Source organism: Mesoplodon densirostris, chromosome 11 (genome assembly GCF_025265405.1).
Source record: "Mesoplodon densirostris isolate mMesDen1 chromosome 11, mMesDen1 primary haplotype, whole genome shotgun sequence".
NCBI classification, from domain to species: Eukaryota; Metazoa; Chordata; class Mammalia; order Artiodactyla; family Ziphiidae; genus Mesoplodon; species Mesoplodon densirostris.
The window spans coordinates 34,240,731-34,529,088 of record NC_082671.1 but is presented as its reverse complement, the minus strand read 5'-3'; the positions used below and the strand labels follow the sequence as shown (position 1 = coordinate 34,529,088).

Genomic DNA, 288,358 nt, shown 5'->3' with positions numbered 1-288,358 from the left:
GGGTGGATTGGGAGTTAGAAGAGACAAATGAGCCTAGAGAGACTAGTTTGGAATCTACTGCAGTAACCCCAGCAAGAAGATGGAGAAGAGATGGAGAGAAGACTGGTTCCAGAGATATTTAGGGGGTTGAAGTATGAGAACTTTGTGGAGCAATAAGAGTGGGGAAGATAATTTCTAGATTTTTGTCTCGGTTCATTGGTGCCAACCGTTGATCAGAGGAATAAGAGTAAGGATGGGGTTTTGGAGGGAAATAACACATGAGCTCCTTCCTTTCTGTTCAGTGGCAAATTCAAACTTCACACTGTTCTCAAGCTTCACTAAAGATGCCCAGCAGAGAATCTCACTTGTTTCTCTTTCAGGGATAATAGCAGTCATCAAGCAAGAATCTTGCCGTTTCCTTATTCCCACTGACTAACTCGTCTGCATGTTCCTCCTTCACGGCTCAGTGGAAGAGAGTGCCCCCTCAGGTCTCACCCAACTCTATGCCCTCGGACCTCAGCCCCAAGGAGAACCTCTCCTCAGACCTTTAACCTCTCCCTCTTCACTACCTCTTTCCTGCAGCATATAGCTTTCAAATGTCTCTCATGTCCCCTTCCACCTTTTGCTTATTCCTTGCTTTTCTTTAACTAACTTTCTCTAAGATAAATCTCTACAGTTAAATTCAAGTTATACTTGCAGTACATTATCATTGTTAAAAGCTCAAAAATACATAGACTATGAAGGAGAAATCATTTGTAATTCCACTATCCAGAAATAGTTCTTGCTAATAGACTGGTATATTTCTTTCTAGTAATTTTTCTATGCACATATACAGGTATGTATAAATGTCTACTTTATAAATACTCTCAAATTCAAAGTATTTTGCCATGTTATTAAATTTTTTCCATTAACATTATTTTAATGAATATGTTATCCATTATCTGGCATAAATATATTTATCTCTCACTGTTGAATTTTTTAATTTTTCTAGTATTTTGGTAAGATAAATAGCATTGTGTATTATAAACATCTTTACTCACCTTTCAGATTGTTTCCTTAGAATAAATTTATAAAAGTGGGACTCTTGTGTCAAAGAGTATAAACACCTTTCAAGATTTCTTTTTTAAAATTGGGGTGTAGTTTTACAATGTTGCGTTAGTTTCTACTGTATAGGAAAGTGAAGTAGAGTTCCCTGCGCTATACAGCAGGTTCTCATTAGTTATCTATTTTATACATATTAGTTAGTGTATATATGTCAATCCCAATCTCCCAATTCATCCCATCCCCCCATTTTCCCCCTTGGTGTCCATACATTTGTTCTCTACGTCTATGTCTCTATTTCTGCTATGCAAACAGGTTCATCTGTATCACTTTTCTAGATTCCACATATGTGCTTTAATATACTTTCAAGATTTTGATACATATTCCCAAATTGCTTTCCAGAAAGGCTGTACCAAAATACATTTCTATTAACTCTGCTTTTGCTAGGTTTATTATCATTTTTGAAGAGATTTTTTTCATTTAATAATCAAAAATGGTATCTGATTGTTTTGTTCTGCATTTCTTCAATTAAAACAGCTTTAGGCCACTGAACTGTACACTTAAAAATGATTAAGATGATGAAAGTTATGTGTATTTTACCACGATAAAAAAAATTTGAAAAAAGTAAAGTTGGGCATTTTTAATATTTGTTAGTCATTTCTATTTTCTCTTTGGTGAATTATGTATTCTTGTCCTTTGTCCATTTAACTATTGGGCTCAATAGTTTTCTTATTGATTTTTTTTTTTTTTTTTTTTTTTTTTTTGCGGTACGTGGGCTTCTCACTGTTGTGGCCTCTCCCGTTGCGGAGCACAGGCTCCAGATGCGCAGGCTCAGCGGCCATGGCTCACGGGCCCAGCCGCTCCACGGCATGTGGGATCTTCCCAGATCGGGACACGAACCCGTGTCCCCTGCATCGGCAGGCAGACTCTCAACCACTGCGCCACCAGGGAAGCCCTCTTATTGATTTTTATGAGTTCTTTATATAGTAAAGGTGTTAAATCTCTTGCTGTTGATTTTATTGAAATTTTTTTCCCCTATTTGTTTTGTCATGTAAGTTTGTTTATGGGCTTGGATGTTTATGGAAGAGGGGGCAGTATACACACATTTTAACTTTTCATATAGTCAAATCTTTTAATAATTTCCTTTGGGTTTTCTTCCATTGCTATTATGCTCAAAAAGTCCTTTACTAGCCAGCCATCAAGTAATCATTCATCTACATGATTCTCTTACAGGTATTGTTCTCCAGTCCTACAGCTCTAAAACTAACATGAAAACACTCATTCTCCATCTCAAGGAACTCTACTAGCCAGTGAAGGAGACAGACATACACACAGGTAAATACAAACACATAAGAGATTGGTGAAGGACTGCTCATCCTACTTAACAGAGGTTCATGACTAGGTCAGGGGACCAAATTGGCCTAAAGCAACTCATCTCCTGGTTTTATCATCATTAATTAATTTTGGACCATTTAACACATGCACAAAACTGTACTATTTCTAGAAATATATGAAATGGGAATATGATAGCCCATCCCAGCTAATCAGCCCCTTCTTCCTGGCTCTGGAGGTTTTAAAAACAATGATTCATAAAATATTTCCCAGGCAACCATCCATCCAGTCTTCCCACAAGTCTGAATTTGTCAGCCTGTCTTAATTTTAATCTAAGAAATTAAATCTCCATTTTAGTTTTATTAACGCTCTTACTGGTTTGCTGTTTTTAAAAGAAAACATGTAAAGTATGAGGAAGATAAGCAAGAAATGAAAAGCCTTAAATACAATGGCAATGATTTTTAGTAAATGACCATTAATAAAGGTTTCCAGAAATTAATCAGCACAGATAGGTGTGGCAATCACTTGTGAAGGAAGTCTTCACAGAAATGCTTAGGGTTCTAGGTAATACTGAGTCTCATACACTGCTGACAGGAGTACAGCCTTTCCACAGGATAATTTTTCAATATGAATTAAGAGGGCTAAATGGGTTTTAATTTTTGAAGTAATAATTCCATTTCTTGAAATCTATTTTAAAGAAAGCAGGGATTTACATATCATTACAGTGCTCTGTATTATGGCAAATATTCTAAATAGCCTCTAAAATAGGGAAAAATTAGATGAATTATTGGTAGAGCTATACTATAGGATACTACATAACCATTCAAAATTACATTAAAAAAATTCTTATGTACAATGACATAAGAATATGCTTTTTGTATAGTGGAAGATGAAAAAAATCAGGTTACAAAAGAGATATGTATGGTTGATTCTAATTTAGATATATGTTATATAAAAGAGATCGGAAGAAAATTCACCAAAATAGTTTTCTCTGGCTAGTGCGATTACAGATGGTCTTCACATTCTGGATTTTCCAAAATTTTCTACAATAAACTAAGTTCAGGGTGGGGGGGAAGCTATTTTTTGTAAATGTTTGTGCAGTAAAATGTCAATCCTTGTGATTGGCTAAGAGCAAGCCTATTTCCACCCAGACCACTTTCAGAAAAGGAGTGATGTTTAGAGTTATGGAACATACTGAATGCGTCTATGGAAAGGATATAAAAGACATGCTTCATGCTTTACCTAAAAAATGTTCCATCTTCATCTCTGTTCCCACCCAAGCCTTACAACATTCTCTATAAAGACCCACCACTTCTTGGGGCAAACAATAAAGCTAGAAAAACACATTGAGTGTCTGCCATAGGCCCAGTAATTCCACGTACATTATCTTATTTGATCCTCACAGAAACCTGTAACATTGACTTTGAATATGTCTAAGCAACTTACCCAAAGTTATAGGTATATTAAGTATCAATATTAGAGCCAAGATCTGAAGCCCAGGCCACTGACTCCAAGTCAAGAGCTTATCACAGCTGCCTCCTTGATGTGCACCTGCACATCTCAAATATACACATGGTCCAAAAAGTGTCCATGTTATTTCAATTACTTGTCAGCTTACAGAAATGAGACATTTGTATGTTGCACTAATTTGTTAAGTATATGATTATTGATGTATTATATATATTGGCTACTTGTCTTTTATTTAAGCTCTGCTACCCACTATCATCAATACCAAAAACAAGTTTCATTACAATTACCAAAGGGGAAAGGTGGGGGGGCGGGGAGGGATAAAATGGGAGTTTGGGATTGACATGTACACACTACTATATTTAAAATAGATAACCAACAAGGATACTGTATAGCACAGGGAACTCTGCTCCATATTCTGTAACAACCTAAATGGGAAAAAAATTTGAAAAAGAATAGATACATGTATACGTATAACTGAATCACTTTGCTGTATACCTGAAAATAACACAACATGGTTAATCAACTATACTCCAATATAAAATAAAAATTAAAACAAAACAGGGCTTCTCTGGTGGCGCAGTGGTTGAGAGTCCACCTGCCGATGCAGGGGACACGGGTACGTGCCCCGGTCCGGGAGGATCCCACATGCCGCGGAGCGGCTGTGCCCGCGAGCCATGACCGCTAAGCCTGTGCGTCCGGAGCCTGTGCTCCGCAATGGGAGAGGCCACAACAGTGAGAGGCCCACGTACCACAAAAAGAAAAAAAAAATTAAAACAAAACAAAAACAAATTTCAAACTGTTTCATACAGAACATTGTTCTTCTCAAACAACAAGCCTTCCCTAACATTTTTAAAGGATTTGTTTTTAAAAAAACAAGTCACAGATTGTGTATTTAAGTTTGTCTTTCCAGATTCACTTCTTTAAATCACTTCCCAAGTCACTAGAGATATGTGTTTATCGTTCCTGGCAATCCCTTTGTACTTACCATCCCTCCCTTGGCCCCATGCTTCCTGCCGCACCAAAGAAATCAATCTCACTCATGTCCATTAATCCTAGACTAAAACCAATTCCAAATTTTGGTTCAACATTCACCAACTGAAGATAGTTTTCTAAGACTGGCCCAGTTCTACTTTGACCATTTACTCTGTTTCTCCTATTAGTGATGTATTTTATATGGCCTAAGTTATTTCATACTTCTCCACATATCATGTTGTGTTTTTTCTCCTTCACTTTATTTCTACCTATTTACATTCTACGTTTCTCAGGAATCATGACCACTTCTTTTTTCTCTTATATCACCCCAGATGTTTTGTTAAGTGCTATGTACATTTCTTTATTCATTAGGTACATAAGGGGTGTCCAACAAATGCTTGTTAATCAACTGTGTTCAGCTTACTCCTATTCACCTACAAACACAGATTCTCAAGAAAATCAATAAAATGGAAAATGAATAGATGAAGAACAGGACACCACACTTTGAATTAGCATATAAGCCTATGCTCTCCTTTGCTTTACTAGTTTCTCTTAGGCTGGGGAAAAGAAGTTTGGTATGTCTCCCAGCTTTTTTAGGAATTTCATGATTGATGGCCAATTTCAGGGTTTGCCATTGTGATGGAATCTCAATGGAAATATTATGAAAGTTCAGTGAATTACATTAGTCTTTTATGTGAAAAAACTTAGTAATGTGCAAAAATATCACCATGTATTAATTTGCCCTATAGCTGTTGAAAGTTTCATATTTTAAAAAAAAATGGGGACTTCCCTGGTGGCACAGTGGTTAAGAATCCACCTGCCAATGCAGGGGACACGGGTTCGATCCTTGGTCTGGGAAGATCCCACATGCCGCGGAGCAACTAAGCCCGTGCACAACTACTGAGCCTGTGCTCTAGAGCCCACAAGCCACAACTACTGAGCCCACATGCTACAACTACTGAAGCCCGTGCACCTAGAGCCCGCTCTAGCCACAGCAATGAGAAGCCCACTCACCACAACAAAGAGTAGCCCCTGCTCACTGCAACTAGAGAAAGCACACATGCAGCAATGAAGACCCAATGCAGCCTAAATAAATTAATTAATTAAAAAAATTTAAAAAGCTGATCTGATATAAAAGCTTTTATATATGAGAATTTCTACGGACTAAATGTGTGACCTTAAATCATTTAACCACTTGACTAGCAATTTCTTCATCTACACAGTAGGGATAATAATACACTGCTCACCTCACCTGGATGGTTGTAAGGATCCTATGAGATGATGTATGTGAAAGCACATTATAAACTCAGGTGAAATATACAAATATGAACTTATTTTTTAAATGCAGAGCTCCCCATATGCTCTTTCAGTTGTGATTTTTAATATCTCTAATTATTTGCAAGGCTGATGGATATGTTCCCTGTTAATAAGTGACAATACCTTCTTGTCTTCATTGGGACCATTTCCATATCCTTGCTTCCTGCTGGCTTTATTGAATGATAATCACCGTATATCACATGCTTTTTAAAAACAGACCTATTTTAGTCACTGGAATCACAGTCTGATCCTTTTGTTCCTTGAGCACACTGTCCCTTCAGGTACAGTAAAAGAGCTGTATTCAATTAAAATCCTTGCACAGTCTTAAGCAGACAGATTAAGTCCATTCTAACTATGTGAAATAAACTATGTTCCTTAAATAAGTTTTCATTCATTTTTACCACACTCTATCAGTTTCTCTATCAAAACTTTGCTTTTTTAATCGGTTCTGGCAAAATTCCAGATATGCACTCTTCCAAATGTTTAGTTATTTGGCATTACAACTCCCAAAATATCCCTAAGTAGTTAGAGGAAATGGAGGGGAAAAGAAGGTATGAAAAACATTACAGGTAATACAGTGGCTTGAACTCGCGTTTCCAGCTGCCTCTCTCCTATAATCTCATTGAAATGACCCAGGAAATAAAAATACATCTATGTGAGAAAACCTACATCAGCAGTGGGAACTGGGGCAAAGGGACAAACATTTACTAGCAACATCGAAGACAATCTGAGCTGGAGAAGGGACCCTTGTGTCCAGAGGGGTCATAAGTACAGGCAACCCCGGCAGACACTCAATACTGATCCCTCCTGTGGAGGAACTAAGACTAGAAAAGTCAGGGGTATTCTAGAAAGCCACCACAGAGACTGAGAAAAGCACCAGTCCCTGAGAGTATACGGAGGGGCTTGCTCTTGACACAGACATATGCATTTTTTAACCCCAATATATCAGCTATACCCATTACTCTGGATATTTTCTCATATCAGAATATATAGATCTCCTGCACTATTTCTAATGTTTCAGTCACACTGTTGTATAGCTCCATCACATCTGTGTGTATTGCTGAAAGAATAGTTAACTAAATTCCAAAAAGTAAATTGCTAATCTAAAGGTGTGGGAATTTCATTTTGATTAATACCACCAAATTGCCTTCCTTAAAGTGTCAAAGCCACCTATTTCCCACCACCAAAGTGTGTCAGTATCTACAAATTCTTACCAATTACCATATTTCAATTTTTTAGTTTTAATGTTATCTCCTTATTACAGTCTTTTATTTGTTTTGGTTTTTGTTTTTTTTTTGCGGTACGTGGGCCTCTCACTGTTGTGGCCTCTCCCGTTGCGGAGCACAGGCTCCAGACACGCAGGCTCAGCAGCCATGGCTCACGGGCCCAGCCGCTCCACGGCATGTGGGATCTTCCTGGACCGGGGCACGAACCCATGTCCCCTGCATCGGCAGGCGGACTCTCAACCACTGCGCCACCAGGGAAGCCCTACAGTCTTTTAAAAATAAATTTTTTTTTTACCACTCTAGAGGGCAAAAGGTGACATTTCATGTTCTTTTAATTTTCGTTTCTTGGATGACTCATGAGGTTTAGCATATTTTCACACATTTGTAAACCACTGTATTTCTTCCTCCATGAAATTTCTTTTTTTCTTTTTCTTATTCTTCACTTGGGTTGTTCTTTTTGCTTATTTGTTTGTTCACTTTTGCTTTATAAATAAGAGAGTAGTTGAGGGCTTCCCTCGTGGCGCAGTGGTTGAGAGTCCGCCTGCTGATGCAGGGGACACGGGTTCATGCCCCGGTCCGGGAAGATCCCACATGCCGCGGAGCGGCTAGGCCCGTGAGCCATGGCCACTGAGCCTGCGCGTCCCGGAGCCTGTGCTCTGCAACGGGGGAGGCCACAACAGTGAGAGGCCCGCATACGGCAAAAAAAAAAAAAAGAGAGTAGTTGAGAGAACAGAAGCTGGAGCCAGCCCAGCTGGATTCAAATCCCATCTCCACCCATTAGTAGATACATGACGCTGGAGAAGTTAATTAACCTCTCTGTACTGGTTTCCTCACCAATAAAATGATGATGACGCTAGAACCTACCCCGTAGGGTTGTTGTGGAATCTTAAATGGCTTAAAATTTAAAAGCACCTAGAACAATACCAGGCACAAAGAGAAATGCCTGATAAATGTTAGCAATTCATAGGAGCTCACTGACCAGGATGGACAGAAATCATTTATCTGCAGTGATTATTTTCTTCCACTCTACTCTTTAATTTTTCATTTTGTTTTGTTTTAATCTGTCTTAAAGCATACTAAAGTTTTTCATTTTTATACAGTGAAATCTGTCAATCTTTTCCTTATAGAAAAAGATTCTTTTTTATTGAAGTACACTTGATTTACAATGTTGCATTAATTTCTGCTGTACCACAAAGTGATTCAGTTATATATATATACATTCTTTTCCACTATGGTTTATCACAGGATATTGAATATAGTTCCCTGTGCCATACAGTAGGACCTTGTTGTTTATCCATTCCATATATAATAGTTTACATCTGCTAACCCCAAACTCCCACTCCATCCTGACCCTGCTCCCCTTTGGAAACCACATGTCTGTTCTCTATGTCTGTGAGTCTGTTAGAAAAAGATTCTAATATGTGCAGAAAGGTAATTCTCACTCCAGGATTTTTTTTTTTCATTTATTTGGCTGCTCCGGGTCCTAGTTGCGGCACGTGGGATCTTCATTGCCACTTGCGGGATCTTTTTTAATGGCGGCATGCGGGCTCCTTTAGTTGCAGCACACGGGCTCTTAGTTTCAGCGTTTGGGATCTGGTTCCCTGACCAGGGATCGAATCCGGGCCCCATGCATTGAGAGTGCGGAGTCTTAACCACTGGACCACCAGAGAAGTCCCTCACTCCAGGATTTTAAAAGACTTCTTTCACATGTCCTTCCAATGATTTTATTATTTTATTTTATTTTATTTATTTATTTATTTATTTATTTTTGGCGGTACGTGGGCCTCTCACTGTTGTGGCCTCTCCCATTGCGGAGCACAGGCACCGGACGTGCAGGCTCAGTGGCCATGGCTCACGGGCCTAGCCGCTCCGCAGTATGTGGGATCTTCCCGGACCGGGGCACGAACCCGTGTCCCCTGCATCTGCAGGCAGACTCTCAACTACTGCGCCACCAGGGAAGCCCTATAATTTTATTTTTTTTGACATTGGGCTCTTTAATCAATTTGAAACTTAGTTTTTTAAGTTGGGTAAGATAAGACAAACTTTACTCTTTTCCTCATGGATAGCCAATTGTCCTGCTCCCCCTCTTACTCATTAATTTGAAATACTCAAAACATCAAAGTTCCAACTGGAATTGTATTGTTTCCATATCACCTTGGAGAGGATTGGTAATTTTACAATATAAGTTGTCCTACCTTAGGACATGGTCGTTTCTCTATTTATTCCAATCTTGCCTTGTGTCCTCAGTTAAAGTTTTGTTGGGTTTATTTTTATAAATCTTACCCATTTCTTGCTCATTATATTCTTAAGCACTTCTTTAATTTACCAGTTGAGTTTACTAATGTGATGAATTACATTAATGTATTTCCCGACGTTGAATCATCCTAATTGATTATAGAGTTCCATTCGATGATTTATGATATATGCCAAGCATACTAGACAGTATTACATATATTTAATTTAAATTATATCTTATATTTAATAGATAGTTAATATAGTATATATTAAACACCTGTGTATTATTTGCCATTGGTCTTTATCAAATCTGAACATTCTGCTACACTTATGTAATTGGGGGGGGGAAGGAAATTCATCAGTACAGGCAAGTCCCTTATATACTTCTCCCAGATTCCATTCCCCTTGCTCCCTACTCAGATATAGCCATTACCCTGAATTAAAAGTTTATCGTTACCATGGACATGTTTATAATATTAAATGTGAAGAAATCATCAGTAATATGGAGCACTATGCAATAGTTTTCAACCTGTATGTAAATCGCATGATACTCTATTATCACTTTGCAGCTTGGTTTTGCTTTGTTTTTTGACTTAAAAAATCTTATATTTATAATTACTGATGTCTATAGTTCTAGTTTACTTATTTTGATGGATGGTATTCCAGTTTATGAATATATTATACTTTCATTTGTTCATTCTTCTACCAAGAGACATTTAGGATGTTTCCAGTGTTTTCCTATTATACGCAGTGCTATGATGAAAACTCTTGTGCACATACATGGATTTTCCTTAAAGCTGCACTACCCACTACATTAGCCACTTCTCTAAACAGCTGTTTCATATCTTTGCCCATTTTTCTATCAGATTTGCTTGTCTTTTTCTTTTTTATTTGTAGGGGTACTTTATATATTTAGAATATAAATCTTATATTGGTTGTATGTGATATGAATATTTTCTCCCATTCTGAACTTTTCTTTCAACTTTCATTATGGTGTCTTTGTTAAGCAAAGGTTTTTTATTTTATCAATCTTTGCCTTTATGGTGTATGCTTTTGATTGTCTTAGTCAACAAATCCTTCCCTGTCCCAAGATCAAAAACATATTTCTTACATCTTCTCCTAAAATGTCCTAAAATGTTAAAGGCTTTTCATATTTAGGTCTTTAATCCCCCTGCAATTAACACTGTAGTGTACAGTGTGACAATTTTCTCTTCTGTGTGGATAGCCATCCATTCCATGACAATATTTTGAATAATTTGTCCTGTTCCCAATTATTTGTAACATCATATGCTATATCTCTAAACATATATGGCTCTTTTCCAGGCTTTCTATTCTGTTACATATATGTATAGTGGGCCCTCTATACCGTGAGTTCCATATGCAGGTATTAAACCAACCACAAATTGAAAATATTTGGGAAAAAATATTCCAGAACATTTCAAAAGCAAAATTTGAATTTGTCATACACCAGCAACTATTTACATAGCATTTACATTGTATTAGGTATTATAAGTAATCTAGAGATGATTTAAAGTATACAGGAGGATGTGCATACATTATATGCAAATACTATGTCATTTTATATAAGGGACTTGAGCATCTGTGAATTTTGGTATTGGGGAGGTCCTTGAACCTATCTCCCATGGATACTGAGGGATGACTGTATTTCTATATCTTTGCATAAATATGATATTATTTTAGTTGCCTTAGGTTTATAGTAAGCTTTGATATCTGGTAGCACAAGTCCCTCAAATTATTCTTCAAAATTGGCTTAACTTTTGTTCTTTCTAGTGAATTTTCGTATCAGCTTGACAAGTTCCACAGAAAGCACTGAATTTGTAGATTGATTTGGAGAAAATGACATAATTATAATATTCAATCTTCCCTCTCTCAAAATTGGTATATAGTTCTATTTATTTAGATCTTCTTTAATGTGATTCAGTGATGTTCTATTTTCTCCATAAAGTATCACAGATATTTTGTTAGATTTATTCAAAGATATCTTATTGTTCTGTTACTATTATGAATTATATATTTTTCTACTAATTTTCTAAACAATAATTACCAATATAAGAATGCTATTGTGTCTTACAAACCTGCTGAATTTTTAGATGATCTCTATAGACAATCATATCCTTTACAAATAAGAGAAAGTTTTTATTTTCCTCTTCTATATATTAATTGTCTTCCTTCTCTTATTGCATTTGCTAGGACTGCCAATACAACATTGAATAGAAGTGGTGCCAGAAGCCTCTTAGTCTGGCTCTTAACTTGAAAAAGAATGCCTCCAAACTTTCACCTCTAAAGTATGATGTAAACCATTGTCAGACTTTTAAAGTTTCCCTTCTATTCGTAGTTTTCTAAGAGTCTGTATATGTGAGTGGGTGAGTGTGTAAAAGAGTTCTGAATTTTATATGCTCTTTCAGCACCTACTCAGATGATCATATGGTAATCAGGAAGACAAGAATAACAGGGAGACTTATTACCCTATACCCTTTTGTACTTGCTGAATTTTTACCAGGACTTCCATTTCCAGTAATAGAGTGGGCTAAATAATTGGAACAACCCTTCAACTGAAGATACTGGATAAAATACTAGTAAAATCTTAAAAGCATCAAAGGAATGTTAAGAAGAAATTATTAAGCCTAACTCTTGGTGAATGTAGGAACCCAGAAGTGAATAGGACACTGAGGGCATTTGCCAAACCTCACCAATCTCAGCCTTGGTTTCCATGGCCTCAGGAAATGTGGAAGAACAGAAGCCAAAGCCCAGAGCCTACCTGGGGAATTAAATAGGACACTCAGATCCCCGAGGACTGGTAAAAGGATGAACCTTTGGTATAAAAATAAATCAAAAATAAATCCCACAACTCCTGTCCCAGAGAAAGCAAGAATAAAGGAAAGGAACTCCCCTGATGAGTTGTAGTAACAGATAGCCCTCATGAGGATTTACAAATTCACACAACCTGGATGATCCAAGAAAAAGTCAAGAACTGATAGTGGTCCCAGGCACAACCAAGGCAAACATAAGTCCCCACTGGAAGAACCCACCATCATCCAGGGCCTCAAAGAATGCTCACAAATAATTTTCTAAAGAAAATGAGCAGCTCATAGTCATTTAGGAGACAAAGCAAAAACCAGCAGAAATAATAGAAAACAGAAACAGAGCTGCAAAACCTCTGATACTGGAATTATCAGACACAGATTACAAAATGACTATGATTACTCTATTAAATAAAAGTCAAGGGACTTCCCTGGTTGTGCAGTGGTTAAGAATCCACCTGCCAATGCAGGGTACACGGGTTCGAGCCCTGGTCCGGGAAGATCCCACATGCTGCAGAACAACTAGGCCCGTGTGCCACAACTACTGAGCCTGCACTCTAGAGCCCGTGATCCACAACTACTGAGCCCATGTGCTGCAATACTGAAGCCCAGGCGCCTAGAGCCCGTGCTCTGCAATAAGAGAAGCTACCGCAATGAGAAGCCCGCGCACCGTAACAAAGAGTAGCCCCTGCTCGCTGCAACTAGGAAAAGCCCACGCACAGCAACAAAGGCCCAGTGCAGCCAAAAATAAATAAATATTTTTAAAAAGTCAAGCTTGAAAATAAATCCAGATAATAAGAAACCATATAGAATAACCAAGCAGATTTTTTAAAAGAATCAAATAGAACCTCAAAAACTGACAACTATAATAACTGTAATTAAAAACTAAATGGATGGTTTTAACAGCTTGTTAGGCATACCTAAAGAAAGAATTGTTGAAAACAGAAGTAGAGTCATGAATGTAGAAAACAAACTTATGGTTACCAGGAGATTGCGGGGGAGGGGAGGCATAAACTGGGAGATTGGGACTGACATATACACACTAATATGTATAAAATAGATAACTAGGGTTTCCCTGGTGGCGCAGTGGTTGAGAGTCCGCCTGCTGATGCAGGGGACACGGGTTCATGCCCCAGTCTGGGAAGATCCCACATGCCGCGGAGCGGCTAGGCCTGTGAGCCATGGCTGCTGAGCCTGCGCGTCCGGAGCCTGTGCTCCGCAACAGGAGAGACCACAACAGTGAGAGGCCCGCGTAGCACAAAAAAAAAAAAAAAAAATAGATAACTAATAAGAACCCACTGTATAGCACAGAGAACTCTACTCAATACTCAGTAATGGCCTGTATGGGAAAAGAATCTAAAAAAAAAAAAAAAAGAATGGATATATGTATAACTGACTCACTTTGCTGTATACCTGAAATTAACACAACATTGTAAATCAACTGTACTCCAATAAAGTTTTTTTAAAAGGGGACTTCCCTGCTGGCGCAGTGGTTAAGAATCCGCCTGCCAATGCAGGGGACACAGGTTTGAGCCCTGGTCCAGGAAGATCCCACATGCTGTGGAGCAACTAAGCCCGTGCACCACAACTACTGAAGCTTGCGCGCCTAGAGCCGCTGCTCTGCAACAAGAGAAGCCACCCTAATGAGAAGCTCAGGCACCGCAATGAAGAGTAGCTCCTGCTCGCCGCAACTAGAGAAAGCCTCCACGCAGCAACGAAGGCCCAACGCAGCCAAAAATAAACTAAAAAAAATAAAATACCCAGGCCAAAAAAAAAAAGAAAGAATTGTTGAAATGGAGGATAGACCAGAATAACTTGTTTAGAAAGAAGCACAAAGAGGCAAAGAGATGTAACACATGAAAGAAAGATTAAAAGACATGGAAGATAGTGAGAAAGTAACGTGCCTCTAATCAGAGTTCCAGAAGGAAAAAAGAGTGAGAATGAAACAATATTTGATGAGATAAGACCTGAGACTTTTCCCAAGTGAATGATCCTAACCACAAATTCAAGAAGTCCAAATGAATTCCAAGAGGGATAAATTTTGAACTTTGTGAATTTATTCCATATTTGAAAAAATTTTTAATTTAAATAGCTTTTTGCAAAAGAAACCAGTTTGGGAAGAGAGGGGCAAGAGACAGTTGAAAAAGAAGGTTGCATATTATATAAGCTACTTTGATTAAATTTGCCTTTGTGAGTTAACTTGTACATCAGAAAGTACACTGAAAATATATGAAAAAAATCAATTTACTTAAATATTTTAATATATGAAAAATGTTTATCCAAATTTCCCTTAAATCTAGAAGTCAAACATTATTGAAGCACGTATTATGTAATGTTCTCATGTTTTAAAAAAAAGTATTGGCTAAGGAATCTAGCCTAGCCCACTGAGTACTTTTTTAACTGGAACTTTGGTTCAATCACAGAAACGTAAATTGAATCAGGAACCTGAACTAAAATGAACCCTGAATCAAAAACCCAAAATGAACTATACTAATCTGCAGAAACACAAAGGGAACCAAAGCCAAATATGGTAATAATTTTTTACAGAACCAAAATTCTTAAAGAAAATCATTTGCCTGTGCCAGTTTTTCTTCTTTCTGATGTATTATATTTTTAATACTTTTAGAAAAATATTATCTAACAAGATAATGTGTCCTTGAGAAGAACAAGTTGGATATGAAATAAAATGGTCATCCTCTCTCCTCTTCAGACACCCTTAGCCAACCCAGTCTGAGCAACAAGCTGAAAATCAAGCATTAAAGGGAACCAGGCCTTAAAGGGAATGAGGCCTTAAATGGAACCAGGCCTTAAAGGGAACTCCAGGGAAGCCAGGGAAAACAGTGAGAAAAACCAAGAGAGAAGCTACAAGTCCCTGGCCCTGTTCTGAGGTGGAAAAGGCCCTGACAGAGGAAAAGAATGAGAAAGCTAATCTCTATTTTGCTTTTTTTAAAAAACTCTCTCTCCCCTCCTCCTGATCTTTTCCCCCTTTCCTCTCTCTTTTTTACAGATCATCTCTTTTTTCTACACTTCTTTTGCTTATTTCCATATCTTTGTCTTCTATATCTTCTGCTATTATCTCTCTTATTTGTCTTCTTTCATCCCTTTTATCCCCATTTCTTTCCCTTCTCCTTCTCTACTACTTTCCCCACCCGCCCCCTGGACCCTATTATTCTGTTCTCCAATATTTCCCTTCCTCCATCTTTTTTTTTCAATTATCTGATCTCATTCCCCACCAAAAGTAGAGGATGTTTATAATCTTATGAAACAGATTTGACAGTATTTACTTATTTGCTTTATGCAACATGATGATATACTTTGTTCATAATATTTGGAGGGAAATGTTATTTATCCACTTGTCAGGCCATTTTGTTAAATGCTACTTCCATTTTTGCACCACTCCATAATTTGCAAAGCACTTTTTAGTGCACATTGGTAACCAATTCAAAGTTGGTGGGAGATTTTAAGGTAACCCTGATAATTTTCACTGTGACAGTCAGCCTTCAAGATTTTTCCCAATGATTCTTTTTTTTTTTTTTTTTTTTTTTTTTGTGGTACACGGGCCTCTCACTGTTGTGGTCTCTCCCATTGCGGAGCACAGGCTCCGGACACACAAGCTCAGCAGCCATGGCTCACGGGCCTAGCCACTCCGCGGCATGTGGGATCTTCCCGGACCGGGGCACGAACCCGTGTCCCCTGCATCGGCAGGCGGACTCTCAACCACTGCGCCACCAGGGAAGCCCAAGATTTTTCCCAATGATTCTTACCTTCTGGTATCTATGCCCTTTTGTAGTCCCTTGACATGCTATGTAAGAATTGGTTTATGTGACTCATTGAACATGGTGGAAGTGATGGTGTGTGACTTCTGAGGTTAGGTCATAGAAAAACATAGCAACTTGCACATTGCTTACTTGAATCACTTGTTCTGGAGGAAGTCAACTACCATGTTGTAAACACACTCAAGCAACCCCACAGAGCAGTACACATCTTGAGGAACTGAGGTCTCCTGTCAACCAGCACATATTTGTCAACCATGTACGTGTGCCATCTTGGAAGCAGATCCTCCAGCCCCTGTTCAGCCTTCAGTTGATTGTGGCCCTGGTCAGCATCTTGACTGCAACCTCATGAAACCACCCCTCCAGCCAAAACATCCAGCTAAGCTGCTCCCTAATTCCTCACAGAAACCGTGAGAGATAAATGCTTATTATTGTTTTAAACCACTAAATTGTGTGGTAATTTGTTATGCAGAAATAGATAACTAAAATGATTACAGTACTGTTTTGGACACAAAACCAAAACAATTTGTGCATAGATAGACACCTGAAAACAGTTCTTTCTTTACTTCACCAGTAATAAATAGGCACTTACCAATTCCAGAAAGGAAATTTTGAAAAGTTCCTGGAAATTTCTTTTCTACACTCAGCTTAATTCAGCAGTACTTCTGTATTCTTCTCATATGAGGATGGAAAAAATAGTATACATAGAATAAAATTAATAACTTCCTTGTCTAATAAGTCTAGTTACATTAAAAAACAAGTCCCCTATGAGAACATATCACAAATAAGATCATCCAAAAAAAAGTTCCACTCCCTCAAAACAATGCATTTGTACTTTGAAATACAGTCAGCCCTCTGTATCCAAGGACTTTGAGAACTTGAGCATCTGCAGATTTTGGTATCTGCAGGGGTGGGGGATCCTGGAAACAGTCTCCCACAACCAAGGGCCAAGGAACCACTGTATATTCTTTTAATTATCCACAATATGGAGCTAAAGAACATTTTTGTTATTTGTTCTCATTTCAAAGAAACTTATGCATTCCCTGTTCACAGTTATAGTTTCAAATAAATTTTACATCAAAAGTAATGTTAAATCTTGCTAAATCTTATAAATAGGCATTACTATCCAGCTTCCACAACTGAACTTTTTTAATTAAAAAAAGTGAACCCATTCTTCCAATGACCCAAGAATGTAATCTAATAATGCTGTTAACCTAAAGCTAAAATTGAACATGAAAACATCCCTCTATATGAAAAATGAACTCTACTGTTTTGTCATTTAATTGCACCTCTAGATACTTGGAGTGCAGAGCAGCTATAATTCTGAAATTTTTTTTTCTTGCAAAGTATCCTGATGGGTATAATGTGATCATCGTTTACATGATCCAAGATTAGGATGATAATCAAAAAGAATTAAATCAAAATACCAGCCACTGAATCCTCCAGTATGTCTTTTCTTTATAATAATAACCACACTATATTTGTAGTGGCCTATGAGGATTTTGATAACCTCTACAGATTAGATGCTGAGTGAAATTCATTAAATGATTCAACAAATATTTTATCGAGTTCTGATTGTGCTCCAGGCATTATCCTTGATCTTTTTTTTTTTAATGGTAACATTTTTATTTATTTATTTATTTTTATATTTATTTTTGGCTGTGTTGGGTCTTCGTTTCTGTGCGAGGGCTCTCTCTAGTTGCGGCAAGTGGGGGCCACTCTTCATCGCGGTGCGCGGGCCTCTCACAATCACGGCCTCTTTTGTTGCAGAGCATGGGCTCCAGATGCGCAGGCTCAGTAGTTGTGGCTCACGGGCCTAGTTGCTCCGCGGCATGTGGGATCTTCCCAGACCAGGGCTCGAACCCGTGTCCCCTGCATTGGCAGGCAGATTCTTAACCACTGCGCCACCAGGGAAGCCCATCCTAGATCTCGAGAAGCAGAAATGAACAAGGAGTGTCACAGTTCCCTGCTTTCATGGTCTTCATATTGCAATGGTTGGCAGACAGACCAAAAGCAGGTGAAAAATAAATGAACTGGATCACTCCAGGTGGTGCTAAGTATTGTGAAGAAAATCCAAAGATGGTGCAATCTGAAACTTTGGGTCTGATCATTCCATTTGGAAGAAATATCTAATGACACTGGATCATTTCTTTAGGTGATGTACCATTATTATTTTTATACCCCAAAAGTCCTAAGACACACTGTGAACCATAATCAAATATATTTTTGTCCATTGGTTTACACAGTGGTCCTCTAGGTTTGATGCTAGAATAGGTATGATAATCATGTGCAAAGGGACCAATTTGTTGGTCCATCTTCACCTGCACCTTAGCAATCTGGGTAATGAAAAATCCCTTGGGAATATTAGATACCCAATTTATACAGTTCTGAACTTATCCCTCATTCTCCAGGATTTTGAATTGATTTTGAAAAACTGGTGTTGTTTGACATTTATGAAAAGTAAGGCTGGGATCTTAAAGTTCTTTGATATTCTACTAAAACCATTATTTTCCATCAGCCAGCCTCTTAAATTAACATTATTTTGAAGTCTAGGCAATTCAAAGACTGCAAAATCAGCTATGATGCTTGGTGTTTACTGCATCAATTACCATGTACCTGTCCATGAAGTAGCTTAAGACACACAGTAGCTTCCCATCGATGACGACAGTATCACAAAGTAGTGATTCTGCCCGTAAAGTAGCTGGTTTAACCAAGATGCCATGAGGGGCTCTCCCATCTCTTCAGAGGTTTCAGTATACCCATCTAGATCTGTGAGCATCTTAAAAATCCCTAACACTTATTCTTAGAGGCTTTTCTCTGCCTCCACTCTTGGGTCCACACAATTTAACTCTTGTTCTACTCTGTGATCTAGACACAGGCCGAGCCCTTACACAAGTTTCTATAAATAAGTAAATAAACAAATAAATAAAAGACTTGCACCAAATATTTAATCAGCTCAGTAAATTTCAGCAAAGCTGGGTGTGGGAGTGAGGGGAGGAAGAGTCACGTGGGCAGATGCGAGGCGCTCTCCGCCCTCTCAGTGGCTGCGGCCCCTCCCCTGTCTCTCGGGATGCTGCTCTGGGAAGTTTCTGCCAAATTGCTCCCTTTGTCTCAGAAACATTCCGCCCACACCCTAACCCCTCCGGAGCTCTCTTCTACTCTCTCAGCTCTTATCAGGGTATTTTTCAAAGTAAATACATTTCCCTTTCTAGGAGGAATTCTGGTGCCAACTAATAATAAAATAATGTTCCTCCGCCTTGTTACATGTGATGCACCAGTTTTCATCTTTGGGCCGCTTGCAGTGTTGGGATGGATAGCAGGAGGTTCCGTGTAATTTAGAGCTTGGTAAGCTTGACTTTTACCAAAAATAAAGGAGTTTAAAAACGAAGCGGAGCCACAGGGAGGGGTGCTTAGAGGGGAGGAACCAACAAGTGGTTTTCTACATTTGCTCAAAGGGGAGGCTGTGGATCTGTGAAGTTTGTCACCTCTGGCTTCCAAAGCCAAGTTACATAAAAGAGCAGACCTTTTCACTTTCTAGAGGGCTCTGCAAACTCACCATGCATAAGTAGCTTTTGATGCATTTCCTTTAAGTTGCTCGGTGTAATCATAGGGTTTTGCATTTTCTGATCCTCCCCTCTTAATTGAGGGATTGCCACACACAAGATGACATCACGAATTCCTTAGTTTCATTAGAAACAGCCCTTGCTCTGTCCACTTAGGTTAGGGTATGAGAACTGCTTTCTAAAGGAACTACATTTATCTGAAAGCCACAGAAAACTTCTAAATATAGGGTAGCTTTCAGAAACAGCAGGAGCTAGTGCCTTCACGGTACTTTATTTATATGGTATAATGAAATTTGAGTCCTTTGAAATTGACAAGTAGATGTAGGTAAAGGAAAAACTGACTGTCATTTTTGTTTTGTTTTGTTTTGTTTTGTTTGTTTGTTTTTGCGTTATGCAGGCCTCCCACTGTTGTGGCCTCTCCTGTTGCGGAGCACAGGCTCCGGACGTGCAGGCTCAGCAGCCATGGCTCACGGGCCCAGCCGCTCCGCGGCATGTGGGATCCTCCCAGACCGGGGCACGAACCCGTGTCCCCTGCATCGGCAGGCGGACTCTCAACCACTGCGCCACCAGGGAAGCCCTGACTGTCATTTTTTATGGAAACATTTCATGGGGCTCTTAGTTTTCACATCGTTACATGTTCCTTGGCTCAGTTGATAACGGGCATGTAAACTGCTTCATGCCATTGAAAGGAGTATAATTTTCAGTTAATTCGGGGGTGTGATTATTATTCACGTATTTATGCATAATTATTATAAACAAACGCCCATAGAATTCATTTATCTGGGCCTATATATCCATGATCAAGCCTCCCTCCGTTCTTTCTTGACCGCTGCTTGGTAATTTCTTTTGACTCACTTTAATCATGTTTTACTATCACATTGCTTCTTAATAAGACAGTCAATTCTTGCCATCTCTCTGCAATGAAATGCTGTTCCTGGAGCTTGATCTGTACAACCTAAATGATTTCTGCAGTCAGTACCACAGAATTATTTGTCCCAGATGGACAGTGAATGATTGTACTGTTTCTAAAGCAGTTCTCCTTTGCAAACACCCAATTTACAAAGTCTTTGAAAGGTATTAATAATAATAATAGCAATGAGTCTCCTAATCAATTTTCCTCTGCCTCTGTTTGACCATCTCATGGAAAAGCAGGTGACAAGAATGTAACCTAGAAGAAACAGAAATGACTGTTTTCTCAGCAAAACTGTTTAGAACTTCAATTGTCTGATTTCCACAACTGCGAATCTCTTCATGTGCCCAGGACCCCTACCAGCTCCATAAAGATCGGGCTCCCAGGGAAGACCACAGAACAGTAGGATCCAATCTACCTAAGTGCAAGTTCAAAAAATAAGGTGACATTTAGATGCATCGGATATGCTTTTGAGAAATACGCCATGAATTTATGTTTAGGGCTGTGAAGCATTCAAACTCTCATCCTGACACCTGACAATACCTGCAAGGAGAATACGCAGATTATGGCAGGTGTATTTTTGAGAAACCCCAGGGCCAGTTGCAACACAATGAGTCTTGTTAAAATGTGGATTCCATTCCATTAAATAGACAGTTATTAAACACCTACCACATACAAGTTCTCGTGAGGGTGACAAGATGAGTAAAATAGTTCTTTCCCTCAAGAAAGGAATACCTTAGTAGTACAAATAATTCTGACTAGTATTTACTGAGTGGTTTACCATGTGCCAGATGCCCCACATGATTATCTTATATAATCTTCATGACAACTATTCAAAAGATGATTAAAGAAGACAATTTAGGTGATACAAACAAACTTTATTTAACAGTTGATGAAGTGGACAGTCAGGAACTGCAAAAAGGGACAGAAGGCAGGAAGCTCTGATAGGCTAGAGAATAAACAACAAGGAAAGACAAATAGAAGATATCTGATTGGCTGGGTCTACATAGTCCGCCTTGTTTGGGGCTGAGAAGGCCCAGAGTTGGCTTGGTGTTTGGGGATTGGCGGACTGGACATCCTGCATTTCTGGTCAAAAGGAACATTCACAGGGACACAAAAGTTATCTCAAGAGGAACATTCACAGGGACACAAAAGTTATCTCAAGAGGAACATTCACAGGGACACAAAAGTTATCTCAGTTTCTGTTTGCTGACGTGATACCCGGGCAGGAGCAGCTTCATCTTGAGCCTAGAAATTTGTTTCAACACAACCTGGAAATATAAGGACTGTTATTATCCCCGTTTACAGATGAGAAAACTGAGACAGAGAGGTTAAAAACTGCATCAAGGCCAGAAGAAAGTGCTGAAGCCAGGATTCAAATTCTGAGTCTGCAGCCAGGGTTTCCGTCCCTAGTCTGTCTACTAGACAGCACCCATGTTCATGACACAGAGACAGAGATGTGCGTGGGGCCTGCGGGGAGTGGGGATCCCGTGACGTGAGAGGGAGTGAAATTTTGAAAAGCTTAGAATGCTTTCTCTTTCTCTCTCTCTCTCTCTCTCTCTCACACACACACACACACAAGCAGAATGTCCATTCACTTGAACTGAGAAAACTGAGAGCGTTTTTCACAAAAAAACAAAAAAAAAAAAAAAAAGAGAGAGAGAAAAACATTTCCCTCTGCCCATCCTCACCTCCAAATATCAGTTACCTATTTATTTCAAGTGAAAGATTTGGATTGGGGGCTGAATTATCCTGATCATTGCTTAGATTTGCCACTTTACACATATAATCAAATCTTCCCTCCAGACTCACTCTGACAACTGTTATAAGGAAAATGAGCTCCATGGAGTAGAAACAACATTAATCATGCTCATTTTATTCCATTTTCTAAAAATGTCAAGAGTTGATTTCCACCCATGGTCCTCTATTTTATGGGCAAAGTTCCCAGCATCTTCAGTGGGGGCAAGTTTCACACATCAGGTCTAACAGCTGGATTTGTAGGAAAACTTTATTGAATTTAACACCCAAATATATTAAGGTTTTTTCAAAGTTGATTTAAATCCTGATTAGGTAAACATTGGTAACACAGAGAAGAATATTAGATCTCATTCAGTTGACACAATTCCCAGATTTGTTACTGAAGTCATTTATGATTTTTAGGTTGACTCAGATGGAGACACACAGATAACTAGTTAATGCAAACAATAATAACCCCACATGATTAAAAAATAAAGAGAAACAAGATATGAGAAGAAATTAGCCCTAGCAACAGAAAATAACAAGTAAACAAAGCGACCTGCAATCTCCACTTGCCCCAGCCTCACCGTTTCCGCTTTCTGAACATATGCACATTTCCGCTAAAAACAAAGTCAAAACCAGTGCTACATCTTAACAACTTCCTACCTTCCTCTTTCATTCCCCTGCTCCCTCCACCAGAGAGCAACCCCAGTGGGTGGTCCTAGGTCTCAGCAGTATCTGTAGCTTTGTAGTACAAACTCTTTTTCTCTAAGAGCTGAGGAAGAGGCTAACAGATGGTCTCTGGTGGCCCTTGCCCTTGCTCTTACGGGGCCACCTCCAAACAGAGCGAGGAGCAGACCCCATTAGGCTCTGTGGGAGCAAAGACTGCACTGTCACACAGCCTCAGAGCAGCATTGAGATCTGGACTCACACTTCCTATATGGCCCTGACTACAGTATTGAAATCCCCTCTGCTTCAGTTACCTTATAAATAAAACACCCCATCAGGGCTTTCAGATGAATTAAATGAACTCTGTTTGAAAAGCAACGTATCAGGCGTAGCAGCACTCACCAGCCTCTGTTTGTGCATTTTCTCCCCCACCCATACTCCCAAGTACTCCCAGCTCCCTGCAACTGAGGACAGTATCAAGGAGTCTTTCCTCTCTAGATCAAACTACCTCTTCTGTCCTTCCCTTCTGTCAAAATGACCTATCCTCACACTACCAGAGAATCTGATCGCCACCATGGGGGTTACCTCCATTTTTCTTTTCTGCATTTTACCTTTGATAATAACAACATATATTTGCTTAGCCTGGATGGTCTGAATGTTTGCATCACCCCAAAATTCATATGTTGAAACCTAATCCCCAATGCAATTGTGTTTGGAGGTGGGGTCTTGGGAAGGTGATTAGGTCATGAGGGTGGGGCCCTCATGAATACAATTAGTGCACTTATAAAAGAAACCCCCAAGAAAGCTCCCTCCTGCCTTCTGCCATGTGAGGACAGAGGAAAAAAAAAAAAAAAAAAGGCCATCTATGAACCAGGAAGCAGGCTCTCACCAGACACCAGATCTGCTGGCACCCTGATATTAGACTTAGCCTCCAGAAGTGTGAGAAATAAATTTTGGTTGTTCATATAAGCCACCCAGTTAGTGGTATTTTTGTTATAGCAGCCTTAATGGACTAAGACAGCCCCTAACAGTTTACAAAGCACCATGATAGCCAAGTCCTCATTTGATCCTTCTCATGTTCCTGTAAGATAGGCAGGATGGGTGTTATTTTTTTCTCCTCATTTTATATAAAGAAATCAAGGGTCCAAGCATTGAAGGAATTTGCTCAAGGTCACATCAAGAAAGAAAGGAGTACAGTCAGGGTTTAATGCCAGGTCTTCTGCTTGAGATCCCTTGCCCTTTTCCACTCTTCATGGATTTATTCAACAATTATTTGTTGTGATGTCAGCTTTGCACTGAGCACCATTCCAGAGCTGAAGCTGCATCAGAACAGAGCAGTGTCTCTGCCCTCACAGAGCTTAATTTAAATTACAGTAGATTTATCAAAACTAAATTAATTCTTACATAATAACAAATAACTGACCTGTCTTGCTGAGAGTTATAAGTGCTACGAAAAAAATGAAGCAGGGGAAGGGGATAAATAGGAAGTGAGTGGATGGGGGTGAAAGCGGAAGCTTTTTTAGATAGGATAGTCATGGAAGACACCTCTAGAGCAGAGACCTCAATCAAGTGAGGGAGTTAGTGATGTGAATATCCATAGAAACAGCATTCCAGGCAGAGGGATCAGCAAGGACAAAGGCCCTGAGGTGGGTGTGTGCTTGGCAGGTTGAAAGAACAGGATATTCATCGTACACTAATTTTACTGGTTGTTATGAGGTGTTCCCTGAAAGAAGCATTCTGTGGTCCAGTAACTTTCAGAACCTCCGGGTAAAGCAGAACTTCCAAGAGCCTCTAGCCTATGAAGGCGCTCTGCAAATCTGCTCGAGCCAGAGGCAGTGTGCAGCGTTGCACAATGTTGTTCAACCATGGAAACCTTCAAGGAGCATCTCAGGGGATTCTTGTTCCACAGAACACTCTGGAAAATGCTGCACCACACCCTGCTTTTACTGGAAAAAGGAAGCTGGGCTAGGAACTAGAGCTTCAGGCACTGCGTGAAGCCTTTGGTGTTCCCCAGCGGCGGAGGCACAAAGATCGCAGCGGGCAGAGGCCGGCTCCACTTATCCACAGCGGTGAATGTTCAGCCCATCCTGATTTTTGTCAACTGTCTAAAACCACTCTTGGCTCCTGTTTCCTGACTGGTGTTTCCCGTGATTTAACCCTGGTTAGCTGATTCGAAGCCCTGCTGACCTTCCTCAGGGCTCTCATTTGGGGGAAATGGGACCAGGGCAGAACAGGAACGGTGTGTAAATCTGCTTAGATGATGCTTCACCTCGGGTCGGAGGTGGGAAGCCGGGCAGGGGGGATTTCCAGTGTGCAGTGGGTGGCCTCCCGACAACGGAGGCAGGAATTCCGCTCAGGTCTGTCACGTGCTCTGAGCTCTGGCTGCCTGGGACGCCTCCAGAAGCGATTCAGCTGCTCACAGGTGGGCGATGCTGCAGGAGGAAGACTCGCGTTTGGCCGGAAGACTGCCCGCTGTGAAGAATGCGGATCACTGCCTCACTTGGGAAGTATTCCCAAGCCCTCTGCGAGCTATGAAGCCGGGAAATGAAGGGGAAGCAGCTGGAGTGGGCCAGGCCGAGCGGACAGCCCGGAGAGAGGGAAAGAGGGACAGAGGGCGAGAGGGCCAGGCAGGGGCCAGACTCGGAGCCCAGCAGAGGTCAGCTGGGCCTGTTGCCTCAGAGGCTGTGAGGGGGCAGTGGCTGGTCCCCACGATATCACCCCGCAGGCTTGGACCAAGTCACATCAGAAGAGTGCCAGCAGGAGTCATCTGTTGGCTAAAAAAAAGAAAAAGAAACTGTATAAATAGACCTTGATTCCAGATGTTGCCTACTCTTAAAATACATAAAATGTGAGTGATCAAGTGTAAATACCAAATGAATTCTTTCTTTGAGGACTTTCAAAGGAATCTTGCAAAAGATTTGGCTAAGAAGTTGACCACAGATTAACAAATACATCCTACATAAAATTAGAACTTTTTTCATTATGATGCCTTGTCACAGGGGTTAAAAAGTTGACTCGGGACTATGATCTATGCACAACTGAGAAATCCTGCTGAAGACAGCAAATGCCAGATGCCCGAGATCAGAAAGTGGGAGCATTTTCTCTTCGTGTGACATAATAGATAATGTTAAAGATAAAATAACTGTTGTAGCTTTTATTAAGTGTTGAGAACTTGCCGGACACCAGACACTTCACACACGCATTTAAAAAATTTTTTTTATTGAAGTACAGTCGATTTACAATGTTGTGTTAGTTTCCACTAAACAGCAAAGTGATTCAGCTAGGGTTAGGGTTAGGGTTAGGGCCATATATATATATTTTTTTTTTCAGATTCTTTTCCATTGTAAGTTATTATAGTATATTGAATGTAGTTCCCTGTGCTATACAGTAGGTCCTTGTTGTTTAGCTATTTTATCTATGGTAGTGTATATCTGTTAATCCCAAACTCCTAATTTATCCCTCTCCTCCCAGTTTCCCTTTGGTAACCATAAGATTGTTTTCTATGTTGGTGAATCTGTTTCTGTTTTGTAAATAAGTTCATTTGTATCATTATTTTAAGATTTGACATATGAGTAGTATCATATGATATTCATTTTTCTCTGACTTAACTTTACTTAGTATGGTAATATCTGGGTCCACCCATGTTTCTGCAAATGGCATCATTTCATCCTTTTTATCGCTGAGTAATATTCCATTATATATATATATCATATCATCTTTACCCATTCAGCTGTCCATGGACAGTTAGGTTCCTTCCATGTCTTGGCTGTTGTAAATAGTGCTGCTGCAAACATAGGGGTGCATGTATCCTTTTGAATTTTTTGTTTTGTCCAGGTTTATGCCCAGAAGTGGGATTGCAGGATCATGTGGTAACTGTATTTTTAGTTTTTTGAGGGACCTCCATACTGTTTTCCATAGTGGCTGCACTAACTTACATTCCCACCAACAATGTAGGAGGATTCCCTTTTCTCCACATCCTCTCCAACACTTATTACTTATAGACTTTTTGATGATGGCTATTCTGACTGGTCACACATAGCATTTTTAATGTTTACAAAAGCTAGCATTACTATGTTTGTTTTACAAATGAAGAAACTGAGGTTCCAAAAGGTTAAGTAACATGTCCAATGTCACAAGGTTAATTAAGTGGTTGGTCTGGAGTGCAGACCCCGATCTCTGACTAGAAAGTCACTCTTTCTTCTATCACCTACTGCCTATGTTATCACATAGGTAGCACCATAGGGTAGATAGAACTGAGGACGTGAAGTCCAAGAGATGATTAAATTCCTTCCTAGTATACCCATCCACCCACCAGCAATTTATAAAATACATTGCTTTGCTATCTTCTTTGTCAGATGTTGAGAAGGTCAATAATTATTTGCATGGTGCTTTGAGAGAATTAGAAGAAAAATGCTAGCTTAAAAAAATTATTCTGCCACGAGATGGATCAGACATAAACTGGACTGGTTTGACTGCTCTGTCACCCACGTGTCAGGAACTTTGGGCCCTTAACGTGAAGCTGCTGGTTTAGATATGCCTGCGAGATATTAAAGGTATCCCAGCCATAGTCACTACCTTGCCAGCTTCTGGGAAAGTTGGTGTTCTTCTCATTCTCCCCTGCTCCTCAAACTGCCCTTTAATTCTGAACACTCTTTCAGAAGCAGGTAAAAAAAAAATGCAATCACATAATTATCAAATTGAACTCTGCAGGATCTATGTGAAAACCTCATGGATCCTCATACACTTGATCACTTAGGTGATCACTTTTTTTTATATAAATTTATTTATTTTATTTATTTATTTTTGGCTGCGTTGGGTCTTCGTTGCTGCGTGCGGGCTTTCTATAGTTGCAGTGAGAAGGGGCTACTCTTCGTTGCAGTGAGCAGGCTTCTCACTGCAGTGGCTTCTCTTGTTGCGGAGCATGGGCTCTAGGCGCGTTGCACGCAGGCTCAGTAGTTGTGGCTCACGGGCTCTAGAGTGCAGGCTCAGTAGTTGTGGTGCACGGGCTTCGTTGCTCCGCGGCATGTGAGATCTTCCCGGACCAGGGCTCGAACCTGTGTCCCCTGCATTGGCAAGCGGATTTTTAACCACTGCACTACCAGGGAAGCCCAGGTGATCACTTTTTTCTGTCCTTCCAACATATGCTCCCAGAGCTAAATGTCACTCGTGTTCTTAACTAAAGATGAGCTAAATCCTTTCTGTTTAATTTGCTCTTATTTTAATAATGTATTCAATTATTCAATTCATAAGCCTACTACTGTGTGCCATCTACATGTTCCCACAAAAAAGGGGGGAAAGGGGATTGGTTCCCACAAAACAATCAGCCATTGGAGTTGCTTTTGCATTTTGTTCTTGTTAAGGAGATTGTGCCTTTACACATTTTTCATCTACGTATCATTGCAGTACACAACCAGGGCTGAAAATAGTGCCTAAACTCTCAACCACAGTGATAGTTTGACTAGTATATAGTTCATATAATCCCCCCAGGTTGCCGAGGTAATCTAACTGCAGTTAACAAGTAGTAGCTGTGTAAAAGACACAAAAGAGAAAACGTGCTTTAGTTACGTCAATATAATATGCACACTGATATTCATGATCATGTCTTAGAAAGAGTAAAGTATTATAAAAACACTTTCTGATGGTTTTTTATTAACGGTCTCTATTCCCATGCTATGCCAAATATTGAAAAGATCTACAGTTGAAAGAGAAATTGAGAGACAAATTAATTCATTTACATAAAAGTACCAAGAAAGTTAATAACAGTATGCAGTCTGGAATCTAGTTCAATTTAAGTTCAACATTAAAGCTACTGCATAAAAATTCTTTGTAGTAAAATGAGCTTTAATCTTTAGAGGCTTTGTAGCCATTATTGTAATCATTCAAGGTCAAAAGCAAGAAGACAGAGCAAAAAAACAAACAAAAAAAGAAACAAAGCTTGCCTGTGTTTGCAAAAAATGTAGCAAATTTCCTTTCAATCTTTTCCCTACTTCAATTAACTGAAACCAAGTCTTTTCCAACCCACTTCTAAGCAACTATACCCACTCTTACCTGCCTACCATCTGAATGGTTGCAGCTTTAAATGATTTATTTTAGCATTTGCACCCAAAGCAACATCCATTTTATGCATGGGCGGAGTTAGTGCTATAATCTGAAGACAGTAGAATAACTTCCCTTTGGCCCTGATAACCTGAACTGTGGAATTCTTCTACGAAAAAAACGCATTTCTTTGGGTGAAGATATTGCCTCCTGTTAAAACATAAATATTCACTTCTTATCATGCATTGGAATCACCTGTAGAGTTTTAATCTATTAAAAGACAGATTTCTGGGCCCCATATCCAGAGTTTCTCATTCTTTAGGGTAGGGCCCCAAATTTTGCATTTCTAACAAGTCCCTGGGTGATGCTGATGGTCTTTGTCCAAGGACCACACTTTGAGAAATTAGTATATATCAGTTCTGCACATCTGGGGAGATATCGCAACTGGTACCATTAGGGGGAAATAAGATATGAGCCTGGGACTGTGATCATACGTAGGGCTATACACAGAGCTCTGAGCAGCAAATCGTCATGGATAGGGTAGGTATAAAAGAAACAGCATCAGGAAGCAGCATCATAAAAAGAACAAGAAACACTGAAGATACAATGGGAGAAAGTACTTGTGAGAAAACTATCACCACTTACGATTTACAATTTGGATGCTTGATGAAGCAGTTTACAAGAAGGAAAATAGCTTCCCTGGTATTAAACTTAGAATACTAACACTGTTCAGGGTCCAAACATTAATTGCATTTGTGCTTTGCTGAAAAAGGGCATTCCCAGGTTAAACGGAAGAGTAAAATGTGCAGGTGTGTCGTAGTCAGTGCTTGGACAATCAAAAGGTGAAAAACGCTTCTTGAAATCATGGCTGGCTAATGTTTATATTTTGATAGCTTTATTCCTTTCACTTTTTTAGTCCCCTTTCTTTTTTTAGTTCCAACTTCTCTTCCCTAATTGCCTTTCCTTGAATATTACTTCAGTCTTCTAAAAAACATAGTTGAGTATTTCTAGGGAAAAATCATTTAGGTCATCAGTCTTTTCTTTGTATATATTCTTGAAGTCTCTCAGAGTTCAAAAAAGAGCCACTTTCTTTTTCTTTGTGAGCCTCTTGTCTCATTAAAAAGGAAAAAAATACATGAATGGGGTTACAAAAATTACATAAATGTTAACATTTGGCAGCGTAATACTTTTAACACTCTTCCCACCTCACCGCCCCCTGAACAGTGTGATAGTCACAAGACAATTGCAGGATTTATTCTAAAACAATAATTCATGGGGATTAGATACACAATGATAATATACACATTTGAAGTCGTAGACTGCATCTGGCACTGAGACTCTACATATGACCACACTTGGCGGTGGCATATCAAAAATCCAAATTTCATGTTATTTGTGAATATGACTATTCCCAGCCATGATAAGACCTTATTCCCTATGAGGGAAAAAAATACCTGACAATGTGCTTTCTTCTAGAATAAGGAAGAAAAAGGTAGATTTAGATTTTGGATTTCCAATTTGACCATTCAAATCTCACAAGAAGAAGGGAGCTTGAGTCTGAGTTCCTTTGAAAGCACCATCCCATCAGAGAATTTATGATGCAATATGCAGTTATTTCTCCCATACTGTCCAATCCAACAATTTAAACCCTGAAAACAAAAGAAGCCTTTACCATGCCAGTCAAGTCAATGGAGAGCACAAGTGTATTCATATTATTCATTTGTCAAATGTTATAGTAGCAACACAAAAAATTGAACTTAATATCCTAACATCATTTTTGAAATTATTAAAATGTTACAGAAATATGGTTTAAAATAAACTGCCTATGAGGCATTTTTCTAAGAGGAAAAAATTCTACAAATGTTTATGGCTCCAGATGATTTTCAGTATATTTGTCAGTTGATACATATCATGATTCTACCAATTATGTAAATTTGAGCCTCATTATTAAGCAATTTCCTTAATTTTAAAATATGGTGATGGGCTTCCCTGGTGGCGCAGTGGTTGAGAGTCCGCCTGCCGATGCAGGGGACACAGGTTCGTGCCCCGGTCCGGGAAGATCCCACATGCCACGGAGCGGCTAGGCCCGTGAGCCATGGCCGCTGAGCCTGCGCGTCCGGAGCCTGTGCTCCGCAACGGGAGAGGCCACAACAGTGAGAGGCCCGCGTACCTCAAAAAAAAAAAAAAAAAAAAAAATGGTGAACAAATGATTTTTCATCCTAGCTTTAAAATTGTCAAAGGCAACCTAGCACCACGTTTCTTTGTCTGTTTACAAAATGTATGGTTCATTTTCCTTCAACCTTTCAGCTCTGCTAGAAATGCTGGGCAACAGAAAAGAATGAGTTCATGACTCAACCAGCTTATTAGGCTACTCCTTGCAGTGACTGTAAATGCTGCCATCAGTCTCATTTTTATGGTGCTGATAAAGGAAGGTAACCTGTACAAAGAAGTTAAATGATCCAAAATGTCATTGCTCAACACTAGAGAGGCATTAATTTGTAGTCCCATAATTGGAAAACAGGATATGAAGTCTTCAGGGGCTAGCTGGCCAGCTGGTCAACCAAATAGAATACCATTATTACAGCAAAAGGAAATGTCATACAGCTCTTCCCTAAGTGCATCACAGGATTTATTTTTCAAACCCTTTTTTTTTCTTTTTTATTGGTTCATTTGCAGGTTTTGTTTGCTTTAGCTTTTAGCTAAAACATGCTTTACAATGACTGTGTCCGTTCTGCAAATTATCTGTACTCATTTCCAAAGGACAGTTTCTCTGCTTAGCAATCTGAAGTAATGTTTGTGGTCACTTTGGAAAGTAGCACAGTTAATGAGATTACTGCTAAATCAATAACACAATGAAATTCAGGGGAACTCTAGTTCTTTGCATTTCCTTCTTGTGACATTATTTGACAGCCTATGAACCCATTGTTTCAAGTAGTTATAGAAACCATATAATTTATAGAAACTATACAAATTGAGATACATAAACATAGAAAACAAAATGTGTTGGGGAATTAAAATCCATATTTAGGGATTAGAGAAAATTTTTGGTAAAATGACAAAAATAATATTGAGATGTGATTTAACAGAGGTACTGGCAGGTGAGGCATTATTCCACATTTAGTGATTGTACGAAAAACAAAAATACCATAGGAAACACATTTGATAGACTGGAGACTCATTCGAGATTCCCAAAAAAAGGAGTAAAAGCATGTACATATAGGGCTTCCCTGGTGTTGCAGTGGTTAAGAATCCACCTGCCAATGCAGGGTTCAAGCCCTGGTCTGGGAAGATCCCACATGCCGTGGAGCAACTAAGCCCATGCACCATGACTACTGAAGCCTGTGCACCTAGAGCCCATGCTCCGCAACAAGAGAAGCCACCGCAAGGAGAAGCTCGCGCACTGCAAGGAAGAGTAGCCCCCGCTCGCTGTAACTAGAGAAAGCCCACGCGCAGCAACGAAGACCCAAACACAGCCAAAAATAAAATTAAAAAAAAAAGAATGTACATATAACCACTCCAGACCTCAACAAAAATGCACATATATTATTACATAGAAAACTGTAAGGTTAAAAAGTAAATTTGGGGGCTTCCCTGGTGGCGCAGTGGTTGAGAGTCCGCCTGCTGATGCAGGGGACACGGGTTTGTGCCCCGGTCTGGGAAGATCCCACATGCCGCGGAGCGGCTGGGCCCGTGAGCCATGGCCGCTGAGCCTGCGCGTCCGGAGCCTGTGCTCTGCAACGGGAGAGGCCACGGCAGTGAGAAGCCCGCGTACCGCCAAAAAAAAAATAAAAAGTAAATTTGATTATTCTTGAAAATGAGAGATACCTTGTTTTCAAAAATCCTGGCAGAAAATTAAGTATTTACTGTGGAAAAGATCTAGCTTTGCGTAAGATAGTGTATTCAACTAAAAAAAGGTATGGACCAAACATATTTTCATCATCTTGTGACAATAAGTATAAAGAAGGAGGGACCAAACTGAACAAGACTTTTTTTTGTTTTTGTTTTTTGTTTTTTGGGTTTTTTTTAAGGGAGAGGAGGGAAGAAAAGATTGTGATAAGGTTTCTGAAATATCAGAAGATTTCCATAGTCACCCCAACCAGGGCCCTCCCAGTGATAAGTAAGGAACATTGTTTGTTGAAATGAAATTCTCCTCCGCTTCACATGAGAGGCCTTTTAATTTTGAGTATGAGTCTGAAGAGGCTAAATCAAAGCAGCTAAAGTAAATTCTAACCATCAAGCTGTGAAATGTTGAAGACTCCTCACACTCAGTAAATAATTTCTGTGTGTTTCTACAAATTCACAGGAGAAAACATAAGACTATGAGATTCTCCTAATGACACACAGGACATCACACACGCACTTCATTTCCTGCGTATTCAAGAAGTTTTCCCAAATGTGGCTTCCACAGCATCATTCAGTCCCTGGTGGAATTCCTAATTCTGCCTCTCACCTCAATAGTTCAGCCATAATTGTGAACAGCTAGGATGCAAATCAACCTGAAGCCAATTCATGGCAATCATGAGTGCCTTGATCTCCAGGAGAGCGCTCTCAAAAAGGCTTCCCAGATAAGCAAGGGAAAAGGACCCCACCTTCTAGATTCTCCTCTCTCTAGGATTAAGCTTAATGGTAAGATTTGCCCAACCCAAACCCTACCTCAAGCAGTTGGAAACTACTACACAGGAGTACTTTGGCCATCCTTGTTGGAAAGGGAAATGTTTATGCGAAGTCAAGACATTTTCTTACTGACCTCATCCCAACTCAGGGACCCTTTATTATCCATTACATGATGCTGCTTCCACAAAGGAATTAGGTAGATGAAACCAATTGAAACCCAATCAAATCTAGAGAAGAACTGTGAAATTGTATTGTATAAAAATGTGGCATTATTCCACCCCAATTTGTTAATTATGCTGATGTAGAGTCATATAGATACTTACCCTCTAAAAAATGTAAAGACAAAATTTTTAATTCTTTTTTTAAAAATTATTTTACCCAATTTAACTAGTTCAATTTTTTAAAAAATTCGTCTATGTGCCCAACAGCATGGTAGGCACTAGGGAAAGAGATGAACATTACATGACAAATTCAGTACTAAAAAATTGTGTCCTGGAGGAGATTGGCAAGAAAGTCAATGATAACCATATAGTATAGCAAGTACTCTACTAGAGATTTGTGCAAGAAGTTTTGGGTGTATACTAGAGGGCATGGATTGAAGGGTCAAAATGTGTCCACTGAGTACTTAAGCTGAATACTGAAGAATAAGTGTACTACAGCTAAGGAAATGAAGGGGAAAGAATTTCTATGCAGGGGGAACTGCATGAGCAAAATCACCAAGGTGGGAAATTGTATGGCACTTCAAAGGGACTATTAGAATAATGTTGTGGCTGGGAGCACAGAGGACATAAAGGAAAATAAGGCTAGAAGAGACAAGAGTAGATACTAAAGGATGCTGTATGCCATGCTAAGGAGTTTCCCTTTGGTCCTGAAAGTGCTAATGAAGGATTTTCAACAGAGGAGTTACACAGTCTTTTTGGCTTTAGGAAAAAGAAATATTAGTGTCTATAAAAAGGGTTGAATTATAGTAGGGCAAATCTAAAGCAGAGAGATCAGTTAGGATACCAGAGGCAGTTACTTCTCCAGGGACTCACAATGGAGCTACAGGGTGATTCAAAGGCCAGAAAATAGAGTCAACAAGATCTAAGTATCAGTTAGTAATGGAGCTGGGGGAAAGCAAGTCTAGGATTTACTTCTGTTTCTGGTTTGGGCACCTAAGAGAGGAACTAGAGAAGGCAAAGTAGATTAGAGAAGAAAGATGTTCACTTCAGGATACTTTGAGGTCCCTGAAGACACCCAAGGGAAGGTGCCAGGGAAATGGTTGGATATGCCAATTCAGAGCTCAGAGGAGCTGCCTGGTGGGAGGTACCAAACTAGGAGTCAACTGTATACAAAATGAAAGCCAGGGGTGTGGATGAGATGGCCCAGAAAGAGTGTATACCATTAGAAGAGGGCCAAGGAGAGAACCTTGGAATTACAAACAAACTTAAGTTTTTCTCAAGCTAATGAATTTTGTTTGGAAGTGTTTCTCAGGTAACAATTCATGATTAAGGTTAATGATATACAAATAATAATCTAATATTCTTTCAATATTTCATGCATTGGGACTAGCACCAGATGGTGGTTTCCTCACTGCAAACCCAAATGTCCCTGCCAACGTCAATTACTGCAGATCCCAGTATGGGAACTACCTAGGAACCATCAATTCAAATACCACTGTGGAAGTATTTCAGGGAATTCATGAGACCATATTTATTTTTATGACAAAACTAAGGCATTATTTGTCTTTTTCACTCTATTGGTATTTACAATAACATTGGACAAAATTGCTGGCACCTTAGTACGAATCAAGGAATTGGTATTAGCGGTAATAATAGTCATGGCATTCATCACCTCCATGCATTCACAGCAAAAAAAAAAAAAAAAAAAAAAAAAAATGGTGCTGCTTCCACTTAAGAATGTCCTTGATGAAGCAGTAAAAAGTATTAGTTTCTTACACCTCGACCTCTGGGTACATTTTGTGTGATGGAAATGGAAAGTACGCATAAAGCACTTCTGTATACCAAAGTGTAATGACTGTCTCTAGAAAAAGCATTTGAGTTGCGAGGCTGTACAAGCCACTTTTTTTCATGGACCACCATTTTTATTTAAAAGAACAACTGACAGAAAAACCATCGTGATTCAGACCTGGGTATTTGGCAGACAATTTCTCAAAAAAGGAATGAAGTGAACCTGTCACTTCCAGCAAAATACCTCACAGTATTTGTTGCCAATGATAGAATTCAAGGATAAAGTGAAAATGAGAGTTATGGAAAATTTATGTCCACCACATTAAGCTTGACAGCTTCCCAATGCTTGAAGACTTTCCTGATGACATCAATGGTGACATTAACAAATGTAATTTTTTTGATATTGTATGATATATTGTGTCAGTCTTTGAGATATTTGCATAATTCAGTGAACCAATATTTTCCAAATGACCAATGAATGATGTTACAAAATCAAAATTTGTAAAAGATTCATACAAAGTATGAGATAAACCAATAACCTTTTTTTTTTCGGCTGCGTTGGGTCTTTGATGCTGCACGGGCTTTCTCTAGTTGCGGAGAGTGAGGGCTACTCTGTTGTGGTGTGCAGGCGTCTCACTGTGGTGGCTTCTCTTTGTTGCGGAGCACAGGCTCTAGGCGTGTGGGCTCAGTAGTTGTGGCTCGCAGGCTCTAGAGCACAGGCTCAGTAGTTATGTTGCATGGGCTTAGTTGCTCTGTGGCATGTGGGATCTTCCTGGACCAGGGCTCAAACCCATGTCCCCCGCATTGGCAGGTGGATTCTTAACCACTGCGCCACAAGGGAATTCCCAAAACCACTGACTTTTAATGTAACAGAGCACAAAAAATTTATTGCTATGGGTTCAGATCGCAACTAACCTTTATGTTAACATGTAAAAGTTTTATGATTGTTCTTTTAAATAGTTACAAATTTCTCAGTTTTAATTTTGAATATGGTAAATACTGATAGATATAACTTACAAAAACAAAAACTTTGGAGGCCTCTACAGTTTTTAAGAATTTAAAAGGACCCTGAAACTAAAGAGGTTGAGAACCATTCTCTTAGGGAAAAACAAAACAGGGTTCAGAAAGAAGGATCTTCTCACTGCCCCATTGCCCAGTCTTCCCTTTTCTCCCACCTTCTCCAGCAGCCCTGCCTAAGCAATCTTTAGAAATGTCCATCTAATTCTTCCATCTGCTGGCCATCTTTGTCTGCTTCTCCCATATACCTTTCAGTGGCAGGTCATGGCTTTATTACAGAGGAAATTCGGCACTATCAGATGGAGAACCTGCCCTTCTTGGAAGTTGCTCTGACCTACTACAACAAAAATATCTTCTCACTCTAATGAATACATCTTTTTCTCCCACAATACTTTTAGAATCATTAAGAACTGTGGCCATTTTTCTATGACTCTAGCCCATTGTTGTATTAGCTAAGCTGTTCAAGCGAAAGATAATTATTGGGACGTCTCCTAGTCAATAAAATGTCATTAGATCATCTCCATGCACATGTTGAACTTGAATTATTGTGGTTTCGTCATTTGTGTAAATACCTTACAATGAGTAAGTTGTTCTGGTCCTAATCAATGAAAGTAAAGAGAAATTTATACTTATGAGCAAATATTATCCTAATGAACCATCTATTTGCCTAACTTGTGTTTAATGCTGGTGCAAATGTTTTAACTTAAGAATAACTTGCTACAGGGTTTCCCTGGTGGCACAGTGGTTGAGAGTCTGCCTGTGGATGCAGGGGACACGGGTTCGTGCCCCGGTCCAGGAAGATCCCACATGCCACGGAGCAGCTGGGCCCGTGAGCCATGGCCACTGAGCCTGCGCGTCCAGAGCCTGTGCTCCGCAACGGGAGAGACCACAACAGTGAGAGGCCTGCATACCGAAAAAAAAAAAAAAAAGAATAACTTGCTACAGATATATGTACATGAATGTTTCCTATGTTTTCTTCCTCTTCATTCAATCCATATTTGAGTAAAATGAATTTCCTCTGCCCTCATTCTATTATGTTGCATTGAGATCATTTCATTTCTAAGACATGCAGCCAGTGTTTTGGGACCTCACATAGCAATTTCCATTTCACAGGTACCCATAAAATTCATTCTGACAGACACTGTGAATTGACAATTGGCCCATATAGCATATACTCCAACATGCTTCTAGCATAGGTTGTAAAGGTAAAAGGTCTATTTCTTAGATTCTTTTTTTTGCGGTACGCGGGCCTGTCACCACTGTGGCCTCTCCCGTTGCGGAGCACAGGCTCCGGACTCACAGGCTCAGCGGCCATGGCTCACGGGCCCAGCCGCTCCACGGCATGTGGGATCCTCCCAGACCGGGGCATGAACCCGTGTCCCCTCCATCAGGCAGGCGGACTCTCAACCATTGCGCCACCAGGGAAACCCAATTTCTTACATTCTTGAAGCTAGGGTTCTGGATTGATTGAGCATCTACCAATCAGGTCCAATCATGTGGGAACTGATTTTGGAACTAAGTGAGGGGAGAAAGAGCACGGGGCACCATTTAGTGTGGATCAGGCTGGATCTGATATAGGCTGCAGCTGTGTGACCCTGGAGCTAGGACCTCAAGCAAGACTCATAGTTTAACAGATGGTTTCTTGATCATGGCAGGAGCAGCAGTGCAATTCTCTGGGGGCTGTGGTAGTTGTCCGCTGAAGCTCAGCCTAGGGGCTATTTCTTCAGCTCCCTCTCCCCAGTAATTCTGTAAGTCATTTAAAATCCTGCAATACCTTCCATTCTGCTTCTGCTTGTTAGAGTTGATCCTGTCCTCTCAATAGTGACCAAGACTTACATTTAAGGCATTGTTTATCAGACGTGATACTATCTTTGAAAATCACTTTCTTTACCCATATCACAGTTATAGGACATGTAGCTGGCATCATTTAATGGTTCAATGACACAATAGTTTAATTTCTACCTGGACTCAGAAAATGCATTATCAGAAGTTGACAGGTCAATATAGAGATGGGATTGTTTCTTGGCTCATGGTTTCAGGTGTGACTGGTTTACTGGGAGATCTGCTGAACCTACTGTTTTCTGATTACAGCTTCAGGCATCCTGCAGACACAACATACCTTGCATTTATGCCATGCTTTTATAGTTAGCTGTAAAAGCACTTTCACAGTTAAGGTTCATAACAAATGGAAAGCACCAGGAAAAGAATGGTCACATCCACATTAAAAATGAAAGAACTAAATCTTCAAGAAAGCGCAGTAATTTGTTTAAGGTGGAGGCAGGGATAGGACCCAGGGCATTTGTCTGCTAGTCCCGTGCTCTTTCTCGAGTGCTTCTCTGAAGCATGTATATACCCAAGTCCTCAGGTATATACTGTCATAGAAACCATAGCTGCCACGTAGTATCCATTCTCTTTTCTTCTTTAGAAATAAAACACCCGTTTAAGTGGAGGCAACAAGACACCTAATTATGAGATTACATTTCCCAGTCTCCCTTAAACCTGGGTGGGGCAGTGTGACTAAGTTCTGGTCAATGAAGTATAAGGAGAAGTGTTGAATAGCTTACTTACTGAGAAGGCTGCTAAAAAGAAGCCAAGTCAGCTGAGAGAAGAACTCTTTTATCTTTCTGTTTGAAAAAAAAATTATTTTGTTAATGTTTCCAAGTGTCTCTCCTTGGCCCTCTCTTTTTTTCTTTTTTTAATTAATTATTTTATTTACTTATTTTTGGGTGTGTGTTGGGTCTTCGTTTCTGTGCGTGGGCTTTCTCTAGTTGCGGCGAGCAGGGGCCACTCTTCATCACGGTGCACGGGCCTCTCACGGTCGTGGCCTCTCTTGTTGCGGAGCACAAGCTGCAGATGCGCAGGCTCAGTAGTTGTGGCCCACGGGACTAGTTGCTCCACGGCATGTGGGATCTTCCCAGACCAGGGCTGGAACCCGTGTCCCCTGCATTGGCAGGCAGATTCTCAACCACTGTGCCACCAGGGAAGTCCTTGGCCTTCTCTTAATGGTATTCGCTAGATCAGGGCCATCTCACACACCCCTGGTCTGGGTGCCCATCATTTTACACACAGTGAGCTCCTGGCCCTGTACCTCTCACCAGGCACTTCCTCTGAGCTCTGAGCCAGCATTTCTAACCATTTCCCTGGCACTTTCCTTTTGATGTCTTCTGGCACCTCAATCCAAGATGTCCCAAATTGAACGTCTTTCTCCTCAAACCCTTCCTGCTACTTGAATGCAGATGTTATGGCAAGAACTCAGTTAGCCATAAAGAATCATAAGACTAGACATCACTTGCTAAGGATGGAGTAGCAAAAAGACAGAGGGAGCCTGGGACAGTGACTTTACAGAGGTGTGCTACTCCTAGACTTCTTACCTCTGGACTTTTTTTTACACAAGAGAAAATAAATACCTATTTTGTTTAAGCTACTGTGATTTGGGGTTTCCAATTATATGCAACAGATCTTAATCCTAACTGATACACATAATTTTCCTAAATCATTTCTATTTTAAGGTTATGTTTTTTTTTAAATAAATGCTGTCACCAATGAGTAATCAGAGAATGGGGTGATCGTCTGAAGATAATAGCTGTCCCAAGTTCACAGTCAACCTCTGGATATGTTTTTAGATCCATATGAAATTTGGAAGAGTAAAAGCTGTATGCATCTTTAAGAATAAGGACTTAAATTGAGTCAGCATATTATACATGTTATGTATTCTCTTCAGTCTTGGTATAGAAGGACTTATACAGAAATCCACAATCCACCTGGATTCATGCCTGGTATATTGTGGATAGAAGCACCTTGGCTATTGACCCCTGGGACCTGCTCACATCCCTGGCCATGGGCTGGCTGGTCTTCTTTATGTTCAAGAGTTCTGACTCAGATCTCTTAGACTGAAGGTCAATCATCCTTGCTGAAAACTGGAAAGGTTAATGAGGCTCTCTTCCTCTTTCATAAGATGCTCTGGACACCACACAGAGAGTTTGGCTTAGAGGCTACATTTGACCAGAGTGTCCTCAGGCATAATTCCCTGTGCTATACAGTAAATCTTTGCTGCTTTCCTATTTTATATATAGTAATTTGTATCTGTTAATCCCATACTCCTAATTTGTCCCTCCCCACCCTCCCTCTCCTCTTCAGTAACCATAAGTTTGTTTCTATGTCTGGGAGTCTGTTTCTGTTTTGTATATAGATTCATTTGTACTATTTTTTAGATTCCACATATAAGTGATATCATATAGTATTTGTCTTTCTCTGACTTATTTCACTAAGCGTAATATTCTCTAGGTCCATCCATGTTGCTGCAAATAGCAATATTTCATTCTTTTTTATGGCTGAGTAATATTCCATTGTATATATACACAACACCTTAAGCTAATCGTCTGTTGATGGGCACTTAGGTTGCTTCCATGTTTTGGCTATTGTAAATAGTGATGCTATGAACATTGGGGTGCATGTATCTTTTCTAATTAGAGTTTTTGACTTTTCTAGATATGTACCCAGGAGTGGAATTGCTGGATTATATGGTAGTTCTATTTTTAGTTTTTTAAGGGACCTCAATTCTGTTTTCCCTAGTGGTGGCACCAGTTTACATTTCTACATGTACGAGGGCTCCCTTTTATCTGGTGGAGCCCTTTTAGAAAAATGTTTTCAAATCTATGAAATTAAAGTAATAGGATTGCAAGCCAATAATATCGAAGTACAGTTATCAACATATTTTTTGAATTTGATATTGTAATATATGTGCTTCTTTATTAAAGCATTAAATTTTGAGATGTACAATAATGTCAAATAATTATGATGACTTAAAGTAGAGAGGAAGATAAATGATATTTTGTGACATTGGTAACAATTGTAATATAAAGGGAAAATACCTATGATTTCTATTGGAGACAGAATCATAGGTATTATCAGTAGGTAATACTATTGTGGTTTGTAGCCTACCTTCACAGGGAAAGGAAATTCTAAGTTTCGGCTAGAGATGAGTGAAAATAAATATATGGATTTTTTTCCAGTCAGATCCATGGACCACTTAATTCTAACACAGTTGCCTTGGGAGTCTATGACTCCCAGGTTAATAACCCTACTTTAAATCATGAAAGAATCCTCGTGATTTCTGCATTCCATCAGAGACCACATAGGAGTTCTCGCTTGTGAGATGATTAATGCCTAACAGGATTGGTCCTGGATTTTAGCACCTTTCACAGTTCAAGAACCTTGTGAAAGCCCTAATGTATGGATGTCTGATTCCAGTCACTGTCATCCAGAGAGGCCTGTGTTGTAAAATGTTAATTCCACTGCAAATGACAAATGACATCAGATTGCAGTTATAGGCCAGTGCATAGATTAAAGGAAAAATGAACTACCAGCCAGCCCCTTGAGGATCTCTTTAGTGGCTCATTGTGACCCAGGAAAATGGCTATACATTTTCTCTGGATAGATTATGTTTTGGCTTATCTGCAGATAAAAGACCTCAGTCTCTGGCTTCCCTGGTGGCGCAGTGGTTGAGAGTCCGCCTGCCAATGCAGGGGACACGGGTTCGTGCCCCGGTCCGGGAGGATCCCACATGCCGCAGAGCAGCTGGGCCCGTGAGCCATGGCCGCTGAGCCTGCGCGTCCGGAGCCTGTGCTCCGCAACGGGAGAGGCCACAACAGTGAGAGGCCTGCGTACCGCAAAAAAAAAAAAAAAAAAAAAACCTCAGTCTCAAAGGCCTTATTTGGTGCATCCTTCTGAACATTAAAGTCAAATATGAAACTAAGAAAAATAATAAAAATCAAATTCTTTCAAAAATTCCCCATAAACATTGAGCTCTACTCCCCAAACTCCAATTTAGTGAAAGAAATTTCTACAATAAAGTGGTGCTTGACAAGAACAGTTGAAGAAAATAGTTCTGGTGTCTTCGTCTGCTATTAAAGAGACATACCCAAGTAAGAGATGATCAAGTTCTCATCACAAAGAATATGTTTGAAATTTTTTCAAAAATACAGGAGATCTGAAAAGACAGCCTCAGTGTTATTTATAAAAATGGACAATAACCCAGCCTTAGCATAATTTTGGAAGCCTAAACTTCAGTAAGTTCAGTGAAATTAAGAAAAACCAAGAGAAAATATTTCTTTTTTAAAAGATATTTTTAAGTGGAGCAAAACTTGAGGATAAAATGACCTTTTAAAAAAAGATGTATTCTGTTGAGATAATTTATCAGAAATTTCATTAATAGGTGCAGAAATCATACAGAAAATATATAAATGTGTCCTGGCAATTCTAAACACAGAAATGCACTACACAATACTAAATCTGACAGATTTAGAGTCAGAGAAACCTAATGTAAATCTTTCCTCTGCCACATATTTAACTTAACTGTGTGAGCTTGGGCAAGTTTCTTAGCCATTCTGATCCTCAATTTCCTGATAACAATTGTACCTTGTCTCTTAGAGTTGTTAGGAGAATTAAGTAAGTAAATAACTGTAAAACGCCTAGAACCACGTCTGGCATATTCCAAGCACTATATATTTTATCATCCAAAAAGTCTTGTGAGGATTAAATGTGATATTACCTCCAAAGTTCTTGGCATAGTGTCTGGCATATATTAATGCTCAGGAAATGATAGTTTGTATCAGAAATAGTAGGGGCATTAGTATTGGCATTTAATAATATTAAGTTGGTGTTGTCATCAACATTAATAGAATATTGGTATTAGTAAGGGCATTTGTATTGTTTTGGATATCAATATTGGTATCAGTATGTATGATGTTATCCTGGAACTCCCACCAGGGTGAGGAGCCCCTCCTTAATATGCTGTTGCTCTGAGGAACTCCTTTCCTGCCTTGCCTCAAAGAAGATGAGGGCTGGGACCCACCATCTTTCTTTGGGCATATTTTAGAGATGGATTCCAGATCAACAATTCCATGGCTACATACAGCCATGGCCACAGACCCAGTGCCATTGTCTTTGGGTTCAGGCAATAGGACCATGCAACACTAATAATATGTCTCTCTGAATGATATCCTACTGGCAAGGAACTAAACATATGTGAGACAGTCACACTGCCTTTGGTCCCTACAACCACTAGGCCAGCTCTGAAAAGACCAGCTATTTCTGTGCTCAAGCTGGGTTCATTAAGAAAAGACTCAACAGTCCAATGATTTATTAATTTGTTAGCGGTGAAAAATTTTTTCCATAAAATCCCATTATCCAGAATGCCTTAGAAATAAGATCTTGAAGTTAGGTACATTTCCTGGGGACAGAGAATACCCTAGACACCATCCATAAATCACCGATCAACTGTAACAAGGTCATGAGAAGTGTCCTAGTTTCCATGCCCACCTCAGGAACTCTGGGCTATCTATGTCATACTGACCAAAAGAACTGTGCCCATTTAAATAATGATCTCAGTCACCATTAACTAAGTTTCTGCTCCATCCAGGTATCTTGCATAAAGTACCTCAGTTTCTCATAACAATCATGTGAGGAGGCATTATTATTATTATTATTATTATTTTGCAGTACACGGGCCTCTCACTGTCGTGGCCTCTCCTGTTGCAGAGCACAGGCTCTGGACGCGCAGGCTCAGCGGCCATGGCTCACGGGCCCAGCCGCTCCGCAGCATGTGGGATCTTCCCGGACCGGGGCACGAACCCGTGTCCCCTGCATCGGCAGTCAGACTCTCAACCACTGCGTCACCAGGGAAGCCCGAGGAGGCATTATTGTCTCCAATTTATGCGTAAGGAAACAAAGTCCCAAATTTTGAATAGCTTGCCCAAGGTCACAGGATTACACAGAGCTAAGATTCAAACCCAGGTCTTCCTGGTTCCAAAACCTACACTTACATTCCCCACTTAAAAGTTAGACTAGCCTGGGGTTGACGGGAAGAGCCATCACCTTCTAGAGGCAGATCTCTCTTCTGATTCCAGGGTCAGCCAAGCAAGAGCAGCAATGCTGAGCTAGTGTCTTCGCACTGACAGCATTGCTTGTGGTGGCAGTAAAAGGGGCAATAAAGCAAGAACAATAAAAATGACAGCCTGAGTGACAGGAGCAACGACGAAGTGGCTGGGACAATAACAATATCTGTGGGAAAGCTAGAGTTGCCACCAGGCCCAAGTAACGCAGCTCGGAGGAGGCCCAGAGTGCAGAGCTAAAGTGCATGCCCACCTGGGCCTTCCCCACAGCCCACTTAGTTACCCACACACTGACTGGGTGACCTGAATCAAGAAGGCAGGCCTATCAGTGAACATAAGCACCAATTCGACCCAAATAGCAAGGTGCAGGGGAAGGGTCACCAGTGACAGAGCCAGCTGAACTGCACCCAGGCACAGGCAGAGAATATCCTCATACTCTTTGTAAGACATAGACTCACCCACTGCCCAAGAGCTGTCCTGGGCCTGTCTCTGCAAAGATCTTTCCACAAATCATCCCTGAGTGAGCAATGTGCATGGTCTCACCCCTCCAGAGATGATGTGTGTCAGGGACTCAAACAGATTGAAATATCAGCTTTTTTTTTTCTTTTAGGAAGAGTGGGAACAGAGACAGAAAGGAGGGAAAAGGAGGTCCTAGAAAGATTTGGCATGCACTTGAAGTTGTTCTTTAGACCCTTCCTCTCCTTCTCCGCACATCGGCACGTCCCCTATCCCTTGGCACATTTTCTCTTTCATCCCCACAATCTGGCTACCCAAAGTTCTCCTCGAGGGCCCCCAGTAAAGGCTTCTTTCCCCTTAAACTCCCACACCACTCAAAATGTACCTCTTGCTTCTCCCTCACCTCCCCCATCATCAGAAGTCCCTTTCCCTCTGTTTAAACATTAGAAAAGCATTCTGCTTAAACTCACTTATCCCATGTGTAAATGATAGACCTCCTACTTCAAGGACCCCTCCAGATGAATGTCTGATAGGAACCAGGTGAGCGTTGTGGAGAAAATAGCTTTGTGTTGACGGCCTTTCCCTCAAGCACATCTTTGAGCGAGTCCTGATGGAGAGTGGAGAAAGGGCGGTCTCACCCATTCCTCTTGGGAGTAAGAGAAGAAGGAATTGGAGAACCTAGGGTTTTCTTCAAGGACCACAGGGGTAATTATGCAGCCAAGTCTCCCCACGTGGCCGAGTTGGGGGGTGCTCCATGGCCCAGGTGCTCTTGGAGGCCCTCAGTGTATCAGGGCGATGACTACGAAGTGTTGAGAGTCCAAACACAGTGATAATAGAAAACAGGTGATAGTTTTGCTAAAAGCAAAGCTAGTCCATCACTCCACACTGGGTGTTGACTCTGGCATTGCTGACTAAGGATTGGGTTCTGGTAGCTGAAACTTCCAGATCCCAGCAAGAAGCTGATGGAGAAAAAGGAGGAGTGTACTGGCTGATTCCTCCATCAATACAGAAGGAGGTGAGTGCTTGTCCCTCCTCCCAAGAGAAGAAGAGTTCAAGAGAACTTCCTGTCCCTTCTCCTTCCAAAACGACCTCTCAGCCCCCCTACCTTTTGTCAGAAAACCACAGCTACCAAGGCCCCAGATTCACAGGCCTGCAAAGAGGCACTCCGAGCAGTTTCCTGCTCTTCTTCATTTTATTTTCCCCTCTCTGGGCTTGGTTGTACAAAATAATTACGACACTTTAATATGAACTACTTAACATTTATGCCATGTTATCATGCAGCACAATAATAATTATGGCTATCATTAAATCTATGTCTAACTTTATTAAAATTGTTCTTTGAAATCCTAAACTCTGCTCACAGATATTCATATTTCATAGTCTATTGCTCAAGTGGTATGCTCATTCACTCAGAACTTTAAAAATATTAGGGGAACCATTAATTAAGAGGCCAGGTTCTAGTCCCAACTCTGGTTATAATTAGCTATGTGATTTGGGGCAGTTCCCTTATTCTCTTTGGGTCTCAATTTCCTCAAACATAAAATGAATTAATTGAACTATAAAGTTCTCTAATTTACCATCCATCTCTAAAATTCCACAGTGTTGTGATTATGCTAATATTGAACATCCTTTAGCATTATTAAGGAGACTTTTGAGAACCTTATACAATCTCAAAAAATTATTATAAAAGCTATGTATGCTATGATAGCCTGACATTCACTGGGCATCATATCTGTCCTAGGCACCATCCCAGGCATTTCACAAACCTGGTCTCATTTAATCTTCTTAACAAACCTATGAAGCATATACTATTGCCCTGATTTTAGAGGTAAGAAAACAGAGGCTGAAGCTCCCAAAGTCAGCAGAGCTGGATTTCAAATAACTGGATTCTATAATGGTTCCAAAGTCTATGTTCTTCAAGCCACATTGTGATGCCTTCAAAATAATTTTGCAGGGCTTCCCTGGTGGCGCAGTGGTTGAGAGTCCGCCTGCCAATGCAGGGGACATGGGTTCATGCCCCGGTCCAGGAGGATCCCACATGCCGCGGAGCGGCTGGGCCCGTGAGCCATGGCCACTGAGCCTGCGTGTCCGGAGCCTGTGCTCCGCAACGGGAGAGGCCACAACAGTGAGAGGCCCGTGTACCGCAAAAAGAAAAAAAAATAATAATAATTTTGCATAATGTAAATGGGGCAAGAGATTGGTTTGAATCTGTCCCAAATTTGAAATGCACTTTGGAATTCATGCTTGGTGTGTGTGTGTGTGTGTGTATGTTTCCTCCTCTTCCTCTTCCTTTCTTTTCTCCTCCATCTTCTTCAGCTAAATTTCCCTATCGACTGATTTTTGTATCATGTTTCTTTCTCATAAAAGCTTAGAATGGCCACAAATATTCCTGTTACTGGAATTAATTGGTTGTTGGAATACCTGATAAATTCAAGTTTATTAATTTATCCTAAAAGTCAAAAATCATATAGAAAATGTACTATAATGATTTACAATCTATAGGCAGAGGGAGAACTCAGTACAGTGAGGTGCATAGGCTTTAGAACTAGATAGATGAAGTGCAAATACCAGCTCTGCTGGTGCAAAGCTCTGGGACTTGGGGTCAGTTACTAAACTTTGCTGGTTATGTGTTTACTCATCTGTTAAATAGATGCAATAATGCCTGTCGCACAGGATAATAAGGACTGCAGGAGCTACTCTAAGTGAAGGTAGCTAACTACAACAGTAAGAATGAATGCTGATTAAGGAACAGGTACTGTGCTAAATATTGTATGGTATTATCTAATTAATGCTCACAACTGCAGATGAACTGAGCCCTGTCATTATCCCCAGTTTACAGATGGCAAAACCAAGATACAGTAAGATTAAGTAATTTGCCCAGTTCATGCAGGTGGAGGGTGACAGGGCTCAGTTTTCAATCTACAAAGTCTATCTTCAGGTGCTGGACTCAGTGTAAGATGCCTGACATAAAACAGAAACTTGATAAAGATATATTTCTTTCAGCTCTGTAAATATTTTTAAATATTTATAATAAGAAACTGTCAACACATTATTTGATGAAGTGAATTTAATTTCTAGCCTCAAAAGTCCTAGATTTTGTAGAGAATATTGTATCTGAATGTTGAAAAGTATAGAATGACCTACTTCAAGTAAAAAAGCTTTGAATAAGGTCTGTTTTAAATAGCACGCCCCAGAGTATTCACCACAAAAATTGCCAACCATTTATCAAGTGAGCTATGTGTGTGTGTGTGTGTGTGTGTGTGTGTGAGAGAAAGAGAGAGAGAGAGAAAGGGCATCTCACCCACTGCTTTGTCCTCCTGACATTTGGTAAGTAGACTTTTGCTGTTGTTTTTGTCTTTGACACCAAATAATTTAGTCTGAATTTGACTCTTGAATGCAATATTAAGCAAGGTTAGTCACATTTTAAGGGAAAATACATAGGCATCTGAGACCCTTAATAGATTTCTAAGTTTTTGTTACTTAATTTTTATCAAATAATAGAAATCCCACAAAGAAAAGAAGGAAGGAAGGCATGAAGGGAGGAAGGAAGGGAAAGAAAGAAGGAAAGAAGAAAAGAAAGAAAGGAAGCAAGGAAGCAAGGAAAAGAAAGAGAGGAAGACAGCTTCAAACGAATGCAAAAGGATATAGCTGTAAACCTCCAAATGAGTAGGAGAATATTTCAAAAATAAATTTAAAAGATAAATAAAGATGTCCATCAAATACTTCAAAAACAAAAATAAATGAAACACATTACTGAGACAAAAGCATACCCTTTGTATATTTATCATATATATTAAAATTCAGATATATATTCTGTGGCTCTAATGACAAAAGAACCAGTCTAGTCCTGCAAATGAGAACAGGAAATAAGGGTTTCATTGGCAATAAAATGCATTACTTAGTAGGAATTGGGAAGGGAGTCTGCAGGCTTGTAAATGTGGACAATTGGACAAGCCAGGTGATGTGACATCTTATGTAGTAGGGCAGAGGTGCCCCTTCTCATTAGAAATCACCAGTTCTGGGCTCTATTTCAGCCCTATTTAAGTTACTATGTGGTTTACAGTAAATTATTTAAACTTTTTTAATACATTAGAAATGATGATACAACCACAATTAGGCTATCATAGTGCATTTGAAACTCTTAATTTAGAAAAGCAGTTTGAATGAAATATCAGTGACATGATTTCTTCCGTTTCTGTTTGACTTCGTTTTCAATGTATTTCAGCTGAGTTGAGGCTAAACATGTGTATTTCAAATATGGTAATCTGCTCCCTCTTTAAGGTGAATAAGGAGAGATGTAGATAGAAAATTCTTGCTACTGGGTCTCTTCTCTTTGGGTTACTCTTCATGTTCTAAGGGAAAAAATGTGTGCAAAACTGTAGAAATATGAAACCCATTGGATGGGAGCTGTGTTAATCAACAAAATAAAATTCTAGCAAACTACACAGCCTACATCCTCAATTTTGTTTTCTTGACTAAAGTTAGATATTTTTTAAATGCTAATTACAGTGGGATTCAGAAGGAAGACGTAAGGAAACTGATCACAATTTTATTTTCATTTAAATAAGTTTGTTAATCCAACAGTAGAATCCTACTGTTGAAAGGAAGAGGACTATAGAAGACCAGTTTATTTATTCATTTATTTATTTATTTGGCTGCGTTGGGTCTTCATTGCTGTGCACAGGCTTTCTCTAGTTGCGGCGAGCGGGGGCACTCTTGGTTGCGGTGGGCCAGCTTCTTATTGCAGTGGCTTCTCTTGTTGTGGAGCATGGGCTCTAGGCACGCGGCCTTCAGTAACTGCGGTGCACAGGCTCAGTAGTTGTGGCTCGCTGGCTCTAGAGTGCAGGCTCAGTAGTTGTGGCGCACAGGCTTAGTTGCTCCGTGGCATGTGAGATCTTCCCGGACCAGGGCTTGAACACCGTGTCCCCTGCATTGGCAGGCGAATTCTTAACCACTGTGCCACCAGGGAAATCCCCAGTTTATTTTTAGCTTGCCTAAAATTCTTCAGTGCTTCTTTCAGCTTGGAGTCAAAAGAGTAAATGTCTCTTAAAGTGACAAAAGGTTAAAGTTTCTTTCACATCGGCAGCCTGGCTCTCATGAGCAGACGGTTTGATCTGAAGACATCAGACCTGTGTTCTGTTCCTTGTTCGACACCATTACTAGTTTCCAACCTCTGGCTTATGTCAGTGGAAGTTTGACGTTTCCCAGCGTTAATGTATTGTGGCTGAGCTCTTTATAATTTTGAAACATACACCACAGCCTCATATGTATTAATTTCAAACTATTTACCACCTCACTGTTTTTTTCTTCCATGAATAATGCATAAGAGAATAAAATATGTGGAATCAGCCTTTTATTTCTCCCCTAGCAAAAACAAACTAAAAATGAAAAAACACCTCTACCCGCTCTTACTGAACACCTTTCCAACCCAAATAAATTCAATGACTGGGAAGCGGTCAGTGATCTATCGTCTGCCACTTCTATTTTTGCATTTCTCTTGAAACCCATCTCCAGGTCTGCCTTGTATTGTTACTGCTCTGCTTGTCTTTATTCTTCTTTGTTAAGTCTTAAATTCCTTGAGACCACTATCTATGCGTATTCCATCTTTGATGACTCCCCAGGATCCACCTCAGTGTCTTGCAGACAGTATATATTCAATACATTTTGCTGTCACTTTTCTTTTTATGAAAGGAATTGTCTTTATAGGTAAGAAAATGGAGAAATAGAAAGACTTGCCCAAGACCACATATTTAGTAAAAAAGAAAGTGCCGATTTGTGAGATTGCTTTATGGTCTTTATCATTCTATTAAATGGGCCAATAAAATTATCCCCATCATTAAGTTACTTTATCAGAGAACTTTAAGTGGAAGTTCCCAGATTTGGCTGGCTACGCTCACGAGATTTCAAGCCATTCGTTGTAAGACCACAAACCTCACTGTCTCTGAAGTCACTAAAAGCTTTATTTCTGTTTTTACTGGAATGATCGGCACATGGATGTTCGACTATTTATTCAGATTTGCTTCAAAGCACGATGTTGTTAGTTGTCACAAGGTGGATGCGGCTGGGCTCTCTAACAGGTATTTGATGGAAAGCTTCCCATAAAGTCCAGGTAATGCAGGAAGTGGCAGGTGACTCACTGTTCAGAGCCCTCATTCTGAGTCATTCTCCACTGAACTCCTCAGGATAGCGCTAAGGAAAGACAGAGCTAGAGCGTCATGACGCCAGGGAATTGTGAAAGAAGCCACTTTTGACTCTTCTCTCATCTCCCACTCTTCTCTGTGCTGCATCCCTGGCCACACCTGCCCCTCAGGCTGCCAGACCTGGTCACTATCATTCTTGTCTTCCTCTTACTCAGACTCTCCGTCCTGATTCTTCAGAACCAAGTCTTAATCTCATAGAAAGGAAGCTCTTACTCCTGGTCAAGGCAATCTCTTCCTTGTCAGGAAGTATGTTTTCATTCCACTATAACCTTTTAAAGTTAACACCACTGTTTTCATTCTCTAGTCCAAGGGTGATAAGTAGGCTTCATCTCATGTGTTAATTCCAACTGGTTGGTAGTGAGACCTGGGATGCTCAGTGGTAGAGAGGACTGTAATAGTGAGTTACTGTAATAGTGAGTTGGTGCTCTGGGCATGGGCATGTCTGCCATGTGTTTGTCATCTCTGACCTCACAGGAAGTACTTTCAATAGTGGGAATCTCCAGAGGGGCAGGAGAAAAGGAACTACCATAACAGTTCCACGTGACTGATGTATTTAAGTAGATCAGACTCTACAGCATTCTGCAAATCATTTAACTCAAGAAGCCTCAGACTCCACCATAGGCAGAGTCAGTTTAGGCCAGAAATGCTATCCAGCAAATTCTGTGTTCTTACGAGGTTTTAACTAACATATTATCTAAAGCACCGTCCCATTTTTGTATTTTTTCTTATTGTTTCCTTAAAAAGTAGAGGTTGGAACTCTTATTTTTTGGTCCTAGTTATAAATTGGCTGATTACTTACTGTCTTTCTCTGTAGAGGCCCAACTGAGCACATTAGTTTTAATTTCCCGTTCTAAAAACAACATTATATAATGACTTTGCGTAGCCACCTCACACCACTGAACTGAAAATACTGCAAGAGTTGTAGAGCAACCTTGATTTACTATGTATTCACAAAAATATGAAATATTTGAGAAACAAATGAATTCTCATCTCTACCTTCAGATCTGATATGCTTCCAAGCAAGTACAGAAGGCATATTTTCACTTAAAAAAAACCTCCTAACTTGCATTTGACTTCTATATAATTTGCAGAGGTGCTGGAGGCCACAGATGCCACCTAAGACCTCTTGTAGCCACCCGCTAAAACTTTCCCACTTGCCATTAAAGAGGAGGCTGCTTCAAAGTCTGTCCTTCTGAAGCCTGCCAAAGTAACCACTGCCGATGAATCAAAACCACTGCCAGGAGCAGGGAGCTCCTTGCTTCCACTACCAGAGGCACCATATAGTCACCAGGTCACCTGACATGCCACCAGTGCAGCCACTGGAGGAACTGAGGCCAGCCCAAGAAAACCTGGAAAGTGGAAAAATGTGTCTTTAGTTCTGGCTTTTGGCTGTCATCCAAAACAGACTTTAAGCTCTGTGAGGGTGGAGACAATGTCTTTTTTACTCATTTTTGCATCCTTAATAGCATGGTGTATGATATATAGCTGGTACTCAAGAAATCATTGTCGAATGTGTCGATGGACGGATGGATAGACGGATGGATGGATGGATGAACGGATAAGTGAATGAATGTCGTTCCCTTCAGGTACTTTACGTTAACATGTTGGCATGAAACAAACAACAAACCCCCAGATGGCTGCAGTCAGGGGAAACATTTGATAATTTGACACAGGAAATAACTATCAAGCAAATGATTTTTTTTTTTTTTTTTTTTTAGTTATAGGAGAAGCATTTTTGATGTCACACTCAACCTAAAAGTTGTTTTCTTCCTGTCATGGTTAGGGCAGTATGACACATTGAAGAGAGAGAAAAAAATTCCTGGGTATTCGCAGGCAGCTGTAGAAATCAGAATTTTCCTTGGAGAATGGTTTCTTACACTCCAGTAATGCTTGAATCTGTACAATAGCAAATAAGAATGGGAATAACTAGAGCTCTATAAATACAGTTTTTATAAGATACCCTCCCTAAAGTTTCGATGCAGAGTACTCTTAGACTCCATTGTCTATACATGATTTACCAGCCCTGATAACAGAAAGTCACTACACTAGGGTGGATCAGTGGGGGACTGGGGTGGGACTGGGCATAAAACATTATGAAACCAAAACGAGCTTCAGCAAATAGTGTTGGACTAAGACAGAGATTTCTCAGTCTAAGATTTCTTAGATTTCTTAATCTAATAATTGAGATTTCTTTCTTAATTATTTTTAGTTGTAGTTTTCAGTGGTAACAGTCAAATGACTGAATATAGGACAGAAGCAGCTTTATTGAGATCTAACTTACATATCATAAAATTCACCTGTTAACAAGTATATATTTCAGTGATTTTGGTAAATTCATGCAGTTGTACAACTGTCACTGCCATCTAGTTTTGCTTTTCTGTCTCTGTAGATATACCATTACCAGAAATTTCATAGAAATATGCAAGATATAATCTTTTGTGTCTTTCTTCCTTCACGTTGCATGATGTTTGTGAGTTCACCTATGTTGTGCATATATTAATGATTTCTTTTTATTGCTGAATAGTATTATATAATACCACATTCAATTTAACCAGTCAATGGACATTTGGATTCTGTCCATTTTTTAGCTATTATGAATAATAATTTTATGAACATTTTTAGACAAGTCTTTGTGTGAACATATGTTATTTGTTTCTCTTGGGTATATACCCAGGAAAGGAATGGTTGGGTCATACGCTAAATTTATGTTTTACTGTTTTAAGACATTGCCAAAGTATTTGCCAAAGTGAATGCATTGTTTTATATTCTCACCAGTAGTAGGTATGCATTCCAGTTTCCCCACACCTCCTATACTTGATAAAGTCAATCTTTTGGATCACAGTCATTTCAAAGAGTTTATAGTGGTATCTCACTGTGATTTTTTAATCAGCATTTCCCAAAACAAGAATGTCAAAGGTCTTTTTGTGTGTTTATTAGCCATTCAGATAGCTTCTTGGTGAAATGTCTTTCAAATCTTCTGCCCATTTTTCAATTAGTTGGCTTGTCTTATTATTTGTCTTATTATTATTATTGAATTGTAAGTGTTCTTTTCTTCTGGATACAAGTTCTTCATCAGATACATGATTTACAAATATTTTCTCAAAATATTTGGCTTGTCTATTCATTCTTTTAATGGCACCTTTTTTTATAATGTATTTATGGGGTTTTTTTATTCATTTATTTTTGGCTGTGTTGGGTCTTTGTTGCTGCATGTGGGCTTTCTCTAGTTGTGGCGAGTGGGGGCTACTCTTTGTTGCGGTGCACAGCTTTCTCATTATGGTGGCTTCTCTTGTTGTGGAGCACGGACTCTAGGCACGTGGGCTTCAGTAGTTGCGGCATGTGGGCTCAGTAGTTGTGGCTCACGGGCTCTAGAGCACAGGCTCAGTAGTTGTGGCACACGGGCTTAGTTGCTCCGCGGCATGTGGGATCTTCCCGGACCAGGGCTCAAACCCGTGTCCGCTGCATTGGCAGACGGATTCTTAACCATTGTGCCACCAGGGAAGTCCCAATGGCACCTTTTAAATAGCAAAAGGTTTTAATTTTGATGAAGCCCAATTTATCAATTCTTTTCTTTGTGGACTGTGCTTTTGATGTTGCAACCATATTTTTTCTTTTAGTGTTTTTATTTTCTTTGTCTTACTTCTTTTCTTGATATTTGATATTTGTTGCATCTGTATTTATGCCTGAGTTCAACCAAATAGGTATTTCATAACAAAGTGTTTATCTCATTGCGTTCCTCTTTCTTTCATAAAATTACATGTTAAAAGAGCCCCACTGGGTATTTTTAAAGTAAGGTGAACCTGTTTGACAATTTCAATGACTATTATGATGCCTCAAAAGCCAGATAATAATAGTGATTTTATCCAGGGCTAACTGTGTGCCAGGCACTGTTTTAAGCTCTTTGCTGGTATTAACTCATTTAATCCTAATGCTCTCATGTCGTAAGTACTATTATTATCACCACTCTAGAGAGAAGCAAACAGACACACAGAACACTTAAGCAAGTTGCCCAGGAAGTGGCGGTGCTGGCATTCAAGCTCAGGCAATCCAGCTCCAAAGCCAGCAAATCTTAACCACCACGCTGCACTGCTTCTAAGCAATTCCCCCTCCAGAATGACTCCCCAGAAAAGATCTAAGGAATATGTGGTAGGTGTCTAATACAGTGTCAGCCCAGCCCCTCTTATCTGGGAACTGCCTCATCACCCCACAGGGAGGGTCCCTCTTTCTGTTGTGTTAACTTCTCACTGAACCAATCTCTGCCCCTCCCCCCATGCAACCATTGCTGGTCAAGCCAACTGTGAACAATCAGCTCAGCTGAAGTATCATATTCTCACTCTCACTTGAGGCTTAAGATATACTGGAATCAGGAGCCAAGTCAAGTCACTGAGTGCTCTAGGCTAGGACTTCTACCAGCTGCCACTGCAGCCCCAGGCCTTTCCCTGGCTCCTCCCTTCCTGAGACCTGGCTGTCCCATAATTCCTCGGTTCTCTGAGACACCTCCCTAATTCTTCTAATCCATTCCCTTTCTGCTTAAGATAGCTCAGGTTGGTATCTCCTACTTGCAACCAACAGACCATCACCACCCCAGGCAGCCATGACTGAGGCCCACTCCCAGGGTCCCATCACTATGTGGGTTTCAGGACCCCTACCCAGACCTGCTGGCCTCATGGAGCACTGGTGACACTTGCTTGTCAGGTATGTCTCCCCTGAGATAGTCTTTCTAGGCTTTCCAGGAGACAAGAGTTTATCTGATAATCTAAACTGTGCTAATGAGAGACAGAGAGAGAGAGCTGGAAGAATCTCTGCCTGCTTCTGACTCCCAGGTAGCATGTGTATACTGTAACATGGGCTTTCTGAAGATAATGGCACTTTTGTTTTCCAAACTGAGTGGCTTTAATAGTGGCCACTGCAGGTCAGAAAAGAGGAGAAGGAATATTTCTGGGCAATAGGGGCTTTATTGTGCCCCCTGTTTCACCTCCTCTGAGGAGCAGCTTCTCCCTCTTAGCAGAGGGTGGGTTGGCGAGCAAAGAGCCACCATTACAATCGTCCAGGGACAGCAGCAGTCTCCAGAAGGTGATTTCAGAACCTGAGCAGCTCCAAAAGTGACACTAGCTCCAGTGACAGTAACAAGTGGCAAGAAGTTCTGGTTTGGGGAGTGTGGTTTGAGAGAAAGAACACAGCTTGGAGCCAAATCAGCCTGCTTTCAAATTCCAGTTCACTGCTCACACACGTAACTTCTGAGCCTGTTTCCTCGTCTTTAAAATGCAGTGATGATAGCGGCAATGTTGAAGCACTGAGGATTCGTTTGCAAAAAGCCTGGCACACTGTCTCCTTTGTATTATTCAGGTTTACCCTTTTCCAAAAGCAGTAACTCCACGGCTTTTTCCGCTGTTTCTCCTTCACACACACACACACACACACACACAAAATTATTCACAAAGAGATCATAATTCTGAGTGTAAAACTGAGACATTTCACAATTATGGTTCTGTAATTATTCAAGTTAGCAGATGTATACTCAGTGGCCAGCTTCCTAGAGAGCCATGATCTAGGCTGGGGGAAATTTTCCTGTGGTTGCAACTTGGAGAGTATCTCTTGGATTACACAACAAATGTTACCAAACAACTGAAAAACTACCTCAAGTTTCAGGATACTCAAAAATCAATATTATTTTCCTTGCTACTTATTTTCGGAGAGCTGAGAGAAAGTGGCTGAAAATTTCATTTCCCAAACATAAAGGGATACTTTTATCGTTACTCCAGTACCTCTGTTTTTTCCACTAAACTTTGCAAACTCATCAGAACTTCATGCTATTCATCAGTACCTCTGGATCAGCTATCCTTGTAGCTGATCTAGATACTGAAATCACCCTCCTGGAATCACATAATTAAGAGATATAAATCTGGAGTAAATTTCTAAAACACATAAGAAAATCTACCCATCTAATCTTTAAAAGTGAGTTAAATGTAAATAAATGATCATAAAATTATAGTGGCTAACACTGATTGAGTGCTGACTATGTGCAAGGCAATGTACAAAGGATATTAGATAGACTGTTTTATTTAATCCTCACAAGGCTTTTGTTTATTTGTTTTTTGGGGAGGAGACAAGTTTGGTTAGGAATTGTTGCTCTCCCTATCATACATTTAGGTATGTACTCTTCTTATTCCAATTTTTTAGGTGAAGCAACTCAAACTCAGGATGTGGAAATAGTGTGGATTCTCACAGCTATTAAGTGATGGAGTCAGAATTTGAACCCAGGCTTTCTCACCCAGAGCCCAGGTTCTTAACCAATTTTTTAAGTTGTGGTAAAATATAGGTAACCTAAAATCTACCAATTTAACCATCTTTACGTATACAGTTTTGTGGCATTAAGTACATTTACATTGTTCTGCAACCATCACCACCATCCATCTCCAGAATATTTTCATCTTCCCAGACTGAAACTCTGTACCCATTATACACTAACTCCCCATTCCCCCCAGTCCCTGACAACCACCATTCTACTTTCTGTCTCTATGAATTTGACTACTCTAGGGACCTCATATAAGTGGAATCATGCAAATTTGTCTCGTGGTGGCTGGTTTATTTCACTTAGCATAATAATGTCTTCAAGGTTCACCTATGTTGTAGTATTGATCAGAATTTCCTTCCTTTTTAAGGCTGAATAATATTCCATTGTATGTATACACCACATTTTGTTTCTCCATTTATCCATCAGTGGACACTTGGGTTGCTTCTATCTTTTGCCTATTGTGAGCAATGCTGCTGTGAACAAAGTAATCTACTCTCCCTGACATTTCAATTTTGGGGGGAATATATCCATTAACCAAGACATTTAAAATACTTTCCTTCTCTTTGCTATTGGTCAGTTACTCTTTGCTTTTTGTTTGTTGTTTGTGGATGTCTCCATTTATGAATCAGTTATAAACATGTAATTAGCTAGGGAGATTCTTGTGTTATCTTAAGCTAGTAGCATGAAGAACAGCAGGAGGAGGCTGGGCTAACTCACAGCTGGGGTAGATGTAGGCACATGCAGGCAGACTGGTGAAACAGAACTTTTCAGGCCAAATATATCTTAAAAATAATTTCTCTCCCTTGGCTAACATGGTCTTTTGACAAGCTTTTTAAGGCATTAAGGACATGACAAGCCACTGAAGAATTTAGATAGAGACAGGAGAGGAAAGGGATCCTAGTGAAAAGAAGTTGTGGTTCTGAGGCCTACAGCGAAGCAGGAAGGAAATGTATAAGCACATTATGTTAAAGTCCGTCTTAAAAAGGCGAAAGCATGTAATTTAAAAAGAAAAAAGAAATGGACAGAATCAGATAGAGCAGGAGGGCACTCAGAGATAAATGCCCTTAGAAGGCTGCTTCGGCCACTGTTCAACTTTCATCAGACTTTTACCAATTTTTATCAGAATCCCACTGAGTAATTATTTTCTCAAATATATTCACCTTACAACAAAATAATCTACTCCCCCGATATAGACTCGGGTAAGACTGTTTTTTTTTTTTTTTTTTTTTTTTAATCTTGGTAAAGCATCTACCAGAATTGTCTTTTGGTAGTTTTTCCCCTATTTAAACCATCCTTCATTACTTCATTACTTTATTACTACAGCAGCATGACTGGATGAAGAGACCATGAGTCCCTGGGAAAAAGAGTCCAGGGCTTCAATTCTGGCCTGACCCTGTCTCAGACTGACACCGTAGCCCCGTATTTTTTACTTAGCCTCTCTCAATCTGTTTCTTAACCTGAAGACAGGGATAAAAAACTCAAAGGATTTTTTAAAGGATCAAGTGAGATAAGTTCTTAGTATGTAGTATATTTTTTCAGCTTTCTTAATAATCAGATAATATTTTAAGGTACCCACACCATAAACTTTATAGCATTGTTTCCATTGCATAAGTATTTTCGAGTTACAAACTACTGACATAAAGAAACTTTAGAACACAACCAATCCTTCACTGAGGGCTGTCATAAGCAAAGCAAAAGGAAAGTTTAACAAGCATCTGTTGAACTCTTACCATGTTTGTAAAAAGTTTTATTGTGCCAGAGAATGTAGTAGGAACCAATATTTATTGAGAATCTTTTCATGATGACGTACCTAACATTTACAGAGTGCTTACTTTGTGGTGGGCACTATTCTATTTGTATTGTTAACTCTTTTAATCCTCACAATAATACCATAATGTAGGTTCTATTGTATTCATTTTACAAATGAGAAAACAGGCACCAGAAAAGTAAATTCCCTAAGATGAATGGAGCCTCCATTTGAATTTGCAATATGACTCCAGAGCCAATCCACTTAACTGTTACCCTGTATTACTTCTGTTTTTATACCTGGTCCCTTATTTATTTATTTATTTTTGCAGTACGCGGGCCTCTCACTGTTGTGGCCTCTCCCACTGCGGAGCACAGGCTCCGGACGTGCAGGCTCAGTGGCCATGGCTCACGGGCCCAGCCGCTCCGCGGCATGTGGGATCTTGCTGGACCGGGGCACGGACTCGTGTCCCCTGCATTGGCAGGCGGACTCTCAACCACTGCGCCACCAGGGAAGCCCCTGGTCCCTTATTTTTTAAAAAATTAAAACCCTACACTTTAGATACTTTTATGTACATTTTTAAAGATTACTAATAAGAAACTCTGAAAGGTTAATAAGAAACTCTGAAAGGTTAAACTCTGAAAGGTTAAAGGCCAGAGGTCACAAATCCACTGTGATCAGCTTGGAGAATCAAACCAAGATTAGCAAGACTCCCCACGCTACATTTTATTTATAATATGTGATGCCAGGCAGTATGGTAAATACAAAGAAGTGTAAGATATGCTTTTGGTTCTCAAGGATCTCAGGATAGAAGACAAAAGCAGTTTAAGTAAGGCAATGTCTGATAAGTACCAAATGAGTGGTACAAACAATAATTATTAGGGAGATTCAGAGAAGCAAGAAACCACTAGATCTAGAACAATGACTAAGATTTAGATAAATACAAAAGAGACAGGAGAGATTTTCTGGCTGAAAGAACAGCATTAACAAAGGAATAATAGCACAGCATGGTGCCAAAGGAAGGCAGGCAAACTAAGATATAAATTTCAACTGCCCACATCTTTATATATAGCCTTGGTCACTTAGCCTTCCTAAGCTTTAGGCTTCTCATCTGTATAATGGATCATTCAAACCAACCTCCTGAAATTTGGTCATCATTAGTGAGGTATGTGATTCATACACAAGACTTGGGAGTGACTGGGAGTGGAAGCCAGGACTATCATAATGATAAGTTCTAAGGGGATGCCTAACTCTTGAGCATCTTTGGCATGATTTTATTAGCTGTTTGATTTGGAGACAGCCCAGATTCTGAAAGTATTTATATGTGGTTTTTGAAGATTTTCTTAATTTAAATTTCTTTTGAAAATTCATGACGGGGAATTTCATGAAGCTGGTTCTTCCAGTGGTTTTCTACTTCAACATTCATTTACATGATGGCTCTGGGAATGTCATTTTCATTTGTATGGTTTTTCTCAGCTACAGCTTAAGAAAGGGGGAAATTTTAAGTATTATCTGTTCCTTATACCATAGACATTATCAATGACGAAATTAGAGTTACTTAATGTGGTGTAGGCAGGTTTGGCGGTCAAGCCTACAGCTGCTGAAAGAGAGTACAGACAGAATTTGAAATATGTCTTGAGACAAATAAGCAGTTATTATAGCTATTACACAGAGTAGAAAACATGCCAAACTGCCTCATTTTTCTTATATATAAGTACATGGTTTCCCCAAAACAGAAATCTTAGAGAAACACAAACTACCATAGGAGAGTATGAGTCCTGAGTTGTTTTCCTATTAGCAATGATCTAATATGCTCTTACCTGGTCTCTCACGTGATTAAGTGCTAGAATTTCTAAAATAACTGCATAGCGTTTGAAACAATTTTGGACCAAGAAAACAGAACAAAACTAACTTGGGATTTAAGTCATTGTTTTTCCTCTTTTGTATCAACAAGCAGCCCTCTTATACTTCTCAACCTCCAACCCCAGCTATGCAAGGTGTTGCAAAAAAAATAGAACTACACTTATATAATCATATACTATACACACACACACACACACACACACACACACACTTACACGACAGAGGGAAAAACCAGTAACAATGTGCCTTGAAGGATCAAATCTCAATATTGTTCATTTGTGAATAAAAGAACATAATAATATTTAGGGTTAATGACTCTCAATGCTACTGATAACCATGCTTAATTGGAAGTTAAACAGCATGACTCTTGTTAATGCAAATAATCATGAACCGTTAATTAGGAAAATTGTAAATGTGAAAGTTTTTTAAAATCTAATTTTGCATTTGCAATAAGACCTTTACTTATGTGGACTTTTAAAATGAAACTAATGAGATATAAATGGTATTTGAAGTAAAACTTCTAAGGAGGCAAATACATGGAAAATCAGAAATACCATATCAGGTTAAATACAGCAAGAGTTATAGGTGAGCACACTATTAATTCACTTCCCCTAAAGAGGGAAAAACTAATTTTGAGCTTCTTCTAGTCTCAGGGACTAAGACATGGCTATTTTCTCTACTTTCTCTTACAACAGTTCTGTAAAGCAGAGATTATACATCCCCACGTTGCAGATGAGAAAACTATGCCTCAACACGATTAAGGAAGTTGTGCAAGACTATGCAGCTAATAAGCAGTGGAGCTGAACTCTGACTCTCATGTTCTCCACTATTCCACAGTACCTTAGGAACAGAAAATTCAACAATGCCTATTATATGAAAACCACCATACCAAACATGAGAAATATATATCCTTATCTTATGGACTTTATCTCCTAGTACCAGTAGGACCCGCTACATAATTTGAGGGACCTAGGGCAAAATGAAAATGCAGACCTCTTGTTAAAAAATCATTAAAAATTTCAAGATGGTGCCATCAGAGCATTAAAAGGATCATGGGGACTTTCTAAGCACAGGGCCCTGTCACATGCCCACGAAGCTGGCCCTGAGTACAAAAGGGCAAACAATGACAGCCCACTGCCTGTTTTTGTTACAGACATGAGCTAGGATAGTTTTCACATGTTTAATGATTTTTTTAAAAAGAAGAAGATTTGTGACACATAAAAATTACATGAAATTCAAATTAGTGTCCATAAATAAAGTTTTATTAGAATACAGCCACACTCATTCTTCATGGATCCTATGGTTGTTTTTGCACAACAAAGGATTGAGTAGTTGTACCAAAGACCATCTGGCCCAAAAAGCCTTAAATATTTACTATCTGGCTTTACAGAAAAAGTTTGCAAGCCCTTGTTCTAGTAGGAAGGTAGAAAACAAGTGACAAAAAAAGAGAGCAGTAGTGTTATGGGGATTCAATAGAGGAGAGCCCACATTAAATTGGAAATATCAGAAAAGGTGCTCTTTCTTGGAGAAAGTAAATGGACCTTGAATAACGGGCAGAGGTGGGAAGGGGCATTGCGGGCAGAGGAAGTCACCTCTGCACACCAGAGAAGTGGGAGAGCACTATGTCTGGGCAAGATGAGAAGTCTACCTGACCTTAAGGCATTTTTTAAGTGAAAGGGAAAAATAAGATACAAGGATTTTTAACTTCAGTAGGGCAGGGGAGTAACTGAATGCTCTTTGGCGAAGAGAGTGACTTGGTCAGTATGCTTTAAGATAATTCATCTGGCAACAATGTGTAGAATGGATCACAGCAGGAACAGACAGGAGGCCACAGGCAAGGTAGGAAGGTGCACCTGAAGTCCAGGAGTTGAGAAGTAATGCCAACCCAAACAAGTGTGGTCTCAGTAGAAATGAATTGCTATCTAATAGATGTGCCAGTTGACGGATGGTTTCAGGAAAGGCAGAAAAAGGAGTATCAGGATTGAAGACTGGGTCATTTAAAAGATGGCGATACAATTAACAAAAGGAGAAGAAACTGGTTTGGTGACAAAGGTGATGAGTTCAGTTTGCACACATGACCTGTTCAAGTTGCCAGTGGAATATCCTGGTGAAGTTTTCAAGGGGATAGGAATGAGGAGCTGAAACCCAAAAGTGAGTTCCGTGCTTAAGAGATGTACAGTCTGGGGCCTCCCTGGTGGCGCAGTGGTTGAGAGTCCGCCTGCCGATGCAGGGGACACGGGTTCGTGCCCCGATCCCGGAGGATCCCACATGCCGCGGAGCGGCTGGGCCCGCGAGCCGTGGCCGCGGGGCCTATGTGTCCGGAGCCTGTGCTCCGCAACGGGAGAGGCCACAGCAGTGAGAGGCCCGCGTACAGCAAAAAAAAAAAAAAAAAAGAGATGTACAGTCTGACATTCTCTGCATAGAGATAATAGCTTAATACGAGTGAAACGATTTCCAGTGTAACAGAAGAAAACAAATGTATTTTTAATTTAACTATTTTACATATTCTCTCAAATTCTAAATAATCCTAGCTCCAATCTTCTGAAACTGACTCTTTCTGGGGAAAAAAGAAAATCAATTGCGCAAAGGTCAAAGAGTTAAAAAGAGAGAGAGAAAAGAAAAAACAGTATACCCAGGTAACATTTTCTCCCATGAACTCAGTTTCAGGCTTTCAGACTTCTCAAAGTTTCATGCAATAATTGAAAAGTTAGTAAAGTCACATTTATTTGAAATTCATTCATTCGGAATTTACAATATTTCCTAGACTGCTCTGACACGTGCCTTTGAAATTCCCATCAAAAGACGGTTTTTCTAAGGAAACAGAAATTACCAAAATATTCAACATATTCAGTTAACCTAAATCGTGAAACACCTAGAAAGCACTTATACAGAAAACTTAGGATCATTATAGTTCATTCTTATCTATTCCCTTAGTTTTCAATTACTAGTATTCTTAAAAGGAGTGAAATTAATATTTTTTGCTAATCTTCCAAATTTATAAAAGTTCATAAAAATTTATTTCAAGAATGCCTTATAACACAGGGCCCAGTTAAACTCTGAACTAAGCAAAAATTAGCCTTTAATGACCCCCCAACCCCTACTTTTCCCTGCATATTTGTCCATCTTTGAATATTTTTGCCCATCAAAACCCAGTTTTCATAAAAAAGCTAATATCTTGTATAAAGGGTAGTCGTATTTTAGTCTTTTCTCTAATAATGGTAAATTCCACTGGTAAGTTCCCACCCTTTTTGAAACAAGGCATTTTGGAACAGAAAGTCCTTTCTGTTGCCCAGTAGTTACATCATAGACCACCTATGGGTAACCCTTTAAAGTACTCGAGTCACGCATTTAAATGTGCGATTTATTTTACTCATATAAATAGTTGATTTAGGTACAAAGTTGCTAACTGAGATTAGTTAACTGAGAATCTTGGATTAGTTAACTGAGTTTGACAGGATAATTTGAAAAGAGTTGTCCTGGGTGAAGACGCTTGACAATTCACGAGAAACCACTTCAAAAATGAAAAAGACTGTGCCCTAGCCAAGGCACCCTCACGGGAGCTCTAGGTGTGGAAATTGAGCGCTGTTACTTCTCCAGCCACTTTCCCCAGCACAAAGGAGTACGGGAGCACCAAATGTTTGGTGGCGTTGGTGACTAAATTACAGTTTGCATGAAAGGCACCTTTTGAATTCGTACGGTTTTTAAGCTCTTCGCACCGTTGTAACCCGCTAGGATCTGGGAAGCCGAGGGAAGGCCGAAGAGGCAGTAAAAGGGAGAGAAAAACACCGCGGGGGAAACGCCACGAAGGGCGCCGCGCGCTCCCGTTTTGCGCTGCGGGGACGCGGAAGGCCCCGCCCCTCGGCTCCCATCGCCCCTCCCCTCGGCCCCGCCCCTTCCCGGCCGCGCACCCGCGCGCCCCGCCCGCGGGCGGAAGCGAGAGCGAGGCTGAACGCTTGACGTCAAGGCGACACCGCCAAACCTCGCCCAGAGTCAGGCGTGTAAGCCAGCCGGAGCGGCGGCGGCGGCGGCGGCGGTAGCGGCAGGACCGCCGTGGCGCCGGTAGCAGCGACCTGGAGGGAGCGCGAGGCGACGCTGGCTGCGGGGACCCGGTGACAGCGTGAGAGGTTCGCAGAGTGCATGCGTGGCCGCTGAGGGGAGCGGCGGCGGTGGCCGCGCGGGGCGGGGGCCGGGCGCCGGCAGAGGGGAGCGGGTGGGGTGCGGCGCGGGCCGGGCGGGGCGCGCGCGCGGCGGTCAGGGGGCCGGGGCGGCGGTGGCGGCGGCGACGGCGGCCTCGGAGCGCGGCAGGTGGTGCGAGGGCCCGGGCCCGGCCGGCGAGTGCGCTGCCTCCCAGGCCGGCGGGTATGAGCCGCCGCCGCCGCCGCGGGGGAACAGCGCGCTTTGCGGAAGGGGTCAAATGTCTGAAATATGGCGGAGGAAGTGAGAGCCGGAGGACCCCCCCCACCCCCACTCGCCTGCTCCCTCCTGCCCGCGGCCGCCGCAGCCTCTCCCGCTGCCCGCGGTCCCCCGCCGGCTCCCCCTAAGACTCGTCCCCCCGCCCCGGAGCCCCCTCGCCGGCCGCCTCTGTTCCTCCCGGGTGTGAGTGGAAGTTAGAACGGAAACCAGAAAGTTATCCTTTGAGGAGACCCAGCTTCCCCCAGTCCCGAGCTGGGGCGAGGAGCGTTCGGGGGAAACCACTCCCCGGCGCCCTGCGGGCTCGAGCCTGACAGGGAAAAAGTTTGCCTGAAACGGGGCTGGTTTGCTCCATTTGTTGCGGGAAGTGGCAGGAGGAAGGCAGCGGAGGGAGCCCCACCTAGTCTGGCAGCGGCCACGGCGTAGAGAAAAACTGTTAAAGGGGCCTTTCCCTTCGTCAGCAAGAGGAAATCTCTTTCTCTTACAGAGGGAGAGAAAATCCAGGAAGTTTGTCTTCTCTTTTTCGCCATCTCGATGTGTGTAATCCTAACATTGACTGTCAGCGCCGTGAATCTTATTTAAAGCTACCCCCAGTGAATCGGGCCATCCGAATATTTCTTGTGAAAAAAAAAAAAAAAAACTGATGGCTTTTGGAGAAAAGATCATCCTTGCTGAGTTTAAGCAGACGATTTTCTTCCCCTTCTCCTGATCCCCCACCCCCTTTTATTAGTTCAGAACAACATTTTTGCCTGCAGCTCTTGTGTGAACATAAGCAGTTCTGTGTTACAGTAACGGGAAATCACATTTTTAACGGGGTAGAAAGTTGACGCTAAATGAAGATTGTGATTTTAATATTTTAAAATTAATTCAGCCTGATTGGATTTTTGTTTTGCTAGTAGCACAACATCTAATATGTAAATATCTAAAATATAATTTATCATGCTTATAAAACTTAAAGCTTCCAACTCGTAAATTCATTTTTTAACCCTCTTTTTTGTAATTAGAATGCTATTTGGACTTGTTCAACAAAACCTTAGCTTAGCAAGAAGTAACATAAAAAGGGTAGACGTTCATTTAACTTAAAGCTGGTATCACTCCTAAAAGCTGACCCTTGAATTGTGTTTGAGTCATAATGGAGTCATGGGACTTTTTAAGGGCCGGAAAGGGCTATTTAGATCATCCAGTCCCACCCTCTGATTTTACGGAGGAGGAAACTGAGGCCTGGAAAAGATAAGATAACTAGTCAGTGGTCTGCTGACTTGTAGGACAGTAACCTATCCATAATAGAGAACCTGGAGGAAAATATACGACATTTTTATAGTGAATTACATTTTACAGAGGATAGTCCCATCATACCCCAAAAAAGGTGAGTACGTTAGTCAAACAGTGTAGAACCATTTGGGTAGTTTCATTACCAGGTTTTAAGAGAGGAAGTTGATATCAGAACGGTGAATTAACTTTAAGGACACAGAGCCCTGAATGATAGTCTTATTTGAGCCCATCCATGCTTTTGATCTCTGCACTACGGGAAAGTGGTTTCACTTGCATTTTCTTTTTGTCATTCATAATAAATTGTGAAGCTCCCTTATCTGAAGAAGCCGGAAAGTAAGTCTTTGAAACACGTGTATCCAGTTTGGTTTTAATGTGCCAAGTATGGGAATACAACTGAAGAACCCAATAATAAACTGGCTTAATTTTAAACTGTGGTATGGGTTCATGAAAATAATTGCTCTTTCTGCCCCTTCCCACCCTCCCCCACCCTATGAAAGTCATCTCTCTTCCTTTCTATGACAAGTGTCACTTCCTACCTCCTGTTATTATATGTGATTTTTGTTATCCCACTAAATTATAGACTCCATGGACAGGATGTGTTCTTTGCACAGAGACAATACCAGTTTGTTAAATGTAAACACCATGAGGGTAGGGACTTTGTCCATTTTATTCTCTACTGTATCTTAGTTACTAGAACCTTGCTTGTGCACATAGTAAGTGTTTAGCACTTAGGTTTAGGGATTAACTGTAATAAACATTTAAAGAGATGATATTTGAAGAGAACTTTGTCCTCCTTCAAAAAGAAACATTTCCACATTGGTTTTGGAATCATTTAAGTTTACAAATTTATTTTTATTTTATCCTCAAAACAGTCCTTTACTGTGGAATTTCAGTATTTTCTCTTAGCTGTATAAAGGGACAGTGAGTCCCCATGGTAAGGAGCCACCATGTAAGGAGGGTCTAGTGAGGTGTAATAGGGAATTCATCATAAAAAACTTTGATCCATGTACAGTAGGATCTTACAGGTGTATCTTCCAGTATAATTCAAGATTGGTAGAAGACCTATGCAGAGATTGATAACATAGTAACTAATTATACATGTTGTTTTAAATATAAAGTCTAAGATTTGAATGAGAAACTGTCCATGTTCAGTTTTCTTTGACTTCTGTTGTAGGTATTTGATCAATATTTATTAAGGCAGTGAAATTAAATAGGGAAACAGGATCTCATACAAATAGGATTTGACTGATTTTGCAAAGGTGTCGTTTATTTTTTTCTAAAAGTGTAAGTAGGGAGTTTTATTGTTGAATATCAAGGTCTTACTGGTATGCATGTGTCGTCATTTTCCCAAAGGCTTAAAATAATGTGTTTCTGTGTTATGTATTGGTAAAGAAGGGGTGGGTATTGATCTGTAGTGTTTAGATTTGACTGGCACCAGGAATAGTTTAGTGTTTATGAACAGTATTCAAAAGCTGTCTTTTCTGTTATGGCAATAATGTCACATGTTCAGTCTATAGAAAATCTTGATGAAGATTGATCTTAAACTTTGTAAGACCATATAGGGTTGTGACTAAATTTATGCCTTGATTTTTCTTCCCCCTCCTATCATTTTTGATACCCTTAGAGTCGGAGATTAGGCTGAAGTTTTTACAGTTACCCTTTTCAAATTGGATTTCTTTTAGAAAAAGTTAAGAAACAGATATTTTGGCTGACGCAATGATTCATTGTTAACACTGGATAGATTTTTTTAGCAAGCAGGAGGTCTGTACCGTGGCTTACCCTTGTGCTGAAAGCCTGATGTTTTTCAGTGTTAAGATATTTTGCAATAGTACTTAAAGGTACTAATTACCATTTGAGAACTTAAGTCTTTTCATTTATTAGTCCTTTGGAAATGTTATGAACACAGTGGAAGCATTAGGTGCAAGGAATAGGATGAATTTATCTATTTGCAGTAAAGACTGGCTTGCTGTATAATCTCTTATACTTTGTTTGAACCTAGTTGATCACTGGATTCTAAGACCAATCCCTTTAGTCATAGAATTTGTATTTTAGAGAAGAAAGGTTATCAGGAACTTTTGTGCTGCCTTTAAAAAATTAAAATCACTTCTTAAAATACACCACTAACAAAAAGAAATACCACTTCTCCATACTTCCTAACACTGGTGTGTTTATTCCCAATGTTAGTCAAATTAAGGCTACAACAGCAACTGATTATTATTTCAGTAGCGATTTATGAAGAATTTTTCTTTGCATCAATATTGGATCAGAGTGTTCAAACAGTTTCCAAGGAACCTTAAAACTTATAAAAGAAAGAAATGAATATTTGGGGAATTTCCTGGTGGTCCAGTGGTTAGGACTCCACACTTTCACTGCAGAGGGCCCAGGGTTCAATCCCTGGTCAGAGAACTAAGATCCCACAAGCCACGCAGCGGCCAAAAAAAAAAAAAAAAAATTACAATATAGATAGCAGAATTTCCATTTGGTTTTTACTATACAGAACAATATTCTGGAGTATTACCACACTTAAAATTATATATGAGGTGCTCAAGTACTAGAAATGTGTTCACTTTTAAATTAATAATCTTAGTCTAACTATACAGAATAATTATCTAACGTTCTGATTTTGAATTTTATATTGGGCTGGTTCCTAACGCTTAACTCTTGTAGTTATGCTGTTTTGTAATTTTGTAGTTGTACGTGCGTTCGTATTTATTTATTTATTTATTTATTTTTTCAGTGAGACCTTTTAAATTTAAACTGGATTCTGATCCCATGAGATAACTTGCTAGGTAATCTTTTCCAGTGGTGGCGATAGAATGTTTTTAACTGTTGTACAGGCAGACTAAAGATGTTAAAGGAAGAGAACATCCATTAAAAGCAGTTATACGTAATTTTGAACATTTTCAATTATTGACTTCTTGGAATCATCACTTGCTACATCACGGAGCTTCTTGCTGAGTTTTTCAGTAGTTGCCTTGAATATTTATTTCAGTAAATATGTACTTTTAGTAAAATAGTTTTCTCTCCTCTATTTAAAACTTAGCATTTTGTTAAGTAACTTTATTTTGAAAATATACAGTGAACTAATTGCCCCATTGGTGGATCACCTTTACCTGTTGCTTTCCTCCTCTTTGCCTTGTGGGAAGGGCACAAAGATGAAAGAAAATCTGTCCATTTAATAACAGTTTTTGGCAAAAGCTTCTAGAAAGGAAATGGAAAATGTTATGCAAAATTATAGTTATCTGAGTTTTCTATAATTGATCCTTCTTATTAGAATATGTTTTTCAAGTCACTGTATTCTATAAAAAGGGGGGGTGAGTTTCTAAAAGTTCTTAGTTACTGGGAATGAAGACTATAAATATAAGCTCTTTTTGTTTAATTAATAGTTTGTAGGTGTCAAAGTGGTGTGCATATCGCATCCAACTGTTACCTACGTGTTGTTAGATTGCAGTGAGACTACATTATGCTAACATAGTTATAACTGCTGCTTCTAAGATTTATAAGTTATAATTAAGCTCCTCAGTAACTATAGCAAAACTTGGGAATCCCTCAGGAATCTTGAATTCTGTACTGTACAAATAATAACGAGGGATAGTAATGAGGTATATAAACGTGCATCTGTTATTCTGCTGCTCTTGAAATTGTTGAACTTGAGATTTTGCACTAAAGTGTTTTGAATACAGAAAAGTATAATGATGAAAATTAGAATTGCTTGCAGTCATACCAGTGCAGTGAGTTTTTAGGCAAAGTTTGTAAGCTTTCCGAACCTCTTTGCTTCCTCAGTGGGAAAGATGACATATAGAGCCTCTGTTCACTTGTAGCATTGCTAGTGCCAATTGAAGTAATCAAGATTGCTTAATTTTTAAGATTCCTATTAAGGTATGAATGAGAAGTAAGGAAGAATAATTGTGATTGTGACCAAATAAATTGTGTAGCTCAGTGGTTTTTAAAGTATGGTCCAAGGAATCCTGGGGATTGCCTAGACATTTTGAGGGAGTCTACAAGTACAGAACTGTTTACAATAATACTGAGATGGCCTTTGCCTTTTCTCTGTGTTGACATCTGAACCAATGTACAAAAGCAAAGGTGGGTAAAACTTTTGACATCTGAGAACAAATCAGGTGAGAGTACCTCCCTTTATTAGCAGTCATGGTACATATCCCTCAGTGCCATGCACTCACAGTTAAAAAAAAAAAAGTCTAAATGCACTTGATGAAGAAGTAAAAAAAAATTATCAGATCTCAACTTTGTACATATCATTTTAATGTACTGTGACAGAATAGGAAGTATGCTTAAAACGCTTTTTCTGCTGTCATACTGAAATATGGTTGCCTCTAGGGAAAGCATTTGTGTGATTTTTGAGTTGCAAGCTGAATTAGCCACTTTTTTCATGAACACCATTTTTACTTGAAAGAATGCTTGACAAACTGAAGAAGTTTTTCAGACTTGGGTATTAGACTGACATTTTCTCAAAAAGCAAACCTGGATCTTTAAAAGGAAAAGATTGACAGTATTTATGGGCAATGATAAAGTTCTAGTTTTCAAGTGAAAATTAGAATTTTGGAAGATTTTTCCGATGATATCGGTGATGTTAATGGACATGGTTTTTAAAGTAATATATAATGAAATATGTCAATATTTGAAGATCCACATGACTCTGTAAGCCACTATTTTCCAAGTCACCAGTGCATGATATTATAAGATCATGCAAGGATAAGAAACAAAGTTCTAACTAGGCCAATGGGTCGTTTTTGTTTTTTTTTTTAATTTATTTATTTTTGGCTGTGTTGGGTCTCCGTTGCTGCACACGGGCTTTCTTTAGTTGCGGCAAGTGGGGGCTACTCTTCATTGCAGTGCGTGAGCTTCTCATTGCGGTGGCTTCTCTCTTGTTGCAGAGCAGAGGCTCTAGGCTCGTGGGCTTCAGTAATTGTGGCACATGGGCTTAGTTGCTCCGCGGCATGTGGGATCTTCCCGGACCAGGACTCGAACTTGTGTCCCCTGCACTGGCAGGTGGATTCTTAACCACTTCACCACCAGGGAAGCCCCCAAGACTAATGGGGTCTTAATGTGAATGTAAAGTTTATTGATAAGGTTACCCATTCCAATATATTTCGGCCAATTGAGTTTTGGTATAGTATCAAAGGAGAATATCCACATTTATCTGAAAGGCCATTAAAATATTCCCAAATATCTGTCTGGTTATTATTTACTTTTTTGTGTGTATTACTCATTTTTCTATGCTTTGCAATATATTGAACATATTTTTGTTGGAGGAGTAGAGAAGAATAGGAACCATAGATAAATGTGAGGCAGTGTTTTCATGTGCTTTATCTTAGAATCTCTTATTAATATATAATCACTTTAAGTTTAATTTCTTTGCAGTTTTTTCCATTGAGCAGTCCATTCAACTTGCACTGTGCGGCTTGTGGGATCTTAGTTCCCCAACCAGGGATTGAACCCAGGCCCTGGCAGTGAAAGCACCAAGTTCTAACTACTGGACCGCCAGGGAATTCCCCCTATTCAACTTTGGATTGCAGTAGGAGCTTAGGTAATTTGTTATTTTTTAACTCAATTTTTGGTTTTAATACTTGCTTTGTACATCTGCTTACTCAGCCATAGGTAGGTTGCATATATGTTCAAGTTTTGACATAACCCTAAACAGATTTTTAATAGTTGACTTTCACAATTTTAGGATATATAGTAGCTTTCATGTAGTAAAGCTATGTACTTTTTCCCACTTCTAGTTTAATAATGTGTTCTTGACCTGAGAATTTGATGTGTTAACTTTTCCAAAACAAATGAGAATGTTTTTACCTTATGGGAGGAAGTTGTTTCTTTTTCATGTTTATTTAAGAATAATTGTAGCAATCCTTGTTAAACAACTATTTTCATAAAAGTCATGTCTTAGGACCATTCCAAATTTTAAAGGATTTTTAGGACAACCTGCATTTGGTTCAAGTAACAAGTTTCAGGTTATGAAAGAAGTAAGTTACATAAGTTGTAGTTTGTACTACACCCAGTTTCTTGGAAATTTAGTGCCAGTTATTTCCCTAGAAATAATAAAATGAGTGTGAATAAAGAGAGTATTGAGTCTGAACACCACTGTTTGAAAGAACAGGGTTGGCGTCAAAGAGAAAGATTCGGAGTGGTTTAGGGAAGAAATAAGTGTAAAAAACTAGCTTCAGGATAGCTTCAGGGAGTAAGCACTATAGAATTCCTGCCCCCATGAGCTAATCCCACAGTAGGGGGCGTTCATTTAATAGGAAGCTTTAGTTCTCCCTATATTAAATAATTAACTGGTCAGCTGTTCTGAATTAGGGAACATACTGAGATCATATTTTATGTCCCGGACATCCAAATTAGTCACAAAGTTGCCACTCACTGTTGCTTACATAGTTTAAGTTGCTAGCTGAAAAATGTTTGAAATTCCCTGTATTTTAGGTTTCTTATACTTAAGCTTTTTTTTCCTCCAAGAGCCCTGTCACCTTACTTGATCTTCGCTGAACAAAGAGAATACAGGATTTGCAAGCTTTTAAGGACGGAAGAGCATTTATAAAAGTTTTCTATTGTTTCCATGAAAGTGATGATGGTGATAATAGTCACTGAAGAGGTGGAAGGGCAGGAAGTAGAACAGAAAAGAGTGAAGATGGTGATTAAGAGGTTCTCTTTCTAATGAGCAGGGCTGCTGTTACTGCTATTCACTTTAGAGTTCTGGTTGAGCAAAAATGATAAACTCCACTTTGAAAAGCACTTACAGTGCTTTAGTGATAGATACGTCTTGTCCACCACTGGGTCCTATGTAGAGGATAAATTGATATTATCTATCAGCTAGAGATTATGGTATTAGAGTAGAAGTTTCATAATTATGCAGTGTGAGTTGAGAGTACTTTTGCTCTTTTTACTCCCAACAGGCCCTTATGCACTTTTCTCTGAACCTTCAGGTGCTCGGATTGGACACTTACTTATTTCACTTTTTCTCATAAGTTTTAACTGACTCCATTGAGCATGAGGGCTAAATCTGAGAAATGATGTGCTAGTTTTGCTTTTTTTGTTGTTTTTGTTTGTTTGTTTTTTGTTTTTTTTTGTTTTTTTTAGAATATGCTTTTTTATTTTTTGATGTGGACCACTTTTAAAGTCTTTATTGAATTTGTTACAGTATTGTTTCTGTTTTATGTTTTGGTTTTTTGGCCCCGAGGCATGTGGGATCTTAGCTCCCCAACCAGGGATCGAACCCTCACCCCCTGCATTGGAGGCAAAGTCTTAACCACTGGACCGCCAGGGAAGTCCCGATGTGCTAGTTTTGAGTAGTTTGATTCTACCCTATTTAAGTAGCATGGTTTAGTAGTGGTAACTTTGACCTGGGTGATCTAGGCTTCAGTTCCCTCTGGCACTGGCCATGAAGCCTAGGACAAGTTAACTCCTCTCTTAGAACTTACCTTTATGTAGACAAAGTTTGATTAACAGTTGTTAAGGTATTTTTGAGCTCTAAAATCCTGTGTTGCTGTGATATCACCCGTGTTTAAAGCCGCGGTCATCTCTTGCCTGGACTCCTACAGGAACTTTCTAACTTGTTGCCATTCCTCAGTCTTCACCCAGAAGACAAAGTCATCTTTTAAAAATGTAAACCAGATCATGTAATACCCTCCAGTCCCAATTTCCTACCCCAGTGGCTTAAAATAAAAACCAGGTCCAGTTCTTGCTTACTTCACAACTTTACCTCCTTTCCATTGCTCACTAAGCTCCAGCCATACTGGACTTCTTTCTGATCTTGACCCCACCAGCCCTTTACCACCTTTTGAGTTTTTGGTGCTTAGAACTGCTTTCTGTCTGTCATGCTCTTTTCTTCAGCTGTCTGCAGTTCTGCCTTAGTCTGAACCTTACATCTCAGTTCAGGTGTCTCATCTGCAGAGAAGTTTTTCCTGATCACCTTATATAAAGGAATATTTATTACCTTCACAGTTCTTACCAAATAATTATATTTATTTATTCACCTATCCTCTCTTCCCCTCGAAAATGTTTCAAGAGGGAAGGAACACCATGTCACTTTTCCAACACAGTCTCAAATGGTAATTGGCACACATAGTAAGTGCTCAAATTTGTTTTATTTTAATTGAAAGAATACATGAAGAATTCAGTGGTTTGTCCTTATCAATTCCCATCATAGGCCACTTCTTACACTAATTTTTTTAAGTGTTACATTTATTTCCAACTATAATCCCTCATTACTTAGGGCATCTGTCTCTTGAGTCGTTCATCTGACTGCCTATAATTGGAGTTGGTTGATCTCAGTTGCTGTATGTTATGATTAAGTTGAGTAGTTATGCACAAAAGATTCTTAGCAAAGACATGCAAATTTAATCATCATGAAATGTAAATAGTTCAAAATAATAATACCCAAATGAGTGATATAGATGAGTGCTTATAGAATCAAAGGAAGAAGTGAAAACCTTTAGGCTTTCGTAGTCCAAGAAGACATTAAAAATGAGGTGGGGGCTTCCCTGGTGGCGCAGTGGTTGAGAGTCCGCTTGCTGATGCAGGGGACACGGGTTTGTGCCCCGGTCTGGGAAGATCCCACATGCTGCAGAGCGGCTGGGCCCGTGAGCCATGGCCGCTGAGCCTGCGCGTCCGGAGCCTGTGCTCTGCAACGGGAGAGGCCACAACAGTGAGAGGCCCGCGTACCGCAAAAAAAAAAAAAAAAATGAGGTGGTATCTGTACATGATATTAAAAGGGTACGTAAGTTTTATACTAACAGTGAATCAGGGTAGACAACAATTCAGAAATTGAAAAGTGCCGAGTATGTTTAAGGGAGTATTTTGCTCTAGTAGATGCTTGTGAAATGGATTATAGGTCCATAATACCTTACCTATATAACCCTTGGTGCCAGGTATTTTGGAATTCAGAACTTTTTGGAAAGATTTATTTTGCATTTTAGTAAGAGTAATCAAGCACTTAATATTTCTAAAGTGAAATATGAATAGTTACACTTAATGGGATAAATAAAAACTAAATAGGGCTTCCCTGGTGGCGCAGTGGTTGAGAGTCCGCCTGCCGATGCAGGGGACATGGGTTCGTGCCCTGGTCTGGGAAGATCCCACATGCTGCGGAGCAGCTGGGCCCGTGAACCATGGCCACTGGGCCTGCGCGTCCGGAGCCTGTGCTCCGCAACGGGAGAGGCCACAACAGTGAGAGGCCCGCGTACCACAAAAAAACAAAAAACAAAAAACTAAATAGCCACACATCAGTGCTTGGGTGAAGTTTTGCGGTGTAAAAAATTTATGTTGGGTCAGGTTTTGCCGCTAAATTAAACTTGCAGATTTCAGAGATTTTCTGATTTCAGAATTTCTGTGAGAAATGGGTCTGAAGTAATTGGAAAGGCTTTACTCTTTATTACTTTGTGTCTTTGGGGAGGACATCAGGGTCTGAAAATGTTAGTTTGAGGCAATTAGCTTAGAAACAGTTTCTGCCAAGGAATTCTTTTTGACACAGACTCAGGGTGGAAGGCACTACTGAGGGCGATGAGTCTTTACAGGTATGGGAGAACCACCTAATTCCTTAGAGTCCGGTTAAATGTTTGGAAGTAGTGGAGATTCATCAGTGTGTATAGGTGCCTGGAAAATAGTAAATGTTAAAAAAAAAAAGTGTAATGCTTGAGAGCTCATATTTTAGATGTGATTTCTTCTTTATCAGTTTTTAAGGTCTTAAACCCTGCAGTTTGTCTCCCAATTGATAGATTTGTAAGAATTATATAATACATATAATTGTGAGGTAAGAGCGCAAGAGAAAGTTAGAATAGGAATACAGTAGGACTAATGTAATCTGTTTTAACATCCTTGATGGAATCCCTTGGTATTGACAAGGAAAGAAGTAAATATCTGAAGATGGTACTTTGAAACTCAGGATTGATTATAAGAAGTGCCTGCTCGCTTTCTGTGTTTTCCCAACTGCTCTCCTTATTCTTGCAACCTAATTAACACCCAGATTCAGTCCTCATTGTCTTTATCCATTCATTTGGTGTATATTAATGTGTTTTATCCAAGAATGAAGACATGTGTGTGCTATTTTTGTATATTGACTTGTATCTTATAGAATTGCCAAGATGGGCATGTTTCAATACTACTTTATAGGGCTTCCCTGGTGGTGCAGTGGTTGAGAGTCCGCCTACCGACGCAGGGGACACGGGTTCGTGCCCCGGTCCGGGAAGATCCCACATGCCGTGGAGTGGCTGGGCCCGTGAGCCATGGCCGCTGAGCCTGCGCGTCCGGAGCCTGTGCTCCGCAGCGGGAGAGGCCACAACAGTGAGAGGCCCGCGTACCACAATAAAACAAACAAACAAAAAACTTTATAAAAAATAAAAGTGCTTACTGACCAAATAATTATGCAAGTAAGTGGAATAATGTATGGAAAAGCCAAATGTGAGCATTATTTATGGCTTACAAAGTGTGGCGTGCCTTTTATTTTTCTAAGTGGTCTTTATTATACTGGGTACTGAGTGCCTCTTTGAATAAACTGAAGAGGTTAGAGTATAAAAGGAAGAACTGTTACATTAGTCTAAAACAACTTTATAAGACAACTAGCTGCACAAGCCAGTGTGGGCATTAGCTAGCGTAAACTGCTTAGATTAAGATGTTAAAATTATTAGATAAAACTGTGCGAAGTACCTGTGCTTCCACTGTTTTTTGTTGGTTGGTTAATTTTTCTCCTCTGAACTTGTGGCACATTTACTAGGGGATTTTCCATTAGGAATGTCCTGGTCTTGAAATTTCATTTAGAATGTAATGCAGATTATAAACCCACAGTCTGAAATTATGGCATTCTTATTATGGTTTCAAATGCATTTGGGGGCAGTCATATTAAGCTTTGTCTTAATCTTAGGAAGGTAACAGTAAAATGAAATAAAAAAATTTTTGTAGTCATTTGTTCCTTCTCTCATGAAAGACTAATTCTTTTTATTTCTGAATTCAACCTTGTGTTGAAATAGACTGTAAAATTGTTTAAAAAATGTTCCCTCATCCTTGTGGAGGGTGGTGTATTATAAAATCTGAGTATCTATATTAAAAGAAATATTTGTGGCATTCTTCCAGTCATAAAAGTGGGTGTGGTTTGTTCTGGAGTCCTTACCCTTAACTTGAATTCTGGTCTATCTGCTGGTAGTAAAGAGCTTCACTTCTGATTTCTTAAAATGCATGAAAGCACATATTTTCCCTAATGGGGATATCTCTGTGGTTGATGTAATCATCTCATTCTGCAACCTGTTCAGCAAACATTATTGAGCACCTTCGGTGTAAGTGTTAAATTCTGGAATCACAAATTCAGGAGACTTGGAGACACTATGGCTTCACTAGGAACATAGTAAAACATCTGGTTAACCTTCTTATCCCTTTGCAGTGGTGGTGTCTCTTTTTTTTCTGTGATATGTGGGAGCTAAGATGTTAAGAGGGGATTATTTAAATGACTGAGGATTATTTAAAATACTGATTTCTGAAGACCTGAGGAACAGAGACCTTCCTTTTCTGTGCTAAATTAGGGGACACTTACTTGGAATCAAAGAAGACTAATAATACGGGCTCTGATAGACCCTGATCTTTCTTTGCTAGGATATAGGTCTTAGGGTCTTAAGAAGGAAGGGAGGTGTTAAAAGTCTTCCAGAGGTGCTTTTTAAAACTTACGCACACACACACACACACACACACTCTCACACACACACACACACTCCCACTCCCTACGATAATCACAGAAACCACTGTTCTAATGTCACTTAATTTCTCCCAGGCTTCTGGATCTTCAGATTTAAATTTGATCTGACCTTGAGACGTCCCCTCCCACCATTCCCATCAGTGACTTTGTTTTGTCACCTCCTCAAATACCCTATGCATGGCTCCTTAACTTCCTATCATGCCAGGGTGTGGCCCACATGGGCCAGGCTACATCTAACAGAAGCATAATATGTGATGAAAAATGTCTTCTTATATGGACATACAGATGTGTGTGTTTACATTTATCTTTAGAGAGACTCATCAGTGTCTGAACAGATACAGACCTAAATGAGTCTTGGTGTATAGCCTTGCTTTATAGAAAATGAAAATGGTAGGTTTTTCAGCCTCCCTTGGTAGCTAGGGTGCAAGTACTTGACATAGGACCAAGACACAAAGGATTTTTCTAAAACAAATCTGAAAGGAAACTTTGCAGAGCCCTAGTGGCATGAATGCTTTACTCTTAAGCTGTTTATTATGTTAACCACTTCCAAAATCAAAGTGAGCAGATTTAATAGATCAGATTTAGCTCCAAATGTAAAAATGTGGTTTACCTAAGATGCCCTTTTCAATTTTATCTGTAAAACTTGATGGAGTTTTGGGATATGTTGGGGTCTTATATTAGCTTCCCCTAATAACACTGTTTTATCATCCTCACAAATGGCCTTGACAGCTGAATCTGTTGACTAAGTGTATAAGGCTTCTGTTGAATGTTGTAAGATAGAGCAGCATCAACTATGCCAGAACCAAAATTGTTTTTGATAGACAGTCTTAAGCTTTCAGGTGGACCATCCTCAGTGATTCCTTTCAAGGTTTTTGTTGTTGTTGTTGAGGTTTTTGCATATTATTTTGGAGCTAACTAATTCATCTTTGTAAAACTATCAGACAACATGCTAGCTATGTGAAATATTCTACAGCAGAAATTTTCAAATGTTTTTTAGTTACAGTCCTGTTTCTCCTTTCCCTAAACCATAGTAGACATTGATAATTGAGAACTGTACTCTTTCCCTTTGAGTCCAGAATCGTTATTATTAACACTGCACTCCAGGTAGCCATTAATATTTTGAGTTGCTGTTTGAGCTAAAACCCATTTGCCACCAGTGAATTAGTGGACAAGATCTATCCTTATCTCTTCCAGGGCATATCAGCAAACTTTCTGTAAAGGTCCAGTTAATAAATATCTTAGGCTTTGTGGACCACGTATTCTCTGTCACAGCCACTCAACTCTGCTGTGTTAGTAGGAGTAACCATAGACAGTATGCAGTTGTATGGCTGTGTTCCAACAAACCTTATTTACAAAAAACAGACACGGTGAAGTTTAGCCTGTGGGCTGGAATTAGCCAACCCCTGCTCTAGGGCAAGAAACTGGTTTTGATTCATTCAACAAATAATTGCCTTCTGTATTCCAGGCACTGTGTTAAGTGTTGGTTATGCAGCAATTAACATTATACATAGATCTCTGGCCATGAAATATTTAAGACTTAACTGAGTATTTTTTATGCTTTAGGCATATCCAAAGTGGCTTTTTGAGGAAAAATAGGGCCTGGCCCATACATCTGCCTCATTTGTCAGTACAAGTGAGATCTTAGGCAAATACGCTAAGTGCCATGTTCTATGGTAGTGGTGTTAACTAAAAGTAATCTCAGTATGCTTTAGATATCAGATGCTGTGGTATCAAAGTGAACATCCTGTTATTAAAAGAGGAGGCTTAAGATGCGTGGATCTAGTATCTGTACTGCCTGAACATAGTAGGTACTTAGTGTTTGTACGGCGTTGTGGGATAAAACTGAAATGACCAGTTGTCTTAACTATCTTCTGCCAGTCTCTTGCAACTTCTTTCCTCTATACAGCATATTGTTTCTGACCTCTTAATTTTGGTTTTCATTTTGTTACAGGTTTTTCTTGCAAATCAATCTATGCATTTTAAAAGTAGGCCACATATTAATCATATTTAATAAAAATACTTTTCTAGATGTGTTGTCCAGATTTCTGTTAGAACTCCTTTTATTTAAAAAGTAGCTTTAGTTTTTCTCAATATTGGTATGTTTTTCTTCAAAATATCCAGTACTGTTGATTACAAAATGAGTCAAGTCTCTTGACTAATACTCGGAGATCTTCATTATCTTAACTGTAGACTCTCTTGCTATTTTTTTTCCTGTCCCTTTGTACCTTGCGGTCCCCTCAGACCATACTTTCTGTTGTAGTTTAATCATAGTCCTACAGTTTGCTGCCTCTGTGCCTTCGCTGGCACTTCTTTTTTCCCTGGTATGTTTTCTTTCATGCTGTAACTTTTAGTCATTTGCCATCTTCTTCATAAATCTGTTCCTGACCTTTTTCTGAATTTCCATAGTATTTTTGTTTTTCTCATGATATTTTCCATGATTTTTGTCTCACCTTTCTTACAAAATTGTAAGCTTCTTGAGAGCAAGTATGTTTTGTTCATCTTTGTAACCCTTGTGATCACTTGCACTTAATGCATATTCAGATACTAATTCTATGAAAGCTATACTTTTCTAATTAAGCAAGGGACAGTGTTCCTTCATGACAGATTCCTTGGATTTTTATCCAAATGAGAAAAGTCGTGTCAAAATACATTGTAAATTGTAAAGGCCATACAAGTATTGTTTTGTTACCATACACACTCAAGCTTTGCTCTTATACTAAGTGATGTACACAGTTTGGTTTTTAATGTCCATGTTTTATTTCAGAGAAGAGTATGATCACATTGTGAAAAAAATAAGCTTGTAGTACATTTGCAAGATGTTTTCTTTTTTTTTTATTGATTGCTCGGAAGATGTTTTTATTTATTATTTATTTGGTTGTGCTGGGTCTTAGTTGTGTCAGGCAGGCTCCTTAGTTGAGGCTCGCCAGCTCCTTAGTTGTGGCAGGTGGGCTCCTTAGGTGTGGCATGCGAACTCTTAGTTGCGGAATGCATGTGGGATCTAGTTCCGTGGCCAGGGATCGAACCCTGGACCCCCCCCCCCGGCACTGGGAGCGTGGAGTCTTAACTGCTGTGCCACCAGGGAAGTCCCTGCAAGATGTTTTCTAAGCCTTCACAGTTGCACATCTTTAAAATTATGAAACATGAGAGGAAGCAAATTCTTATCAATATGTATTCCACAAAAGGCGACCAGCCACCTTGTTTTTCTCAGGACTGAGGATTTCTTGGGACATAACACTGAGTGCTAAAATCAGGACTGTTGTTCACCCTGATTTCACTTTGATGTGGCTACCTTTTTTGCTTATCACTGTGTTAGCACAGTTTAATAAATGCCTGGTAACTAGACAGTTGGCTTAGTGGGAGAGGGGTGTTGGGACACTTGGGCTTTTATTTCTTAAGTTTCTGAATATTATTTATTTGGGATAGACGTTCTTTAATATTCAAATGAAAATACAGAAGTGCATTTGATTAATTATTTAGGAATATATTTGTGTATGACATCATGGTGTCCTTATCAGAAGGTGGTGCTACTAAATTTCTTAATTAAATATTGTGGGCCTTATGCCGCGGAGCGGCTGGGCCCGTGAGCCATGGCCGCTGGGCCTGCGCATCCGGAGCCTGTGCTCCGCAACGGGAGAGGCCACAACAGTGAGAGGCCCGCATACCGCAAAAAGAAAAAAAAAAAAAATTGTATCATCTGTCAGATGATTAATGCTTTATTTAAATGTACTTTATTAGATACAGCAAAGTCCTAGGCAGCTTGAAATTTTCCTCTTAAAGCGGTTTAAGCTTTGATCACAGATTAACAGAGACGGTGTTTGTAAGGAAACATCTAGGGTAGTGTGTGCCTAGTCATTCCTGTGCTGCAGTTAGCTTTTGTATGTGTTCATGTTGTGTAAATCAGAGAACACCATAGCTGAATCTCTCTAATAGCAGGTATATAACTTAAAGTGGCTACTAAAAATCCTTACAAATTTTGTCAGCAGTTGAGCCATTGTGGGACATAAACTATTCTGAGACATGCACTGAGCCTGGTAGTATTGATGGAAAGGAGCCATTAAAAATATTGATACTTGGGGCCTCCCTGGTGGCGCAGTGGTTGAGAGTCCGCCTGCCGATGCAGGGGATACGGGTTCGTGCCCCGGTCTGGGAGGATCCCATATGCCGCGGAGCGGCTGGACCCGTGAGCCATGGCCGCTGAGCCTGCGCGTCCGGAGCCTGTGCTCCGCAACGGGAGAGGCCACAACAGTGAGAGGCCCGTGTACCGCAAAAAAAAAATAAATAAATAAATAAAATAAAATAAAATATTGATACTTATACCAAAAAGATGTCCTCAATTTGATTAATCTGTTGGCAAAATAGGCTCTTCTGGGATGGTGTACTTGGTTGTTATCCTTTCATTATTTTTCTTGTTTTAAGAATGTGAATAGAGTCCTTTTGTTATTTTAGCTTTTTATGGTTGTTTTTGCCACCTTGTGAGACTTGCCAGCTTATATTGTGGACATTGTTGTAGAAAAATTACTTGAGCCTTTAAAGCAAGTGTATCCAGCATTATATTCCTGTATAGAAATGTAAAGGTCAGATTTGGGTGATGAAAGACTTGAGAAGACAAGAAAATGGGAACATTTAGATTAAAGTCGTAAAAGAATGGTGTCCTTTTCACAAGAGAAGGAGGAAATCTGCATTTCTTTGCTTGTAGTAGTTTTTGTTGATTTTTAATAGGTACGTTTTATTTTTAGACAAGACCTTAAAAGAACGTTGAGTAAACACTAGCAATGGTGTCACCATAGCTGAAGTATCTATTTATTCCTAGAGAAATCAGAGATAGGATGTAAGGTGCTTATTTCTTCCCTGTTTACAGAAGGCTTAAGATAAAGAGGAAAAGGACCAAGGACCAAGTCCAAAGACAGTCTAGGCAAGTGATTTTTATATGTTATGGTTTATTGTACATACTATACAAGCTAGTCACTGAGTATTTTACACTGAGAAGCTTATTAAGCCTAGAAAGATTTTTGGGTTTGTACAGTGCTAATTTTCTGTTCATATTCCTTTTTCTCATAAACTGGCAAAAGACTCCATCAAAGTTCATTTGATAAAGGCTTACAACTAAAATTATAAAACCTTAAATTGAGATTTGTAATCATCTAAATAAATTGTATATTTCAAACTAATACGCCAGAAATATTGAGTGAAACAAATTACACATGGTACATTTATAATCTTCCTAAACAAATCAGTGTCCGTTCTATACCTGAAGCCTTTTGAACACAGGCATTGAGCATCTTCTTTCTAATCGCTTTAGGAATAAAATATGCGGGCTTCCCTGGTGGCGCAGTGGTTGAGAGTCCGCCTGCCGATTCAGGGGACACAGGTTTGTGCCCCGGTCCGGGAAGATCCCACATGCCACGGAGCGGCTGGGCCCGTGAGCCATGGCCGCTGAGCCTGCGCGTCCGGGGGAAAAAAAATAAAAATAAAAGGTGCTACTGCCATATCCATACTATTGTCAGTTTTTCCTCCATTGTCTTTGAGACCTATGCCAGAGGATAAAAGATATCTACTAAACCAAGTGTGTTCCTCTTGCTCCCTATCTGGTTTAATGGTGTCACTATCCATCTGTTTGATCATGCTGCATCTCATCTTCCTTTCCTCACCCAGTGTTGTCTGTCTTCATGTTCTCTTGATTCTGACTTAGAAATTTCTCAAATATCCTTTCTCTTTATTCCTTCTGCCTCTAACCTGACTTAAGGTCACCATCTCTTACCTGCAGTAAACTCCTACTGAATTCCCAGAGTTCAGGAAACTAATACTCTGCTTCTGTATTCTTTCTAAAACACAGATATGTTCATATCATTTCCCAACTTGCAAACTTTGTTTCTCAGTTCCTTACAGAATGCAGGTCAAGGCTCCCCTTCCTCTTGTACCTAACCCCCTTCCCCATGCACTCATGATGTAATGAATTCTCTCATGCTAGTCCTTTTTCCCGGAATGCCCTTATCTCTCAGTGAACCTCCCTATTCCCTTAAAATATCCACTGGTCTGGCTTAAATATCCACTTAGTGAAACCTTGCCTGATATATCCTTACAGGCAGACAGTTCTCTTCTCTGCACCCATAGCATTTTGTTCTGTAAAATTGACTTGATTGCGAGCTAACACAGTACAAACACTATAAACATTTTAAAGTTCCATACCTACAAAGCATCTTCTGGGATGTAAAAGCCACTGAAATATAGCTGTCATATTTGTTTTTTCTCAGATTTCTGGAATGCCCTACCTCTTTGTCTTCACAGTTTAAACTAACATCTCTAATCTGTTCATGGACATTCAAGTGTGTAATAAATTAACGTTTTCCCTTCATATTTGCATCCTGTATCCCCCTTTTTTTCCACATGAGAAATGAGAGTTCTTATGAGGTAATGGAGTGGAGAGAATGGAATTGATTTCAGAGACATCAGGGTAGAATGGATCAGACTTGGTAATGGGGTGGAGAAGAGAGACAAATGACAACTCCTCAGGGTATACAATCTTCTGTAGTATACCATAGTACGCTTTTGAAGTCTTTTAGGTGCTTCAAGTTTTAAGCACTGTAGACAGATAGGATTAAAAAAATTTTTCAGGTACCTTTTACTGACTGCTTATTATGTGTTACTCATTGTGTTAAGCATTTTGCATGGAATAATTTATTTTATTTGAATTTTTTTTAATTTTAAGAAGTACTGTTTTTTCCCATTTTCAGATGAGGAAATGAGGCACAGAGAGGTTAAAATATCATGACCAAGGTCACTTAGCTAATATGTGTTAGAACCGGCATTCTAAGCCAGGAAATCAGATCTAAAGTCTCTGCTCTTTTTTTTTTTTTTTTTTTTTTTTTTTTTTTTGGCTGTGTTGGGTCTTTGTTGCTGCGTGCTGGCTTTCTCTAGTTGTAGCGAGCCGGGGCTACTCTTCGTTGCACTGCGCAGGCTTCTCATTGTGGTGGCTTCTCCTTGTGGAGCATGGGCTCTAGGCACACGGGCTTCGGTAGTTGTGGCATGTGGGCTCAGTAGTTGTGGCACACGGGCTTAGTTGCTCCACGGCATGTGGGATCTTACCAGACGAGGGCTCAGACCCGTGTCCCCTGCGTTGGCAGGCGGACTCTTAACCACTGCGCCACCAGGGAAGCCCTGTGCTCTTAACTGTTGTTATATTTTCCTATTTTACCATTTGTTTGTTTGTTTTTTCAATTTAAAATACAGTTAACTAAGGCCTCCGTGTGAGTGAGTGAGTATGTGTGTATGTGTATCAGATTCTAAGATATATAGCAAATAATAAAGTTAATGTCCATACTTGGGTTACCTAAATTCAGTTCGGAAGACACAGCAGATTTTGAGTTATTATGTATGCCTATAGAATTTACAGCTAGATCTGACAAGAGGAAAAAAACTGACCGGTTAATTTTTAGGACATGTCCAAGGAGCTGGGGAGCAGGGGAGAGGAATCTGTCAGATCCCTCCAAATCCAACCTGTTTGGAGGGATCTGATAGAAACTAATATGGTGATCTTGAGCCCCCATTATTTCTTCTTGCCTGATTTTGAAACATTTTTGGGATCTCCGTTTTTTTGTCACTTAACTACCTTGCTCATGTATTGTTGACTGAGAAATCTATTAAGATTTCTTCATATGGTTTTTCTGCAGTTGTCAGATTACTGATAAATTTTTATACTGTAGTTAATATATTCTCTCAGAGATGTGATCAAGTACTGAACTTTGAAAGGTAACTACAGGGAAAAGTCCAATAATAAAACTGGAAACATGACTTTAAATTGCATGTCATAGTATATGTTAAAATAAGCTTCATTTACTGGCAACATTAGTCCATGAAAAGGGCAAAGGAAGAATTTTATTCCTCCATGAGGTGTTATAAATATGGTCAGAATAGAGAAAATGCTGTAAAACAGTTTGACAGTCTACAAATTCTATGCTTGACGAGATTTAGAAATCTGGTTCACAGAGAAGACCTTTCTTGGCAGAATTTAAGTTAGTAAGATTGGAAACATTTTTAAAAGAGGGTGTGAGGTAATGTTTGGACCTCTTAATTTTTCCTCCAAAAAATAATTTTTTAATCTGCTCAGAAGTTTTGAACACTGTCATTGTGTCCAAAAGATTAGTCCAGTTTCTTTTAACATTTGAATTAGTTAATTTTATTTAGGAGTGAGAAGAGAGCACAGTAATCCTGTTTGGCTGCTAAAATACTACTTCGGGAGTTGGAGGCAGAAAGGAGAAATCAAGTATCATCTCCCCAGAAAGTGTTCAGTGGGAGAAGTAGTGTCACTTGACTTCAGGAACCAGTAGTTACGTGTTTTTACTTAGCCCTTTATTTATAATTTAAGATCACAGAGTTTCAAACTGGGGCGGGGGGGATGAAAGGGAGGTCGTAGCTGAACAACTTGAGGATAGGAAAATTGCTAGAGTTACCAATGTTTTGGGAGAATTTTAATTTGACTGTAGCTATTTGGGGAATTTTAATGGAAAGGAACTATGAAATGTCGCTGATCACTTTCTAAGTATTGTTTCTTATTATGACCTATTTTTTATATTTATTAATGAGACTGATTTAAAGAATAAGTCAGATTAAAAATAATAATAAATAAGTCAGATAATGGGGTTGAGAGTAGGTGTCTCTGGAACCCAAAAGTTGTTGGTATTAATACTATTCGTGCTGTAGAGCTTTTTTTCTTAATCCCTGGCTGCTTTGGGTCTTCGTTGCTGCGTGCGGGCTCTCACTGGCTGCGGTGAGCGGGGGCCACTCTTTCATTGCGGTGCGCAGGCTTCTCATCGCCGTGGCCTCTCCTGTTGCGGAGCATGGGCTCTAGGCACCGGGCTTCAGCAGCCGTGGCACACAGGCTCCAGAGCGCAGGCTCAGTAGTTGTGGCGCACGGGATCAGCTGCTCTGCCGCATGTGGGATCCTCCCAGACCAGGGCTCAAACCCATGTCCCCCCGCACTGGCAGGGGGACTCCCAACCACTGCACCACCAGGGAAGCCCAGATCATTTTCTTTTCTACTGAAATTACAATTCCTACAGGGCAAATATAAGAAACTAATATTAAAAAAAAAATTTTTAAGATATATGCCCAAAGCATCTCATACGTTCTTTCTTCTCCTCCCCTCCCCTCCCCTCTTTTCCTTTCTTTTTTTCTTTATTTATTTTTTTGGCCACGCTGCACGGCATGTGGGATCTTTGTTCCCCAACCAGGGATCAAACCCATGCCCCCTGCAGTGGAAGTGTGGAGTCTTAACCACTGGAACTCCAGGGAAGTCCCCTCATTTTTTTCTTTTTTAAGTCTTCTCTTTTTTATTATTTTTATTTATTTATTTATTTTATTATTTTTGGCTGCGTTGGGCTTCGTTGCTGCACTCAGGCTTCCTCTAGTTGTGGCTAGCGGGGGCTACTCTTTGTTGCAGAGCGCAGGCTTCTCATTGCGGTGGCTTCTCTTGTTGTGGAGCACCAGCTCTAGGCGCGCGGGCTTTGGTAGTGGTGGCTCGTGGGCTCAGTAGTTGTGGCTCACGGGCTCTGGAGCTCAGGCTCAGCAGTGGTGGTGCACGGGCTTAGTTGCTCCGCGGCATGTGGGAATCTTCCTGGACCAGGGCTCGAACCCGTGTCCCCTGCATTAGCAGGCGGATTCTTAACCACTGTGCCACCAGGGAAGTCCCCCTCATTTTTTTTTTAATGTCAAGAATTCCATTGGAATTCATGACATCTGTCAGTAACTGATGAACTTAAATGGCAATTTACCTAAAAAAGTAACTTGTTAGTGGTCTTTTAAAAATCTAAGTAGTCTTGCCTTTGCTGGAAATGAATTATTAGTCTTTAGATAGTCATTCTTTTATTCAACAAACATTTCTAGACCAAATAGGGAACACCAAAATAAATAAATAATGGCCACTCTGCGTCTAATTGATGATGGTAATGACTAACACTTAAGGCTTTTATAGATAATATATATTCTTATTTAATCTGCTCATCAACTGTGTGAAATTGGTATTATCATTGTCCATATTTTACACATAAAAACACAAGCCTAGAAATAAGTGACAGGTCACTTGTAAATTGCATAGGTGGCCAGTTCTAGGTCTTCTTATTTCTAGAATCCATGTTTTAGCACCCTGGACTGCAAAGGTAGTATAATTTTTACTTTTATGGTATAAGGAAAAACTAAGTTTGGTCCTCAGACTTAGCCAAATGGCTTCTTTATGTATTCATAATGAATTAGCCACACTTGGTTAAGGAATGTCTCTAAAAATATCAGTTGATTATTTGTTTTGCTTAAAATATAGGATTGCGTTGTGTTATTGAAACATAGGTCCATCATTTAAAAAAAAAGAATCAGTGTATTTGCTTTTCAAGATAATCTTGATTTCAAGCATTTTCAAGGTAACCTTGTGGATACAAATTTTGTTACTGGATTAATATAACCAAAGTTTCCTTAATTCCTTTGGTTTGATGGTGTATTATATTTTATCCTGGATAGAATTAAAGCAGTCTTTAATTAGAATCTATTATTCAGTGTTTTATGGGTCAGCCTGATGACATTTGGTCCCCACTCCACATTTTTTGCATATTTTGTATATAGACTTCTCCTTTACAACCACTTTTTACTTCTTTTTATATTTTACTTCCCAATCTTAATCCCCATAATCAATATGTATAATCCCCTATACAACCAATCTCTTCATTTGGGGTGATAGTTGAAGAGAAGTATATTTCCTGAGGGAGAATCTCATGCCCATGCCCTAATCTTAAATTACTTTGAAAGAAGCCTTAACTGCACAAAGCATCTTGGGCTAGCATGCCAGAAGGAAGAAGAAAATGTAGAAGGCGTTTGCATCTTGCCTTGGTTGAATGCCCAGTAGTTGTTGACAGATTTTCCCATAGGACAGCCTATGAATAGGGAGATTGTCCTTATTGTTTCCAGTCTTTTATTTAGTTTTATCTATATTATATTTGAAGGATGATAATTCTAAAATGTCTATATAATATTAAACCTCCATTATGAAGTTAGGAAAATAATATTTACATTACCATTAAATTTTATTACAAACATAGAATTTTACAATTGACCCTTGAACAACACGAGGGTTAGGTGGACCAATACACGTGCGGTCGAAAATTCAAGTATAACTTTACAGTCAGCCCTGAGCATCCAAGGAGTCAACCAACCTCCAATTGTGTAGTACGTATTTATTTTTTAAAATTCATGTATAAGTGGATCCCACATGGTTCAAACCCATGTTGTTCAAGGGTCTACTGTGTATCGTTTTTTATATTAGTTAAGAAGAGGGAATATAACATTAGGATACTTCAAAAATTATATCTGTGTATAATTCTTCAAAACTTGATGTAAAAATTCATTTTGGAATTGAAAGGGACCTTAGAGTTCATCCAGTCCAGAAGTAAAAAACTGGTGTCCAAATCCCCATAACTCAAATAGATTTGTTGGTTTTCACAATATTCACAGTTTTTAGAATTTGAAAGATTTTAGCTGTATAAGCATTCACTCTATTTGGCTGCAGTCCACACCATTCCCTAATAGTAACACCTTGCTGCTTGAGGCATTTACATGCCTACCTGGCTGAGTAAGGCATCTCTGCTCAATACTTCACTTTCCCTTATTTCCTCATTTTACAGACAAAAGAACCTGGAAATTGAGAATAAAGTTATTTATCTCAAATTATGTAACTTCTAAAATAGAGCCAAGCCTCTTAAATCACAAGATAATGTTGCTTTCTACAGCTTTTTTTCTCCTCTTAGAAGACAAGATAGTGTATAATTAAGTCCTAAAGTATTTGGTGCAGCCTGTCAGAAAGAGGAATGATCACTGTGGGCTGAGATAGTGCGAGGAATACTTCAAAGATGTTTCCTGGACACTACCCTCCTAAGGACTGCATCCTGAGTATTTGTGAGTCAGGAGCATTCTATTCTATCCTGATCTATGTGTTATTCTTTCTACACAATGGGGGGAATCATGAATATCCTCCTGTCCAGAGCTGGCAAAGGAAATCACCGAGGGGCATTTTGTACATGTTGAATAACGGTACCTCATAAGACCAGCTAATGCTTAGATTCCTCCAGAAATCCCATTTATACCCCTATTAGCAAAGGAAGAAGGGGCATAGAAGCCATGAGCTCTCTCGTGGATCCCAGACAAATCTCTGTGACTCTCCCAAATCCAAATTTAACTTCAGCCACAAATTAGTTGGAACATTACCCCACCAAAAATACTGATTTAAAAATACTGAACAGAACAAAGCCTAATGGTAGAGTGTTTTGTTAAAAATAGGATTTAATATCAATTTGTTGAAATGACTGGGTACTGAGCTATAATCTCTCCATTCCTACACTATCTCCCTTAACTTGTTTTATACGTTTTTCTCCATAGTGCTTGTCAGATTAACATATTTTATATTGATTTTATTTGTTCCCCCCCCGGGGGGCAGTAAATTATTGGGGCAGTGTCTTTTATTCACTGCTTTATTCCCTTTGCCTGGAACAGAGCCTAACATACAGAAGGCACTCACATATGAATGTTGAATATTGAATGCTATAATACAGTAATCTTGATTAGAAGGTGTCATGTCTTAGGTTTTCTTTTTTAATCCTCAGGTTCTAGCACAATTCTTGGTTCACAGTAGGTCTTCAGTAAATGTCAACATAAAGTAAATAGCCAAGAGGTTTTTTTAGTACATCTGTTTATCATTTTGTAATGCTTTTTAAAATTCCCCAGATGATATTTAGATTTACTCTTATAGTTCTTAATTGAGGACAGTAATATCTGAACTTGGGTGTGCCCTAGGTCTTGTTAATGAAAAATACGCAATACAGAATGGTAGATAATTGAATCAGTTGTTTGCTTTTTGATATGTACTTTTATATAGTGAATACATTTAGACTAAAACTTTACTGATTTTTATTTTCTTTGACTCATAAATGTCTTCAGAATTCTCTGCTCAGAATCGTTATAGCATCCATTATTGTTTTGTATTTTTGTAAAAATGCCAATCATTTCTGATTGATGAAATACTATCTTAGATAAATTTACTGAACTTTATGTAGAATATGATTGGGTCTTCTTTTCTCAACTTTCATTTCAAGCAGTTACAAAACAGACACTGAAACTTGACTTGAGAAGGAACCCTAGGGGTTTTATTTTCTTGTCATTACATGTCTTTGCTATGATTTTCTCTGAGACTAGAATTAAACACTTGCTTAAACTGATAAAAAGAACCAATGAAAGCAAAGATAAGTCTCTGACGTATGATTTACTTCGATTGATCCAGGAGTTGGTTGTAGTCCTACAAATTTTAGGGGATCTATATAAGTAACTAAAATTAGGAATCTTTAAATGCAAATGACATATAATACTGAAAATTACCCCGCAAATTTTTTTATTCAAAGATAAGTAGCAGAAATATTTATACATTTGAAAAATTAGTGTAGAAAATACTTCCAGGAGTTGTAACCATAGTGGAATTTTCCGTGTTTTGATAGTTCTTTACAAATTTAATTGATTTTCTTCATCTGGAATGCTAGATTGTTGGAGAAGCTGTGTGAATCATGCTTCATATTTATAACTGGATAAATGTCTACTTGTTTATATGTACTTTCTCGCTGATGAAGAAGTATAAATGAGAAATGGCACTATTGATAAATTCATTTTGCACGTATTCTATGTTCTTGCCTGTTTAGCCACCCCCCCAAAAAATGGGGATCTGAGATTCCCTCAGTAACTAATGAGTAAATATAATTGATGAAGTCATAGATTAAAGCTTGATTCAAATAATTCTGGAATTTCAGATTAACATATAAACAGGTTATTGTTAATTTATAATTCATTACACATAACTTCCAAACTCCATTCAGATTTTTTGGATAAATGCCATTACGTACAAGAAATGCCATAAAAGAGAGCGTATATAAACCAACAAAATCAAATCCCATCACCTACAATGGAAATCAAACTAGAATGTTTTACAGTTGACCAATAGCACCATAATTCTTGGCAAAATGTTTAGCTGAGATATCCGCCATTTCTGACATCTTCATCTAACACTTTTTGATAGTGTTGCCCTTAACTTGAAGGTTGTTAAAGTCTCTTTCAGTGTCAGTTTTTCTGTTGATTATAAAATAGTTTTAATTGTTCTTCCCATCTCTTTAAATGGCAGTCCACTGCAATAATATATAATAGTCAGAACTCTGTTATTTTTACTGAAGTATAACTCACAATGTTTTATTAGTTTCAAGTGATTCAACGTTTATACACTTTATGAAAGTTATGATCACCATGATGTCTAGTTACCATCTGTCAGTAATTTCCAGTATACTTCTAATAATTTCTAAGATACTTTGTATCTTTTTGTGTGTGTCTTAATCCTTATTTCCTACTTATGTACAAGAAGACACAACAGATCAATAGGCTTCTCAGAATACAATCCAAGTACTTAGAACTTAAATACTTTGCTACCCTATTTATCTTTTCTTTCTAGATTTTTTAGCATAATTAATAAAAAAGACAAATACAGCTTCGATATAAGAGAGGAAAGTGTTTAAAATGTCAATATTTACATTGTATAGAGTATTTCTTTTTCTATAAAGCACTTAAAATAATAAGTTTAATTTTGTAATGTTTAATAGTTAACTCTTAGCCCTTTTTGAGAAGAGGCATACTAGTTATTAAGGTTTAAAAATAGAATTGAAAGAATTTTAATTGGTTCTTCTTTTAAGCTTGTCTGTTTTCTTTAAACATACATCACAATCAGCATGTTATTTATCTGAAAAATACTTTTTTTGCCAACATCAGTATTTTATAATTATAATTCATTGTGAGTTGAGTGACAGGCTAAACATGGCATTTTTGATTTTCTAATGGCCACTTTTTTTCCCCTGGTTTTATTGAGATAAAGTTGACATACAAGCGCTGTATAAGCTTAAGGTGTGCAGCATAATGAATTGACTTAGATACATCATGAAATGATTACCACAATAAGTTAGTGAACATCCATCATCTCGTATAGATACAAAATTAAAGAAATAGAAAATAATATTTTCCTTGTAATGAGAACTCTTAAGATTTATTACTCTGTTAGCAACTTTTGTATAATATAAGCAGTGTTAATTATATTTATCATGTTATACATTACATCCCTAGTATTCACTTATAACTGGAAGTTTATACCTTTTGACTGCCTTCATCCAATCCCCCCCACCTTTTCTTAACTGCCAATAGTTACCAATTTTTTATTTTTATTTTTTTTGCGGTACACGGGCCTCTCACTCCTGTGGCCTCTCCCGTTGTGGAGCACAGGCTCCGGACGCGCAGGCTCAGCGGCCATGGCTCACGGGCCCAGCCGCTCCGTGGCATGTGGGATCCTCCCGGACCGGGGCACGAACCTGTGTCCCCTGCATCGGCAGGCGGACCCTCAACCACTGCACCACCAGGGAAACCCACCAATATTTTTAAGTTACAATTAAAATGGGGTAATTACAAGACAACTCCACAACTCCTCTTTCACCTTCCAGTTTTAATTTTCACTTGTGTGTTTTAAAAATTTACTGTTTATTAGTAATAAAACTGTCAGAAAAAACATAAGCAAAAGAAGAAAGACAATCCACCACCATATATATACATAAATAAAGTTCAAGAGAATTAAAATTCATTTTACATTACAAGCTCAAGATTTTCTCACTACTCCTAAAGTAGTAATACTGAAATTCTTCCCAGGTCGTCAGAATTACAGTCTACATAACTTGAAGTGCAATAAGGTTTATTGACTCGTGTAATTAATATTAAGGGTCAGAGAAAACACCAATAGTAAAGGATTTTTGCATAGTAATGTTTTTTAAAGACTTACAGGAGAGTTATTTCCCAGTCTTTCTCCCTAAACTACATTTTAAAATGATTCAAAATACTGATATATAATTAGCTTTTTGCTTTTTGTATTGACACGGGAGTTTGCTATAAGGTACATTCCAGTTTCAGAGATGTTAAAATGTATTCTAGGGCTTCCCTGGTGGCGCAGTGGTTGAGAGTCCGCCTGCCCATGCAGGGGACATGGGTTCGTGCCCCGGTCCGGGAAGATCCCACATGCCACGGAGCGGCTAGGCCCGTGAGCCATGGCCGCTGAGCCTGCACGTCCGGAGCCTGTGCTCTGCAGCGGGAGAGGCCACAACAGTGAGAGGCCCGCATACCGCAAAATAAAAAAGAAAAATGTATTGTAAACGTGCCTCTTAGAAAACCATAATTCAAAAAGAGTCATGTACCAAAATGTTCATCGCAGCTCTATTTACAATAGCCAGGAGATGGAAGCAACCTAAGTGTCCATCATTGGATGAATGGATAAAGAAGATGTGGCACATATATACAATGGAATATTACTCAGCCATAAAAAGAAACGAAACTGAGCTATTTGTAATGAGGTGGATAGACCTAGAGTCTGTCATACAGAGTGAAGTAAGTCAGAAAGAGAAAAACAAATACCATATGCTAACACATATATATGGAATCTAAGGGGGAAAAAAAGATCATGAAGAACCTAGGGGTAAGATGGGAATAAAGACACAGACCTACTAGGGAATGGACTTGAGGATATGGGGAGGGGGAAGGGTAAGCTGTGACAAAGTGAGAGAGTGGCATGGACATATATACACTACCAAACGTAAGGTAGATAGCTAGTGGGAAGCAGCCGCATAGCACGGAGATCAGCTCTGTGCTTTGTGACCACCTAGAGGGGTGGGATAGGGAGGGTGGGAGGGAGGGAGCGCAAGAGGGGAGAGATATGGGAACATATGTATATGTATAACTGATTCACTTTGTTATAAAGCAGAAACTAACACACCATTGTAAAGCAATTATACTCCAATAAAGATGTTAAAAATAAATAAATAAAGTGCCTGTTAGATGATACTTAAGTAGTAAGTATAGCTAAAGAATTATGATATAGTTCAGTTGATTTTAACATGTTCCAAACTGGTTGTAGTGACAGGAGGACTAAATTAAGGATAGAAACCCACATATGATTGGAAATCAGTTTTAGGCTATGCATTGTATCTCTTTGCCTAACTAGAAGAAACTTTCTAAATTAGACAAAAGCTGGATAGCAGCCCTCCTCCTGCATTCTTAATGTTTTATTAAGCTAGTAGGTAAAAGGGTAGAGCAGTGATTCTCAGCTGAGGGAACATCAGTTCTGCTACACTGTATTGAGCAGTAGTAGCCCAGACCGTTGCTGTTATAATTATTTTAAAAGCTATCTTTGGGGCTTCCCTGGTGGCGCAGTGGTTGAGAGTCCGCCTGCAGATGCAGGGGACACGAGTTCGTGCCCCGGTCCGGGAAGATCCCGCATGCCGCGGAGCGGCTGGGCCCGTGAGCCATGGCCACTGAGCCTGCGCTCCACAATGGGACAGGCCACAGCAGTGAGAGGCCCGCGTACCGCTAGAGGGAAAAAAAAAAAAAAAAAAGGGAAAAAAAAGCTATCTTTTATTGATTATTACTATGTGTAAGTACTCTTGAGGGAAATCACTACATTTCATTCTTTAATTAGTTGAGCACATACTATATGTCAGTCACTGTTTGAGGTTCGGGGGTATTATAAAACAGACAAAAATTGTTGTTTTTGTGGAGTTTATGCTCTTGTGTATCCATCTCACAACCTTACTATGTAGGCATTACTGTCTCCATTTTCCCTGTAAGGAAAGGGAAGCTCTGAAAGGTTTCATGACTTGCCCAAGGTTATACAGAACGAGGATTTAAAACTTAGGTGCTGTGAACCACTGTGCTATGCTGTCAAAATTGTCCCTCTTTTGGAGTTCAGTGAAAGAGAACAATTTTTCTCAATGTCTCAAACAGCAGTTATCACAAATCCCTTTGAAATTCTGATATAACTCTACCCATCTTAAAGTTGTGCATGAAATTTTAAAAACAGAAGTCATGGTCACTGCCAATCAGAGTTGGCATTCATAATGAAATCCACTTTTTATCCCAGGCTTAGAATATGTAAGCAATTTTTCAAAGCTGGTGTAGTAGAAGGCAGAGATTTGAAAAACAGGTATTAGTTCAAATCTTGGCTTTCATACTGCTAGACTTTTTTTTTTTAAGGAAAATAATATCTGTAGCATTGGTATTTATTAGGATTTAAATAAAAATATTTTGGTTGTTTGTCCATATTAGGAAATATTGGCCAAAAAAATTAATGAAAGAGAATGACTGTTCATTTGTGGTTGTTACTTATCAGTGTTCCTTGTTAGAAAGCTGCTTATTGGTAAGTTAGATGTGTTTTGTCACTATGTTTTTAAATTTGAAAGTCTATTGATGACTTTCATATTTCCTACTTCAAAATTTGAAATGTTTTCAATTTCCTGTGATCTTAGAGATCTGCAGTAAAAATTCTTGGTTGAGTTACTAAAATTAAAACAAATTGATAAGCATTATTTATAATATCCACAAGCTGGAAACAAACCAAAGGTCCATGAGCCGGTGAATGGATAAAGAAAATGTTATCTATATCCATACAGTGGATCTGCTTTTTATCAATAATAAAGAGATAGGAAGGAACAAATTACTGATAGAAGCAATAATATGGATGAACCTGACTCATTCTAGCAACAAGTAATACTCATTTATGGGTAAATGAAGCAACTGGGAAGTAGGACCCCAGGCATCGCATTAAGAAATGCAGTTCCCATAAATGTTTACTTTTTATAGTCAGTATATACAAGTTTCCTCACCCATAGGCCCCCATTTCTTAGAAAACAAAGACCTTTTGGTTTAATTTTTCTTTCTAGCTTGTTTACTTTGTGAGGATCTCTGAAAATGCTCAACTATTGTAGATTTTCTAATTTTCCATTTTCAGTTTCCTATTCAGGTCTGAGCCCATTTACAGAAAGAAGGGACATGTCTCCCTTTAAAATTTCCTGAAGTCAATTTTTATTTTGTTTCCTATCAAGTAGTGTTCATTTTGTTTGCAGTATTAAGTGTTGACCAATCTACCCCTGAAATAGTGTACTTCCTAAATAGTTTCTTGTTCTCTCAAGGCCAATTTTTTTTTTTTTTTAACAGGCTGGGCTGTTTGAATCTGGTCTTTACTATCCTGCTGCTTTTAACCTTTTTCCTCCATGATGAAATTAATTAGTAAGTAAGTTGGGATTCTGCAACAAATTTCTGTCAGTCTACCTGAGATTTAGAAAAATCTTTACGCATAACTCCCAACTAAATTCTAGACCAGTCTTTAAATTCAGTTTCTATAGCTCTGACTTCCACTCTAGCAATTTAAAGAGGCTGTTGTTTAGTATAATTTTTCCTTTTCTGAGAAACCGCCAAGAAAGGTAGTTCATTTCAGAGATATGGGTAAGGAGCAGATGGAATAGAAGGGTATTGTGGATACTATAAAGAGACAATGATTCAGGGAGGGTAGGTTTCCAAAGGTTTGAGCAGGGGAGTAAAGAGAGACAATCTTAGTCATTTTATTTTGAGGCTTCACAATACCAATTAAAGAAGTTGATTATTGAATGTTATTTTTGTCTCATAATTTTTCTATATTTATAATTCCTCTTAAAGTATTTATTTTGACATTTTAAAAGTTGGCCGTAAGTCCTGTTGTTATGTTGCAGTTGTCAGTCACCATTTTTGTAATTTACCAATGTAAGTGCAAGAGTCAAGATTATATTGGAAGTTTATAAAAGACACAGAAGTTTTTCCTAGAAAAGATATGGCCTTGGCAAATAAGAAAGAGATCACTAGAGTCAAGAAAACGGTGTTGTGGTAATTAAGTGGGAAGAGGCACATTGGGAACTGTCTGGGTAATGGAAGTGTTTTAAATCTTTTTTTAATATAAATTTTCAAATATTTATTTATTTATTTTGCTGTGTCGGGTCTTAGTTGCGGCACATGGGATCTTTCATTACGGCGTGCAGGCTTCTGTCTAGTTGTGGCGCGCGGTCTCAGTAGTTGCGGCGCGCAGGCTCAGCTGCCCCATGGCATGTGGGATCTTAGTTCCCCGACCAGGGATGGAACCCGCATCCCCTGCATTGGGAGGCAGATTCTTAACCGCTGGACCACCAGGGAAGTCCCTGGAAGTGTTTTAAATCTGAATGAGGGCTGTGTTTGTGGTTGTGAGGGTATTGGCATACGCCCAAACTCATTTAACTGTATGCTTAAGATCTGCTTGTTTTACTGGATGTAAATTATTCCTAGATAATAAGAGTGCTTTAAATTTTTTTTTCCATTGGGGCCCTTTTTTTTTTTTGCGGTACACAGCCTCTCACTGTTGTGGCCTCTCCCGTTGCAGAGCGCAGGCTCAGCGGCCATGGCTCACCGGCCTAGCCTCTCCACGGCATGTGGGATCTTCCCGGACCAGGGCACGAACCCGTGTCCCCTTGGCAGGCGGACTCTCAACCACTGTGCTACCAGGGAAGCCCTTTTTTTTTTTTTTTTTTAATTTATTTGGCTGTGTCAGGTCTTAGTTGAGGCACGTGGGATCTTTGTTGCCGTGCGCAGGCTTCTCTCTAGTTGTGGCGCATGGGCTCCAGAGGGTGGGCTCCAGAGCATGCGGGCTTAGTTTCCCGGGGGCATGTGGGATCTTAGTACCCCAGCCAGGGATCGAACCCGCATCCCCTGCACTGGAAGGCGGATTCTTAACCACTGGGCCACCAGGGAAGTCCCCATTGAGGCATTTTATTTGCATGTTTGTATTGCATCCCTAGAAAAAGAATCCCAGGATTTTCTCTCCTGTGTTTTTATCTTGCTTCTTCATGGTCCGCGATGCCATCTGAAGTCAGCTCAGTGAAACCAAACTGATAGGACAGGAGCAGGTTTTTCTGCCATTTTTCTAGATCTTTGAGTTGCACATCAAATCTAGGGACTGATCACTTCACACTTGTTTGACCTGCCTGTGAGGTTCACAACAGTTTTTCCAGCCCTGTGATCATTGATTTCAAATTCGCTAATGTAACCGTGCTTCATTATCACAGAAACTGGATGATGACTTGGGAGCATGGCCTAATAAGAACCTGGCACTTGCCTCTCCTTTCAGCATTATTGATGCTCTTGAGAGCATCAGCTAGGACTTCGGTGTGCACCATTATATCAGCACAGAAAGATGGCTGGAAGAGTTTAAAATTTTTTTTTAACAAATGTATCCTTACAAACATTTTCAGGTTCTTTGATCAAGAAGTTAAGAAGGTGCCACATAATAAACCCCATGGTTATTGACCTTGTAATGCTGTCATGAAAGTTTAAGTGACCCGAGGTGAAGTTTGGCCCATCACTCAACTTTGCCTGAATTGGTCACTGATGTTACTCATCTTTAACCTTTAGTGCTTGGGGCCAGTTTGAATTGCATTGGAGGCTCTCAGGCGTATGCATCCATCCATTCCACACGGAGCACTCCCTTATTCAGTGAATGGAAACAAGACAGTACAGGACAAAACAAAACATGTGAGACAAAATTTTGAGCAAGTAGATGAACAAAAGCAAAGCAAGTAGCTGAAGAATTATAAACTAATGGCAAAAATATTTATCAAATAGGACACTCAAAGCCAAAGCCAAAAGGCCTAATTGCCTTATACAGAAACCTACTTGGTACAAATCATAGGGTAACAGAGTTAGCAATGTGAGCTCAAGGCACTGATTGGAGCACCCGTCATTGTTGAGATTGACTCATCTGATAGGAAAATCAAAGAACAAACAAGTTGGACACAAGCAGCCCATTCAGTACACTTGTTTGTCTAAGGGCGTCATTTGGAATGATGCCAAGTGAGGGTCTTAGGTTGACTGTCAAAGAATGAGAGACACCATTCAATATCTAAACAAAAAACACAAAGCTGAAATGATTGATTACTTAAGGAAAAGCTGTCCTGGTCTGATACTGCCTCCACTGAGCAGAGCAGATTGCTAGTCTTATAGGGTTTTTAGGGAATTTCAGAGTCCAAAGATTCACAGACTTTCAAAGGCAGGAGTGAGTTAATGTCAGCAAGTAAAAGCAGTGTCACTCAAGTGAGGCAGTTGCTGATTGGTTGGCATTTTGCTGCGTGTTCACTGAATGAGTCTTTTTTCTTTTCTTTTTTTTTAAGTTAATGATAATCAGTGACAAAGAAGGCATCAAAAAGTGACACAGCCCAGCTACCTAAAGGGTAAAAGATGCAGGGAGATGAGTCTAATTTTATTTGTGTTAAAGTTAGTTGGTTTGCTCTTTGGGATGTTTAGGAAATTCTTGTCCCCAAAGTTACCATATTCCCTCTAGATGGGTTCAGAAACAAAAATTTATTTGAAGGCATCTTTCATGAGAATCCTAAGTTTATTTTTAAATATTTCTCAAATATTAATGTAGGTCCATGTGGTTGGCTAATGTGTGCATGGAACTGAATAGAATTATCACCTAAGTAATCCTATTTTTTTCTTTTTTTTTTTGCGGTACACGGGCCTCTCTCTCACTGTTGTGGCCTCTCCCGTTGTGGAGCGCAGGCTCAGCGTCCATGGCTCACGGGCCCAGCCGCCCTGCGGCATGTGGGATCTTCCTGGACCAGGGCACGAACCCGTGTCCCCTGCATCGGCAGGCGGACTCTCAACCACTGCGCCACCAGGGAAGCCCAGTAATCCTATTTTTAAATGATTTTTTACATTAAAAGAAATAAACCTGACTTGAGTTACATGTTTACAAAGAAAGATTTATTTGTCCCAAATTAAATGCAGACTACCATGTGGAATATTCTTAAAGCTGAAAATTGATTCAACTTTTATTTCATATCCTTTTTCCTAAAATCATATCTGGTAAGAACCATATCTGGCAGTTCACAGAAGTTATGGAGACAGTGTTCCAGAACTGGAGAAAAGTCTATGGAAATAATGGGTTCAGTAAGTTTAGAAATGTAGGAACTAGTAAGTGGGAAAGTTAGCAGCCGACTTCTTTGGTGGTTTTTATATTTGGTTCCCCGACTCCCCCACCCCCCCATTAAGGAATGGAGAAAACACAGGAAATAATCCATGTATTTAAAGGTGGAAATGAAGGAGAAATTTTTGAAAAGAAGTCCTTGGAATTAGACATGGCGTCCTGAGGAGAAATTAAGAGATGGTATATAGAGATAGGTAAAACAAATGCTATCTTCTAAGAGTATGGACTGGAAGGAAAGAACATATAAAGAGATTTAACACAAAGAAATATTATGCCAAAGTGAGTCCATTCTTAACTGACTGGCTTTCAGAAATAAGGGGCTATCAACAATAGGCTGGTTTGCAGAAGCATATTCAGTGAAGCAAATGGTTATTGGTTGGTTAAATGTGTATAAACCAGTCCTGGTATTGTGTTACTATGACTAAAGAACTGTCATTTCTTGATTAAGAAGGTTTAAAACCTGTTCTGGTGGCTACTTTTGCACCATGGCCACTGGCCAATTATTTTTCTCTAGGAATGTGGGAGCTTTGTATTCTCATGTTGTTCCCCACCCTGAAACTTTCGGGATCTTTCTTTCTTTCTCCTTAGTGTACTGAAATTTTCTAATGATGAGCCTTGGTATGGATTGTTTCTTTTTGGTTTTATTTTGTTTTGATTTCCACCATTTCAGCATACTGAACCCTCAGTAGACTTTTTTAGTCTGGGCTTTCATGTTCTTGAGATCTTCTGATTCCTGACCATTTCAGTTTCCTTGTGCCACCCCATCTGTCCCCCGACCCCACACCCCACACCCACTTCAGGAATAGATATTTGGTCTGCTTTCTCTGCTAACTCACTTACCATTAATGTATCTCAGAGGCCAGCAAGTTTTTTCTATAAATGCCACATAGTAAATATTTTAGGCTTTGTGAACCAGATGGCCTCTGTTGTAATGACTTAGCTCTGCCATTACAAGATAGCAGCCATTGACAGTACACAAATGAATAGGTGTGGCTGTATTTCAATAAAACTTTATGTACAAAAACAGATAGTGAGTTGGATTTGTCTGCAGACCCCTCCCCTATCGTGTTCATCTTTACCAGAATGTTAGCTCAGTTGAGGGCAGGAATTTTTTTGTTGTTCATTGGGTATATCCTTGTACTTAGTAGGCACTCAACTGCTTGTGACTCAGGGTTGCCGATGGTTCAGAAAAGGGGGATAACACTGCCATCTTATAGCTAACAGAATGCCCCTTAATGCTATTTTTCAGCCTTCCTCCCTTTTTTTCTTGATGGAGTAAATATTTTATTGTAATTGAATTTAGGATAGGGCTAAAAGTCACGTCTATAATTCTGCAGTTTCTTTCCTCCTCTGATGTTTTATAAAGGGCACTACCAGTAGCATCCTTTAGTAAGTCGGTTTATGAAATGCTCCATATTAATATGGTATAGTAGTCATTTTAAATAAATGCTTGAATGTCTTGTTTGTATAAGAAGGACATGAATACAAAGATAGTACTTAAGAATTCTTTTTTTCTTTCTTTCTTTAATAAGGTACTAGATTTTACAAGTTTGCACCATGCGTGAGTATAAGCTAGTCGTTCTTGGCTCCGGAGGAGTTGGAAAATCTGCTCTGGTAAGACATTCTCACTGTACCCAAGCTATTTACTCCAAGACGTGTTCTTTTCCTGTTGAGTTTTAGGTTTTGCTTATTTGTCTTTATTTATTTGTTAAGGTGAAATCTCCTAATGATTTTAGAAGCAATATAATATTTTTCTTGTAATTTAGTCAGCTTTTAGTTGTATCTGGGTAGATCATATTCTCTCTGGAACATGGGTTCCAGACCAGAATACAGTTTGGACTAAGCACAGAAGGGAAAGAACACATAAAGAGATTTAACACAAAGAAATATTATGCCAAAGTGAGTCCATTCTTTAACTGACTGACTTTCAGTGCATATAAATGGGTGTCTGCATTTCAGAGCCAGACAGGAATAAATTTTGGTCCATCCCATTGTGAGTTGGCTTACAATACAAATTTTATGTTACAAAAATTAAATACACCTTATTTTAAAAACTTTTTCAAAGATTACCTTTGACTGTCCCACCATGCTTTCTGTATCAAGAAATAGTTAAGCAAGAAAGAAGACACAACTTGACAGTGGTGGGTGGGGAAGGGGAGAAACTTAGGGGAAATAACTTGATGCACAGTTCAGAGTTTAGCAAAGCCCCACAGTAAGATAGATTGACCATCTTACTTTGCCACTTAAACACCTAGCACAGAATTTGACATGCTTGGATCAAACTGAGAAGTGTGTACAATGGGGCATGAACTGCTTTTTCATTTGTAAATAGATCCAAAGTAATGGGGAGGTGTTGTGAGTGTGCACATACGTGTGTACACAAGATAATTAGCCACTTTCTAACTAAAATTCAAATTTAAGCCCTTAGGACTGAAACAGTAGCCATTTAACGATTTTTCAATATATGATCTCTAAATTTAGACTTACCCAATAAGGAGCTTGGTGATTATTAATTTTTTTTAAAAAAGCTTTCTAAAGTAATTTTCCCACCAAATGCGTATGTTCAAATGTAGTTGCGGTTATGTTTTTTTAATCAGTGGTATAACTAGCTATATGAAGTCAATACTTTAAAATGTGCAGAATTGAATGTGTTCTTTTGGGGGGAGTATAATGGTATGTTAATTTTTTTCAGACTGTACAATTTGTTCAAGGAATTTTTGTTGAAAAATATGATCCTACGATAGAAGATTCTTATAGAAAGGTATGTTAACTTTAGAAGGCCTTTTGCTTTTGACTTTATAAATATAAATTCTAGTTTTTGGCTTAATAATTATTAAATGTTGTTTACAGAGTAGGACGAAGAAGCAGAGTTAATTTATAAAATTAGTGGGGAAAGATCACACCTGATTATTTCCTGGCATTGTGTGTTTACCAGCTTGAGAATCTTAAACAGTCATTCTTGTTTTCTGTCTTATCTCTCTCTCTCAAAGAATTTTAAGTTTATACTGACCCCAAAATTGTAATTTGACACACTAACTTTAGAGCTGGGCCATGCATTTCAAGTGGTAGCTCCATGTTTCTCTCCCCTTCCTGCCCCACAAAGACTGAATACTCTCAGGCTCCCTTCTTTTTAATATAAAGATGTAAGTACAAAAGTCTCCCTAACCTTCCTGCTTACAACTCCTTGAGAAAGTTCCACTGCTCGTAATAGTAGAAAGGTTTACTTCTGTCCATATGTTCACTTGTATAACATGTGACAATAAAACTATAAATGCGCGAGATTTTTTATTTAGCAGGGAGAGAGTTATCCTCCACCTTGACATAGTGGCCAACCTGGCCCCTGCTGCTGTGCAGACATTGTGTTTCCGTTCCTCCCTCTGTGTCCACAGTCTACCAGAACAAACTGGAAACCCCTTTCTGCACCCCAGCAGGGAGGCAATATTACTCTTCTTTCCATGTATGTAACTTTGTTCCCTAGGAAATGTTAGGTAAAAAGGGTAGCAGAGATACATAATTTATTTGATATCTCTCCTCTGCTTCCTTGCTCCCGGAAATTTTGTTGTTCCAATATGGTGAAAGGGATGTGGTTATCTAGAGAAATGAAGGTATTTCTAAAGTATGGGAGAATTGAGATAGACAGTTACTTCTGGTATTATTGGAACTATTACTGGTTTTAAAAAACTTTTTTTGAGCTATTTTGAAATCATTTCCTCTCCAGATTTAAGTGCTGAGTGATTCATATTGAGGTTGGATCTTGTGTATCTTGTATCAATAACTATCCTTGTGTTAAATTCAGAACACATGGTTTTTGCACCTAATGCAGTTTGGGGGTCAGTAGACCTGTTTTCTAGCTATTTTTTTCTCCTGTTTTGTTAAAGTGAGTATTGCTTGAAATTAGTTGTGAAGTTGCTGTAATCTGTATCTCTGTTTTAAATATCATATTAGCTGTTGGGTATATTAAAGTAGTCTTGTATACATTTTAAAAAATGAATATCTATTTTAATTTTTCCCCAAGCAAGTTGAAGTAGATGCACAACAGTGTATGCTTGAAATCTTGGATACTGCAGGAACGGTATGTAAAACAGAGTACCAAAGTATATGCACAGCTTGTGCAGTATTGACCTTTAGATGCTAGTATTCTGTAGACAAACATTAGTTAAGCTTATTTAAAAGTACTGCTTGCGGGCCTCCCTGGTGGCGCAGTGGTTGAGAGTCCGCCTGCCGATGCAGGGGATACGGGTTCGTGCCCCGGTCTGGGAGGATCCCATATGCCGCGGAGCGGCTGGGCCCGTGAGCCATGGCCGCTGAGCCTGCGCGTCCGGAGCCTGCGCGTCCGGAGCCTGTGCTCCGCGACGGGGGAGGCCACAACAGTGAGAGGCCCGCATACCGCAAAAAAAAAAAAAAAAAAAAAAGTACTGCTTGCATTAACTCTTAAAGCTGTTTTCCTTATCCTCTTGAATTCTCCTTTTCTTGTGTGTGTGCTTTGCCATTGCAGTGGATCATTTACTGAAGAAATAAGTAGAAATTTTGTATGAAAGTTTTCATAATCCCGCTAATACTTTTAAAACAAGTTAAACTATATTACCATTTATTAAATAATGTGGAAAATAATATTAGAGTGTACATTTATTCCTCAGTGGCTGTATGAAGTATTTTGAATGTTATCTTTCCTCCTTAAATATATTTCCAGACCAACTAGATTTGTTGGTATCTGAAGGTGAAGGGAAAATTTATTCTGGATATGTGGTATTCATTCAACTAATGTTTGAATACCTCATATGTGCCATGTATTGTATTCTTACACTCAAAGGCTCACAGTCTAGTGAAGGAGGAAAAGTGTGGGAAAATGGCAAGATACAGGTAACGTGCTGGTGGCCCCCATAGAACTAACTAGAGCATTGTGAGCTAGCTGTGGGTAACTTGGTGATTTGATTTGGGTGCCTTACATATTATGATATATTAAAAATCTGCCTTTAAAAAAAAATCTGCCTTTAAGTAGCATTTGGAGACAGGACATTTCTGTTCCACTTGAGTATATTTACTGCACGTAAATCTGCTCTGGTGTATTATTTTTAAGTAAAACGCTTATTTCTTGAAATACTGATTTTTTCAAATAGCTACAGACTAATTTTAAGAGATGTTACGTAACACTACTGCATTCTTCTTTGAGCTCTAATTATAGACTTTGAAAATTGTCAGATTATCTGTCAAAACATTTTTTTAACATTATTGTTTTTTAATGATTCTTTCTCCTGTAGGAACAATTTACAGCAATGAGGGATTTGTACATGAAAAACGGACAAGGCTTTGCATTAGTTTATTCCATCACAGCACAGTCCACATTTAATGATTTACAAGATCTGAGAGAACAGATTCTTCGAGTTAAAGACACTGATGATGTAAGCTGGCTTCATAATAAATAAATATATTTTGTTCCAAACCCTTATTATAGTGATATCCAACTTAAAAGTTTGAATTTAAATCCAGTTTAAAGTTAATGTATTTGGGGGGCTTTATTTGTTTTTCAAAAGCTTTTTCCTTGAAGGGGAAAAACATATCTTTAACACTATATATAACATAAAAAGTGAGAAATACCCTCCTCTCCCCTGTGTAAAATAAATTTTATACCCTTCCTGTTTTTAAATCATGCATTTGGTGGAGAAGGAGAGGTGTTGGTGGTAAATATTACTAATAGAGCATATGATGTTCTGGCCACATTTCTGGCAGATTTGAGAGCCTTTTTAACAAGAATCAAAACAACATATGAACAGATCTCAAGCAACTATGACAGAAGGAGCATAATGATAATAATTTTTAAAGAAAGGCAACAAATACATTCAATTCTAATGTAAATTTACATGCCCCTTCAGAGTACACCATAATGGAGTTTAATCCCTTTAGGAAACTTCAAATGGATTATTTTAATTCCTCATCACACTATATATATTATATATAAATTCATCTTGCATCGAATTGATCTTGCATCAGAATCACCTGTAAAGCTGGTTAGATTGCCAGGCCCCACTCTCAGAGTTTCTGATTCAGTAGGTCTGGGATAGGGCTTAAGAATTTGCATTTCTAATAGATTTCCAAATGGTGTTGATGCTACTGGTCTGGGCACTTCACTTTTAAGAACCACTGTACTATGTATAGTTTAATTATAGCAAATATTTCGAGAGCTTGAGGGCACCTATGGGAAATGCTGCCAATTCCTGGACTTCTAAAGCAGGAGAACTTTGGGGGACCCTGACATACTTACAGCAACCTCGGTAAAGCTGTTTACCAGTGTCTCTGGTAACTACTATGGTTTTCTATCAGTTGCATTAAACAGGTATTTATTAATATGATACTATATATCAGTTCCTTAAAAAGCCAAAATTCTTGATTTTCTAGTTTGGATTTTTTCCAAAACTTCTTTAGAAAGACAGTCTCTAAATGATTAATAGGAGTTTTGCAGCATAAGTATTATTTTTCCCTGTAGTGTCCTTCTAAAATTACAAACATCACATGTATCCAAACATGTGATTAATATGGTCTAGATTTTTAGTAAATTAAGATGATTTTACTTTTTGGCTTTTTAATATACACTGTATGAGAAGCTAAAAGTTCTGCTTTGGGGGCTTTCAAGATTTCTCCTTTTTGTGTCATGAAATAGGGAATGAGTATTTGATAAATACATGTTAGAAAACCAGAAAATTCTAAATTGATTTATGTCCCTTGGAGAAACATTTTAAAATTTTGGAATATATTGGCTTTTCATGGTATACCCTTTTGCACTTCCTTTTAAAAAGGTTTTGTGGGGCTTCCTTGGTGGCGCAGTGGTTGAGAGTCCACCTGCCAGTGCAGGGGACACGGGTTCATTCCCCGGTCCGGGAAGATCCCACATGGCGCAGAGCGCTCTGCGTCCGTACCGCAAAAAAAAAAAAAAAAAAAAAAAGGTTTTGTGTTTTGCTTACTATAATTAGTTAAAAGTCCACTCTGAGGGACTTCCCTGGCGGTCCATCGGTTAAGACTGAGCTTCCACTGCAGGGGGCACGGGTTCAATTCCTGGTTGGGGAACTAAGATCCCGCATGCTATGCGGTGTGGCCGAAATAAAATAAAAGTCCATTGTGTTATAATTTTAAGGGTTTTTCACCCTCTTTTAAGTAGATCATAGCTTGTTTTCTAAAAAAATTTGATGTGGGGGCCTCCCTGGTGGCGCAAGTGGTTGAGAGTCCGCCTGCCGATGCAGGGGATACGGGTTCGTGCCCCGGTCTGGGAGGATCCCATATGCCGCGGAGCGGCTGGGCCCGTGAGCCATGGCCGCTGAGCCTGCGCGTCCGGAGCCTGCGCGTCCGGAGCCTGTGCTCCGCAACGGGGGAGGCCACAACAGTGAGAGGCCCGCATACCGCAAAAAAAAAAAAAAAAAAAAAAATTTGATGTGAAAAGTTCTTAAATTAACATTGTCAAGGCTTTCATATTTAACTGTAAATTTTATTACACATTATTAACTTAGCATTTTTCTCTGGCATAGTATAAAAAGTAATCCTTAGGAGAAACATTTTAATTTGAATTTTGATTTGAATTTATATTGCATATTTGTTTACTTACTTGTTTTTACCCTTTTTAGGTTCCAATGATTCTGGTTGGTAATAAGTGTGACTTGGAAGATGAAAGAGTTGTAGGAAAGGAACAAGGTCAAAATTTAGCAAGACAATGGAACAACTGTGCATTCTTAGAATCCTCTGCAAAATCAAAAATAAATGTTAATGAGGTATGGTGAAATAGAACTCACGACTTGGAATTTAGCATTCAAAATTAATGGAAAATAATGAGTCTGTATTAACACAACTCCAGGTTAATTTGTACTCAGGGTGCTTTGTTGATCATATAGGCAGAAGTCTTGTGTTAAGTAAGTGCATGTTAATAAGCAATAATGCTCTTTGAGCCTCTCAATTAAATACTGGTACAGTGGAATTTACCATAAAATGAAGGAAGAATGGACAGAAAATGATAGGGACGGGGAAGACAGATTAAGTCTTCAGGTATATGAAGGACGTTATGTAAAAGGCAAAGACAAATTCAACAAGGCATGAACGGCTGTTGCCTTGAAGGGACTTAAAATAATGTTGTAGAGTAAGGATACATAGAGTTGAAGAAGAGTACATAATTGTTCTCTTTGGATGGTGGTAAATGTTCTGTCTGAACTAAGATCCCTGCAGCTCCTTCAACTCAGTATTTATTTTAAGGAGAATGATTTTTAGCCCTCCCAAAAAATAAACAGAAAAGAACTTGGCGATTATAAGAATACCTGGCTTTACTCTCATTCCTTAACTGAACAGAATATTTGCTTTCTGGGGAAAAGTTCATGGAAAGTTCAGTTTTTTCATTTTACTCTTTCACTTTTAGTTCTTTGGGGGCTTTTTTTCCCTGTAAATTTTTTTAAAAATTTAATATGTTTGCAGATCTTTTATGACCTAGTGCGGCAAATTAACAGAAAAACTCCAGTGCCTGGGAAGGCCCGCAAAAAGTCGTCATGTCAGCTGCTTTAATATACTAAATGCATTGTAGCTCTGAGCCAGGTATGTTGATATATCTTTTCCTCTGTTTTGTTTGTTTGTTTCCTCTAATTTTTAACCTCAACTTTATTAAGGGTTAATAAAGCAAATATAGGATTTTCTTTTCTAAAAAAGAAATGGTTACTTCCTTTTTAAGATATGAGTTAATATGATATCCTAGTAATTAAAATAATTATTTCATTTATATATCATCATCAGAAGTAAGGTATTCCACATAAGTGAGAATTCTAGATGAGTTTATCCAGTATATACTCATGCCTCAGTGGGTCACTGGTTTGTGTTGACAATACAGTGGTGATGAAAACCAGTCTTCTCTGCTTTCTTCTTTGTTGCCTTAAGCTAACTAAGGTCTAGTTGGAGAATTAGACAAACAATTGCAAAATATGATAAATGCAGAGTAAGTCCAGCATGGTACTGATAATAAAAAAAACCCTGATATATTATGTGCCAGGCACTCTTAAGTACTGCCTATATATGTTAATTGTACTCTCACAACAATCCTGTGAGGCAGAACTATTATAATTCCCATATTACAGATGAGTGAACTGAGGCACAGAAAGATTGTTACTTGTTCAAGCCCTGCAATTAGTGAATAGCCTAGTCAGAATTGGATCTAGTGATCTGAGTACATCGCTCAGAATTTGAACTGTGGTCTGGCTCCCAAGTCCATAATTAGTCACTATTATGGCTGCTATTGGAGCATTTAACTGGAGCACCAGACCAGTCAGATGTGAACTGTGGATTCAGGGAAAGTCTGTCAGAGTGAGATACATCTAAGTCGAAATCTGATGGATAAGTAGAAGTTGTGTAGGGGATGAAGAGTTCCTAGGAGGAGAGAACCACAAGTACAACCCTGAGATGAGATAGCAAAGCAAAACTGAGCATACAACACTGTAACATAGTTTTTGAAAACAGTCATATTAAATGAGTTAATACTTGTAAAGCAGTTAGTTCAGTGCCTGGCACATGGTAAACCCTTACCTATCAGCTGCTGTTTGCCAGGTATTGTTAAACCATATCTTACTGTACTCTTATCCTTGGGAACTTTGAATGTTTGTAGCTCTGCTTCTTCCTGTGTTAAATGGCCCTATACTATCATAGAACTCTGATTCTGTATCTCTCTAGAGTTTTTGTCCCTACTCTCCATTTAAGGCTTTGTGTTTAGAGATACAACCTCTCACTTTTTATATCCTCTCATTTCCAGCCACGTGCCCATTCTTAGCAGCACACATGTGCCTGAGCTCACACACTCCCATCTGTCCTTTCCAATTTGCTACATTCAACCTGCTAAGATTTAGGAAACTTAGAAAACTCATTCAGACTCCAAACGAGGGCTTAAAGTTCAAAGCATTTGTGGAAATTATTTCATCAGCTACGTCTATATTAACAACCTTTCTGAAGCTTGCAACAAATCTGATTCTCAGAAAACCAGTTTAAAAAAAAAAGAAACATTTTTTTAGCCCAGGCATGTGTGCAGAAAATCATCCAAAGTTAAATAAATAAATGACAGACCCCTGAGTTCTGATTTTACCTTCTTTACGTCACTCAAATTTTTAAAAGTTTAATTTGGTATGATTTTAGTGTAATAACAGCCTTTTCTGACATCTATCTTAGAGTTGGTAGAATCTGTTTGTGTAGAATTAAAAAGTACATAGCTGTCAACTGTAGAGAGTCTTCGTGAAATAAATTCTATTTTGTTCACTTCTATGCACCAGCTTTTTAGCCACTCTTATTAGAAGAGTAGGGAAGAAAAGTCTTGATTTTCTAATACTAGAAAGCCTGGTTAGATGTGCATTCTGTATTTGTCATGTGATTCTAGGGTTGTAAACACAGATCAGCCATTTTGTTAATATTGCTGTCTGTTTTATAATCCTAATTCTAGTAAAGGTGACCTAATGTAAAATTTTAATGTGGTTTTTTTTCTTTTTCCCTTGCTTTTAATCTTTGGAAGGTAATACAAAGAAATTTGCATTAAGGTACACTCAACTTACATTTGACTGACTTTCAAGAAGGCAGCAGAATAGATGAAGTCATTCCAAAAAAGATGAAAATGTCTACCCATGCTTTGCTATGAATCGTGGTACCTGGTCATAATGTAATGACGGATAAGAACCTGTATTATATTTATTTCTGACACTTTAGCACTGTTGTCTTAATATGTCCTTTGGATCTTTAGTATGCCATTTACACCCCATGTTTTCAATTAATTTAATTTTCTCATTTTGACAGGTCTGAAGAACTGTTGCCCAATTCAACAGTGCCAGCATTCCAACTTTGTTAAACCTACCAACATCTTAAATGGACTTTCTGTGGTGGTACCCTTTAAGAGGCGGATGAAAGCTACTACATCAGTTTGCACATTCTAATCACTTTCCAGTATCACAAGAGAGATTTTTACTTATATAATAGTCCTAGAGTATGCAGCTGGTAAAACCAGAGGCTACAATCCAGTATTACTGCTAAGAGACATTTTTCATCCACCAATGTTGTACATGTATGAAAATGGTGTACTGTATACTTTAACACGCCCTATACTTTGTATTGGAGAGTACAATAATGTAAATCCTAAAAGCACCACTATTTTAGCATAATAAAAGAAAGTCCAAAGAGCTCCTATATAGACTACTCCAGATAACTTCGCTTCTTTGATACTTGTAGCTTATTGTAATTTTTTTTAAGAAATTCAAGGTCATTATCATTGTATTGTACAAATAAGCGCTTTGATTAACACAGCTATATAGTTTTTTTAATTTTTAAAAACCTGTGGAGACAGTGATCTTGTCTTTAAAATATGATAGTCCTTTCAGTATAATGTCTTAGATTAAAGACATTGCCTTTAATATCTGTTGGGAAGGAAATGTCCAGACTTTTCAAATCTTTTATTATATGTTTCCTTTTTTGTTTACATAGGGAACAATGTTTATAGTTGTGTGTACAGTGGGGGTCTACAACAAGAAGTGTATATTTTCAAACAATTTTTTAATGATTTAACAATTTTTGTAAATCATTTTCAGGCTTCTGCAGCTGTAGATTCTCACTGTGAATCCCCTGCTTGCTCATGCATAAGTGTATTTGCAATACCAAATATACAGGTTTAGTATTTTTGCCTGTTAGTGATTGTTTCACATGTGTAACGTTTTGGTTGAGATGTTAAATGGTGGACGAGTACTGTGGATGTGAATGTGGGAAGTAATTTTAATCATGTGTAATTGGTCACAAGGCCTAAGTTGCAGTAACTATTGCTGTTTTATTTAACAATGCCTTGTTGCTTTGTATGCATTAACGTTTGGGTGTAAAGATTGTGTGTCTATCCAACAGGGAGCCACAGTATTTAAATTGACCAACCTAATGTTACAACTACTTTTGAGGTGGCCAAATGTAAACTAAAAGCCTTAATTAAAGTGGTGCAATTTTGTATAACTTAGCATCAGTAGTTCAATAAATTTGGATTGCCATGCAAGGGCTTGCATTATAATTACTTGCCACTTGAATGTGTTTTGTGTAATGTTTAACAGTGCTAGTAAATAAATATGGGTTTAACTTCTTTTTAAATGGAATGGGTGCATTTTGCATAGCGTGGTTTCATAATTTAACATTTGGGCAGACTCATTAATTACAGAAGTGATGAGAGAAAGAAGTCAGATATTGTTCTTAGTATGTTTGAATATCCACATAACCATCTTTTGAGTTTTTCCTTTGGAAAGAATTTTGTAAATCAAGCAATATTACTTATGAATGTATGCCTTCTGGGCAGTGTTCAGTAGCTCTCTGAGGTATAGGAGGAAGAATTGAAAATACTTTGACAGGTGTTAAACTTAGATTTTTTTAAAACAATAGGGCACAGTTGTACTTGTGGTCATAAAAATCTTTCAATGAAGTGGACTCAAGTACTACTTTCTTTTTATATAATGAGTGTTTGTCTTAGATGTGCTATAATTCAGTTCTTTTTTGAAATCTGTAAATGAATCTTAACTCAAACTTTATCAAAATATTTTCCAGCCACCGAGCATATTAGCAATTAACTAGTGATACCATCTAATTTAGGGATGTCTGCTAATCCCCTGAATACTTGGTATTTGAATGGGACATTTAAAAGCTCTCATTTTAAAAAGAAAAAAGTCTTATTCCTTACATATTTCACTCACAGAGTTCCATATATTAAAAGGTTCCATGTTATCTAAAGAAAAAAATGTTCTCTCAGAAACCCCACTTAACTAAGAGACTTGTTTTGGCAGAACTGGTTTTATTTATAGTCACTGGGAGAAAATTAAATCCGCCAGAAGTGGAATTATGGAACACTAAAATCACTTCAATTTATTATGTCCTGTTGTTACGTCCATTTGGCCCTCTTTGAGGGCACCACCATTAATTCAGTTACCTTCATAAATGTTTGTTACCTACCAGCCATGAGCCAGGCTGCATTTTAGGCTCTTAAAAACATAAATATCCAACAGGTAAATTTAGCAATTTCTTGTCAGCCATTTATTCTAGGTCTGAGGATAGAGCAGCAACCAAGATCAACTTAGGACCCTGCCCCCTAGGATTGATACTTTACTTTGGGGTTTCTCAGCCTCAGCAGCACTGTGGATGCTGTATGCTAGATAATGAGTTGTTGGGGGCTTTCCTGTACATTATAGGGTTTTTAGCAGCATCTCTGGACTCTACCCACTAGATGTCAGTAATACCACCCCCGCCCCCAAGTTGAGACAAGCAGAATTGTCTCCACACATTGCCAAGTGTTCTCCAGTTAGATTCAGGGAAAGGGGAGAGGGGTGTTGAAGGGCAGAATTGCCCCAGTTGAGAACTGTTGATCTGGTGGGAAACAACACGTTAATTACAGATGAGTGTTAGGGGTACAAAGCAGACAGTTTACTATAGTGAAAAAGAATGGGCTCCGGAACCAGATTTCCTGAGTTTCTAATCCCAGCACTGCCACCTCCTAGCTTGTGACCCTGGTTAGTTTCCTCAGTTGCTTTATCTGTAAAATGGGAATGATAGTAGCATCTACTTCACAGAAGTTAAAAAGAGTGAAGTACATGGCCAGTGTCATCCTCCAGGTCAATATTTTTGTTGCTTTTTATTTTGTATTTTGCTAACAGAAATGGGGCTGTGGTTTTGGCAAAAAGCACCATTGTCTCCCATACAAAATAAAAACTGTAGCTTAGGAATGCAAATCATATGTAGATTGACTTTTCTGGTACTTAAATGGACAAAAATATTAAAATAATTAAGTCAGAAAACTAATGAGTCCCTTTTTATGTCCCCAAGGATACTTGGAGAAAAGCAAATTTTTGGAGAAAAACTGGTATTTCACGTAATTTTTCTAAAAAGTGTAAAAACCCTATTTTAACTTTCATGTTGATTCAATTCCTTTTCTTAAATATATAATCTTTACCACACGTGGATATTATGAGTAGGAAGTTTTAAAACCTCTATTTATGAGAATAAGTTTGCTTTGCCTTTTTTTAAATCATCTCTAGATGTGGGGCAGAAAGCTTAGAATCAAAACTCATTACTGCAACATTTTTTCTTCTGGTTTGTCTGTCTGTCTTCATTGAATGTAATCCCCATCTATTACTTTGCCACTCTTTAAATCATGGAAATGTAGAGTTACAGTATTTTATAATTAATACTCCTACGACCTTATCTTAGAAATAATCTTAGTGTTTGCAGTCTTTTTTTTTAATTTTAGTGTTACTTTTTGGCGACATTGGGTCTTTGTTGCTGCACGCGGGCTTTCTCTAGTTGCGGTGAGTGGGGGCTACTCTTCATTGCGGTGCGTGGGCTTCTCATCGCAGTGGCTTCTCTTGTTGTGGAGCATGGGCTCTAGGCGCGCGGGCTTCAGTAGCTGCGGCACTCAGGCTCAGTAGTTGTGGTGTGCAGTCTCAGTAGTTGTGACGCACGGGCTTAGTTTTAGTTGCTCTGCAGCATGTGGGATCCTCCTGGACCAGGGATCAAACCCTTGTCCCCTGCATTGGCAGGCGGATTCTTATCCACGGCACCACCAGCAGGGAAGTCCCAGTGTTCGCAGTCTTTTTCTCTCAAACTAGCAGTGAGCCTTAACAAACTGACTTATAAGACTCAAAAATTTTTTAATCTGTTCTATAATTTGTTACAGTGCATGAGTACATCTGGTATTTTATGAATGTATGAGAGAAGTGAAATAGAAAACAGAACTAAACTTCTGTTCCCTTAACTGACCATTGAAAGAAGAACGTATGAGTCCTTTTTATGATATTGATGATACTTGTCAAAATTCTAAACCTATTAATGGAGCAACTAAGTTTGTAGGCTTGACATTAATTTATCTTTGAAAGGTAGAAATAAAATACTTATTGCTGAATTAGGTCGGTTTTCTAAATGCTGCAGAAGTAATCCATATGTTGCACATACTTTGAACTTGTTCCCTTAAAACACCCTTTGTGTGGCCTATAGATTACTGACCTTAAAAATTAAAGATTTTTTCCAAAATTAGGGATATCCACCTGATTTTTGTATCTTAAGAATCAACAAACACATTCAGTATTGCATGTTTACCATGGTTCAAGCACTGTTCACTATGCTAGAGTGGATACAGCAGGGATGTTCTGCTCATGTGGAGCTTACATTCTATTGGGGGGAGGGGGGAGTCAACAAATGAGCAAAACTCAATTGGTAAAACAAACTGTCTCAGAACTTTCTATTTGGGACAACTTAATGATTTTAGAAAAGCATGGTATCGTTTTTAATATGTATAAAGATGTTATCATTTGTAGGCAGTTAATTTCTCTATTCTGATTTATTTGAAAGGGTGTGGAGAGAATTTTTACTGTTTTGTTATATTGCAAACCTAGTTTAACCTGATTTTCCTCATACAGTGACTTAAATGAAATAATTATCCATATTCAGCATTTGGGTCAAAATGCAGGTTTTTTCCTGAAGACTAAACAAGGCAGATCATACAAGATTTTGATGTGAATAGAGTATTCACTTACATCAAAAGGACACAGCAGTTTTTTAAATAGGCAGAGATCAAAGCCTTCAGTGTTTTTGTCATCTACCATTATTACCCATTGAACTTTCTATTTATAGTGTGGTAGTTTATGCCCCCTGGGAGCACTAAGTTCAGAACAGGAAACTCTATTTCTGTCAGATGTGAAATGTGCCGTGTTTGGAGGAGAGGGGAGTAGCAAAAAGTGAATGAGAGAATAAACCCAATCCCTGCTGGCAAAGTGCTTAATGTATCAGTGGTGGGGAAAGCCAGTCAGAAAGTAACCCATAAGCAAAAATCTAGTACCTCATATCTAACGACAGAGAGTTCATGCTCCATTATCCACACTAATCCAAGTGACTAAGAGTAAAAATTGTATTTTGCTTGTATGGACTATTTGATTTATATTTCTATTCATTTTACTCAGGTCAGTGTTAATTAGATTCTCTGAGCAAATCAACCATTGATGGAAAACTACATGGCTGGCAGAAAAAAATGAGTGTCTTTCCATACTGGAAATGGAGCAAGATCAGAGGGGTACAGCATAGAGTGGGAGTAATATGACTAATCAACAGATTTTGACAGCTGTGTGAAAGATAGCTCAGGAGGTAAAATGGTAGAGCTGGAGGTAACCCAGCCAGTTTGTAGGCTGCTTGGGTTTGTAAGCATGAAGTGATAGCGTTGGAGCTGTGGTGAGAAGGGGAGCCCACAAAGTTTTAAAAAGGAAGAACTGGAGAATTGTTTAGTGGCTTAGATGTGGGAGCTGAAGGAAAGAGTGAAATACCAGGTTATATGAGCCAAACCAGAGGGATTGAAACCAATAATGATAAAATACAGAAGCCAACAAGGAATCGTGGTTTTTAGTGCATGAGCGAAACAACTTTTTGGTATGATGAAGTTTATTTTAAGTGAAATGTTTTAAAGGGTATCTTCTGAAGAGAGGTGGATTTTAACAGACTTTGAAGTCATTGACATGCAGGAGGCAACTGAAACCATGAGTGTGAATGAAATTATTTTCATAAGGATTAAGTATAGAGAAAGAAATATAAGAAAGCCTGGCCTCAGTGGGATGGGGAGGAGAAAGGTTGGAGTACAAAGGATTGCTGTTACAAAGACAAGGGCCTAGAAGGCAGCAAATAGCCTTCTATAGCCAGAGAATACAGCATTCTTCATGGCAAGACAGTGTCACCCTCTACTTGGTTTACACTGGTAAGGCCAGCAGTGGTTCATTCTCTCGTTGCATCATAATTTATATCTGTCTTTTCATATACTTCTTGGTGGGGAATTAGCTACTAATCTAAGGAGATGATAGGATAGTTTTGGAAATACCATCCTCTGATTAGTACCAGGTCTGTGGATGTCTGTTCAGCAACTACAGGCACACCTCAGAGAGATGGCAGGTGTAGTTCCAGACCACCGCAATAAAGTGAATATTGCAATAATGCAAGTCACAAATCTTTTAGTTTCTCAATGCATATAAAAGTTATACTGTACTGTAGTCTATTAAGTGTGCAGTAGCATTATGTCTAAAAAAGACTACAAACCTTAATTTAAAAGTATTTTATTGCTTAAAAAAATGCTAATCATCATCTGAGCCTTTGGCAAGGTGTAATCTTTTTGCTGGTGGAGGGTCTTGCCTCAGTGGTGATGGCTGCTGACTGATCAAGGTGGTGGCTGCTGAAGGGTGGGGTGGCTGTGGACATTTCTTAACATAAGACAGCCATGATGTTTGCCACATGGATCAACTCTTCCCTTCATGAACGATTTCTCTGTGGCATGCAGTGCTGTTTGATAGCATTTTACCCACAGTAGAACTTTGAAACTTCAAGTCAATCTTCTCAAACCATGCCGCTGTATTATCAGCTAATTTTATGTAATATTTAAAATCCTTTGTTGTCATTTCGACAGTCTTCACAGCATCTTCACCAGGAGTAGATTCCATCTCAAGAAACCACTCTTTGATCCACAAGAAGCAAATTATCATCCGTTGAGGTTTTATCATGAGATTGCAGCAATTCAGTCACATCTTTGGGCTCCACATCTAGTTCTAGTTCTTTTGCTGTTTCCACCACATCTGCAGTTACTTCCTGTACTGAAATCTTGAACACCTCGGAGTCATTCATGAGAGCTGGAATCAACTTCTTCCAGATTCCTATTAATGTTGATATTTTGACCTCTTTCCTGAGTCAGAAATGTTCCTTCTTTTTTCTTTTCCATTATGGTTTATAATTCCCTTTGGTATACAGTAGGACCTTGTTGTTTATCCATTCTGTATATAATAACTTGCATCTGCTAATCCCAAACTCCCAATCCAATGATCCCCCCCTGCCCCCTGCCGGCAACCACAAGTCTGTTCTCTATGTCTGTGAGTCTGTTTCTGTTTCGTAAATAAGTTCATTTCTGTCATATTTTAGATTCCAAATATAAGTGATACATGGTATTTGTCTTTCTCTTTCTGACTTCACTTAGTATGATAATCTCTGGGTCCATCCATGTTGCTGCAAATGGCATTATTTCTTTTTTATGGCTGAACAGTATTCCATGTATTATATGTGCCACATCTTTATCCATTCATCTGTCAGTGGACATTTAAGTTGCTTCCATGTCTTGGCTATTGTAAATAGTGCTGCTGTGAACATAAGGGTGCATGTGTCTTTTCCAGTTATAGTTTTATCCAAGTATATATCCATTAGTGGGATTGCAGGATCATATGGCAACTCTGTTTTTAGTTTTTTAAGGAACCTCCATACTGTTTTCCATAGTGGCTGCACCAATTTACATTCCCACCAACAGTGTAGGACCGTTCCCCTTTCTCCACACCCTTGCCAGCATTTGTTATTTGTAGACTTTTTATTTATTTATTTATTTATTTTTTGCGGTATGCGGGCCTCTCACTGTTGTGGCCTCCCCCGTTGCGGAGCACAGGCTCCGGACGCGCAGGCTCAGCGGCCATGGCTCACGGGCCCAGCCGCTCCGCGGCATATGGGATCCTCCCAGACCGGGGCACGAACCCGTATCCCCTGCATCGGCAGGCGGACTCTCAACCACTTGCGCCACCCGGGAGGCCCTATTTGTAGACTTTTTAATGATAGCCATTCGAATCAGGAATGTTCTTTTTTTTCTAAATAAATGTATTTAACTTTTTTTTTTTTTTTTTTTTTTTGGCTGCATTGGGTCTTCGTTGCTGTGTGGGCTTTCTCTAGTTGCGGCGAGCGGGGGCTACTCTTCGTTGCTGTGCGTGTGCTTCTCATTGCGGTGGCTTCTCTTGTTGCAGAGCACGGGCTCTAGGTGCGTGGGCTTCAGTAGTTGTGGCTTGCGGGCTCTAGAGTGCAGGCTCAGTAGTTGTGGCGCACGGGCTTAGTTGCTCCGCGGCATGTGGGATCTTCCCGGACCAGGGCTCGAACCCATGTCCCCTGCATTGGCAGATGGATTCTTAACCACTGAGCCACCAGGGAAGCCCAGGAATATTCTTAATAGCATCTAGAATGGTGAATTCTTTCCAGAAGATTTTCAAATTACCCAGATCCATCAGAGGAATCACTATGGCAGCTATAGCCTTACAAAATATATTTCTTATTTATTTATTTTTTATTATTATTTCTTAAATAATAAGACTTGAAAGTCAAAATTACTTCTTGATCCATGGGCTGCAGAATGGATGTTGTGTTACCGGGCATGAAAACAACATGAATCACCTTGTACCTCTCTTGTCAGAGCTCCTGGGTGACCAGGTGCATTGTCAATGAGCAGTACTATTTTGAAAGGAATATATATATATTTTTTGAGCAGTAGGTCTCAACAGTGGGCTGAAAATACTCAGTGAACCGCGTTGTAAACAGATGTGCTGTCATCCAGGCTTTACTGTTCTATTTATAGATCACAGTAGATTTAGCATAATTCTTAAGGGCCCTAGAATTTTCAGAATGGTAAATGAGCATTGGTTTCAACTTCAAGTCACCAGCTGCATTAGCTCCTAACGAGAGAGTCGACCTGTCTTTTAAAGCTTTGAAGCCAAGCATTGACTTTTCCTCTCTAGCTATGAAAGTCCTAGATGGCATCTTCCAATAGAAGACTGTTTTGTCTACATTGAAAATGTGTTGTTTAGTGTAGCCACCTTCATTAATTATCTTAGCTAGATCTTCTAGATAATTTGCTGCATGTTCTACATTAGCACTTGCTGCTTCACCTTGCACTTTTATGTTATGCAGATGGCTTCTTAAATCTCAAGAACCAACCTCTGCCAGCTTCAGACTTTTCTTCTACAGTTTCTTCACCTCTCTCAGCCGTCTTAGAATTCAAGAGAGTTAGAGCTTTGCTCTGGATTAGGTTTTGTTTCAAGGGTATGTTGTGGCTGGTTTAATCTTGTATCCAGACCATTGCAACTTTCTCCATATCAGCAATAAGGCTGTTTAATTTTCTTATCATTTGTGTGTTTGTTGGAGTAGCACTTTTAATTTCCTTAGCACTCACAATTTGGCTATCTGGTACAAGAGGCTCTGGACATGCCTTCCTCACTAAGCTTAATCATTTCTGGCTTTTGATTTAAAGTGAGAGACATGCAACACATTCTTTCAGTTGAACACTTAGAGGCCATTGTAGGGTTATTAATTGGCCTAATTTCAATACTGTTGTGTCTCAGGGAATGGGAAGGGCAAGACAGGAATGGCCAATCAGTGGAACAGAAGACACACAACATTTATTAAGTTCGAGGCCTTATATGGGCATGATTTCTGGCACCCCAAACAATTAAAATAGTAACATCAAAGATCACTGATCACAGATCGCCATAACAAATATAATAATAACGAAAAAGTTTGAAATACTGCAAGAACTACCAAAATGTGACACCGAGACACGAAGTGAGCAAATGCTGTAGGAAAAATGGTGCCAATAGGCTTGCTTGCTGCAGGGTTGCCACAAACTTTTAGTTTGTAAAAAAAAACCAATAATCTGCTAATTGTAATTAAATGAGGTATGCCTGTATAAAGTCTGTTTCAGAGCCAGTATTGGCAAACTTCTTTTCAAATTCAGCTGTACCACATCCCCAAGGCATCTTTCAAATACATGTCATTGAAATATTTCTCCACCTACATTTCCAATGATATAAACATGTTTGTTCCTCTTGTCTTTCTTAAATGGCACTTTGGTGTTTTACCCACAAAAATGCATTAGGGTGGTAAATTATTATTTATTAAGTGGGTTCTCATATGTTGTCGACTTGTTTCTGTTATTTTCTGAAAAGACATTGGTGTCCTAGCTAAGCAGTATGTGTTAGTTCCTAGGGCTACTATAACAAATTACCACAAATGTGGTGACTTAAAGCAACAAACTGTGACAGTTCTGGAGGCCAAAAGTCCAAAATCAAAGTGTTGGTGAGGCCTCGTGCCCTCTAGCGGTTCCAAGAGAGAAGTCATTCCTTGCTGCCAGCGTTCCTGGGCATTAGGCCGCAATCACTCCAAACTGCCTCCATCTTCATATCGCCTCTGTGTCTCATCTGTCTTTTAAGGACGTTTATGTTGGCATTTAGGGCACAGCCGGATAATCCAGGATAATCTCAAGATCCTTAATCACACCTGCAAAGACCCTTTTTTCAAATGAAGGTAACATTCACAGGTTTGGGGATTAGGATGGGAACATATCTTTGGAAGCCATTATCAGCCTACTACACAGCGTTTTACTAATTTTGCAGTAACAAAGACCAGCATGGGTCTACTCTAGGATAATCCGAAACATGCCAAATTGAATCAGCAGACCTAAGGGTCTCCCTAGAGAGATCCCACCTAGGAAAGCCCCGAAATTAAGCTACTCTGCACAGATCCTTCTAAGGGAAACCTAAAGTCAGAGGAGACCATGAATCAATAAGAGGTCCAGTCTGGGCTAGTTCCACAATTCCAGAACCAATATAGTGTCCATGAAATGCTGTTAACCATTATCCCACTGAATTACCTTCCACTTGGGTTAGCACACATCCACTCTACCCGACATTTTATATTATTCAGCGATGACAGAAACTTCCCCCTTCTACTGACTTTGTTTTAGGAGTGATATAAATAGTAAACTTTATTTTCTCTGCTTTTCATTTCTAGACACAACAAAAAGGGGTTTGCCTCCACCTCACCCCCTCACCTTCAGTGAGACATACATGATTCATATTAGAAGAAAATGAGTGCTTCTGAAGCCAGTGTCATGATTTAGATTTTATTCAACCTCTGCACTGAATTGCATGTTTCATTTACTGCCTTTCTTTCTTTCTTTGTTTTTAGAAATGGGAGCAATGAATGGGCACAAGAATTAAATGATAAAAATTCATTTGTTTGGAATAAATTACATTGAACATTCAAGCAAATAAGGGATTAATTCAACCCAGTGGGATTTGGGGGTTTTATATTTGTTGTACATCCTGCATTAGGTTTCTGTGAGGTTTCTCAAAAATGAATTTGAACCTTCTCCAGATAGGCCTTATCTGTTCGTTATTTCTGGTAACTATTTGAAGTAATGGTAAAAGGAGACAGTAACCATCCGTGGGGTTTACATGTTTAAAATACAAACTTATAGTTCCCAGAAGTTGATTCAGTCATTCTCTATCAGAACTATTCTGGAAAAAGTTCTCACTTTGTTCATTTATTCCTTTGGGTTTTCTGACTGCACTAAAGCATGACTTGGATTGTTCAAGACTTTAACTGGAGACATAAAAGAGTCTATTTTATTAGACTAAAAGACAGTCATGATTCTTGAAATGCATCTTGGGCTCCTGCAGAAGCTAAACCAGCTGGTAATTACTATGTCAAACACCTAACAGCTAGCTCTTGTTCAGAAACAAAGAGATGATATTAGCTACCACCATGCCATTAATTTCATTCCACCAGTGCTGTCATAGAGGATGACACTAAAGAAGGAAGAGGCACCCATCACCCCTCCCTTCATCCTTCCATTCTGAACCAGTACAGGATATGGTCAGGCCATCCTCTCCTTAGCAGGATGTGGCTAATGCCAGATACAGAGTTAATGATTTTGTTGCCCTGGGCCCCCTGCCAAGGTTCTTGTTCAGGGAGGGTAAAGAGGACAGGTCTCAGGATGTCATCCAAATAAGATAGAAGTAAAATGTCAAACCATGTCAGCCCTGGAAAGTGAAGACAATTTACAGTGCCACCTCCCCTCCCCACTGTCTGCCGGAAGAGAGCTATAGCTACCCTAGAGTTCATCTCCCCAAGGCTATTACATCATAAGGAAGGATTTTTTTCTTGGCTCAGTTGCTTGTGAAACTCACTGAGAGGAGCAGTAGAATTAGTCACAACTGGCTCAACTGCTTTATCTCACTTCGAGGAAGAAAGGTAACAAATTCTAGGAAGCAAAAGATTTTGTGACAGGTCTCCTTGACCTGCACACAATAAATTCAAAAACACCCCATGAGTTAAACCAAAACATATTCAGTATCTAGCCTTAAACCTAGTTTGACTATAACGTCTCTTTTCCAAAGGAAGGTAATCTGTGGAATAATGATTTCAGAGATTGTTATAAAATAATAACAATAAGTATTATGTAATAATTTTTATTTTTTGATGTTATTATTACATAATAACAATCTATGGAATCATCCCCAAACATAGACTATTTCTCTGCTCTCTTTTCCTGTCATCCTATCAAGGGGAGAGAATCACAAATAAAAGCTTAAAAAACCTGTTACCCATGCTCCCCTAAACCAATTTAAATGGAGAATGATGGAAGAATAAGAAAAAGCAGCAAGTGATAGCTGAATTCTTGTTCTTTGGCATGATGTTCTGATGAGAAACTTGGGATTCAAGAACTCATCAACTCTGATAGTTTAGAAGTAATAACAATATTAATTATTTCTTGGACCCCTACCATGTGCCACCCACTACTCTAAGCACTTTACAGGTTTTTATTTACCCTTCAAAACAATGCTATGAAATAGGGGATATTAGTGTCCCCTATTAGTGCTAATGGATGCCTTAAATCAATAAAATAAAACATAAACACTAGAAAAGGAAGTTATTATAAATACTTGAAAAGCTCAAAAAGTCAGTTAGAATTATTCAGGAACTTAGGAAGGTAGCTGGATACAAAAATATGCCAAAAATCAATAGCTTTTTTTTTCTATATTCACAGTAAGCACTTAGAAGTTGATATGAGGGTAAATATTATAACAGACAAAAATTATAAATGTCTCAAGGAATAAAGCAAACAAGAAAGAGCTACTAAAAAGTCATTAAAGAACATAAATCAAGATCTGAACAAACTATATTCTTGAATGGGAAGACAATATAAAATATCAATTCCCCCAAATTAACATTTTAATGTAATATGATTCCAATTTGAATTTCAACTGGTGAAGTTTTGAAATTGAACTAAATGATCTTAAAGTTCAAGTGAAAGAAGAAATAACATTAAGGGACTTCCCTGGCCCTCCAGTGGTAAAGAATCCGCCTTCCAATGCAGCGGACGTGGGTTCGATCCCGGGTCAGGGAACTAAGCTCCCACATACCACAGGACTAATGAGCCTGCACACAACTAGAGAAGCCCGCGTGCCACAACTAAGAGCCTGCCTGCCGTGACTAAGACCCAACACAGCCAAAAATAAATAAATATTTTTTAAAAAGAAATAACATTAATTAGTAGAGTAGAACTGAGTCCAGAAGTAGATTCTAGTATATAACATTAATATATGACAAAGTTGTATTTCAGTAAGAAAGAATGTTTCTTAGTAAATGCTGGCACAACTAGCTATCCATTTGAAGAAAATGAAAGTGCAACCCTTATATTGCACAAAAAGCAAATTCCAGATATATTAGATTTTTAAAATTAAATATAAAGTAAAACAAAAATAAAAATCTAAGAGACTGGAAGTGCAGTCTAGAGATGGGGATACTTTCTTAGCCAATTTAAGAAACTCAAAAGCTATTTTTTAATTAAAATACTTTATATATTTATGAGACTTCCCTGGTGGTCAGTCCAGTGGTTAAGAATCTGTCTTGCAATGCAGGGAATGCTGGTTCGATCCCTGGTTGGGGAACTAAGATCCCACGTGCCAGGGGGCAACTAAGCCCGTGCACCACAACTAGAGAGGAGCCCGTGCACCATAACAGAGAGCCCACGCACCACAATGAAAGATCCTGCATGCCGCAACTAAGACCTGAAGCAGCCAATAAATAAATATATTTAAAATATTTTATACATTTAAATTAAGATAATGAAATTAAAGAATTTATAGATTTAAAATTTGACAAAATATATTACAAAGTCAGTTCATTTGGGAAAATACAACAAAATATATAGGGTTAATATCTATAAAATACAAAAGGTTCTTAAGAATTGAGACGAAACAATCCAAAAGAAAAATGGGTGAAAGATATTACTAGGCAGTTACGAGGAGAGCAAATTCAAATGGCCCATAAACATTAAAAAAAAAAAAATGCTCAAACTAACTTGTAGACAGAGAGATGCAAAACAATGTACCAAAGAACCCAACACACAGGGAAAATTTGAAAGAGATAACACTACAAGCCCAGAAGAGAGGTTAGAAGGCAAGAAAGGAGTCATATATTGCTGATGGAAATGTGCTTTGTAGAGCCTTTGGTAAGCAAAAATTTTAATTTGCTATCTGCCATTACCTATTGAAAGTCAAAGTAGGCTTATTTGACCCAGCTATATCCTACTCCTGATGGCTACACCAAAGAAATAAAAGTGTATATATATATATATATATATATATATATATATATATATATGTACTTTACTGCTACAGTGTAGTAGAAAAACAGAAATAGGGTGAATGACCATCAAAAGAATGATTAAATAAATTATGATGCATTCATAACATAGAATATTATGCAGCCATTAAAAATGAGTTTGAGGGGATTCCCTGGCAGTCCAGTGGTTGACTTGCCGCTCTCACTGCAGAAGGCCAGAGTTCAATTCCTGGTCAGGGAACTAAGACCCTACAAGCCGGAAAAAAAAAAAAAGGAGTTTGATTTTTGTTTTATTTATTTATTTATTTATTTATTTATTTGTGGCTGCGTTGGGTCTTCGTTGCTGTGAGCAGGGGCTACTCTTTGTTGCGGTGCAAGGGCTTCTCATGGCACTGGCTTCTCTTGTTGCGGAGCACAGGCTCTAGGCACGCGGGCTTCAGTAGTTGTGTCTCACAGGCTCTAGAGCACAGGCTCAGTAGTTGTGGCGCACGGGCTTACTTGCTCCGCGGCATGTGGGATCTTCCCAGACCAGGGCTCGAACCCGTGTCCCCTGCACTGGCAGGCGATTGTTAACCACTGTGCCACCAGGGCAGTCCAAGTTTGATTTTTAATGGTTGATTTAGAGGGATTTCTATGAGGTATTTAAAGTGAACAAAGCAAAATACATGGAAGGATTGTGTTACATGTGTGTGTGTTACATGAGCCTGGAACAGGTACTGAAAAATACATTCCAGGTTGTTAACATGGTTTTAGAGGAGGGGAGGGTTGAGGAAGTTAGAGTTAGGAGGATCTGATTGGATAAGGGAAGAATAGCAAAAATACAGCTGTGGGAAAACAAAACAGGATCACAAAGGCATAGAGAATTCCTCATTGTCAGTGTCAAGTAAATAACAGTTTCTGGAATATAAATTGTAAAAGCTATATGAATCTCATTGCTATATGTAAAATATGAATATCAACATATGGGGGATAATGTGCTATAACAAAAATAACTGTCCTAGCCATAGTAATATGGATGACTTTTGGATGACTTTTGAATTATTTCTTTTTTCCCTAACATTCTTATGCTATCTTTAAGTAAAAAATAATTTTTGTAAACATTAAGTAATTAAGTCGTAACTTCATAGCTAAATCAGAAAAAAATAAGTCATCATTCAAAAAGCAAAAGGAGTTTAACTTTCTTCTGTTACCTGAAATTCAATCTTCTTACACAGCTGAAGAACTTCAGTTGATCTTGTGAAGGACAAAGAAGCAGAAGTACTCCCCTGGGATGGCAGAAAGTTTCCTGAAGATTAAACTCAATCTTTTAAAAATTGCAAATAGGAAGCCAGGACAGATTTCTAAGCACAGAGGTACCTAATGCCCTTTTGAGGCACAGACTCCAGCTTCCTAAAAAGTTTCAAGGGCAGTGTTCAAGACAGACCCAGCTTTTTCTTGGCATTATAGTGCACTGCCAATACTTACATTATAGCATTTTATGCTTTTAAATGCTCTTCTGTTTATAGAACCTGCATAGTTGGCTCTTATATGTCAATATGTTTGTAGCTCAAAATATCCTCGAAGTATTTTAAAAGTCCGTGCCTGCTCTTGATTTACAAACTAAATATACTACATTTTCAATCATTAAAATAACCCCTTGGGACTTCCCTGGCGGTCTAGTGGTTAAGACTCTGCACTCCTAAGGCAGGGGACACAGGTTCGACCCCTGGTTGGGGAACTAAGATTCCGCATGCTGCACAGCATGGCCAATAAACAAATAAATAAATAAATAACCTCTTGAAAATTGTGTTGTTGTTAAAGAATAGATTCATAGCATACATTTTCATAGATGATCTAGTTAGAAGATATTTACTTATAGAAAAAGATAACTGTACATATATGGAATCCATTCAAGTTTTTTTTTTCCATGGAATGTTTAATGAAATCATCTATCGGGAAATACCTGAACCGGGAGAGGAAGGGGGCTGCCCAAGACAGCAGTTGGGGCGCTGATGATAACCAACACGGGTTACAGGAAAGTTTGACCTACATCAGAACTGTAGTGCCGAGTCTCCCTGGCTGATTCTCCACGTCTCTCTAGGCTTCCCGTCCCTGCCTCTCGTGGGTGCTTATGGAGCCAGTTGCTTCTCTGCATTTCTCCCTGCCAGGCTCCCTTCTCTTCTTCCACCTCCTCAGCTTGTTTGCAGCGGTCTCAGGTAGGGGTGCATGCCACTAACTCCTATCAACTTTTCGTTCTGCACACGGTCTTCGAACGGATCCCAGCGCCCTCCATTAGCAATCCAGTGAGAGCCACAAAGGCGAGCTGCATATATAACTTAAAATTCTTAGTAGAGTTCTGGAGGCTGGAAGTCCAAGATCAAGCTGTCAGCAGGTTTGGTTTCTTCTGAGGCCTCTCTCCTTGGCCTGCAGATGGCCACCTTCTTACTGGGTCCTCACGTGGTCTTCTCTCTGTGTCTTCATGTGGCCTTTCCTCTGTGGGTCCACGTTCCTGGTGTCTTTCTCCTCCATTCAAGCTTTTAAATTACTCGTTATATTGTTTCTCAAAAGGTTTTCATTTAGATGATGATGTGTTTGTTTTCACTGTGTTCTTTTAACCCCTCCCTACCCTCTTCCACCTCACTAGCTATGCAGCATGTGCCTCCCATCTTTCTGACTGTCAGACACAGAGATCTGGACAATGACCTGCATTTGGTAAAGTGGACTGAAGGCTGAATGCCATTATCTGTGTTCTTAGCACCATAGAAGCCACCGCATGGATTCTTACGCAAACCCTAGAGAAGAGGAAAGAACCCCTGTGATGTGTGAGGTTGAATTTCCTGCCTTCAACCCACCAAACCAGGGAGGATGAGGGCTCAGTCAGAAGTAAGACCATTATAAGAAAAACAATTTTTAATGTGACTTTTCTTAGCCAGTCGAATTTATGGGGTAAGGTTCATGCTAGCTACCTTCTTTTAATATTAAAAGCTAAATAAAGTATAAATCATGCTATTTAGAGAAAAGAGAACAAAACAATGCTGTCTCAAAGGCCCTAAGAAATCATTCATCAGGGATGCGAGTGCGTATTTGATTTACAGAATTTCTATGCCAAGCAGAGAAGTATGCAAAAACAGCAAAGCAAAATGCAGAAGCTGCAATAATAGTTTCGTAGTTTAGCTGGAGCATGTCCTGTATCAACAGGGATTAACGATTTTAGTTTTTTGATCGCCCCCAAGATCATGTTCACTATTGATGACGCCTAAGATGTCTGTAAAGAGTCACTGCAATTAATTTATTTGTCCGGCAAACTTTTTGTCAGCAAATTCACTACCACCTTAAAAATGTCACTGACTGCTCTATGCTTTCAACACTAGAAGCACAAGCTGCAGTGAAACCTGTATTGAGCTCACCCTTACTGTCAGAATTCTAAGAAGCAATAACATATTTATGATTTCATGTTAAAAATCTCCCAGACATCACTGTTTAAATCATAATTTAGCAATAACAGAGTAACTTGAAATTATGAAGTTTTACATTTCACCATTCTGTTTTCCTCTTCACATTGAACAAAATTTGAAAGGATTAAGAGGAGAAGCTATAACACATAAATTATTCAAGAGTTCTTCCTGTTTTTAAGCTCCACAAGACTGAGATGACAAAGAACTCTTTTGAAGTGGTAGAGAGTACTGTGAGGTATCTATATATGATAGAATATAATATAAATGAAAATAAATTCAGTCTGATTATAAAAATGTAGATATTCTTATTAGATTATTTGTTGAGGAATTGAATGCAGTTGTATTGATTGGAAATGACCCACTCATTCAAAAAAATTTGAGCACCTACAAAGTGACAAAAGGTAGAGATGAATAAAACAGATACGGTCCCTGCCTTCTTGGAGCTGAACAAAAGAGCAAACACATACTAAATATTTACTATACACGGTGCATTATAATATTCGTCTATGTTTATTGGTTATTATAGACCAAACGCTGTTCTAAGTGATTTGTCTGTGTAAACTCATTTAATCCTCGCGGTAAATTTCTCAGGTAAGTACTATCATTTATGTTATACAGAAGCAGAGAGGTAGTTTGTTCAAGGCTCCACTGAGTAAGTGGAGGAGCCAGGATTCAACCCAAGGAGTCTGTGTTCTGTGCCACCTCTCAAATTGCTACATAAATAATATTTAATCAAGAGTACAAACTTCTGAGGACAATACTCTTATCTCAGCTTTGCAGAAGAGGAAACTGAAGTGTAAAGAGGTGAAATAACTCATCAAATATGAACTGACAAGACCCTACCCACTACACTACACTACACTCTCTGCTTTACAGGCAAGATAGGCACACAAGGGTCAACTAGGCTCCGTATTTAAACTTTGACCCCATTTGACCTCAAGGTAAAGCATTTTCCTTCAAACCAGATACTAACCCCACCCCACCCCCAGCAAAAAATGTCATATCAGAAAAGACATAATGTACTCAATCAATAGCTTCCTGCTATCACCACCACGACCACATCCTTTCTTAGACTCCTGTCAGTCTCAGGGAGTCCTTCCATTAGCGTTTCTCCTCTATGTGAGGTTCCGATAACACATCTGAATCTTCGAGGGCACACACGGTTTACGCTCCACACTTAAATATTTTTTTACTCCCCTGATTCATGAGCTTCTTCTTGAAATTTAACATTTTTTCTATCTTTTTTGCTCCCTGATCTCTCCAGACCAAACTCATATCTTGCAGATTCCCCCTAAAATCCATTCAAAGTTCTGTTTTCCTTCCCAGCACCGATGTATAACTGCTTTACAATATCACTGCTACTTATGCATGAAATGTGTGTCAGCATTTTATTCTGACTACCAAGATCTGATGCATCTTGAGCAGGAAGCCAAATTAAATAAAAAATAATTTTGGATTTATTTTGGTTTATAATTTGGTTTCTTTGTTTAAGACTAAAATATTTCCTTGCACAATAATGTGAAATGTACTTAATGCCACTGAACTGCACACGTGGAAATAGCTAAAATGGTAAATTTTATGTGATATATATGTCATCACAATTTTTTTAAATAAATAAATAAATAAGCTAAAAGAGTTGGTCGACATCAAAAAGGAAAAGAAAAAGAATAAAACACTGCCAATCAAGCCCTAATATCAATTTACAAGATCTAACGGTTTTACCTCATAACAGGTTTTAAGTAAGAATATTTTAAGAAAATAATGGCCAGGGAATTCCCTTGAGGTCCATTGATTAGGACTCCACAGGGACTTAAGATCTCACAAGCCACAGCACAACCAAAGGAAAGAAAAAAAAAAACGCCAAATTTTATTTGGTGACTATAATGGTGACCTAAAATATTTATGTATTCCAAGTTTGTGATCAATTATGTATATTTGAATAGGTAAGTTTACATGATTTTTTTTTAATCAGCAAATGTCCTTTTCCCCAATCAATCTCTCCCAGCTACAAGCACAGTGCCTGGTACATAATTGACACTTGATAATTATTTGTGAATGGGTGAATAAAGGATTCTTCAGGATTATAACCACTGAGCTGCTTTATATGGAGAACAAAAGGAGACTTTGCAATTATATTTATATTTATCAATATAAAGTATTAGTTATTTTGAGATCTTTATATAAACAGGGAAAAATGCTTCTGCATCAGAGGTGAAAAAAAAGGATTGGAATTAATTCAATTCAATCTATGTTACTAATGTCACTTTCTCTATGTCTTAAGTTTGATGATGCAAAATGAATGGATAATTATTGTAAGAATAAGATAATTTTTGAACATGTATAATATGCCACACATTTAATGCCTGGTACTATTCTAAGGCTTTACACATATTAACTCACTAAATCCTCCTAACAACTTTATGATTTCATACTATTATTACACCCAAAAAGAATAAACTGAGGCACACACTTGCACCCAAGGTCATGTAGCTGGTATGTGGTGGAGCTAGGATGTAACCCAAGTCAATCCAACTTTCAAGTCTGAGCTTCTGACCACTTTGCTCTATTGCTATTTTTGTATTTTGTCCTCACAATTACCCTAAGAGAATATTTTCATTTATAGAGGTGAGGTTTAGAATAGTTAAATAGCTGATAAACTGCAGAACTGAGATTTAAACCTGGGAAACCTGATTTCCAAGACTGCTCTTAACAGCCAGGCAATATTGTCTCCTGAGCCAAGCTAGGTCTTAAAACCTACATATGGTTTTGGTTCGGCCAAAAACTGGTATTTGTATTTAATTCATGATTCATGTTATTTACTATAATTTTGGCTTGTGATTCAATTCAGTTCAAGTCCATGACCTGAAGTAAATTACTTAATCTTACTGCAATTCTACTTCTTTAGATAAAAAGAATATTATGGGGCCTCCCTGGTGGCGCAGTGGTTAAGAGTCCGCCTGCCGATGCAGGGGATACGGGTTCGTGCCCCGGTCTGGGAGGATCCCATATGCCGCGGAGCGGCTGGGCCCGTGAGCCATGGCCGCTGGGCCTGCGCATCCGGAGCCTGTGCTCCGCAATGGGAGAGGCCACAACAGTGAGAGGCCCGCATACCGCAAAAAGAAAAAAAAAAAAAAAAAAGAATATTATGAAATTTTAATAGCATGTTTGCAATGTTTTGAGCTCAAAGAAGAAAACTGCTGTTTTAGAATTAGAACATGTTAAATTTCAGATACTCTGTATCCTCAAAGTGGACATGCCCAGTAAGCAATTGGATGTATGAGTCTGGAATACAAAAGCAAGATATGGGCTAGAACTATAGATTGGGAATCTGGGGGGAAAGAGTTGGTAGTTTAAAGCCTGAGGATAGTGCAGAGTTGAAGAAAAGAGAGCTTAGGTCAGAATTCTGGAGAAACTGAATTAACATTTAAGGGAAAGGCAGATTTCAAAAGCCCACACAGGAGACTAGTTAAGAGAAGCCAGAGAAGACTTTAAAAAGCTCATGAGGAAAGTCATGAGACCTAGGGACAGGACTGTGGCAGAGAAGAGAGTGGTCTGCAGTGTCAAATGCACCCAAGATGATGAGAGATGAAAAACAAACTTTTACTGACAAAGAGAGCATTGGTAACCTTGTTTGGAGCAGTTTTCCTTTAGCAGTGAGGGTTGAAGTCAGACTGTGTTAAGTTGCATTGTCAGTGTAAATAGAGACAAGTTTTCCTCTTTCAAAATATTTGGCTAAATTAACAATGATGCAGATGAAAAATATTTGATATGATTAAAATGTTCATACTGTTAAGTGAAAAAGCGATTATAAAACAGTGTTATAGTCTGATCCCACTTGTTCCAGTTATCTATTGCTACATAACAAGCCACCCCAAAATGTAGTGGCGTAAAACTGAAACAGAAGGGAAGGGGGCAGGGCACATTAAAAGAATGCCTAACCATTGAGGACAAGACATAAACTGGTTAGAACCAACTAGGTCCAAGATGGCAGAAGATTCAACTTCCAGTAGACCTTCGGTCTCATTATACACTCATTGTAATTGTAATACATTAGCATCTAAATGACACACCCACAGATGCCATGACAGTTTCCAGGCCTACCATAAAAGGCCAAAAAGTGGGCCTTGGCCCAGTTCCTGGAAATCCCCGTCCCTTCCCCAAAATAGTTGGAATAATCCTCCCACTTGTTAGCCTATGAAATTACCCAGTAATAAATTAACCACCCCATATTTCGGGGCTCACTCTCGCCTTTTGAGATGGACAGGATTCTGTCTATGGAATGTGTATCTCTTTAAATAAATCCACTTCTTACCTATCACTTTGTCTCTCACTGAATTCTTTCTGTAACGAGACATAAAGACCCTGAGCTTCATTAAGTCCTGAGACCTGGTGTGGGATTTCAATTAAAAAGTGGGTTCAAGTCCCAGTCTGAGTTCTGGCTGGGTTCGAATCCCATCCGAGTTGTGCAGTTTCCATATGGTGTTTATGCCTACTAATCGATTGTTTCAAAAGTGAACCCCAGTGCACTTTTTAACAAGTGTTCCCTCTTTGCATATGAACTGAACACTGAGCTAATCCTTTGCCCAAAGCTGCTCTTCACTTTTATTGTGTGCCTTATGGTCAATCACTTCAAGTACATTACATGAATAAAACACATTGGAATTCACTTGCTAGGGGACACATGGCAAGAACCTGAAACACTGGCTCATACTTTGAATAAACCTGTCTCTGGCACTGACAAAAACCATTAAGACCACATTTCATTTTCCGTAAGAGAAAAGTGTTCTTTTGTACAAGAAAATTAGGATATGGGAAAAATGAGAGAGCACTAGGGTGAGACCCAAGTAGTTACTGGAGGAGGAAGAAATTAACATTTCGATGAGTACCATGTGCAGTGCACATTTGACATCTCGTTTTAATCCTCCCAACAACTCTGCTATAAAGGCGTTCTACAGATGAGGAATCTGCAGCGCAGGGGTTTCAAGCCTAGATGGAGCCCAAAGCCACGTTTCTTCAAAACCCCACGTCGTCTCAGCAGGAATTAGGTATGAAGAAGCCTTCCTAGAACGACATTTCCCAGGATTTGAGTGGAATGTAAATGCCTAAGGCAAAACTTCGACTGATTCCTTCAGGGCCAGAATATTCTTTTTGCGTATCCTGCACTTTGAAATAGAGGGCAATACCAACATCTTTTATGCTTTCTTTAAACAGGTGATCCTTTTCTCCTTAATAGGGAAAAATACCAAGTAAAGAACAAATAGCCATTATGGAAAACAATTTCAAAAACTGTAGGGGGTTTACACTACAGTTCAAACAAGGTGAGTACAGTAAGAGAGACACAGGGACCCCCGAAGTGTAGCGCAGAGATTGCACGTCAGAATTCCAGGTCCAGGCTGTTTCTAACAGAGAATACCAGGAAGTGACTTCACATTTTTCTAGACTATCAATGTACGTCAAGTATCCCAGCAGGATAACCCCGGCGCCTGGACCACGCCCATAAATGCCAGTCAAGCAAAGTGGCGGCCGCACAGCGAGGCGAAACTGTCAGGCCCCGCCCCCTGCCCCGCCCCCGTCCTGCCCCGTCCCGCCCAGCGTCGTCAACCGCTGGCACACCTTTGCGCCTGCGCAGACCGGACAAGCGGCGGCAGGCGGAAGAAATTGCGCATGCGCCGAATGGGAACGTTGTTCCTTCCCTCCCGCCTCTCGCCTCTTTTTTCTACAGCGGCTTAGGGAGGACGTGCTTCCGGGTCAAAGGGTTTGCTTCCGGAGAGCGGGAAGGCTGAAACGCGGCGGTTAAACTGGGACTGAGTTTGCGAGGTTCTCGGTGGGAGAAGGCTATAGCCATGGACAGGTGAGTTCTGGTGGTGACGGCCGAGCCCAGACACTTGTCCCTCCAGGGTGTTGGAGGAACGAAACCCGACTCCCAGAGGAAGCCGACGAGGGCCCGGGTGCTGACCCTAGGACTCCTTTAACGGGCTGGGGTACTGCAGCTGATGGAAGAAAGGCCGCTTGGGTCGGGAAGGGATACAGCTAATGATAATCTGGTTCCCACGGCGGCTCTGCCATCTACTCACTTTCGCGCAACATTTTTCGCTCCTGGGTTGGGCGAGGTAGGAGGTGGCCCGGCATTCGAGATGTGACCTGCCCGAGATCACAGAGCCAGTCAGTGATGGAACAGGATCTCAGCCCAGACTTTCTGATTACAGGTTCCAGCACCAGATAGTTATTGAATTCTTTCTATGACCCTGGCACTATGCCAGACACCTGCGTAAAAGATGAGTTATTCAAGGTTCTTGGCCTCTGGGGAATGTGTAGTGGAGGAGGCAGCCGAGCAGTATGGAGTGATAAGTGTTTTGTACTGCTCTGTGGGAAAAGAAATGAGGAGCAATGAAGTCTCCCCGTCATGGGAGGTATCAGGAAGACCTCTCAAAGGAGAATACTTTCTAGTTGGTGTTTGAATAGTAGCAGTAGCCTACACTGAGCAACTTAAACGTTTTAAATATATTATTAGCTAATTTAATCTTTCTAACAATCCTGTGAGGATAGCTACTGTGATCCTCTTTTTACACCTAACATTGGGGCTAAAAAAGGTTAAGGAACTTGGTCAGTTAACAAATAGAAGAACCAAGTTGCCAACCTGGATCTGTGTCTCTAGACTCCAGGAGGCTGTTTGATGAGTAAGTATTCACCAGGTAGACCAAGGGGGCAAATGTAGGCCTCTGTAAAAGAAGCAACATGTACAAAGGAGTAAGGATATGAAAACGTAGCTGAATGGTCACATGCAGTGTATGTTTGTATGGAGTGATGTTTTGGCTGAATATAAGGCTGAACTGGTAAGCTGGGGTCAGGTTGTAAAACCCATGCTAGGAAATTTGGACTTGATTCTGTAGGCCAGAGATAGCTATCTGAAGATTTTCAAGTGGACGAAATGCATATTAGATTCTTGTCTTAAGATACAGGCCTCTCAATTCACACAATTTATTTTCTAGACTTTGGGCAGACAATGACAAGGGCATTGTGACTACAGTAGTGCTGAGACAGGAGACACCCTTAGTGTAGTCTGGGGAGAAAAAACTTGCAGGATCATTTCTCTCCAATATACTAGATTTCTTTTTTACTTAGCCTCCCAAGTCACCAGCTTAAATAGTAGTATCCATGGTTTGAAGTATTTTGGAAACTACAGAAGATCCTTTTAAGAGTTCCTGCAGTTTTAGGGACCTCAATCCAAAGAGGAAAGGTTTACCGTCATGAAGCAGTTATCTAAAACAGTGTTATAATATAAATTTAGATTCCACGTGTTAAAATAATTCCATAGGAGAAAATAACAAGTAAGTATTAGAAAGTCATAGAAGTCTTTGTGCAGGTAAAATCTGAGCAGGACTTTAAGGGATAAGCAGGATTTGGAGCCAGAGGGGCATTGTCAACAAAAATATCAAAGACTTGGCTACTGGGATGATCTGCATCTTGACTGACTTAGGATCCTTTGGTCCAATCATGGTGATAAAGTTTTTTTGCAAATGCTACATTCTCATTTCATTCACATGAGCTTGATTATGCCGTTTTAGGAGTGGCTTTGGAGAGATGTCATCTCCTGTGATCCGGGAGGCAGAGGTGACTCGGACTGCACGAAAACAGAGTGCTCAAAAAAGAGTTTTAAGTATCCTTTGCATTTTAAGCATGATTATAAAAATTGCAGCATGTTCGGAATCAGGATTATAGACTTTTCTTTTTATGAGAGATATTAAACACTAGCTATAATAATAAAATGCTATGAACATTAGTTTTAGTTTGTGTGTTTTTTTTAACTTCCCAGATGTGTTATTTTGTAAGTATAATGCTGAAATTCAGTGAGATTCATGTTTCCCTGAAAATAAGGATGTTCCATTTTACTGCTGACCATCATACTGTGGTTAGCTTCTGCTGAGATTAGATTTTTTTTATTATTTGAAATCTGACTAACAACTTTTAGTTCAATGTGTAGTAACCTAAGACTGATAACTGAGAATTTAAAGGGGAGAGGGAATTATTTACTCTTCGCATAGAAAATACGGTAGCCATAAAATACCTTGCCCTTGAAAAATGTATTCACATATTTTGTATAGTGTAAATATAGTTCATTCTAACTTTGATGGTGTCTTTTCTACGTAAAAAACTTTTCTTAACTTTTCCTGTAGTTCAGGCATCCCAAGATGAAATTTTTGCTAATACTACACCAAGAAACCAAGTTATCCCCCGAACTCCCAGCTCATTTCGACAACCTTGTAAGATTTTTCTTTTTGCTTTTAAAGCATTTAATAATGATAACAATAATAGCAACTAATACCATAATATATTTTATATTTTATAAATTATCTCTAATTAAGAACAAATAATAATGATTGCAGTTACTATTTGTTGAACTCTTACCATGTGTAAGTCACTGTTCTTTACATAAATGCATACTAACTATGACATAGGTATTATCTCTATTTTGCCAAGACTGAATGTGAAACTTAGAGAAGTTGATTAACGCAGATAACATAGCTAGGTAAGTATGTAAGTAATGGAACCAAAATTCGAACCATTATCTGCTTACTCCCGGGCCCATGTCCTCTATACTATAGTATGCTTTATAAAGTTAGAATTTGGCAAATTCATGGCCTCATTAGTGTCCCTTTTTTTATGCTCAGTTATGCTATAATGAAAGCATCTCTGTTTGCAGTAAAGTTTTTCTTGGTGGGCTCAGTAGTACCAAAAATTCATATTTAGAAAAATAAGTTGAATCTTCATATGATGGAAATGTTAATATTGAAAGTATTTATTTGGTTAGAATCTAAATAATGGAAAAGTGAAAATTATTCTTTATTGTTTGTTTGCTTGTTTTCTTCCATGATCAAGGCTCACGCATTTCGAATTCTTTTTACTCACCTCTTCCTAGTAGTTACTCCAACAAACCGAAGCTTACTAAGGCAGCCAGATATTTTCTGCATCCTTGGAACTGGAGGGAGGTCTCCTCGGCTTACACAGTCTTCGGGGTTCTTGGGAAATCTGTCTATGGTATGTAGAAAGATGGGGCTGAAATTTCCTTCCTTTTTATTCACGTAAGATATTTAGCTTAAAAGCTGTTAATGAGAATTGAAGTCTTATCTGTCATAAAATAATTCGGTTATGTTCATTGAAATCAGTTTTTGACTAGAAAGACGTTCAGAAAACTGAGACCCTTAAGCATACTCGTGTCATAGGTGGAAGCTGTGGCACCAGCAGCAGTTAGTTGCCGACAGAATGTGTTAACCTGACAGTTTGCTGATCAGCATAAATCAATTCCGATTGGTTGCTATTGGTATAAAAGCTGAGCCCAAGAAGCATAGGAGAGAAGGAAGCCAGGAGTTACCAGTGAAGACTGTCATAAGGAAGGAGGACAAAGCCTTAAAGGAAAGACGAGGAAATTTTGGGAGAAGTAGAGGAGACACTCCTTAGGAATCACTATGATAGAATATTTAAAATAGCAAAAGAAATGTCTTATAAACTGTGATACAGAATGACTTGACCTGGGTGCTTAAAATGCCCTATAGAAAAAGAAAGAATTGTATCCAGCTGAGAAGAAGGAAATGGAAGACTTTTGTTGGAGTAGTAGAGTATTGTGGCCCATTTAGTTCCAGAAACAAGATAAAAATGCCTTTTTATTTGGCTCTGTGCTTATTAAAAAGAGGTGTTGCATGTTAAACCTCTCCTTGTCTTAGAAGGTTAAATCGATCTTAGCAGTATTTATTACAGTCTTATGAATTTTTAGAGTGTTAATATCTAACAGTGATCTAGTCATTGAACAGTTTTACTTTGCTTATGAAACTGGTTTATTTTGGCAATGTTTATTCTTATTCTTCTTAAAAACATGAGTGAAGTGACTGCTTCTGGGTTTAAGCAAAAGAAGATGAGTTTTATTATTTACTGCTTCAGAACTGCAAGATTAATAGTAAAATTGTTACTCTTTTAAAGAACAGGATAGAGTAAATATGTACTGATTATTACAAAATGTTTGGAAATTACTTTATAGTCAAAGATACTGTCTTGATTTGTTTTGCCTATTTTATTTTATTTTTTAATATTTATTTATTTTCCTTATTGTTTTGGGTCTTAATTGGGGCACACGGGATTTTCATTGAGGCGTGTGGGATCTTTTCGTTACGGCACGTGGTCTCATTGTTATGGCGCACGGGTTTTCTCTGTCTAGGTGTGGTACATGGGTTTTCTGTCTCTCGTTGTGGTGCGCAGGCTCCAGGGTGTGTGGGCTCTGTAGTTGTGGTGTGCAGGCTCTCTAGTTGAGGCGCGAGAGCTCAATAGTTGTGGTGCATGGGCTTAGTTGCCCTGTGGCATGTGGGTTCTTAGTTCCCTGACCAGGGATCAAACCCACATCCCCTGCATTGGAAGGCGGATTCTTTACCACTGGACCACCAGGGAAGTCCCTGTTTTGCCAATTTTAATATCAGCTGTGAGAAGTGGTCTTAGATAGCCCTGAAGGAAGTACAATTATTTGCTATGTTGATTTTACCATGTGTCTACCTGCTAAGATTTGGTTATGGACCAAAGTATTTTTCTGAATGCAGGATATCACTACTGTGTAAGATTTTCAGTTTGAACTTTATAATAATGATGATAAGTATCCAGAAGGGAGTAAACTATCAATCAGTCTTCGGTAGCTGCAGCTAAGCTCTCCTCAGCCCATAGTTACTACCTCACTAATATATAGGGCCCCAGCACCCATCTTTAGCATTTTTCCTTGGGGAGACTGATTTAAAAGTACATTTTTATTGTTGCTCATGCCTGGATTTTAAGTAAAGGTAAATTTTAAAAAGATTTTCATTACTATTTTTTAATATGTCCAGAAATATAATAGTAGAGTAAACCTCCATGTATTTATTGCCCACTTTCAACAGTTATCAGCATATGGCTGATCTTGTTTCATCTACACCCACAAGCATTTCCCCCACGTTATAGTTCTCAGATTTCATACCATTTTATCCATAAATACTTCAGTAGGTATCTCTGAGACATAAGGATGCTTTCTTTAACATAAGTACAATATTGTTAACACATCTAGCCCCTCCCTACACACACACAGAGTAATTCCTTTATCATTTCAAATAGCCATTTTATGTGTACCTTTTTCATTACAATACGTATATCATTAAGTGTTCATACTTCTTCAGTTGCGTCAAATTTTTTAAGTTGGTTTGTTCAAATCAGAATCCAAACAAGCTCAACACATTGCATTTGCTTGGTATGTCTCTTAAGTATTTTAATCTATAAGTTCCTCCATCATTCTTTTTTTCTTTACCATTTATTTGTTGTAGAAACTGGATCATTTGTCCTGTACTATTTCCCAAAATTAAAAAATTGATTTGAACTAGTCCTAGAGCAATAGGACTAAAGCTGATATTAGTTTACTTATTAATATCAGCTTAAATATTACAAAATGGAATCTTTATTGGCTTTTTTTTTTAAGTATGGAGTAATACAAAGAAGAAAACAAAAAAGCTGGGACTGGGACTTTCCTGGTGGTGCAGTGGTTAAGAATCTGCCTGCCAGTACAGGGGACATGGGTTTGATCCCTGGTCCCAGAAGATCCCACATGCTGCGGAGCAACTAAGCCCATGCGCCACAACTACTGAGCTTGCGCTCTAGAGCCTGTGAGCCACAACTACTGAGCCTGCGAGCCACAACTACTGAGCCCGCAAGCCACAACTACTGAGCCCGCATGCCACAACCACTGAAGCCCGCACACCTAGAGCCTGTGCTCTGCAACAAGAGAAGCCACCACAATGAGAAGCCCGCGCACCGCAACGAAGAGTAGCCCCCGCTCGCCACAACTAGAGAAAGCCTGTTCACAGCAAGGAAGACCCAGCGCAGCCATAAATAAATAAATAAAAATTTTTTTTAAAAGGAAGGAATATACTGCCTTTTAAAAAAAAAAAAACCCACCAGGACTTCCTTGGCAGTCCAGTGGTTAAGACTCCAAGCTCCCAGCACAGGGGGCGCAGGTTCAATCCCTGGTCGGGAACTAAGATCCCACATGCCTCATGGCATGGCCAAAAAAAAAAAAGCCATGATTTCCTTAATAAAATGGCCCCATGGCTCTCTTTTAAAAGTGAAAAACACATACCTATGGTCTTTAAAAGATTTTAATAGTATTAAAGTCTTTATTCACTCAGCAGCAATAACCGCATTACTTTTCTGTATCTTCCTTTTATTTTTTCAGGTAACTAATCTGGATGACAGTAATTGGGCCGCTGCATTCTCATCACAGCGTGCAGGGCTCTTCACAAACACAGAGCCCCACAGTGTAACAGAGGATGTAACTCTCAGTGCTGTTATGTTACGGGAGGACGATCCTGGAGAAGCTGGTAAAATTTCGTTTGTAACACAGTAGCTTGTCGTTTTACTAAGATCAGGGAAATTGTCTCCTATTCCTGAACATCATTAAAAACTATTTTTTGTTAAGCCAACTAGTTATGGTAACAGTTACGACATTTGATGTAGTAGCTCTAGAAGGTTGAGAACCTCACGTTAGTTCTCAGTTGGAGTGGCATTTTGCCGTTTAATCTTTCAGTATAAGTAGTAGCCTGTTAGGTTATTAGACTAGTCTGTAATATTTTTATTCTTTCCATATTTGTGCTGTTGAAAGAGCTTCTCTTTTTCTTTTGGTTTAATTTTTATCTGACATTGTTGACGTGTTTTATTTGGCCTGGATGCTAGTGTTGTTCTTCAAATAGTACTGTGACTATTCTAACTTTACGTTGGTTATTACCATTCCCTTTTGGAAAAAAAATTTGCTTTTAGTGTCTCTGTACCTGCACATTATGACATAGGTTCTTCATTTTATCATTATAAGCTAACATGTATGAGTGCTAGTCAGTATGCTTACCACTGTATGAACACTAACTCCTTTCATGGTCCATTAAATAGATACAGTAACTGTTTCCATTTTCAGGGAGAGGAAACTGCTGCTCAAAAAGATTAAGTAACCTGTTTGAGCTCACCTGGCTAGGAAGTGATGGCACCAGGATTTGAAACTAAGCAGTTTGATTCCAGAGCCCTTCTCTCTCTCTCTTTTTTTCCTAATAGATTTATTTATTTATTTTTGGCTGTGTTGGGTCTTCGTTGCTGTGCTCAGGTTTCTCTGGTCACGTCGAGCAGGGGCTACTCTTTGTTGCAGTGCATGGACTTCTCATTGCAGTGGCTTCTCATTGCAGTTGCAGAGCACGGGCTCTAGGCACGCAGGCTTCAGTAGTTGCAGCACGTGGGCTCAGTAGTTGTGGCTTGCGAGCTCAGGCTCAGTCTTTGTGGCGCACGGGCTTAGTTGCTCCGCGGCATGTGAGATCTTCCTGGACCAGGGCTCGAACCTGTGTCCCCTGCATTGGCAGGCGTATTCTTAACCACTGCATCACCAGGGAAGTCCCAGAGCCCTTCTCTTAACACTCTGGTGACCACTCCTTCTTTGTAGTATTTGCCAGTTATAAGTACTCAAATATTGAGTGACTCAAAAGTACTTTGTACTTAATCTATAAAAAATTTCATTTTTAGTATGAACCATGGCTGAGGCCTTAAATTATTATACAGTATTGTAGTAGAGTGTATGTATTTTCCCTGAGTAAAACATGTCATTTTAGTATCTATTATAACTTTCTCAGCTACTTTGTTATGGTGTACTTAAAATATAATTCAGATGTTTCAAAATTTGGCTCATGGTTTTGTAGTAATGGTCAACAGACTACTGAATAATACATTTTGGAATCTTTAAAGACTTGTAGGTAACAAAAGACAAAATAAATTGGACTACATCAAAATATGTGTCAAAAGAACAATCAATAGAGTGAAAGGCAACCCACAGAGTGGGAGAATATATTTGCAAATCATATATCTCATAAGAGATTAATATTCAGTATGTAGAAAGAACTCCTACAACTCAACAATAACAGAAAACAAACAACTCAATTGAAAAATGGACAGAGGACTTGAATAGACATTTCTCCAAAGAAGATATAAAAGTAGCCAATAAGCACATGAAAATTTGCTCAACATCAGTAATGTTGCATTATTAAGTAATAGTTTGCATTAAGGAAATGCAAATCAAAACCACAAGACACCACCTGAACCCATTAGGATGGCTACTGTCAAAAAACCCCACAGGGCCTCCCTGGTGGCGCAGTGGTTGAGAGTCCGCCTGCCGATGCAGGGGATACGGGTTCGTGCCCCGGTCTGGGAGGATCCCATATGCCGCGGAGCGGCTGGGCCCGTGAGCCATGGCCGCTGGGCCTGCGCATCCGGAGCCTGTGCTCCGCAACGGGAGAGGCCACAACAGTGAGAGGCCCGCATACCGCAAAAAGAAAAAAAAAAAAAAAAAAACCCACAAAAACAGAAAAACCCCAAGCAAACAGAAAATAACAAATGTTGACAAGGATGTGGAGAAATTGGAGCTCTGGTACATTGTTGGTGGGAATGTAAAATGGTAAACAGTGGTGGTTCCTCAAAAAATTAAAAATAGAATTACCATATGATTTAGCAATTCTTCCTCTGGGTATATACCCAAAAGAAGTGAAAACAGGATTTTAAAGAGATTTGTGTTCCCTCATTTATAGCCCCATTATTCATAATGGCTAAAAGGTAGAAGCAACCCAAATGTCCATTGATGGACGAAGGATAAACAAAATGTGGTATATACTTACAGTGGCATATAATTCAGACACATGCTACAACATGAATGTACTTTGAGGACATTATGCTAAATGAAATAAACCAGTGGCATAGGGACAAATACTGTATGATTCCACATATGTGGGACACCTAGAGTAGTCAAACTCATAGACATAGAAAGTAGAATAATGGTTGCCAAGGTCTAGGGAAAGGGGAGAATGGGGAGTTATAGTTTTAGGATTTTTTTTTCGAGGTATAATTGACATAACATTCTGTAAGTTTAAGGTGTACAACATATTGCTTTGATACACTTGCATATTATTAGTGTTAGCTAACACCTCCATCATACTTCCACATCACATAATTATGATTTCTGTGGTGAGGACATTTAAGATCTAGTCTCCTAGCAACTTTCAACTATGTAATACAGATTTATTGATTATAGTAAATGCTGTGCATTAGATTTCCAGAATTTACTCATCTTCTAACTGCAAATTTGTACCCTTTAACCAACATCTCTCAATTCCCCCACCCTCTAGCGCCTGGAAACCACCATTCCACTCTCTGTTTCTATGAGTTTGGCTTTTTTAGATTCCTCATGAATGATATAGTACAGTATTTGTCTCTCTCTGTCAGATTTATCTTACTTAATGCCTTCAGGGTCTATCCAGGGTCTATCCTGTCACAAATAGCAGGATCACTTTCTTTCTCATGGCTGAATAATATTCTGTTGTATATATATACCACTTCTTTATCCATTTATCCGGTGATGGACACTTGGGTTTTTTCCCTGTCTTGGCTATTATGAATAATGCTGCAGTAAGTGTGGAAGTACAGATACCTTTTTGAAAGCCTGTTTTCATTTCCTTTGAATATATACCCAGAAGTGGTATTGCTGGATCATATGGTAGTTCTATTTTTAATTTTTTGAGGAACCTCCATACTGTTTTCCATAGTGGCTGAACCAGTTTACATTCTCATCAATAGTGCACAAAGGTTCCCTTTTCTCCACATCTTCACCAACACTTGTTATTCCTTGTGTTATTGATGATAGCCATTCTGACAGATGTGAGGTGATATCTCATTGTAGTTTTGATGTGTATTTCCCTGATGATTAGCGATGTTGAGCATCTTTTCAGGTACCTGTTGGCCATTTGTATGTCTTTGGAGGAATGTCTGTTCAGTTCCTCTGCCCATTTTTATTTTTATTTTTATTTTTTTTTTTTTTTGCGGTATGCGGGCCTCTCACTGTTGTGGCCTCTCCCGTTGCGGAGCACAGGCTCCGGACGCGCAGGCCCAGCGGCCATGGCTCACGGGCCCAGCCGCTCCGCGGCATATGGGATCCTCCCAGACCGGGGCACGAACCCGTATCCCCTGCATCGGCAGGCGGACTCTTAACCACTGCGCCACCAGGGAGGCCCCCTCTGCCCATTTTTAAATCGGATTGTTTGTTTTAGAATGTTATGAATTCTTTTTTTTTTTTTTTTTTTTTTTTTTTTTTGCTGTACGCGGGCCTCTCACTGCTGTGGCCTCTCCCGTTGCGGAGCACAAGCTCCGGACGCACAGGCTCCGCGGCCATGGCTCGCGGGCCCAGCCGCTCCGCGGCATGTGGGATCTTCCGGGATCGGGGCACGAACCCGTGTCCCCTGCATCGGCAGGCGGACTCTCAACCACTGCGCCACCAGGGAAGCCCTGTTATGAATTCTTTATATATTTTGGAGATTAACTTCTTATCAGGTATATAGTTTGCAAATATTTTCTCTCATTCCATAGATTGCCATTTCATTTTGTTGATTGTTTGTTTAGTTGTATAGAGCCTTTTAGTTTGATACAGTCCCACTTGTTGATTTTTTGCTTTTATTGCTTGTGCTTTTGGTATCATATCCAAAAAGTATTGCCAAGACAAGTGTCAAGGAACTTTTTCCCTACATTTTTTTTTCTAGGAATTTTACAGTTTCAGGTCTTATTTAAGTTTTTAATTCATTTCAAGTTCATTTTTATGAGTGGTGTAAGATAGGGGTCTGAGTTTGTTTTTCTGCATGCGGTTATCCAGTTTTTCCAGCACCATTTATTAAAGAAACTATCCTTTCCCTGTTCAATATTCTTGGCTCCCTTGTCAAATATTAATTGACCATATATGTGGGAGTTTATTTCTGGACTCTCCATTCTTTTCCATTGGTTTATGTGTCTATTTTTATGCCAGTACTGTTTTGAATACTATAGCTTTGTAGTGTAGTTTGAAATCAGGAAGTGTGATGCCTCCTGCTTTGTTTTTTCTCAGGATTGCCTTGGCTATCCTGAGTTTAGTTTTGCAAAATGCAGAGTTTTGTGGTCCCATGGTGGTGATGGTAGCACAGCAGTGTGTATGTACTTACTGCTACTGAACTGTACGCTTAAAAATGGTTAAAATGGTAAAGTTTGTTACATGTATTTCAGCACAATTTTATATTTTTAAAAATACAGCAGTTAAAAAAAAGGATTTGTAGCTATGTTTTTAAGTTTTTAAAACAAACAGAGTTACCTAGAAGTATGTCATTTAACTCTTTCTGTTCCATTTCTTTTTAATGTGTTCTAGCATCCATGAGTATGTTTTCTGATTTCCTGCAGTCTTTTTTGAAGCACTCTTCAACTACAGTTTTTGACCTTGTGGAAGAGTATGAAAACATTTGTAGTAGTCAGGTAAGTTAATTTCACTGCATTGCTGGTCAGACTTCAGTACTCTTAAGTTTTTTTTGAACAGCATCAATTTGTGAATTTCTATACTATATTTAAGGAGGATGTCTTGGGTTGTAGTGACAAGTGTGGCATGGTTAGAAGGTCAGCCAGAGCAGCTCTACTTTTTACACGTTGAGAGTCTGTATAATATTTCTTTTAAGGACAAAGGGATTCTGCATCTTTGAAAAAGGAAAACCCAAAATATACAGAGAACTTAAAACTCAACAGTAAGAAAATGAACAGTCTAACTGAGAAATGGACAAAACATGTAAACAGACACATCACCAGAGAAGATCTACAGATGGCAAATAAGTATGGGAAAAGATGCTTAACATCATATGTCAACACAACATTATAAATCAACTATACTCCAATATAAAATGAAAATTTAAAAAAAGACACATCATATATCATTAGGGAATAGCAAATTAAAACAACAAGATGCCACTATACACCTGTTAGAATGAACAAAATCCAAAACACTAACAAAACCAAATGCTGGCAAGGGTGTAGAACAAGAATTCTCATTCATTGCTGGTGGGAATGGAAAATGATACAGCCACTTTGGAAGACAGTGTCTCAGTTTCTTACAAAACTAAACATACTCTTACCATATAATCTAACATTCATGCTCTTTGGTATTTACCCAAAAGAGTTTAAAATATATGTCCACACAAAAGCCTGCACATAGATGTTTATAGAAGCTTTATTCATAATAGCCTAAATTTAGAAGTAATCAAGATGTCCTTCAGTAAGTGAATGGGTAAATCAACTGTGGTTCATCCAGACAGTGGAATATTATACAGCCCTTAAAAGTAATGGGCTATCAAGCCATAAAGAGATGAGGATTAACCCGAAATGCATATCACTAAGTGAAAGAAGCCAATATGCAAAGGCTACATATGGTGTGATTGCAACTATGCGATATTCTGGAAAAGGGAAAACTTAAAGAGAATAAAAAGATCAGCAGTTGCCAGGGTTCAAAGGGCAGTAAGGATAGAAAGTGGAGTACAGTGGATTTTTATTGGAGTGATATTATTCTGTGTGATATTATTATGAGGGATACATGTCATACATTTGTCAAAACCCATAGAATGTACAACACCAAGAGTGAACCCTTGTGTAAACTATGGACTTTCAGTAGTAATGACATGTCAGTGTAGCTTCAGTGACTGTAACAAACGTACCACTCTGGTACTGTATATTGATATACAGTTAGGGGGTTAGGTTGTGTGTATTTGTGGGCAGAAAGTAATGGGAACTCGCTGTACTTCCTACTCAGTTTTGCTGTGAACCTAAAACTGCTCAAAAAATTAAGTCTCGGGCTTCCCTGGTGGCGCAGTGGTTGAGAGTCCGCCTGCCAGTGCAGGGCACACGGGTTCGAGTCCTGGTCTGGGAGGATCCCACATGCCACGGAGCAGCTGGCCCCGTGAGCCACAATTACTGAGCCCGCGCGTCTGGAGCCTGTGCTCCGCAACAAGAGAGGCTGCGATAGTGAGAGGCCCGCGCACCGCGATGAGGAGTGGCCCCCGCTTGCCACAACTAGAGAAAGCCCTCACACAGAAACGAAGACCCAACACAGCCATAAATAAATAAATTTAAAAAAAAAAAAAAAGTTGAAGCATTATGTTCGCTGGTTCTCAGAGCACATTCTCCTTCCATCTGTTACTCTTGAAAAAAAAAAATTAAGTCTCTTTTGAAGGAAAGGAAAGGACTTCAAGAAACTATTGCATTCAAGAATAATTGAAATAATAGTAATAGCCAACATTTTTTGAGCATTTAATATTAGTTCAATAATCAATTTCTGAATTGTTCCATTATAAAAGCAGTAGCTTCATTAAATAACAAAAGCAATAATAATCACCTAGTGAATCACTGGAGTCAGGATTCCAGTAGAGAATTTATTAAAGGAATGAGAAATACAGATAATACTTTTATTAAACACTGGCCTTAAGACAGAAGTAACATTACTTTTTGAATACTTTTTAAAGGGTGGGGAAACCTGTTGTTTTGGTAGTGATTCTTCATTTTCTGAATGAGACCAATCCTGTTTCTTAATTGCCCTTGATAAAGAGGTAATATTCATAACCTTTGAGAAAGGTTTCTTTTACCCTGGGTCCTTAAACCTCCTATTAAATAATTTGGTGTGTGTTTCTGTGAAGAACATCCATATCTTTCATTAGACTTCCACAAAAAGTCCTCAAATGGTTAAGAACTACTGTTTTACAGCAAGGAGGGATTTTGGTTAAGGTTTGGTTAGAAACGACAATGTTTTGGTACCAGTCTTAGGAAAATATTTTTCTTGATTTTTTTATGTGGTATAAATTTTTCAGATAAAATTTGAAGATACCTTATTTTTAATTTTCATTGCTGCTCTCTGTTGGTTCATGTTATGATTTTGTTGGGTGTAGGTTAGATTTAGCTTATCTTCTGGGTTGATGTACAAGGAGAAAAACATACTCATGGCTGTTATTGTTGAATCTGAAATCTAGAGTCTGTTAAACTTTTACATATATACTCACATAAACACACCTTACTTCAAATTAAGGCCATTTCTAGTGGGAATGTTATATTACACTCAATTTAAAAAAGACAATAGACAGGAAAAATTTATAATATAAATATGTACATATATAAAGCATATATAATTAGTTTTAGCACTATGTACTTGAAGAATACAAAGTTGTGACTCAAAATTATAGAAAACCTTATTACATTTGTATTTTTAATTCAGGTGAATATACTGAGTAAAATAGTGAGCCGAGCAACACCTGGACTTCAAAAGTTTTCAAAAACAGCCAGTATGCTCTGGCTTCTTCAACAGGAGATGGTCACGTGGAGGCTGCTGGCTTCTTTGTATAGGTAAAGTTGTGTAGGACTTTAAAGAGAAATAAACTGGCAGAATAACTTGGAAGTTAGAGTAAAATGTGTTTGGAAATAGCTTCTGCCATTCTGTGATACTTATCATTTCTAATGCCTTAGTTGTCAGAAGTGAGTTAACGAGGAAAGAGGGGAATATTAATCATAAAGCTGGTAGCTACCAAAAATTGGATATGTGTAAAGATTTAAGGAAAGTGCTAAAAATACGGCAATATTTAGAAGAGGATAGATTAAGAAAAAGAACTGACAGATATACTTTATGTAATGTGGAACTTTGAGAGAAGTTAACCAAATTTTTCTTCTCTCAGATGCTCCTTGGTTTTGGCTCTCATTCTGTTACTTTCTCATCCTAATGAGAAAATCTTGAGAGAAAATTATGTTTTTTCATTTGGGCCCTGTGAAAACATTATATTAAAAAGTTAGGTGTATGCATTAGCAGGTAACCATTAAAGACTTTGCAGTTTGTATCTTCAGTAAATATGTTTGTTCAGATGTCAGTATTAGATTCAGAAGGCATTTACTACTTGATTTTTGCTTTTAAAAGCATGTTGGCTAAGTTAATTGGAAACTCATTTGTTTACAGTGGATGGAATGCAGGTTTCTACAGGTATCTAGCTTAAAAAGGTGATTTCATTTACTCATATGAAATAAGGCTTTTTCATTTTGTGTTATTTTTCCCCAGAGACAGAATACAGTCTGCATTAGAAGATGAAAGTATGTTTGTAATTACTGTAAGTTTTATATTAAATTTTTTCCTTTATAAATGCTTAAAAATTCAAATGTTTTTAGTAGTAGAATTTGATTTTTGACCCTCCATCTAGAGTTTCTTCATTTAAAAAATTTTACAAATAAATAAAAGATACAATAATCAAAATTGATTTACATTATAGAGTAAAAGGTTAAAGTTCTCTTTTATCCCTCATACTGTTCAGTCTAACAATATAGTACGTATTCTACCAGACATTTTTCTCTGCATCTTTATACATATATACACACACAGTTTTGTGGGGTTTTTTTTGAAGATCAAGTTGAGAATGTCATTTTGAAATGTTTAGTTCCACCTTGGGAAGGTCAACCACAGTGTTCTAGAGTTGCCTTCCTTCAGACAAAGGATCCTCCAAACAATGACGGCTATGCCTCATTATCCTCGAAATCAAACATTGACCTCCTAGGAAATTTGAGAGAGTTGTCCCTCAGGCCATTCAGCAGAAGCCTTTTTTTAATGCAGTCTGGGTGAAGTGTTGCAGGATTCAGTGACTTGGGTCCTAGTAAAGGTGTTAGTCAAGTTGTTAAATTGTGCAGACTTCTCTGCAGCGCTAGAATATATTTTGTTCTCTCCTAGACTCCAAGCAGAGAGAAGACACAGCCTTAAGGGAATGAGTCCCCCGGCTCCGTCTCATTCTGTAAATGGTCTTTCCACATGTTTCTTTTCCTCCCAGCAGACCCAGGGGAACTCAGCCACGTTGCCCCCCTTCAAAAGTCAGCACCTTCTGCAGTTAACGTTTGAACAACACGGGTTTGAACTGTGTGGGTCCACTTAACACACAGACTTTTTTCACTAAATACATACTGCAGTACTACATGATCTGCAGTTGGTTGAATCCTCGGGTACAGAACCTCGGTTACAGGAATGAGCAGTACAGAGAGCCAACTGTAAAGTTACATTTGGAGTTTTGACTGTAAGGAGGATCGGTGCCCTAACCTTTGCATTGTTCAAGGGTCAACTGTATTTCTTTTATTTTTTTTTATTTATTTTTTTTTTTTGCGGTATGCGGGCCTCTCACTGTTGTGGCCTCCCCCGTTGCGGAGCACAGGCTCCGGACGCGCAGGCTCCGGACGCGCAGGCTCAGCGGCCATGGCTCACGGGCCCAGCCGCTCCGCGGCATATGGGATCCTCCCAGACCGGGGCACGAACCCGTATCCCCTGCATCGGCAGGCGGACTCTCAACCACTTGCGCCACCAGGGAGGCCCAACTGTATTTCTTTTAAAGCAAAATAATTTGCAAGCGCTGTAACTCCAGCTTGTCAAAAGTCAAACCCACTTTTGCCTTTCAGTGGATGGCACCATAGCTAACTTTCCAAGGAACCCTAATGTTCCCTAAGCCAGCACTTCTCAAACTTTACTGTGCACATGAGTCACCTGGGGATCTTGTTAAAATGCAGATTGTGGTTCAGTAGGTCTGGGGAGGGGCCTAAGATTCTGCATTTTTAAGAGGCTCGCAGGTGGTGCTGATGCTGTTGGTCTGTAAACCACACTCTGAGTAGCCAGGGTTTAGACCCTGCTCTCTGCCTCATCTCAAAATTTAGTCCATCATCAGATCTTGCTCACTTTAGCTCTTCTGTTCCAACTCTGACCTCTCATCTCTGTTCCTCTTGCCACCACTTAAGCCAAAGCCTTCCCCATCATTTTTTGCAGGAATTATGGCAATAGCTTCATCTAGTCTCCCTGCTCTATACATACACGTAGTTTTGGGTGGCGGGGGGTGGGGGTTGGTTGGGTGTTTTTTTCTTTTTTACCATATAGTATGATTTCATTTATACCTTATACTGAAGAGTTTTTTATTATTCATCAATATTTCTTAAGTTTTTTTCATGTCAATTTGTATACGTTTACCTTATTTTTTCATAGTATGCCAAAGTATAAATGTGCCATAATTTTTTTCAGACATTCTGCGGGACATATTTGTTTCCAGTATTTTTGCTATAGTTATCAATAATGCAATGAACATTCTTCACACTTACCTACATATTTGAGTATTTCCTATATTTCTGGAATTGAATTGTTGGGACAAAGTTTGATAGAGTTGGTCGTGTTGCCTTCCTAATGAAATGTACTAGTTTACACTCACAGTGTGTGAAAATGTTTACTCTGCCATCAATCATTTGATTTTGCCAGTTGGAAGGAAGGTACCTTGTTTTTTCTTTTTTTAATTAATTTATTTTTGGTTGCGTTGGGTCTTTGTTGCTGCATGCAAGGCTTTCTCTAGTTGCAACGAGCGGGGGCTACTCTTCGTTGCCGTGCGCGGGCTTCTCATTGCGGTGCCTTCTTCTGTTGTGGAGCACGGGCTGTAGGCGCGCAGGCTTCAGTAGTCGTGGCATGTGGGCTCAGTAGTTGTGGCCCGCGGGCTCTACAGCGCAGGCTCAATAGTTGTGGCGCACGGGCTTAGTTGCTCCGCGGCATGTGGGATCTTCCCAGACCAGGGTTTGAACCCATGTCCCCTGCATTGGCAGGCAGATTCTTAACCACTGCGCCGCCAGGGAAGTCCTAAAGTTTTTATTTTATTTTATTATTTTTTACATCTTTATTGGAGTATAATTGCTTAACAATGGTGTGTTAGTTTCTGCTTTATAACAAAATGAATCAGTTATACATATACATATGTTCCCATATCCCCTCCCTCTTGCGTCTCCCTCCCACCCTCCCTATCCCACTCCTCCAGGCGGTCACAAAGCACCGAGCTGATCTCCCTGTGCTATGCGGCTGCTTCCCACTAGCTACCTACCTTAGGTTTGGTAGTGTATATATGTGCATGCCTCTCTTTCACTTTGTCACAGCTTACCCTTCCCCCTCCCCATATCCTCAAGTCCATTCTCTAGTAGGTCTGTGTCTTTATTCCTGTCTTACCCCTAGGTTTTTCATGACATTTTTTTCTTCTTAAATTCCATATATATGTGTTAGCATACGGTATTTGTCTTTCTCTTTCTGACTTACTTCACTGTGTTTGACAGACTCTAGGTCTATCCACCTCATTACAAATAGCTCAATTTCATTTCTTTTTATGGCTGAGTAATATTCCATTGTATATATGTGCCACATCTTCTTTATCCATTCATCTGATGATAGACACTTAGGTTGTTTCCATCTCCGGGCTATTGTAAATAGGCCTGCTATGAACATTGTGGTACATGACTCTTTTTGAATGATGTTTTTCTCAGGGTATATGCCCAGTAGTGTGATTGCTGGGTCGTATGATAGTTCTATTTTTAGTTTTTTAAGGAACCTCCATACTGTTCTTCATAGTGGCTGTACCAATTCACATTCCCACCAGCAGTGCAAGAGTGTTCCCTTTTTTCCACACCCTCTCCAGCATTTATTGTTTCTGGATTTTTTGATGATGGCCATTCTGACTGGTGTGAGATGATATCTCATTGTAGTTTTGATTTGCATTTCTCTAATGATTAAAGATGTTGAGCATTCTTTCATGTGTTTGTTGGCAGTCTGTATATCTTCTGTGGAGAAATGTCTATTTAGGTCTTCTGCCCATTTTTGGATTGCGTTGTTTGTTTTTTTGTTATTGAGCTGCATGAGCTGCTTATAAATTTTGCAGATTAATCCTTTGTCAGTTGCTTCATTTGCAAATATTTTCTCCCATTCTGAGGGTTGTCTTTTGGTCTTGTTTATGGTTTCCTTTGCTGTGCAAAAGCTTTGAAGTTTCATTAGGTCCCATTTGTTTATTTTTGTTTTTATTTCCATTTCTCTAGGACGTGGGTCAAAAAGGATCTTGCTGTGATTTATGTCATAGAGTGTTCTGCCTATGTTTTCCTCTAAGAATTTGATAGTGTCTGGCCTTACATTTAGGTCTTTAATCCATTTTGAGCTTATTTTTGTGTATGGTGTTAGGGAGTGATCTAATCTCATACTTTTACATGTCCCTGACCAGTTTTCCCAGCACCACTTATTGAAGAGGCTGTCCTTTCTCCACTGTACATTCCTGCCTCCTTTATCAAAGATAAGGTGACCATATGTCCGTGGGTTTATCTCTGGGCTTTCTATCCTGTTCCATTGATCTATCTTTCTGTTTTTGTGCCAGTACCATACTGTCTTGATTACTGTAGCTTTGTAGTATAGTCTGAGGTCAGGGAGCCTGATTCCTCCAGCTCCGTTTTTTATTCTCAAGATTGCTTTGGCTATTCGGGGTCTTTTGTGTTTCCATACAAATTGTGAAATTTTTTGTTCTAGTTCTGTGAAAAATGCCAGTGGTAGTTTGATAGGGATTGCATTGAATCTGTAGATTGCTTTGGGTAGTAGAGTCATTTTCACAATGTTAATCTTCCAATCCAAGAACATGGTATATCTCTCCATCTATTTGTATCATCTTTAATTTCTTTCATCAGTGTCGTATAATTTTCTGCATACAGGTCTTCTGTCTCCTTAGGTAGGTTTATTCCTAGGTATTTTATTCTTTTTGTTGCAGTGGTAAATGGGAGTGTTTTCTTGATTTCACTTTCAGATTTTTCATCATTAGTATGTAGGAATGCCAGAGATTTCTGTGCATTAATTTTGTATCCTGCTACTTTACCAAATTCATTGATTAGCTCTAGTAGTTTTCTGGTAGCATCTTTAGGATTCTCGATGTATAGTATCATGTCATCTGCAAACAGTGACAGCTTTACTTCTTCTTTTCCAATTTGGATTCCTTTTATTTCCTTTTCTTCTCTGATTGCTGTGGCTAAAACTTCCAAAACTAGGTTGAATAAGAGTGGTGAGAGTGGGCAACCTTGTCTTGTTCCTGATCTTAGTGGAAATGGTTTCAGTTTTTCACCATTGAGGGCGATGTTGGCTGTGGGTTTGTCATATATGGCCTTTATTATGTTGAGGAAAGTTCCCTCTATGCCTACTTTCTGCAGGGTTTTTATCATAAATGGGTGTTGAATTTTGTCGAAAGCTTTCTCTGTGTCTATTGAGATGATCATATGGTTTTTCTCCTTCAGTTTGTTAATATGGTGTATCACGTTGATTGATTTGCGTATATTGAAGAATCCTTGCATTCCTGGAATAAACCCCACTTGATCATGGTGTATGATCCTTTTAATGTGCTGTTGGATTCTGTTTGCTAGTGTTTTGTTGAGAATTTTTGCATCTATGTTCATTAGTGATATTGGCCTGTAGTTTTCTTTCTTTGTGACATCCTTGTCTGGTTTTGGTATCAAGGTGATGGTGGCCTTGTAGAATGAGTTTGGGAGTGTTCCTCCCTCTGCTATATTTTGGAAGAGTTTGAGAAGGATAGGCGTTAGGTCTTCTCTAAATGTTTCATAGAATTCGCCTGTGAAGCCATCTGGTCCTGGGCTTTTGTTTGTTGGAAGATTTTTTATCACAGTTTCAATTTCAGTGCTTGTGATTGGTCTGTTCATATTTTCTATTTTGTCCTGATTCAGTCTTGGCAGGTTGTGCATTTCTAAGAATTTGTCCATTTCTTCCAGGTTGTCCATTTTATTGGCATAGAGTTGCTTGTAGTAATCTCTCATGATCTTTTGTATTTCTGCAGTGTCAGTTGTTACTTCTCCTTTTTCATTTCTAATTCTATTGATTTGAGTCTTCTCCCTTTTTTTCTTGATGAGTCTGGCTAATGGTTTATCAATTTTGTTTATCTTCTCAAAGAACCAGCTTTTAGTTTTAGTGATCTTTGCTATTGTTTCCTTCATTTCTTTTTCATTTATTTCTGATCTGATTTTTATGATTTCTTTCCTTCTGCTAACTTTGGGATGTTTTTGTTCTTCTTTCTCTAATTGCTTTAGGTGCAAGGTTAGGTTTTTTATTCGAGATGTTTCCTGTTTCTTAAGGTGGGATTGTATTGCTATAAACTTCCCTCTTAGAACTGCTTTTGCTGCGTCCCATAGGTTTTGGGTCGTCGTGTCTCCATTGTCATTTGTTTCTAGGTATTTTTTGATTTCCTCTTTGATTTCTTCAGTGATCACTTCGTTATTAAGTAGTGTATTGTATAGCCTCCATGTGTTTTTATTTTTTACAGATCTTTTCCTGTAATTGATATCTAGTCTCATAGCGTTGTGGTCGGAAAAGATACTTGATACAATTTCAATTTTCTTAAATTTACCAAGGCTTGATTTGTGACCCAAGATATGATCTATCCTGGAGAATGTTCCATGAGCACTTGAGAAAAATGTGTATTCTGTTGTTTTTGGATGGAATGTCTTATAAATATCAATTAAGTCCATCTTGTTTAATGTATCATTTAAAGCTTGTGTTTCCTTATTTATTTTCATTTTGGATGATCTGTCCATTGGTGAAAGTGGGGTGTTGAAGTCCCCTACTATGAATGTGTTACTGTCGATTTCCCCTTTTATGGCTGTTAGTATTTGCCTTATGTATTGAGGTGCTCCTATGTTGGGTGCATAAATATTTACAATTGTTATATTTTCTTCTTGGATCGATCCCTTGATCATTATGTAGTGTCCTTCTTTGTCTCTTCTAGTAGTCTTTATTTTAAAGTCTATTTTGTCTGATATGAGAATTGCTACTCCAGCTTTCTTTTGGCTTCCATTTGCATGGAATATCTTTTTCCATCCCCTTACTTTCAGTCTGTATGTGTCTGTAGGTCTGAAGTGGGTCTCTTGTAGACAGCATATATATGGGTCTTGTTTTTGTATCCATTCAGCCAATCTGTGTCTTTTGGTGGGAGCATTTAGTCCATTTACATTTAAGGTAATTATTGATATGTATGTTCCTATTCCCATTTTCTTGATTGTTTTGGGTTCGTTATTGTAGGTCTTTTCCTTCTGTTGTGTTTCTTGCCTAGAGAAGTTCCTTTAGCATTTGTTGTAAAGCTGGTTTTTTGGTGCTGAACTCTCTCAGCTTTTGCTTGTCTGTAAACATTTTAATTTCTCCATCAGATCTGAATGAGATCCTTGCTGGCTAGAGTAATCTTGGTTGTAGGTTTTTCTCCTTCTTCACTTTAAATATGTCCTGCCAGTCCCTTCTGGCTTGCAGAGTTTCTGCTGAAAGATCAGCTGTTAACCTTATGGGCATTCCCTTGTGTGTTATTTGTTGTTTTTCCCTTGCTGCTTTTAATATTTTTTCTTTGTATTTAATTTTTGACAGTTTGATTAATATGTGTCTTGGCGTATTTCTCCTTGGATTTATCCTGTATGGGACTCTCTGTGCCTCCTGGACTTGATTAACTATTTCCTTTCCCATATTAGGGAAGTTTTCAACTATAATCTCTTCAAATATTTTCTCAGTCCCTTTCTTTTTCTCTTCTTCTTCTGGGACCCCTATAATTCGAATGTTGGCGAATGTTGCTACATTTAATATTGTCCCAGATGTCTCTGAGACTGTCCTCATTTTTTTTCATTCTTTTTTCTTTCTTCTGCTCTGCGGCAGTTATTTCCACTATTTTATCTTCCACGTCACTTATCCGTTCTTCTGCCTCAGTTATTCTGCTATTGATCCCATCTAGAGTATTTTTAATTTCATTTATTGTGTTTCTAATCGTTGCTTGATTCATCTTTAGTTCTTCTAGGTCCTTGTTAACTGTTTCTTGCATTTTGTCTATTCTATTTCCAAGATTTTGGATCATCTTTACTATCATTATTCTGAATTCTTTTTCAGGTAGACTGCCTATTTCCTCTTCATTTGTTAGGTCTGGTGGGTTTTTATCTTGCTCCTTAACCTGCTGTGTATTTTTCTGTCTGCTCATTTTGCTTATCTTACTGTGTTTGGGGTCTCCTTTTTGCAGGCTGCAGGTTCGTAGTTCCCGTTGTTTTTGGTGTCTGTCCCCAGTGGCTAAGGTTGGTTCAGTGGGTTGTGTAGGTTTCCTGGTGGAGGGGACTAGTGCCTGTGTTCTGGTGGATGAGGCTGGATCTTGTCTTTCTGGTGGGCAGGTCCACGTCTGGTGGTGTGTTTTGGGGTGTCTGTGGACTTTTTATGATTTTAGGCAGCCTCTCTGCTAATGGGTGGTGTTGCGTTCCTGTCTCGTTAGTTGTTTGGCATAAGGTGTCCAGCACTGTAGCTTGCTGGTCGTTGAGTGAAGCTGGGTGCTGGTGTTGAGATGGAGATCTCTGGAAGATTTTCACCGTTTGATATTATGTGGAGCTGGGAGGTCTCTTGTGGACCAGTGTCCTGAAGTTGGCTCTCCCACCTCAGAGGCACAGCCCTTACTCCTGGCTGCAGCACCAAGAACCTTTCATCCACACGGCTCCTCAATTTGGGATGATTCGTTGTCTATTCATGTATTCCACAGATGCAGGGTACATCAAGTTGATTGTGGAGCTTTAATCCGCTGCTTCTGAGGCTGCTGGGAGAGACTTCCCTTTCTCTTCTTTGTTCTCACAGCTCCCGTGTCTCAGCTTTGGATTTGGCCCCGCCTCTGCGTGTAGGTCGCCGGAGGGCATCTGTTCTTCACTCAGACAGGACAGGGTTAAAGGAGCAGCCTCTTCGGGGACTCTGGCTCACTCAGGCCAGGGGGAGGGAGGGGCACGGAGTGCAGGGCAAGCCTGCGGCGGCAGAGGCCGGCATGACGTTGCACCACCCCGAGGCGCACCGCGAGCTCTCCCGGGGAAGCCGTCCCTGGATCCCGGGACCCTGGCAGTGACGGGCTGCACAGGCTCCCCGGAAGTGGGGCGTGGACAGTGACCTGCGCTCGCACACAGGCCTCTTGGCGGCGGCAGCAGCAGCCCCAGCGTCCCACGCCCGTCTCTGGGTTCCGCGCTTTCAGCCACAGCTCGTGCCCATCTCTGGAGCTCCTTTAAGCAGCACTCTTAATCCCCTCTCCTCGCGCACCAGGGAACAAAAGGCAAGAAAAAGTCTCTTGCCTCTTCAGCAGGTCCAGACTTTTTCCCGGACTCCCTCCTGGCTAGCTGTGGCGCATTAGCTCCTTCAGGCTGTGTTCACGCCGCCAGCCCCAGTCCTCTCCCTGCGCTCCGACCGAAGCCCGAGCCTCAGCTCCCAGCCCCTAAAGTTTTTAAATGTTAATTTCCTCATATGCCCCATGACTGCATCCTACCCTTTATTATGATTTGTTTCATTTTGTTTTGTGTTTTATTTTTCCTGAAAACAACATCTCTGGGGAAATAGAACTTAAAAATTTTAAGCATAACCAAGAATTAAAATATAAAGTAAGAGCAGCTACCCATTGATCTAGCAGTTTGAAACTTACTTATAAAATTTTTTTCAAAGGTGAATATACAGATTTGCTATGTTAAAATGGTTATGGGTGGTTAAATATACTTATTTCAGATTCTGTTACCTTTCTGTTGAAATAATGTTCTTGAGGATCTTCTTTTCTTTCTTTCCACCATTTTTTTTTATAGGCTCTTAATGCCAGTGAAAAAGCAGTTGTGGAAGCATTATTTCAGAGAGATTCACTTGTCCGACAAAGTCAGGTATGACTAGAATTTTTACATTTTTTTGGTGAACTCTGGAGAAAGGTAAATGACATAAAAGAATGAAGTTTTTTAAGTCAGACCTTTTTCTTAATTTTTTTCTTTTTGATCTTTTTATTTATAATTAAAAAGAAGTAAGAACCTTGTTTTTTGTTTTCAAATAATAGCCCCACCATTTCCAGGAATAGCCTGTTAAAAACTGTATTATTCCTATAGAAAATATCTTTTGCCATAATATTTATACATGTTTAAAAAGTAAGAACAGGGGCTTCCCTGGTGGCGCAGTGGTTGAGAGTCCTCCTGCCGGTGCAGTGGACACGGGTTCGTGCCCCGGTCCGGGAAGATCCCACATGCCGCGGAGCGGCTGGGCCTGTTAGCCATGGCCGCTGAGCCTGCGTGTCCGGAGCCTGTGCTCCGCAACGGGAGAGGCCACAACAGTGAGAGGCCCGCGTACCGCAAAAAAAAAAAAGAAAGTAAAAACAGTGATAGAAAAAATTGTTACTTGATAGTTTTGAATTAGAAACCTTTTTTTTTTTTTTTTTGCGGTACACAGGCCTCTCACTGTTGTGGCCTCTCCCGTTGCGGAGCACAGGCTCCGGACGCGCAGGCTCTGCGGCCATGGTTCACGGGCCCAGCCGCTCCGCGGCATATGGGATCTTCCCGGACCGGGGCACGAACCCACGTCCCCTGCACCGGCAGGCGGACTCCCAACCACTGCGCCACCAGGGAAGCCCGAAACCTTTTTTTTTTTAAATTAATGGTAGGAGTAATACTACTTCAAATAAAATACTTATAGATTTTATAATTAATACTCTTTTTACCCCCCTTTCCTAGCTGGTGGTTGATTGGTTGGAGAGCATTGCCAAAGATGAGATTGGAGATTTTTCGGATAATATTGAGTTTTATGCAAAGTCAGTATATTGGTAAGTCACTAAAGTTTTATTGTTGAAGTCATTTAATGTTGGTTTTGTTTTTTCATCTTTCAACAAATATTTATTCAGTTCTTACTGAACTCAGTCTGTGAGCAAAACAGATAAAAACCCTGCCTTTGTGGAATTTATAATTGTATAGGAGAGTTAGACAGCAAATAGACATATATCCTATTGGGTGCTAAGAGCTTTGAAAGAAAAAAAAAGAATCAGAGTTGATAGATAGAGGATGGTAATGGCATTTACTTTAAGTAGAAGTGGTGACCAGGGAAGGCCTTTCTAAGGAAATAACAAGTAATAAGAGTAAGAGGTTTTTAAGAAATAAGGGAGGCCAGACATGCAAAAATTTGAGGGACAAGTGTTCAGGGCAAGAGCAGGAACTACTGAGACTCGAAGAAGGTAAAGCATTTGCACAAGGAGGCCAGTGTGAACACAGCAAAGAAAAGAATGGTAGGAAGAAATGAGATTGAAGAGAGCCAGCTCATATAAGACTTTTACAGGTAGCCAAGGTAAGGGTTTGGGACTTTATTCTAAATGTGATGGGAAACCTTGAGAATAAAAGAATGACATGGTCTGATTCATGTTTTCAAACAATCACTTTGCCATACTTTCTTAATAATCATAATTTGATTATCAAGAAGACAATTCTCCCATGTTTCTAGCTACTTGTATGTGTTTTTGTTTTTTAATTTCTTTTCCCTGCATTCTTCAGTGCTTCTAAATTATTGTAAGACCTTGAAACCAGAAAGCAAGCACCCCTAGGTTAAAGGGACAGTTTATTTCAAGACTTAAAGAAAAAGTTCAGTTTGCCTTTAAATTCAGTAACATTATATATGTATCAAGTCTATAAATCAATTGTTTTTTCTCTGCTTAACTAGGAAATTAGTGCTACCAAATTTTATTTTTAATCTTAAATCTTGGTTATTTGTGGTTTTTCTGAGAGAAAGAGAAATTTTCATTTTCAGAAAAAAAATTTTTTAAGTTAATATGTCCTATTAAGGTTTTTACAAGTTTTTTACGAGTTAGGCTCCTTTTCTTGCCAAGCAATAAAAGAGCATAGAGAATCCTAAAACAGAGCCACACTTCTGTGGTCATTTGGTTTTTAATGAGGCATCAAAGCAATCCAGTGGGGAAAGCAATGTCTTTTGAACAAACCATGCAGGAAAAAACTGCATATCTATGTGAACAAAGATTAACCTTGATACCTCCCTCACACTGTACCCAACAGTTAATTCAAGATGGATCATAATCCCCAATGTAAAAGCTAAAACTGTAAAGCTCTTAGAGGAAAACATAAGAGGACGTTTTTGTGACCTGGCAAATAAGCGATTGTCACAGAAAACAGTAATCAGGAGAAAGAGATTGATTTGACTTCAAAATTAAAACCTCATTAAAAGACATCATTGAGAAAAGGAATTGGTGGCAATCCACAGACTGGAAGAAACATAAAGAACCTGTAGTTCATAGAACTACAACTCGGGGGCTTCCCTGGTGGCACAGTGGTTGAGAGTCCGCCTGCCGATGCAGGAGACACGGGTTCGTGCCCCGGTCCGGGAAGATCCCACATGCCCGTGGAGGGGCTAGGCCCGTGAGCCATGGCCGCTGAGCTTGCGCATCCGGAGCCTGTGCTCTTCAACGGGAGAGGCCACAACAGTGAGAGGCCCGCGTACCACAAAAAAAAAAAAAAAAAAAAAAAAAAAAAAATCTACAACTCAGTAGCAAGAAGACAGCTGGATAAAAAGGACAAAGATTTGAACAGATGCCTCACAAAAGCAGATAGGTGAATGGCCAATAAGGCATGAAAAAGTGCTCAACATCATTAGTCATCTGAGCTAAAATGCCCTTTTATATTAGCGTTTTGCTTGTTTTTTCTGAGTTTGTACTCTCTTTCCTTGACTTGATTTTTTTTAAGTAGACCTATTAGAATTCCTCGTTTAAAAAAAAGTTGTACTTACTCTTTCAGGGAAAATACTCTGCATACCTTGAAACAGCGGCAGCTCTCTTCTTACATAGGAAGTGTCCGTCCTCTTGTCACTGAATTGGTAAGTGTTCTTTGAAATGGAAGTTGCCTTCAAAGTTAAGTGATTTTTATTCTTAAAGGCTGAGAATTTTTATTTTCTTGGATCCTTGTTTTAGTTTCCTGAAGGATTGCATATAGTATTTAACTCTGAAAATTACTAAGTTGCGTTTGAATTTGATGGTATTTATTTGAACCCATCTGTGGCCTATAGATTGTAAATTGTAAAAGCAAGTATAGAAAGTGTTCTTGATTTTCCAGCATTAAAACAAATTAATTTTGACTTTATAGCAAGGTTTGACTCTGCAGCTGTAAGGTGGTGACCTATGAAAGCTGTTTTATATAGAAAGCAGGGGAAAAAATAAAGCTTTGTGAATTAGGTTGAGGTTAGAAGGGTCATTCTAGGATATGAGTTATAGGAGTAACAGTGGATTTGAAAAGAACGGGAGTCTAATTATTGTAGAAATGAAGGAACAGAGCTTTGTGATAGGTGGAGGCATGTGAATTAAATGTTTATAGTGAAGAGTGAGAGAAGTAAATGACAGTCAAAAAAATAGGTAAAATTCCATTTGGTAACAAAAGTGTGTTTTGATGAAAATTATTTGGAAACTACTGAAAGTTCTTGTAATAAATTGTAGCAAAATTACCCCTGTAGCAAGCAACTAAAAATCATTTACCCTTAATATCTGGAAAGTAGTGATTTCCTTTTGCCAGAAAGAAACCATGTTCCAAAATTGAATGATTATATCTGTCTGCAAAATATTTGTGAAACTAGCCAGTTGACCTATTACGCCTTCCAGTTTTTGAATTGATAATCATATTACTCAGTAACATTTGGAATAAGAATTACTCCTCTTTTAAAGTCACATTAAAATAGCTTTTCATCTGAAACTCATCATGTAGATCAGGGGTCCCCAACCCCCGGGCTGTGGACTGGTACCGGTCCACGGCCTGTTAGGAAGTGGGCCATGCAGCAGGAGGTGAGCGGCAGGCGAGTGAGCCAAGTTACATCTGCCGCTCCCCATTGCTCCCCATCGCTCCTGTTACCACCTGAACCATCCCCTCCCCCCCCCCACCCCCCCTGCCATCTGTGGAAAAATTGTCTTCCACAAAACCGGTCCCTGATGCCAAAAAGGTTGGGGACCGCTGATGTAGATCATGTGTGCTCTTTGCCGCAAAAGTGAGGACACTATGTTATCCCCAGTGTTCAAAGGCACATTTCTTTTTATTCATGAAAGGTAGTTGCTGGGAATAACTGAGGGTGGAGGTATCTATTAGAAATCTGTTTTAAAATTTCTTTTGTTGGGTGTTGGTGTGCTTTGTGTAGCATTAGTCCCATACTGGGCTCTCTTCTCATATGTTCTCAGAAAGAGCCAGCTAAGCACCTTCTAGTCACAGAATGCATTGTGATTCCTGCAGTTTCTCCTCTGCTCATTCTCCATCTAGGCCTAATTCTGTTTAGGATTAACTGGGCCACGTAGTTGCTACAACAGGGTAAAGCTCAAGTCAGCTTGAATTATGAGTAGAACTTCTAGAGCTGCTGGGCTGGACTAGGGCTGTTTCCAGCTTGTCTGACTGAAGTGTGCACCTTTGTGGGCCAATAGAGTCTGTTTTGAATGGGCAGCAGACAGCTATGTGGCTATTTGGGACACTTGGGACACTTTCATTCCCTTTGTTACTTAACTAAATTCAGTGAATTTATTTCAGTATGTAATTCAGGAGACATTTATCATCTCTTGATGATGTTTAAATTGTATGTGCATATAAAGAATTTATAGTTGATGATTTAATTAATTAATTAATTTTTGTAGGACCCTGATGCTCCCATAAGACAGAAGATGCCCCTTGATGATCTGGATAGAGAAGATGAAGTCAGATTACTTAAGTATCTTTTCACTCTGATTCGTGCTGGAATGACAGAAGAGGTAAATGATGTATACCCTGCTTGTCCAATATCAAAAAGTCACAGACTGTAAGTTGGAAAGGATCTTTGTGACCACTGAGTATAACTCCTCAATGCAGTAATCTTTTTCACAGTATTTCTGGATCTAATTCCTGCTCCAACATGTCTAGTGATACAGAACACATTGCTTCAGAAAGCAGTGCACTTCAGTTTGCACAACTCTGGTAGAAAATTCTTTGTAAGAAGTCAAATTTTGCCTTCCCGTTAGTGTACTGCATACCCTAGGCATAGCCCCATTATTTCTAGTTTGGATTTTTTTTTTTTTTTTGCGGTATGTGGGCCTCTCACTGTTGTAGTCTCTCCCGTTGCGGAGCACAGGCTCCGGACGCGCAGGCTCAACGGCCATGGCTCACGGGCGCAGCCGCTCAGCGGCATGTGGGATCTTCCCGGACTGGGGCACGAACCTGTGTCCCCTGCATCGGCAGGCGGACTCCCAACCACTGCGCCACCAGGGAAGCCCTGGATTTTTTTTTTTTTTAACAAATTCAATGAAGACTTTTTTTTTTTTTTAGTAAATTTATTTATGGCTGTGTTGGGTCTTCATTGCTGCACGTGGGCTTTCTCTAGTTGCAGCGAGTAGGGGCTACTCTTCATTGCGGTGCGCGGGCTTCTCATTACAGTGGCTTCTCTTGTTGTGGAGCACGGGCTCTAGGCGCACGGGCTCAGTAGTTGTGGTGCATGGGCTTAGTTGCTCCACGGCATGTGGGATCTTCCTGGACCAGGGCTCAAACCCATGTCGCCTTCATTGGCTGGCGGATTCCTAACCACTGCGCCACTAGGGAAGTTCCTATTTCTAGTTTGGATTTTTAAGAGTTAAGAATAAGTCTGGGTCTTCCCTGGTGGTGCAGTGGTTGAGGGTCCACCTGCCGATGCAGGGGACACGGGTTCGTGGCCCAGTTCGGGAGGATCCCACGTGCCATGGAGCGGCTAGGCCTGTGTGCCATGGCCGCTGAGCCTGCCTGTCCGGAGCCTGTGCTCCGCAGCAGGAGAGGCCACAACAGTGAGAGACCCGCGTACCGTGAAAAAAAAAAGAATAAGTCTTACCCTAATTGCTCTTCTAGTTGACACTGTCTAGCATTTGAAGACTATGATCTCCTCAGATTTCTTTTAACTTCACCTCTTTAAAATGTAACCTCCTGGGCTTCCCTGGTGGTGCAGTGGGTGGGAATCTGCCTGCCAATGCAGGGGACATGGGTTCTATCCCAGGCCCGGGAAGATTCCCCCATGCCACGGAGCAACTAAGCTCGTGTGCCACAACTACTGAGCTTGCACTCTAGAGCCCGTGCTCTGCAACAAGAGAAGCCACGATGATGAGGAGCCTGTGCACCATTCGCTGCAACTAGAGAAAGCCCGCGCACAGAACAAAGATCCAACACAACCAAAAATAAAAACAAATAAATAAACAAATTTATTTTAAAAAAATGTAACCTCCTTTGTGATAGTTAAGGTCTTGTGTGTAAGATGTGAAGTATCTGATTAGACAGCTTACTGGATGGCTTTGTGGACTTTTTAGATGAGGTAGTCTGATGCATAGGAGCTTCAAGCTTCAGATACTATGTTGTACCTGTTTTGCTGTACTCTTGGCGATGTTCTCTAGATAGAAATATGTTAGCTCAAAGTGTTGTTTGTTCTTCTGTGTTACAAACCACTAGCATATATTAAGTAATTTTTATAGTATTAAGTGTTGGATTATTAAACATCATTCTTATTTTTTAATTAAGAAAAGAAGGGGAATTCCCTGGCGGTCCAGTGGTTAGGCCTCTGAGCTTTCACTGCCGAGGGTTTGGGTTCAATCTCTGACTGGGGAACTAAGATCCTCTAAGCCACGTGGGTGGTGCGGCCCAAAAAAAATAATAGAGAGAGAGAGAGAGAGAGAGAGAGAGAGAGAGAAGAAAGAAAGAAAAGAAGTAACACATACTCATTTGTTCAGAAAATATTTGAGTCCCAGCCACTCTGCCAGGTGATGTGCAGGATACTAGGAATCACAATGGCAAACAAGGATGTATTTTTAAAAACAAAACAAAAATATAATCACATTATTGAAAGCCTTGAAAAATAAAAACTCTCAAGGTCCCACTACCTTTACATAATCACAGACAGTGGGTTTTTTTTTTTTTTTTTTTTTTTTTTTTTTTTGCTGTATGCGGGCCTCTCACTGCTGTGGCCTCTCCCGTTGCGGAGCACAGGCTCCGGACACACAGGCTCCGCGGCCATGGCTCGCGGGCCCAGCCGCTCCGCGGCATGTGGGATCTTCCGGGATCGGGGCACGAACCCGTGTCCCCTGCATCGGCAGGCGGACTCTCAACCACTGCGCCACCAGGGAAGCCCGACAGTGGGGTTTTAAAATTTACTTACAAGCCTTTTTCTTTTGTACATCTTTTTAATATAATCGTAAACATAGTATACTTCCAGGGTTTTTTTTTTTAACATCTTTATTGAGATATAACTCAAACACCATACAATTCACCCATTTAAAGTGAATAAGTCAATAGTTTTGGTATATTACACTATTGATTTTTTCATTCTGATAAAAGGTATATAACAAAATTTGTCATTTTAACCATTTTCAAGTGTAAATTTCAGTGACATTAATTACATTCACAGTGTTGCGAAACCATCACCACTATGTTTCTAAAACTTTTTCATCACCCCAAGCAGAAACTCCGTAACCGTAATGTAGTAATTCCCCATTTCCCCTTTCTCTCAGCATTTGGTAACCTAATCTACTTTCTGTCTCTATGCATTTGCCTATTCTAGCTATTTCACGTAAGTGGAATCATACAATATTTGTTCTTTTGTGTCTGGCTAATTTCACTTAGAAAAATGTGTTTAAGGTTTTGCATTCAGATTTTGTCCTGCCTTTTTTAGATAGCATATCAAATATTTTAAAAATATTTTTCCATGTTGCTACATAGCTTTCATAATTTTTAAAAGTCATAAATCCAAAATGATGTTTTGGGTATGATACTTTTTAACTGGTTCAATTTTTTTAAAAATATTTATTTATTTATTTGGCTGTGCCGGGTCTTAGTCATGGCATGCGGGATCTTCGTTGTGGCGTGTGAGATCTTTTTAGTCGCGGCATGTGGACTCTTAGTTGCAGCATGCGGGATCTAGTTCCCTGACCAGGGATCAAACCCGGGCCCCTGCATTGTGAGCGTGGAGTCTTAACCATTGGACCACTAGGGAAGTCCCTTAACTTGTTGTATTAATCAGATTCTGTAGGTTCAAATGACAGAAGCCCAACTCAGATTACTTACAGGTGGGGGATTGATTGTCTCATGGAACAGAGAAGTACAGAGGGTTATATCTGGTTATAAAAGCAGGATTCGGGGACTTAGAAGATGTCATTAGGATACTGTCTCTCCCAGGCTCTTGACACTCCTCTCTGTGGCTTCATTCTCAAGAAGCCATTTGTGTCAGTGATGGTCACCAGCAGCTCCAGCCTTACATCCTCCTGCAAGCTAGCAACCCCAGCAAAAGGAGTGTCTCTCTTTCCCAATATCTCTGGCGAGGGTCCTGGGAGTGTTTCTTGTTAGATCACATGCCTAATCCTTGAGTTCAGAGATGGAATCATATGACCTACTCAAACCATATGAACTAAATGGGGAGAGATGGTTCCTAAAGAGATGATGGACCAACAAACATGTTTCTGTGTCACTGGTATATCAAGCTCATCAGATTGGTCACATTTAACATGAAGAAATATCATCTTTATGGGCTGAATGAGCAATAGCACCCTGTCATTATAGAGACTAACAGTGTTTTTGTAATACTTTTATATAAATCAAGGGTCATCAGCCTCTTTAGCCCATTTGTCTCTAGCAGAATTACATGCCTGTGGGCACCATGGGCACCTAGTGGTAAGCCCAGAATCAAAGAGCAAAGGGATTATTAGGGAAAGAAAGAAAGGAAGGAAGGGAGGGAGAGAGGGAGGGAGGAAGGAAGGAAGGAAGGCAGGCGGGCGGGCGGGCAGAGGCCACAGAAAGCCATGCATATGGCTGAAGTGAAACGCCATTACTGATTGTCTGCACCATCCTTTGTGACATCTACGCCATAAGTTATCTAATCCTCATAAATTGCTTGTACTTTTCTATAAGGCACAAGTACTTCTTTAGTATTGCATTGGTTATATGACCAACCGCTGTTTCTTGTTTCTAAAGGCACAACGACTCTGCAAACGCTGTGGTCAGGCATGGAGAGCTGCAACACTTGAAGGCTGGAAGCTCTATCATGACCCCAATGTTAACGGAGGTATTTTAATTGATTTTATTCTGAGAGTTGGGGATATATTTAGCTCTAAATGGCAATTTTGTGAAGTATAGCTTTTGTTTTTAGAAATTGTTGAAATTAGGAGATCTCATTTTAAACTATAAACTTTATTTCTTTTACTGTTTTATAGGAACAGAATTAGAACATGTTGAAGGGAATCCATATAGATGCATTTGGAAAATAAGTTGTTGGAGAATGGCAGAAGATGTAAGATATAATAAAATATTTACTGATACTGATTTTTACTCTTAATTCACTGAAGGCCTGCTGAAGATGCTATGAAATATTGAGAGTAGTTTAAGACTAAAGTTCCGGTTTTCGAAGAACTTCCAATCAAATTGAAGAACAGGGCAGGCTTTACGAATCAGAGTTATTGAGACACACTGAGTACTAAGAATTAAGCACTGAAATAAGGCAAAAATACAAAAAAAGGTAGCAAATGAAGTCACAGAATAAGTACTGGGCTGGCTTCCAAAGAGAATTGAATCGATCTTTTAAAAATTACTAGGATTTGAGTTGTTGGGCGTGAGGAAGGAGGAAGGAATTCTAGGTAGGATGCCTAGGTTGGGAAAACTCAAGGGAAGGTAGGTTTACCAGGTTGGAGCAGAAGGCTCACAAGAGGAAGTATAGTCAGTTCTGTCATGACACCACTTACGCATTCCTAAAAACCACTACAGCACAACAAATTGTGCAGAAAATCCACAGGGCTTTTAGGGAAAATGGAATTAAGAGCACAGTGCTCAAAAACCACCAGTGACACATAAGAAGTTAAAAACTTAATAAAAACAGCACAGTGTCACACTGTTAAATAAACACATAAATACTGCAATAAATATGGCAGTTTACCTTGAAAAAGAACTGGAGTTTGCTTGTGGAATGAGGTGTCAGAGGGTTGCAGCTTGTGAGTTATCGAGAAGTGATAGAAGGAGGTTATCTGAAATGAAACAAAATTGTAACGGTTGATGTGGATGGATTTAGCTTCTCATACACCTGGAGAGCTCAGGGAGCTCAGGGTAGATGTTTGAGGAGTGGCAGTTTTGTGTATTTCCAAGTGGCTTGGTTCAGTTAGGTGTTGTTTTCTGTATTCAGCTAATGTTTCTTGTGCACAAAATTGTGCATAAGGAAATGGGAAGTTTATATTGTGTTCAAATCATTCCTTGATATATCAATTGCATTGGAACAAATTCACATTTTCAAAACAAGCATTGTAGCAGAACTGACTGTAATGGGAAGATGACTGAAAAAGGTAAATTAAGAGCAGGCAGTGGTGGTCCTCAAGTGCTGCTCTAAGGAATGGGAACTTTGTACCATAGATAGTGGAGAGCCATCAAAACCTTGAGGGCACATGACAACAGTGCTTTAAGAAAATTAGCATGGCAGTGGGAAATAGGCTTAAAATCGAATGAACTAGAGACTGAGAAACTAGTTAGGAGCCTGTCAGAGTTATTCAGACACTAAGTAATAAGGACCTGCCCTGCGTTAATATGGAGAGTAGAAAAGAAGGGAACAAAAATGGTCAGGACCAGAAAATGGAAACAGCGCAGAGGAGGACTCAGTTGTATAGTGAGAGTCTCTGAAGTCTCTTGTTTGGATGATGAGAAAACAGGAAATGTCATTAATAGAGTCCAGAAGTAAAATGGGATAATTTGATGAATATAATTAATTCTACTTAGGAATTTGATGCAAACTGATGCGTGACAGGCTCCAAGTGTGCCTTGTTTGGATGTTGTTCTTAGGTCACTATCAGGTAGCATTAGGTATTTAGAAACTTTATAGGGGAAAACACCTATACAGAGTCTATCTGGAATAAAATTTGCCTATAATAAATAATCAAAGCATCCATTAGATTTGAATCTGCTTTCACTCTGTGTTTGAAATTTAGATATTTGACTTTTCAGGAAGATTTCAGCATTGACTATATCAAACTAAGGGGTCCTTCCTTCTTATTCCCCCACTAGATCTTTTACTAAAGTTTAGAAACTGTCAGGTGAGTAAATAAGTTCATTTTAGAAGACACTGCAGATTTCCAGATTACGAAAAAAGTTGACATACTAAGAAAAACAGTAGTTCAATTTTATTTATATTCATTGTATTTCAGGAGCTTTTCAATAGATATGAGAGAGCAATTTATGCAGCTTTAAGTGGGAATCTCAAGCAGGTATGCAATTTATTTTAATAATTCTTTTTTTTATGGAATGAAATCATGTATATATGTCATATATATAACCATATATAATAATCATATAAGCTTAAGCTACTAAGAATAGCAATGATAGAGATAATCATGAAATAGAATAGTAACTTGAGGTACTTAGTTTGATGTATCTCATACATCAAATGATGTTTTATTTATTTTAATCTTTTTTTAAAATTAATTTATTTATTTGGCTGCACTGGGTCTTAGTTGTGGCACAAGGGATCTTCTTTGTCGCGTATGGGATCTTTAGTTGTGACATGCAAACTCTAAGTTGCAGCTTGTGGGATCTATGGAGTTCCCTGACCAGGGATCAAACCTGGGGCCCCAGCATTGGGAGCCTGGAGTCTTAGCCACTGGACCACTAGGGAAGTCCCCCAAATGATGTTTTGATACATGAAATCAGATTTCAGTTTCTAAGAATTGTAAATTTAATTCCAATACACATTTATTGATGACTTATGTTTCCCATAGCTTTATCCAGAAGTGTTCCACAAAGGCACAATGACTGTTTGAACTGTCTCACGTATGTGTGTGTGCTTCTCATAACTCCTACTACCCCCTACATTTTACAGCTGTTTTGAGGAATGTTACCATAACATTAAAACACCATCTTATATCAGCATGGAAAATTGATGCTATTGTGTACTCATCATGGAAAAAATCATAATAGTTCAGACTTCTTAGAAGATGTGGTTTGAGGGACTTCCCTGGCGGTCCATTGGTTAAGACTCTGAGCTTCTACTTCACGGGGCACGGGTTCAATCCCTGCTTGGGGAACTAAGATCCCTCACCTCATGCTGTGCAGTGTGGCCAAAAAAAAGGAAATGTGGTTTGAGGGGTGGAGAGAGGAGGTTATTTTGGTATGATATTTTACAATCCACAATGTCTTATGTCATTATAGTGACTTTACAGTCCATATAAGTGGGTGTAACTGCTTTTCCTTTCTTTTTTGTTGACTATGTCTGCATGTTTCTGTTCTGAAATGGGGTAAAGCTGCTTCCTGTCTGTGACACCTGGGAAGACACAGTGTGGGCCTACTTTCGGGTGATGGTGGACAGTCTGGTAGAACAGGAGATCCGGACATCAGTAATAACTCTGGATGAAACTGAAGAACTCCCTAGAGAATATTTGGAAACAAAGTGAGTGAGTTGGTTTGTTTTTCATCATGAGGATTTGTAGTGTTTTCTATGAAGTTTTATTTTGTAGTCTTTGTTCATATTATTTATTAGCATTATTTTATCCCTTTCCTTGTTCTTTCTTTCAAAGTTGGACTTTAGAAAAGGTTTTTGAAGAACTTCAAGCTACTGATAAAAAGGTAAATATTAATATTTTAGGATAACTGGAATACGAAACTAAATGTTACATTGTGCACTGTAGCTGAAAGGCATATGTGAAATCTTGTTATATTCTCTTTTCCTTTCCTCACCTCTTATTCATATAAGAGATATTCTTTAAAAAGAAAAAACTCGGGCTTTCCTGGTGGCGCAGTGGTTGGGAGTCTGCCTGCCGATGCAGGGGACACGGGTTTATGCCCCGGTCTGGGAGGATCCCACGTGCCACGGAGCGGCTGGGCCTGTGGGCCGTGGCTGCTGGGCCTGCGCGTCTGGAGCCTGTGCTCCGCAGCAGGAGAGGCCACAACAGTGAGAGGCCCACGTACCACAAAAAAAAAAGAAAAAAGAAAAAACTTAACTGCATATTTAAATGATACATCATTTCTGTTTATTTGGTTTAGGTTTGGTTTCATCTAAATATATGGTATGCATGTAAGCTAATTTATCCCTTTCTTTTTGAAAAATTAAAATATATAATGAAAATTAGCAAGACTTTCTTTTCCTAGATCTCAAAATAATCCAGTATTTTTTAAAGTAATATTCTTAAAAAATTTTTTAAATAACCAAAATATGTACTTGAAACAAAATAATTTAAAGATGTATAAGTAAGGCCTTTATAAAACTTCCTCCCAACCTCTCTATGGTTATTCTCATTCACTGAGATGATAAAACATTGATATGTATCCTACATATCCTTCTCCCTAATCTTACAAATATATGTAGATAATGTAGATATTCCAGTATAGGATTTTGGTTTTTGAGGTGGTTTTTCATATCATTCTACCTACATTAGTCTATGGTGCTTTTTTTCCCCATTTAATGATTCTGTCTTTGAGTTAGTGGATATAGATTAAACTTAACCTAACTTATTATTTTTAATAGGTATATAATGTTTTATAGAATGACGTATCCTTTTTTTAAATCATTCCCCTTTTGATGATATTTAGGTTGCTTCTAGCACTGCAGTGAACATTCTTGTTTATTTACTCTTATTTTTTTTATGCTTATCTACTAGTCCTGTTTCTTTACAAGTTTCCTGAAAGCAGGAATGTTGGGTTAAAGGGTATATGTATGTTAAGTTAATTCCCTTGTTGTAGCAATTAATTCATACTCCTACAAGTAATTTATTAATGTGGCCATTTCCCTGCATTCTCACTAGTCCCAGATATCACAGTTTTTTAATTTTTTGCCAATCCATCAGATTAGGTTGGAAATAGAAACTCACTGTTGTTCTCATATTTCCCTGTCTATTCATAAGGCTGAGCAAGTTTTCCTATGTTTATTGACCATTTTTGAATTTCCTATTTAGAGCTTTCACCTATTTTTCTGTTGGATTTTATCTTTTCCTTATTATTGTATAAGAGTTCTTTGTATAGTAAAAAAAATGAAATGCTTTCTCTATCAACTGGTTTTTTTGCCAGTCTGTTGTTTTAGAGATTCCAATGAATGAAAATAAAACAAGAAAGTCAAGGAATAGATACAAATTTAGAAACAGGGGAGCATTTACATATGATGAGAGTGTAAATCTAGAAACTCAAGATGCAGTAAGTTACTAGAATTAATAAGAGAATTTTTAAAGTATCTAAATTCAAGACAAAGTTAGGAAAAAAATCATATCCTTTTTGTAATTGTTACAACTAGTTAGAAAAGGATTTAGCTCCCTGCAAAAGTCCCATTTAAATTACTGACCCAAACTACAAGATACCCAGGAATAAAATTAACCAAGGGTTTGAGGACCTTCATAAAAAAAACTAGAATCCTGTTGAAAGACACAAATAAATAGATATACCACATTCCTGGATTAGGTGATTTGATATAAATATCAGTCATTCCAAAATTAACATTGAAACCTAATGCTTTGGGGTATTATTTCTGAACAGAAAATTTCCAAGTAGAAGAATAAGTGAGAATGGCGAGAGAAGAACAATAGTTAATAGGGTATTTGCCTTCCTCAATAATAAAACAATATAAAGATACAATAAAACAGTATCGCACCAGTCAGAATGGCCATCATCAAAAAATCTAGAAACATTAAGTGCTGGAGAGGATGTGAAGAAAAGGGAACACTCTTGCACTGCTGGTGGGAATGTGAATTGGTACAGCCACTATGGAGAACAGTATGGAGGTTCCTTAAAAAACTACAAATAGAACTACCGTATGACCCAGCAGTCCCACTACTGGACATATACCCTCAGAAAACCATAATTCAAAAAGAGTCATGTACCAAAATGTTCATTGCAGCTCTATTTACAATAGCCAGGAGATGGAAGCAACCTAAGTGTCCATCATTGGATGAATGGATAAAGAAGATGTGGCACATACATACAATGGAATATTACTCAGCCATAAAAAGAAACGAAATTGAGTTATTTGTAGTGAGGTGGATGGACCTAGAGTCTGTCATACGGAGTGAAGTAAGTCAGAAAGAGAAAGACAAATACCATATGCTAACACATATATATGGAATCTAAGGAAAAAAACAAAAATGTCATGAAGAACCTAGGGGTAAGACGGGAATAAAGACACAGACCTACTAGAGCATGGACTTGAGGATATGGGGAGGGGGAAGGGTAAGCTGTGACAAAGTGAGAGAGTGGCATGGACATATATACACTACCAAACGTAAAATAGATAGCTAGTGGGAAGCAGCCACATAGCACAGGGACATCAGCTCTGCTTTGTGACCACCTAGAGGGGTGGGATACGGAGGGTGGGAGGGAGGGAGACGCAAGAGGGAAGAGATATGGGAACATATGTATATGTATAACTGATTCACTTTGTTATAAAGCAGAAGCACACCATTGTAAAGCAATTATACTCCAATAAAGATGTAAAAAAAAAGTATCGAATTGTCACAGGAATAAATAGATCATCGGAATACGAAAATCCATATTAGATCCAAATATATATGAGAACTTAATAGATGTAGATGACAGAGATGACTTTTCAGAGGAAGAGGGATGGTTTATTTACATACATGGTATGGACATAATTGACTTTCCATCTGGAAGAAAACAAAGCTAGATCTCTGCTTCATGCCATGTATTAAAATCAGTTCCAGAGGGAGCAAACATTTGAATGTAAAAAAAAATGTTGGAAGAAAATTTAGACAAATAAAAATCAAAATATATTTGACCTAAAATATATGAATTATTTACTTCAGAAAAAAATCCAACAGCAGGTTACTTGTAAATTTTTTCTTCTCTGTGCCTAATCACTATTTTGATGGGTTTTGTTACTTTTGGTGCCATTTGCAGAAGAGAATACTCAAAGAATGCTTTCAAGAACCACTGTTTATGTTGAAGGAAATCTTACAGTTTATTTTGATTTGGTCACATGTGCCCTTCTTTTCTGGTTCACCATGGACTGCCAAGGAAAACTGTAGTAAAATATAAAAAATAAAAGTTTCATAACATTCACAGAGATTAAATTGTTTTATCGCAATTCTGTGCTTTCAGAGATAACGTTCAGCCTTGAGTATATATTCCAAGGGCACTATCTTTCTCATATTTTACTTTATTTTGTTCTCCTAAGACTCTTCATTTCCAGCTTTTTCTTTGTATATGTTCCTTCAAAAGTTGACATTTTTAGCTTACCAATGAGTACATACTGCAGAATGACCATAGTAGATTTATGGAAAATGTAAAAATTTTTTCAGAGAGTTGTGGAAGAGAATCAAGAACATTATCATATAGTTCAAAAATTCCTTATCCTGGGAGACATTGATGGTAAGATATATTTTATTTCACTTTGTATGAGTTCTTTGTTTTCTTTAGTAATTTTATAAAAAGTTATCAAAACAGTGCATATAACTTACCACATTTTGTCATCTCTATAAATATCAACCTTTCTGAATGCAACTGTTTACTTAATTTTTAGAAAATAAAGTTTGAATTTAATCCAGAGTCTGTTTTATATGATGGTTCTTAACAATGAGATAGTGAACTGGTAGTGGTATAGGAATACAATAAATGTCCTTGGATAGTGTTTATATCTCTTCTTTTGATTTTTATCCCTATTGTTGCATCTTTGCTTTGATGGCTTATAGGTCTGATGGATGAATTTAGCAAATGGCTTTCCAAAAGCAGAAACAATCTACCTGGACACCTCCTTCGCTTCATGACTCACCTCATTTTGTGTTTCCGCACTCTGGGACTACAGACCAAAGTAAATAAAAATGAGCTGTATACCCTTCTCTGCAAGACTGATGCTTTATACACCTATTGTCAGGAAAACATGCTACTTTTTGGTTGTTGTTTTCTGGAAATGGTGACCGTAGTCTCATATGGTCACTCGATGATAATTCACTGCAGGTTATTTGTTAGGGTTCTAATCTGTGGCTGCAGAATGCTGGTGGTTACCTGGTTTTTGGACAGTTTATAACTTTAATCCTCATCAGTACCCAGCTCTAAATCAACCAGCTAAGCTAACTGAACCAGACTAAGTTCTCTGAGATCTTAAACCTTTGTTTTCTTTTTCTTCTGTCCTAAATGATTGGTAACATTTTGGTCAGAGTACATTTAGAAGGCAGAATGATACAGTTGTTGAAAGCTTGGGTTTTTGAGTAAGAATCCTGGATTCACATTCTTACTCGGCAGCTTCTAGCTGTGTAATTCTGGGTAAATAAAACCTCTTTAGGTCTTAGTTTCTTCCTCTGTAAAATGTGAACAATAATAGTAACTACCCACAAAGAGTTAGGGTAAGGCAATACATGAACTTTGCTAAGCACTTAGTTATTGCATGTAGTTATTGCTCAGTGGTAAATATTAAAAGTCATTAAATCATTATAGTGGAATTTTTATTAGATATATTGCTGGTACACATAAGCAGTTGTATTTATAATTTAATAATTATCTTTTTTTCCTATGAAGGAAGAAGTTTCCATTGAGGTTTTAAAGACATACATACAGGTAAACTTTGAGAAACCACAATTATATTCTTTTTTTTTTTTTACCATTTTAATGAAAACAAAAATCAGAATGATAATATTTTGATATCTAGTGGCAGGAGAGTCATCAAAATCCATAAAGGTCTTTTAATTGTCATAAGTACTTTCTTTTGGAATTTAAAATTCTGTTTAGCAGCACAAATCTATATCTGTATGAATCTCTCCTAAATATATTTGAAATTTTGAAGTGAAATTTTTAAAAAGCACTGTTGATCCTAGAACTTGTTTTATTATTGACATACTTTGATCCTTTTTTTGTTTTTTAGCTTTTAATAAATGAGAAACATACAAATCTCATAGCATTTTATACCTGTCATTTGCCTCAAGACCTCGCTGTTGCCCAGTATGCATTATTTTTGGAAGGTGTTACGGAATTTGAACAGCGCCACCATTGCCTGGAGCTGGCTAAAGAAGCAGGTAAAAATGGTTGAGAACTTCATCTACTGGGCTTTGTAGGCAGATTATCACTTTGGCTTTAGTAACATTTAGCCTTCTAGTTTTAAATCCTATTTCTCTTACGAGGTAAAAAAGGAATGAGGTTTTCAGTGAAATTCTGTTTTAGGAATGAAATAACCTATACTGTAACTCGTGTAAAATATCTTTTAATTTTGGCATTTTCTTTTATAATGTCTTTCATATTGCACATATTTTTAAAGAATTGTTATCCCAAATTTACCAAATCATTGTGACTGTTTAGAGGATATTAGTGTGAATGATTATTCTTGTTTTTGTTTCTTCAAAAAATTCTTTAGATTTGGATATTGCAACTATAACAAAAACCGTAGTTGAGAATATTCGGAAGAAAGATAATGGTGAATTCAGTCATCATGACCTGGCCCCCGCCCTAGATACTGGCACTACTGAGGTAACTTGAGGGGATGAGAGAGGTGTGTTATATAATTCCTGATAATCCCTCATGTTATGCTTTTGTGAACTTCTACCTTAAAATACTCTGGTTTCTTTCTTTTTTTAAGAATTTTTCTTTGTCAGCCAAGTTATAAAAATTGGCAGCAAACTTAAGGTCTTGTGTAAGGAATTGCTTAATAGTAGTATTATGTTAAGGGAAGTTTCTTTAATGGAAAAAACCTGAGCATTGGATTTTTGCTCATCACATTATTCTAGATACTTGATCAGTCACTAACTTTTTTTTTTTTTTTTGGCTGAGTCGGTTCTTAGTTGCAGCACTCGGGATCTTTTCATTGCGGCATCTTTTCATTGTGGCAGGTGGGCTTCTCTCTAGTTGTGACATGTGGGTTTTCTCTCTCTGTTTATGCCGTGTGGGCTCCAGAGCTCATGGGCTCTGTAGTTTGCAGCACATGGGCTCTCTCATTGAGGCATGTGGGCTTAGTTGCTCCGCGGCATGTGGGATCTTAGTTTCCTGCATTGGAAGGTGGATTCTTTACCACTGGACCACCAGGGAAGTCCTGATCAATCACTTTTATGTACCTTACTTATTCCTATTTTCAGAAAAGAATAGAAAGTTTTATCTAGGAAAGAAAAAAATTTTAGAGTAGCTCTTAAAGGAATTACATAATTAAGTTGGTGGGACATCACATATATAATTCCAGATTCACAGTCCAGTAAGTTTTTTCTATAATTTAATAGAGACCTATTAAATGTGAAAATAAACTAAGAAAAGCTATTTTCTTTCATTATTTTGTATAACCTGAGGGAAAATATTCACTAGAAGTACAGACATAAGCTGGTTCTACTAATTTGCAGAATATCTTAGAAAAAACACAATTGACATTTCTTTTTTCCAATTAAATGAATAGGAGGACCGTTTAAAAATCGATGTAATTGACTGGTTGGTATTTGACCCATCACAGAGGGCGGAAGCACTAAAACAAGGCAATGCCATAATGAGGAAATTCTTGGGTATGCTGTATTTTTATATTCTTTTTTTTTTTAAGTTTTTGTTCTGTTCTAGAACTTTGTTGTTTGTTTTTCCAACCCTTCCAGTAGGGTAAGGCACAAAACAGCCACTGTTATGGCTGGTATTATGAAACAAAACATATTTAATAGTGACTTTTCATGTCCTACTCAATTTTGCATATAATCTCAAGGCTTTGAAAAAAATTGAATTGCTTTTTTTTAAGATACAGAAAAGTATGTAAAAGTAATTGCATTTAATGAATCCTTTTGTGACTGTTACATTGAAATAAGGAAAAGCCCAGCCATTAAGTAGCGAGATCACCCAGACCTTTAACAGAAGTACCTTGAGACCTGAAATGGTTACAGGTAGCTGTGAAAGTTGCAAACCAATAATTTGATTCCTTTAGAAACCATTACAGGGAAATCCATATGTATTGAAAAACTGTATATCTTTTTCGCAGCATCAAAAAAGCACGAAGCTGCAAAAGAAGTATTTGTGAAAATTCCTCAGGATTCAATAGCAGAAATCTATAACCAGTGGGAGGAACAAGGAATGGAGAGCTCACTTCCTGCTGAAGATGATAACGCTATCCGAGAACATTTGTGCATTAGAGCTTACTTGGTGAGACTGTAAAAACCACAAAACCTTTCTTTATGATGACTTTCCTGATTCACTCTCAGACCTTGAACTGTTTTTCCAGAAGTGGTGATTGACTCATTCATTATCTTAGGTCCCTTGCAACTATGGGACTGACTGATCCATAAGAACTTTGAAGACAAGACCTGGTCTTCATTTATATAAGCCTCTAATCAGTGCTAACCAACTAAGAACATTTCACATGGTAGATAGCGTGTGTGATGTCTGAAACGTATGTTTTCTTAAGATTCTTTGAGTGCTTCTCTCAGCTTTAACATTTCTGCTTTTGGCAATAACTGAAAAAAGCAAGATGTTCTGTATTGTGACTAAAATAACAACATACTCATTCAAAATTCATTCAACAAATAATGAAGTGATTGGCTAGGTTCTAGGACTAATTCTGGATGTCTTTCTATCCTTGCCCTCTAGAAGCTAATAGGCTCGTCAAGAAGACAGACAAGTAAATATGTGAACATCACAAACAAAACACTTATTCACCATGATTTTTTTTGTATAAAAAAATATTAAATGATTTTATTTCTTGCTACTGAAAAATTATTTCTAAGAACCAAATTTTTAAAAACTTTGTTGAACATATGTGAACAGTTTTTTTTTGTATTTCTCTGTTTTATTTTGCATTTTAGGAAGCCCATGAAACCTTTAATGAGTGGTTTAAGCATATGAATTCAGCTCCACAAAAACCTACTTTGACACCTCAAGCAACTTTTACTGAGAAAGTGGCTCATGAACACAAAGAAAAGAAATATGAAGTAAGTTGAATGTAGATGAGACATGTCTATTGTATCTGAAAAATACATGTCATATATTTAAAGAGATCATTTTTTCAGCAGTTATATTCTTATTATAACAAGTGATCTTCCTTATTACTGTTCTACTTTGAAAAAAAGCCATCTCTTTAGTTACTTTTCTATAGATAATTAACCAAACATGAAACATACCTTCAGGTGACAATAGTGCTCATTTACATGGTTAACATTTTAGTGTTTTATTGAACTGCAATCCGTCGATGTTTGTTTTTATATTTGGCTTACTGACTGTCAACTCTTTAGAATTATGTTCCATATATGTATATTCCTGTCTGTACTTTACAGATACATTATAGTCTGTTATATATCTGCCTTATGTTTGTTTTGCAGATGGATTATGGTATTTGGAAAGGGCATTTGGATGCCCTAACTGCTGATGTGAAGGAGAAAATGTACAATGTCTTGTTGTTTGTTGATGGAGGGTGGATGGTGGATGTTAGAGAGGTAAGTTGTGTGCATTGTTTATAGCTAAAAGCAAAAACAATGTCTTTTTAAAAAAGTTTTTTGAACAGGAGCAGCTACAGATCTTATATAACCTTTGTACTTATAACTAAACATCCCATAATTTAACCTGAAATACTAGTTAGGGAATATAGGAATGTTTGACTCTTGGGTAAACTATTTTTCCATATTTAATATGTTCACTCAGGATAGTAAAATCTAATTTTTTAAAAAATATTTATGTATTTATTTGATTGCGCTGGGTCTTAGTTGCAGCAGGTGGGCTCCTTAGTTGCAACATGTGAACTCCTAGTTACAGCATGCATGGGGGATCTAGTTCCCTGACCAGGAATCGAACCCAGGCCCCCTGTATTGGGAGCGTGGAGTCTTAACCACTGTGCCACCAGGGAAGTCCCAAATCTAATTTTTTAAAGTTCTGGACCTAAAAATTAATTATATATATATTCAACTCAATTTATGGATATGAAGATAAGTCTAGTAGAATGAGTAAGACATATATAAAGCAGTGGTTCTTACCTCTGAGCTGTCCATTTAAATGATCTGGAGAACTTTTTAAAAATACTGGTTTGGTTCCACTAGTGGTTACCACTAGTGGGGAGCGGAGAGGGAGGGGCAACATAGGGGTTGCAGAGGGGGAGGTAGGAACTGTTAGGTGTAAGATAGGCTACAAGGACATATTGTACAGTATGGGGAATATAGCCAGTATTTTGTAATATCTGTAAATGGAATGTTGCCTTTAAAAATTGTATTTAAAAAATAACTTTTAAAGAGTCCTGAAAAGACATGACAGTTAAATGTAGAATGTGATCCTAAACTGGCTCCTACGTTGGAGGAAGAAAGATGCTATAAAGGAGAGTGTTGAGTCAGTGATGTTAAGGTATTACGTCACTGTTAAATTTCCTGATGTCGTTAACTGCATTGTGATTATGTTAGAAAAACTTCTCTTTATTAGGAAGTAAACACTGAAGTATTTAGAGGTAAGGGAACATGATTATGCAGCTTGCCGTCAAAGGGTTAAAAAAATGTGTATTTATAGATACACATACAGATGCAAATCATAAAACAAACAGGGCAAAGACTGAACAAAGGGTGAGGGTATTGAGATATTCTTTGTACTATTGTAATTTAGTTTGTTTGAAATGATTTTCAACTAAAATATATTTTTAAATACTAAAAAAAAAATACCGGGTTCCACTTCCAGAGATTCTGGGTTAATTGGTCTGAGATAGGGCTGGCTGGCTTTTTATTTTTTTCTTTTTTTTAATTACCTGAAGAGTTTTAATGTGTAGCCTGGGTTGAGAAACCAGTTACAGAAGTACTAAATGCCATAAGAAAAGCACAGATGAAGCATTTTGTGAGTTTAGGAAAAGAAAAGGTTCCTTCTACCTGGAAGAGATCTGGGCAGAATGCTTGAAAGGTGTAGCATTTGACTGAACCTTGAACGAATTGGGGAAATTTGGATGAGCTGAGGTGGGAGAAAGGAAGGATGCTGCAGGTAATAGTGGTGTGAGGGAAAGGCACTGAGGCTTGCTCATGGGGCATGACAGAAACAGGGAGTTACTCAGTTTTACCTCTGCAGACCTGATGATCTGTCCAAGGATTGTAAATGCTGGATTCTTGGATATTAGGTATATTATTTTGAACAGAAAAATCACAGGAGTATGTTTGGTATCTTCCCTTCTGCATTCCCTGAATCTTAGTATAGTCACTCCTTTTTCACACTTGATCTTAGCCAAAAGGCTGAGAAGCGATCATCACTCCTTTTTTATTGTTTGTTTTGGTTTGGTTTTTGCTACTACATTTTTCTAGTTCCTCTGGCTTCCCTTTTTTGACCAGAAGCAAAAACATTAGGGACAGGAGACTAGATTTGAGCCCCTATTTGCTACTATTCCTGATACAGTAACTCTGCTGACTTCATAAACAGTTTTGAACCTTTAGCAGGTTCCTTGGGTTTTCTCTTCTATTTCATGCTGCTGCTCACGAAGATAAAATTTTAGTGTTGCAAAATGCTAATTAAATGGTATTTAAGGTTTGAAAAGACTTGATGCCTTATTTATACATAAATCTTTGTTATTCTAAGTATTAATTAATCTTAGATTAGGTACTTCCCTGGTGGTGCAGTGGTTAAGACTCCAAGCTCCCAATGCAGGGGGCCCGGGTTCAATCCCTGGTCAGGGAACTAGATCCCACATGCATGCCACAATGAAGAGTTCACATGCCACAACTAAGGAGCCCTCCTGCTGCAACTAAGACCCAGAGCAACCAAATAAATAAATTTTAAAAAAAGATAGTGAAAGTCACAAAACAGACACTCGGGAGTGTTTTAAAAATAGAGTAGGAGTGGAAGGCTATGAATGATACCATTTTGTTTTACCAAACATTTAAAAATCAATATTCAGTCTCAATCACTTCTTCAAATCTAATCCAAACAAGAAGAGATTTTTTTTTTTTAAAGCAGATTTTTTTTTTTTTTTTTTTATGGCTGTGTTGGGTCTTCATTTCTGTGCGAGGGCTTTCTCTAGTTGTGGCAAGTGGGGGCCACTCCTCATTGCGGTGCGCGGGCCTCTCACTATCGCGGCCTCTCTTGTTGCGGAGCACAGGCTCCAGACGCGCAGGCTCAGTAATTGTGGCTCACGGGGCCAGCTGCTCCGTGGCATGTGGGATCTTCCCAGACCAGGACTCGAACCCGTGTGCCCTGCATTGGCAGGCGGACTCTCAACCACTGCGCCACCAGGGAAGCCCCAAGAAGAGATTTCTTGAACAATCAAATGATAAATAATGATATTTTGAGTTGAGTTTAGCTTAATACTCTTACATACTCAGCAAAGCAGGAAATTATTCAGGGCTCCTGATAGCACTTATATCACTTGTATAAAAATTAGGAAATGGTATCCATTCTCTTACACAGATAGATTCCATGCCAAGTGCACATGACCTGTAGACTGGAGCATGGATTAGATTTCAGCCCCCACTCACTCACCTGGCTAGCACCATATGCAAGGCACAGCTGTTCAACAAAGCCCTGGCCTTATATGCTGACTCTTAACATCTGTACCTCACTTTTAACATAACTGCAGAACGGGCCCATTCATGTTGGAGGCTGGTGGCACACAGGGATGGCAGGGGGAATGGAGGAGGCAGCTCATCTTTACCTACTTTTTGCCACCTCTGCCTCCACCACATTCTAGTTGAAGCCTCAACTGTCTTTCCCTTGCTTCCACTCTTCCTTACGCAGTCCCTTCCTCATATAGATCAGCTAGTAATCCTTTTAAAATCCTTTAAAAAAGGGTCCTACTCAGACCCTTCTGCTGGCTTCTCGGTACACTTTGAATAAAACGCAGAGCTCTTTTCTTGGCCTACAAGATCACACATCCGCTGGGCCTTGACTGCCTCCCCAGTCTTGTATCCTACTGCTCTCCCCTCACTTTGCTCTAGCCTTCTGGCCTCTTTGCCGTTCTTCTGCCTAGAGTGCTATTTCCCCCAGATATCTGCATGGATGGCTTCCTTACTTCCTTCAGCAGTCTGCTCCAGGGTCATCTCTCTTTAGAGACTCTGCCCCACCCCCAAACCCCCTATCCTAAATAGGACATATACATATATGCACATATATGTCCATAAACACATCAACACATATCAGTTAATGAGCTTTTCTCACATATAAAGCACTACATGTCCCTGATGGAAAGAATCTTTTTGTTTTATATATTTACAGGATTTTTCAAATTTACAGGATTTTTTATTCAGATGAGAAAAATATAGGTTGTAGCAGAGCAATTTATTCGCTTTTCCTTGTGGCAAATTGCTGGGCCCATCAGGCATGATTCTGGTTGGTTGATGGTTGATAGCAGCCAGCCCACTGGTATGGAAATCTCCTGTAGTCAGCAGAAGAGATCACACCCTGATATTTGGCAGCAACAGGATTTCGGAGAGGCAGGTGCCAGAATCCATCCTATGAAACGAGGTTATCAGTAAGCAGGTGGAAAGGAGTCTAGGGGCCAGGGGTACTTTGCTTCTTTAGCATAGGGGGAAAAGAGTACATTGGAGCACAAATGGAGGGACCCAGAAAGAAGCAGTCTTCTTATTCCTACTAGGCCCCTAGTAGGATTCACTAATATGAATTATGAGTAAGACCTTGAGGTGTTTTAAATTCACCTCTGAAGGTAGTAAGTTCCTATTTGAGAAAATAAATGATGGTGCTTTCCCTTTTAAAGCTAAGAAAATACAAAGCATGCGTTTTAATATTTGCTTCTACGTATCTATATCTCAAAACAGGACAGAAAGATTGACACTAATTTTTCATATGTGTGGAAACCTGACCTATGTCAGATTTAGTACAATTATTCCTTGGTATAATTTCCAGATTACATTCTGTTGCTTCACACCTCCACTTACATCTACCTTTGGAAGTGTTTTAGCAATTTAATATTATAGTCTCTCACATGAAGAGATTTTTAGTGATTAATATTGTCATAAGGAAAAAATTTTTAATTAATTAGGTGTCTTATTAGGCTTTTCAAAGGACCAGTTGGTATTTTTGCTTGTCCTGTTTTCTGTTTTGTTTTACACTATGAGTCCTATGGATTTCCTTCTAATTTTTAAGATTATTTCAGAAATTTTATTGTGGTTGGGTACCTTTTTATTATTTTAATTATTTTAGTTTTCCATTTTTTATGAGAAAATGTAGTGGGCGTAAAAGGTCTGTTCTTTTTTCTGCACTCTTAGTACCCACAAAATTTTTTAGAAAGATCCCTGTATACTTATAAAGAAATGCTCACTGTTTTCTCTACAGTGTTTTCCTCATTTATCTGTTAGTTCTGTCCCATGCAAATCTTCAGATTCTTTTAATTTTCTATTTTTAATAAATTATACAAAGACATCATAAATTCATTCTCTGTTTAAAGAAACAAAATATGTGCAATGAAGTTGTCCTCCCTGTGCACCTCTCCCCTCATCCTCCTGATCCTTCTTCCCAGCAGGAATCACTGCTGTTGGTATGAAGAGCCCTCTCAGTCCTTTTGGTATCTGTCTGTATTTCCTTCTGTATATATCCAGGGCAATGGTTATTATTTTCTGTTCTGATTTTTGCTCTAGTCTCTTAACTGTTTTTCCTTTTATGCATGTTTTTATTTAAGACATAGTAAGTACAAATTCAGAAGCATTCTGTTTTCATTATCAGACTTCTGACTCCTCTGAAGATACCATGATAGAAACCCTGCCTTGTTTTATTTTTAATTAGCATGATAAGCTTTACAGAAACACTTTAGCTTTTACCTGTTGCTTTTTGGTTTGATTCATTGACTTTTTTATAAGGGTATTTAGCTTAAAGTTGCTAGAATGACTACTTGATGTCTGTCTGTAGGATGCTGAGGAAGACCATGAAAGAACATATCAAATGGTTTTACTGAGAAAGCTTTGTCTGCCAATGTTGTGTTTTCTGCTTCACACCATATTGCATAGTACCGGTCAGTATCAGGAATGCCTGCAGTTAGCGGATATGGTTTCCTCTGAGCGCCACAAGCTGTATCTGGTAAGTTCTAGAGCATTTGCACTTTTAAATTTTAGTGATTTGATAACCTCTGTAATAATATTTAGATTTGTGAGATGTGTTTATATTCTTTAGATGTTCTTAGATTTTCTTAAAGTAGGGATCCAGTTTTAAGGTTTGTGCTTTTTTATCCAAAATATGTATACATTTCTAAGCAGTTTGAAGTGTATAGACTGGTCCAAAGAAGTAGCTTTGAAGTCCTGGGCTATCCTAATATACTGGCCTCTGGCTACATGAACCTTAAAGGGGAATTTCTTCTTGCATTAAGCTAATCAGGTTGATTAGGTGACTGTAAATTCACACTCTTTTTTGTTCTCATTCTTAACATTTTTCTCTTTTTTAAAAATCAGGTGTTTTCTAAGGAAGAACTAAGGAAATTGCTACAGAAATTAAGAGAATCCTCTCTAATGCTCCTAGACCAGGGACTGGATCCATTAGGATATGAAATTCAGTCATAATTCGTCTGCTGTTTGTAATCTCAATAATTTCCATGATAAATGGAAGTTTTTCTGTAATATATATATATATTTGTAATTACTGGGTTTTTTCTTTTGCCTTATGGGGAAAATGTTTATGGAATTTAGGCATTTAATTTTGTACTTTTAAGCATATTATGGTGACACTTTGAAAATTTAATGTATTATATAATTCCGTGTTTATTAATAAAACTATATAAAAACGAAAATTTTCTGTTCATATGAATTCCAGGAACGTCCCTCTATTTTGTAATAAGAAATTGAATTTCCGATCATAAGTACTCTGAAATCTTAAAGAGGATGGAAAGTAGATACATTTTTAAGCCAGGTGTATAAGTCCTCATCATAAAATTTGGTGTTTTTTATTTGTTTTTTTTGGGGGGGGGGTTGTTTTTTTGTGGTACGCGGGCCTCTCACTGTTGTGGCCTCTCCCGTTGCAGAGCACAGGCTCCGGATGCGCAGGCTCAGCGGCCATGGCTCACGGGCCCAGCCGCTCCGCGGCATGTGGGATCCTCCCGGACCGGGGCACGAACCCGCGTCTCCTGCATCAGCAGGCGGACTCCCAACCACTGCACCACCAGGGAAGCCCTGGTGTTTTTTTTTTTTTTTTTTTTGCGGTACGTGGGCCTCTCACTGTTGTGGCCTCTCCTGTTGTGGAGCGCAGGCCCAGCGGCCATGGCTCACGGACCCAGCCGCTCCGCGGCATGTGGGATCTTCCTGTACTGGGGCACGAACCCGTGTCCCCTGCATTGGCAGGCGGACTCTCAACCACTGCGCCACCAGGGAAGCCCAGCCCTGGTGTTTTTTAAATATTACAGTTAATTAGATGAACATAGCAAGAATGTTTTCTAAAATAATATTATACTATTGTTTTATTTTGAAGACATTTCTAGTTTATTTATTAACTCTCATTCAGCAAACCTGCTCTAAAATAAGTTGGAGCATGTAAAGACTTAGAATAGTATCTGGCACACAGCAAGCTGTGAATAAATTGGGGAATACACAGTGAGTAAGATCTCATCTAGCCCTTCCAGTAGGGGAAATACAATATTTTTAAATGCCATTTTAAAATACAAGTAATCCAAGCAGGAAGAAACTATTTCCAGCTAAGAGGTTTCTGAGGAAGTAGCATTTGAGCTGGGGTCTGGGTAATGCACTGAATTCGCAAAGACAGAGATAAAAGCACAAGAAGGGTGGGGCACTACAGTTAGGAAATCAGTATAAGCAAGGCCTACAAATGGTAAATGCATGTTTATGAATCAGCATTTATGTTGAATTGACTAGAGTGTAGGACTTACAAATGGGAGATGACCAAAAGAGAGAATGTGACTCTAAGAGAAAACATGATGTAAATGGATTATGAACCTGAATATAAACGCTAAAACCATAAAACCTTTAAGAAAAATAGAGAATATCTTTGGGACCCAAGGGTAGGTAAAGATTTCCTATACAAGAGACAGAAAGCAATTAACCATAAAGGAAAAAAATTGATTACTTAGACCATCAAAATATAAAACTCTGCTCTTCAAAGACATTAAGAAAATAAGCCACAGACTGGGAGAAAATATTTGCAGAAGGAAAACTGACCAAAAAAACTCGTGTCCAGCATATATAAAGAACTCTTACAACTCAATAATAAAAAGGCCAAAAAAAATTTAAAGAGCGGACAAAATAGTACAACAGATGATTCTTTTCTTTTTTTCTTTTTTTTGGTGGTATGCGGGCCTCTCACTGCTGTGGCCTCTCCCGTTGCGTAGCACAGGCTCCAGACGCGCAGGCTCAGCGGCCATGGCTCACAGGCCCAGCCGCTCCGCAGCATGTGGGATCCTCCCAGACCGGGGCATGAACCCGTGTCCCCTGCATCGGCAGGTGGACTCCCAACCACTGCACCACCAGGGAAGCCACAACAGATGATTCTTAAAGGGAGACATACCTAACCATGTGCCTGTGAAAACTGCTCAAGTCAATGGTGAATGCAAATTAAAACCATGAGATACCATTATACATCCATCAGAATGGCTAAAATCAAAGACTAACAACCAAATGTTTGGGAGGATATGGAGCAACTGTGACTGGGACATATTGCTGGGGAATGTAAAATGGTGCAATCTTTGGGGAAAGTTTTGCCTATTTCTATTGTGGATAACTATTTTATTGGCCTTTTCAAATATTCTATTATAAACAACCATCTACCCTTTAACCCAGAAGTTTCACTCAAATGCATAATGTTTAGAATAAGTAAAGTGATGTAACAACAGATGAAATAAATTGAAAATATGGTAGAATACCATATACAACTCTGACCAAGTATATTAGAACATCTAAGTAAAATGGATTTTTCTAGGATGATGAAAAACCAAACATTGATTCAAAAAACAAAATCTGAATAGTTTACTAACCATGATGAGTATATGAGGGGTCATCATACTGTCTACTCTTCTGTATGTTTGGATTTTTAAAATAAAATGTCTAAAAATATGGTTTCAAGAAGTAATGCTTTCGGGCTTCCCTGGTGGCGCAGTGGTTGCGAGTCCGCCTGCCGATGCAGGGGACATGGGTTTGTGCCCCGGTCTGGGAAGATCCCACATGCCGCGGAGTGGCTGGGCCCGTGAGCCATGGCCGCTGAGCCTGTGCGTCCGGAGCCTGTGCTCCGCAACGGGAGAGGCCACAACAGTGAGAGGCCCGCGTACCGCAAAAAAAAAAAAAAAAAAAAAAAAAGAAGTAATGCTTTCCCCTGTCTGGCGAGGGCTAAGTTTGCTCAGCACCAACAATACCTAGCAAGTCGACTCAACCAACACAGAAAATACCAAACAAGAAAGGGGTCCCATATTGGCGCAGCCAGCTTTAGGTAACCCAGGAGGTAGTGGACCAAGGACGCAGCTCTCCGCACCCAAAGCTCAACGCGCCTGCGCAGGTAGAGGCCGCTTCCTGAACTGTTCAAGGGCGGAAGCGCCGGCTCCCCGAGTCACGTGGCCGCGGGCGGAAGGGGGCGGAGCGTGCGGGACGTGCTGCCGCGTAGTCTGCGGCTGAATGGGCGGTGGCAGAGCATGTGTGATCCGCTGAGGCTGCTGCTTGCCTGGGACCCAGAGGTTGCATGCTTCCCCCCGGCCGGACCGTAAAGCCAGGGGCTGCGAGGACGCGACGGCGGAGGAGGAGGCAAAGGGCAGCTGGAGATAGGCCGGGCGCCCCTTTCCGAGGGTGAAGGGCCCCGGCTCCGCGGGGGTCATGGCAGCGCTGGCCGACAGAGTACGAGGCAGAGGGCGCATCGCCGCCGGGCTCCTGCTAAACCTACTGGTGTCCATCTGCATCGTGTTCCTCAACAAATGGATCTATGTCCACTACGGCTTCCCCAACATGAGCCTGACCCTGGTGCACTTCGTGGTAACTTGGCTGGGCTTGTACGTCTGCCAGAAACTGGACATGTTTGCCCCCAAAAGTCTGCCGCCTTCCAAGCTCCTCCTCCTGGCCCTCAGCTTCTGTGGCTTCGTGGTCTTCACCAACTTATCTCTGCAGAACAACACCATAGGCACCTATCAGCTGGCCAAGGCCATGACCACGCCGGTGATCATAGTCATCCAGACCTTCTGCTATAAGAAAACCTTCTCCACCAAAATACAGTTCACGCTGGTGAGTAGCTTCAGCTGGGCGAGTTGCACCTCCTTAACAACCCACCTCCTGGACAGTCTTTCTCCCCGGGAAATTTGAATGGTTAACCTTGCGCCACATTCTTTCCCGTGATCTGGAAATCCACTCGAGTCCTTTGTGAGCAAGTGAACTTAAGGATTATTTGGGGAAGGTGAAAAAAAGCCATCTTGGCGCTCTATTGGGCTTTTAGCCCAGTAGAGTGTGCTTGTGTGAGTTTTAATAACTACTGTTTGATGGAAATCCTTAAATGCTATGATCGGTAAGAAAAGAAAGCTGTGTTGGGTGATGCAAATCTGTATGGGATTAAGTGCAAAAGCTCAAACTGAAAAACGTTTCTGATAAACGTAAAGAAGTCTCAGGATATGTTTGCGGCGACATACTGCAGAAGCTTCAGCGTCTTTAAATAAGATAGACTAAAATAATTTTAGCACTTCATAACTTACAGCATTTAAAATCTTAATGCTTTTGTTATATGTTTATATATTGTTTAGACACTGGTTTTGGGGTCCATTTACTACTATGTGCACGCATGTGGTATTTTCTTGCAAAGTGCAACGCATCGTCTCATTTTACCCAGAATTTTAAATAGAATTAAATGTGAGCGTAAATATAGAATTATCATATTTCATTTTGAAGAAATAGGATTACCAGTCCGTTTTTTTTAAATGGAAAAAATATTTATAGAGGTTCATTGTTTCCTAATGATGTTTTTATGATTAACCTTTCAAGACACTGTGAAAGGAATACTAATTTTATGTCTCACAAATTTAATCTGAACAACGTTTACCTCTTTTTCTTTACAGATTCCTATAACTGTAGGTGTAATCCTAAATTCTTATTACGATGTGAAGTTTAATTTCCTTGGAACGGTGTTTGCTGCACTTGGTGTTTTAGTTACATCCCTTTATCAAGTGGTTGGTAATTTTTTTTTTCTTTATGTGCCCTTTTTAGCAGATTTCATAAATTTTGAAGCTGTGCCCCAAGGTTTAGACAATACAGTATAGAGACAATAGACTGTTGGGAAGAAAGCATAATTGCATAAATTGTCTGACTCAAGGTGAAGAGAAGAAAGGAGACAGAGAAACTTGGGTGTATGATGCTCACCAAGTACCTCCCTACCTGTTTGTAAGTGTATATTACCCATGCTTAACGGTCTCAGTTTGGGGTGATGGTATATTATTTTCTGGGAAATCTTTACAAAATGAATAGTAAGACTTTTTACTTGAGGATTGAGTCCATTGGTTGTATTTACCATTTACTCTTTAATTATGACATTACTGTGAAGGAGTGAGTACAGGTGCAAAAATTTGAACAGGAAAGGAAAATCTGAGATTTATAAATCTTTGCCTCAGAAGACATGCTGCTGTTACAACTTGTATATTCTAATCATTTTTCTCCGTCAATATTTTATAGCAATGGGTATTTCACTTATTGCACTAGCGCAGTGCCTTGCCTGTAACAGCCATTTATTTGACATTTGTTCATGGATTCACTTGCTTCATTACCATAAAATCTCAACAAGTATTTTTGTTTCTTATATAGTGGAGAAAAAAATAATGAATGGCGAAGGGTACAGTGAAACAGTGTTTTCTCTGTACTGAAAACCTTGGACTGGAAATTCTGGTTTCCAGTGCCTGCATATGGGGAATCAGAGCCAAAATGTGTGACCAATTTTACTTTTTTCACAAACATCCACTGGTTATAAACTAAGGCATTCTTGTTATGAATGTTAGGAGTTTAATAATACAGCCATAGCATCTTAAATTTTCTAGTACTGGTCATTTCAGGAACATTGTTATGTGAAAATTCTGGGGCTGAATACATTTCTTAGTGGCAGAGAAGCAGTTTAAATGAAAGAGAGCAGTGACATGAGAGGGTGGGGCACCCGCTCAATCTTGTCACTTGGCCTCAAGATATTCTGTCTTTTACTGCAGAGAGAAATCAGAGGAAGCTCAGGTTTGTGCTTTAAGAAAATTGCATTTGGGCATACTTCAGTGAGTTTAAATTTAAATTTTTAAATTAGATACAGTAAGTGAACATTTCTACTTCTCTTTTTTGTTAAATGGACTTTATTTTTGACCCAGTATGGATTAGTTATTTATTAGATATAGCAAGAAATTTTATTTGTTGAATGTTAGAATTTCTTGTATTCCTTACACATCAATTCAGAGTACTCACTGTCCATGCCAATATGACCGTTTTTGTTCACACAAGTTTCAAAATTGCTATAGGGTGGAATCAAAGGATTCTGTATCTCTCAGGTAGATATTTGAAATGAGATTGACCAAGGAATGATTGTAGACTAAGTCATGGGCAGAGTTTTTGATTATCAGTAAATGGTAAAAGTACTGGTACAGAATAGGTGTATTCCCTCCCAAAATTCATTTTAAGGAAAGTTGTATTTTCCCATTGTAACCTGGTATAATTTCTAAGTTATTTCTTCTTATACTGCTAGGGCATTAAAAGGAATTAAGATCTGAGTGACCAACTATTAGTTTTAGTTGTAGAAAGATGGTTGACTCCTCCATTCATTCAGCAGACATTTCTGCTTTTTGCTCAACCTTGATACAAAGATAAAGGGCAGCTATAATCCAGCATTGCAGAAACACATGGAGACAGCTGATAACAAGTCGTATAACTCAGAGTATGAGGAAAGTTCTGAGGAACACCAGGGAAGAAGGGGTAGTTCTGCACGAGGGCAGTAGTGAGGTAAGACTTTATGGGAAGGTTAACAATTTAAATTGAAGAAGGCACAGGAATTCGCTTAGCAAAGAAATAGAGCAGAGGTCTTTCTTTGCAATGATGTGTGAAAGTACAGAGCATTTTTGGAGGACTTGATTTGTTTGGTGGGACTGGACTGTAGTTGCGTGGTGGAAACACAAGGCTGAGGGGAGGGGTGAGACCAGATGGCAGAGTTTTGAGTGTTATGCTGAGGAAGTGTGCCCTTTATCCTGCAGGTACCAGGAGAGGAGTTCAGATGGGCAGTGACTTGATCACTCCCTGTGTTTTAGAAACTTCACTCTGGTGGCAGTGAAGGATGAATAAGAGGGACGACAGGGTGACAGGCAGAGCAGTCAGGAAGTGCTCCATGGTTTAAGGGGAAGACAGGAAGGACCTGAACAAGGACAGTGGTACTGGACGTGGAAAGGAAAGAGCAGACTTCAGAGACCTTCTGGAGAAAGAATTAGTCGGACCTGACTGAATGTGAGAATGAGGAAAATAAGGAGCCTGATCCTTGGAGGAGATTATATCATTAATTATCGGACCAACACAGGAGGAGCTAATTTGGAGAAGGAAATAATCAGCTTAATCTTAAACAAGCTCCTTCAGGTGATCTAACTGAAGATGGCCAGTAAGCTGTTTGTAGAAGGTGGGACTTAAATGATGCTCAAGGAAGGAGGTCAGAGCTGTAGATGTCAGCGGATAGTAAGAGGTCAGTCAGGGAGATAAAAGAGGAAAGCCAGACATCTCCCTTACAGGTAGTAAGTGAAGGAACAGGTGAGTGAGGAAGCAGCGCAAACCAGAAGTCAAGTTCTTCCAAGAGAAATCTACAGGTTCTGCAGAGGGCTCCGGCCGGAAGGGGACCGAGGGCAGTCCTTCGATGTGGCCACTAGAGGTGAAGGTGCCCTTTTGGGGAGCAGTTTCATGAGAGGGTTGGTGGGCAGAAGCCAGGCTGCATGACAGTGAGGGCAGGTGGTGGCCTGAGAGTCACCACCATTCCAGGCTGTCTGTCCTGTGTCAGAGACACACAGCTGCCCAGAGAGGCTGCTGGAGCAACACAGGGCTGTGCACATACCCTCTGCATTCATTTTTGCTTACTGCTGTGTCCCAAGCAAAAGAATCAATTCTTTGTCCGTCATGTTCACAGCAGACTCTTATTAAGGCTGACAGGAATATGCTTCAGATTTCTTGCTCTTCTATTTTTGTCTTGGTGAATTTCTATAGACTTAGAGTTTATGTAATAGGATACCCAGACCTACAGAAAAGAGGATTATGTAGGAGCAGTTATTCAAAAGCCTGGCTGTTCCTGCCACATCTTATTCAGACAGTTCTCTCAAGCTTTCTTTAAAGCCTCCTTTTCAGTTGTATTTGTGAAGCATTTTGAGAACTGATGGGATTTGAGGCTTTGGGGTGTTGGTTCTACCGAAGGATAGTCCTTTAAAGTTTGTGATTATCTAGTTTATTGAGGAGTATTGATGTGGGATTACCCTCCGAAACGTCAGCTATAAGGAGGAAAGTTCCTTCTACCATCGACTGGGTTTCCTGAAGTGAATGAAAAGACCTCACATACCTTTCCAGCCACACATATTGGCAGCCACCTGGGATAACTGAGGTTTCTGTCAGTCTGTAATTAGAGTCCTCCCTGCCTCCCAGTCTTCATTTTGGGGGCCATTTTTAGAAAGAAATGAAGTCTGACACTGCATCTGTATTCCTGCTTAGAAATTTCCATTCCTGCCTAATTTTCCCAAGATCGCTGATGCCTGTGGGCCCCGGTATGCATTGACTTTCCCCATCTACTCGGATCAGGAGGGAAGAGAGGATTTTTTTCTCCTTTATAATTGAGAAGAAAATATATAATCAGACATTGAATTTATAAAGCTCCTTTCATCCAGGGAGCTTAAAGGATATACGTATATATTATTGATCTTTGAAATCTTGTAGACTCATTAGGCATTTCCTCTTCCCCCAGCCCCGCCTCACATTCCCACATTTGTGGCTAGAGTTGCATCTTTTGTTTGTTGACTGATGCTATTTTTTTCTGCCTAACTCGTTCTCTCTCCTAATTTTCAGTGGGTAGGAGCCAAGCAGCATGAATTGCAAGTAAACTCCATGCAGCTGCTGTACTACCAGGCCCCGATGTCATCTGCCATGTTGCTGGTCGCCGTGCCCTTCTTTGAGCCGGTGTTCGCAGAAGGAGGAATGTTTGGTCCCTGGTCGGTCTCTGCTTTGGTAAGTTATAATTGTTTTGGTGTCTAAGAAACAAGATAATAATAATTTCTCCATTATTAATGCAACTTTTAGTTTGCAGTGCACTAGCTCAGATCCATTCTCACATTTAGGCTTTATAATCACCCTTTAAGGGAGGCAACGTAAGGATTATTCATTCGATGAAGAAACTGAGGCACAGAAAGATTGAGAGACTTGCTTAGGGTTAAATTGCCAGTCAGTGGCCAAATCAGGACTAGAATTCAGGTCTTCTGATGTCTGGTTACTGTGCTGAGCCCACCAGGCTATTGCCCACCAATAGTTTGGGCATTTTTTTTTTTTTTAGATAATGAAAATATAACTTTGTTGATTTTCTTGTAACAGTATAAGTAGTACATGCTCATTGTATGCATTTTTGAACATACATAAAATTATAAAGTGAAGGTCTCCCCAAATCCTGCCACACTAAGATAAACACCTTTACCGTTTTGGTGATGATCATTTCATGGATCTCTTTCATATACACAGACAACACGCATGTGTGTGTATGTTTAATTTCATATGTATGTAACCGTATTGTATATGCTGGGTTTTCGGGAGGTTTTTTTTGTGGCTGTGCCGCATGGCATGTGGGATGTTAGTTCCCCTACCAGGGATCGAACCTTTGCCCCCTGCAGTGGAAGCGTGGAGTCCTAACCACTGGACTGCCAGGGAATTCCCTATATATGCAGCTTTTATCATGGATTCCTTTTCCTCAGCCCTCCTACCCATACGCACATCAACATCCCATTACCTCACCCCTGCCCCTTGAAATAAGTCATGTTAACATTCTAGTGTTTGTTCTTCCGTGTTTTTCTCTGTGCTGTGCATACCCACATGTAAACACATACAACATACACAGGCACACATGCACGTATGTACACATAAATTACACATTGGTTTTTTTACAGAAGTGGGATCATATTACACATGATTTTCTGTATCTTGCTTTTCTCACTTAACAATGTCCCATGAAAATCCCTTCAAATCATTCTTTCAGTACCTGTATAATAGTTCCAGTTCTTAACCACTATGAACAGTATTACAGTAAACATCCTTGTACATGTGTCCTCATGAACTGGTACTTTTTATTCTATGGGATAGAGTCCTAGAGTGGAATTGCCAGATCAAAGGGACCTGTACTTTGGGGATATATTTTTAATAAAGTTAGAAAGTATAATCCCCCTATTTAGGAAAGGAACTTCTGCTTCCCATACTTCTAACACAGTCAATGGGAACGTCTTTTTTGCTGGTGGTGTTGATTTATCAAACTTGCATAGCGCTTACTCTGCTTCAGGCACTATTCTAAGCTCTTTGCAAATATTAACTTATTTGATCCTCATAACAACTTTATTAGGTGTTTACTGATGAGGAAACTGAGAGACAAAGCGTTAAGTAACTGACTCAAGGTCCACAGCGGAGCCAGATTTTGAATCCATGCATTCCACATCCAAAGTCCACATTCTTAACCACCCTGTGAGGCTGCCTGTGAGCAGATTGATAGTTGTTTCAAATTGATATACTTTAGCATTTGCGCTTTTTTCCCAAGGTAGAAATCACTGGACCATCTCTCAGGTAATATCTCCTCTTACTTTTACAAAAGTTACCCATCTTGGTCATCTTGCCTATCAACCACTGCAGGTTGAGCACCTTAGACTAGGAGGGGAGAGGCTTTATGTGACTGGCCCTCTGACAGATTTGAAAACGAGGACCTCAGCAGAAAGGCCATAAAAAAGGTCAAAGAAACAAGAGCACAGCAGTCTGAGGCCATTGGATAAGGGAAAGTCACCTGCATTCCTTCTTGTCCCTAGAGGGCATCATTGCCTCAAAGTAGAACATGTAATTGTGTTTTTAATGATGTGCCAGGTCATCAAGAAATAGGCATGTGACATTCTGTGAACTCAATAAAATTAACAAGGACACATTTCTAGAAACAGTTTTTAAGATCTTTAAGGAGCAAGTTTCTCTTAGTTGAAGATTTAATGGAACTCACTGTTGTAAAACAAATAAGGTGTTACTCTTTCTCCCTAAATAGGCTGCAAATCCAATTGCCCTGGTCTTCTTCTGATTGCACTGATTTAAAAACTGAGAAAACCCACATGGGACAGAAAGAATCTTCAAATATGACATTTTCTTTGGAATTTAAACTTCTTACTAATTCAAATTGTAACTAATATTTTCCCTAGATTCTCTTACTTCAGAAATAGAAAATGGTTTTATAACTTTTAAAATGAAATTGTGGGATATGTTTGGACAGAATGCTGTGTGTGTCTACAGTGGTACAGCCGCTTTGGTCCGCCATCTCAGCCAAGTCGGTTTACTCGCCATCCCATGCACACACCAGGGCTTTCACGCCTGCATACTTTGACCCGTACTGTTTCCTGCCCCCGTTATTTCTTTCTCTAATCAAAATATGCCTTTGAAATCCAAAGACTTTTCTTGCTATCACAGCCCAGAAGGACATCTCCTGTCTAGAGTCCTACAGAACCTATAGTCTGTTTGCCTATTAACGAGGTAGAGCTCAGGACTCATTTTCTTTTCTTGCCTGAGCTGTTCATCTTGTATTGCACTCTTTCTTTCATGTGGTTAAGAGGTAGCATGGCAGAGCAGGTTAGGAGCAGGGACTCCAGTACCTTGGCCCTTCTACTTACTGGCTGTGTGTCTTAGGCAAGTTGCTTTACCTCTCTGTGCTCTGTTTTCTTGTCTGTAAAAAGGGAAGGTATTTTACTTCCTCATGGCTGTTTGCAATGATTAAATGAGTTAATATATGTAAAATATTTAGAACAATTCTTGGTGCATAATAAGTACTATATAAGTATAAGCTATGATTATCAAGATTTTTATCATGTGCTCAAGCGGTTTCTAAGATCTTTGAGGGCAGGAACCCACTGTGTTCCTTACAAGGCCTGGCCTAGTTTTGTAGACACCTGATGAATACCTACTGATTGAATTTAAATAAGAATAAATATGAACAATTCAACGGAAAAAAGATCTGGAGGGATATGTACCAACGTATTAATAGTGGTGAGTGGTTGAGATTTAAAGAATTCCTTATGAGTTCTCTTCACAAGGAAGAAAACTTTTTTTCTTTTTTTTTTTTCGTATGTTTTTTTTTTTTTTTTTTGCGGTATGCGGGCCTCTCACTGTTGTGGCCTCCCCCGTTGCGGAGCACAGGCTCCGGACGCGCAGGCTCCGGACGCGCAGGCTCAGCGGCCATGGCTCACGGGCCCAGCCGCTCCGCGGCATATGGGATCCTCCCAGACCGGGGCACGAACCCGTATCCCCTGCATCGGCAGGCGGACTCTCAACCACTTGCGCCACCAGGGAGGCCCCTTTTTTTCTATTATTTAATTTTGTATGCACATGAGATGATGGATGTTCTCTAAACTTGCTGTGGTAATCATTTCATAATGTGTGTAAATTAAATCATGATGCTGTACACCTTAAACTTACACAGTGCTGTATGTCAATTATATCTCAATAAAACTAGAAGGAAAAAATTCTTTATATTCTTCTTGCTCATCTTTATTGTCTGGTTTTTCTGTAATGAATATATATTACTTTTATAATAAGAAATTATTACAAAATAATTTTTCTTTGGATAGATAAGAAAAATGAATCTGGAGATTTACATTCAGAGGCAGGATATTGTTGGAGGATTTTCCATTGCATTTTGTTGACAAAATTACATTTGTGAATACTACTCAATCTGCTCTTTAACCCTCAGTTCTTGCTTTCTCCCAACTTGATTCTCTCTTTTTAAAAATCTTGTTTTTAATGGTTGATAGAAGTGCCTGATGAAGTGTACTTTCACTTGATGATTGCAATGATTGCAGCTGCTTTGCATTAATGATTCTTCTGGTTTATTTGTAGCTGATGGTCCTGCTCTCTGGAGTAATAGCTTTCATGGTGAACTTATCGATTTATTGGATCATTGGGAACACTTCACCAGTCACGTATCCTTTTCCTAACAACTTACAAATGCGTAGTCTTTTATATTCTCCAAAACTCTGTCACATTGATTTCCTTATTTGAGTCTCACACTTTCTATTGCATGGCCTAAACTGAGTAGAGTGAGTTATTTTTAGTCTCTTACTAGAGTCTGTGGAAATTTAAAGAACTGTGAACTGGGGAAATGGGTTAGCTTTCTGTATGATAGATAAATGCTTTTGAATTTTCTTAAGGAATAGATGACCTTTTCCCTTATCAGAATTAACATAGAGCACCATTCCTTGTGCATAGTGGGGTTAAATAAATATTTGTTGAGTGAATAATGGGGTGGATACTTATGTTTTCCATCACTTTTCAGTTCTCGATAGTTCGATAATAATAAGGTAAGGGTGTGGTTAATCCAAATAACAGAAAATAATTTCAGACCAGTTGCTCTGACTTTTGAGCTTGTTTTTGTACTTGTCTGGCTATGGGTATGCCTGCTTTTCTCAATATCACTTCAAATCAAGAAGTGGAGTCATAACTTGAATGTCTGAATCAAACTCAACTGCCCATTTTTAACATTTTGCTTTTAATGAGTGAACACTGAGATGTCAACAAAGTAAAAAAGCAGCATATTTGCCAACTATCAGTAAATAACAGTGATAATAATTTTTTTTAAAAAACAATACCTGGGGACTTACCTGGTGGCACATTGGTTTTGACTCTGTGCTCCTGATGCAAGGGACCCGGATTCGATCCTTGGTCTAGGAACTAGGTCCCACATGCCGCAACTAAGAGTTTGCATGCCACAACTAAGGAGCCCACGTGCCGCAACTGAGGAGCCGGCGCAACCAAATAATTTTTTTTTAATTTATTTATTTAGTTATTTTTGGCTGCGTTGGGTCTTTGTTGCTGTATGCGGGCTTTCTTTTTTCTAGTTGCGGTGAACAGGGGCTACTCTTCCTTGCAGTGCGCAGGCTTCTCATTGCGGGGGCTTCTCTTGTTGTGGAGCATGGGCTCTAGGTGGCGGGCTTCATTAATTGTGGCACGTGGGCTCAGTAGTTGTGGCTCACAGACTCTAGAGTGCAGGCTCAGTAGTTGTGGCGCATGGGCTTAGTTGCTCTACAGTATGTGGGATCTTCCCGGACCAGGGCTCGAACCCGTGTCCCCTGCATTGGCAGGTGGATTCTTAACCACTGCACCACTAGGGAATCCCAATAAATATTTTTGAAAAATTAAAAAATAAACAACACTTAATAAATGTTTATTTTGTGTCAGGCACTGTTCCAAACATCTTGTGTGTATTAAGCATTTAGTTTTTACAGCAGCTCGAAGAGATAAATTCTATCATTTTATTCTACAGAAGGGGAAATAGAGACACAGAGAGGTTGAATAACTCACTTGGAGTTACCCAGCTGAGAAGTGTGGTGTCCAGATTTGAGCCCAGGTAGTCGAGCCCCAGGGTTTATGCGCCGTGCTGCCAGATCAAGGCACCCAAGTATGTGCCCTGAGTAAGAGCATCTATTCATTCAGTCAACAAGTACTTATTGAATGCCCACTATAAACTGTTCTTCGACTTAATAAATATTCACATACTGAATATCTACTGTCTGTCAGGCACTGGAGATATAGTAGTGAACCGAAGAGACAAAAATCTTTGCCCTCACAGGCTTAAATTCTGGGGAGGAAGACAGGCTATAAACAAGAAAAATAAGAAATGGGCATATACAGGGCTAGATTAAGTGTTAAGTGATAAGAGGAAAGGGGATGTGAAATGTTGGGGACAGGGTTGCAGTTTTACGGAGGGTAGTCGGGAAGGCCTCAGCAAGACGAGTACTTTTGAGTAAAGACCTTAAGAAAGTGAGGTTGCTCTGTGCAGAGCAGGATGGGTAGCGTTCCAGGCAGAGGGGACAGCAGGTGAGAGGCTGGAAGGAACAAGAAGCCTGTGTGGCTGGAGCAGGAAGAACAAAGGGTGGGTTCTTTGTCCCTGAAGAGTAACAGGGGGCCTGACTGAGCAGAACTTTCACACGAGGACTCCTGCACCAAGTGAGAGGGGATGGCGTTGGAGTTTTGAGCAGAGAAATGCCATGATTTTCTGTCTGTTCTAATAGGATCCTTCTGGGCTACTGTGTTGAGAACAGACCGGGGGTGCTTTTCAATTTCAGTGCTATTGGCCTTTTTGGTCCAGTGGACAGGCCTGTCCTGTCCATTGGAGCATGTTTAGCAGCATCTCTGGCCTCTACCCACTAGACGCCAGTAGCATCCCTTTCCCCAATTATGAAAACCAAAACTGTGTCCAGACCTTGCCCAGGTGACACAATCACCCCTGGTTGGGAACCACTGTACTGAAAGCGGCAAGAGAAGAAGGGAAACCATCAGGAAGCCATGGTGGTTTGGTACCAGGACAGCCGCAGTGGATATAGTGAGACGTGATTGGGTTCTGGATATATGTTCAAGTAGAGCCAGCAGGTTTTATTGGCAGACTGGATGTGGAGAATGAGAGAGGAAAGAAGGTTGCCACCCGGTTTGGGCCTGAGCACCTGGCAGGGTGGAGTTGCCATGGACTGAAATAGGACAGCCCCCAGGAGGTTTGGGGGTGGGGAGGAAGACCAAGTGCTCAGTTTTGGGTAAAACGAGTCTGAGTTCAAGGTCGAGGTCTCGGCTGGAGGTATTCCGGAGGGAGTCAGTGGTGTGTGGATGTGGTTTGAAGCAGTGAGCCTGGCTGAGATTACCAAGCAAACAAGTGGAAGAAAAAGAGGCGCCCAAAAACCGAGTCCTGGGTCACCTCGGTGTTTAGAGTTTGGAGAGATGACAGGAGCCAGGCAGAAGGGGCAGAGAAGGAGCAGTCAAGGTGGAAGGAAGGAGGACAGCGTGGAGAAACCAAGTGAGGAGGCAGGGGAGCCAGCTGTGTCCAAGGCCGCTGGCAGGTCAAGCTCGAGGAAGGCTGGAAATGGATGGAGGAAGGGGTGTGGTGGGGTGGAGGGCACTGACGATTTTGACGAGAACGTCAGCGTGTCCAGGTGGAAGCTGACCGGAGCAGATGGAGAATTAGAGAGAGGAATTGGAGATGTCGGGTATCGATTGCACCTGTTTTGTTTTGTTTTATTTTTCTAATTTACAAAAGGATTCATTGGAGCATTTCTTTAAATTTGCCTTTCCTCTCGTGTAAATATTGTTAACAGATCATGAGCACTTCAAAGCGAGGCTGAGGAGTAAGGAAATGCTGAAGTGCGGGAGCCAGTTCACTTGAAGATAGCTCGTAATTGAAAATGAAGCCTGGTTTATCATGGTTATAATTAACATCCTTGGGAAGGTCCTCCATCCCGCAGGAAAATTACCCCTATTGGGTCAGGCCAGCGTAGGTACCCTGGCGACTCAGCTCGTGCTGTCCTGCCCGGAAGCAACTCCCAAGCTGCTTAGTTGGGCTCAGAACAGAGGAGGGAGGCTGGGCTTTGAGGTCGGACAGGTCCAGGTATGCCAGCCCGGCCCCGCCGCTGCCTGTGGGCCTGCGTGACTTGTGGGAGATCTCGGGTCTCACTCTCATCACTTATGAAACGGGGGTTGTGGTACCTACAGAGTTAGGTGAGTGCTTGAGAATGTGTCCAGCACCTGGCAGATGTTTATTATGCATAAGTACTGCTGTTGATAGCTGACCCATAGGGTGCTTACTGGGTGCTCGAGGCCTTGCATATATTAGCTTAGTTAATCCTCACAATGATGCTGAGGCACAGAGTGGTAGCTCTTTCTTGTATTGTTTTTAGGAAGAGTAGATGGGTACATATCAGACATCTAAAAAATAATAAAGTACTAATCCATATATAAAAAACTATTTAAAATATGGGAAGAGAATAATTTATAAAGGAACCATTTGTGTGTCTTTAGTTTGTCTTTTAAATGAACAGTGATTTGGAAACGCCCTAATCCAGCAGCAAGTTACTGGCAGTCTACTCATCTCAAACATGGACTTTGGAGTTAAGTAGACCCATCTATGTTTGACCTCTGTCTCTGCCACTTACTAAGTCTGTGTGATCTGAGTTACTTAAAATCCTCAAGCCTCTACAGTTGTAGATGGGTGGAGTGATACCACAGTGAAGGGAAATGTGATGCTTAAATAAAATGGTGTTATATATGCACCTGGCATAGTGCCTGGCATGTTTTGGGGCTCAGTGGTGTTCCATCCCCTGTCCCCGATTCCATCTTAAACTTAAGCACACTGGCTGTGTTGACCTTGTGTCAGCCGTCTGGCGCCTTTCACGTCTCACCTGATTTGCCAAGGGGAGTTTAGAAATGGCGCCATGAAACAGCATCACAAATTGCTCTACAAAAGGCCTTCTCTGTACCTTGTTCTGAATCCCTTCCCCACCCTTGTACCGCAGCCCCTTTTCTTTGGAGAGGTCAGCAGGGAGAGTTGAGGCAGTCTCCTGTCACTGATTAATTGCTAAAACCTACCTGAAGAAGCTAGGATCAAGCCAGCACTTCATTGAAGTTCCTGTTCTTTAGACAGGGTGGGAGGCGGGGCGATGGGGGCAGGGGTGGGGCCGCTGTTTAGTCTGCGTTTCGTGCACTTCTCTCCAGGCACAGGAAGCTTTTGCTTCGTGGAGTGTGTGTGTGTGTGTGTGTGTGTATATAACATCTAGCTCGTTCTTTTTTATCCTTATCCAAAAACCTCAGCTATAACATGTTTGGACACTTCAAGTTCTGCATTACTTTATTTGGAGGATATGTTTTATTTCAGGATCCATTGTCCATTAATCAGGGTCTTGGCATGTTATGTACACTATTTGGCATTCTTGCCTATACCCATATTAAACTCAGTGAACAGGAAGGAAGTAAGAGTAAATTGGTGCAACGTCCTTAATTAGGTTTTCCTAGAGAAAAGAAAGTCGCCTGAAGAAGATAAAAAAAAAAGTATTAAGTGTGCAAGTTACTTTCAAAGATGAAACAAAAATTATATGGCAAAATACATTAAATGATGGTTTGAAAGAAGTTAAGCAAAGGAAATTTTATTCATAAATATGACTTTCTTGGGACTTAACTGGTGGTCCAGTGGTTGGGACTCCACACTTTCACTGCCAAGGATGCAGGTTCAATCCCTGGTCAGGGAGCTAAGACCACACAAGCCATGTGGCACAGCCAAAAATTAAAAAAAATTTTAAGTAAAAATAAAATAAAATAAATACAACTTTCTCTTTTAGAGTACCTTTTTTAAAAAACGTAATTCTCTAAAACATGGCTCATGCTTCTTTTCAAAGATAATTCTATGAAGTACACAGAATGTTTGGTTATATCAAATGAAGTACATGAAATTAAAGTTCTGTAATGGTGACAAAGGAATTCAGATCACTGTACTACAAACGTGTAGTGGTTTTTTTTTTTTTTGCGGTAGGCGGGCCTCTCACTGTTGTGGCCTCTCCCCTTGCGGAGCACAGGCTCCGGACGCGCAGGCTCAGCGCCATGGCTCACGGGCCTAGCCGCTCTGCGGCATGTGGGATCTTCCCAGACCGGGGCACGAACCCGTGTCCCCTGCATCGGCAGGCGGACTCTTAACCACTGCGCCACCAGGGAAGCCCCGTGTAGTGGTTTTTAAGGAAGGACACATAGGAGGTCCCCAATGTGAGCTCTGTTATAATTTAGGCCAAAGTATTCAAGTCAGAATTTAACGCTAGCATTTCTATTGATATTTTAGTTGTTTTAGTGTAACTTCCTGCTTTTTTCATTTATAGATATGAAATAACATTTCCAGAAAGCAGAGTGTAGTAAAGGGGACCATAAGCCAAAATCCGGTTCTAAAAGTACCATTTCTCTAGTAGAAAATTGATGTAAGAAGTTAGATGTTATAAAAAAAACTACAGTTTCTGTAGGTATTCTCTTGTTTTGAGCTCTCGGTGAACTCTAGAAACTATACATGAAGTTAAAAAACAAAATGGCTCCATGTTTAAATGGCTCAAAGAAAAGACTATGGGAGGGGTTGAGCAGGTTTCTTCTTATCCTGGTGACTGTTCTTCTGGCCTCTTTGAGCATTTCATGTTGGTAATTTCTTAAGACTACCTTCCTGCTGTCATTCCCTACCCACCACATGTGAGGCATCCGTGGAGCTTTCTTTGGCACTGAAGGATTTGGAGTGAACTATGTCAGCCTTTCTAAGGGGGCTGAGGAAAATTCTTGAGCAGCAAGTCAAGGCAAATTTTATCAAAGACTAAGCAGAAGCTTGATGAAGATACGAGGAAAGATTTGAAGGAGAAGTAGAGAAACAGTCAATATTTAACAAGTTCCATGAGTTTTTTAAAGGGATAATTTAAAAAAATGTTATAGGGGAAATACATGATACTTAAGGAAATAATTGTGCCACATATTTAATTGCAAAATCTTTCTGCCTTCCAACTTTTGACATTTGAGAATTCAAAGCAGTTGTTGATAACCTCTCACAATAAATTGACTGAAACAGGTAATCCCTCTTGTAATAAATAATTCTTTTTCTAAACATGGTTTAGAAACTTCAAGTGAGAACGCAACACTTAGGAGGACAAAGAGCCACGTGTAGAAAATATGCCTTTTAGGATTACTTTTTTCCTGGACTGTTTGAAGTGAAAAGCCTCACTGAAAATCTTATTTTGACAGAATTTCAATGTATCAGTCAATCTGTTGTGTGATTTTTATGTGTGGTTTTCTGTTTTTGTTTTAAATACTTTTGATTCTTCTCCGTTTCCAAAGATACATTTTATTGTGCTAAGAAATACAAAGCAGATTGTCTTGCCAGATGGACCTCAGGAGTTATGTTTGTCTAAGAAATGTTCTCTGTGTATGTTTAAATTAACATATAATTATTTCCCCAAAGCTGGAGAAAAGTATTTCAGTATTTCAGAGGATTATGTGACTTCTGTGCACTAACAGCTGAGTTGATTTGTGCCATGTACAAATTCTTCTTAACTGTAAATACAACTTGGGGAGGGGATTTGTAATAAATGTTGGGGGAGAGTTATAATAAATGACTGATGTCAATAGGAATGCAAGGAAGGTTGGAACAAGATAGCATGGGGGGGTACGTATTTATAAGTGAATAAAATATGTACTCCTGGAACTAGAGTCTGATAAACATTTTTTGCCCTGAAGACCGTCTTCCCATTGAAAAGGAGATTCCTGGAGGAAAAAATGTACCAGACCATAAGGACCAACCACAGAGACAAACCAGAAATGCAGTGCTATGGAAGAAAACATGCTGGCTGTCCTTTTGTTACGGATGTAACTGCACTTGTTTTTTATTGTATATTCGATGACTGGACCTCAGCTGTTACCTATTATAAATAAAGAGAACCTGATGTTTTTACTTTCAAGTTGCATGTTAGGACCGGCAGAAGAAGGATGGCATCTGTGTATATGCAGGGGTAACAGTGGCCTGTCCAGCTCCCAAATATGCAGCATCTAATGAAACAAAATCCTCATCTCCCTTTTAAAATAACATAAAGGAGAAATCTTGTTCTATGAAATGAAGCAAGCTTTTTCCTGTTGCGTTTTTAAAAATACTTTTTAAATATTGCTAGTTTCAAATCAGTGGTCATCTTTTCTAAAAAAAATCTACTTAAAAGCAACAGCACTAATCGAGCACTCCACATTGACCCCATCAGTGAATAGTTGTTGGGTGAATGAATATGCAGAATGGCCAAAGGAGAAAGTCTGATTAAACGAATGAAGACCAGATTTATTAGATAGATTCTGTTTTGCATTTCTGTTTCCAAACTTGAACTGGATTATACTTGCTAACATCATGAATACAATGATCATTTCCTTCATTCGACAAAGTTTTATTGAACATATATTTTGTGCCAAGTACTGTGCTAGGCACTGTGCAAAGACACTCCTGTGTTCCCTGTGATCTTAAGAAATATTGGTCTATCAGAAAAGATAGACATTAATTAAATTAAAATGTGAGTTTATTATTACAAACTCAAATAGTAAAAGGAACATGGGGGCCTCCCTGGTGGCGCAGTGGTTGAGAGTCTGCCTGCCGATGCAGGGGACACGGGTTCGTGCCCCGGTCTGGGAGGATCCCACATGCCGCGGAGCAGCTGGGCCCGTGAGCCATGGCCCCTGAGGCTGCACGTCCGGAGCCTGTGTTCCACAACGTACCGCAAAAAAAAAAGAACATGGTTCTCTGGAGCATGTAACAAAAGAATCTGGCCCAGGATTGGCTGTCAGCAAAGGTGTCCATGAGGAAAGGACAACTCAACTGAAATCTGATGGGCATATAGAAGTTAGCTAAGCAAAGAGGGGGATTGCATTCTGATAAAAGGGAATAGCACATACAAAGGCCCATTGGTTGGAGGAGTTTATGATGAGTTTAAAGAACTGCAAAAAGGATGGAGCATAGCGGCTACATTTAGGGAAAGGGAGATGTGGTATGACACAAGACTGGAAAGGAAGGCCAGCCTCGGACCATAGAATACCTTGTAGGCGTTGTTAGGCATCCAGTAAGAGCAAGAAGGGAGTGTTCTGAACGTCATCACGGTCGACCCCTTCGTTTTGAAACAGTTGGAAGAGAACCAGAGAGATGCTAGGAGACCTGATAGCTTGACCCTTCAAGAAAGGGTGGTGAGATGACAAAGGGTGGTGGTGAGAGGACAAAGTGGGTAGATCAAGAGGATTTAGTAGATGGGATCAAGTAGACTTGAGATGGATTGGAAATGGAGGGCATGGGAGGGGATGAAGTCAAGAATCACACGTGTTTGATTTGGGCAGCTCGATAGAGGATGGGCCCCTCTCTGAGGTAGGAAACGCGAGAAGACGGTTGGGGTGGGGAGGATGGAGCCCGAGTTCCTACACAGCCATCTCGATTTTGAGGAATCTTTGAGAAATCCAATTAAAATTATTAATCAAGTAATCAAATATACAGGTCTAGAAGTCAGGAGTGTTTTCTTTTTAATTGAGGTATAGTTGATTTACAATTTTAGTTTCAGGTTTACAGCTTGATGATTCAGTATTTTTACAGATTATATTCCATTAAAAGTTATTACAAGGTTATAGCTATAATTCCCTGTGCTATACAATATACCCTTGTTGCTTACCTATTTTATACATAGTAGTTTGTTTCTTTAAATCCCATACCCCTAAGGAGCTCCTCCCCACTTCCCTCTCCCCACTGGTAAACACTAGTTTGTTTTCTATATCCGTGAGTCTGTTGCTGTTTTGCTATATACATTCATTTTTTTCTGACTTATTTCACTAAGCATAATATTCTCTAGGTCCATCCACATTGCTACAAATGGCAGAATTTCATTCTTTTTTATGGCTGAGTAATATTCCATTTTCTGTATATGTGTGTGTGTGTGTGTGTATACACATGCACCACATCTTTATCCATTCATCTGTCGATGGACACTTAGGTTGCTTCCATATCTTGTCTACTGTAAATAGTAATGCTATGAACATTGGGGTTTGTGGATCTTTTCAAATTAGAGTTTTCATTTTTTTCTGGATATGTACCCAGGCGTGGAATTGCTGGATCCTATGGGAGTTCTATTTTTAGTTTTTTGAGGAACCATACTGTTTTCTGTAGTGGCTGCACCAATTTACAGTCCCATCAACAGTGTACAAGGGTTCCCTTTTCTCCACATCCTCATCATTACTTGTTATTTGTAGACTTTTAGATGATGGTTATTCTGACAGGCGTGAGGTGATATCTCATTGTTGTTTTGATTTGTGTTTCTCTAATTAGCAATATTGAACATCTTTTCATGTGCCTATTAGCCATCTGTATGTCTTCTTGGGGACAGGAGAGTTTTGGTTGCAGTGGAGATAAACGGGTAGTTACTGGAGTCTGCCTGATGAGGATGAAAGCATAGACCAGGATGAGCTTACCTAGGAAGACAGTATAATGCAAAAAGTCTACAACTGAGCCTTCAGGAACTGCAGCATATACTGGCAGTGGTAGGTAATTCTGCAAAGGAAACTGAAAAGGAAGAGTCAAAGAGGTAGGAGGAAAACAAGGATGATGATATAATGGAAGAGAGGATGGCCAAAGGTGACAGTTTTGTTGAGAGGTCAGGGTAGATATGCACAGAAAAATAACCACTGTATTTATTGACAGTTTACTGTGGACCTTAGTAAAGCTGTTTCAGTGGCGTGGTGGAGGCAAAGAGTGGGTTGGAGAAATCTGAGTGGTCAGTGTGTGAGAGTTAAGGAAATGGATCCCAGGGTATAGACAATTCTGTTGCTATTGCAGAACTGCAATATTTCAAGCAATATTGAATGTTGCTTGACATGAATGGGGGCTTTTTGTATGTGAGTCTACGACTTTTTTCATAATGCTAATTTATTATTATAGGATTAAAATTGTAAAGCACCAAATATCCCTGTGTAACCCTGGAGGAAGTGCACATACTTCTTTAACAGGGATGATCTTTTACTCTGAAAAGGAGTTTTGTTTTTGGCTCCTGAATATACTTGAAATGTGGGTTGCTATTAATAAAATCAACAGTTAACTTTTGCGAACCACCAGCATACTTTGAAAACAACAATCTTGCAAGCCCACTAAGGGGTGATCAGTTACGCATTTTCTTGTCTCTGTCACAGCTGAGGTTAACAAAGGGGAAAGAAACCTGCCAAGAGAAACGCCAGTCTGTTTGGGAGCAGGGCTGGCTTAGACATCAGGATCGTGGCTTCCAGTCCAGACTCTGCCTTTTTGACCAGGGTGGCCTTTGGCTTTGGACAACTCCCTCGCCTCTTAGGTCTCAGTTTCTTCATTTATAAAATGAGGGCTTGGATCCAGGTGATTTCCAGGGGACCCTCCATCTTCAAAATCCCCTGATTCTGCTTTTTCAGATTAAAATTGTAATTTCTCATTCACTTACATTGAGAGCATATTAGATTAAATTAATGAGAAAGGTTTTGTTTGGTCCTTATGGGAACTGTTTTCTTGTTCATATGCACTTCATTACTCATATATTGTTTTTTAAAAGTCTATGCAAAACATTAATTTTCATATTTGTTATATTAGAAGACATGGTTTCATTTGATTTATCCAGTCTGCTTTATACTTCACATGAAATCACTGGGAGGTGAATTAATGCCAATTCAACTAATTATTTATGGGTATTTGGAGGATTTTTTTGCTCTACTGTTTTTAATTTGGCAAAGAGCATATCACCCAAACCATAGTAATTCACATTTTTCTGTTTAACTAAAAATATCTCATAAATACTAGGTATACCACAAGAACAAGGCTGCATATTTATTTAACCAACCAGGACTATGCCTTTTTTAAAAAGAACTTTATCAGAATTCCCTGGCAGTCTAGTGGTTGGGACTCCATGCTTCCACTGCAGGGGGCACGGGTTCGATCCCTGGTCAGGGAACAAAAACAGGAATAGGTACTTGGTTAGGAAATACCAATACCACAATTAGCACACAGCACAGTCAAAAAATTTTTTTTAATAAATAAATAAATAGGACTTATTTTTTAAGAGCAGTTTTAGATTCATATTCACTTCTAAATTTTGAATTTTTTTGTTACCTACATGAGATTATTTTTCCTTTTAAAATCAAATGATCTGTATCAACCAAATGTCTTCATTTTTTTCCTGTTTGTTCTTACACTCCCCCCAAAAAGTCAGTTTCCTGTTTTCTCAGTTTAAAATTAGAGCCAGCAGTTCGGTGCAGGAGAGTGATGGGTGGGCCTTAACCCAAGAGATGGGAGGCTCGAAATCAACTAGTCTGTTGAGATCTCCTGGGATATCCAGAACTGCAGTTTACCACAGGAATGAGCAGACTCTCCAGGTTTTTCTCTGCCTGGAGTTTGGAAGCAAGACTAACCTTGGGACTGGAGTTCTTAGAGAATTATGGAGTGACGCCTTGGCCATATTTGTTAGAATCAGAATGCTTTATACAACTTACCAAAACATTATAAGAGAAATATCGGCAAAAATGCTGTGGAAGACACAGTTGGTTTCCTAACCAAATACCTACCCTCTAGAGGCTAGACATGCTAAATTCTCTTATTACCATGCTGCCACATTCACAGAACATGGATATCTAGAATTGTGCTAATTGGTAAAGGAGTGGTGAAAGAACCTGATCCAGAAGTACTGAGCTGCTTAAGCAATGCCATCAGCTGCCTATCTCCAGTCTTCTTATTCTAGATGGAAATAAACACTGATTTGTTTAAGCCACTTTTAATTGATACTTGCAGCTAAAAGTATGCCAGTGAACTTTTGAGGGTAAAAATGGAGGACTTGATCTATCTGATAGATTTTACAATCCAGGAAGCAATAAGTAAATGTAACTGGTTAAAAGTGAAAATAGACTAGTGGCTAGCCTGACGCCAGCCATCCTTGCATTCCATAGAGCACCAAACGCCAGCGAGTGAGGTGGATGGAAGAGAGGGAATGATCTGATGGACCTGGGGACTCATGAATGGGGTCCAAACATGGGGCTATTGCTGGCTTGGGGTGAGTGAACCAGTTCCAACCAGGAACAAACTTTCCAACCAAGTGTGAGGTGGCCTACCTTGCCCTCCACCATCCTCTTTGTGCTCCCTGACTTTGGTCATCTCCAATTACCCAATGCTCCCCTTGCCGCAGCAACCTTACACCTCTTCAGTCACTACCTCATCCCCACTACTTCCCCCAGTTCTTCAAGTTGAGTTGGTAGATGAAGGAAGCAGTATCACCAATGACTACAAGGTCATGCCTAGGTCTTGGAGCCGGGCATCAATATGAAGGTTCTACAGATATTCAATAAGAGGACCTAGGAGAAACTCACTCTAATAATGGTCCAGGACCTCCATAAAACCATAGGAAGAGGGAACTTCACTAGAGGGTCTCCCAGTGCCCACACACAGGACTATGGACATTGGTGAGAACGTGTGTGCTGAAAGGAAATGTCTGCTTATTATCACAGAATGATTGTCATGGAGAATTCAGCCAAACAGAGGACCATTCTTCTGTAATCAAAGAACATCTTGAGGACATCCAGCGCTTGTACTCAAACAGCATTCCTCACAGGGGTGTCAAGCCTGTGAATTTCTTACACCTCGAAAAAGCTCAGTGCTGTTCTGAAACTCAGGGATTTTGCCAAGGAAACTATGAGCTAAAACTTCTGTCCACTTTTCCCCTGACACAGCACTGTGTGGCTCTGGAGAAGTATGGCCTCTCATCATGGGTTCTTGAATGTTGTCATGTTTATCTCCATTCTAACCCAACCTTGGTCTCCCCCTTTTTCCCGGTGTGAAGATGCACATCCAAGTGGGACAGTCTGAATTTCCCTGCCCTAAGGGGTCAGAGGAATCAGGAAATCAACATGAACATCTAGAACCTGCTAGAAATGAAGTTCACTCAAAGAATGACTATCGCAGGGTTTATGAACTACTCCTGGGTCATGCGGGCCACAAAAGTCCTCTAGGTCAGTGCCATTCAAGGTATGGTCTGTGGACCAGTGCCAGCCCATGAGCAGTTTGTTACCTGTTCAAAGAAAGTAAGTACAGAAATTGAGAATAAGTGTTGAGAAACTTCTATAGCAGTTTGGTACCGCTGTGATAGCCAGGCATTTGATTTTGTCTTCTACAAAAGTATCACTCTGCAATGGACTGAAAGTAAAAAACTGATCTTCAAACAGTTTGTGCAGGACTGCCTCCGCCCATGTGGGGAGAATACGAAGGAGATGGCCGGAGTTCGGGCCACGAGGTGAGTTGGTTATGAGAAGCTTTGTGATTAAAGCCTGGCCTCTCGGTTACTTGGCTTACCGCAGGTCTTCTCTTAGGGGCTTTGAATTCCCAGACCTCCCCTGCCCACTAGAGTCTTGGAGTTTAGTGGAGGGACAAGAAGAGCATGTGCGGTGGAAAGTTTGGGGCATCTCATCCACAACTCGTTAGTCTGATGACCTCTTCAACATCTCCGCCGGGCAGTCCAATAGATATCTCAAACCGACACACCCAAAACCAGACTGATCTTACCCCACCCCAAACCCACTCCTCCTGCAACATTCCCTTACCGTTTGCTCGGATGAAAAATCTCAGAGTCATTCTTGACATTTCTCTTTTTCTTACCTTCTTGCCCAGTCTGGCAGGCTGGTTGGCGCTACCTTCCCAACATATCCAGAATCCAACCTCTTCATCCATTTCCACTTATATTGCAATGGCCTCCTAAAGGATCTCCCCACTTTTACCCTAACTCCCCACAGTTCACAATACAGCAGCCAGAGAGGTCCTGTCGTGTCACCCCTTTGCTTGAAACCCAGCAGTGATGCCCGCATTCTACTAAAAAATCCAAATCCAAGGGGGGGCCTCGGGGCTGTGTAGCGTATGACCTCACCTCCTGTCACCCTTCAGCCCCTCCTCTGCCCCCGCCATTGGCCCTCACACTGCCCCTGCACGCTGCAGGCGTGCTCACAGCTTGGGATGTTTGCTCCAGCTCTGCCTGGGAAGCTCTCTCTTTGTTGTCTGTGTGGCGAACTCACTTCCTTCTAGTCTTTCCTCAAAACCTCACGTTTTCCATGAGGCCTACCTCACCCTCGCTCCCAGCAATCTGGACTCTCCTTACCTTGCCCTATACTTTTTTCTTTTTTCCATAGAACTTGTAACTTTATACTGTACCATTTTAACATAGTCATATATTTATGGTTTACTGTCCGTCCCCATGCCAGAGTGTAAGCTTCACAAAGATAGGGGTCTGTTTTATTCATTGATATATACAAATGCAGGCACTTAAATACTTGACAGATGAATGAATGCATTTCCCGACAGCAACTTTTATTAATTCCCTGAAGAATTCCCCCTAAACCTCAATGTTACTTTAGAGGAAGGAAAGCAGAGAGAGAGAGAGAAGGAGGAATAAAAGAGCTATCCCTAAAATCCAAGGCTGAATTATCCACTAAAAACGACAGGAGCTGCTTGTGATCTGCCTCACCCTCCCGGGTCTCCCTGTCTTTCATTGCTCCTGTATTCCATTCTCCCATTCAGGAAGGGCCAGAAACGCAGAGGTGACAGGTGAAGGATGAGGACTCATCATCCTTTGACAAACTTCGGGACTTCACGTAGGCAAAGCAGGAGAGTGCATGAGGGGCTAAATCTATTTCTCCACTTTCAAAAAGTACATTTGTGGGCTTCCCTGGTGGCGCAGTGGTTGAGAGTCCGCCTGCCGATGCAGGGGACACGGGTTCATGCCCCGGTCCGGGAAGATCCCACATACTGCGGAGCGGCTGGACCCGTGAGCCATGGCCGTTGAGCCTGTGTGTCCAGAGCCTGTGCTCCACACGGGAGAGGCCACAACAGTGAGAGGCCCGCGTACCGCAAAAAAAAAAAGTACATTTGTGCCAGAAGTTACTGGGTTTTTTTCCATCAGAGCAGGAGTTTGGAACAAGGCATCCAGATCCTCCCTTGCATCTCTTCAACAGAAAGTTGGAAAAGAGGGGGGAAAAAAAGCAAAGATAAAGTGTGACAGAGAGAAAACAATCATGAACAACATAACAAGCAATAATAAAATTAAAAGGATAATCGAGATTTTTAACACACCTCTATCAGAAGTGGATAGAGCAAGTGGCCTGAGAGTAAAGTTGTCTAATAGGTTTCATGAGGACGCTTTTCTCGACAAGCAGAGGACACACATTCTTTTCAAGTGCTAGTGGAACCTTTACCTTTAACAGTAAAGATTAACAGAGATGGTATAAATGGCTGGTAGGTTGAAGAGTTTTTTGTTTTGTGTGCATTTATTAAAATAATAAAAACAGGGAATTCCCTGGTGGCCTAGTGGTTCAATCCCTGGTCAGGGAACTAAGATCCCACAAGCCGCGTTGCATGGCCTAAAGATAAACAAACAAAAACAAACAAGCAATTTAAGCCATCTTCTATTATTTTGGGATACTTAATGCTGAGAATGGACTAGAATCTTTTTTTATATATTTATTTTATTTATTTGGTTGCCCCAGGTCTTAGTTGCGGCTCGTGGGCTCCTTAGTTGCAGCACATGGGCTCGTTAGTTGTTGGCAGGCAGGCTCCTTAGTTGCACTCGTGGGCTCCTTAGTCGTGCTGTGTGAACTCTTAGTTGCGGCATGCATGTGGGATCTAGTTCCCTAACCAGGGGTCTAGTTCCCTAACCAGGCCCCCTGTGTTGGGAGCACAGAGTCTTAACCACTGTGCCAACAGGGAAGTCCCCCTGGACTGGAATCTTGAATGATCAGATTTCAAGGTACAGGTGTTGAACCAGGTGATCTTGTGCTTCAAGGAGGCTTTGGAAGTCACTACAGGTGAGATTAGAAGTCTTAGGAGTGGACTCTCTGACCCAAGATATGTGGCTGGAACCAGAAAGGATGTAAGCAAAGCATGAGGAAAACAGCTCAGGAGGAGGGAAATGGTGAAGCCATTTGCAGAACTTCTCAGGAAGATTAAAAGAATGAATACATACATACATACATACATACATGTGATTAATAAATAAATATGGGTTGCTACTAAACATGGAGTGACCAAGAGGGACATTTTGGGCCACTTCTCTGGCCCCAATTTCTAATATTATTCCTAATGTGGGACAGCTGGTTGTCCTAGATCTGTTACTCCTTCTATTTAAATTAGTTCTAAAATTTTATTTTAAAATCTCAATGCATAATTTCTAAAATTTTAATTAAAATTAAAAATGTTCCATATGCTTTTCCGGGAGCCTTCTTTTCTAATTGGAAGAGTTTTCTCCATGACACTTGAGGTTGAAGGAATGCAGTTTGCTGCCCTCAGCCTATGAAAATGAGACTTGTTTTCTCCAGCATCTGCCTCGTAGGGCACTGATTGAGGCTCAGCAGCCTCAGACTCTGGGCTAACCCAGAATGCATGCACAGTCACAACATGGACAACGGGAGAAAGTCTTGTTTAAACCCTGGTTGTGGCCAGTGTCTTTGGGGAAGGAAAAATGCAAGTTGAGTTTATTAAGAGGATTGTTTTTAAAACTATAAGGTTTGTGATTGCACTCTAAATGTAAGTCACTTTTTTAAAAATTCACTTTTATTGGAGTATAGTTGATTTACAATGTTGTGTTAGTTTCTGCTGTACAGCAAAGCGAATCAGTTATACATCTACTTAAGTCACTTTTGGAATGAATACAACGATGTATGTGACACAGGGATGAAAAATTAATTGTCATTCTTATTGTGAATCTGACAAAGTGTTCGTAATTAGGGATACCTGTGGTATTGACACTTGCCCATTAATTCAGGATGTTCTCGTATTGAGAATTCTTTGGGCAAGCAAGGATTCTCTATTAAAGGAAAAAAGCAAGATCCTTTAAAGTAGTATTAGTGTGAGTAGAATCTCATTTTGCTGGATAAAACCATTACAGTTACAGTTACAAGAGGATTGTCTGAACATCTTGGCATGTAGCCCGTAACCGCTCTGCTTTGCTAATAATAAGCAATACTGCTTGCAGAAATGTTTCTTTAACTAATGCATTTCCTAAGTGGTTTCCTGTTGACTTCTCTTTTTCTTCCTTGCCCCTAGCTTCGAATATTCAGCAAACCTCAATCCTGACCTCTACTCTTTCTTTATTCTTAGAAGCTCCTTGAGAGGGGCTTCCCTGGTGGTTCAGTGGTTAAGCATCCGCCTGCCAATGCAAGGGACACGGGTTCGAGCCCTGGTCCGGGAAGATCCCACATGCTGCAGAGCAACTAAGCCCATGCGCTACAACTACTGAGCCTGTGCCTTAGAGCCCGCGAGCCACAACTACTGAAGCCCGCACGCCTAGAGCCCGTGCTCCGCGACAAGAGAAGCCACCACAATGAGAAGCCTGCACACCGCAACGAAGAGTAACCCCCGCTTGCCACAACTAGAGAAAGCCCGTGTGCAGCAACCAAGACCCAACACAGACAAAAATAAAAGAATTAAAAAAAAAAAAAAAAAAGCTCCTTGAGAGCAGAAAACTTGTGTGTCAGCCAGTGGGTAAACCAGTGTCAGATACTTATTAGACATTATCTTTCACTATCAGTTCTAACCTGGTAATTCTCAAAACCACATCTTTAGTTCCATGTTCCTGTCCATGATTTATTGTTGTTCTTTCCACTGAAAATTATGTCCGTGAAAAGAGCACTTTACTCCAGCTCATAACTCAATCAGGAGTGAGTTCTTCCTGAAAATAACCAATGTACATACTTCAGTGTACGGCCAGAGTGTTTTATGTGTACTTCCCATTTTATCATACAGAATCCTGAAAAGTCACGTACTCAAGGGTAATGACTAAATAAAATAAATAATTTTGACTGCTTCTTCGAGGACATTCTTAAGTGACTTTTAAGTGAAACTGGCTTTTTTTTCCTCTGGAGGTGAAGAAGAATATCATGACTGCTAGTACAGCTGGTGCCATGGCCTTGACTTCATGCCAAGGGGCCAACAGTTTTACCCACCATTGTTTTTGCACCATCAGGGCAAAAGTCAACACGGTGAAAAAGCAAAGGAAGTCTTACTATTATTATGAAGAGACTTTTGACCTTACAAGACCCTTCCAGGAGGTCCATGGACCATACTTTGAGAACCGCTGCCGGAGGCCTTCAGGATGTCATGGCAAACAAGACAACAACGTCACTGCCCCTGTAGAGCTTAAGTTCCAGTGATGGAAGACAATCGACAAGTAGAGAAGTAAGCAGGGGTGACTTCAGAGCATGATCGACTCTGTGAAGAGCATAAACAAGGAGAATGTAGGGGACTTCCCTGGCGGTCCAGTGGTTAGGACTCTGCGCTTCCACTGCAGGGGAGCACGGGTTCGATCCCTGGTCGGGGAACTAAAATCCCGCATGCCGTGCAGTACAGCCAAAAAAAAAAAAAAAGGAATATGTGATAGACAGTCTCGAGGGATGGAGGAGGGGCTGCTTTTAAGAAGCCCCTTGAGGAGGTGACATCTGAGCCCAGAGCTCAAGGATGAAGGGGGGTCTGCCATGCACAAGACTGGGGAAGAGGTTTCTAAGATGATACAGCAAGGGCCAAAGTTCTGAGGCAGGGAAGAGCTTAGCATTTGAGAGAGACAAGAAAGAAGGCAGTCAGGACTGGACAACAGCACTATTTTTTATGGCCCTTAAAATTCCTTTAGGAGGGATTCCCATGTTATTATCACTAACAATAATAACAGTATATGTATTAACTTATTTAATCCTTGCAATAATCCTGTTATCCCCATTCTATAGATGAGGAAACTGAGGCATGCAGAGAATGGGAGAGTTGGTGTCAGAGCTAGAACACCAGGCAGTATGGCCATGGAACCTATACTTGTAATCTTTAGAGCCTCTTTTTTAGAAAACAATCACTCAATAGGTAAAACTTTCTTGTTAGTGCACATAAACGCATAGTGTGTGTGTGTGTGTGTGTGTGTGTGTGTGTGTGTGTGTGTGTGTGTGTGTAGTATATCTGATGTATCCCTCTTTACTTTGGGTCTGGAGAACTAGAAGCTATCAAGTCACAGACAGGAATCTATCATTTGAGGAAGGAACAGTAGCCATCAGCTCAGTGAAAGGAGTTTCTCTGAATAATTCTGCTAAAACGTTTCTCTCTCAGACTTCCCCGGTGGCACAGTGGTTAAGAATCCTCCTGCCAATGCAGAGGACACGGGTTCGAGCCCTGGTCCGGGAAGATCCCACATGCTGCGGAGCAACTAAGCCCGTGCGCCACAACTACTGAGCCTGCACTCTAGAACCTGCAAGCCACAACTACTGAAGCCTGCGCGCCTAGAGCCCGTGCTCCGCAACAAGAGAAGCCACTGCAATGAGAAGCCTGCTCACCACAACTAGAGAAAGCTGGTGCCCAGCAACAAAGTCCCAACGCAACCAAAAATAAATAAATTCATTAAAAAAATTTTTTTCCTCTCTCAATGTGAACAGTCCGAGATACATTGATTCTTTATGAAGCTTTTGTTTTATTCTAAATGCGATATAAACAAAGAGCAGTGAGCTTTGAAGCTGAACAGTCTACTCAGCACAAGTTCCTCTGTGCAGGTTGGTTGTTGAGTGGCTAGTCTAACCTCTGTGGTGGTCTGATAGGGAGGTTACAAAAGGATGGTGTCCTACTGCCAAATCTATGCAGAGAAGCAGGAAGGTTGTAATTCCCTTTCTAGAAGCAAACCTGGCCTGAGATACCCCTCCACTCCCTCACCTCCACCCCAGCCCTCAGTAAGGGGACCTAACTGTCAGCTTTGATGGGAAAGGGCAACCTTCCTGGAAACAAGGGCAGTGAGACCACCCATGGCACATTCTTGAGATGTTGATGCTGACCTGCGGCATCTCTCTTTTTTTTTAATTTATTTTTTTATTAGTTTCTACTTTATAACAAAATGAATCAGTCATACAGATACATCTGTTCCCATATCCCTTCCCTCTTGCGTCTCCCTCCCTCCCACACTCCCTATCCCACCCCTCCAGGCAGTCACAAAGCACCGAGCTGATCTCCCTGTGCTATGCAGCTGCCCCCCACCATCTATCTACCTTACGTTTGGTAGTGTATATATGTCCATGCCTCTCTCTCGCTTTGTCACAGCTTACCCTTCCCCCTCCCCATATCCTCAAGTCCATTCTCAAGTAGGTCTGTGTCTTTATTCCTATGACCCACGGCATCTCTTTAATCCTCTCTTTGTGGAATCTTCTCTGCTTTGCTTCTCAGTTCATCACCACCCCAATCTGCAGGCACTGGGCGAAGGATGGACCCTGGCTCCAAAAGTCGCTGTCACTTGAAATCAGACTTACTCCCTAGTTGTGGGCACTCTGTCCTCTGGATTGCAGCAGAACCGTGTTTCTTATAAGAGGCCAACCCCAGTCCAGGGTTTCACCATCTGTACCTTAGCCTGAATAGTAGACTCTGGCTTCAACTCACCAAGGAGCCCTGCTCTGGGCTTCTGGAAATTATGTGGCTAAATCAAGATGTGACACTGTGCCTAGTCTCTCCTGACAATAAAGAAAATACAATATGTGCTTGATTAATTTTCTACCTCTGACTTTTGTAATTTGTAGACTATAAGCTCCACGAGGGCAAGGTCTTGTCTGTTTCTGCTCACTTTTGTACCCCCAGCCCTGGCACAATGCCTGGCACGCCCTGTTCATTGATTATTCATTTAATGACTGAATGACTAAATGAGTGGTTTCACTGGACACATGGAAATAGACATTTGAATGTAGTAGAAAATTTATTCATCCACCTGGTCTTTTATTCACTATTCCACAAATATTTATTGAGCACTGATTATGGCAGACACTCTGTTGGATGCTAGGAATGCAAAATCCATGGGTGAAGCAATCTAACCAAGGGGACTTTCCCAACTAGGCAGACTCAGAGAAATAGTCCTTTATTCAGTGGGTAGCGTGAGTCAAGAGTCCTTTGCGTGCAGCACACTGTGCTAAACCCAGGAAAGTAGAAAGAAATGGAAGACATTTCCTTTCATCACAGAGCCGTCAATCTAAAGGCCAGAGAACACAGCCCTATGCAAAATACTAAACTGTTGTGCAGTGACACATATATGAACAAGAAAATATTAACATGTCCCCAAACGCTGCAGCTCTCTGAGTAATCAAGTGATCATTACTCATAGTGTCACTGTCAGAGTTTCTGTCTCCTGGAAAGCTCTCCCCACCCTCTGCTTAGATAGCTTCCCCTAATGCAGATCTCAGGAAGGCTGTGTCTACATCTACATCCAGATGCCCCTCTGTTAGTCTCTCTTTTAAGAACCCATTTCTTTTCCTTCCAAATCTTCATCCCAATTTGCAATTATATATTTACTTGTTTGTTTCTAGCCTTTCTCCTTCACTGCCCTGAAAGCTCCAAAAAAGCGGGGACTTTGTATGTTTTGATCAGGCTGTCTTTCAGACATCTTGCACTGTATAAATATTTGTTTAAAAAAATGAGTTAAGGACCACAGCCAAATTCCTACTTAAAATACTTTGATGCCTGGCTGAGAGGGTTGCAGTGGCAATGCAAGAGACTCCTGACACAGCTGGTCAAGGTCGCTTTCCTTTCCACATTATTGCTAAATGGCTATGCCGGACACAGTTCTGATCTAGATCCTACTTTCCTTTTTTTTTTTTTTTTTTTTTTAACCTTATTTATTTATTTTTAATTGTGATAAGGACTCTACTTTTTTTTAAAATTGGTGTTTAAATTTTAAGGGATTTGTTTCCACAATTGAAGTCATATTGGCTTTACTGAAATTTTAGAAATAAATGTTTTTAAACATCCACTGATGTAGAAACATATCACAAATCAAGTAAATTGATACCATGGAAGATGATATAAGTGGAGCCATTTAAAATAGAGCTGGAGCAGGTATTCCAGAGGAACTGCCTTGCATGTCCTGTTTTCTGACTTCTGAACTGGACCAAACTGCCGACAATCCAAGAAGTCAGCAAAGAAACGAGAATATTCTGCTGAAAGGACCAGGACATATCAATGGACTTTGACCTAGAGACCGCTAGCTTTTCCTCATCTTTTATCAATGAACACTTCACCTGATCGATTACTTCATCTTACACTAACGAACTCCTCTTAAAAAACAACTTACCTCATCTTCCTCTCTTTTCCCCGTAAAAACCCTGAGCCCTTCTCCAGGAATCAAGACCCTATTTGGGTTTCTGTCTAAATCTGTGTACCCCAAATTGCAATTCTTTGATCCCAAATAGACGCTTTGCCTCTTGAACTGGATTCCTGTTTCTTTAGGTTTACAATACTCTGTTTTCTTTTTTAAATTTTATCGGAGTATAGTTGATTTACAATGTTGTGTTAGTTTCAGTTGTACAGCAAAGTGATTCAGTTCTACACATATATATTTTCATTCTTTTTCAGATTCTTTTCCCACATAGGTCATTACAGAGTACTGAGCAGAGTTCCCTGTGCTATGCAGTGGGTCCTCGTGGGTTATGTGTCTTATATATAGTAGTGTGCGTGTGTTCATCCCCAGCTCCTGATTTATCACCCCCACAACGTTTTCCCCTTTGGTAACCGTTAAGTTTGTTTTCTGTGTCTGTGAGTCTGTTTCTGTTTTGTAAATAAGTTCATTTGTATCTTTTTAAAAAAAAAATTAGATTCCACATATGAGTGGTATCATATGATGTATGTCTTTCTCTGTCTGACTTACTTCACTTAGTATGATCATCTCTAGGTCCATCCCTGTTGCTGTAAGTGGCATTATTTCATTCTTTTTTCATGGCTTTTTTCATGGCATTCTTTTTTTTCCATTGTATATGGATATATGTACCACATCTTTATCCATTCCTCTGTCGATGGACACTTAGGTTGCTTCCATGTCTTGGCTATTGTAAATAGTGCTGCAGGGAACATTGTGATGCATATATCTTTTCGAATTATGGTTTTCTCCTGATACATGTCCAGGAGTGGGCTTGCTACTATTTTTAGTTTTTTAAGGAAACTCCATTCTGTTCTCCATAGTGGTTGTACCAATTTACATTACCACCAACAGTGCAGGAGGGTTCCATTTTCTCCACACCCTCTCCAGCACTTATTGTTTGTAAAGTTTTCAGTGATGGAATACTCTGTTAAATAGATATCCACTGGTCTATCTGTATTTTGTTTTTTTTGTTTTGGGTTTTTTTAAACTTGCTTTTATTTTTTATTTTTATTGAGATATAATTGACATATAAAATTGTGTCAGTTTAAGGTACAACATGTGATTTGATACATATATTGCAGTATGATTGCCACCATAGCATTAGCTAATACCTCCATCACCTCACATAATCATCATTTCTTTTTCGTGGTGAGAACATTTATGATCCAGTCTCTTAGCAGCTTTGAAATATATACTACAATGTTGTTAACTATAATCACAGTGCTGTGCATTAGATCCCCGGAACCTACTCATCTTCTTCTTTTTTTTTTTTTCCGGTACGCGGGCCTCTCACTGTTGTGGCCTCTCCCGTTGCGGAGCACAGGCTCCGGACGCGCAGGCTCAGCGGCCATAGCTCACGGGCCCAGCCGCTTCGCGGCATGTGGGATCTTCCCAGACCGGGGCACGAACCCACGTCCCCTGCATCGGCAGGCGGACTCTCAACCACTGTGCCACCAGAGAAGCCCCCTACTCATCTTCTAACTGCAGGTTTTTACCCTTTGACCAATATCTCCCTAATCCCCCTACCCCAGCCCTACTTTAAAAAATAGTCAGAAATATACTTTTTGAAATTACTCTATTAATTTTTGTTCCTATTTTTTTTAATTTATTTATTTATTTTTGGCTGTGTTGGGTCTTCGTTGCTGTGCGCGGGCTTTCTCTAGTTGCGGCGAGCAGGGGCTACTCTTCTCTGTGGTGCGCGGGCTTCTCATTGTGGTGGCTTCTCTTGTTGCCAAGCACGGGCTCTAGGCGCACGGGCTTCAGTAGTTGTGGCTCGCGGGCTTTGGTGCTCCGCGGCATGTGAGATCTTCCCAGATCAGGGATCGAACCCATGTCCCCTGCACTGGCAGGCAGATTCTTAACCACTGTGCCACCAGCGAAGTCCCTGTTCCTATTTTTATGTGACGTATTTAGATTTATGTCTCTAAATAACTTAAGAGTGAAGAGGACACTTTAAGTAAGGTGATGAAAGATAGAAAACAGCCTGACCAAATTTTTAAAAGAAATGACAGCCTCTAAGGTCGAAAACAAAACCACGGTTAGATTGTAGCATTTTCTGGTAGTTAGAGGGAGCCATTGCTGCTGCTGGTTTTCTAAACCTTAAACTTATTTATAGAGAAACTTCCTCTTCTGTCATCTTAAAACCAAAGCCTCTTCAAAGTTTTAAATTTTAGTTCAGTGAATTCCCTTAAAGGGGGAAAATCTTAAGAGGAAGAAAGAAATAAAATAAGTAGTCAACTGATTTATTTTTCAACGTTCAGAAATGCTGCTTATTAGAATTTGAATTCATTCTCAGGCTTTTCAGAGAGATTTGAAGGGCCCTGCTGTGTTTATTAACAACACAATGACCAGTTAGAAAACTAGGGAGGGAACCGTTGAAAAGGAAGGAATGACTAACATCAGAGGGTCAGAGCCCTAGAATCCTGATGACTTAACAAGTCTCAACATGTGGATTTTCCCTTTAAAGAAACATTCTGTGCTGATTTCTCATTTTGGCCCCAGTAATTACTCCTCAGCCTGTAATTATGCTTGCTCTTTCATTTCCTCCTCTAATGATAAAGGAAGCTGTAGTTGCTCAATGTTTGAACCGAGAACATCAGACAGGACAACTACACAAGAAAGTGGGCAAGTACAAGCAGGGCACATGGTGGCAGGAGTCGGGCCCTCTCATGTCTCCATCATTTTCCTTTCACACTTTTGCTCTTTTTGTCTCCATTTCCTATCGTATTACATTTTTGTCTTAACCTTTTCCATCTTTTTTCCTTCTAAGACACCTCTGCCTTAAACCCACAAGTTAAAGCGGGCTTCTGCTTCGACTCAGGAATTTTTTTTTTTTTTTTTTTCTCTTGGCCGGTCGAGTGGCATGTGGGATCTTAGTTCCCTGACCAGGGATTGAACCCACGCCCCCTGCATTGGAAGCATGGAGTCTTAACCACTGGACCGCCAGGGAAGCCCCATCAACTCAGGAATTTTAATACAAACAAACAAGACTCTAGCAATCATTGTAATATAACGTAAAGTGAATTCCTTTTTCTATAAATACCATACAAGTTTTTTTAACTGATGAAAATAGTTCTGAAATGAAAAGGTAAATGGAAATTTTCAACATATAAAATTGGCAAACATTTTGTTTTCATTTTCATAGAGACCTAGAACTCCATATCTTTCCAAATTTAGTAATCAAGGGTATGGGAAAACAAGTACCCTCTTATATCACTTATAAAACTGTAAATTGACATAGCCTTTCTTTGACCCAAAGAATCCACTTGCAGGAAGTTAAGATGTGCCCAAGGATTTTTGTCTAGGGAAGTTTATCACAGAACTATTGATAATAGCAAAAAATTGGAAAGCACCTAAATGTCCAACAGTTCTTGGTCCGCTAATCTGTGTGATTCCCCAGTCTTCTAGAAAGGCCTGGAGTTTTTAACTTTGTACTTGACACATGAACCTAAGCTGAATGAGTGGGACCCTGGAGGTCCATGGTCCTCTCCAGTTAAGGACTGCTAGCCTTCTCTCATTTCTGAGTGCAGATAGCTTGGTTTCCCCACTGTGTTCAATCTGCTGCTTAGAACTTCAACTACTTGCAATTGCAGTTCCCTCTACCTTCCACTCTGGTTAAATACAAGAACTGTGGTGTTTTTTGTTTTTTGGTTTTTTAATTGTATTCCCCAGAGTGTAGCACCGTGGTTAATGGGTACTTAATTTTTATTGTATGAGTGAGTAAATGAATGAGGTATTTGCGATCTGCCTTGAATGTGATGAGCTCTACTTCAAGCTGCGGGCCTGTATTCTACTGCAGAAAGAAATCATTTACACGGTAATACTAGGGGGGGAAACGACTATGATTCATAGCATTTCAACTGTTAACCTAACCAAACAACAGTGATGGTTTTAGCCATCCATTCATTCAAAAAATGTACTGAGGGTTTCCCTGGTGACGCAGTGGTTGAGAGTCCGCCTGCCGATGCAGGGGACACGGGTTCATGCCCCGGTCCGGGAGGATCCCACATGTCACGGAGCAGCTGGGCCCGTGAGCCATGGCCACTGAGCCTGTGCGTCCGGAGCCTGTGCTCCACAGCGGGAGAGGCCACAGCAGTGAGAGGCCCGCGTACCGCCAAAAAAAAAAAAAAAACGTACTGAGTATTTTCTATATACCAGGCACTATGCAAGCACTGGAGATAAAACCACAGAATTAGAATTCCAGAAAACTGTATGGCTTGACCTGTTTAAACTACACAATTAAAGTCTCTTAAAGGACTGATTTGTACAACAGAGTATCAATTTTTCAGTTCAGAAAGATAGATTTACTCATTTCTTCTTTATGGGCATCCCCTGCTTTTGCATCAAGGTGCCTATGAAACTGTATAAGCTAGTTGAAAGTTTAATGGGCATATAATCAGAGAGAGGGGAGTAGACTAATGTAGAAAGCTATTTCTTTCAAACTATGGAAAGGCCTGGAAAATTTTATGTATTTCTCTAGTGAATTGATCAAATTCTTACTATTTGTTTCTCCTTTTTATATGCTTCCTGTATATAAATGTAACCCTCCTTTACTATATAGAGTTGGCCCTCCGTATTCACAGGTTCTGCATCCGGGGATTCAACCAACCTCAGATGGAAAATATTCGGGGAAAAAAATTCCAGAAAGTTCCAAACAGCAAAACTTGAATTTGCCGTACATTGGCAACTTTTTACATAGCAATCAGATTGTATGTACAACTGTTTACACATAGTTGATATTGTATTAAGTATTACAAGTGATATAGAGATGATTTAAAGTTGTGTGGGAGGATGCACATAGATTATATGCAAATACAGAATTTTATATAAGGGACTTGAGCATCCATGGATTTTGGTGTGGGGCTGTCCTGGAACCCATCCCCCATGGATTCCAAGGGACAACTGTATTATTCCAGAGGGGCTCTGAAATAACTAAGTTACTATTCTCATTTTAAGGACACATCCTGCTGTCTTAGATAAGTCTGGTGTATTTGCCTAGTTTCAGCAGCCGAAGTGTAAGCCTTTTCATAGTGTAGGTTATGCCTGCAGATGGCTATTTCACCCAAGTTAGAGTGGTATGTACAATAAAGATGGAGTCAGTTTCAGTGGGGAAGTTCTAACAACTCAGTAAATGGCTTTGGGACAGTTGATCATTTGTTTTGATAAAGTTAGATTCTCTACCTAACACCATTCATGAAAATAAATTCTAGAGGGACTAAAGACCCAAATGTAAAGAAACAAAACCCTAAATATATCAGAAGAAAACGTAGGAGAATACGTTTATGGCTGGGAAACTAGAAGTCGTTTTAAACTAGGCCCTAAATGCAAAAGACATAAAGGAATAAATTGATATGTTTGACTGCATCAAGACGGATAAATTTGAACAGCATGTAAAAGTTCTCTACTATAAAAGGCATCATAAGCCTTCAATAATATGTCCAATATGTTTAAGTGTAGTTCAGAGACAAGCGACAGATTAGGAGATAATATTTGCCATACATATGGTGCAGAAAAGATTAGTTTTTAGATCCATAAGACACACCTACAAAAATGGAAAACTCAAATAAACCAATGGGAACATGGAGAAAAATCATAGGATAAGTTATTTATAGAAAAATAAATACAATTGGCCAATGGACATATAAAAAGAAGCTGAATGTCACCAATTATCAAAAAAAATTGATTATATTTAGAATATTGAGATAATTTTCAACCATTATACTGTCAAAAATTAAATCCATTAATAAAACGGGTTGACATGGGTGTGAAAAGACATACATACACACTGCTAATGGGAATATAAAACTGACAGAGCCACATTGAACAGGGAAATTTGGCAATATTAAATAAAATAAAAATATACATATGCTGTGAGCCAGCCATTCCAGATATTAGTCTCTACTTTTGAAAAACACTGGCACTTGTGCACAAGAAAACATGTACAAGCATGCCCATTGCAGAGTTCCTCACAGGGAGAAACAGGAAACACTGAATCATGAATAGAAGAATGGCTAATAACATGTACACTCAAACTGTGTATGTGGTGATTTGAGACAGTTAAAGGGTATGGTAGGTCTGCACCAACCTGGATAGCTCTCCACAGCATGCAGTTGGGTAAAAAAGCAAGTTACAGATATATTTCTATGAGGGACAGGAGTGTGGGTGGGACTTGACGGGGATTTGATCTTATCTATAATGATGCCCCCTTTTTTTTTTTTTTGTGCTGTACGCGGGCCTCTCACTGTTGCGGCCTCTCCCGTTGCGAAGCACAGGCTCCGGAGGCACAGGCTCAGCGGCCATGGCTCACGGGCCCAGCCGCTCCACGGCATGTGGGATCTTCCTGGACCGGGGCACGAACCCGTGTCCCCTGCATCGGCAGGCGGACTCTCAACCACTGCGCCACCAGGGAAGCCCGATGCCCCCTTTTTTAACAAAGATAATTTGTGTATTACTTATTTTCATTTTATTTTTCAAAATTTAGTCTGTTTTCTGATTAATAACTGCTGTAGATGAAATATATATACTCCCTTTAAACACTTAGAGATGCTGCTTAAAACATCAAATAAAATTTAAATACATATAAATATAAATTTAAATACACACAAGTACATATATAGCATAACTTGAAATCAAGAAAGAGATGTTTTCTTTTGTACCAGAAATAAACAGGGAGCCCCCAAATCTAAGCAGTGAGTAAGTGCTAAAGCCAAGGGGCTGGGGCTTCCCTGGTGGCGCAGTGGTTGAGAGTCCGCCTGCCGATGCAGGGGACACGGGTTCGTGCCCCGGTCCGGGAAGATCCCACATGCCGCGGAGCGGCTGGGCCCGTGAGCCATGGACGCTGGGCCTCCGCGTCAGGAGCCTGTGCTCTGCAACGGGAGAGGCCACAGCAGTGAGAGGACCTCGTACCGCAAAAAAAAAAAAAAAAAGCCAAGGGGCTCACAGAGCAAGGGAATAGGATTAGACTTTATTAGTAGGGTTGGGGCTATAAGCTCTAGATTGTGGCATCAGAAGCTAACAGACTGTGGAGTAACCAGATGGTCAAAGGACATCAGCTGGCTGGAAAGCAACAGATGTGAGCAGAATTGACACAGAACAACACGTGCCAGGACCACCTCCACTCCCACCCCAATACTAGAATACCAACTTAGAAAAGCAAGGGATGAGGAAGATCTAAAAGAAAGATGAGCATTTCTATTTATCTACCTACCTATTTATTTTTTAAAACCAGACTATTCATTGCATGACTAATCATTGAAATTCTTAGGATAAACTGTTAAATACCACAAGCTCCTATGAACATTTCTATTTAAAAGAGACTGGACACTGCAGCAACATGGATGGAACTAGAGATTATCGTATTAAGTGAAGTAAGTCAGACAAAGACAAATATCATATGATATCACTTATATGTGGAATCTAAAAAATATATATATACAAATGAACTTATATACAAAACAGAAATAGACCCACAGACATAGAAAACAAACTTATGGTTACCAAAGGGGAAATGGGGGAGGATAAATGTGGAGTTTGGGATTACACACTGCTATATATAAAAGAGATAACAAACAAGGACCTACTGTATAGCACAGGGAACGATACTCAATATTTTGTAATAACCTGTAAGGGAAAAGAATATGAAAAAATATATATATATGTATGTGTAACTGAATTACTTTTGCTGCACACCTGAAACTAACACAACATTGTAAATCAACTATACTTCAATGATAAAAAAAATAATTATGACTTACCTTTAAAAATAGTAAAATAAAAGAGACTGGACACAGTTCAAATGATTTAAATAACCAGATTTAAATAATATTGGACATTTAATTAATTTTCCTATTAGATTCCAAGTACAGCCTCAGAAATAATTGTAGGCAAAATTAAAGTGTTATTTTTTATTTGCCTGTCTGAGCTGTGGTGAGTTAAATTTTCAACCTCATTAGTTATATAATAATCCATTACAATATTGTTTACAGATCTATTTCCCTCATTCTTTCAGTGTTGTCTATGGTCACAGCCAATTAGAGCTGGTAAGGCAGTTGTCCTGTTTGCTCCAGCCAATGAGAGTAAGTGTACTATGCTGCCAAGACTCTCAGCCAATGAGTATCCTGAGCTATTCTCTGTTGAGCATGTACTGCAAGGTGGGTCATTTGTGCTTTTTTGGTTTAACTTTCTGCTGTTTATTTTGGGTTCTAGGGAACAGTTTGACCCAAAATGTCTGACATAATCTATGTAAGTGATAGTGTTGCCTCACAATCAAGAAAGAAAATATCATGGCATTAAAAAAAAAAGAAGCCCACAAGTGTTAGGGTGACCTGAATTAGGAGCTAGACAAATAGAAGCTGGCTTCCCCTTCTAGGTTTGGCCACATGAGGAAAAACTTGAAGGTCCACGTGCCTGTGAGGCAGCTCCTCATCATGGAGAAGGCACAGTGTCTTTTTAACCACTTTGAGCATCAACAGTGGAATCATCTGGAGCCAGTTGTAGATGCTAGACAATGGCAAACACCTCAGCAACCAGCAGCAGTTTAAAGTGAGTAGTCAAGCAGAGACTGCTGACCTCCAGGGCAGGAATTCTCTGACCCACTCAAGGAATCCACTGAGCATGGCAGCCACCACCCCACCTTGTCCTGGGAGGACGATTTTAATGCCATGAAAGGCTACTCCACAGTCCTGCAAGGCAGTACTACTTTCGTGAGATTTTAACTTGAAGTCCCTGTGGACCTGTCATTCAAAGACACCTATCTCTGCCTAAGCCAGATTTTCCAGTTCTGAGTTGTACCATAATTTTTCACTCAATACAAAATTACAGTAGTCATAATTCTGAGTGGTAAGTCTCGGAAACTAACTATATTAGTTTGCTATGGCTGTCTTTGCAAAGTGCCACAAATTAGATGGTCTCAGCACAACAGAAATTTATTGTCTCAGGGTTCTGGAGGCCAGAATTCTGAAATCAAGTTGTCAGCAGGGCCATGATTATGTTACATCACATGGCAAAAGGGAGACTGTCTGGGTTGGTCAATTCTAATCATAGGAGCCTTTTTTATTTTTTTTAAATTTTATTTTATTTTTGGCTGCGTTGGGCTGCTGTGCATGGGCTTTCTCTAGTTGTGGCAAGAGGGGGCTACTCTTTGTTGCGGTGCTCAGGCTTCTCATTGCAGTGGCTTCTCTTGTTGCCGAGCACAGGCTCTAGGTGCATGGTCTTCAGTAGTTGCGGCACGTGGGCTCAGTAGTTGTGGCTCACAGGTTCTAGAGCACAGGCTCAGTAGTTGTGGCGCATGAGCTTAGTTGCTCTATGGCATGTGGCATCTTCCCGGACCAGGGATCGAACCTGTGTCCCCTGCATTGGCAGGCAGATTCTTAACCACTGTGCCACCATGGAAGCCCCATAGGGGGCCTGTAAGCTCAGAGTTTTCTCTGGCTGGTAGCAGAGGGGTGAGTCAGAGATTCAAAGTACAGGCATTGGAGACATTGTGGGTTCAGTTCCAGAGCACTGCAGAAGAGTGAATATTGCATTAAAGTGAGTCACACAAATGTTTTAGTTTCCCACTGAGTATAAACATTATGTTTACACTATACTGTAGAGTATTAAGTGTGCAGTAGCATTATGTCTAAAAATCAATGTACAAACCTTAATTTAAAAATACTTTATTCCTAAAAACTGCTAACAATGACTTGTAGTCTTTTCTGCTGGTGGAGGGTCTTGACTCGATATTGATGGCTGCTGATGGGTCAGGTTGCTGAAGGTTAGGATGGCTGTGGCAGTTTCTTAGAATACGACCACAGTGAGGTTTACCACATTGGTGACTCTTCTCTTCATGAACGATTTCTCTGCAGCATGCAATGCTGTTTGATAGCATTTTCTAAATCCTTTGTTGTCATTTCAATGATCTTCACAGCATCTTCACCAGGAATACATTCCATCTCAAGAAACCACTCTCTGTTGATCCATAAGAAGCAACTCCTCATCTGTTCAAGTTTTAGCATGAGATTGCAGCAATGCAGTCACATCTTTGGGCTCCACTTCTAATTCCAGTTCTCTTGATTTTTCCACCACATCTGCAGTTACTTCTTCCACTGAAGTCTTGAACCCCTCAAGGTCATCCATGAGAGTTGGAATCAACTTCTTTCAAGCTCCTGTTGATGTTGGTATTTTGACCTTATCTCATGAATCATGAATGTTCTTAATGGCATCTAGAATGGCGAATTCTTTCCAAAAGATTTTCAGTTGGCTTTGCCCAGATTCATCGTGAGGAATCACTATCTATAGCAGCTAAAGCCTTATGAAATGTAGTTCTTAAATAATAAGACTTGAAAGTCAAAATGACTCCTTGATCCATGGACTGCAGAATGGATGTTGGGTTAGCAGGCATGAAAACAACATGAATCTCCTTGTACATCTCCATCAGAGCTCTTCGGTGACGAAGTGCATTGTCAGTGAGCGATAATGTTTGAAAAGGAATCTTTTTTTCTGAGCAGCAGGTCTCAGCAGTGGGCTTAAAATATTCAGTAACCCATGTTGTAAACAAATGTGCTGTCATCCAGGCGCTGTTGTTCCATTTATAGAGCACAGGCAGAGTAGATTTAGCATAATTCTGAAGGACCCCAGGATTTTCAGAATAGTAAATAAGCACTGGCTTCAAGTCACCAGCTGCATTAACTCCTAGCAAGAGATTCGAGATTCAGCCTGTCCTTTGAAGCTCTGAAGCCAGGCATTGACTTCTCCTCTTTAGCTATGAAAGTCCTAGATGGCATCTTCTTCCAATAGAAGGCTGTTTCATCTGTACTGAAAATCTGTTGTTTAGTGTAGCCACCTTCATTAATGATCTTAGTTAGATCTTCTAGATAACTTGCTGCAGCATCTACATCAGCACTTGCTGCTTCACCTTGCACTTTGATGTTATGGAGACAGCTTCTTTCCTTTAACCTCAGGAACCAACCTCTGCCAGCCTCAGACTTTTCTCCTGCAACTTCTTTACCTCTCTCAGCCTTCATAGAATTGGAGAGGGTTAGGGCTTTTCTCTGGATTAGTCTTTGGCTTAAGGGAATATTGTGGCCTGGTTTGATGTTCTCTCTAGACCACTACAACTTTCACCATATCAGCAATAAGGCTGTTTTGCTTTCTTATTGTTTGTGTGTTCACTGGAGTAGCACTTTTAATTTCCTTCAAGAACTTTTACTGTGCATTCACAGTAGCTTTTGGCCTATTTTGGCTTTTGACATGCCTTTGACATGCTTTTGACGCGCTTTTGACATGCTTTTGAAGCGCAGGCTCAGCGGCCATGGCTCAGCTATTATAAATTATATCTTTTTCTGTTTTATTTTATTTTATTTTATTTTATTTTATTATTTTTTTTTTTTGCAGTACGCGGGCCTCTCACTGTTGTGGCCTCTCCTGCTGCGGAGCACAGGCTCCGGACACGCAGGCTCAGTGGCCATGGCTCACGGGCCCAGCTGCTCCGCGGCATGTGGGATCTTCCCGGACCGGGGCACGAACCTGTGTACCCTGCATCGGCAGGCGGACTCTCAACCACTGCACCACCAGGGAAGCCCTGATTTTTGTATTTTGATCTTAGAGCCAGCAACACTGCTGCATTTTGTTTTATAAATATAACTAGCTTTTCAGTAGATGCTTTTGAATTTTCTATGTAAATAATAATCTCATCTGTAAAAATCATCAATTTGTCTCTTCCTTTCTTATGTATATATGTGTGTGTGTGTATATTATATATATATGCATTTGTTTTTTGTCTTTTGTTTTGCCAGGCCGTGTGGCTTGCAGATCTTAGTCCCCCGACCAGGGATCAAACCTGGGCCCTGGGCAGTGAAAGTACAGAGTCCTAACCCCTGGATGGCCAGGGAATTCCCTTATTTTCTTGTCTTAAAATCATTATAAAAATTATTACTTCAGGGAATAGTAGCAATGATAGTGGGCATCCTTGTCTTATGCTGGACTTCAATAAAAAATGCTTTTAAAGTTTGATGTTTGCTGTAAGTTTTAGGTAGTTGCCCTTTATTACACTATAAAACTTTCCTTCTATTCACAGGTTTTTTAATTTTTAAAATATATGAATAAGTGTTCAGTTTTATCAAATACTTCTTTATACATCTGGAGATGATCAAGTGTTTTTCTCCTTAATCTGTTAAAATGGTAAGATTATAGTGATAGATCTGATAATATTGAATCATGCTTGTATTTACTCAGATAAACTCTACTTAGTTATTAGTTACTTAGGGCTTTTTTTTCTCTTTTTTAAAGACACTGATGAATTAAATTTGTAACAAGAATTGTGCAACAGGATAATATGGAGCATAACTGATATCCTGTCCTCAGAGGTTACCAGAGGCTACAGTCCTTAGAGGATTTCAGTGGGGATATTGTCCTGTTGAGAATAGTTACTCAGTTCTCCAAAACTAAGTTCAAATTAGGCCCAGTTCTTGACTTGAGACTCTGGTTCCCACAGGGGCAATACAGGTTCAGCCAGTTTGATAACTTTTACCATTGAGAGTTTAAAGGGAGGACCATGAAAAAATAGGTCACGTTTTGGAGGAACAGAGAGTTTATAACATCCCATACCCCCAACTAAATCTGAAACTTGTGATCATATCTTGTCTGGAAGTTGATGAACCACTCAACTGGCAGAAGAGACGTAGTGAGTTTGAGTAGCATCCTCTGCCTTGATGTGGAAAATTTGCAGGAGTTTCTTGCAAGTCAGTGGTCCCTAAGAAGATGGCAGGGGTGTTAGGAGTTTTACTGGTAGCCCCTAAGATGGACACAGCCTTGTAATAGAACCCTGGCAGCAAAAGACTGTAGGATATGTATGGTGGAATGTGCTCAGCTGGGGCAAAAGAAATTGAACTTCATTCAGATCCCCCCTGTCCAACTTCCCGCCAGGACCAAGCCATAGGACCCCTTTGGAGAACGAGCTTTTGGACACCTGCCACCTGGAGGGAACTGATGTGATGCCAACTGATATTAAACAGGAATCCAGGACAACCAACAGAAAGGGGACAGAAATGTCTCCATCATTTAGCTGGTATTGTTCATATAAAGGAACCATGATTATGCACAATTCATATAAGGGAAACAAACTTCAAGGGCAATCATTTTCCCCTCCTTCCACCTTCCCAACCCAATATCAAAGGAGTCATGTAGTGGTTCTCTATTGCTGTGTAACAAATCACCACAAACAGAGTGGCTTAAAGTAACACAAATGTATTAGCTTTCAGATCTATGTATCAGAAGTCCAAGTGAACTCAGCTGGGTTTCTCTGCTCCAGGTCTCACAAAGTCGAACTCAAGATTGGCCAGCTTGAGCTCTCATTTGTAGGCTCTAGAAAAGAACCTGCTTTCTAGCTCATTCAGATTTGGGCCCATATTCAGATTGCGTTGATTATAGAACCACGGCCCCATTTTCCTTGCCGACAGTCAGTGGAGGCCACTCTTGGCTCCTGAATGCTGCCTGCATTCCTTGACACATGGCTCCCTTTATCTTAAAGGCGGCAACAGTATGTTGAGTCACCCTTATAGAGGCATATCTCATTTTATTGTGCTTTGCTTTATTGCATTTCACAGATGTTGCCTTTTATTTTGGTTACAAATCAAATGTTTGTGGCAATCCTGCATTGAGCAAGTCTATCAGCACCATTTTTCCCACAGCATTTGCTCACTTCATGTCTGGGTGTCATGTTTTGGTAATTCTGGCACTATTTCAAACTTTTTCATTATTATTATATATGTTATGGTGACCTGTGATCAGTAATCTTTGATGTTAATATTGTCATTGTTTTGGGGTGCCACAAACCGCACCCATATAAGAAGGCAAACTTAATCGATAAATGTTGTGTGTGTTTTGACTTCTCCACCAACCAGCCATCCTCCTTTCTCTCTCCCTCTCCTTGGGCCTCCCTATTTCCTGGGACGCAACAGTATTGTAATTAGGGCAATTAATAACCCTACGATGGCCTCTAAGTGTTCAAATGAAAGGAAGAGTCGCATGTCTCTCACTTTAAATCAAATGCTAACATTAAGATTAGTGAGGAAGGGGGCTTCCCTGGTGGCGCAGTGGTTGAGAGTCCGCCTACCAATGCAGGGGACACGGGTTCGTGCCCCGGTCCGGGAAGATCCCACATGCCGCGGAGCGGCTGGGCCCGTGAGCCACGGCCGTGGAGCCTGTGCGTCCAGAGCCTGTGCTCCGCAACGGGAGAGGCCACAACAGTGAGAGTCCCGCATACAGCAAAAATAAATAAATAAATAAATAAATAATTGTCCCATATGTCAAAAATAAGCAACTAGGGCCTCCCTGGTGGCGCAAGTGGTTGAGAGTCCGCCTGCCGATGCAGGGGATACGGGTTCGTGCCCCGGTCTGGGAGGATCCCATATGCCGCGGAGCGGCTGGGCCCGTGAGCCATGGCCGCTGAGCCTGCGCGTCCGGAGCCTGTGCTCCGCAACGGGGGAGGCCACAACAGTGAGAGGCCCGCATACCGCAAAAAAAAAAAAAAAAAAAGCAACTAGAAATAAAACAGAAAAAGATATAATTTATAATAGCAATAAAAATTATAAATTACCTCAGAAAAAATAGCCAAAGATACTAGAGACCTAGGGAGAAAATGATAAAACATTATTAAAGGATGTAAAAGGGAGACCTGAAAAAAAAGGAACAATACGATATGTTCTCATTTGGGAAGAATCCAAACTGAAAAGATGTCAATTTAATCTATTAATCCAATGCAGTTTGAATCAAAATCCCAGTAAGATTCTATTTTATTAATTAGACAAACTGATTCTAAAAGTGACATTCAAGAAGAGCCAAAACAATAGTGAAAAAGATAAGGACAGCTTTCCCTGTTAGATATTGAAACTTACCATAAAGATTAATACCCTATGGGCCAGCAATTCCTTTTATATGTATGTATATATGGTCTATTGTGCTTACTGTTTAGAGTCAATGTATAAAAACGTGGACTCAGTAGATAAACATCAAGTTGATAATTATGATTGTCTCAAGAGAGGGAGGAGAATGGGATTAGGAATGAGAATAGGGGAACTTCAACTTTTTTTATGTTCCCTTTTTTAAATCTATCCAAAGCAGAAATGACAAATGTGTATTATAGGCAGTGGTTACATTGGATATTAATTGTTTTTTGAATATTTCTGCATACTTGAATCTTGCCAAAATAAACAAAAAGTTAGTTGATTAATTCTCCAAATAGAAATAAAAACCCTGTATTTATAGCCACCATTTGCTGGGTTTTTGCTTTTTCAATGACACTATCTCCAGATGTCTGCAAATACATGAGGAATTTGAACTAATTCTGTAATTTTAGATAGTCTCATAAATATTGCAGAACTTTTACCATTCTAAACATTGTTTCTGAGATAAATCTTGTTTATTTTCTACCATTCTTTAAAGATTAGTCAGTTGTCATTAATAAATGCAAGTATGAAATGGCTCTTGGACCAGCATAAAAGTCTACTGTGCATGTGTCTGCAGAGTTTCGGTGCCAAGAACATAAAGATGCCCAAGGTATCTCCATCTCTTAGAACAAAGGAGGGTGTCAAGAACAATGCTACCAAATATTAAGCAGAAGATGCCCCCAGAGAAGCCTCCAGGAAGCACAGCAAGGGCAGAGTGACACAGGACAACAGTGGAATGCAGGGAAACAGCAGCAGCTGGTCTGCATTTTTTCATAACGGTAAAGTCACAAACAACAGGAACTGTTTTTAGAGGGAGCAGATCCAGTGTGTTTTCTCATTCTTCGTTTTCTTTGACTTCTGCAGTATTCAGTACCATTACTTGGCTCCTGTGGTTTTGAGACACCACCATATGGTCCTGTGTTGGTTGGCCTTCTGGTCATTCCTCTCATTCTCTGCTGTTTGTTCCCCTGCTGCCTTATCCCAATCTAGTCTCTTCTCTCCTTTGGGGAACTCATCAGGTCTTAAGTGTGGAGCCAACCATCACCTTGATAGCTCTGTCGCCAGCCTGAGCTTCAGTTCTACACTGAACTCTTCATTCTGTGGTACATCATCTAAAACTCAAACAACTCCTCAACTGCATTTCCTCTAGACTTTCGGTCAGCAATATCATTATTCTCTTTGGGTGGAAATTCAGAGTCATCCTGCTAGGTTCTGTGATGGCAGGTAATATGACCATCTTGTTCACCAATAGGGGCCTTGGGGAGTGCTTGGTACACTCGGTAAATTTTCAATATCAATTCCTTGAAAGATAGAATCCTTGCCTCATTCATCTCTTCCCCCAACACTCCAGATCCTATCACTTCATTTCTGCCCTTCTTTTTTGGTTCCATTAGAAGAAAAAGACTAATCCTATCAGTTCTGCCCTTTTGTTTCTGCTCTACTAATTCTGCCAGGAGGATTTTTTCAGAACACAGGGCCAAAGAGAAGGGGGAAAGTTGGTCCAGAGGAGGCTGGCCAGTCTATTCATGAATTTGGTCATGGTGGTGCTGTTAAAAACAGTTTAAAGCAACTCACTTGTTTACGTTCTTCCCCTCTGTCCACTGCCTACCCTGTCCAAAGCCCAAATTCCTTTGCTTGGCATTTAAGGAACCTCCAAATTCTGAAAAAATTTTTTTTCTTGGTTTTTCTTTTCCTTGGTTGTAAGTCAAACTTATTGTTTCTCAAATGGTCCTTTACATTTTCACTTCTGAGGACTTCCCTGGCAGTCCAGTGGTTAAGACTCCATACTTCCACTGCAGGGGGCGCAGGTTCGATCCAAGGTCGGGGAACTGAGATCCCATGTGCTGCGAGGCACGGCCAAAAAAACCCCAGAAACAAAACAACATTTTCACTTCTGGACTTTCTGGAGAATATTCTTCTTGTGCCTGGAATATTGTCTGTCTTAAGTCTTACCATCCTTCAAGGCACAAGATATATCTAAACGTCTCTGAGGCCTTTGTGAACCGCCTGGGTATTCACTGAGCAATCCTGTCCTTGAACTCTTGTAGCACATACCTGTTCCTTCACTTGGCATTAACAAATGCCAACTTGTATAATTTATCTTTTTATGCTATTTTCTCCATCTCTTGAGATTTTCTTTTATCCTGTATCAAGCACACGCTTTTACAACCAGAAACCTCACTATATTTGATTTGACAAAGAGATTTTTTTTAAATAGCCAAACCAACCCCTGAAGATAATGTTAGCAATTAAATTAATTGAGTGACCACTATGTTTAAAGAAGATTGCTTTCTAGTAGACTAGGGTGTGGGAGAAAGGAAAGATATAACTTTATCAGAAAGTTCCCCGTTCACAAGGAACTAGTTACTTTCTTGCCAAAGAAGCTGTTTTTGCGATGACTGTGCTTTTTGGGCTGAGCCAACTCAATTCTCATGTCCTGGCTCATTTTTGAGACTGCCATGCCTATGTGCCAAAAGGGGCAAGTAGGTGAGTCTTTCAGTACTGAATGCCTAATATAGAAACAGATATTTTTAATGGGAATGAATACATTCATCATATAAACAAAAGAAACCCAAACACTCTAAAAGCATAAAGTTAAGAGTAACCGTTCTTTACCCCACCCATCTCTAACGGTAACCACCAGCCTTTTATTCCTTCAACTAGAATACTGTATGCATCCCTGAACAAGCCCATACTGTGCTATTTTTAATCATACTTTAAAAAAAAGACTCCAGCGGCTGGCGGTGCGGGCTTAATATATCGCACAGCTGTTAATTGTGGTTTCTTTTTCGGTAGCGGCACTTAGATGCGTATTTGCCTGAGTTTCCATTGCGGTAGGGAGGTGCAAACACAGAAATACAAAAATAGCGCCAAGGGACAAAGAAGTCCCAAGCTTGGCGCACCAAACCAGGCGGCGGCGGGAAGTACCACAGCTCAGCTCCGCCCGGGAAAAAGCGCGACCCACTCCGGCGGGTCGCGCGCGCCCGGCGCCCCTCCCCACCGGCCGAGGCCGCTTGCTCAGTTCCGGGACCGCCCCCTTCGCCCAGGCTGTCTGGCCCAGCCCCGCCCCCAATGGGCGGGGGCGGCGGGGCTTGCGCGCGCAAAAGCCAGGATCGGCCGCGGCTTCCGGCGCGCTGCGCTCGGACGGTAGGGGGCGCGCAGCCGCCGCACCTCGGCCAGCTCGGCACCTTTGGGGGCCTGTGCGGCCCGGTGTGACTGGAAGGAAAATGGAGCAAGAAGCCTAGCCTGAGGGGTAGCTCTTACCCCTCTGACCGAGGTCCTGCAGCTTTCGCCGCTAGGAGCCTCCTTCTCCTCCAGACCTAGTACTTCCGAGCGCCCCGGCAGCCTGGGCCCGGCGAGTGGAATGGTGGCCGAGGCCCAAGGCGTCGGGCTTCCGCGCGCCCCGTGACGGGAACTAGGGAGCCTCGAGGGACGGCTCCCTCACCCACCCCGCCGACTCCAGGCGCGGCAACCCCCAATTAGTGAGCAGCAGGTATCGGCCTGGAAGCGCGTGGGCAGTTCTGGGTTTGCTTTGTGACTTGGGTCTCCCCGGTCGCTCTCACCCCCCGCCTGTGCCCCGCCTTTGTGCATTTCGTGGTGGGGGGCGCCGGGCATGTGGGTCTGTGGAGGTTTTGTTGGAAGGAGGCGAGGTTGTCGCCACTCGGGAGGAGGGCGGGTTTTCTGGGCCGCGCTTCCAGCGGGCGGGGGTTTGGGAGGGGGTTCCGCGGGCACGGGGGTAAAGGTCAAGTGCGCGGGGGTCGCTACCGGGAGCGGGGCGGGGGGTTGTCAAAATAATGACAGGTGCCTGATCGGTAGCTTGTATCTACCGGGCGCTACGTCTGGGCGAGATTGGGCTGGTTCTGGGGGCAGGTTGACTCAGCTTTTCCTGTGGGGCTGGTCAAGTTCGGACACGTTCCGCGTTGGCAGTAGAAGGAGCTAAGCCCTGACTTGTCTCCAGCTGGGGCTATTTAAACCATGCCTTTTCCCAGCTGTATTCACTGGCTGTTTGAGAGGGAGAACCTGTGGTCACCGACCTGTAGCATTTTCTGCTGATCTAGGTAAGGACCCACTTGCTAATAAAAGCATCATTTAACTCATTTCTATATGATTTGTCTTTATTTTTTAACAGGTATTTCAGTATTTCAAGTTTTTATCGTGTGTTTTCTTTTCGTACTCGTAGGCAAATGTGCAATACCAACATGTCTGTGTCTACTGATGGTGCTGTAAGCACCTCACAGATTCCAGCTTCGGAACAAGAGACCCTGGTTGGTATTTTTGTCTCCAGTGCAACTTTAACAAAAATTTATTTTACGAGGTGATCAACTAGATTTCACAGACCCCAATTACAGCATGGCTCTTTAAGTGAAGTTGTAGTACATAGCTTAAATTCCTGCCACTCAGGCATAAGTGTGGAGCAAAAGTTACCTGTAAGAATCCATATTTATTTTCTTAGCTTTTTACCACACTGAATTAAAAGTCAGTTTCATTATCTTCTTAAGTATGAATGCTGAAGTCATGTTTATTATGTGGCTGTTTCTTGTTTTTATTCTGTTTTGACCTGTCAGTATTTAACTTTTGTAGACGTCAGAAATAATTCATGCTTGTTGTAAAGATGTTAGGCATTACAGAAAAGTATAAAGTAAAAGCTGAAAATTCCAGTCTTCTGTTTTGACCATATCTCCTTTTTAGATCTTTATCTATGTGCATACCCACATATATATGTGCACATGTGAGTTTTAAGCTGTCGCGGTTCAGTTTGTTTTACTAAAATAGGATTATACTAGAGATGTTAAGCAAATAGCATCTATGTCAATCAATAAAACCTACAGAATTCTTTTTTAACAGCTGCATGGTAATCCACAGCATTAGTGAACCGTTTAAGAAATTTATGCCTTTACTGATAGGTTTTCTAAAATTGCCTTTAGTTTTTGAGTATTACAGATGGTGCTGCTTTGCATATGTATCCTAACACAAGTGTTACGTATAATAGTTTTCCTCTCTGTCAAAACTGAATATTATCACTGTTATTTTGCCCTTTTTTGGCAAAAGGTATTATATTATTGTTTAAATGTGTATTTCCCTAATGTTTGGTGAGGTTGGGCATCACATCATTGGTTAAATCATTTGTTTCTTTTGGGGTTTGCTTGGTTTTATCTATACACTTTTCTTTTACTTTTCTTTTAGGCTTATTGTATTTTTCTTAATAATTTGTAATAGTTCTCTGTGTTTCAAGTGTATTTAATTTTTATCATTTACAAATGTTAAAAATTAACTTTGCTTATTTGTTCTTTTTCTCATTGAGAACATTTTTATAAAGTAAGATTTGACTTTTGCTGGCTTTTGAATTTCATATCATGTTTTGGAAGAGCTCTCCCATCCCAAGATTATACAGATATACTGCTGTATTTTCTTCTAGCAGTTTTTATTTTTACATCTAGATTTTTCTCATCTAGAATTTATCTTTCTGTTCTTAAATGTAAGATTAATAATGGTATTGTCTTTTATAGTAGTTTTCTTATTAATGCATGTCTTTTAAGTCTTAATAAAAAGCTGATGGCTTTCCATTGGAGACTTTTACTTTGAGTTGTTTTATGTAGTTTGAAGTTAATATAGTATATATAAAATTTTAGGAGGAAAAAAAGTAACTTTTTATGTTTTTGGGGATAATTCATTCTTTAAATAGCCTGAAAGTAAAGCGCATATGTAAGCACATAGGAAAAAACATATAATCAGAACAATTAATGATTCAATACTACATTTATTGTGTATTTTAAAACTTTCAGTTATTAAATAATATTCTGTTGATTAGCTGGAAATAGGCAGTTTCCTTAAATCTAGTTTTGAGGGTTAGATCCCAAACTGGGTTGCTGTCAGATTTCAAAGTTAGACAGAACGGGAGTATATTGCAGGGAGTGCAGAGGAACAGTCTGAATAGGGTGGCTGTGTCGTTGTAAAGATACTTGAGTTTTGAAGATTTTGATACAGCGACAGACGGGGAGAAAGAGCATAAACACATTACATCCCTGCCCCCTTGCCATTTACTTTCTCAGTACAACTTGGAAAGCCTCTAGGTCAGAGGCAGGCAAACTACAGCCTATGGGCCAAATTTGGCCTGCTGCCTACTTTTGTGAATAAAGTTTTACTGAAATGGAGCCACATCCATTGGTTTACATATAATTTATGCTTCTCAGTCATACTATCTGGCGAGAAAAGCTATAAACTGTTTACTCTCTGGCTCTTTAAAGAAAAAAATTGAACCCTGATCTAGTTGGCTGGCTCCTTCAATACAGGTCATATGTCTTATTTGTCATTTGTGTGTGTGTGCAATATCCAGTGCTATCTGGTGCATGGCAGAAGCTCAATAAATGTTTATCAAGTAGATATTTGGAATGTAGACCAACTAAAAGGTAGCATGATACTATAGTAGGAAGAAAATGCTGGCTTGCAGTTGAAGGATGTGAGTCGCAGTCTCCAGATCTGTTCTTAATTATCCTTGTCAGCTTGGGTTAAAGTCCCACAGCCTTCAGGAACCTAATCTGTAGAAAGAAAAGATTGGTAAAAGGACCCACTGTAAAGATTTACTCTTTTCTCTCGTATTTTGTAATTTAGCTTATAGTAAGCTCATTGGGGTATTCCATTTACCGTTGAGTTTGTAAGGTAATAAGCAGATGATAGAAATAGTTGGAGGAAAAAGAATAATTTTCACTGCCCTGGCATGGGTACTGTTTTTGATGGCAACTGATGATACTTGAGGATTCTGTGATTATTTGCATAATAATTAGATCCCAGCATTTTCTTCCCAAACACAGTCTGTGGTATTCAGTTTACACAGCCTATTACATTTAGTGAAAATATTATGACTTAGTTTTTGAGGTCTCTAATGTTGTGAGATAACATTGTGTTTGCTACCTTTGTTGAAATTCTTTATGGATGAGTTTCCTGCAGGCTTATAGTTCTGGAATAATTTGGAAGTATAATAGCAACTCTTTGTTCTTTATAGGTTAGACCAAAGCCATTGCTTTTGAAGTTGTTGAAGTCTGTTGGTGCACAGAAGGACACCTATACTATGAAAGAGGTAAGCTGAACTAAGTTAAAGAGATAACTTAATGTCTTACTAGTTACATATAGCCATGGGGAGAAATTGGCCATATAGAGGGATTTTCAGTAAGCAGGAATGTTAAGTATTGTGGTCATTTGGACTATAATTTGAAGCTGAAAATTCAGTTTATATTCGAATTTCATGTGTCAGCCAGGAACTCAGACAAAGCGAAGCTCTTTAGAGGTTCTTAGCCATTTTGTGCTGTGAACCCACTTGACGTACTGCTAAAGTCTTAAGATTTAGCAGCAGATCTAATAAATGTAATTTGGAAGTAGTGAGGAACATAACTGATATTTTGAGACGATATTTGACTGATAACTGATATTTGAGACATCAAGCATAGTATGTATGATATGAAAAATGCTTGTGATTTTTTTGGTGACAAAATCACAGTTATTGTTAATACTTCATGATTTGTTGCCTATGTTCATAATTGAAGGGCAAGCTAAATTTCAGTTAAAAGTTAGTGAAAATACAGACAAACATTTTTTTCCCATCCAAATTAGTGGACCCCCTGAATTCTATCCAAGGACTTATTGGGCATCCATGGATCCCAGGTTAAGAACTTCTGCACTAGAGATACATGAGTACAGTATACTGATCTTTCTGGGATAGAGAACATATGTTCTACTTAATGGATACATTTCGATGTATTGTTCTCTAGCTGTAAATTTGTGCACAGAAGCATGCTCTTCATTGAGAGATGGGCCATCTTGGGGAAAATTTCGATGTGAATGAAATGTGCCTCTTCCCCATCTCTCACACTTAGTTTATGGGGCTCAGATTACTTAAAACACCGAAGGACCTTACTTACATCAGGATAGTGGGCAGGAAAAGATTCCAGACCCTTTTCCTTTTTAGCCACATTCAGAAGTTTCCTTATGGGACGTTTGGTAGAAAGAGTCTAGGTTCTCCTTCTTTCCACTGTCTACCATCTCTTCCATCCATAGTCACATAGGAATATTCCTTTAAGTCTGAAGCCTGCTTAGCCATTTAAGTCTATAGACGGAGCTTGCAGGGAAGTGTCAAGGTAAATGATGTTTTTGGGATGTTAACTTGGGTTTAACCTTATATTATCATTATATAACCAGTTAAGGAAACAAAAAAGTATGACTAGTAGTGGGTAGAAATAAGGAGAAAATTGATCAAGGTCATCATAAAGACTTAGAATGTTTATATTAAACCGTGTAACAGTGATGTATATATTGTCTGACCCAGTGTTCAGTTGTAGAATCTTTGTTCTGTGGTATGTGGGAGAGTAATGAAAGCTCATATGGGGTAGTAGAAAGCACACTGGGCTAGAAGTCAGAAGACCGGGTCAGTTTCTTATTTCTCTTATGGTGATAACAATTCTATGAAATATCAGAAGAATGAGACAGTACTTGTAAAAGTACATTGTAAACTGTAAAACACCATGTGTGTTTAGGTGGTGGTTAATAGGCTTATATGTGGATGTCTTTAAGATGTACTGCCTACTTTGTTTTAATGGAGCACACAGAATATAATTTAACTATGTGCATGATTCAGGGTCATTATTCTGATTATTTATTGTGTAGATTATACTGATATCTTTAAGGGTTTATTTCATTCACTGAATTCTCCTGAACTGTTGTGTAGATATAATTGGTCATTGTCTTCTCATCTGTGATGACCTCAGAGGTTGTTGAGGTATATGGTGTGCAGGACTATTTACTAAATGACTCCAGGTCACTGCTATATTTTAGTTGATGTTTTTGATTCTGCAACTTTTCATTGTGATCAGTGGTTTTGCATTTTGCTGCCTTTTCCTTTCTTCCTAATAAGTAGTACCTAGATATTTGGGCAAAGTTAAAGTCTGCCAAAAAAAAAAAAAAGAGAAGACACATTTTAAAGTTTAAGTAAATCAGAAGCAGTGTCTCTACTTTAGTCAAATTAAAAGAAAAAGATATAAAATCAGCTTTTTTTTTTTTTTAGGAGTATAAAATAGTTGTTATTTAGATGGTTATTGATGTGGTTGCTGGTTGTTTAACCCTCCATATAAATGAGATGTTATTGAATGTATTTGAAACTAACATTTAATTTTCTTTAATGCTCAGAAATCATATTTCTATTTCAGGTTATATTTTATCTTGGCCAGTATATTATGACTAAACGATTATATGATGAGAAACAACAGCATATTGTGTACTGTTCAAATGATCTTCTAGGGGATTTGTTTGGAGTGCCAAGCTTCTCTGTGAAAGAGCACAGGTAAGTTCTTTAGTCTGCTGTAAAATGCCAGTTGGGCAAACATTTCAGTTCACCTCCATCCTCACTCCCTTTTGTCAGAGAAAATTGTTATAATATATATAAAAGATGCTGAAATTTAATTTCTTAGTAAAATAGCATGTTACTTGAGAACCTGAGTTCTGGAATCTTACAAGCCTGGGTTTGAGACCCAGCTTAGTCATTTACTAGCTGTTAGACTAGGTAAATTGACTTACCCTCCTTAAGCTTTAAGTTTTCCCTGAATATGAAGTAGGAGAACAATGTAAATACCTTATGTGGAGGTTATAAAGAGGCAGTGTGTAAGCATTTAAATATTAGCTACAGCATGGAAAGCATTTAAATATTAGCTACAGTAACTGCATATTAAAAAAATATTATTGCAGTCCCTTCCAAAGACAGTCTTTATAATACCCTGTGGTAATCGCTTAAATTTGAGCCCTACTTACTTTGGAGATGATTTTCTTTGTCATATACCATTATGGCACTAAATCAACTGAATTTAACCCAGATAGCATTTCTAGAATTACTCTACCGGGAACTGAAGACTTTTTTTTTTCAGTCATTCTTACTTTACATTTGGAATTCCTTGTTTCATTTTGTTAGTCTCTTTGCAGTGTATCTTAATTAGTGAGAAGAACACTTTTCACCTGAAACATTTATCTAGATTCTACTAGTGTTTAATGCTCAATAATATTATAGCTAAAAAGATAATTAAGTGGGATATTTATAATTTTAAAATAACTTCACTATTATATGTATATATTCATTATTGAATATTAAGAAAAGACAGAAAGCTAATGATAGGGGGAAAAAAGACTAATTTGTCATCGAAAGGTATTTTTACTTGTCATTTTTACAACGTATTACGCACAGATGTGTTTTAACCCTGTTGTGAACATACTATATTTAATTTCATCCTGCTTTTAAATTGACATACAAGCTTCTTTCCATTGACAGATGATATCTGTTTAATATTTATGTTATTTTATACTTGGCCTTGGGATATAAGCTCTAATTTTATAAGTTTAAGAAATAACTATATTGATAATTTTGCCCCATCTGAGTATTGAATCTTGATAATGTTTGGAGCTGTAATTTCTGATACGGAAAGCACAAACTTAAAATTATCTTTGACTTGAATTCTAATGTGTTGAGAGGTTACACACTGGGGAAACTACTGACTTGGGGAAAAGATATGAGTAGGAATATTGATTTTTTTGTGAGTTTAAGGAGCTGTATCATCAGTCCCAAGGATGAAAAAAATTAGTTGGGATTGGCACTTTCCCCTTAACCTTGAGAGTTAGAAATGATATCTTCTGAGTGATGAATAAATGTTCTCTAAAGTCATTAGTTGATAAAAAAGAAAAATGTACCATGACTTCATTGAGTATTGGCATAAATGAATTGTTTCCTTATGCTCCAGGAGGGCAGAGGTTTGTTTTTGTTTCATTCTTTGTTTTCCCTGATTTCTAGAACAGTGACTGGTACTCAGGCTGTATTAAATGACTGTATACTGCTCTATCTTTTAATAAATTTTCAGATCAAGAAAGATGATTGGTCTAAGGTTGATAAAAGTCAGAACTATAATGAAGTTCCTATATAATGGTTTTTGCATAACCTGTTACTTTTTTAGGCAGTCTTCGTCTATGCCCGGAGCTAGATAATTTCTTTTCTGTTTGAAAATACGTATGTTAACCTGCCTTGTGTGTTCACACCAGTTCTCTGGGGACTTTTGCTAAAGTCTCAACGAGGCATGTTTCAGGAAATGGAGATGTGAAATCTTTGCACTAGGGAGACTTTAGTGATTATTAAAAGTGGCTGTGTGTAATCATTGTGCAAATAATTATTATGGTGGTTTTTAGTGTCTAGAAGCTTATCAGTACTTGAATGTAGTGATTTAAACTTTGTGTTGTAGCACGATAGTTTATACTAATATGCATTTAAAAGTCTTGTTAAGTCTAGTTTAATACATTCTTATTTTAAAATGTACATCTGTTTTTTTTTCTCTCTACAAGGAAAATATATACAATGATTTATAGAAACTTGGTGGTAGTCAATCAGCAGGGTAAGTTCATTTTGAATTCCATAAGCATGTACTGTAAAAATATATTAAAGGCATTCTTTGGATGTGCAGACATCTTATAATTGTGATTTTCTTTAAAAGTTGCTCTCATTGTATATTTAATTATAGTAAGGGTATGATAAATTTAACAGGAAGAAATACATATGAGCTAAAACAACATAATACTAAGTTTCTTATGCACATTTATTTGCAGTGGATATTTAAATATCCTATTACATAAATTTAAGCCATGGGATATCAGGTTAGAATTTGTTTTGAAAGGTAGATAATTTCAAAATCTTCTGCATAGTAGAGATAGGAGCAAACCTTGAAACGTATTCAAAGGCTTAGGGAAGTAATACAGATGCCTAGGTAGGGCCATTTGAATGGAAGGGTCCTTGTCTTGTGCGTTTTTTATAATAGACAAAACTTTGTTTACAGATTTGTTCAGGTGTGTGCCATTTTACTTCCCTTCCTTTAGACTTGTAGTTCTTAACTGGTTATTTTTGGGTTACATATCCTGTTGATAACCTGATGAAAGTGCTAGGTTCTTATTCCATAACGATACAGCTAAACATACACAGCGATATGCTGTAAATGTTTAACAATCCACTCACCAGGGGAAGAGCCTTGATTTGTGGTTACTGGTTTCCATAATATAAATACTCTCACCATGACCATTTACAGCCACAAACATGGAGCTGGGAAGAGATGTACACAGTTTGCTTGGGAGTGCTGGTAGGAGCTGGCTCCAATACACCACAGGCTTTTTTTTTAATTTATTTTTTACTTCTTTAATTTATTTTTGGTTGCATTGGGTCTTTGTTGCCGCACGCGGGCTTTCTCTAGTTGCGGTGCGCAGGCTTCTCATTGCGGTTTCTTCTCTTGTTGCGGATCATGGGCTCTAGGTGCGCGGGCTTCAGTAGTTTCACCACAGGCTTCTTAAAGTCCATTCTTTTTTTTTTTAAATTTATTATTTATTTTTGGTTGCATTGGGTCTTTCTTGCTGTGTGCGTGCTTTCTCTAGTTGTGGCGAGCAGGGGCCACTCTTCATTGCGGTGCATGGCCTTCTCATTGCGGTGGCTTCTCTTGTGGTGGAGCATGGGCTCTAGGTGCTCAGGCTTCGGTAGTTGTGGCTCGCGGACTCCAGAGCGCAGGCTCAGCAGTTACGGTGCACAGGCTCAGTTGCTCCGCAGCATGTGGGATCTTCCCGGACCAGGCCTTGAACCCATGTCCTCTGCATTGGCAGGTGGGTTCTTAACCACTGCGCCACCAGGGAAGCCCAAAGTCCATTCTTGATCTATAATTAAGAACTGTTCTCAGGGCTGCAGCAGTGCCTTAGGGAGGAATGTGAAGTATTAGCTGGGGAGGATGCAGTGATTTGGGATTGGTGGCAGGAGTATTGCTTGTTGATATCTTTGTGCTGTTTAGCAAGACAGGCAGGATCCTTTATGATCCTGCTTACATTCCCATAGTAATGAAGTACCTGTAGTTCCTGCAACAAACACTGGTAGTTCAGTTCTGAATGCTTTTTTCACAGTGTTTCCTCAGTCTGGAATAGCCTTTCCCAGTCGTACTTCCACATATTCTACTATGAAACCTCTCCTGATTCCTTGTTACTCAGACATTGCCGCATCTCTACCAAATAACCATTGCTTCGTCTTCTCCATTAGTTTATCTTATAATACTTCTTTTAATGTGCTTATTTTATTGTACTTTATAATTATTCTTATGTATCTTCTATATTAAAATTGAATTATCTATTTACATCTCTAGTATTCAGCACAGGATGGCACTTGGAGACTACATGTTCAGTGTTGGTTAAAAGGTTAAATTGTATGAGGAGTTTGTTCTGGATAACATCTATTGAGTAACCCTTGCTTTCCTAGTTTGTGATTCTTTGTTTTTATTTTCTGTCAGAACCATCAGATTCAGGCACATCTGTGAGTGAAAACAGGTGTCACCTTGAAGGTGGGAGTGTTCAGAAGGTAATCTTAAACTCATTCTACTATGATGTTTCTTGAAAATTGGGGTGTTTAAAACAATGAATTTTTAGCTTCTTGGTGTTATAAGTTTGTGAGTTTTTTTTGTTTGTTTTTTTCTCCCTTGAATGCTTAGGACCTTGTGCAAGAGCTACAGGAAGAGAAACCTTCATCTTCAGATTTGGTTTCTAGACCATCTACCTCATCTAGAAGGAGAGCAGTTAGTGAGACAGGTATATATGAATAGTTAATTGGCACTTTCAAACAGCTTTTCAGTGTTCATTCTTTACTGAAATTAGTGCATTTCGGCTTAATGAAATTGTGCTTTTTTGGTTTAGATGAATGAATTTGAGTTTCTTATTTTTATATGATTTATTTGGTTTACAAATTGCTTTCTTAGCAACATTTTTCTGGTTGACTACAGCAGGCACAGTTTTACTGTGTCCTGCTGGATTTTATAGTTAGCCAGCTCTTTGCTATGCACGGTAACAGAGGACAAGGATATAAACTCTATTTTAGTCATCATTCTTAGTCACCTTAGCAGTTAAAGTATTTGTTGTTTCTAGTAAATAAAACACACCAGTGAGTTTAAAAACAGAGAAATAGCATCTTAGAAATGAGGATGAGGTAAAGAAAATAGCTGAGAGCATTTTTAACAGAGAAAACAGGAGGAGGCTGTTGCCTGATGAAAGTCATGATAACTAAAACTGTATGATTCAGGTGAAAAAAAAGAGTTTGGCAAATCAGTGAAGTAGAATAGATAAACCCAGAGTAGAGTTTTGTACATGAGGGCAAAGGGCAGCAAGTGCAGAGTAATAAATACATGGGAGTAGAACAAATGGTTATTTGGGGGGGAAAAAATCAAGTTATATCTGTGCCTTATGCCAAAATGAATACTAAATGAGTTGAAAAGAAAAATGAAAAAAATTACAACATACTGAAATAGATTCACTTTAAATTTGACAGTGTTAATATCCTTATTATAAGTTTCCAAAAGTCAATAAGAAAAATATTAAAAATCCAACTTGCAAAAAAATTTTTTTTCATAGTAAATAGAAATGACTGATAAATAGGAGGAGTGGATTTTAGTGATTTAGCTTTATAGATAACAAAAAAATGCAAAAAAGGTGTCTTTTCTGGTCTTTCAAATTAGGAAAGATGATTTTTTTTTAACTTATCCTCGCTAACTGTGTTGGCACTGATGCACTGTTGGTATATCAATTCGTATAAATTGGTTAACCTTTATGAATTATAAAAAGGCTTGGCTTTCTTACCATTATCACACTAATCCACTTCTAGGAATCTATCCTAAGGATATAATCAGAAATGCAAAGATTATATGTAGAGATATTAATTATAGCATTATTCATAGTTGAAAACATATATGATGCTAGAGAATGTCATCACTATAGTCCAGGCCATTGTCATCTCTTACCGAGACCACTGCAGCAGCTTCTGATTTTCTGTTTCTAGTTACTTGCTCTTTCTGTCCTTCATCACAGTACCAAAAGGGATCATAAAAGGTAAATTGGATTGTGTCACTTCCCCACTTTGTTTATTTACTGTTGACCTGCAAATAAACCCACACTTTTATGTTGGCTTACAAGGCCCTGTTCTACCTTTAATCTGTTTTTTTTCCTTTTTCCCCACCTTCACTGTGTTTTAACTGCACTGATTGGTTCCTCAAACAAGTAAGAATTCTTTCCTGCTTTAAGGCTGTTTGCACAGTTTTTTTCTGCCAGAAGTTCTTCTACCTCATTCTTGTAAGACCAACTCCTCATTTTTCTATTTTTGCTTAATTATTACTTTCTCAGAGAGGCTGTCCCTAACCACCCAGAAAAGTGGATCCCCTCTTGTTATTCTTTCCCTTAGCACCTTGCTTGTTTCCTTCATAGCACTCATAACTTGTAAATGATCATATTTTGGTTGCCTTGATGTTTGAATGTAAACTTCCTCTGGTGGTAGGGATGATGGCTGACTTCATTTTTCTATACCCACTGCCTCGCACTGTGCCAGACAGAAAGAAGGTGCTCAGATTTGTGGACTGAATGGTTCAATTATGATGAACCTATATTATGGATACCATATTCTGCAGCCATTAAAAATAATGTAAAAGAATGTTTAAGAGAAAACAACCCCTGGGAAATCCCTGGCAGTCCAGTGGTTAGGACTCAGTGCTTTCACTGCAGGGGCCTGGTTTTGATCCCCTGGTGGGGAACTAGGATCTTGCAAGCCATGTGGTAAGGCCAAAAAAAAAAAAAGAAAACAGCCCCAAATTGTACATATAGCGTGATATAAATATGTTTTTTAGACGGAAATAAATTTTTTAAATGACAGCTGGAAAATGTTATTAGTAGTTATCTCAATGGTAATATTATAGATGATTTACATTTAAATTTTTGTCTATTTTTTAAAGATTTCTACTGTAGTAATATAATACTTTAATAATCAGAAAAAAAGCCCCAAATGTTATTAATAGAGTTAAAAAATATAGATCAACAGCATGGTTTTGGCCTTCTAGCCCACATCTTTCAACCAAGATCACCTTTTCTTATAGGGAATACAAACATTAAGAACTTATATCAAGAACCTGTGATCTTGTAGAGATAAATACAAAATTAGAGGCTATAAGCGTGTTTTGGGAATTCAGAGCAAGAAGAGATAACTTCTGACTAGGAAGGTCAAGAGAGGGAAATGGAGTGAGCAAAGGTGTGAGTTGTACCTGTTTCAGGCATATGGATTATATTTGATTTAATCTCATAACCCTATTTGATACTTAACATATAAGGCTGCAGTGAGCACCCTTGCCCATAAATCCTTAAATGATTATGCAGATATTTGTCTAGGATAGAGAAACTGCCCATAAAATGTTACACTGTTTTGCATTTTTACCAGTAGTGTATAAAAAGTCCTTTCTCCCAAATCTCTGAGACTGGCTCTCATTTTAATTTCTGTCATTCTCATGGGTGAAACATGGTATCTCATTTCAATTTGCATTTCCTTCATCACTAAGAGGTAAGCCATTTTTTCATGTGTTTATTAGTCATTTGTGTTTTATGCATTGCCCTTTCATATCTTTGACTTTTTTTAAAATTAAGTTTGTCTTTTACTTGGTTGGTAGGGGACTTTGTATAAAGTTTTTACTATGTGTTGCAGATTTTTTTTCAGTCTGACATTTGCCTTTTAACTTCTTTTTAATAGTATTTTATTTTGCCATGTAAGCCTTAAGTAACTAACTTAATCTTGATAGTCTTTTTCTTGAGGGCTTTGTAGTGTCACATCATACTTTCCCACCCTGGTATATTCTCTTATATAAGTAGTTGGATGGTTTTGTTCCTTGTATTTGGTTTTTTAATCCACTTGGAATTTATTTTTATGTCTGATGTAAGGTAGGACTCTCATTTATGTTCCTGACAGGTTTGGTAACATTCTCACTTTAAGTCAGAGATAATTTCTTATTTAAAATAAAATGGACCAGGGACTTCCTGGCTGTCCACTGGTTAAGACTCCGTGCTTCCACTGCAGGGGGTGCAGGTTTGATCCCTGGTTGGAGAACTAAGATCCCTCATGCCGCACGGCCAAAAAATAAATAAATAAAATAAAATGGACCATTTTTAACTGGTTTTAATTCCTGTTGAAAATACTGGATACTAAGGAAATTGAAACATTAGGAATACCTTCTAAGTAAGTTAAACAGTTTTGGTTCTTTCCAGGAAGAAAAGTGAAATCTTATATCCTAAATTTTGATTTTGACAGAAAAATTTTAGACTGGTTAATAAAAGGTCTAGATGGATTAAATTAATTGTGAGTTGATAAAGTTCTGAAACAAGCTTTAAAAGCTTTTAAAAATGTAGTGTTCTGCTGTAACTCTAAGTTGGACAGATCCAATAAGAGTGTTGACTTGAAACAATAGTAATTCACTATTTTTCTCTGTTTAATTTCATTGAAACAGTTTTAGTACAGATATGTAACTTAAGACAGCTCAATTTCTAAATACATTACAGTATAGCAATTTAATTAACTTGTTTTTCTTTACATATTCAGAAGAAAATTCAGATGAATTACCTGGTGAACGACAAAGAAAGCGCCACAAATCTGATAATATTTCCCTTTCCTTTGATGAAAGCCTTGCTTTGTGTGTAATAAGGGAGATATGTTGTGAAAGAAGCAGTAGCAGTGAATCGACAGGGACTCCATCAAATCCGGTAATCCTCTCATTTTAAATAAAACAGGACTCTTATTTTTAAAGTCTAGTCCTGGCAGTCCTAATAAGCATCCAGATAGAATGCACATGTATGATATGTGATTGCTGCTTGATTGTTGCTATACACTTGGTAAAATTTTCTTTCAAATGAAACTGTATAGATCTTCCCCACTCCCAACCCCGGGTTTGGGGAGAAGGGTGGAAAATAACGGAATTGCACTGGAGTGTGTTGGTAAAATTAGTACCAGTGTTAGTTATTAATGTCACCCTACATATTGGAGAACCTTTGTGGGCCACTGCACCAAAGATAGCTTAAGATTCTAAGCAATTTTGTTTTGCACATTTAGAGTAAAAATATCTTATTACAGCTCTCAGCAAATAACTGAACATAGCCTGATCTCCACATGTGCCATACGTAGGTCTAGACATCAGGGAAGGTATTTTTAATAAGGCTGTGAAATATTGGTATATTATTGCATGCATGATGGGAAAGTATCAGTACTTTTTGATCATTGATACAAAATTCCAAAGTATTAGCCAGCATTAACATTCTTAAGAGATATCACTGAAGGAAGTTTTGTAAAGAAGTTTTTGCTAATGAGAATGCTTGACAAATGGAATGTTTTCTTTCTTGTTGTTACACATTTGTCTTTAAAATGTTATTAAAATTGGAATCTTTATTTGTGATATGGCAACATTTCATGGCGATTATTCTGGATATTAGTGATTATTTTATAGTTCTATAGAAGATGTAAAGGATTGAACCAATGGTGATAGTAACCATATTCTTTTTATGTATTATTCTTTATCATCTTTACATTTTTTTTCTTCCAAACAGTGATTTTATGGATGCAGAGGTGCCTTCTGGAGTTAGTATTTAATAGAGCTGTTACTCATGTAGGCCACTAGATGGCATGGTGAGCTCCTCCAAGAGCAAGTTCTTCATTCAGTAGATATTGTGTCTTCTCTATGCCAGGTTCCATTTGGCACTGGAGATACAGTGGTGGTCAAGGTAGTTATGATCCGTGCCCTCATTGGGAGATAGGTCATCAGCAATCAAACAAGTAATTAAAACAGTGAATAAATGCTATGAAAAAAATACAGGTTCTTGAGAACAAATATGTGTGATCTAAAAATTGAATCCAATTAAATAAAACTTGATGTGTCACCAACTTCATGTTTGGATAATTTTATTCCTTACAAATGGTTTTAATACAACGACTATGCACCATTTAAACTTACAGCCTTTGTTAAAGTTGTTTCAGAATTCTGACTAAATGGTATTAAAAGTCCTTGTTCTTTCTACCTGGGACACTGCCTTGTTATCAGAGCAGTATAGAGGGTATTTCTTTTTGTTAGTCCTATTCTACGCTCTCTTCTAAAAATCCTCTCTGTTAAAGGTCTGTTGTTTTTCAGGCAAAGTCCCTAGTTGTGAAAGCTTTTGGTAAGGCTTTTTTCCTTCATTTTAGCTTATGTCACATTATTTGGTCTTGTCATTCACCAATTTGTGAAGGGAGTTAAAGGAAAGTGCATTTGCCTCCCATCTTTTCTTTCTTTTGGGTTTAATACATTGGGGGAACTAAGGCTATATTCTAGGCTCTATACCAGGCAATTAACATATTTTATCACCTCAGCAGCCTCAAACTCCATTTATAGATGGGAAAACTAAGACTTGGGTGTTTCAAATAACTTTTTTAAGATCACATAACTAATAATTGTCACAATTGGAATTCAGAAAAACAGGAATTTTGAGATCTTTCCAGATCAAGCCTGTCTGATACTTTTTAAATATACAGTATTTAAGAGTTTTTAGGTTTTTCTTCTTTGAACATTAGCTAAACTTTTGAAAACTTTTTTAAAAAAATTTATTTATTTGTTTATTTTTGGCTGTGTTGGGTCTTCACTGCTGTGCAAGGCCTTTCTCTAGTTGCAGCGAGCTGGGGCTATGCGCGGGCTTCTCATTGCCGTGGCTTCTCTTGTTGTGGAGCACAGGCTCTAGGTGCGCGGGCTTCAGTAGTTGTGGCTCACGGGCTCTGGAGTGCAGGCTCAGTAGTTGTGGCGCACGGGTGTAGTTACTCTGCAGCATGTGGGATCTTCCTGGACCAGGGCTCGAACCCGTGTCCCCTGCACTGGCAGGCGGATTCTTAACCACTGCACCACCGGGAAGTCCTGAAAACTACTTTTTTTTTTTTTTTTTTTGCGTTACACGGGCCTCTCACTGTTGTGGCTTCTCCCGTTGCGGAGCACAGGCTCCGGACGCGCAGGCCCAGCGGCCATGGCTCACGGGCCCAGCCGCTCCGCGGCACGTGGGATCCTCCCAGACCGGGGCACGAACCCGCGTCCCCTACATTGGCAGGCGGACTCTTAACCACTGCACCCACCAGGGAAGCCCCTGAAAACTACTTTTAATTTTGCTTTCTTCATAGAACCTTAGAATAGGAGTGGGCAAACTTTTTCTGTAAAGGGATGGATAGTAACTATTTGGGGCTTTGCAGGCCATATGGTATCTGTTTCAGCTACTCAGCTCTATGGCTGTTAGGCAAAAACGGCCATAGACAACAAGTCTAATAGACAATGGGCACGGGTGTGTTCAGTAAAACTTTATTTATAAAAATAGGTGGGTGGTGAGGCACAGTTTGCTGACTCCTGCCATAGAAGATGCTTTCTGAGACTTAATGTTTATTGTGATTTTTACCCCCTTATTCTAAACATGGTACACTAAAGCCTAGTTAATTGAAGTGTCCAGTTTCTTAGGTTATTAGAGCTGTTATTGTATTCTGGTTTGACTTGTTATTTTATTTATTTATTTATTTATTGCGGTACGCGGGCCTCTCACTGTTGTGGCCTCTCCCGTTGCGGAGCACAGGCTCCGGACGCGCAGGCTCAGCGGCATGGCTCACAGGCCCAGCCGCTTCGCGGCATGTGGGATCTTCCCAGACCGGGGCACAAACCCGTGTCCCTTGCATTGGCAGGCGGACTCTCAACCACTGCGCCACCAGGGAAGCCCTTGACTTGTGATTTTAATGTGATTGTTAATAGAGCCTTTTTTTAGGAATTAGAACTGCAGTTCAATGAATGTTGCTTTTACTACTACTTTCCTATCATCACGGTTTAAAACAGTCTTTTGACTTCAGTGGTTGTAAAATAAATACCTTGTTTTTGTTTTTATAAATGATGGGATTATTAGAGAACATTTAATCCAAACTCATGTGTCAGATGAAGTAGCTGTGGCCTTTACAAGCTAAATATGTCTAGGTTGAAAGTTACTTAGTGGCAAATCTAGAATAAGAATGTATGTATCCTGACTACTAGACCAAAGTACTTTTTCTAGTTCTAGCCTTCTGCTTTGTGTATGTTCCTACCCTTAGCCACTGATGGCAAGTATTAAGGGACTGAAGTTTCTCTTAGGTTCTTATACTATTAATCAGTTTTAAAATGAATCACATGAGCAGGTACAGAATTTTAAAAATAGATTTTAAAAATTATATCTGAAAGCTCTTCCAAAGAAATTATTCTCAAAGTTCATTAAACATAAATCATAATTATTGTATGTGTTGTAGCTACTAGCATTCTACCAGTTGGAAGATATAAAGATGATTGAGACATGGTCTTAACTCTTAAAGTATGTATAATTCAGATAAGAAACATGTGCAAAATTATGTTTTGCAAAATTTGTGTGTGCAAATATATAATACTCAATAATATAAGTAGTACAGATAATTAAAGGTGGGGAGTGCTCTTTTAGTTATAGTATTGACAAAGGCTTTGGCAAAAAAAGGATGAGCAGAATTTGAAAACTGTCAAGTTATCCCAGCTAGAGAGGGAAGGTGTGGAAGTTGAAGTTTGGTTTAGGAAACAATTTAGATTTGGTTAATGTTCTTGTTTAGTGGGGGTAGGGGGGTGTCTAGTTGGAAATAATATGAAAATGTTAATATACACTTCCTGTATGTACCTTGAATGCCAAGGGAATTTGGAATTTGGCATTTGGAATTTGGCATTTTCTTTTATATAATGGCGTTTTGAACAGAGAAAATATTTATCTAATTATAACCCAGAAGCTTAACCTGGTGTCAGTGTGCAGGATGGAACTGAGGGGGAATTAGGTGCACAGGGAAGAGTTAAGCTGTTACAGGCCAACAGGTAATGTACATTAAGTCACTTTTTTTCCCCCTCGATTTTAGGATCTTGATGCTGGTGTAAGTGAACATTCAGGTGATTGGTTGGATCAGGATTCAGTTTCAGATCAATTCAGTGTAGAATTTGAAGTTGAGTCTCTTGATTCAGAAGATTATAGCCTTAGTGAAGAAGGACAAGAACTCTCAGATGAAGATGATGAGGTAGTTTTTTTTTTCTCTGATTATATTCTAAAGTTCTTAAATACTTTCCATATTCGTTGACTGATGAGATTGAAATAATAATGTATTCAGATTTCACATCACAATCTTTGACTCTTGATTTATTCAAACTAGAATATTGGTTTGTGGACTTGAGGCTTTGTAATTCCTTGTTGTCTTATTTATATTTTTAAAAATGTAATGTCAAGAAGTCAGTAGGCCTTAATGAGCATTCTTATAATAGTCTACTCATTTTTAAAAATATTTAATTCAATTTTCCTTTTTCATTTTTAATTTATGAAAAAGTAAAGCATGCATGCAGTTAAAAGTCACATACTACCACCAGATCTGTTTCCTGGAAGTGACCGGCTTCAACATTTCTAGCTATTTCACTGTAATTTAATACTTCCATATTTATAAAACAAAAATGCTTGTACTGAATATTTTACTTTATTTATTTTAAACATCCCTGTATGTTGACTTTTTACCATAGTGGGTGAGGATTTTACCGTCCTCCGTTTCTCCCCCTTTATATTCACTCATTCCATGGCACCTTTGTCTCAGATTTCTCATATATAACATAATTGGACCTCCGTATTTGCGAGTTCCACATTGGCGGATTCAACCAAGTGCAGATTGGAAATATTCGAGTAAAAATTTAAAAATTCCAGAAAGTTCCAAAATGCAAAACTTGAATTTGCTGTGGGCCATCAACTATTTACATAGCATTTACGTTGTATTTACAACTTTTCACATAGCATTTATATTAGGTATTATAAGTAATCTAGAGATGATTTTAAGTGTAGGGGAGGATGTGCATAGATTGTATGCAAATACTATGCCATCTTACGTAAGGGACTTGGGCATCTGCAGATTTAGGTATCCTTGGGGGTCCTGTAACCAGTCTGCCCACAGATACGGAGGGATGACTGAGTACATGTTGTTTGTTTAGGACTTATCACTAAGAAGCCTTACTGGTTGAAGAAAAAAGGTGATGAATTGATGCTAATGTTTTTTTTGTTTGTTTTTCTTTTTCTTAGGTATATCGAGTTACTGTGTATCAGGCAGGGGAGAGTGATACAGATTCATTTGAAGAAGATCCTGAAATTTCCTTAGCTGTAAGTATACATTTACTTTTTCAAGGAATCAAAAAATAACATTGAAGTCAAGATTAGAAAAATATGTCTAGTCTACTTCTTGACATGAGGTAGTTTTTATAAAGTTAACTTTTTTTTTTTAAGTTTTAATGATTTAAAATATTTTTGTTCTTTCACTGGGTTGGGATCTGTTGCTATACTTTTTAGTTTTTTTGTGTGTTGGAATTTGAACTTTTGAAGAACTTCATTATGGAAAATTTTGGGTATGTACAGCATAGAGAATGGTATAATGTATCTCCATTGTACTTATCACTCAGGTCTAACAGTTACCAACATTTTCCAATCTTATCAAATATGAATATCATATTGATTTGTATTAGAATATGTGGTGGGATTTTCTATTAACGAAATCTGGACTTAAACATTTACATTTCATGCTTCATATGGTTCCTCAGGTATTGGATGTGTGTTTTTTTAACTAAATATTATTGCTTTAATTTTTGTTCTTAAATACTGCCTTTGTTATACTTGGATAGGAAATCTCATTTTTCTCTTTCTGAGATAGAAACAATTATTAATTATCCAAATACTAAAAAGGAGGAGAAATTGTAAAATCTTAGGAAAATATTTTGCTATATTAGAAAATAATTCAAGTAACTAGTTGAGTCATTTGATGTCAGGCTGAGTAAAATGTTTTAGACATAGATCTTGTAATTTATCGGACTCTTGAAGCACTTTCTTTCTGTATTACAAGACCTTTGTCTTTGGTTTTATCATTTAGTAGATACCTGCTTTTACAACTTGAAAGAACCATTGTGAGAGAATGAATAGTTTCCACCCTTATTGCTAATACCTTATGTCATTTGTCAGGCAACTTAAAAATGGTTACATTATTCATGGCAAGATAGGAAGAACCTCTTATAGCAAGTTTTACATGTACAGTGTCCTCAGGCAAGAACCATGCTTCTCGTAAGGCAGGGAGATAAGGGCTATGTTCAGTAAAGAGGCTTGGAATGTGGGGGAATTTGTTATCCAGATTGCATAGTGGGTGGAAGGTTTGGGAAATAAGTTGGAATAAGGATGAAGCAATGAGCAGTTACAGAGACGAGAACACAACAGGATAGACAAGTAAGGGGCATACATTTTGGATAGTGACAAGGATGGCAGAGTTTATCTGGCCGTGATTGCTGAAAAGAATGTTTTAGCATTTCCTTTGTGGGTGAAGTTAGGGAACACCCAGTTGAGCCCTGGTTTTAGAGCACTTCTAAGAGAGTCTTAGTCAGTGGCAGACTGGTTGATAGTTTTGTCTAGATTGATTTGGTGGACTGGGCACAGTATCAGGTTTGAGCCTTTAAGGGAGTGGAGTGGGTACAGGCCTCATTACAGAGAAGATCCCATAGCAGTTGCTTCAACTAAATGAACCAACTCTGTCATTGAACAGATAACTTTACAGGTACATGGTTAAGGTCATGGTGAATATGTTTTTCATTTTAGAATTTTTAGCATAGTTCGGCTGGGGAAAAAATGTATTTACAAGCTCATGCTTGAGGAAAGACTGTTGAGTGCTTTATATAAGACATGAAATGCTGAAAATTGAGCTGTATGATACATTTTACCTTTGACATATTGAACAAGTTGCTAGCGTTGCTGTGACTGGTTATTGAAGGGTTACGGAAGCTAACTGTCTTGTTTCCTTGAAGGACTATTGGAAGTGTACTTCATGCAGTGAAATGAATCCTCCCCTTCCACCTCATTGCAACAGATGTTGGGCCCTTCGTGAAAATTGGCTTCCTGAAGATAAAGGGAAAGATAAAGGGAAAATGTTTGAGAAAGCCAAACTAGAAAACTCAGCACAAGTAGAAGAGGGCTTTGATGTCCCTGACTGTAAGAAATCTACAGTGAATGATTCCAAAGAATCATGTGTTGAGGAAAATGATGATAAGATCACACAAGCCTCCCTATCCCAAGAAAGTGAGGACTATTCTCAGCCATCAACTTCTAATAGTATCATTTATAGTAGCCAAGAAGATGTCAAAGAGTTTGAGAGGGAAGAAACACAAGATAAAGAAGAAAGTGTGGAATCTAGTTTTCCTCTTAATGCCATTGAACCTTGTGTGATTTGCCAAGGTCGACCTAAAAATGGTTGCATCGTCCATGGCAAAACAGGACATCTTATGGCATGCTTTACATGTGCAAAGAAGCTAAAGAAAAGGAATAAGCCCTGCCCCGTATGCAGACAACCAATTCAAATGATTGTGCTAACTTATTTCCCCTAGTTGAACTACCTATAAAAGTAGAATTATATATTTCTAACTATATAAGCCCCAAGATTTAGATGTGAAATTTATTTTTATTTTTTTAACTGTATCAAAGCAAGAAAGTATCTTACTACATGTAGATTTCTCCCACTAGTGAATAGTTACTTCCTTTTAGGAAAATGCCCCTTCTGTTGATATTTTATGTTTGGGTCTTAATGTAATTTGGGTTTGGATATAGAGTTCATCCTTTACCCCTCTGCCCCCCCCCCTTTTTTTTGGGCTGCACTGCTCCGCATGTGGATCTTAGTTCCCCAACCAGGGATCAAACCCGCACCCCCTGCAGTGGTAGTGCAGAGTCTTAACCACTGTACCATCAGGGAAATTCCTACTGCTCGTTATTTAAAATAATTTCCACTTTTGTCTTAAATGAGGAGTATCTGACCTTTTAAAAAATATATAAGCAGGACATTTAAATGTAACTTATTCAGTACCTTTCATGTAAGGAGGAAAAGTTCGTGTGAAAGATTTAATATTTAAATTTTATATACTCTTAAACTTTTCAATCCTTAGTTTCTCTAGTCTTTCAGAGCCTCTTAAAATATAATAAGTCCCCTACAGGGCTTCCCTGGTGGCGCAGTGGTTGAGAGTCCGCCTGCCGATGCAGGGGACGCAGGTTCGTGCCCCGGTCCAGGAAGATCCCACATGCCGTGGAGCGGCTGGGCCCGTGAGCCATGGCCGCTGAGCCTGCGCGTCCGGAGCCTGTGCTCTGCAACGGGAGAGGCCACGACACTGAGAGGGCCGCGTACCGCAAAAAAAAAAAAAAAAAAAAAAAAAGTCCCCTACATACGAACCTTCAAATTGCTAACTTTCAAAGATGCGAACGTGAGCTGGCATGTTACAAAAGTTCACGTGAGTGGAGTACATTGTCACGCGCGTGCATCCCCTACAAATGGTTGTGCTTTTGTGTACTTTACTGTGTAGAGTACAGTAGTATAGTATCTTTATTTCAAGCCCAGGATGTCTGGAAGCAAGCATAAAAGCAGCAGTGATGTAGCTGGTACTGCTGATGGAAACAAAAGTGAAAATAATTGAGAGAGTGGAGTGACGAGGAAGAAGTAACAGAAGAACCAAAGAGATTCATGACGCAGAAAATGGCAAGGGTTTTTTCTTTATTTGAGGAGGCACTGTTAGTTTTTGAGGCACAGGTTCCGAACGTAGAGCGGTACACGAAGGTTGCAGCAGCCGTTCAGAATGCAATCCAGTGCTACTGTGTTATCTATGAGGAGAAAAAGAGCTACTACCCAGACATCATGGGATCGTTTTTTCAACAGGGTAGGTAGAATTGAATCCAGCAAGGAACCAGAACCGGTGCCATCAACGTCAGGTGTGAGTGAAATTGCAGCTTGCCCTCCATCTCCTGTTGCTGACAGTCCTTCAGCTCTGTCATACCTCTTCTCCCTCCTCCAGTCAGTAACTCTTCTTGCCTGTTCACTCGATGCCAGCCCCTGTATGCCAGCTGTTGTACTGTACTACTGTACTTTTCAAGGTACTGTACTGTAAGATTAAAAATGTTTTCTTTATTTTTTGTGTTGGTTTTTTATGTATTATTTGTGTGAAAATATTATAAACCTATTACAGTACAGTACTATATAGCCGATTGTGTTAGTTGAGTTAGGTACCTTGGCTAATTTTGTTGGACTTACGAACAAATTGGACTTACGAATGGGCTCTCGGAACTGAACTCGTTCATTGCAGGGGACTTACCATATTCTTTCTAGATAAAAGAAATAGGTAGATTGTTTTGGTGCTATGTAAGTAGCACTTATATATTTCTCATTCTCCAGTCTCTTTGATATGGTAAGGGATATAATAAACAGAAGGACTGTTTGTTTTTATACTAGCTGAAATTGTCCTAACTTCTCTAAATTGTCCAAAAATTATAGAATGACATCCTATAAGAATGACGGGATCAGAACATAAAATTCTGAAATAACTCTCAAACTGTATAGATTAACATCTTGATTTATATTAAATCTTCAACAAAATAGTGGAAAATAACAACTTTGATTTAAGGTCCCAGTGTATTTCTCCCATATATGTCAGTCGTACATACTCAGGTGAGGACAATAAAATTAACTGAGCTATGAGTTTAGAACAGAACTGAGGGATAATTTTGCACAGCAAGTTTGAATGCCAGTTACAGAACATTGTATTAAACTTTAAAAACAAAAACCACACACACATATGACTTACCCATGTATGGATATGTAAGTAATGGCTGAAGGGATCAGCACCTTAGCCAAAGAGTGGTCCTCAAATACAGTAAAGCTTTATTAATTTGGGATTTATAATACTTCAACTAGAACTAAGTAGAATTGATCCCCTCTGAGGACAGAGAAATAAAAATGAGATTATAAACACTGTACAGTCAGCCCTCCATACCTGTGGATTCAGCATCCATGGATTTAACCAACCACTGGTTTGGAAATATTCAGGAAAAAGATTCCAGAAAGTTTCAAAAAGAACACTTGAATTTGCTGTGCACTGGCAACTACAAAGCATTTGCATTGTGTCAGGTATTTAAATCTAGAGATTTAAAGTATATGAGAGGATGTGTATAGGTTATATGCAAATACCATACCATTTTATATAAGGGACTTGAGCATCGAAGATTTTGGTGTCCCGGGGTGGGGTGGGGGTGCATCTTGGAACCAATCCGCCATGGATACTGAGGGACAACTGTATATTATTCAGTGATTCTGCTGTTTACAAGACATTCAAATTGGTGCAAATAGAGTTTCATTCACCATATATATATGCATTACTAATGCAGTCTTGATTGTCTAAATTTTTAGGTGTAGCATACGTTTTATTGATCTACAAATAAAAAATGTTTAAGAATTGTTTAAAAAATGTGATTATTGGATCTTATAGGCAATTTTCCCATAATAATGAGTTTTTTCTTCCAGTATTATTGAGGTAATTGACATACAGTACTGTATAAGTTTAAGGTGTACAGCATAATGATTTGACTTGTTTACATTCATGAAATGATTATTACAATTAGTTTAGTGAACATTATCTCATAGATACAACACTAAAGACAGAAAATTTTTATTCTTGTGATGACAACTCAGGGTTTATTCTCTTAACTTTCATATATAACATACCACACTGTTAATTATATATATCATGTTGTACATTATATCTTTAGTACTTATAACTGGAAGTTTGTACCATTTTATTGCCTTTATCCATTTCCCTCTCCCCCCACTCCCCACCTCTGGTAACCAAAAATCTGATCCTCTTTTTCTATTTATTTGGTTTTTTTGTAAGTATAAAGACCTACAGTACTATCGATATGTTAGTTCATGTTATACAAGAGTGGTTTGGTATTTCTATACATTTTAAATGATTACCACAGTAAGTCTCGTTATATGTTGCTATGCAAAGGTATTACATAGTTATTGCCTATAATCCACACAGTGTAAATTTTACACCATGACTCATTTAAATAGTTTGCAACTGAAGGTTTGTACCTCTTAATGTCCCTCACTTATTTCTTTCCTCCTTTCACCTCCCTTCTCTCTGGCAACCACCTCTTTGTTCTCTGTATTTATAACTCTTTCTGTTTTGTTGTGTTCGTTTTATAGATTCCACTTATAAGTAAAAGTGTTTGTCTTTCTCTGTCTGACTTATCACTTAGCATAATACTCTCTTGGTCCATACATGTTGTTGCAAATGTTAAGATTTTATTCTTTTTTTATGACTAATATTCCATGTGTGTGTGTTTGTGTGTACTACATCTTCTTTACCCATTGTTTGCTAATGGACACTTGGGTTGCTTCCATATATTTGCTGTTGTAAACAGTGCCACCGTGAACGTTGGGGTGCATGTACATTTTTTTTTTTGGCTGCACCACAAGGCATGTGGGATTTTAGTTCTCTGACCAGGGATTGAACCTGTGACCTCTGCGTTGGAAGTGTGGAGTCTTAACCACTGGACCACCAGCGAAGTCCTGCTGCATGTAAATTTTTGAATTAGTGCCTTTGGTTTTTTCTAGATATATACCCTGGAGTGGGATTGCTGGATCATATGGTAGCTCTGTTTTTAGTTTTTTGAGGAAACTCCATACTGCTTTCTGTAATGGCTGCAGCAATTTACATGCCCACCAACAGTGTACAAGGATTCCTCACCAACACTTATTTGTTGTCCTGATAATAGCCATTCTGACAGGTGTGAGGCATATCTCAATTGTGATTTTGATTTGCATTTCCCTGATGATCAGGGATGTTGAGCGTTTTTTCATGTACCTGTTGGCCATCTGTATGTCTTCTCTGGAGAAATGTCTGTTAAGATCTTCTGCCCATTTTTTAATAGGATTGTTTTTTTTGATGCTTAGTTGTATGACTTCTTTATATCAATATATTTTAGGTTTTAACCCCATGTCAAATATATCATTTACAAGTATCTTCTCCCATTCAATAGGTTGTCTTTTCATTTTGTTGATAGTTTCTTTAGCTGTGCAAAAGCTTTTTAGTTTGATGTAGTCCCATTTGTTGATTTTTTGCTTTTTGTTTCCCTTGCCTGAGGACACATATCCAAAAAAAAAAAAAAATCACTAAGACCAATGTCAAACAGCAAACTATCTGTTTTCTTCTAGAAGTTTTACGGTTTCAGGTCTTACATTTAATTCCTTAATCTATTTTGAATTTATTTTTGTGAATGGTGTGAGAGCCTAGTCCAGTTTCTTTTGCATATAGTTGTCTCGATTTCTCAACACCACTTATTGAAGAGGCTGTCTTTTTTCCGTTGTACATTCTTGCCTCCTTTGTCATAGATTAATTGACCATAAGTGTGTGGGTTTCTTTCTGGACTCTGTATTGTGTTCCATTGATCTATGTGTCTGTTTTTGTGGCAGTACCATACTATTTTGATGGCTAGCTTTGTAGTATAGTTTGAACCAAGGAGCGTGAGACCTCCAGCTTTGTTCTTTTTTCTCGATTGTTTTGGCTGTTCAGGGTTTTGTGTGTGTGTGTGTGTGTGTTTCCATACAAATTTTAGAATTCTAGTTCTGTGAAAAATACCATCGATATTTTGATAAGGATTAGATTGATCTGTAGATTTCCTTGGATAGTATGGTCATTTTAATAATGTTAATTCTTCCAATCCATGAACACAGTATATCTTTCTGTCTCTCAATTTCTTTCATCGATGTCCCATAGTTTTCTTTTTTGAATTTTTGAATTTTATTTTATTATTTATACAGCAGGTTCTTACTAGTTATCCATTTTATACATATTAGTGTATATATGTCAATCCCAATCTTGCATTTCATCACAGCCTCCCCCCCACCGCAGCTTTCCCCCCTTGGTGTCCATACGTTTGTTCTCTACATCTGTGTCTCAATTTCTGCCCTGTAAACCGTTTCATCTGTACCGTTTTTCTAGGTTCCACATACATGCATTAATACATGATATTTGTTTTTCTGACTTACTTCACTCTGTAAGACAGTCTCTAGATTCATCCCTGTCTCTACAAATGACCCAATTTCGTTTCTTTTTATGGCTGAGTAATATTCCATCATATATATATACCACATCTCCTTTATCTGTTCATCTGTAGATGACCATTTAGGTTGCTTCCATGACCTGGCTATTGTAAATAGTGCTGCAGTGAACATTGGGGTGCATGTGTCTTTTTGAATTATGTTTTCTCAGGGTATATGCCCAGTAGTGGGATTGCTGGGTCATATGGTAATTCTATTTTTAGTTTTTTAAGGAACCTCTATACTGTTCTCCATAGTGGCTGTATCACTTTACATTCCCACCAGCAGTGCAAGAGGGTTCCCTTTTCTCCACACCCTCTCCAGCATTTGTTGTTTGTAGATTTTCTGATGATGCCCATGTTAACTGGTGTGAGGTGATACCTCATTGTAGTTTTGATTTGCATTTCTCTAATAGTGATGTTGAGCAGATTTTCATGTGCTTCTTGGCCACCTCTATGTCTTTGGAGAAATGTCTATTTAGGTCTTCTGCCCATTTTTGGATTGGGTTGTTTGTTTTTTTAATATCGAGCTGCATGCGCTGTTTATATATTTTGGAGATTAATCCTTTGTCCAGTGATTGATTTGCAAATATTTTCTCCCATTCGGAGGGTGTGTTTTCGTCTTGTTTGTAGTTTCCTTTGCTTTGCAAAAACTTTGAAGTTTCATTAGGTTCCATTTGTTTATTTTTGTTTTTATTTCCATTACTCTAGGAGGTGGATCAAAAAAGATCTTGCTGTGATTTATGTCAAAGAGTGTTCTTCCTGTGTTTTCCTCTAAGAGTTTTATAGTGTCTGGCCTTACATTTTGGTCTCTAATCCATTTTGAGTTTATTTTTGTGTATGGTGTTAGGGAATGTTTTAATTTCATTCTTTTACATGTAGCTGTCCAGTTTTCCCAGCACCACTTATTGAAGAGACTGTCTTCTCCATTGTATATCCTTGCCTCTTTTGTCATAGATTAGTTGACCATAGGTGCATGGTTTTATCTCTGGGCTTTCTATCCTGTTCCATTGATCTATATTTCTGATTATGTCAGTACCATATTGTCTTGATTACTGTAGCTTTGTAGTATAGTCTGAACTCAAGGAGTCTGATTCCTCCATCTCCCATTTTTTTCCCTCAAGACTGCTTTGGCTATTCGGGGTCTTTTGTGTCTCCATACAAATTTTACGATGATTTGTTCTAGTTCTGTAAAAAGTGTCATTGGTAATTTGATAGGGATCTCATTGAATCTGTAGATTGCTTTGGGTAGTATAGTCATTTTCACAATGTTGATTCTTCCAATCCAAGAACATGGTATATCTCTCCATCTGTTTGTATCATTTTTAATTTCTTTCATCATGTCTTAGTTTTTCCTGCATACAGATGTTTTGTCTCCCTAGGTAGGTTTATTCCTAGGTATTTTATTCTTTTTGTTGCAATGGTAAATGGGAGTGTTTCCTTAATTTCTATTTCAGACTTTTCATCATTAGTGTATAGGAATGCAAGAAATTTCTGTGCATTAATTTTGTATCCTGTGACTTTACCAAATTCATTGATTAGCTCTAGTAGTTTTCTGGTGGCATCTTTAGGATTCTCTATGTATAGTATCATGTCATCTGCAAACAGTGACAGTTTTAATTCTTCTTTTCCAATTGGTATTCCTTTTATTTCTTTTTCTTCTCTGATTGCTGTGGCTAGGACTTCCAAAACTATGTTGAATAAGTGGCAAGAGTGGACATCCTTGTCTTTTTCCTGATGTTAGAGGAAATGATTTCAGTTTTTCACCATTGAGAATGATGTTTGCTGTGGGTTTGTCGTATATGGTCTTTATTATGTTGGGGTAGGTTCCCACTATGCCCACTTTCTGGAGAGTTTTTATAAATAGGTGTTGAATTTTGTCAAAAGCTTTTTCTGCATCTATTGAGATGATCATATGGTTTTTCTTCTTCAATTTGTTAATATGCTGTATCACATTGATTGATTTGCATATATTGAAGAATTCCTTGCATCCCTGGCATAAATCCCACTTTATCATGGTGTATGATCCTTTTAATGTGTTGTTGGATTCTGTTTGCTAGTATTTTGTTGAGGATTTTTGCATCTATATTCATCAGTGATATTGGTCTGTAATTTTCTTTTTTTGTAGTATCTTTGTCTGGTTTTGGTATCGGGGTGATGGTGGCCTCGTAGAATGAGTGTTCCTTCCTCTGCAATTTTTTGGACGAGGTTGAGAAGGATGGGTGTTAGCTTTTCTCTCAATGTTTGATAGAATTCACCTGTGAAGCCATCTGGTCCTGGACTTTTGTTTGTTGGAAGATTTTTAGTCACAGTTTCATTTTCATTACTTGTGATTGGTCTGTTCATATTTTCTATTTCTTCCTAGTTCAGTCTTGGAAGGTTATAGCTTTCTAAGAATTTGTCCATTTCTTCCAGGTTGTCCATTTAATTGGCATAGAGTTGCTTGTAGTAGTCTCTTAGGATGTTTTGTATTTCTGCGGTGTGTTGTAACTTCTCCTTTTTCATTTCTAATTTTATTGATTTGAGTTCTCTCCCTCTTTTTCTTTTTTCTTTTTTTTTTCTTTTTGCGGTATGCGGGCCTCTCACTGTTGTGGCCTCTCCCGTTGCGGAGCACAGGCTCCGGATGCGCAGGCCCAGCGGCCATGGCTCACGGGCCCAGCCGCTCCGCGGCATATGGGATCCTCCCAGACCGGGGCACGAACCCGTATCCCCTGCATCGGCAGGCGGACTCTTAACCACTGCGCCACCAGGGAGGCCCCTCCCTCTTTTTCTTGATGAGTCTGGCTAATGGTTTATCAGTTTTGTTTATCTTCTCAAAGAACCAGCTTTTAGTTTTATTGATCTTTGCTCTTGTTTTCTTTGTTTCTATTTCATTTATTTCTACTCTGATTTTTTTTTTTTTTTTTTTTTTTTTTTGCGGTATGCGGGCCTCTCACTGTTGTGGCCTCCCCCGTTGCGGAGCACAGGCTCCGGACGCACAGGCTCAGCGGCCATGGCTCACGGGCCCAGCCGCTCCGCAGCATATGGGATCCTCCCAGACCGGGGCACGAACCCGTATCCCCTGCATCAGCAGGCGGACTCTCAACCACTTGCGCCACCAGGGAGGCCCTTTTTTTTTTTTTTTTTTGCGGTACGCGGGTCTCTCACTGTTGTGGCCTCTCCCGTTGTGGAGCCCAGGCTCCGGACATGCAAGCTCAGCGGCCATGGCTCATGTGCCCAGCCGCTCCGCGGCATGTGGGATCCTCCCTGACCGGGGCACGAACCCGTGTCCCCTGCATCGGCAGGCAGACTCTCAACCACTGCTCCACCAGGGAAGCCCTCTGCTCTGATTTTTATGATTTCTTTCCTTCTGCTAACCTTGGGTTTTGTTTGTTCTTCTTTCTCTAGTTCCTTTAGGTGTAACTTTAGATTGTTTGAGATTTTACTTGTTTCTTGAGCTTGGCTTGTGTTGCTATAAAGTTCCCTCTTAGAACTGCTTTTGGTGCATCCCATAGGTTTTGGATTGTTCTGTTTTCATTGTCATTGTCTCTAGGTATCTTTTGATTTCCTCTTTGACTTCTTCAGTGACCTCTTGGTTATTTAGTAACATATTGTTTAGCCTCCATGTGTTTGTGTTGTTTATGTTTTTTCCCCTGTAATTGATTTCTAATCTCATAACGTTGTGGTCAGAAAAGATGCTTGATATGATTTCAATTTTCTTAAATTTACTGAGGCTTGATTTGTGACCCAAAATGTGATCTATCCTGGAGAATGTTCCGTGCACATTTGAGAAGAAAGTTTAATCTACTGTGTTTGGATGGAATGTCCTAGTAACATCAATTAAATCTATCTGGTCTATTGTGTCATTTAAAGCTTGTGTTTCCTTATTAATTTTCTGTTTGGCTGATCTGTCCATTGGTTTAAGTTGAGGTGTTAAAGTCCCACATTATTATTGTGTTACTGTCGATTTCCTCTTTTATAGCTGTTAGCAGTTGCCTTATGTATTGAGGTGCTCCTGTGTTGGGTGCATATATATTTAAGTTGTTATATTTATGCAATTTAAATTGCATATATATTTATATGTTAAATTGTTGATCCCTTGATCATTATGTAGTGTCCTTCCTTGTCTCTTGTAACATTCTTTATTTTAAAGTCTATTTTATCTGATACGAGTATTGCTACAGCAGCTTTCCTTTGATTTCCATTTTCATGGAGTATCTTTTTCCATCCCCTCAGTTTCAGTCTGTATGTGTCCCTAGGTCTAAAGTGGGTCTCTTGCAGACAGCATATAGATGGGTCTTGTTTTTGTATCCATTCAGCAAGCCTATGTCTTTTGGTTGGAGCATTTAATCCATTCACGTTTAAGGTAATTATTGATATACATGTTCCTATGTCCATTGTCTTAATTGTTTTGGGTTTGTTTTTGTAGGTCCTTTTCTTTTGTGTTTCCCACTTAGAGAAGTTCCTTTAGCATTTGTTGTAGAGCTGGTTTGGTGGTGCTGAATTCTCTTAGCTTTTGCTTGTCTGTAAAGCTTTTGATTTCTCAAATCTGAATGAGTAATCTTTGTTGTAGTTTCTTCCCTTTCAACACTTTAAATATGTCATGCCACTCCCTTCTGGCTTGTAGAGTTTCTGCTGAGAAATCAGCTGTTAACCTTAAGGGAGTTCCCTTCTATGTTATTTGTCATTTTTCCCTTGCTGCTTTCAATAATTTTTCTTTGTCTTTAATTTTTGCTAATTCGATTACTATGTGTCTTGGTGTATTTCTCCTCGGATTTATCCTGTATGGGACTCGTTGCACTTCCTGGACTTGGGTGGCTTTTTCCTTTCCCGTGTTAGGGAAGTTTTCGACTATAATCTCTTGAAATATTTTCTCAGGTCCTTTCTCTCTCTCTTCTCCTTCTGGGACCCCTTAATGTGAATGTTGTTTATTTTAATGTTGTCCCAGAGGTCTCTTAGGCTGTCTTCATTTCTTTTCATTCTTTTTTCTTTATTCTGTTCCACAACAGTGAATTCCACCATTCTGTCTTCCAGGTCACTTATCCGTTCTTCTGCCTCGGTTCTGCTATTGATTCCTTCTAGTGCAGTTTTCATTTTAGTTATTATATTGTCTCTGTTCTTTAATTTTTCTAGGTCTTTGTTAAGCATTCCTTGCATCTTCTCGATCTTTGCCTCCATTCTTTTTCCGAGGTCCTGGATCATCTTCACTATCATTCTGAATTATTTTTCTGGAAGGTTGCCTATCTCCACTTCATTTAATTGTTTTTCTGGGGTTTTATCTTTTTCCTTCATCTGATACATAGCCCTCTGCCTTTTCATCTTGTCTATTTTTCTGTGAATGTGGTTTCTGTTCCACCGGCTGCAGGATTGTAGTTCTTCTTTCTTCTGTCTGCCGTCTTGTGGATGAGGCTGTCTAAGAGGCTTGTGCACGTTTCCTGATGGTAGGGACTGGTGGTGGGTAGAGTTGGGTGTTGCTCTGATGGGCAGAGCTCAGTAAAACTTTAATCTGCTTGACTGCTAATGGGTGGGGCTGGGTTCCCTCCCTGTTGGTTGTTTGGCCTGAGGCGAACCAACACTGGGGCCTACCTGGGCTCTTTGGTGGGGCTAATGGTGGACTCTGGGATGGCCCACGCCACGGAGCACTTCCCAGAACTTCTGCTGCCAGTGTCCTTGTCCTCACGGTGAGACACAGCCACCCCCGCCTCTGCAGGAGACCCTCCAACACTAGCACGTAGGTCTGGTTCAGTCTCCCCTGGGGTCACTGCTCCTTCCCCTGGGTCCTGATGCGCACACTACTTTGTGTGTGCTTTCCAAGAGTGGAGTCTCTGTTTTCCCCAGTCCTGTCGAAGCCCTGCAGTCAAATCCCACTAGGCTTCAAAGTCTGATTCTCTAGGAATTCCTCCTCCCGTTGCTGGACCCCCAGGTTGGGAAGCCTGATGTCGGGCTCAGAACCTTCACTCCAGTGGGTGGACCTCTGTGGTGTAAGTGTTCTCCAGTCTGTGAGTCACCCACCCAGCAGTTAATGGGGTTTGATTTTATTGTGATTGTGCCCCTCGTACCATCTCATTGTGGCTTCTCCTTTGTCTTTGGATGTGGGGTATCTTTTTTGGTGAGTTCCAGTATCTTCCTGTTGATGATTGTTTAGCAGTTGGTTGTGATTCCGATGCTCTTGCAAGAGGGAATGAGAGCACGTCCTTCTTCTCTGCCATCTTGAACCAGTCTCCTCAATGTCCTATAGTTTCTAAGTACGGGTCTTTAACCTCCTTAGTTAGATTTATTCTAAGTATTTTATTTCTTTTGACAGAGTTATAAATGGGATTGTTAATTTCTTTTTTTATTGGAGCATAATTGCTTTACAATGTTGTGTTAGTTTCTGCTGTACAATGAAGTGAATCTGCTATATGTATACATATATCCCCTCCCTCTTAGACCTCCCTCCGTACCCCCATCCCACCCATCTAGATCATCACAGAGCACCAAGATGAGCTCGCTGCTGTACAGCTGTACAGCCGGTATCTGTTTTACAGATACCCACTAGCTATTATTTTACACATGGTAGTGTATTTATGTCAAACCTAATCCCCCAATTCATCCCACCCTCCCCTGCCCTCCTGTGTCCACACATCCGTTCTCCATGTCTGCCTTTCTGTTCCTGCCCTGAAAATAGGTCCATCTGTATCATTTTTCTAGATTCCACATATATGCGTTAATATATTTGTTTTTTTTAATACAGCAGGTTTTTATGATCTGTTTTATACATATTAGTGTATATATGTCAAGCCCAATCTCTGAACTCATCCCACTCTCCTCCCAACTGCTTTCCCCCCTTGGTGTCCATACGTTTGTTCTCTACACCTGTGTCACTGTTTCTGCCTTGCAAACTGGTTCATCTGTACCATTTTTCTAGATTCCACATATATGCCTTAACGTGATATTTTGTGTTTCTCTTTCTGACTTACCTCACTCTATGACAGACGCTAGGTCCATCCACATCTCTACAAATGACCCAATTTCATTTCTTTTTATGGCTGAGTAATATTCATTATATATATATAGATATATAGATATATAGATATATATTATACACACACACACACACACACACACACACACACACGCCACATCTTTATCCATTCATCTGTTGATGGACACTTAGGTTGCTTCCATGTCCTGGCTATTGTAAGTAGTGCTGCAGTGAATGTTGGGATACATGTGTCTTTTTGAATTATGGTTTTCTCTGGGTATATGCCCAGTAGTGGGATTGCTGGGTCATATCGTAGTTCTATTTTTAGTTTTTTAAGGGACCTCAATACTGTTCTCCACAATGGCTGTATCAATTTACATTCTCACCAATAGTGCAAGAGGGTTCCCTTTTCTCTGCACCCTCTCCAGCATTTATTGTTTGTAGTTTTTTTTGTTGATGGCCATTTTGCCTGGTGTGAGGTGGTACCTCATTGTAGTTTTGATTTGCATTTCTGTAATTTTTAGTGATGTTGAGCATCTGTAACCTCATTAGTTAGATTTATCCTAAGTATTTTATTCCTTTTGTTGCAATTATAAATGGGATTGTTTTCTTAATTTCTCTTTCTGATTGTTCATTGTTACCATATAGAAATGCAAAAGATATCTGTATATTAATTTTGTCTCCAGCAACTTTACCAAACTCATTGATGAGCTCTAGTTGTTTTTGGTGGCGTCTTCAGGATTTTCTTTTCTTTGATGTGCCATGCGGTTTGTAGGATCTTAGTTCCCCGAGCAGGGGTTGAACCCAGGGCCCTGACAGAACACCGAGTCCGAACCACTGGACTGGCAGGGAATTCCCAGGAATTTCTATGTGTAATATCATGTTATCTGTAAACAGTGACGGTTTTACTTCTTTCTTTGCAGTTTGGATTCCCTTTATTTCTTTTTCTTACTTGATTGCTGTGACTAGGACTTCCAATACTATGATGAGTAAAAGTGACAAGAATGGGCATCATTGTCTTTTTCCTGATCTTAGAGGAGATGCTTTCGCCTTTTCACCATTGAGTATGACATTAGCTGTGGCCTTGTCATATATGGCCTTTATTATTTTGAGATATGTTCCCTCTGTACCCACTTTGTTGAGAGTTTTTATCATAAATGGTGTTGAATATTGTCAAAATTTTCTACATCTATTGAGATCATATGATTTTTTTTTCATCATTTTGTTAATGTGGTGTATCACATTGATTAGTTTGTGGATATTGATCCATCCTTGCATCTCTGGTATAAATCCCACTTGATCCTGGTGTATGATCCTTTTAATGAATTGTTGAATTCAGTTTGCTAGTATTTTGTTGAGGATTTTTGCATCTGTGTTTATAAATGATATTGGCCTGCAACTTTCTTTTTTTGTGATATCTTTGTCTGGGTTTAGTAGCAGGATGATACTGGTCTTATAGAATACGTTTGGAAGTGTTCCTTCCTCTGCAGTTTTTCGAATAGTTTGAGAAGAATAGGTGTTAACTCTTCTCTAAATGGTAGGATTCACCTGTGAAGCCATCTGGTCCTGGACTTCTGTTTTTTGGGAGTTGTTTTATTACTGATTCAATTCTATTACTGGTAATTGGTCTATTCATATTTTCTATTTCTTCCTGGTTCATTCTGAGGACATTGTACATTTCTAGGAATTTGTCATTTCTTTGAGGTTGTCCATTTTATTGGTATATAATTATTTGTAGTAATCTTTTATCATCCTTTATAATTCTGTGGTGGCAATTGTAACTTCTTTTTCATTTCTGATTTTATTGATTTGGGCTCTCTTTTTTTTCTTGTCAAGTCTGGTTTATCAATTTTTTTTATGTTTTCAGAGAACCAGCTCTTAGTTTCATTAATCTTTTCTGTAGTTTTTTTAGTCTCTATTTCTTATATTTCTGCTCTAATCTTTATGATTTCTTTCCCTCTACTAACTTTGGGTTTTATTTGTTCTTCCTTTTCTGGTTCCTTTAGGTGTAAGATTAGGTTGTTTATTTCAGGTTTTTTCTTCTTTCCTGAGGTAGGCTTATGTCACTGTAAACTTTTCTTTTAGAACTGCTTTTGCTGCATCCCATAGATTTTGGATTGTTGTGTTTTTGTTTTCATTTGTTTCCAGGTATTTTTAAATTTCTTTTTTGATATCTTCAGTGATCCATTGGTTGTTTAGTAGCATATTGTTTAGCCTCACATTCACATTTAATGTGATTATTGATAGGTATGTACTTATTGCCATTTTGTTCATTGTTTTCGGGTTGTGTTTTTTGCAGTTTTTTTATTATAGTTGATTGTGGTCAGAAAAGATGCTTGATATGATTTCAGTTTTGTTACATTTATGGAGACTTGTTTTGTGGCCTAGTATGTGATCTGTCCTGGAGCATATTCCTTGTGCATTTGAAAAGAATGTATTCTGTGGCTTTTGGATGAAATGTTCTGTATATATCTGTTAAGTTCATGTGGTCTAATATGTCATTTAAGGCCTACCTAGTATTATTGTATTACTGTCAGTTTCTCCCTTTATGTCTGTTAATATTGCTTTATGTGTTTTTTTAAAAAGAAATGTATTTACTTATTTATTTATTTATTTTTGGCTGCATTGGGTCTTTTGTTGATGCAGATGGGCTTTCTCTAATTGCGACTAGTGGAGGCTACTCTTTGTTGTGGTGTGCAGGCTTCTCACTGCAGTGGCTTCTCTGTTGCAGAGCACAGGCTTTAGGCGAGCGGGTTCAGTAGTTTTGACATGCAGGCTCAGTAGTTGTGGCTCGTGGGCTCTAGGGTGCAGTCTCAGTAGTTGTGGCGCACGGGCTTAGTTGCTCCACGGCACGTGGTATCTTCCCGGACCAGAGCGCGAACCTGTGTCACCTGCACAGGCAGGCAGATTCTTAACCACTGCGCCACCAGGGAAGTCCCTGCTTTATGTGTTTAGGTGCGCCTATGTTAGGTGCATTTATAACTGTTATGTATCTTTTTTTTAGGTTTACCCCTTTATCATTATGTATTGTCTTTGGTCTCTTGTGACTGTCTTTAGTTTCAAATCTATTCTGTCTGATGGAAGTACTGCTACCTTGTTGTTGTTGTTGTTTTTTTAATTTCCACTTGCATGGAATACTTTTCTATTCTCTTACTTTCAGTTTGTATGTTTCTTCAGATCTGAAGCGAGTCTTTTGTAGGCAGCATATATATTGGTATTGTTTTTGTAGCTGTTCAGCCATTCTGTGTGTTTTGATTGGAGCATTTAGTTCATTTACATTTAATGTGATTTTTGATAGGTATGTACTTACTGCCATTTCGTTAATTGCTTTGGGGTTGTTTTTATATTTGTTTTTGGTCATTTTGATCTCTTCCCTTGTGATTTGAAGACGGTCTTTAATGTTATGTTTGAATTCCTTTCTTTTTTCTGTGTGTTTATATTATAGGTTTTTGGTTTCTAGTTACCATGAGGTATCTATCTATCTGTCTGTCTATCTATCTACCTACCTATCTATGATTATTTTAAGTTGCTGATCTCTTAAGTTCAAATGCATTTCAGCAATCCTGCATTTTTACTAATCATTCCCCCCACGTTAACTGTTTTTGACATCACATTTTACATCTTTTTTGTGTGTGTATCCCCTAACTACTTATTGTGGATATAGACACTTTTACTACTTTTGTCTTTTAACCTTCTTACTAGCTTTGTACATGGTTGACTGACTACCTTTACTGTATATTTGCCTTTACCAGTGAGATTTTTCCTTTTGTAGTTTCCATTTTTCTAGTTGTGGCTTTTTTTCTTTTTTCCACTTAGGAAGTCCCTTTAACATTTCTTGTAAAGCTGGTTTGCTGATGCTGAACTCTTTTAGCTTTTGCTTGTCTGTAAAACTTTTGATCTCGCTCTCAAGTGAAAGCCTTGCCTGGTAGAGCATTTTTTGTTGTAGGTTTTTCCCTTTCATCACTTTAAGTATATTGTGCCACTCCCTTCTGACCTGCAGAGTTTCTACTGAAAAGTCAGCTTATAGCCTTATGGGAGTTCCCTTGTACATAAGTAGTTGCTTTTCCTTTGCTGCCTTTAATATTCTCTCTTTATCTTTAATTTTTGCCATTTAATTTTTAAAAATATTTATCATTCATTTATTTTGGCTGCACTGACTCTTAGTTGTGGCGTGTGGGATCTTTTTTTTTTTTTTTTTTTTTTTTAGTTCCATGTGGACTTCTTAGTTGCAGCATGTGGACTTTCAATTGTGACATGCAGACTCTTAGTTATGGCATGCATGTGGGATCTAGTTCCCCGAACAGGGATTGAACCCAGGCCTCCTGCACTGGGAGTGTGCAGTCTTACCTACTGGACCGCCAGGGAAGTCCTGCCATTCTGTTTTTGTCTTGGTGTGGTCCTCTGGGTTGATCCTGTCTGGGATTCTCTGGGCTTCCTGGACCTGGATGTCTGTTTTCTTTCCCAGGTTAGGGAAGATTTTAGCTATTATGTCCTCATACATATTCTCTGCCCCTTTCTCTCTTCTCCTTCTGAGACTTCTATAATGTGAATGTTGGTACGCTAGATGTCCCTCAGGTCTCTTAAATTCCTCATTTTCTTTTTTTTTTTTAAATTGAAGTATAGTTGATGTACAATATAAATTTCAGGTGTAAAACAGTGATTCACAATTTTCAAAGATTATACCCCATTTATAGTTACAAAATATTAGCTATATTCCCTGTGCTGCACAATATATCCTTGTAGCTTATTTATTTTATACATAGTAGTTTGTACCTGTTAATCTTCTACCCCTATCTTGCCCCTCCCCTCTTCCTTCTCCCCTCTCCCTTCTCCCCTCTCCCCACTGGTAAACACTAGCTTGTTTCTATTTGTAAGTCTGTTTCTTTTTGTTACATTCACAAGTTTGTGTTATTTTTCAGATTATACATATAAGTGATATTGTACATTATTTGGCTTTGTCTGACTTATATCACTAAACATAACACCTTTCAAGTCCATCCATGTTTCAAATGGCAAAATTCCATTCTTTTTTATGGCTGAGTAGTATTCCATTGTATATATACCACATCTTATTTATCCATTTGTCTGTTGATGGACACTTAGGTTGCTTCCATATCTTGGCTATTGTAAATAATGCTGCTATGAACATTGGGATTGTCCTAATTTCTTTTTATTTGTTTGCTTGTTTGTTTGCTTTTTCTGTTCAGCTCCAGTGATTCCCACTACTCTGTCTTCTAGCTTGTGGATCCATTCCTCTGTACCATCTAATCTACTGTTGATTCTTTCTAGTGTATTTTTCATTTCAGTTATTGTATTCTTCATCTCTGTTTGGCTCTTCTTTATATTTTCTAACTCTTCCTTAAAACTGTCTAACTTTTTGCTCTGTTCACCCATAGCACTTTATCTAAAGTTCTGAACATCATTATGATCATTACCTGGTGACTAGGGCTATATGCTCTAAGGGTGCCCTCTATTTGGGCTGCTTGAACCCTTCTGTTGTGGTGGGCTGATTACTATGGGCCATCTGGTGGGTGTGGCTGGCCCTGTTCTGGTTGGTTTCCAAGCCCTGCCTTGTGCAGAGGCTGCCATCTGCTGGTGGGTAGGGTTGGATTATAAGGTTGCCCTGGGGGATCCTGGGCTCCAGCTAATCCACTAGTGAGTGGAGCTGGGTACTAGAGTGGGTGGTTACGGGGGATGGAGGTGGGGGAGTGTGTCCTGGATCTAATGTTGGCTTGCTGGTGGGTGGGGCCAGTTCCTGACACAGCTGGCTGCTGGGTCTGAGGTGTCCCAAAGCCGGTGTTGACCTACTGGGGAATGGGGCTGGTGCCTGGGGCAGCTGGCTAATGGGTCCAAAGGGTCTTGGAGCTGGTGTCTGCCTGCTGGTGGGTGGGATTGGGGCCTGGGGGTTCCTTGGGCTGGTGTTAGCCTGCAGGTAGACAGTGCTGGAGCTAGTGCTAGCTCACTGGTGGGCAGAACTGCATTCCCAGGTCTCTGGCTGCAGGGCCCTAAGGGTCCTAGAGCTGGTGTCCTGCTGGTAGGTGGGGCTGGATCCTGGACCATCTGGCTGAGGGTCCCAAGGTGTCCCAGAGCTGATTTTGGCCTGCTGTTGGGCAGGGCAAGGGCCCAAAGGGTCTTGTGACTGGTGCAGGCCTACTGGTGGGTGGGCTGGGTCCTGATACTGTAGGCTGCAGGGTTGAAGTGGTCCTGGGGCTGGTGTCCACCTGATGGTGGGCAGGGCCAAGGCCCAGGGTGTCCAGGGGCTAGTGCTGGCTCACTGGTTGGCAGATCCAGGTCCTGGGGTCTTTAGCTGCAGTGTCCTGGGGGTCCTGGAGTTGGTGTTTTGGCCTGGTGGTGGGTAGGGCTGGTGCCCCTGAGATGCTGGGACTGGTGTCTACCCACTGGTTGGTGAGCCTGGTCCTGTGGCTAGTGCCAGCCCATTGGTAGGCAGGGCCAGGGTCTGAGGCCTCTGGTAGACAGAGCCAGGTTCTGGGTTGACTGTGGGCTCAGGGGATCTTAAGGCAGCAGGCCTGGTGGTGGGTGGGGCTGTCTCTCCACCTGGTTGGTTGCTTGGGCTAAGGCATCCCAGTACTGATAATCACGGGCTGGTGGGAGGGGCTGGATCCCAAGGCTAATAAGCTAGAGCAAGGACTCCAAAATGGCACTTGCCCGCACAGTGTTCATGTGGTAGAGCAAGCTCCCAAAGATGGTTGCTGCCAGTGTCTGTGTCCCCAGGGTGAGCTGCGGTTGCCTCCTACCTCTCCAGGAGACTCCAAGATCAGATGGTGGGACTGAAGCTCCTTTCAAATTACTGCTTATACTCTGGGTCCTGGAGGATGTGAGAGTTTGTGTGCACCTTTGAGAGTGGTGTCTCTATTTCCCACAGCCCTCTGGCTCTCCCAAAAGTAAGCCCTGCTGGCCTTTAAAGTCAGACATTCTAGGGGCTCATCCTCTTGGTGCAGGACGCCCCGGGCTGGGGAGCCCAGTGTGGGGCTGACCACTTGCTCCTTGGTGGGTGACACACCCGCGGGTATGGATTTTGACTATACTACGTCACCAATCCTCTTACCCTGCTCATTGTGGTTCCTTCTTTATATCTTTGGTTGAAGATCTTTTCTGCTAGTCTTCCAGTTTTTCTCATCAATAGTTTCCCTGTTGTAATTTTGGTGTGCCCATGGGAGGAGGTGTGCTCAGGGTTTTCCTTTTCTGCCATCTTGGCCACATTTCTCCCCCATTATAATTAGTTAAAATAAAAATTATATTTGAATATCATCTATTTGGATAATCAAAGGCAGTAGTCTGAATATGCTTCTTTTTTTTTTTTGGAAGGTCCATGCCCGCCCACTTTGGAAGTACACATATATGGGCAGTTGGGAGCCTCTAAGGCATCGAATAAGTCCAACATGAGAGAATGATGTTACAATTTAGTTGGGCCACGAAATGCTGTTGTCTCCCTATCCTGTTCACTTGTGTTACCATATGGCAGCCTGGCTTAAGTGGTTTCTCAACACGTGATAGTTCTGAACGGTCTGGAAGGGATGTAGCTAGTACATGGATGGGACTAGGGTTAGCTACCCTGTCACTGGTCAGCATGAAAAGCCCTATCGTAATTGCCTGTAACTTCTCTGTGTCATCTATGAAACTAAATTCCATGAAGCCAAGAACATCTTCTTGATTGTGATACACATATAGGTGCTCAATAAGAGTTTATTGATTGAATCAAAGCACTGGGACTTGAGTCTTGAAGCCGGCTTTAAAAGCAGGAGGAGATTGTGGGTCCCAAAGCTAAACCAGGGTTAGTTGTTGGCATAATTTAGATTTTTAATTTTAATAAATGTTTTAAATGGTTTTAAAGGTTTAAATGTTTAAAGGTTTTAAATGTTTTAAAGGTACTGATTAGTGTTTAGGTCTGTAGACTGATGACAATAACTGCAAGTAGTCATTCATTGTATTGTGAAAAGTTGGTAGTTGCATTTTCTGGTTATGTGGATTCTGAATTGGGTTTTGATTTAGTATTTATAAAAAAAATTATTTCTTAATAATTATTTCTTTAAAAAGTACCAGTTGTTTAAAAGTTTGTAGCCATATTGTCTATCATGCAGCCAGCTTTCAATTAGATATGATAGGGAATGTTTGACATTTACAAATACTGCTTTAAAAAGATAATTATCTGAAAGCACCAGCACATTTAGAAGGTGCTCAGAAGTGTTTAATTATAATAACAAACTGTAAAATGAACTTTTAACAGGAACTAGCAAAGAGCAACATAAAATAGAACAAGGGCATTGTGAAGTGACAAGCAGTTGGGAGACTCCACGTGTGTTTAGTAACTTACTAGCAGGTAATGCATTTGAAATTATATATTAAAATATTGTTAGAATATTATTATTTTGGATAAGAGAACCATAATTGATTGTTTTTAGGAGGGTGGTGATCCTGAAACATACTTGAATTCTTATCACTCTTCTTCTAAAACTCTCCTTTAAAAATTCCTATTTAAAAAAATTGATAGACATTGCCTCTCTCTCTCTCTCTCTCTCTCTCTCTCTCTCTCTCTCTCTCTCTCTCTCTCTTTTTTTTGCCGCGGCTTGCGGGATCTTAGTTCCCTGACCAGGGATGAAACCCGGGCCCATGGCAGTGAAAGCATTGAATCCTAACCACTGGACCACCAGGGAATTCCCAACATTGCCCTCTCATCCTTCTTTCAGTCGCATAGATCTGCCTTCAGAATACAACTATTTATATGTTCACCCAACATCTTGAAGTCAGCTTATCAAAATATCTTTCATATTCAAAATTTCAACTTTTACAAAACATTTTTTGTTACTGTCATGTTAGGTGAATTTCATTTATTTCTCAGTTAAGTTTTAGTATTTTTATGTGCTTATTTTTGGTTCACACCTTTCCAGGCATAACCTGTATTAGGCCTCCTTCCAAGATCACAGTAACATCTGCCTAAATTGACTTCACCACCTTTATTTATTTTTTTTGGTTCATTTATAGATAATTTACAGATATCTTTATGTTGCTTCCCTGATTTAAATATTTAAAAAAAACTTCAATAATTTCACTGCTTGTTGGACATTATCTCAGATGTTTGCCTGATCATTTTACTTTTACAGCTGTCTGTGGAACAGGTGCTTTCTTTTCACCACTCTCTTCTCTCATCTTTCTTGCTGCAACAAAGGTCACAGGCCTCCTGAGTCTCTCATGACTTTTAATTTTCATCCTAGTGGACTGGGACAGGCTAAATTCAAAATAGCAGATCTGGTACTTACCTGCTTAGTGGCCTTAGAATTAGAGACAATAAATGCATAGAGCCTGGGATGGAGTCTGGCGGGTGGGAAGGACCAGAAGTCATTTAATAATATCCTCCTAGCATCCATTCATGACCATAAACCCACTGAGCTAGGCTTGAATTCACCCCGCCCTTTTTTTTCCCACGTTGCCTGGTACTCTGTTTACACTTAAATTCACTGCCTTGCTGCTTTGTATCTTTCAGTAGCAGATTGTAACATCCTTTTGTGTTGCCTTGTTCCCCCAGGGTGCCTCATATAATGCATTGTGTGCACAGTAGGCATTCAGTAAAGGATGTTGCTTGGCAAGGAAATCAGCGGTGCAGTTTTCTCTAATTTACAAGAGGACAAGACAGTTGTAAAATCATCCTGAAAAAATATTGTCCATGCAATAAATTACTTACATGGCAAAAGAGAAACATTCTAAGGAAACAGTGGTCTTTAAAAGTTGATATGGTATCAGACTTGTAATAGAATTGGGAAAGCTTTTCTTAAAAACAGAACAGCCCTCTGTATTAAAAAAATACTTTCTTTCATCTTTTCTCACAATCGTTCATTTTTCTTTTTTAAGAGGCATGTGAGACCAGGTCTCTGTAGTAAAGCACTTTAACCACCAGGTGGAAGCACCGCATTGGGAGTTCTCGGAAGGCAACCGTCAGCTCCTAACTACTGGTAGGTAGATTCCTAACAGTAAGTACAGAATACTCCTGGAAGACAGATTGCTGGGCTAGAAAGCAAAGAAATAATGGGAGTTGTTACACATTTTGGTCCTGAAATCCTTCACTATTCACCCTTCAGGGCTTCATGAGACAAACACTGTGTAAAAATACTATGTGTTAGTGTTGAAGAACATGTTCTTGATCAATTAGGGAAAAGTTTAACTGAGCCAAGTTAATAAACTATTATTTTAAGATCTGGAAATTTCAATGAATATGTAAGAAGGTGTAGCAATTGTGTACGCTGGTGCTTCTGAAATTTGAGGTTTCTTTTTTTTTTTTTTTTGCGGTACACGGGCCTCTCACTGTTGCGGCCTCTCCCGTTGCGGAGCACAGGCTCCAGACACACAGGCTCAGCGGCCATGGCTCACGGGCCCAGCTGCTCTGCGGCATGTGGGATCTTCCTGGACCGGGGCACGAACCCATGTCCCTTGCATCGGCAGGCGGACTCTCAACCACTGCACCACCAGGGAAGCCCTGAGGTTCCATTTTTAAAATCAGTTGCCCTTCTTTCATTCTAAAAGTAGTTAGTAGAAAATTTCAAAAATGAAGTAGGAAAAAACGAAAACATACTACCAACCAAAAAGCTGACTAATCCTTTTTACAGTTTATCTTCTTTTACTTTTTTCTCCTCTATGTCTAATAGTTTAAAATTTAGTTCATTTGTACTTTGCTTTGGACGGTGGCGTAGGGAGTAATAAGGAGCTGCAAATTTAATTATCAATGTCTAGGGACTTCCCTGGCCGTCCAGTGGTTAAGACTCCGCACTTCCACTGCAGGGGGTGTGAATTCGATCCCTGGCTGGGGAACTAAGATCCCATATGTTGCGTGGTACGGCCAAAAAATTTAAAAAAAAAAAGTATCAAGGTCTAGCTAAGATATACCAGGAAACTCCTGCTAAAGGCAGTCCTATATAATGAATTCTCTTTTGAAAATAGAAAAACTGGCCCCAATTCATTTTCAAAATTGAGACATTTGTCACTTTTTAGAAATTGGTACCTGTAAATTAGTTCCTACTCAGTCTTGTCTTATTTAAACTATTATTTGTTTAGCATGTTTCAGGGGGCAAACATACACTTAAGCCCAACCTTTCTGTCCTATGACTAGAAATTCGATGTTAAGAGGTTGCATCGATGAAGGGATGAGGGTTAGGGCTGTTAGTTATCCAATTCCTAGAAGAGGCAAATTTTCTATTATTCTGTGTTTCAAAAGCACTTTGAAATCAATAAAATATTATTCAAGACAAAAGACCCCTCTCTATACCAGCATTTTCCAAAATTTCTAGATACATAAGTTCAAAGAGATGGTACTAGGCTAACTTATTTAAGAAAATGGTTCCATGGCTTAGTCTATTTGGGGAATCTATTTCTTTCCTGCTTGATTTCTCAGACCCTTTACAGTGTGTGCTGGAATTTTCCAAAGATTTTGTGTGTGTGTGTGTGTGTGTGTTATGTGTTTTTTTGGTGTGTGTGTTTTGGTTTTTGTGCCAGTAGGCACACTTTTCATCCATTATCTCCCCCATGGCACAAAGTAATTTGGATGGGTATATATCATATAAACTGTTCTGGAAGGACTCTCTGGGCTTTGAAGAATTATTGCAATATTATTGTCTCATAAAAGGTCATTAGATTTGGTCTTTATTTGATGGCAATCAGTTCTCTCTGGTGTGTGGAATTTGTTCACTGGTGTAAGTATTTGTTTTCAAAGTAATGTAATGGATGGAAAGAAACAGCATTTATTGTTTACAGAAATATTAATTCTTTATTGAGAATCAGAAATATTCTGATTTTACTGAATTCAGAGGTAGTCTTGGCCCCTGCCCAATAACACTTTTTAGTCTTAGACAATTTGTGCATTTTAAGTTTTTAATTATAGTACAAAAGAAAGTCACTGAGAAAACTTACAAAATCAGCTTATACAACATCTATAAAAGGCTATGGAGTAGTTCATATGCTGAAGTTTGATAAAATGGTTTGTGAGCAATACAGTACAATATCTGCTTATCAGTGATACAATGTAAAGTCTGTAATGAAGTTAGACTGTTTCCCCACATTTCTACTTTATGTGCTGTGAACTTTTTTTCACTTTAACCATCATAATTTTCTCCCCTTCCCGCCAATCTAAATCTGTCATGACATAGGCATCAACTGTGTTGTCACCGTGTAGAATAAGAACCAAATTTCTCAATAAGCAACTTCCCCTGTCACAGTGAGACAATATGCTATGCTCATTTTTCTAGATTCCCTAAGAAAAGATTTTTTTAATCCAGTGCCAGATATTTTTACTTTCTAAAGGTAGAGCTAACCTCTCATACCATTTTAAGAAATATTACAAATGCAAATTTGCTTCTAGAACAGAAATATTGAGAAGAGGCTTTTTAACATTTCTGATACATCCAACAGCTCAAGTCTGTGATAAATTAAGCACCAAAATCAACACTGATAGTTACCTGCAGAGACTTAACATTTCTCTAAAATACTCCCCACCATTTAAATTCATTCATGTTAACATTTATTATAATTTGAGGAGGTACATGGGTAAAAGCTGTGTTATTTCATGAACATTTCCTTAAATATCATTAAGTGGTCATTCTAGCTAGCCAATGTTTCAGCTTTCAGACC

General features: G+C 39.3%; 4 protein-coding genes and 1 pseudogene across 23 annotated transcripts; 4 read left to right on the top strand and 1 right to left on the bottom strand.

The window, feature by feature from the left end:
• Positions 1 to 65,056: 65,056 nt before the first annotated feature.
• RAP1B (RAP1B, member of RAS oncogene family) lies at positions 65,057 to 113,512 on the top strand. Of its 5 annotated transcripts, none has more exons than XM_060112373.1 (9): positions 65,057 to 65,239; positions 97,573 to 97,644; positions 102,934 to 103,015; positions 104,094 to 104,162; positions 105,417 to 105,473; positions 106,660 to 106,800; positions 109,012 to 109,155; positions 109,847 to 109,963; positions 111,912 to 113,512. In XM_060112373.1, the coding sequence occupies exons 3-8, from the start codon at positions 102,959 to 102,961 to the stop codon at positions 109,931 to 109,933; spliced, it is 555 nt and encodes a 184-aa protein (XP_059968356.1). In that variant the 5' UTR covers positions 65,057 to 65,239; positions 97,573 to 97,644; positions 102,934 to 102,958; the 3' UTR covers positions 109,934 to 109,963; positions 111,912 to 113,512. The 5 variants fall into 5 exon arrangements, with proteins under 5 accessions (XP_059968356.1, XP_059968355.1, XP_059968354.1 ...); XM_060112372.1 differs by lacking the exon at positions 97,573 to 97,644 and adding an exon at positions 72,180 to 72,345; XM_060112371.1 differs by lacking the exon at positions 97,573 to 97,644 and having other exon boundaries at positions 112,190 to 113,512.
• On the bottom strand, positions 99,212 to 99,593 carry LOC132499041 (small ribosomal subunit protein uS8-like; annotated as a pseudogene).
• Positions 113,513 to 135,808: 22,296 nt separating the features above from the next.
• On the top strand, positions 135,809 to 188,098 carry NUP107 (nucleoporin 107). 3 transcript variants are annotated; one of them, XM_060112258.1, is made up of 28 exons: positions 135,809 to 135,922; positions 137,637 to 137,728; positions 138,246 to 138,332; positions 138,992 to 139,107; positions 142,304 to 142,448; positions 147,314 to 147,417; positions 150,188 to 150,315; positions 151,016 to 151,064; positions 160,381 to 160,452; positions 161,287 to 161,375; positions 163,345 to 163,423; positions 165,210 to 165,323; positions 169,525 to 169,615; positions 169,764 to 169,840; positions 171,732 to 171,791; positions 172,824 to 172,969; positions 173,097 to 173,145; positions 176,820 to 176,889; positions 177,210 to 177,328; positions 178,033 to 178,071; positions 178,376 to 178,526; positions 178,862 to 178,974; positions 179,885 to 179,987; positions 180,446 to 180,606; positions 181,266 to 181,391; positions 181,779 to 181,892; positions 187,270 to 187,437; positions 187,806 to 188,098. In XM_060112258.1, the coding sequence occupies exons 1-28, from the start codon at positions 135,915 to 135,917 to the stop codon at positions 187,911 to 187,913; spliced, it is 2,778 nt and encodes a 925-aa protein (XP_059968241.1). In that variant the 5' UTR covers positions 135,809 to 135,914; the 3' UTR covers positions 187,914 to 188,098. The 3 variants fall into 3 exon arrangements, with proteins under 3 accessions (XP_059968241.1, XP_059968239.1, XP_059968242.1); XM_060112256.1 differs by having other exon boundaries at positions 138,989 to 139,107; XM_060112259.1 differs by lacking the exons at positions 135,809 to 135,922; positions 137,637 to 137,728 and having other exon boundaries at positions 138,261 to 138,332; positions 138,949 to 139,107.
• A 2,837-nt stretch (positions 188,099 to 190,935) lies between these two features.
• On the top strand, positions 190,936 to 234,719 carry SLC35E3 (solute carrier family 35 member E3). 11 transcript variants are annotated; one of them, XM_060112503.1, is made up of 5 exons: positions 190,936 to 191,558; positions 192,380 to 192,490; positions 196,368 to 196,526; positions 231,039 to 231,180; positions 234,404 to 234,719. In XM_060112503.1, the coding sequence occupies exons 1-5, from the start codon at positions 191,157 to 191,159 to the stop codon at positions 234,592 to 234,594; spliced, it is 1,005 nt and encodes a 334-aa protein (XP_059968486.1). In that variant the 5' UTR covers positions 190,936 to 191,156; the 3' UTR covers positions 234,595 to 234,719. The 11 variants fall into 11 exon arrangements, with proteins under 11 accessions (XP_059968486.1, XP_059968488.1, XP_059968495.1 ...); XM_060112505.1 differs by lacking the exons at positions 231,039 to 231,180; positions 234,404 to 234,719 and adding exons at positions 214,080 to 214,147; positions 217,996 to 218,230 and having other exon boundaries at positions 190,938 to 191,558; XM_060112512.1 differs by lacking the exons at positions 231,039 to 231,180; positions 234,404 to 234,719 and adding exons at positions 214,080 to 214,147; positions 219,982 to 220,081 and having other exon boundaries at positions 190,939 to 191,558.
• Positions 234,720 to 241,079: 6,360 nt separating this feature from the next.
• MDM2 (MDM2 proto-oncogene) lies at positions 241,080 to 264,817 on the top strand. 4 transcript variants are annotated; one of them, XM_060112348.1, is made up of 12 exons: positions 241,080 to 241,447; positions 241,944 to 242,012; positions 242,135 to 242,219; positions 244,955 to 245,029; positions 247,149 to 247,282; positions 249,316 to 249,365; positions 251,283 to 251,350; positions 251,481 to 251,577; positions 255,389 to 255,549; positions 259,730 to 259,885; positions 260,923 to 261,000; positions 262,680 to 264,817. In XM_060112348.1, the coding sequence occupies exons 3-12, from the start codon at positions 242,139 to 242,141 to the stop codon at positions 263,253 to 263,255; spliced, it is 1,476 nt and encodes a 491-aa protein (XP_059968331.1). In that variant the 5' UTR covers positions 241,080 to 241,447; positions 241,944 to 242,012; positions 242,135 to 242,138; the 3' UTR covers positions 263,256 to 264,817. The 4 variants fall into 4 exon arrangements, with proteins under 4 accessions (XP_059968331.1, XP_059968332.1, XP_059968333.1 ...); XM_060112349.1 differs by having other exon boundaries at positions 241,913 to 242,012; positions 262,680 to 264,783; XM_060112350.1 differs by lacking the exon at positions 241,944 to 242,012 and having other exon boundaries at positions 262,680 to 264,783.
• The last annotated feature ends 23,541 nt before the right edge of the window (positions 264,818 to 288,358 follow it).

Coding starts and splice junctions, on each gene's coding strand:
- RAP1B (XM_060112371.1), top strand. CDS start 102,959: ATGCGTGAGTATAAGCTAGTCGTTCTTGGCTCCGGAGGAGTTGGAAAA. Junction 103,016..104,093: donor GAGTTGGAAAATCTGCTCTG/GTAAGACATTCT, acceptor AATTTTTTTCAG/ACTGTACAATTTGTTCAAGG. Junction 105,474..106,659: donor TCTTGGATACTGCAGGAACG/GTATGTAAAACA, acceptor TTTCTCCTGTAG/GAACAATTTACAGCAATGAG.
- NUP107 (XM_060112256.1), top strand. Junction 172,970..173,096: donor AGAGAATATTTGGAAACAAA/GTGAGTGAGTTG, acceptor TTTCTTTCAAAG/TTGGACTTTAGAAAAGGTTT. Junction 181,893..187,269: donor GGATGGTGGATGTTAGAGAG/GTAAGTTGTGTG, acceptor GTCTGTCTGTAG/GATGCTGAGGAAGACCATGA.
- SLC35E3 (XM_060112503.1), top strand. CDS start 191,157: ATGGCAGCGCTGGCCGACAGAGTACGAGGCAGAGGGCGCATCGCCGCC. Junction 191,559..192,379: donor CCAAAATACAGTTCACGCTG/GTGAGTAGCTTC, acceptor TTTTCTTTACAG/ATTCCTATAACTGTAGGTGT. Junction 231,181..234,403: donor TGTTGAGCATGTACTGCAAG/GTGGGTCATTTG, acceptor TTTTTTTTGCAG/TACGCGGGCCTCTCACTGTT.
- MDM2 (XM_060112348.1), top strand. CDS start 242,139: ATGTGCAATACCAACATGTCTGTGTCTACTGATGGTGCTGTAAGCACC. Junction 245,030..247,148: donor ACACCTATACTATGAAAGAG/GTAAGCTGAACT, acceptor TTTCTATTTCAG/GTTATATTTTATCTTGGCCA. Junction 261,001..262,679: donor ATCCTGAAATTTCCTTAGCT/GTAAGTATACAT, acceptor GTTTCCTTGAAG/GACTATTGGAAGTGTACTTC.